Source organism: Calypte anna, chromosome 8 (assembly GCF_003957555.1).
Source record: "Calypte anna isolate BGI_N300 chromosome 8, bCalAnn1_v1.p, whole genome shotgun sequence".
NCBI lineage: Eukaryota > Metazoa > Chordata > Aves > Apodiformes > Trochilidae > Calypte > Calypte anna.
Window position 1 is genome coordinate 22,288,934 of NC_044254.1, and position 281,210 is coordinate 22,570,143.

The window sequence follows — 281,210 nt, forward strand, 5'->3', positions numbered from 1 at the left end:
TTTGCCAAGAGGGTAAAAAACACATCTCACAGACTCCCTGCCCCTCAGACCTGATTTTTTTTCACCATCCTCCCTCTCTTTTTTGCTTGGTTTTGTTTAAGAAAGAAACTGTAATGAAGATGAGATTTTTTTTTTTTTGTTCTACCAAGAGATGCTGGCAGCAGCTCTGAAGCTCTTACAAATTAAAAAAGTCAAAGAGGATGAGCCTGCTGAGTGGAAACAGGGAAGTATCACTTGGTGTCATCAGAGGACCTCCTGGGAAGAGCTGAACCCTGAGTGTCCCAAAAATTAAGAGTGTAAATTGATATGTGTGCCTTTGCTTTGCAGAATCTGTGCGTCATATGAGGCAGGGGTAACTGTTCCCTCGGCAACTAATCTGATCTTTATTTTAATTTTTGCTCTAGTGGGATCACAACAGATAGGAAATAGCCATGCTCAGAATTAGAGCAATTGTATGTGTGAACACATGCATAGAAAACATAGATAATTGCATATGTGGCTGTACCTAAATGTAAAAATAATGGTTTTCAATGAGGAATACACTTTTTAAGAAAACAGAACCAAATTGGACTTGATCTCAGGGACACCCAGCACAGAGCTAACTCTCTGCAAAGCCATCGTGTTGGGTGTGACTGAGTCTGTCACTGCCCTAGAGGAAAGCACAGTGGACAACTCCTATATCTTGAATTTGGAGAAGGATCTTATCCTATCTCAAACTGCCTATCAGCAGTTCTCTCCCATGAAGAAGGAGAAGAAACAGAGGAACCTACAGGCCATGTGCTAGTAAGTCCTGATATCATTCCCCAAAACATAGTCCAGGCAATGAAATGCCCTCAACACAATAACATCACCATCCCAGAGTCATCTCTCTCAAGAAGGGAAATTCTGGAGGTCTTCCTTTCTTGACCAACCACATGGTTGGCAACCACTGCTGCCCATCCTCAGGGCAGGGAGCCAAAAAGAAAGTGCAAATGGGCCAAAATCAAGACCCCCAAATTGGAAAACCCTCAAATCCCTGTTGTCAAAATGCTCAAAGCTCAGAGAAGTGCCTGAGGCACAAAATCCTCCACAGACAGTGCTGGTGGTGCCAGGCATGGGCCTGATGGGAGACACAGACAGAAGAAAAACATGAAGGACATTCCAAAGGATTAAGGTACCTGGGTGGTCACTAGGCATCAGGACAGTCTTCCAAATATGACAAGTCAAATCTTCCACTGCTCTGAACTGGGATAGTTCTCATGACATCAACAAAAATTAAAATAGTAAATAAGTAAAAAACCCCCCACAAATAACCAACTGGAAAACAAACAAACAAACAAACAAACTGGTTCAACCTGGTTTCTTCGAAGAGACCAAGGTGTCTTTTCAAGTTGGGGTTTTTCTAGTGTTCTTTTACCTGGAGAGCAGAATTTTCTGCAGAGGCAGAACACTGAACTGACATGGCTGCTATCACTGCAAACTCAAAAGAAAGCTTGCAAATCTGCAGCTTAAGGGGACAGCACACAGTGAAACCCATCACCTACAGGACCCACTCTGAAACATCCTAAGAACAACTTCAGCTGTAATTCAGCCCCTCTTCTAAGCCATGAGGCTGTAGGAGTGCTGTGCCATGGCATCAGAGAATCAGACAGGAAAGAAACATGGAATATCAATTCTTCTTTCAGCTGTGTAAAGACCACAAACTTCTTTCTGCTGGCTACACAGCATGGCTCCAGTTCATGAAGTCCTTAAGTTGCTGATTGCCAAAGTCTGCAGGTTATGGGCCAGGGAAGCATTCTCATTATGTGTCTTCCTCCAGCATCTCCTCCTGGCCTCTGACAGAAACAGGATGCAGAGTTAGACAAGATTTAGCTTGACCCAAAATAGCATTTCTGACTCTCAGCAAGAAGCCAAGATGTTTCAACCTCCAATTTAGAGGATGATGGGATTATCAAACCTTCCCTTCAGGTATTACCAAGCTAGACCCCTACCTTGTGTGCCAGATCTCTCATTAGCACAGGATGAGACAAATCAGCATTAGAGAATAGCAGGATCCCAAAAGATGAATTTCTGCTGTGAAGTAGTGACTTAATTTGGGCCTAGGAGACTGCTGTTTAGAGAGAGATGGATGCTTGTGCCTGGAACAAGAACAAGCAGAGGAAGCAACTCAGTAAATGCAATGTTTTTAGGTATTTTTAGTAATGCAATACAGCAGTAAACAAAGAAGGAAAAGCAAGCAATAATGAAAACCAGTTCAGCTTCAAGAAATACAATGGGATCACACTGGTGCATCCAAGGGGGCTTCTGGCCATCACCTTTACAGGGAGGCAAGAATGAATCCATTCCTCTGGTCCTGCTTGTCCCACAAAAGGCTGAAGCCCAGAGTGGGGCTGAGCCCACTCCATCCCAGTGGATTTTAATCAGACATCACCAAGCCAGATTTCTCTTTGTCCATCTGCTGGTGGCTGCTGATGGGAACCCCCCTGTCACCTCTGACAGCAGAACCAGCAGTCCCAGTGACTGATGTGCAGACCCTCTCACTTCCTCATCTTGGCAGCCATCTGCCTTCATATCCCTTATATCCCTGCTGAGCAAAACAAAAGAGCATTTCATCTCCTGCCACCAGCAGCTGAAGGATGGACTAAGAAACAAGCCAGACTGATATGAAACAGCAGATTACAAACAAGCAACAGGCTGAGAGGAGGGTGCTCAGCCAAACCCTCGTGCAAACCAAAGCAGAGCTGCCTCTCAGAAGCAGCAATTTTAAGTTTGCATTCCCTGGGGATCCAGTTTGAGCAGTGCTCCATGAAATCTCAGCTATTTATTTTCTCTGTTTTCCTCTGTTTTTCTACCCTCATCATTTTTGTTCATCTCAGTTTCCCTCCCTTCTCCAGGCGTTGAGTGCAAACAAACAGAACAAGTCAGCTCTTTAACCACTCTAATTTGGGGCTGTACCCTGTATGTCCATGTAGCCAGGTTGATTTAATTCAGCTTTGTGTCTTCAAAGGATCCTTTAATAGGAATTACAGGCCAGATAAGTGGGATTTTTATTTGCAAGTATACCAGTTCAGCTCAATTCAGAACTGCCAAATTTTGCCCAGCTCTGCCATTCAGCTCAGTGTTCTGCATTTTGTGTAAATGCTGGCAACACAACGGGAGAGAAATTGGAAAACACACTTCCTGGGATCAGGACAATCTCTGGGAGCCATGTTTGTACCTAGAATAACTGGGACCATTGCCATATGTGAGGGTTTTAGTTGCACATTTTTTTAATCAATATTTGAGATGAGTCTCTTGCAGTGGATCCTATATCCACTCCTGAGAAACTGGCCCCAAGACCTACTATAAGCATCTTCCCTGCATTGCAGAAAACACCACACAGTTCAGCTAATAACTTTTAAACTCAGATGCAGCCCTTGGTGTCATTTTTGTTCAGCTGCAGAATTTAACTAGACAGAGATTCAAGATGAGAGTTGCAGTCTCAGGCAAGCTAGAGGCTTGCAGGAGGACTTGTCTGAGCCACATCAGCTTCTCAGGTCTCTGTTTCCTTATCCTTGAAATGTGAATATTGGTATTTGTAGACCAAAAGCTCGATTTATGACATTTTCTCATTTCTTTGCTGCTCCCTTCATGAACACAATGTTTTGCTTCAAAAATTAAAATGTTGACATTGTTTGTCTTTTCCCTGCCACTAAACTGCTGCTGAACAAGAAGACAGCTGGTCCTTCAGCATTATGTTACAAACTAGAACCTTATAAAAACCCAGCCAGTCCTCAAAGGGATTCACTGCCAGTTCCTTAAAGGACAGAAGCATGTTGGACATCCTGACCAGCATCTTGGCAGGTATGGAAGGTCTTTGGTGGAAGATAATGGTCTGTTCCCAAGCTTTTTTTTCTATTTGTGCTTTGTCAGATCCCATGTTCTATTGCAAGAGGACACAAGGCTAACACTTCCACTTCTGCCTTTTGTGTTTTTCAACACAAAACCAGGGAACATTTGTTACTGACATGCTGGCCAGGCTCTATTCTTTGGCAGTCTTTCACCTACCACCAAAATGAGAGTCATCCCAAATTCAGGGACTTGCTCCCACAGCATAATTTAGGCTAATATGAAGCAGGCCCAAGACATCATCTGCCCATCCTTAGCACCTGGGACACACTGCTTTACCTAGGTCCTTGCTTCTCATCCAGCTTACCTGATTCCCAAGTTATGGAAGTTACTGTCCTTGAAAGGGGATGAGAGACCCTTCAAATGTCCTCACTTGCTTGTAGGCCAAGTGGGACCCTTCAGAGATCAGAGCTGCTGATCAAGGAAAGAGCAAATGCAGGGAGTAGCAAGGACCAAACCTTCATCTGAAAGATGTCAGTGTGCATCTTGAACTGAACCACCACAAGCCAATCTGATCATAATGCTATTTAAAAGGGGATTAAGCAGTGCACAAAAAGGCATCACATATGTATATATATTTAAATCCCATCTGTGTCACATGGACCTTAAAATATTAATATATAAAAAAAAAAAAAAAAAGACCAAGAAAAAGCCCACTCTCTATACAAACCTTGATTCATGTAAACATGGAAATCAGCAGAGCTGCCAACAGATACACCTACACCCATCCTCTGCATTAGTGCAACTACATCTCCTTGGTGAGTTAGCATCCTTCCTCCCATTCAGCTTTCCTGCTTGCAGACATTGAGACAAAACAAGGTTTCCAAGAGATTTCTGTTATCATCCTTTCCTTCCACACAGACTTCAGTCTCACGCTTTTCTTTCCCACGCAGGGCTTGTGCTTCTTTCATTCTGTTTATTTTTGCTTCCTTACCCACTTAACTTAAGACAACAGCATTTTGTTCTGTATTTCCACAGCTATTCCATGGTGATTTGCTAAGGACATTGGGTTTGCAGTCAAACAACTGGAAAGATAAAAAGTTGGCAAGCTGCTTCCCTCATTAGGGAACACAGCTCTCAAGTGCCAGCCTATTAGCTGAATTATTCACCAGAAGGAAAAAGAAGTCTGACAAATAAATTAAAAAAAAAAAAAAATCTGCAACAAGAGTAGAGAGAGGAGAGGGAAGGTTATTTACTTTGGTGCTGTTGGAAAAGTGTGGTAGGATCCTCACAAGTCAGTTTGGAATTAAAGCCACCTCAGGAACTCAGGCAAGGCTGAATGGCTTCACAGAGGCATCCAGGAGCTGTGCTTCATCATTCAGATACTGGGCTGTATTGTTGCTGTCTTAAACTGATAATGAAGAAGCCCAAGGGGGGGGAAATATTTCCAAAACCATAACATAAGGGATCTCTGTTTATGTGCAGTTTGGGAGAAACTGGTGATGCTGGAAACCTTCCATATCCAGCCTCAGGCTTTATGCACTTAAAACAGTTCATCATGAGGATCCACATTAATACTTTGTGTGTGTGTTCTTATTGTGTAATAAACACCATGGAATTTAAAAGATCTTAACCACCCATGAGAGAACCCATGTGCCCTTAACAAAGCTGTGAACCCTACCAAAAATTGATGGGAAAGGCAGAGTTGTCTGGTGTCTGTTCTCATGTAAGCTGACATGCAGCATGGGCAGAGGAGAAGGGTGTTATTTGAAGGGTTCAGAAACAGCAGCTGTGTGACTTAGATATCAATTAGTACTTAGTACCAATTAGACTTACCAAGGCATTTTTTAATAATTTTTTTTTTTTTTTTTGGCTACAACAAAAATATTCAGAAATGGGGAAGAAAACCAGAAAAGCTGCACATGAGATCTCTACTCCCAGCTTTGTGTTTCCTGTGCTAAAACAAGAGACAGTGAGTTTTATGAAACTTTGTAAGCTATAGTTACTGATTGTTTTAATTACCCTGTGATATTAGGAAGGTAAAAACCTGAATCTGGAGATCTGGGAAGAATGGCCTTTAGCTACTGCAGGGCCTGGAAGAGAATGCTGCTTATGAAGCAAATTACCACCCACTCCTTCCCAGGGAGGTTCTCTCCTTCACCTAGAAACACAGCAACACTGTACAAGCAGATTTTTATATATTTTTGTGAAGAGATCAGTTACACATATATACATCTTGTGTAAAAGTGGCTTCAGTGATGTTAGTGCCCAAGAGGGATCTGCACAGGAGCCAGAATTTTTTTGGCCATGGTTGTGCTGACAGGAAAGGATCTGACAAATGAGGAGAAAGCAGCAACAACAGAATTCACCAAGCAATTAAATGATTTTAGTTGGTGACCCAGAAAGAAAGAGAAGTCAGGCTGTGAGATCTGCTAATGACACGAAGCCATCACTTCAGAGAGGACCAGAATACCCCAAACATGATGCTGAGCACCTCAGTAATGTAAGAGGGCTGAAGGTCACCAGGAGACAGCAACACCATTGGGGAAAAATCAGAATTTTTGCTGTAAGAGCAAAGACTCAACCTCTAGTCTATTATTCCCAGACTGGATATGCAGAAACAAGTAGAAGGCTGCAAATACCAAGACACCAGAGGAATCTTAATGTAACTGGGTAAGAGATTTCTGGGTAGCAGGGCAGCCAGAGTGAGACAGTGAGACCTCAGTGCATGCAGCTGGAGTCAGAATGGGAGCTCTTCCCCAGCCAAAGGGCTCAGTCCATTCACCCAGAGAGGTGAAAGCTGAGAAAGGATGTGGTGAGAAGGTGGTGATTAGAGCAACCCTGTTTAGGAAAGTAGAGATATTTACGTGGAAGATGAGATCCATGTGTAAACTAACAGGTATAGAGTGGCTGCAGATCTGTTCAGATATTCCCTTCAGGCTCTCCTCCAGCATTCCCAGCAGCTCAGACTTCTCACAGCATCTGTACAAGACTCAGAAGATGTGAGAGGCAAGTAACTCTGACTTCCAGCAGGCAAAATGACCCAGAGGGCTTTTGTCTCTTCCAGCCCTGCCAAGAGCTCCAGGGAAGCCACGAGGCACAGGCTCAACAGATGGAACAACTCTTCTTGGAGCAACTCCACTGCCCACTTAGTGTCTTCCCTGGAGACCTTCAAGATGCATCATCCTTTGGGACAATGTGTGTGGAGGGGAAGCCCCCTAACAGGACCATTTTCAGATGACAGTGGCCAGTGCATGTTTGCAGTGCTACACCAAGGACAGCTGATAGATCTGCAGCCAGAGGATGAGTACAAAGGCCCATCAGGTTTCTTTAAAATCCCCCCACAGCTTTAGGTTTTTTTAGCATCAAGTGCAAATTGGCCAAAATGGCTACAAATGCTTGGTTGTGACTTTGGGAAATTTCTCCATGAAATCAAGAAGAAAGTCTTGAGGCACATGGGTTAACACAAAGACCTTGCTGCTCCACAGACCTCAGGCAATGCCCTGGGCACTAGGAAGTGTGCTTACCAAGCAGTAATTAATCAGAAGCCAGTGTAATTCAACACTCCCACTGCTGCTCATTTAATCTGATCACTTCCCATATAAATTCATAATCACAGCCTACGACTGCAGCAGACCTTATTTATATGCTGGAGAGGTTTCCAGTTCTGAAAGACTCACAGGTGTCTGAGATGGAGCAGGACAGAAGCAAAGCTGGTTAAAAACCAAAACACTCTGCAAAGCTGCCTCCTTCCCTCCCCCAAACCCTCAGTTCCACCAGAGAAAAGAGGAAAGTAAAACAGTGCAGGAGAAAAGTGAATTGCTAAGAATTTAAACCTGCCAAAGCAAGAGGAAAATGGCAATGATTAACAGGGGGAGGGAGGAAAGAAAAAGGATTTTCAGCAAGATCTCTGTCTGTTCTGGATTTGGGATGTTTGCCTCCTCTTTTTCCTCACTCTGTAGGGTTTCTTAGTTATGCCATTCATTTCCCCCCAGAGTTGCAGGCTGTTATATTAATGAATAAACGATTTTACAATATCATAAAAATTTCTGGCTCTGAAATTCAGAGACAGACAGGAATCTGCCTGACGGCAAGAGAAAAGTGATGCAGACAGCTATCTCCTGGCAACAGGGGTGAGGAGGGAGAGTTTGGGATCAGACTGCTCTGAGTTTCCATCCCAAGGCCTGGGGCCATGCTCAGGTCACCAGTAAGGTATCCCAGCTGGTTTCCTGCCATGCATCTACAAAGAGAAATCAGCTGCTCGAGTAGCACATTTGACATGGACGAGGGGATGAAGGGCTCTGAGCTGCTCAACTGGCTTAGACCTAAATTGAAAAGAAGCAGAATGGCCAAATCTTGGAGGGCTTTCAGGGTATTTTCCCCACAGGAGATGGAGCCTGTCCCAGTTTCAGGCAAAGCTTGAAGTAAACTGCTCAGAACAGGGGGAAGTTTTACCAATGCCCCTTCCTGCATTGGAATGAAGCTGTGGGCAGGTGTGGAGATAAGAAAGTGTCCTGCTCTGATGGACCACCAGCAACATGGCTTTGCAGGGCATGAGAGCACTGTGAGACAGCTCAGGGCAGGACATGAGGAAAGCTGCACCCAGCTGCTGCCAGGACTGCACATGGAGTAAAGGGGATTTTCCCTAGCCAGGGGTGACACAATCCTTTAAGAAAACATGGCAAAGAGCATGTTCTGGACACACATCCCCCACTTAGCTTGGAGAGCATTGGCAGGCAGGCAGTCTGCTGTAAACACTGCCTCAAGTCCCCAAACTAGGTTCAGATTTCTCTGTAGAGCAGCAAGGATATGACCCAGCTCAGTGTAAATCAGCCAGTGAGGGACCAGCACACCCTGAAGTCAGTGGGAGTAGCTCTGTGCTTCAGGTGAGTACAGAAGGTACTTGGCCCACAAAAGTGTTTCATGGCAGAGATGGACATTTTCCTCTGAAAATGGCATATTCCCAAAGATAATGCCACACAGAAACAAACCACAATACTCACTTGCAATTTACCAAAAGGAACCCACTCCTGGATCATCCCAACAGTGCTGAGTGCAGCTGTTTCTGCCCATCCCTCTCCACCTCCTGTTGTCTCAGCCCGATGCAACTTCTTGCTTTCATTCAACATCCTGCTGCTGGATAAAGTAAAACCAGCCTGCTTCATCTACCATCACCAGAAGCAACTAGATTGCTGTGTCACCCACAAAGCTGAGTGACAAACAGGACCATCTGCACAAATCTCCAGCAAGCAGCTATTTCTGCTCCTAACAAAATGATGTTGCAGTTGTTGCATCCCCAGAGCTGGCAGGTAATACCCCCAAATACAATTTTAGTAGAAAATATTACTACAGAGATATACAGATAATCCTCTTAATTGCCCCCAGTAACTTTTTTTAAAGCTGGAACAGTTTCTACTGGGATTCTTTCTCTAACCCATCTCTCTGACTGAAGAGGTCTTGCCTACCCACATTCCCAGTCCACCAACCTGTGTCACAGTCTGTGTTTGCCCTTCTCCTACACAGAGCTCCTCAAGTTGTTCCTCTGTTTTATTTCACAACAGTCTGTAGAGGCAGCCCACAAGAGCACCCAGTGGCTAAACAAGCAGATCTAAAGCTGCTGCAAAGGAAACACATGGATGAAAAATAGGGTGAAATTGGGGAATACAAAAATGGAACTAGAAATAAATGAGGCAGCTCCACTCCCCCATCAGCAGGCTGGAGCTGGGTGCAGGCATTATGATTCTGCTAAACAGAGCAAGTCTTGGAAGTCCAGAGAGATGAGGAACAGTGGAGGAGACAAGATCCATCACCCCCTCCACACACACAGTGCTGTCTAACAACTGGCCATGGGATGTGGATCTCATGTGGTGCAAGGGTAGGTCATGAACTTTGCTCTGGATCAAACAGAAAGCAGAAACAGAAAGCAGAAACAGAAAGCACTGGACTCCAAGCTCCTCTGTACCCTCTGCCAGGCAGAGTCCTTGCCCATGCCCTGCTCCCCACTTGGCAAAACATTTCAGGAGGCCTTTTTCCCCCTTCCCTCCCATTCCAAAATGAATCAAAGTTGCAGAACTGGGGCTGCCTGTGACCCTGCCAAACTTTGCCAGCCAATCTTGGGGTGACAGCAGCTGTGACAGGCAGTGACAGAAAACCTAGTGTCAAATGAACCAGCTGGCTGGGGCCCAGCAGAACACTGGTGCTCTGTCTCATAACCACTGGACAGCCAATTCTCACCATCCTCTATATTACAGATGCTGGACAGAGTGCAGGGTCTGATTCTCTGACCCAGCCCCTGCCAGCCACTGCCCACAGAATAATCTAAGGATGAAGCATCACTTTTTGGGTCCTTTTCCCACTGGAAGGGCTTTTGTGGCTCAGTGACACCTCCCTCCAGACCTGGAACAGATTTTTTACAAACAATGCCAGTGAAATGCCACCATCACTTTTGCAGCTTGTTTTCTGTTTCCTTCTCAGAGAGGTGCAGTTGTGTGCTCAGAGCCTTTGGGATTGACTGATCAAACCTGGCAGGGGCAACCTAACACACACACATTGCATGGAAAACAGAACCAAAGGAGGGAAGGATGGGTACAAGCAAATATTTCTTCAGGACTGTCAGGTCTTTGGTTGCCATGGCAGTAGGTTTCCATGGAACCCAAATTTGAAGCCTGTTGCTGCCACTGGAGTGGCCTAAAGAAAATTATTAGTTTTGAAAATTAATGCAGCTGCTCTCTACCTTGAAAGCCAGCCCACCCACAGCCCTCACAAAAATAATGGCATCTCTCCATCCCTGACAAAGGATTCAATAAGCACATGGGGAAGGAAAAGAGAGCAGAAGAAAATGCCACACAATGGAAAACAGGAGCTTCCTTTTATGCAACAAACAATGCAGAAACCCTACTTGTAAGCAGAAAGCTGAAAGTGCTTTATGAAATATTGCACATACAGGTCAGCAAAATCCTCCAGAGCAGTCTGTGCCACCAGCTCCCAAGAGGACAGAAGGGGGTACTGTGAGATGAGAGCTATGTGGTTACTGCTCATTTGAAATTACCTCCCTTTAATCACCCTGATGCCTCTCCCTTTGTTTGCTTGCCCACCTCCCAGGAAAAGCTTGGGTAAGGGAAGGAGAATTTTCCTGGGGCCACCTTAGTCAAGATTAAAGATCAATTTAGCAGTTTGCTGCTCTTCTTGCTGGTCAGAATAGATTTCCTGTTTATTAAAAGTTACTTTTTTTCCTTACCCAGCACAACTCCCACCAAAAAAAGATGACGTTTTCTGCAGACCCTTACCTTTTTTAGAAGCCATGGTGCCTGCATAAGCTGCATGCTCTATATTATCACAAGTTAAAAAAAACAATAAAAAATTAATACAACAAACAGAAAAAAACAAATACAAACATACAAAACCCAGACATGAACAAACCAAACACATGCACAGAGATTCAGTCCTTTCCAAAGGGGCTGCAGTGGGATTCAGCAATTAATTCAGCCTCCAGGCTGCCCAAACAGGAGACATTCTGACAGCAAGAGCAAACCCAACTCTGCTTCAAAAGGAGAGATCACTGAGGCTCTGGATTTTTGACTTCCACCTAGAAACAAGTACAACAAACTCTTCCCCACTAACATGAAAAAAGCACCATGAAGGCCTACTAGATGATCTTCTGGGGATAAAACACACAAAGATAGCTGAACTCTCACTGAAAGATAAAAACCAGGCACTCTGTGATGGCTGTTGGATAATCAGCTGAATCTGACTTCTTGTTTTGGGGCCAAGAACTAAGAGATTGTTCTGGTTCTGCTGCTACAAGATCTCCTGTGCTCTCTTGTCCAGGAAGAAGAGGGAAGGAGAATTGTACAGTCTTGAAGCAAACTTCAAACAAAACCATTTGCTGTGAAAATGGCAGGAAATTTCCTTTGAAAGAAAGGGAGGTACAAATAAAGGCTCTGCCACCTGGTTTGGGATCCCTGTAGTGTTCAGACTTCATTGGAAAAGGAACTAAACCCCACTGTGCTTGTTACATATGGACTGATCTGATAACACCAGGCACAAGCCTGGCAGGGCACTGGGGAGGCTGCATCCCACCTCCCCAGGGAAACAACCAACCTTCCTCACCCTAACTCAGAGCCACAGATCTCTGAAAAAAACTTTAAAAACTACTCTGCAAGAGGCAGACAAAATGAGCCTCCACCTGAAAGCAGAACAATTAGTTTAAATCAACAACTCTTCCCTGGCTGGGGAAGGTTTCATCAGTTCTTAAAATCACACAGCTCTGGTATCTACTACTGCTCTGATGGCTTTCTCTTCACCACTGGTTGCTGCCTTGAAGGAAAAGAAATGTTGAGGTTTTAGCTCTTCAGTGAAAAGCCCAACATCATAGCTTCAAGTTGTGAACAGATGAGTTTGTGAGTATCTTCTGGTGGGGAGAAAGGATGCTCTAACACAGGTCACATGTGGAGGCGGCTGCTGGCAGCATCCACAAGGCAGCTGAGAGCATCAGATGGGCCCTGAGCCATCAGCTGAAGGGCTTGGCAGAACCATCAGGCAAATTTAACCATTCAGTGCAAGTCCTGCTGGGCACTTTCATTCTTTCATACCCCAGTGCTTAAAATCCTTTGCACTGCACAAAATCCCCTCCTGCATAAAGAGAATGCCTCAAGCCTAGAGGAGATCTTGCTCACCTAGAGGGCAATTCCAATAGCCAAAGGCTACAGTGTGAATATCCCTGGACTGAGGTTTTCTGTGAACATTTCACTCTCTCTTCCCAAGCTCTTTAATAAAGGGAAAGCAAATCTGGCTGGCAGGTCGGATTCTTCCTCTGTATCTGCAGAAGATACAGACTGTATTCACCTTCCTTACTGGCTTGGAGGCGGGGGAGGCAGAAGGGGGGTGGTGGTGTTAGAAAGAGGGGAAGGGAAAGAGGAAAGGATGAACTGTTGAGATCAATAATTCACCCAAGAACACAGGAATAGCAACAGGTGCAGAGCAAAGTCTGCTAAGGGGCACTCACCAATGTTTGTACCCCAGTCCCTGGGCAAGCAGCACAGTTATCACCCCCCCCCACCTTTTACACTTTCATGCTAATGCTGCTGCTCAGACTTCTGGAGTCTGAAAGGCTTCAGGGCTCCTCCATCCACGAGGAGTATTTTGCATTGTACTTCCCACCACCCCTGGCCAAGCTTCAAGGTTTTTGCTTCACCCACAAATCAAGGGGAAGAACATGAAATGTGACAGTGCAGATAAGCTCCTGAAGAAAATGGCCCTCGATCTGATCTCTTACGAAGGTCAAAAGGATCACAGGATGCCTTTCAGCACTCTCCATGCAGCTGTATCTTCATTTCAGCATAAAAACTGAGATTACAGGATACTGCACAGATTGACAAAGCAATACAGCCATAGAAGAGAGAGGTATGCTCAGCCCTCAAACACCCAAATTGTCTTAAATCCAATGTCACACAGAGAAGGAAGAAATTAATTCTCTATTTTTCCAGGTCACCAAAAATCAAGATGAAAAATCCACACAACCACCAAATGTGTTAAATCCATAGCTTTAAGCACTTTAATAAAAACAAAGCAAAATACATTTCATAACCCATCCACTGGCACGATGTATAAAAACTTTTAAATAACACTTTTAATATTAGTCACAAAATACAGCATGTTGTATAAAAATAGCTATATGCACACTGGTAAAAGGTAATGTAAAACTGCTCTGAATAGACCATGCAAAGACATTCAGCTTTGACCTTTGAAATTCTGAGTGCTACTTGGATTCTGTTATTTTATTCCTTCTCATTCTGCTTGGGAGGGTTTTGTGGTGGCACTTGGGGGCCTCCTCCTCCACCCTGCACACAATGCCCTGGGCAAAGGTTTTCAGAAATGGCTAGCAAGTTTAAGGTGCATCTGGGCATCTTGGTGGCCCAATTTTCACAGCTTACATTTCAAAAAGTGCTCAATGTCTGTGTCCCTCTTCATGGACACCTCACCTTGGTCACACAAAATTGTCACCTTTTCAGCTAGCACCATTCCAGATTACTCCTGACACTTGTTGTACTACTGAAAACTGGAAGCAAAAATCTAGACATGTAGCCTGAGATCACTGCAGGAGGCAGAATGCAACAGCTGCAGCACCATTGTTTGCACAACTGTACCTCTGCATTTGATAACCCTAAATTATTCATGTACCAAACTTTACTGACTTTACCAAACTTTACAAACTTTACTCCCTTCATATTGAGTACTCCAGGTAACACTCACAAAAGGACTTGGAAAAATGTGACCTTACAGAAAAGAAGGTATAACTGAAGATAGCATTAATATAGAATAAAAACCAGATAATAATATAAGCTGTTGTCTAAGCAGTTTGTTATATTGCAGTTATCAGACTTAAGAATGGAACTCTTAGAGAAGGGAGCACACTGGGCACAAAAAAAGCCCCAACAAACACACAAAAAGATGAGATGGAGCACACTTTAGTTAAGAACAAAAATATAGAGTAAGGAAGTAACACACTCCCAGCTTTCATCCCACATGCTGACACATGAACTACCAACAGGATTAAAAAAAAACCCCATCACTATTCTCTTCACCTCTACAAGCCAGAATGATCTTTGCACCTCCACAGTACAATCCTTACACAATTTAAGCCCCAAGAAGGTAATGGAGACAGAGATCCACCCAGCCATTATCTTTGTTTCCTGAGTCTACAGAAAGAGAAGGGCACTGTTGGCTGAAAACAGTCCCTGCTGCTGACACCAGCAGCAACACCTTGCAAGATGTGCCATTAAGGAGAGCAGCCATAGGCAGGGAGAGACAGGATGCTCTCCTGGGCAAAGCTGGAAAATATTTTTTTTCTGATGTTTTCAAGTTTGCAATTTAAAACCTGCTCTTTTAAGACAAAAGTAAGGAAAGCTTAGTGATTTATCACCTCAGATAATACAGCAGCAAACCCACCTTCTCCAGTTTAAAAAGATTGGCTAAATTATCTTAATGCACCAAACCTGACAGGCAAAAAACATTCCCATAAAAAGCTGTCCCCTTAAAGTTACAAGTCACATCACAAGAGCAAGCTTCTAATCAAAGTGTCAGAAGCAGAGAAGCTTTTATCCGTGCTGAAAATCGAAATAAGAACAACAGGCTGATCTCGCCAATCCGTAGCAGGGAAGAACTTTAAAAAGCTTTATGGGGAACTGGCTGAAAGTCACTGGTTTTGGTGGCATGTGTCATTGCTCTGCGCTTGGCCAGGCGGGACTTGGACGGAGGAGAAAGTTTCATGGAGCACACAGCATGGGCAACGCTCTCCTGCTCGGCGCTGAGCTCGTTCTCGTGCTGGGACAGCTGGCGGTTGAGGGCGATGGCCTCAGCAGCAAAAAGTGTCAGGTCTTTTGTGCTGCTGTTCCTTTCAAGGGAAATAAGAGAGCAATTACAACACACCCAGGACTCACTTCACCTGGCTACCCTCAGAGTATTTATTTCCAGGCAGTTTTGTTTCCCCTATCAAAACACTGACATACCAGACTGAATGACCGGTTCATCCACGCCCCTCTCCCTAATGCAAGGCCCAACAACACACAACAAAACCACTCTGGGATCTTTTTCAGACACAGTTGTACTTCTCATTCTGTCAAGGAGTCCCCACGTAAGCCCAGGAAGCCACCTGAAATGCCATGCTTAAACTTCTACATGTTAAGAAAGGGTGGGCATATGGGGTGATACTGTCATCAAAGAAAACTGGAATCCCACTGTCACTGCACAACATAAATGCATTTCTGATGGAAAGAACCACCAGGAATTGGCAGCAGCAAACACGGAAATAGCAACAGACGTGTGACTCAGGCTCTCTGGCATATAGAGCCTGCTATCAAATCACTTAGATGAAGCTTGCCCTGCTCACACTTAAATTGATAATGTGATCAAAACCAATAACAGTGGAGGTCAGATCTGAATCTCTGCATATGGTGATTATTCACCCATCAGAATGCAGCCTCTTTGGGTAACACAAATTTATGCCTTTTTTCCCTTCCTAGGCAACAAACTGCCAAAACCTTCATTATTTCCTGTCTAAGTTTAGCACTGCACTGCAGGAATCCTCTCCAGTGCCTTTTCCACAAACAAGCAAGACTATATCACAAAGAAAAATCAGAGCTTTATTATTTTTTATGTTCTTAGCGAAACCAGCACTTCACATTTATTAAGTTCCACTCTCAATCCTGTGATTTGTCACCTCTTACTCTCCCCATTGTTTCCGTAATGATTCCTGGCCAAGTTTACAGGCATCTCAAAAAAAACCCCAAAAAATTACCTTTGAAGAACTTGAGGGGTAGGTAATGCCCTTTCAGGAGCCTGCTTGAAGAAGTAATTAAGAAAAGTTAGTTACATATTTGCAGCTGAGCAAAGCTTTCCTAAGAGAGTGATAAACAGGAGACTCTCCCAAATCTTTAGAACCAATGGATATTGTGTATAAGCTGACTCACTACAAGCTTATAAAATCATTGTTGGTTTACAAATCATGTTTCATGATCTGTCTCCCCTCACAAGAAGACACCCCAGTCTGCAGGTATAAGACTAAAGCTTTGGAAGCTCTCCAGAGGGCCTTTCTCTTCTCTCCTGAACAGGGAACTAAAGCAATAGAGGACATTGCTGCTCTTTTAAAACCAGATCTACTCTACCTACTCGGCAGTAATCTGCTTGAGAATAGGAAGGCTCTAGAGAGGGACCTGGACAGGATGGATTGATGGGCCAAGGCCATCTCAATGAGGTTCAACAAAACTCAGTGCCAGCTCCAGCACTTGGGCCACAAGAACCCCAGGCAATGCTAAAGGCTTGGGGAAAAGTGGCTGGAAAGCTGCCCAGAGGAAAAGGACTGGAGGGTGTTGATCCACAGCAGCTGAACATGAGCCAGTGTGTGCCCAGGTGGCCAAAGAGGTCAACAGCATCCTGGTTTGTATCAGAAACTGTGACCAGCAGGATCAGGGGTGTGATTGCCCCCCTGTACTCAGCACTGCTGAGGTTGCACCTCAAGTACTGGGTCCCTCTCTAGAAGAATGACACTGGAGTTCTGGAGCATGTCCAGAGAAGGGCAATGAAGTTGGTGAGGAGTCTAGAGCACAAGTTTTATGAGGATCAGCTAAGGAATAGGGGTTGCTTAGTCTGGAGAAAAGAAGGACAAGGGGAGACATCATCACCCTACCCAGAGGCAGGTTGTAGACAGGTCGGGGTTGGTCTCAAGTAACAAGTGACAGAACAAGAGCAAATGGCCTCAAGTTGTGTCAGAGGAGGTTTAGGTTTGGTATTAGGAAAAATTTCTTCACTGAAAGGGTTGTCAGGCACTGAAATAGGCAACCCAGGGAAGTGGCTGAGTCACCATCCCTAGAGGTATCTTAAAGAAATGCAAATGTGGTGCTTTGGGACACAGTTTAGTAGTGGACTTGGCAGTGTTAGGGTAATGGTTGGACTCAGTCTTTTCCAACCTAAAGAATTCCATGGTTTTACCAGCATTCTACATTAACGTATTAAAGAATAACAAAATAATTAGTGTATTGTAGTGGTTGGTGGTCACAAGAAAGCCATTTAAAATGCATAAAGCAATAATTAAAAAAACCCCAAACACTTAAAGCTTGACAGATTTATTTCAACAGTCACCATACACAGCTCCAGAAGGAATTAAGCCACTGTGCATCATTTAATTAATTGAGATAAAAGCACTACAACACACAGTTACTCTATTAAAACTTCAGAAAACAGCTTGTCACTTTGGAAGAATAAAAATATATATAAAGGGGTATACATACTCCTTGAACCCAAGAATGTTGCAACACTTGAGCAGCACTAAGTCGTTCTTTGGCATCACGAACCAGCAACTTTGAGATGAGATCTTTGGCCTCCGAGGATATATGTGACCAATCCTTGTCAGGAAACTCATACTTGCCTTCCTGGATGCTCTCAAAAAGCTTGTTCTAGTAAAGAAAAATGTCTTTAATTTAAATAACAACTACAATGCCACCAGAAGACTTCTCAGATGGGATCCTTCTCACTCAATTTTACTCCCCTAATGTGGTGGGTGACAGCTGAAACCAAAACCATGCAGTGTCCTTATGGAGTTAAAGAGTGACAGGCAGTTCCACAGAGTGATTCAGCACATCAGATACCTTGCTGAAAACACCTTCTCCCTGCCCCCTTGTAATAGTGTAGTCAAAGCACTCAGTTTTTAGAAAGACTAAATCCAGGCCTTGCATGGAGACTCTTCTGAGGCTCAACTTTTATCTAAGGAATTGTGGTGACTACCATAAACCACAAAGAATTACAGAATGCAGAAGGACTGTGGGGTCTATGACAAGGCAAAGAGAAGCTCTGAGATCTCATATCAGGAGAAGAAAGATGCAGTTGCCAAACCTTACTTTAGAGACAGGTATCATGACACAACTTTTATATTACCACCCCCACTTCTCAGTGACAACTTATCCTCCTAGATTACTGGTTGGGTTACAGACCCACCCCTTCACTGCTGGCACCATGGGAAGTCTTACACCCCAAGTTCACAAAGAAAACAACACTCTCCCACATACACCCAGGACATGTGAAGTCACCTGGCAAATTCTGCAGACTTCTCCTCTGTCCCAGCCACAGTCAGTGCCACAGTTGCCCACAAAAGGGGGGTAACCACTGAGCATGATGTACAGAATCACTCCCAGACTCCAGAGATCACACCGCTTATCATAGAACGTGGCCTCCTCCGTGAAGACTTCGACCACTTCGGGTGCCATGTATTCTGCAGAGCCACACTAGGAAATAAATTCAAGCAAGTTTTCAATTGAAGGATCAAATCAAAACAACACTCAAGATTATTATTCTCTTCTCTTTTTATAGTAGGTGGCTTGGTCTAAAAGCAGGATGAGGCATCAGGGAGTATTGAAGTATACTGTTGGCTTTCACTGCAGGACTCATTTTGTTAAGGTTAAATGAAATTGCCAAGAGCTATGGAACACTTTGTGAGCTAACTACACAGTAAAAATTAACATGCTGCAGGTATACAGACTACAAAGACCTAATAGAAGGCAAAAGAGTTCCTATGGTTCCTTAGCAGAATCATATGCAGTTCCATATGAAATTATGATGCTTTATACAGAGTCAAAATATTAATGCACATATTTCAGATTGTTAAATCTTACCTTCATTGGTTATTAGGCTTTTCAAAAAGGAAATATCATGAAGGTGATTCCTATAAAATACTCCTGCAAAGCTGTCAGATTCTTCTTTCAGAGTTATGCCAGAAGCATGGCACTGTAGTTTTTCAAACTAATGTGTGCTGTAAAGTCACACACTGATTACATAACTTGCATTTCCCTTACCTCAAAGGTCTTGGCTACAGAACTCAAATATGGGGAAAACGAACACAAAACTTAAGGTTCCAACTCAGCCACAAAAAGCCTCCACAAAACATGTCCTCACTTGATGGGGTAAGAGACAAACAGGATCAGTGTGTTACTTCCTGCCCAACAGGAGAATTAACATGATGAGCTCCTGTCCTTTTGCACATGTGCTCTATGACTGGGAAACCAACCCAGCACTTACCACACATACACCCACTTGAAATGAACTACCCACCAGTGGGTGTAGTTGCAGTAAGCCCTTTGGAAGTTCTTCTCTGGGGATAATTTCATGGTAGAAGAGCAAAAGCCTGAAGCCACAGGAGTCTCTTACCGGCGTTGTTAATTCCGGAGTAGTTATTGGAGTACAAGCACTGTTCAGCTTCACTCCACTCCCAAGGTCAAAGTCACATATTTTTACTGGTGATACCTAAAAACAAGGACAGAACAGTCAGAAGAGTGGGACCTAATATGTATCAATACAGCAGCACATGGAAAAACCCAGGACAAAAAGCAAGATGCCCTAGCAGGAGGACCAGTGAGACACAGTCTCCTACAGGTACATTGCACCCCTTGCATTTGCCTCCTCTGCCCCAGTTGCTCCCACATCCCCAGCATCTGAACTGAAATCCCCAGAATCTGAAATTACATTCATTTTTTGTTTAGCTAGGCAAGTGCCAGTACATACTGGGGCAGTTTGGGAACTACAGGCAACATGACCAGCTGGCCTGCAAATGCTGCTGGTCCATCTGGGGACTGCCTCAGAACAGATGAGGTGCTAAGTTTTAATTGCCATGCCCTCTATGAGAACAGTTGGTTTCTTATCTCCTAGCCAGATTCTCACATTTTTACAGCTCACACAAGAATTTAATCTCTTTTGCAATTCTGTTGTATCTGTTCTATTAAAATTTAGTTGAAGATCACTAAGAGGCTCAAAAGTCTTCAAGAAGAGAAAGACAGAAAGTGAGGGCTGTCTGTGGAAAGCAAGTTTAAAAAAAATACACTTCAGAAGGTTAAGGGACCAGAGTAGCACCTTTTCTGGAGATTCACACAGGATGTTTTCAGGCTTCAGGTCCCTGTGAGCAATACCTAAACAAGAGTACAAACACCCATTAAAGAAGATACTCTCCTGTTTTCTTTCTCAATACCTCCATTAGAAGGTGTCTTGGGAAATATTCTTGGCCTGAGTTTGCTCCATAACCTCCCCTTAATGATACAGCATTTAACTAAATTTCAGTGTGTTTGTTACAAGTTACTGTTGCATCTTGCTATGCCTTTATCATCCTTACTTGTACCCCAGAGTCAGTCAAGAAAATAACCTGCTAACACTGGAACTTTTTGGCTTAGCCCAAGTTAAGTATGTTAATTAAGACCACCTTATTAAGGGGATTAACCTGGAGCAAAGTTTACTTGTGCACACAGTTGAGTCAAAAGATTTCTATGCCTCTACAGTAAGGTCCTTCCTTTCAGAGGGATCAAGCAGTGGTTTGCTCCACCAGCACAGGCTATACCTGAGAAAATCTCTCAAAAAAAGACCCCAAATTCTGAGTTCCCAGGCAAAAACATTTCTTTGATGGAAAGGTAGGTACTCATTCCTGAAGTAAAACAAACCTTGAAGGGTTTGGTTGGAGATGCAGTAGAAAAGGATAGAGGAAAGCAACCAAAGAACTTCTGCATACATTCAACTTCAGAATAGGCAAACCCAACAAGGAAACACGAAGTTACCTACCTGTTGAATTCACATGCAAAGCTGGTTCTATGTAGTCAAAGCAATTTTTCAAATGCCTAAACCCAATTGCTGGCATTTCTCTGTTTAATATGATGCAACTTAATGGGAAAGCAGAACACAAAATAAACCAAACAAAAAAAAACCCAAACACAACCCAACCCCCCCAAAAAAAAAAACCCAAACAAAACCACACACAAAAAATCCAACCAAACAAACAAAAACAAACAAAAAAACTAAATTAGCAGCTTGGCTGTAATTTAACTGCACTTCAGCTTTGCTTAAAAAAATTACACTTCAAGCATACTTGATACTACTTCAGAGTATGAGAAAAAATATCCCACCAAATTCTATGGCAAGGGAGTTTCTAATGTCTTTTCTTCAGCACCCTCCAGAAGACAGGACTTAAAATAGCATTAATAGCATAGCACTCTAAAGGAATCAGAGCTTTCATAATGATTCAGTCCAAATTGCTTATGCATGGAAGATGGAAAACATGACAAATGAAGATGGCCCATGCTGATATTTACCAGAAGGCTGACAGAATTCACAACATATGCTTGGCTTGCAATGTGAAGCCCAACAGCTCTTTTTTGCATTATAGTTTGAATTTAAAATGTTATATAATAAGACATTTGTTTTGCAGTTGCACACAGCCCTGAGAAAAGAAAACAACTGCCTTTAAACACTCCTCCAGTGGATTACTAGCAATAAAGCACACGATTCTCAAGTGGGTGTAAGGCAATACTTTCATCCAACTGAGTTTTAAACTACTCCTGGCAAAAGAATTAGTTGTCCTCATACAAATTTATTTCAAAGCATCTAGCTTATGCACCCCACCATTAAGCTATGCAATCAAACTGCTTTAATTTCCTGTTTATTTTAGTGTTCTGTATGCTACTTACTAATTATTTTAATGTCACACAGAAGAACCATAAAGAGAACAATAAAATGGTGTTGCAGCTGATTCTGCAAGCCACATCCCCACTCCACCAATTCACAGCAAGCAACAAGAAAGAAAGTGAGTTGCTGCTCTGAAGCCATTTTAATGAATCACAGCCCCCTTGTTTGGGGAAAGGGGAATTAAAACCAAAAGCTAAGAGAGACCTACAGAAAGATATTAACCAAGTCAATGTTAAACTTCCTTGAACAGTGTTCCTAGACTGTGTCGTTCAGCTGTTAAGCAACTCTGTAGCTCTAACACATCAAAAAGTATTTTTCCACATTTTCATTTCAAGTTTCCTGTTCCTTTTTTGCCCCGTAACCCAAAAGCATTTCAACACAGCTATTCAAAGAGTACATTCTCTCCAGATTTAAAGTTGATACAGACAGGATATGAATATCACCAGAAATCTTAATCCAAAGATGAATATGTTTCCATATTCAAATTAACTGTTCATAACAGTCACAACATGCAACAAGATCCATGTTCCTCAGGTTTACCACTTTATTCCCTCTGCACTTTTTAATGGGCACAACTTGCCAAGGTACTAACACTGTAATTCCAGCTCAAGCATATAAGCATTCCTGTGACTTACAAGTAAAGCCTGCAATTAAACATCCATTCAACTGGAGCAAGTCCTAACCAACATAGACAACAAATGTGTATCTGCTGAGATCTACCTTCCAATCAGCCTGGCACAAGAGATTCAGAGAAAAACTTATCAAAATAAACAATCAATAAACACAGACCACAATTACATGCCATTCTATTCAGTAGTAGCCACTGTAACATTAACTGAAGCTGCTTAATCTATGCAAGATCAGATACTCATGACAGAGCAAATATCTTAAAGATATCCATCACATTCAAGGCCAACACATACTCTGGCTTGACTATAATGCACACAGATATTTTTAAAATGAAATCAAAGTACTTCCAAGAAGAAAAAGCAGCAGGAAAGCATTTTAAATTTAAAAAAAAACTCTACAAACAAATGCTTTTAAATCTGAGCAAATCCCTAATGAGGATACCTTCCAAACAAGGATGATGGTTCACCTGTAAGTCTCTCAACCTTCTCAGAGGGGGGATCTAAGTGTGAAGACCAAAAGCTACTGCTAAAAAAGAGGCCTTGCAACCAGCAGAAATTCTGAGTAAATACAGAAAAGCACCTCTCTAGAACTGAAAGATGAGGAAATTAAAAAGAATATTGGCTCCCTTTGAGGTGACCCTTACATGGTCTCTTAGGTGACAAGAACAAGCAAACAGATCCACACAATGTTAACTGTCCCTGGATGCTGATTTAAGTTTTGTTCTTTAAAAGGCAGTATCAACACACTTGATTACTTAAGCTACCACTTTATGAAAATAATACTATAGAGGCAAACAGCATAAGTCATCTGGCGTTGCTGTAAATAGAAATGCTAGCAAGGGCTGACTATGTACAGATAAAATGTGCTCCATGATCTAAGAGTATAATATTAACTAGTAAAGATGGAGACAGCCTTCTCCTACCTTTTGTATGAAGAAAATCCAGAGCAGAAGCAATATCTCTCACCACTTTGCTGGCTTCTCGTTCATTGAAGTGCTTTCGTTCTTGTATGTGGGCCAGGATGGAACCTGAAACAGTAACAAGTGAAGGGGAAAACCTGGGCCTGCTGCCTGGGCCAAGAGAAAGCTTTGACAAGACCAGAACAACCCTGCAATACCAGTCTGCCACAAAAAGAGAACTCATCTCAGTGTGAATAGGGCCACAAGTAATTTTGCTAAGTTACTTGTAGCTACCATTCTGTCCCACAACGTTTACATGGCAGAAACTGAACTGTCACAATCCCAGGGTTTTCTAACAAATAGCCTCAGAAAATAATCATGACCTACTACCAAGTGTCATGAATCTATAACCTCATTTATCTTGTTTTAGACCAGCCTTTCATAGCTGCCAACTTCGCGGGCAGAACAATGGAATGACCAAGAAGAAAAAGGTACAACTTTTTCAATACTTAAGCATGCTAGAACATCATTTTCAAATGCTGCAGCCCTCGAGCTTAGGCACAGCATGAGAGGCAATCACTTTTTACTGCCTCAGCATGAGCAGTCTGTTTTCCACACCCTGTGAGCAGTAGAGACTTGTCTGTAGTACCAGCAAAACATCAGCTAAGGATGGACAGACCACTGCAGCAAAACCCTGCCCAACCAGGCACAGGTGGCCATGCCTGAACTCACCTCATCTTGTGTGATGTGCAACTGAAACCCTACATGGAAAGTCAAGTATACATGGGTTTTGTCTCAATACCATCAAAATAAAAAGACATTCTACCTCTAAATACAAGTTAAGATTCCCATTGACATGAAAGCAAGGCTCATAGCCTGTTAGGGCAAACTTTGCACAGGGATACAAAATCTGACAAAAGACTTCCCAAATATGAACATATTGAAAGATTGGTAGCTTGCAGGCAGAACCCCACTGGTATCCCTTCAACAAAGGATAAAGGCAGGTTTGATGCTTTATCTTCTTTAGATGAATTTCATCAATCTTCTCAAAAGATTTTAAATGTCTTAAAAAACCCAATTAAATGCAGTCAAGAGATGTCCAAGTCCACTAAACAGCCCCTACTACTGTCTTGTATTTTCTTACTCAGAGAGGTACACTTATAAAAGCAATCAGAGAAATTCAAGAGGTAACTGCAATTTGTTATTAGTCCTCAGCACAGTAAACAATTCATTTCATTTTTATTCTTCAGTTCTAGAAGCAAGCAAACCTCCCATTCTCTACTGGGGCAGTTCCTATTCTTACACATTAATGTCATTGCCAGGATATTTGCAGAGATACGCTGTGTCAGATGAGTGGAGAGATGGCCCCTTTGGACCAGGTTATCTGCTTTCAAATACAGACATTACTTCCTAGCTTGCTACAAATTTCTTAAGGGCACAGACTTTAAAGGTTCTTTCAGGTATAGTTATTTTTCATAGCTTTAGGAGGTGAAACAGCTCCTGAATGTTTCCATCGCTGTGAAAAAAGACTCCAGACTTTGCAGGAAGCAACATTAAGCCACCTGAAGTGCTCATTTTACTCAGCAGGTTTATTTCAGACTACCCTTCTGAATAAAGCTGATGTTCCAAACTCTCTGAGATAAGAATTATATCAGTATCAATGAAAACATAATCTGTAGACTTTATGTTAAGCCCACGTAAAGGAATCCCACAAGCAGGAAGAATAGCAGGGCACTCCTGCCACAGTTACCACCTCTTCAGTATCAAGAGAGAAGGCACAATACAGCACCTCCTAATATGCATTTCAGAGGAAAAAAAAAAACAAAACCCTGAAGAAAGGACTCTTAAATCATACAAGCCCAGTATAATAAGCTTTCAGTTACAGAATGCTGTCAGGCAAGGATCTCAAACAGCTTCTGCATACGGTGATGAACTGAACACAGGTAAATTGGGAGCAGAGCTCCTGCAGTTACCATAGCTACAGGAAGGCAAAGCTGCAAACAGAAAGCCCAAGTGATACCCCAACATCATAGGTAACATCCTTCTCTGAGACTGGAGTTACTAACATAAAGCTTGCATTGAAGAATAATGTTTTCATTCTTGTTTTTGCTGCTTTTAGCAGAATCTGTAGTGCATCAGAAGCTCACCTCTTACCCATTATCTCTTTCTTCAAACCCACACAGTTAACACTTCAAATGTTGATTTTTTTCAAAAAGAAAACTAGCCTTAGCCCTTAGCTGACCACTGTAAAAACAGCAGCTAAGAGAGGGAAAAAGGTGCAACATTATTATCCTCTCAGCAGGTAAAGAATGTGGAGATGGGAAAACAGACAAATGGAGGTTCATCCCAACCAGGCCCTATTATAGCTAATTTGTCAGAGAAGTCTGTGCATTAAAAGGAAGAGTGTTAAAGGAGTTAACAATGAAATGATGAAGTAATTTTAAGGGAAGACACAAAAGCTTTTACTTAAGGAAAAGTTACTGCATGGTACCTCCTCGCAGCTTCTCAAAGACAAGGTAGTATCTTGTGTCATCTTCAAAAAATTCTATTAGCTCCAAAATGTTCCTTAAAAAAAAAAAAAAACAAACAAAAAAAAGAGTGGTAAAAGAAGAAACAAGCACAAAGTATTAAAAGACAACAACAATGGAGTTTCAGCAAGGAAAATGAGAAAGTGCCAGAAGTAACCAAAAATAAAAGTGCTAATTAAACAAGCTGGTTTGGTTGCCTGTGGCATTAAAACCACAATAATTCCAACTCACACTGTAATTTAAGCAGGGGAAGGAAGCCAAACACCAAAATCAGACAGGCTTGTAAAAGCGTTTTTCTACTGCTCAATTGACAGGAAGATAACTGGTAATATATTGTATTTAATAATTTAGGACATTGCATTTATGCTTAAGGCAAGAAGACAAACAATTAAATTGGCATTCTTTCTCTTGAAAGCACAAAGCAGAACACACAGGCCTCAGAGGAGACAGGCATCTGCCAGCAAATTACATCCAGTGCATTGGTACCATTTTTAGACTAACTTCTCCTTAGCTAGTGTACAGTTTTTGTAGTGCAACACAAAGACACCATCAAACCTTCAGAATGTCAAATTCCTAAGTCAGTTTTTTCTATATAGTACACACAAAATCCATATTCTGTGCATATACTCATGAGTTTCTCAGCAGTTATGTACTGGGTGACCACATGCTCATAACCACACAAAGAACAAAGGTGCAATCTCTTTCTCTGTAACACAACTTAAGCCCATGAGTTTGGTAAACAACTTTGGGTTTAAATTAAGTGTTGTACTAAAAATTTGAAACAAAGGGCTTGATATGAGCTGTACAGCAGGCACAGCTGTTGCATACATTCTAGATTAACAAATAAATCTAAAGGAGCAGGTTCAGAAATGGCTTAGACTTCTCATCAAGCATGCTGCCACTGGCTGGGAGGTTTCTACTCCTTTTCAGACAGGAGTATCAGCTTCCAAGTAACTTCATTCTGTGGCCAGATGAAGTCAGCACACATCCAAATGAAAACTAAATTAGCTTCTGGATGTTAAAAGTTCCAGTGCAAAAGCAGAAAGGCTGTCACAAAGGGGATGACAAACCACACATTAAGGAAAGGAGTGGCAAGGCTGCTCCATTCAGTAACAGCTGGTAGGTATCAGGTCAGCTTTTCCTGATGGTGAAAATCATGTCAAAATGTGAGTTCCTCAAGCTGAACAAAAGCCTTCATTGTGTAAGCACATTCAAGTGACATGGCTGCTAACTGAGTCAAGTGACTATTAATTTGTAAATAATTCCCTAAATTTCACAAGTATGAGAAGGGGAAAGTCTTATGTTGAATAAGTTAAGTCTAAAATTCAACTGGCTTTAAGGAAACTACTACAAATCTATTCTAGTCACACAGAAAAGGCTTATAATTTTTTAAAAATTATTCAAGTACTTTAAAAAAAATAAATAAACACAAGACATTATACTTACTTGTTACCTTGACACTGGTACAGTGTTTCTATTTCACGAAAAACCCGACTCCTACTATGCCCAGCATTTTTTTCAATGATCTGTGGAAAGAGTTAGAGATCAGATTTGAAAAATTACTACAGGACCTTCGCATGTGGCTCTGGAATAAGATAACATCTAAAGCTTGAATCTCAGGCACACCCAGCAGAGAAAACCACTCCATCTTTCTTCATTTGGTTTCTTGTCTGTCATTTATTTACAGTGTCAGCAGAGCTCTGAAAGGCATTCAGAAGAGAAGTGAGGACAGGAAGAGAAGGAGGGAACTAAATCCAGATACCACAAGCTGCTTCTTGCATCATTTTAACCCTGCAATGTGCAGAAAAGGATGAATGTCCTTTTCAGATCTAATGAAAACAGATTTGAGTGACACCAGACACTGAAGAAGTCAAAAAGAAGAGATTTGTCATTATAGGCATTTTAGTTAAAAAAAAAAATAATCCTAAATTCACCACAAACTGAGTTTGGTGCATAGCACATACTTCATGTAGACCCAATAACAGGACTTAACATATTAAAGAAAATATACATTCAATCTCAGAGCCCTTCTGTACTGCCATCAGAAGTCACCTCCCTTTATATATTCCTCAGGCAGAAAGAGTACAAGGGCTGAGAGTGAGCAATTGCCACATGAAGTGAAAGCTCATGCTATTACTGCAAATATGACCACAATCTGTGTCTAGCATTGGTCTCTCATTTTTACAGCCAGAGTCCTCTGGTACAGAACATGCAACCAGTCCCCAGAACTACATGGGGCTTGGTATCTGACTGTGTCCAGTTCTTCATTTATCTGGTTGTTTATTCCAGATTTTCAGCTTCAACAATTCAACAAAGCACACACAAAATAACAGCATCTATTGGACTAGATTTGTAATGGGGCTTAAAATTTCTGGTCTGGTTTTCACAAAAGAATCAAGAATAAAGCTTTCCTAATACTACTATTTGTGTTTGTAAATAAATGGGGAACTCAGGGTAACCACAAGTCTGTAAGTGGGCCTTAACACTTCCTAAAATGGCATGACAGAAGATTCACCTCTATCAAAGAAAATAAGAGGCAGCTCTACATGAACTAATGGCAGTAACTGATGCTCACTGAACTCTGAGCAGCATTCTCAAAAGCCTGAATTATTCTGTAGGCCATGCTAGATAATGACTTGGTCTCTTCTTCCATAAGAGATAAAAAGCAATAGGACTACAACCAATCAGGACATGAGGGCAAAGCCTGCCCTGAGACCCAGCCATCACTTTCATTTACTGCCTGTGAATTCTACCTGCAGCTGAAATACCAGTCCACTCCAGAAGCACAATCCTGATAGATAGCTCAATGGTTATCAAGCATTTCAAGCACCAAAAAAATATCTTTTGCTACTACCCACTCTATTGCAAGTCTTCACCGAGACACCAGGAGAGAGAAGAGATATGTTACAGAGAGCAGTGATGCTGCTATTTTCCTACACTTACTTTTACTGCATACTCTTTCCCAGTTTGGAGGCTGACAGCACCCTGAACTTTGGCGTAGGCTCCCTCACCAAGAAGCTCAGCAGTCAGCTTGTACAAGTCTGCCAGAGAAATCCATCAGAAAGTTCAGATTAGCCAAAGCATTTCAGTGAATACCATCAAGACAAGCTATTTATCTGATGAGCATCCCTCATATGACAGCAACTGAAAACAATTCCCTTGGTAATGAAGCCAGAAAATAGATTTATGCAGTATTATAGATGTGCCAGCCTTAATTATACCTCATTTTTCACTTCTCTCCCTTCAAGTTCCAGGAAAAATTAAAGTAGACTTCATTCCAGCAACAAAATTACAAGTTTGTTCAAATAAGAGACCTTTTCTATCTCAGCAATTGCGAGGACTTCATCCACCTTCCCTATCTTCATGTAAAACTCAGAATCAACTTTTTCAGGTTGAAAACATTTCACTCCTTGATTAGAAAATGCTTGTCATACAAACTCTCTCTCTGCAAGTAGCTTTTTTAAGTATAATTGAAATGTGAATGCTTAAACCTAGAAGACTTAAGGTTTCAACCCAGCAGACTGCTATTATCTTGATTTGCAATGTACCTTAAAATGCTACTTGCCCACTAAGAAGTTTTATACTGGTCAGCTTTGTCACACTGAACTGTAATTTACACCTCAGTGATTCAGAGTATTTGTGTTCACATCTATTCAAAGAAAACATTTTGGCATCAGTAAGTTCCTACAAAAAAAAAAAAAATACAAACCCCAGAACAACAAAACAAAAAAAGACTATGAACAGGACTCATTCTCTTTCACCACTAAGAGAAGAAAAAGAGACCTGAAGGGTAAAGAAAAACAGAAATGTGAACTTACAATGTTTACCATAAAGCAAAGTTTAGCTAACAAAACTCAGAGGGAAAACAGACCACAAGAATTAAAAGCTTAGAAGTTGCCACCAACCTTCAAACTTCCCAGGGACATGGTCTGTGGCTCTGGTTCTCTTTTTCTTTTTCCTTTTCCCACTGTCTGCTATGGGGAGAGGCTGACTGCTGACCATCTCTGTGTGGCAGAACATAGAGGTGCCTTTAACACACAATCAATTAGTTCAGGAGAAAATTAACATCCTCTTGAGCATCTACATTCTTAAGCTATCCAAAAGCTTCTTCGCTTGTCTTCATCACATCTCTCCTCCAAGAGCAAACCTAAAATGACAGTTTGGGTGCTAATTAACAGCTCTGGGGAGGTTTGATAAACAGGCATAAAATCAGAAGAAAATAACTATCTAAAATAACTCTACTGAAGCCTCCTCTCACAACACAGTAAAGCAAAGCATGGGAATAGCCTTGCCAACAATAATAACCTTGCCAATAACCCCAACCTCAGGCATGCCCTCATCCAACACAGAATTCAGTCCTCACAAGGCAATTTTACTGTTTTCAAGATGTTTTCAAATCAGCTTAAGACAAGAAGGTTCCCAAAGAGAATGAAGGTGTGGGGAAGTTTCAACTAACGAGTGAAATGAAACAACCACAGAAGTTACCAGGCCAAAAGAACAATCTAGGACAGTTTATGCTTCCAAAAGGTCAGAAAAAAAATATTTCTCACAGAACCATGATATGCCTTTCTAAACTACAGATCAGTGGATATCATATGCTCCAAAACAAGCAGTGTTTATGGCATTTAGGTTGTTTTTTTCCCTGCATCACTAGCTGTAGATAATACAAGAGCTTAGTCAGAGATAATGATTTACTGATGCAAGATAATATGGCAGCAAAAGAAATAACACCTGCAGATTCTTCTGCAAGGCCTAAATGAAAACACTGTCATACACCTAACCCAGCTCCAACCAGGGGAAATGATTCCACACTGCATTCATCTGAACATCTCTCTTAACACCAGTCTGAAGTTGGTCCTACCAGTTAAAAATCACCACTCACAGTCTTTAAGGCAGTTCCAAAGCAATACAAAAACATTTTACAGTAGGAGGATTTGTAAGTAAATTCACAACTAAAGATTTTGTTCTACAGGTTAAAAAAACACTAATTCCTAGAAATAGTGTAATTATGAGAACACTGGAAATGAAAGAAGAAGCAGCCCTAAGAACAACAGCAACAAGATGATTTCTGGCAATTCTCCTTTAACAGAGCCTTTGTAAATAGATTTTTTCTGCCTTTCACTGTTTCTAAATTTTTCTTAAAACACAGCAGAAGCTCAAAGGCTGCAAACATTACCCAGTCTGCCAATACATGAACCACTTTTTCTTTGCTGTGCTGTATTTTTCTTGTCAATATCTCTCAGTTATAACTATTATGAGTGTCACTTAGGACTCGCTTATTGCTTGATAATTTCAGTGCTATTTTGAAAGCTCTAACAATTATTCAAGCACTTAAAAGTGCATCACTCTAAGCCTCAAGACAATATTAAGTCCTCATTTTCAAGTCTTAAGCAGACTATGTTAAGAAATCATCGTGATGGATCACACATTCAAGTTCCTAAATATAATAAGAAATATAAAAACCATAACACTTTACCAACTTCCAAAGGAACAGCTTCTTTTTATCTCAAACTGGCATCCATGCAGTTTTGAATTTTAACCTAACGAGCAGGCTCAGCCTTTGACAGCAAGTTTCATCTCTCCCTGATTTCAGCTCAGCCTGCATTAGAAGTTATTGAGGGATCAGAGGAGGGATCAAAATGACCCATACAAAGCTGCTCAGAGATAGAACTGGTCTGCTTGAAGGAGGTATCTCAGTTCCTGGAGGTGTCAAACAACTCACTTTAATGACCTGACCTGCAAGTCATCAAGTTCACATCTAGACAGGTTCTATTCCATTTCAGACACCACAGGGTTTCAAAGCTTGTAACAGAGACTAAAAAGTACACAGAAAGACAGCAGATGCCTCTTAGCACAACTGACACATTTCTTCACAACCTTCTCCTGCACTCAACCAGTTGGCTGTATTTGCAGCCTGGTGTTTAATAACTCACTACATTTTTTCAATTCCTTTGAGTCTGACTCAATTCCTAAATTACAAAGAATTCCTTGAAACCAGGAAGGTCACTAGTCATGTACACAAAAATCAAATTACTGAAAAGCTGATGTTTTTAACCTCCAGTTTTCAACCACATTTGCAATCAGATAGGCATGAAATGTTTGCCATATTTGATTCTTACCCTTCTGGTCTGTTGTTTCAAATCCTTGTGCTGTTCACTTCTGTCAATACAGTTTTTCCTTTAAAGGCATCACAGCTTCATTCTCATCATTTACTTAGTTACAATGAACTTAATTAACAGCTGATATGACAAGAAAATGCCTTCAGCACAGCCAAATGCTCTAGAGGTTTTTCAAGCTTTTAGAGAAATTACTGTGTTTCTGTTACCATGTACCAAGGATCTTCTGATGACCCTGACAGACAGTGTGCCTCAACCATCCAAGCAACACTGAGCTGTTCTGCACACTGCAGAGCTACTGCTGGGGAAAAGGACTCTGTGGACTCTGATGAAGCTTTTCTTGGCAGGCAGAAAGCTGTCACTGGATGACTTTAGAGGGAAATGGCCCATGGACACGTCAGGTCCAAGATAAATGTTTAACTGTTGTCATTCTAAGGTCAGTGTGGCCTGAAGTGCTGAACCCCTGCTTCCCACTGAACCAACCTGTCCACCACTTTGTGATCTATCCTGGTGGAGTGCAGGGAGGTAGGTGTAGAACACCAGCTGCTGGTGTGCAGAGCCAAACCTTTGATAAAGAGTTCTTCTTACATCCCTCACAACCATAAGAGTCACACTGTTCTGAGAGACTACTGTCTGACAAAAGCTGAAGAAATAAGAATTAATTCAAATTCTGAACTGCCCTTCTCTTCCAGTCAGGTTAGGGTTATTGCTCACAGATAATATAATCCAGCAAAATGCAAACCACAAGCAAAAAGAGAGCAAGTTTCTGTCTTGGTTGCAGTCTTGTTAAAGTCCTGTATTTCATTATCATCATTCAGTGCTGGGGCAACAATTAACACAGTCATTTACCCTGGGCCTGTGTGGGAAGGTCTGGTCACAGCCTCTCCCTTTTGCTACTGTAGCCACTACAGCCATCTTCTAAAGGATGAACAGAAGCACATATTGTAGAACCCACTTGCAAACAATTCCCAGTGATGAAGAAAAAGAACAATTATCACAAATTTCACTTCATCCAGATTTTAAATCACCTTTTATCTTGCTTTCTAATCCTTCATATACAAACATGCCAAAATCCACTATTCAGACAGAACTCCCCTCTCATTTTAATCTGCTCCCCAAAGGAAGGAAGGGTTTATTTAGAAAACAAGCACACACATGTACAGGAAACACTTGGAGAACACAGTGCAGATGCCTTTTTCTATTAAGAAGATACCTTCTTTGTTCGTTTGAATTCAGTGGAAGAAAGCAGTTTAAGCAGAGAGTCCAGAACCAGCTGCTTCAAAACTGGATCTTGCTTGAGCCAGGGTGTTCTGCAGCTGAAAAGGAACAGAACCACATTTACACTCAGAAGTATTGTTACTTACATTAAGGTAGACTGCAAGAACCTGTTGTGCTGGGCTTCATGCAAGCACACAGCAAGAGCACAGGGCTGCATTCAAGACTTTATAGCCCTTAAGTACAGAATGCAAAACACAGCATTATTTCCAGGGCTCCCATCACCAACTGGAGACCTCGTTACAGTCTTGCTAAAACAATGGGGGGCTTTATGGTGTTCATTAGTTCTTCTTGTCACACGACTGGAGAACCCTAACAAGCTTAGATATAAAATACAGAATTACTCTTAAGGGTCAAGAAATTATCATACCCCTAACCCAGATCAACAATCTTCCAAGACAGATAGCCATTAGACCACCAAATTAAAGCCTATCTTGAAGGCATCCCAACAGGCTCCAACAGACCAGGAGCATGAAAAAGCATTTTCCACAGCTGAAAAATCTCCTCCTGAGAACAGGTAATACCAACTGAAGAAAGAAGAATCAGGGGCCTCAAAAAAAGCCTTCTGTGGAATCACAAGATAGCCACAACCCAGAACTCAATAGAGGAAACAAACTCAAAGCTGAGATGCTGGCACAGGATGTTTACAGATCCCAGAGGTGCTACCTAAGCAGCTGCAGTTACAAAAATATTACTGTCCCACAGATACTGCAAAAACAAAGGCTTTTTGTTCTGACTAAATAAAAGCTCACTGGGATCTCTGATGAGGCTTCTCTCCTTGAGATTTAAAAATATTTTGACAGACTGAGCAACAAGAGGTGGACCACTCTGCACCTTCTGAACAGTATCCAAATTCTCTGTTGACTTAAACTTATTTTCAAAGCTCCTGTTTACTTGCTTAAACAGCTACTGACAGATTCAATAGTGAGGCATGAGTTAAGTCCTTTGATTCCACAATTTCACAAGCATGACATAACTGTGACTTTGCAGACTTCAAGAGTAAGACTGTGTGCTCAAAACAAAACAGGAAGTTAAACCACTTTAAAGTTCTGGACATCCAGAGTTTTCCACAAAGTGATAAAACAGAAGAGGCTTCAGTCTCATATTGTCCCCAACTCAGCTGCTCACATCATTCTTGGACCCTTCCTTCTCCAGCAACACTTCAGATTTCCTGAGGGACTCCTCTGGATGTGGCTCATAATGAAAAAGGACTCACTCAGGAGGTGCTGATTCTGCCAAAATCTGCTATTTCCAGGAAGCTCAGAATAATCAAAGCTATATTTATAAAGGGACTACATAGTGATTAATTGTTCTTGTAATATTACAGACTAAGAGAAACAAAATCTGAAGATGAGAGGTGTCCAATTCTATGTCAAACCTAGAGGCAGATTATTTTAATACTCCTTCTGTGTTGTATATAGATATTAATTTCCAATTGTAAGAAGTCATTCATCTTTAGTAGTTTACCATAACTCACTCTTAGCTGTCATAATTACCTTCTCATTCCACCTACAAGAAAACTTTTACTATTGTTTAATTCAGCAATCTGAATTATCCAGGAAGAAAGAGGAACTTAAAAACATTCCATCTTCCCAGGAAGATACAGAAGCATTAATATTTTAAAATGAACACCCAAAAACTCCACAGCAAGCCCAAGCAATCTGACTTCATGAAATAGCAAGTCTGAGAAAAATTCTTAATTTTGCCTTATCACAGGCATTGCTGCAACACCTACACAGTGTAACAGCTGACAACATCCTTCCAAAATCCTTCACTCTGCAGAAGAAGTTACAACAGAAGTTATCTTTACCTCTATCCTTCTCTCCAGTTTCCTTCTACCACACTTTTAGATGACCAGAGTCACCTCATCTCCTGTGTACACAAGTTTTAGTCTAAACTTTTCATTCTCTCAGGAGCCACTTCCCTTGCACAGTAAGCCCAGGGTTTCTGAGATTCTGAGTCCAACCCTGCAGCAATGGGTAGATCTCACTTTGCAGGGTAGCACATAAAGTTATTTCAAATAGATTCCTTTCACCACAATTCATCACTTCACTGGGATTACTACTGGGAAAGCTGGGAAAAACTCAATGGAGAGGAGAGCACAGAGCACTCCTTCCTCTCGTGTTGAGAGAAAATCGCATATTTTAGTACACGTGATGTTGGCAGGAGACCTGCTGCTGAGGTCTGCCCATGTTTACAACAAGCACAGAGGCATTTCTTTAAAAGCATAAGTTATCACTCAGAGTAACAGCAAAACTGTTATCATCTTCACTGGATGTTATCATCTTCACTGGAAAGGCACAAAGGCAAACAAGGCAAGAGTGCTGACCCTCCTACAAGTTAACAAGTAAGGATAACAAATAAGACTTGCAGGTGGCTTAAAAATGCCCAGTAATCTTTTTAATTTTTTTGTTCTAGGACAACATGCCCCTAAGGCAGTCACAAGGATGAGAGAACATAACAGACTATAATATTTCACAGGGCTAACAAATAAATGTGAATTGTAAGCCTTGTCAGGAACAACAAGGCATACACACAGGTTACTGCATTTAAGAGCACCTTTCCTCCTTCCACTTAGAACACTGCAGTCAAACTGGATATTTAAAACATTGGCTATAGAAACCACTCCAAACTGGATATTTAATGCTACTGAGTGTTGGCAAACAATTCATATTTAAGAGTTCCCATCACAGTGCAGTAAGAATTTAGTTGCAAAATTATTTTAAACTCCACATCACACATGAGAAAAGTCCTTGCAATAGTATTTTGACTCAACTACTCAAAGCTCCTATAATCCCAAGAGCACTTTAAAACAAGGAGATACACAGGGCCTGGAAGTTCTGAAGGCCCCTTAATAAACTGTATGGTGCTTGCTCTCTTCTACATCTGATTCCATCAACAACTACCAGAAGATTGCCTCTGCACCACCATTTAGCTCCTCTAACCCCACTCAGCTCCACTGCTAGTTTCCAAATCTAAACTGAAAAGGAAAACTTCTTAGATGATAACTCTTAATTTCGTATATTTCATTCAAGGTAAGCATTTCCTGCTTTTACTCCACACACAACAAATGAACAGATAATGACATTTTTCACGGAAAAATGCTACACAGCATATTCCCATATGAGCAGATTTGGTTGGGGAGGTTCATCTAACTAAATGGGTTTTCAAAGTCAGACTGATTTTTCTTCTTTTTCCCCTCTGTACTTTCAGCTCTGAAATTAGTAGTCATTAAACTCCATTATTATATATTTTATGTCAGATAAAATTTGCCAGTGTTTTAACATTTGTTAACAGAAGGGTACTGGAAGGTAAGAGGAAATTCCTCATAGCAGTAAATTCCTTTTTTGAAAGCATTAAGGAGTACTGATACAGCATTCAGACCACAAAATAATGTCATGATGGCCAATACTCAATCACAAGAAACTATCAAGTGTCCAAGGCACCCCCATTCACTTTAACTGGAAGGCTGCCAACATTAAAACCAATTACCTTTAGAACTGAAGTGGAAGGAGTCCAGCTCTGCATTTTGCCTTGTTCTCATCCAGCACCTGGAAAGCATGAAAAGGAGCAATTTAAAAAAAAAAAAAAAAAAAAAAAAAAAAGAGGAGAACTGAGGTTCTTCAAAGTTATCAGAACATATGCCAAGCTAACTGTGGGCCATCAACCTGTATGATATATCAGATTTTAGAACCAGCAAGCTCACAAACTGGGGAAAAAACCCAAACAAAAAAAAAAACCCCAAACTAAAACTTAAGAGTGGTTCATTTCTAAGCAAACCGGAGGCTTCACAAACAAGTGCCAGTGGTAGCAGGGGAATGGGCTCGGTTTGGGCTGCCGCAGGTACTGCCGAAGCCAACAGCCGAGGTGCCGGCAGGGGCTGTACCGCTGCTTTCCCTCCGAACCGGCCCAGAAGGTCACCCCGGCCGGGCTATCAGACACAGGTGAAACCTTGACAGATTTTCAGTGTTCCCGGAGGGTTCTCGGGTCTCACTGTTTTATGACAGAGGAAAAAACACAAGAGCAACTACAAGGCTAAGATAAGGACCGGGTCCGTCCACCTTTGCCCGCACTCCTGTCCAGCACTACTCCTCGCAGGGAGCTGCCGCCGTACTTTATGGACTCACCGCTCATGATTTAAAAACCCATTATATATAAAAGTCAGCATCCCAGGCCTTCGGAGAATAACCCCCCCAAGCACCAGGAAACTCCCACATCCCCCCCAAGACCCGGAGCTGCTGGAGGAGACATTTTACTGCCTTCCAGCTGTCCCTCCGCCACCACCCCAGACACCCGAGCTCCAACCCAGGTTTCCAGCGTTTATTCCTCCACAAACCCCGGAGGAGCCCGGACAAACCCCGCACGGGAAACCCGCCCCCGGGGGAGCGTAGCGGCTCTGGCACTCGCACACCGCTCCCCCCGGGGCGGACCGAGGTGGGAAGGACGGTGAGATGCGTCCCGCTCCCCTCAGGCAGCCCCACAGCCCCCTCCCCGCCGCCCTCACCTCCATGGCGGCCGCCGGCGTCCCTGGGCGGGGCCGCGCCTCGGGGCCGCGCCTCCCGCTCCTGCCTGTGGGAAGGCGGGCGGGGAGCGCGCGTAAGGCGCGGCACCGCCCCGCGGGTACGCGCCCGGCGTCCGAGCGCACCCTGTGTGCGCAGGCGCGGTGTGGATGAGGGGGTGTTACGCGTCCCCGCGGAGTCGGCGGGGAAGAGGGTGGTGTAGGGGGTGTTACGGCCGGGGGGTTGGCAGCTTGCGGGGAGGGGGGGGTGCGCACCCGGCAGTGTCCGGATCGTGGCTGCGGGGCGCCCCAGGGATGATAGGGACACAGCGGATGTCGGTGTGGGTCTGGTGGGTATCAAAGCGCAAGCCCGCGCAAATGTTTCTCTACAGCGAAGCCGCTCCCGGCAGCGCTTCCCAACGCGAATCCCTGGAAGCACATCCAGGCTGTGGATGCTCCTGTTGCCTCTCCCCCCAGGGAGGGCAGTAGCAGACTCTGCTCTCCATTTGCTACCCACTTGCTCCCAGGACAATTCGAAACCTTTTACCCTTGCAAGGCTCAGGACTTAGGTCTGAATATCCTCCCGTTCGTACTTTAACAGAATAAAAGTCTTGGAGATGCACAGAAGCACTTTCTGACTCTCAGCATCCAGGGTTGTACCAATTCAGAGCAGATCATCTCCTTCTTCTGTAGCCTATTTTCAAATTAAATTGATCACAGTTCTTAATTCTCACCCACTGCTTCTTGTTACACCTTTCTCCGGGGGTTAAAGGGCTCTTGTACAACAGCATCTTCTACCTGTCCAGGCATCTGCTCTCAAAGCAAGGTGCATACACCTGAACCCTTCTTTTTTTTGTTTTTAATAGCACAGGAATGGCATTTCTAGGAAATGGTTATGCTAATATTTCAGGTCTAAATCCCATTTTAAAAAGGAAGAAAAAACTCACCTCCTCAAATGGTATAATTGGTTTATTAACCACAGTATAATAAAAGTTGTTCTTCTACATAGCTTTTCCTTTTTAATAGCTTTTAAAGTATATATCTGCTTTTTACCCATACAGCACACAGCAGAGAAGATTAGAAGCTATCTGTGCTGGCTATTAGGCAAATAAGAACTAATTACTAAAGCTAGTTTTGATTTAGCAGTGTTACAACTGGATCACAGTACTTTGGCCTATGTTTTACTACTAAAATTATTTCAAGCCTTGACTAGAATTACTGCTCTCTTATCTGCCCACAGCCACGCACCTGAATCTGAATTTAAGCACCTGCAATTTAGTCTAGTCTGATTTTCAGGACACAGAGCATGTACTGTTCCCTCTGCTGTTCAAGGAGTTTGTACAGGCTCAGTTTTTCTAAAAATTACACTTCTCACTTAGGGGCTTATGCAATCACATTTGCCAGGATCAAGTTTCTGAGTCATTCTTTTGTTGTGAATGTCCCTTCTTCATAAAATAAAATAAATAAATACATAATTTAAAAATAAAATAATTTTTTTAAAGTGCCATTTCTGGGGCAGAGATCCTGAACTGTTGCTATTTAATGGGCTGTGTCCAAGTAATCTATCTTGAGTTTCACAGCTTGGTATTGATTATTTAGATGGTGTCTACACCATCATTGTCAACACAACAAAGATGAGAAGGGTGAGAGATGGTGATGTTACACATCATGTTTTAATGGCATATTCTCATTAAAATGAAGAGGGCTAAGCTGCCTCATGCCCTTGGGTTCCTTGAGGTATTACCCAGATGAGTAGCATCCTCTTTGGCCAAAGTTTGGGACGTTGCACTATCACCCTGTGTCTGTGTGTGCTACATCTGTCTGCTCTGTCTAGGGGTTTCAACAAAGATACATCAACACAGATATAACTGAAGTATTGGATCCAGGGATGAGCAAAACTCTCAGAGGGTCCATTTGATGTGTGAAGGTTGATATCCTCATCCTTCCTAACTGGGTTCCTCAGGCATGAGAGCTGCTGCTGTAGGAGTGATTTGTATCAAAGAGGAAGGTTCTGAGAGTATTCTGTAATGTGCTTGGGCAGGGGAATGTTTTTTTTCAATCTTATTGTTGCTGTGAGCTGGTTACAAGATAGTATAATATAAGAATGTCTGTGAATTTTAGTGAATTTGGAAGTCATAGCACAAAAAAGGTCTCCTGGAGAGGAAATTCTTGTAACTGCTAGGAACAAAAGTGGTGACATTTTCAAATGCAGTATCCCAGTTTAATTTCATTATATTCTTATTCTACTTAGGTTTTTATTTTCCCATCAGAGAGAAGTAATATCGAGCAGATTCCAAAGCCAAGCAAGAAGGACTGAGACAAGATACTGAGGCTGCTGCACAGAGCAGATGTCAGCTGGGATTTGTGGGTTACAGAAGGAACCCAATGGCTGAAAGAAAAGGAGTCCTTAGAAATAAGCACAATCACCAAAACAGCAAAACTTTTTGCCACAGCTTTCGAAACCAAGGGCTTCCATTACATTCTCTCCACCTATGTGGAGCTACCAAACCCACCACATCCACCCTGCTAGTTCTGGCTGGGACTGAGACCTCGTGTACATCTCAGCTCTTATTATTCCCAGCACATGTGAGCACAGAGAATCCTGGCATGATTGGAAAACTGCAAAATGAGTAAGAACCAAGGGAGGTAAAGCATGAGTGCAGTGCTGTCCTGGCCTCCAGCCCAGGATGCCTGCAGCAAATTGCCCTGAGAGTGCCAGCTCATCCATATGCTCACCTGACAGCCACATGAAGGGATGGTAAAATGCTTACCTCACTCCATCATTTGGGCATAGCCCAAAGCAATTGGTTGCTAGCTCAGAGGATATAAAATACTAAATGACAACAGAGAGGTCTGTTCCAGTGTGGCAGCTCCCAGGTGGCACAGCTTCAGTAATAAAAAAGCTGCTGGAGGATTACCCAAATGGTTGTGAAGCTTCTTCCAACAGAGGCTGAGGAGTCATCCAAGCTGAAGAATACAAAAAATACAGACCCTTATCCTCCTCTTCATGACTATTATTCCTGGAAGGAGGATGTTAAATAGATAACACCACCAGCTGGGTATGGAGCAACCCTTGTACCTCAGCTTTAGCACCTGGACCCAACCATTCTGCAAGAGAAGCCCTACAATCCAGAGTTCCTGCAAAGTAACAATCTTTCTTCAAGTTTCCAAAAAAAGAACCAAAACCAAAACCAACCAACCAACCAAAAACCAAAAAACAACAAAAAAAATTTAGAAGAACAAGCATCAGATACTTTTAAGAAGCAGCAGTCATGGAGCTGCTGGGCTCATGTAGGATTAAAATGGATATCATTTGATCTATCCCAGTTATCCTTTTTGGAGCCTGTGGCTGGCCCCAGAGGTGAGCCAGCTTGGATGGGGGAAAGAGAGCTCAGGCACTGGAAGAGACCCTGGGGCTAGCACTGGATGACCACACAGGTAATGAGTCCTGTCCTCTGGGTATCAGTAGCAGGTGCCACAAGAAGCCTCACTGGAGCTGAGTTGTTTGTGTTCCACTCCAGGAATTTGCAGGCAGCCCATGTTTTTGTTTCCCTCACAGCCACCTCTGCAGAAAGAGACCCTTTCATGTAAAAGGCCTCCTTTGCTGTTGCTGTGATCTGTGTCAGTGCAGCCAAGCAGTAGTTCCCCACACACCACTGGCATTTCAGCTCTGACTCAGGGTCTCTTTTCAGGAGGTAGCTGAATACCATCCTCTTGCGTTGAGATGTTTATTGACACTTATGAGTCATTTGTCCTTCCCTGACCTGCCTGAGGGAATCTGGCTGACCGGGCTGTGCTAGCAAAATCATCAGCCTGCAGAAAGTAAAAGCTGCACACGTTCAAGAGAAACACTCCTGCCTCCAGTTGTGAAACACTGCTGGAATCACCACCTTCCTCCACTTCCAAGCAAATGATCAAGGAATGGATCTTGTGTTATCAAACCCATCTCACCCCTTTTAAGTCCCGCATGGATTCATGGTCATGTCCCAGCATGGACAGATTTTTAGCCCTTAGAAACAACATCATCACTTTGGCTCTTTTTTCTCTTTTCCCAAGCCTTCTCTTATATTTTACTAGCTTGTAGCACAAGAGGAATATCTCAGACCAGATCATGTCATGGTTATTGTAACCATTCACCCAGGACTGTCCAGCCTTAGTATGGGCAAAAACCCAGAAGCCTTCACTGGGCTGCCAAAGGAGCAGTTTGCTTCACAGGGCCAGCACAAGCCCTCTCCATGTCCCATCCCTGTGGCATTGGGACAGGAGCCATTAAACATGCTCCACAAAGCCCATTTTTCCCCCATCCAGGGCTATTCATAAATGCTCCAATGTCTGCAGACATTGCATAGCAGTGTCCCTCCTCTACCAGTCTCTATGTGATCTGGTGACTGACAGCCTTTCATTTGGTCCTAAAGGACATGGTGGCTGCAGAGAAGGAAAAATAAAATCCTGGCAGTAGCACATCTCCCCTTCATCAGGAGAATCCAGGGATTTTGCAAGAGACAAATGAGTCCCAGGCACCTGGCTGCCAGCTGAGCAGATGTGTCATCTGGGGACCTGGGGCTTACAAGATCTACTTGAAAATTTAGTGCATTGGTGCCCCTGCCAGCTTTCAAATTGCCCAGGGATGTTCATTGAATGCTGGAGCCTCACAGACACAATTCAGCCTCAGTAAGAAGTTTGACTTACATACTTCTTTCAGTGCTTCTGCTTCATAACCATCTCTGCTGTGCTCAGGTATGAAACACTCCAGCCTGGAAGGCACTTGGGTCCAGTGCCTTGGAGAGAGACAGAAAGACCCTTCTGGCATTGGATGATCCTACAAAGCTCCACTGCTTCTTCCTTACTGGCCCAATAAATGTGATAGAAATTCAGCCAAGAGGCTCCGGGTGCCCTGGTAAGGGGAATAGTTCCCTCTGCCCACCACCCACAAGGCTGGGACCCTCAGTGGGGTTGAGGCCCTCAAGCAAGTGGCTGAATGTGAGGAATAACCCTGAGAGAGACAACCCCGTGGCCAGAGCATCTGATGCTGGGACAAAAGGGGAACATGGCTATGGGCCTGGTCTGGGATTTTATCTTCTCCATTGCAGAAGCATTGCAGTGTCAGAATTTGGAGCTGAAGGGGCAGAACACCCAGCTTGAACGTGCTGCTGCTTCCTGCTGGGTTTGAGTGCTTGCAAACAGGATTTTACTTTTATTTGAGCACAAACCCTGAGCAATATGGGTGACTTCCATGCTGTAAGATAAGGCGTGCACTAATTTAACAGGAAGAATTGGACACAGCATTTAACAGCTAACAAGGAATCCAGCCATCTGGGATCTTGGGATCCTGCTTGGCTGTGAAAATCTGCCATGTGGACTCTCTGGTGTGTAGTAAGCTGGCTGAGCTCATACAGCATAAGAAAATCCAGACCTTCACTGAGGTCTTTCTGTCTCCCCTTCCCATACTGCTTCCACAGGTACTGAAGATGCACCTGACACAGCACAATCATGAGTTGTGTTTCCTTGGGTAAACTAGGCTGGAAAGTAAAAGAAATAAAAGAAAAAAAGAAAAGGGAAAAGGAGAAGAGAAGAGAAGAGAAGAGAAGAGAAGAGAAGAGAAGAGAAGAGAAGAGAAGAGAAGAGAAGAGAAGAGAAGAGAAGAGAAGAGAAGAGAAGAGAAGAGAAGAGAAGAGAAGAGAAGAGAGAGAAGAGAAGAGAAGAGAAGAGAAGAGAAGAGAAGAGAAGAGAAGAGAAGAGAAGAGAAGAGAAGAAGAGAAGAGAAAAGAAGAGAAGAGAAGAGAAGAGAAGAGAAGAGAAGAGAAGAGAAGAGAAGAGAAGAGAAGAAGGAAGAGAAGAGAAGAAGGAAGAGAGAAGAGAGAAAATTCCTGTTCTGCAGGAATCTGTGGGAGCTCCATGGTACAAAGGAGGTAAAACTAAAAGATCCCAAAGCAGAAGGGCTAAAATCCTCAGGCATGTGTTTAAAATGAACAATTCAAACTCCTCTTTTGTAATGCAGAGCACATAGTTATCTGGTGGAACTCATTTCTGCAAGGCAGTGAGGAGGAGAAGAATACAAGGCCTCTGAGCAGGGACATTATTTACACCAAGTCTTGTTGAACTGAGGATGGGTAACACTTCCCCTCTATGTATCTGTACACTGGCCTCAACACCCTCTTGCATTTTTTTTTCTGTTGTATAATCAACCTCCCAAGCCACAAACTGTGGTTGTTGGTCACTGTCTCAGTGTCTCCCACTGCTGAAAAGAGTTTGACTCTGTCATCTTTGTACCTCACCTTGAAGTAGCTGTAGTGTACTACCAGTTCATCCCTTAGACTCACCTGTGGACACAGCATTAAGTCCCAGCTCTACCACCTTCCAGAGGTTCCTCTGCACTGAGTCCAACCAGACCTGACTCCTCAAGAAGCCAGAAGTTTCCAGCCAGAGCTGTTGTCATCTTCATTCTCTGCACCACGCAGTGATTTGTCCCTGTGGCTCCTGACTCCAAGAAGAGGCTGCAAGACTGATTCCGGACACCTTTGGAAAAAGTACTAAAAATCATCCCCATGTATCACCTTCAGGTGGGATGCTGCTGAAAAGTCTGCCAGGGGAGGATGCAGTCCAGCAACACCAGCCTGGATCTGAGATGCAAGCTGAGGTCTCAGCGTGCCATTGAGATCCATCAGTGCTGCAGCTCTCAAGGGAATTTCCTTCTCTAAGTTATCCTGCTTTTCCATGATGCCTGTCTTACAACAGGTGAACCAGGGAAGAATCAAATATATCAGGCTTATTCAACATTTCTTTTAATGAGTAACAGAACAAAAATGTTTGGACTTTTACTGATTATTTTACGCAGAAAATATTGGAATGACATCTCAGGTGTTTTTCTGTTCATTTTGTTCTGTTTTATTTCCATGTAAAAATATACATCTGGTACACAAGATTAAAAAAAATAGATTTTTGCAACAAAATAAGTGCTTTGAGCACTAAAAATTCACTTGTGCACTTTCACGTGGGCCTAAATATTTATATTTTTTAGCCCCCACCCCATCCCAAGTAGGGGCAAACCCCAGATTATAAATATCAGCTGTGTCTGGTATAGAAAACTTTCACAGAAGAAAGGAAGGAAACACAAATGTAACAATGCTGTGGCTCAGACAATTTGATTTTAACTTCCACAAAACAGAGAAAAAAAAATAAAACAACAAAAACCTAAAACTTGAACTCTTGTCAAAAGAAAAATGGCCCAGGGAACACAACACTAGTCAAAGGGGAAAACATTTTGAGATATGATACCTTTCAGGGGAATAATGGCTCAGAATAGCTAGCAACAGTGTGCTTTCAAAAGGTCAGAAAGGTCTAAGAAGGACTGATCTTCTCTTTTTGGAAGAACAAGACAGATTAGAGGTCTTTTAAAGTCCTTCTCCACCTGATATATTAAGCTGTAGGATTGGATAATGGAAAAAGAACAGTTTCTCCAGCCAGCATCTGCTGATCTTGAGCCAAGACAGAGTGTCAGGAAATGCTGGCGTGCTGAAAATGTTTAATGGGAACAGGATTTTTTTCCCCCACTTTCTGAGTTTTTCTTGGGCAGATTGTGCTGATCACACTGAAATTGGCCTGGTTCACTGCTTCTTATGGGGCCACTTTGCCATTAGTCCAATCAGTGTTGAATGCATCTTAGAACATCACAAAGTCCCCTCTGCCAAGCCTGAAAAATCCTTCGGGGGGAACAAAGGGTCCCTTTGGTGTGGCATGAATTAGGATAGAAGGGGAGACATCCAGAGCTGATGGTTAAAGGCAGTACCTCAGCACCTAACCACAGGAAGGCATCAAGTTGGGATCAAACACCACCAACTCTGCAGAGCTGATCCCCACTGTGTGTGGGAAAGGTAAGAGGCAGAGCTCAGCAGCCAAGGTCACACCTGCTCACAGGGCAGGATGCACTTATATAAGATCTGGAGATCAGGATAACTGAGAATAAAACAAGAGGAAACTGAAGGGATGTTATCAGCCATGGGATTGAGTCTGAGAAACCAGATTGTGCAAAAGTCAAACAAACTTGCCTCATGTTCCAGTAAATCAGTGGCTTTTTAAGGCAGGAACCATACAACAGAATCTGGATCTATTAAAAAAAAACAAAAACAAAACCAAAAAACACCAAACCAAAATCCAGGGATGTTTGGCAAGCTTAGGATACAGCCCTGGCCTGAAGAGGCTCTTCTGCAGTGTTCATAGTTTGTGGAGTTGAAATGCCCAGAGCAAGTCCTTGGGAAGAGGTCTCCCACCACAGGGTGTCTTGTGCCAATGGACTCTAATCAGTTCTCCTGTCAAAATGCTTCAGTGGCAAATTCGTTCTGTCATTTCTTTCTGCATTGAAGGGGAAGAGGAAAGAAAGAAACAGTCAGTGCAAAAGACAGGTTTGAGTAGAGTGACACATCAGGTGCTTTGGTAGGTGTCCAAAAACACTCCAAGGAACCAACCATGGGAATCTCAGGCAGCGTTTCTCTATTTCTTTCCCATGCCAGCCCTCCTGGGAAATGCTCTGCCTCAAAAGCTCCTTCCTGGCATCCTCCTTGGTCTCTGGGACACAGGGGTATTTTGGCCCTGCCCCAGCTTTGTGAGCAGTCCAAGGAAAGAGCTTTGGCTGAGATGCTGACAGATGCAGGTCCTGCTCCTGACTCAGCCATGGAACAGCCAGACAAGGCAGTGCTGCTCTTACAGCCTTGGCTGGCAGCTTCCTAGGACATGGAGCTGCTTCTAGGAGCCACCAGTGCTCGCTCCAGGAGGTGACAGCATCTCAGTCAAAGGACCTGTGGTTTTAGCAAAGCAATGAGGGAATGCAAATGAGTGCTAATAACAGAGGGCCACAGGAAACCTGCAAGAATGAGCTCTGTTTAGGATAACAGACTCTTTTCCTGAGCCAGGATGGAGTCAGCGTTTGGCTGGTGAAAGATGGCACTTGTCCTTGCCTTAAGGAGCTCAACTAATAGCTTGAAAAACATAGGAAGTCTGTGATTCTCTCTGGCTCATCAGGTTGATGGCTTCTGAACCAGCGTGTGCACCAGACCCCCTCACACACCCCAGGAAAAGTTTGCACGTTAAAATGTGCTCCCAAAATAGATCTGAAGTAGAACTGGTCCACGAAGCAGGAAGGATGCAACTCTGATAAAAGGAGAACTAAAAAAGTAGGATGACCCTTGAGTAACTCTATAAAAGGCCTTTTATGATATAACCAAGAGGTACAAAGGCTGCAGTCTGAGCTCTTTGATGCCAAGAGCTGTTTTTAAAATACATGATGGGAGAGTGGCAAAGAGAGTCCTTCTCTGTAGAAGCAGCAGGCAAAATCACTTGAGCACACAACTCTGCCATCAAATGAAAAGCCAATGCCATGCCACAAAATCACGTTGCAAATGGGAAGTGCCTGCAAACATCTTGAAAGGAGAAGGAAGCAGGGGGTGAGAAGTTGGTGAACAACTTCTTGCAACATCCAGCATTCAGCACACCCCACTAGCACAGCACCAGAAGTGGAAGCAGCCTTCAAGGCGATTTGCTGGGGTGGCCAGTGGCCTGCCTGGCTGCCTGTGAGCTCCTCAGACTGGCTCCAGATGTCCAAGGCATTCATCACTCTCTGCCTTGGTATGTACAACTGGATCCATCCTAACCCATGCAGGCTTTGGGACTGATGGCAGTGCCAAGCTGTGGCCTCCCTGGGGTCACAGCATGGCCAGAAGGACCAGTCCCAGTTTTTGAACGTTGTCCTTCCCTTCTCAGGTCAGCATTGCATCCTGGATACAACCTTTCTCTGCTTGCAGGACACTCCTACACACCTACAGCAAATGATTGCCTGGGGGAAGGGGTCTCCCGTGGGGATGGGTCTGCTTTAGGGCTCAGATGCCAGGCAATCAGTACTCCAAAAAATGAGACACAGGTAGACCAGAGATAAATGTGACTTATTTCCTTGTAGTTTAAACCTGGTTGCATCACACAGGAAAATCTGTTAATCTTAGATTTATCCAGACCCATATATCATCTCATGCTGCATATGAGTCACTGGCATTGAAAGCCTATTTATCAATGTAAGCCTCTACTTTGGCTATTAAGTGCTGATTATTTACACTTGCAAGTATCATTCAAAGGTGCTGACACCATTATGGGCTGTATATTAATGCTAAAGAAGTTTATCATGGGGAGCAGTGGTGGGGAAGACTGACAGAGGACACTGTGGCTGAGCTTTCTGGAGCTGAGGGTTGTTGTGATAATACAGGTCACAAGCAAAATATCTAAAATAAATAAGGTAGGATGCTGTTTTCATTCAATACTGTCCTGATTCACTGTCCCTTCATTTTTCTCCCCATTACAACATGGGGCCATTCCACACTCAACCTTGCCTGTGGCACACTCACTCCTCTTACAAAATCAACAAAGTGCATTTTCTGGTTTATGTGTCTGGGCTGCCTGGCCCCTGCTTCCCACCAGTCCTGCTGTTTTCAAGGACTCTCCCTCTCTGCCTGGCTAATTGCTTCCCAAGAGAAGCTGCAGAGAGACCTGGAGCTCCAGCAAGGCCCCTCCAACTTGGCCTCTCTAGCTGCTGCCTAGAGCTGGGTGTCCCATTTGGGTTTGTCCTCCTGCAGCCTCATTGTCATTCACATGAAGACCTCAAGCAGGGACTGGAGGTCTCAAGACTCTGGAGGGGAGATGTGGGCTCAAATCTGACCCCTGAAGACCACCTGGACAGAACTGGCTGGTGACACTTCGATGTGGAAGTTGCATCAGGAGCAGTGGGACATTGTGTTACCATGATTCTGAGAACACTGAAGAGCAATTCGGAGACAAAGCAGCAGCAGAAAAAATTAAGGAGGAGTTTCACAAAGGGTAAAGGGTTTCCTCAGTGTTTCTGGGAAGTTCTTGCTTAGAGCAGTAAGGATGATTGGTACAGGGAAAAAAATCTGTCTGTGCTTCTGAGTGCAATGATAAAAGACTCCAGAGAAGGTTACTGCACTGCTCAGAGTCTGGAATCTACCAGTGCTGTGTTCAGCCCATGCCACTCACACCCCTTTCACCTGCCCATCCCTGGGGCATCCTTACCAAAGGCTCCAGCTCCCGATGGTCAATGAGGCTGAACTCCCTGATGAAGTAGTAAAAGTGCTTGTAGCAGGTGTTGACGTGAGCCTCAGCACCCATGTTGATGATGCTGTCAAAGTGGTGGATGTAGACGTGGACAAAGACACGGAAGAGGCGGGTGAGGATCTTTGTGCAAACTTGCTGGAACTGCTTGGGGAAGGGAACACCTGAAAAGCAGAAGCAAGTTGGAAGCCGTTTGCCCATTTCCACAAAAATACAGCTACAGTGTAAATGTCCCTGCCATGTTTAACAGGCAACCACGGGTGATGAGGAAGGACTCCCTTGTTAATGTCAAGAGTGACAGCAACACCGGGGCAAGGTGCCATCCAGCTCTCCCCATATAATTCCTCATTGCCCAAAGACAAATTTCATGCAGAGATGGTCTGAAGATCTGAAGACTTTCGAGAGAAAATTTCTCGTCCAGTGCAGGAGGCCACATCTCTCCACATCTGGGTCTATCCAGAGCAACTTGCCCAGTCTCCCTGCCTTTCCCCAGCAAGGCTCTGCAGGCACAGCATAAATCAATTTGTATTTACCCAGGTCCATGAACAAAACTCCTCCCAGCATAAAGAAACCTTTCCTGGGCCTCTGAATCAAACCCATGGTTCATACTGGTTTCCTTCCTCCACACACCCTCAAACATCACTTCTGATACATCAACAGAAACTGGTGGAGTTTCTGCCTTTTTTCCTGATCCTTGTTTCAAACAAGCCTCATTAAAACTGCTCATCTTAACCATGCTTATGTTGTAACTGCATTGCACCTGTATGATGCTCCCTCCTGAGATATCCTCCCTGGTTGACATTGCTTTATACTTTTAGCCTTGTCCTGCACAAGGACACAACTCTGTAATCTACATTTCCATCCTTGTCTAAATACACTGCTATGGCAGTGGAAACCTCAGAGGTGTGATACAGTCAGTGTAAGCAAGCCTGAGGTAAATCTCTAAAGGAAACATGGATTTGAAACACTGAAAGTATTTTTGGGGAGGCCAAAAAAGAAACAACAGGAATTTGGTTTCCTGAAGCTTCTTCCTTTCCCCTGAGCAATTCAATGCAAATTTGCAAAGAACAAAATAAAAACCTCCCTTCCCATAGTGGCACCAGCTTCCTCCCTTAGGTTCTTACTAATGCTGCACATAACCTCTTAAAAATCCTTCAAAATTATCTCCACTCAACTGGGACGAGCTCACACACAGAAAGCATCAGCAAATCTCTTGGCTAAAAATCAAAAACTGTCATTTTATCTTTGAATCTTCTAAGCAATTAAACTTTTTTCCAAAGGCTGTTTTTTAGACTGTTTTTCCCTTGTTTCCCAGCAGCAGTGCCATACTACTTTCCTCCAGGGGTGGCAAACACAAAGAATCTGTCCTGCAGCATCACACCTGGAGCTTGTCTTTTGGCCAGGACTTAGTGAGTGTGGGGTTCAGAATCTCAGCACTAAGAACAGAATCTTTGGTCAAACCCAGCATCACCCTCAGCCCAGCCTCATGTTGCTTCAGGCTCAGTGTGGGTGCAGGGGACAAGGCAGAAACATGGGTGCTTGTGCCATGGGTGGATGCCCCAGCCACCTCTTGGAGGAGGACACCTATCCTGGCTCTCACAAGAACACAGGGCGGGGGGGTTGAGACCAATTTGGGGCTCCTGCTCTGCATAACCACCAGCACTGCTTCTGCAGCAGGGATTTCAGCATTCTCCATTTCACTGCCAGCTCTTACAGACCCCATTAGGACTTTCTGGGACAGATGTTTGCATCTGGCAGAGTACAGCCAGGCTCTTCCCATGCCAGCCGCTCAGAGATAGAACTGGAGATCTGTTTCTGCTCTGCATCCTTGGCTGCAGAGCTCTCCTTGCCTGCTAGTTGGATAAAGGCAGGGATGAGAGAGACAGATCTCCAGGTTTCTCTGCAGTCAGGAAGGGCACAGTGCTTTATCAGCACCTTCATTTGAGCATCTTGCACTGAGTGAGAACTTGCTGAGCAAGTAAATGCCAGAATCACTGACCTGAAGACTCAGGCATGCTGTTAGGGTGGCCCCTGCAGACCAGCTTTGAAGAACTCTTTCAAGAAACATTTATTATTTTTTTTAATAAAGAAAAAATTCATCACGGTCAGTAATTTCTGATGAGCACACACTGCCAGGCCCCAGCTGGGGAACACACACTGTACTGAAGAGCCTGGCTCCCTGGGACCAGAGTTGAGCAGTCACTGCCAGGAACTCAGCAAAGTGCCAGCAGGCAGACAACACCACATTTGTTGCCTCCAGGTTGCCACTCATCCCACTGGCCCTGGGCTTCCTCCAGTCAAAGCAGGCAGCAAACCTGAGCAGCCACTGGGAGTTTATTGTGAAACTGCAACAAGTGGTAGTGAAGAAAAAGCAGCAAATCTCAGCAGAGTCCTGAGCTGGGAGAGAAATAAGATCAGGAAACAGCAGATCAGAAAGACTCCCAAGGCTGACAGCACCTATGGGACAGACAGATGTGGCACCTCCAGAGCTGGCAGATGATAACAAGTGGCTTTCCACTGCTTATGTCCTTAGGTTAGCCAGGAATTGTCTTGTCCTATAAATCAATTCCCTGCATGTCTTTATGGACATGTTGGCAGCTGGGAGACTTGAAGGGAAGACACCTTCAGCTACATCTTGGGCTCTCCAGAAGCAGTTCTTGTATCAGGGAACAGAGATTTAGCATAAATCATAGAATTATTTGGATTGGAAGGGACCTTTAAGGGTCATCTAGTCCAAATCTCTTGGCTGTCAGCAACTATGGGAGCTCCTGAGCTATCTTGTATCTAATGACACTTGGAAAGGCATCACCAACCTGCTGGGACCTACATGTACATCCTTCTGGGATTTCCCTTTCCTGTGTTTTCACATGAGCCCCAGAGCAGCAGCAGCTCCTGAGGGGTGAAGCTGAGCTGCTATTCCTTGTGTCCATCACAAGGTGTCAGCGTGCAGCCCTCCCTCCAGACACAGCCACGATGTGGCAGCCACCAATGCACTTCTCCACAGGTCACCCCTCACCCTAAAATGTCATGGCATCACCATCTGTGGTTCTTTGGGTCCAGGGATCACTGGGGTCCGGATCTGACACATTGTTCCTGCATCACAGGCTGCAGCCCCAGCAGGACAGGGCACAACCCTGGGCCATCAGCTCCTGTATCCCCTCCCCATGCTGCAGCCTCCTGTGCCAGGACCCTCAATACAGTTTGTGGATGCTCAACTGGACCCTGCACTTGGCACAGGGCCTGAACCACTTGATCCAAGCTCTTCCCCCTGGGAAGGAAGTAGGGTGGGTATCTGATAAGGAGGTCACCTCTGCCAGCAGCAGTTGTGTCTCACTGCTGACTTGGAAAGAAACCCATGGCAGCCCCAGCTGGCCCTGGCCACACCAGGGAGGAACTGGAGAGATCCCCCATCCCTTCACCCTGAAAGAGCTGAAAGGAAAGGGCTCTGCAGGAATGGCTGCCTCTGACCAGCCTGGGGGAGAGCAGCAGAAAGATCTGGCACAAATACAGCTTGCCCAGGGTCACTGCTGCTGGTGCAGCGGATGTCACGCAGACAATGCATGTGACATCCTCCCCAGCACAGGAGGGGACACAGCGAGGGCAGGCTGTGCCTCCTCCCTGCAGCCAGCACATCCCAGCAAGGGGAAAGCCCTGGGACAGGGATCTCCGGACTGGCCATGCACCTATCCTGCCCTGGCAGATGTTTAAGCTTTACACTGAGTAGCTAGGCCCCTGGATGTTGATGCCAGAGCCATCCTGGTCACCATGACAGCAAGTGGGGGGATGCTGCTGCTCCCACCATGGCTCCCACCTCCCTGCCAGGCTGGGTCAGGCAGATCAGTGTTACAGGTGGCAGCAGGGAGACTCCACTAGTGACCAACACACTGCTAACAACACTTGGGAGTGGGGCAGGGGTGGCTCTTGCTTGGGTGGCTTCCTCTGCGAGGTGGTGCATGGTGGCAAGAGCAAGCAGTAGTGGCTTGGTGAGATGAAGGGATGAGGCTGCTGGGACTGGGTCCACATGGCTGAGAGGGACAATTAGCAGAAGCATGGATGGCTAAAGGAAAGTCAGGATTGAGGCCCAAGTTTTGACAAATCATCCTGTCAGCAGCATGTTTCTTTGGTTTGTTTCACCTTCCCCAGCCATACGCACCATGGCAACACAGCAACACCATCCCAGTCTGTCCCACTAATGCTAGTTCCACTTGCCACAAGGGACAGCAGAACATCTCAAAACCCCACCTGAGCTGATTTTAAAGCAATGAAATTACCTATACATTTAATTCACTGGTGCTCACCATTCAGCAACTATGAAGGAAGCAGCTGCAGAGCTACAATCTAGCCCCAGTCTAACTCTTCTTGTGTGAGGAGGAGAACACAGGACATGATGCAAGTGAGCTCAGATGCTGAGAAAAAACTTTATACACAAGGCCAACTACTTTTCTCCACCCATGATCACAACTATGTGCTACCCAGACACTCCACACAGACCAGACAGAAGCATCATCAGTCCCAATGTGGAAATGAGCCCAATCCCAGGAGAAGCAGAGCAGAACATCCATCATGGTGATAGAAGAAGGAGAACCTTACCCATGCCTCAAGCCAGGGCAAAAGCTTTAAGTACAACAGATACAATTTCACTCACTGCAATGCAGCCAGGGTGCTGGTGGGCAGCAGGACTCCCAGTCCTGAAATGAATTAGCACCTTCAGTTTCTCTTGGAGGTTTTGCTTGAAAACTCCAAGATTTGATTTAATGCTCCAAGAAATCTGTTTTCTCCACTCTGTGCCCATTGCTACAAAGCATAAGGAAACCATGTGAGCCCACATGCAAAAGGAAATGAAAATGAGAGGTAACAAAGTGCCTACACTTATGGTAAGGGACTGTGAATGGCTTTTGGATCTTTCCTGCCATCTCCCATTCCTGACCCTTGTGCTCCAGCCAGCTTGATTTTTTCATGATGAATCAGTACTGGGAAGCTGTTTTGCTTCTTGGCAATTGTATTTTTTTCCTCTGCAAAAGCAGTTCAATGAACTACGTGATGCATTATTGTTGTTGTTACTATTTCTCAATTCCATCTTGGCCACCGTGTTCTTCAGTGATTCATTTTTTCCCCAAAATAAGTCTGTAAAGCCCCATTTAAAACTTACGGCATGATGGCAGCTGCAAGCTGGTGTGGTGTTAATTTTGGAAGAAAATGAGCAGAAAAAAAAAAAAAAAAGGACAAATCTTGTAAAAAACAGCCAGCTGAGAGAATGGCAATAATTAGCAGAACTCTGAACATTTTTGTCCTGTTGTTATGCAGAGAAAGTATCAGATCATTTCACACCAAGTTTTCTCTGGTTTTTATAATTGTTTTGGGACCACGCTCAAAGAGCCAAACTTAAGTTTTCAAAAGCTTTCCAAGAACTGTTCCAAAAATCTCCTGTGACTGATGCTTTTTAGAGGCCCATTTGGCAGGGTGTGCTGGGTGTTTCCGGCGCTGGGTCTGGTCCAAACTTTGCATCCGCACGGGTTGAGTCGTGGGGAGGTTTCAGCAGCAGCCACGGTGCTGATGTTGGACACCTGGACTTGTGCAACCCCTGGTGCTGGGCTGACTGGGTCAGATGCAGCTGACTGCCATGGATCCTGCAAACCCCATCTATCCAAGCCTGCTACCCCCCAGCAGCAGCTCCCTAAAACCAGACCCCACTGGGTGGAATAATTATAGTGAGGACCTGATTTTTTTCCAGGTGGTCATTTGTTCACGTGGCCATTCACTGAAGGAATCTACTGATATAGTTTTACCAGCTGGTAAAAATACACCTGTAGAATCATTTATTCTCCTCCCTGCATGGGAAAATTGCTTACTCTCTATTTAAATGCATTTTTCAGGGCAGCTGCTTTAGCTGGAAGAGTGGAAACAGAGCACTAGCACATGCAAACTGATACAGGTCATCTGGGAAAGCTGCTGCTGCTTCTGTAGATTTATAGCAACCAGGCTGGCATAGCTCAGCCTGTGCAGGAATTTGTCTCATCTTGACTGGCAGACAAACAGGTTTCTGCTCCAGAGAAAGGATGATACAGCAAAGCCTTTAACTGAAACTGAGCTCTGCAGATGGATTTCCCCAAGGATGGGGAAGACTCAGAATCTCCCCCTGACCCTCACTGTGTTACACAGAGGGCTTGGCATCTCTTCCTTCCCCCCAGTCCAATTACCACAGGGGTTTTCTACAAGTGCAAGCATGCTATCCAAGTGCTATGGTCCTGCTGGATAACTCTTCCAGGTCACCAGCTGACTGTAGGCATCTGGTTCCCTTGCTGTGGATGTCAGCTGCCTCCCACCACAAGCTCTGCATCATGCAGTCTGGCTAAACCAAAGGGGTTTGTCACCTGGGTCACTCTACTCCCCTCCCACCCCTTACAGCTAAGGGTCCAGAGGGTTTAGTGGTGCAAATCAGCGCAGCTCTGATCTGCTCTCTGGATTTGTGCCCATTTACCCCAGCCAAGGTCTCCCCCGTGATGCCAAGGGACCCTATGAGCCCACAAGCCATCCATCCATCTCTGCTGCTTTCAAGCTGAGCCTCTTACCCCAGGGTAAGGGATTTCCCTCCTCTGCCCCATGAAATTCCTCCTCTCTAATGTCAGGACAGCCATGGGTGAGTGAGCTCCACTGAACAGTGTGCTGCCTCAGGCTGGGTAGCTTTGGGATAGAGAGGGAAGCTGAGGTTAGCCTCAGGCAATGTTAGCAAGTTTGGGTGGGACATGCTGTTTCTAAAAAAATTGTTAAAAAGAAGACTGCTTTGTCTGCACCCAGGCAGCCTCAGCCAGGGAAATCTTTGTGTTGGGACAGTTTCATTGCAAAGAAGAGCCAGGAGGGAAAGCTGAGATGCATGCAGCTCATGAAATGCCCACTGAGATGGTGGCCAGCCAAGCCAGGAGAACTCCCTGGGTGGAGCAGGGAAAGGAACAAACCCTCATGCTGGATCCCATCTGTAGAGATACTACCTTCGGAAGAGCCTCACCTCAGCTCTAAAGGATGAAATTTATTTTTCCCTCAGTGCCTTATTCCCCTTGTCCTGGGTCTTTTCCCAAGGCCTGGCTCTTTAGAGGAGATGCTGAGCATCTCTGTTTGCTCATCCTGGCCCCAGGTCCCATGTCCCTCCTCGCTGCATGTCCCCCACCTTCCCCTCACATCATCCAGTGTGGTGGTGACAAGGAGCAGCCCATCAGGAAGGGGTGGGTGTGACATTTCCCTTAGCTAAACACCTCCATCTTCTGAAATGCCAAAGCTTCAGAGCAATTACCCAGCACACAAGGCAGGCCACTGAAAGGCAGTTAATTGGGGACACAGTGATGACAAAGTGCCACTGGTTCCCTCCTCTCCTTGCAGGCAACAACAGCCTCTCATGCGTTTTAAAGTTCAACCTCAGGCAAAGTTCCCTTTTACATTTGGGGAGCCAGAATCACTGAGACACATCAGGAAGGGGACTCAAGTCACTCAGGGATATGAGGGTCCCTCTCCTAGAAAAGGGATTGGAAGAGAAACCCTGGGAATGGCTTTGGAAGAGATAGAAGTGGGTTTGTAACATGACTGCCTGCAGACAGCCCAGACGTCACCCATAACTACCCCTGCACCAAAACAAAAGGAGAAGTGGAAACCAGAGGCATCAGCTGTCCCCCCTCTTGTCAGGATGTGTTACACCTCAGAGGGAGGAATGCCAGAGACAGGGTGAGAACCAGCAAGTCCATGACTGTACTTGGCTTTTGCACCTCTGAGGGAGATGTGGGCAAGCAGAGGCTTCTGCAATGCCACCATCCTTCAGTGGGCACCTGCTTTCTGCAGCATTCACACTCCCTGTAGCCCTGACTGCCCAGAGCAGCTTTCAAGCAGTGTCACATCCCAAATCCACCCTGAAAGGCATGAAATGGGACAAGGACACTCTTTTTTCCAGAGAAAAAATGGAGTAAACTTTAATCTGTGCCCTACTTTTAACAGCACGCAGAGCTTCTTGTTGGGAACGAGCCACCTGGGAAAAGGGAAGATCCATCCTGTATTCTGTGGCTCCTGTTTCTCCCCTTGGCAGCAGGGAGCCTGTGCCCAGCTGCAGTCAGAATCAACAGGGACTTTGCTGTCCTCAGCACTGCTGAAGCTGCCAGCATGGAGCATCCTGTACCCATGCTGCTGGGCAGCCACACTTCCAGCCTCCTCTGTCCTCTGGGATATGTGGAGCCCACAAGGGAAGGATGCCTCCATGGCAAAGCAAATGCCCCAGGTTGTACCACCCTAAACCCAGCACAGCCAGGGCAGCCAGGCTGGACAAGGGCTCTGGGAGGTCACCCCATCCCAGAAGGCTGAAATTAAGAGTTTGGCACAACCATCCCCCAGGCACTGCCTCCCTCTGGCATGCAGGGAGCTGTGACCCCTCTGAGGGCTGAAGGCTTTCCAAAAAAAGACATGCAACTGGATGCTATACCACAGCCAGACAGCACTATAGCACTTAGTGGCAGCCAGCAATCCCACACAGACCATTTTCTCCAATGTTTCCCAGGGTATTCATGAAAATCCTGAGCCTAAACTGCACTTATTTCACACAGCTCTGTCACCTGTGCTGCCTGGGAAAACAATAAAGGTCAGGCTTGCAAACCCAGGTGTTTCCACCCAAAAGCTCCTTAAATCTTCTTTTACATTCAAGTAGGTTTGTATTTTGTCTGAAAAGAAACTTCTTCAAGGTGTGACCTGAGGCTCTGGCAGCCCCACCACCCAACACATCAGCTCCAGCCCTTGGACTCACCTCTCTTGAACCTCTCTTAAAAGCACATAAGTAGCAGGGCTCATATCAGCCTCAGCAGCTGCCAAGCACTGCAGGTCAGCAGCAGAGGGGTTCATCTGCAAGCTGAGGTGCCCTTGGCAGCCACTGCAAGCTCTTGAGGCCAAACCTTTCAAAGGAATGCATTGCACACCCTGGGGTCTGGCAGCTGAAAGGGTCAAATCCTGGGGCAGGCACCTCTGCTTGGGCCAAGCCTCAGGTAAATTGCAAGATGATATAAAATCAGGACTGAGATAAGTGAGCAGAGGTGAAAGGGAGCTGAGAAGTGGAGCAGCAAGGTGGGATGAGATTAGATCTTAAGACCATGAGCTTTCCTGGAAAACCAGAAAGAAACAGAGTTGGTTAATCAAGAGAAGAGTGGGTTACAGGTATGTGGTGACCACGTTTAACCAGCCCTGTGGCTCAGCTTCTTGAGGAAGGGCAAGGAAGACGATGACCCAGCAGGCCTCATTTCTCAGTCTCAGAAGACATGGAAGAAGTTCAAGCATAGAAAAGAACAAGATTGATTTCAGTATCCCCTAGGAGCCTGGCGAGGAATCCCAAGTTTGATTTGCAGCACGAGAGTGTGCAAGAGACACTGAGGAACACCTGTAACAGGAAAGGCTGTGATCCTTGGGATCACAAAGTTCAGCAAAACAAACCCTGAAGTGCCCCAGCAGCTTGGGAACCTGGGCCAGCTACAACCCCAAGCCTTCCTGTGAAGAACCAGAGCGCACTCACCTATCCTGGTGGGGAAGATGTCCTCGTTGTTGATGAGCATCTCGATCCAGTCCATCAGCATGCACATGTACTGGGGGGCCGACAGCTTGGTGGGCTTCTTGTATTTGCTGTCATCCTGCCACCTGTACTCATACTTGAGCCCCCCTGACATGATGGGGCAGCTCCTCTCCGTGCAGTACTCCGACATGGTGCCATAGATGAGGTTGATGCGGTTGAAGAAATCCACCACGTGCACGGCGATCCAGTCGTTGATGCTCTCACCAGGAGGCAGCTGCACCACTGTTTTCAGGTCCAGACCAGACTTGAGGGAGGCCTGGGCTTTCTTGTACAGCTCAAAACGCTGGGTGCCTGGCTCAAACTTCTTTCGGGGACGAAATGTTTTGTCTTTGTTGAAGACTTGCTTGAGACACAAAGCCATTGCGGGCAGGGCTGGCCAGGGTGAGGGCAGAGGCTTCAGTGCAACATGAAATCCAAGGCTGGGGGCTTCAGAGCTGGAGGTTTCTGGGAGAAGAAGAAGAAATTTTGTTCAGCTCTGAAGGCAGCTGCATGTGTGGGTACGCTTGCAGGGAGCAATTCACACTAGGCTGGCCCCACTGCTGTGGGAGCACATGAGGACAGAGATTTGGGGTGAGCTCCTTCCTGGCCCTTCTGCACTCGTTGAGGTGACCTGGAGCCACTGATCATAGAATCATAGAATTGGCTGGGTTGGAAGGGACCTCTGCGATCATCAAGTCCAGCCCTTGATCCACTACCACTGTGGTTACCAGACCATGGCACTGAGTGCCACATCCAGTCTCTTTTTAAATATCTCCAGGGATGGAGAATCCACTACTTCCCTGGGCAGCCCATTCCAATGCCTGATCACCCTCTCCGTAAAGAAATTCTTTCTAATATCCAACCTAAACCTCCCCTGGCACAACTTGAGACCATGCCCTCTTGTCTTGATGCTGCCTCACACACCAGTTCCTAGCACTGAAGAGGGCAATTCCCCACCACTTTGCCTCATGCAAAGTCCAATGGCAGACAGAGCCTTTCCACCCTTCAGAGCACACTGAGAACTCCTGGGGCTCCAGCCAGGAGCCCTCAGGGTTTTATCAGTAACTGCAGCAACAAAGCGAAAGCCACGGTATCAATGGAGCTCACCAGCCCAATACGAGTCCCAACCTGGTCACCCTTTCCTCTTCCAGCAGAAGGGGAAGTGTCTCTTCCCCAGGGATTTCTCAGCACAAATAACCCCTGTCCTTGGGATGCCCCAGGGACTTTGCTGTGACCGCCGCTGGCTGCTGGTTCACACAGCCCCAGTGCCGAGATCAATGGGAAAAGGGGAGGATCATTTTTCTGTTGTTCTGCCCCGTGTGTTTGTTCTAAAGAATAAAACCCACATCCCAGGAAGGGAAACAGCAGCCCAGCATTGCAATGTGACAGGCCAGGATGCAGCCAGCCTGCCAGGCTCCCCCACACAAAAGCAGGCAGGAGCAGTTGGGGTGTCCAGCTGATGCTCTGGGGTGACTCGGTCTGGAAATCACAGCTTGACAAAGTGCTGAGCTCATCTCTTCTTCCCCAAAGAGAGTAGCACAGACTAGAGCTGCAGTATTTCCCTTTTTTTTTCTTTTTCTCCCTGAGATTCCAGTAGAAATCCCACCTGCTGCAGAGTGTCACGGACAGACTGAAATATACTGGTGCCTTTAGTCACCTCTACTCATCACACGTGGTGTTAATATGAGGTCAAGGCCTCCATGTGCTCCATGTTTTGCTGAGGTTTAGGGAAGATAAAGTCCTCCAACTGCCTCCCCAGGACTGGAGGAGGTGGAAAATAGATTAAAAAAAAAAAAAAAAAGGAACAAAAAATTCACAGAAGGGGGAATTCACTGGTCAAAGTCGCTACCAGAACGGAATGCTTCCCAAGTTCCAAACCTGGATGCAGGTTCATCTTTAAAAAGACATCTTTCTACCAAAAGCTTTCTGTGTAAACTCTGTTTTCTAAACTTAGTCTTCAGCCACAGACACATCCTCTTTTGCCCAGCAGAGACCAGCTAAACATCTTGCCATGAAATACCCATGCACCCCTCCAAGCCCACCCACAGGGACATTACCGGGAGGCAGCAGGACCTAGTGGTGACCCCAGACCAAGCAGGGACCTGCAGGGATTTCTACACCACACCCAGAACGTGGCTGCAAGGGGAAAACCCTGGTGTGGGTGCAAGTGCAGATCCTGGTGTGGGTGTGCACCAGCCACAGCCTTTCCAGCAAGCTAAAGTGATGCTTTGGCACCCTTACCCAGCTCACAGCACAGTGGTGCCAAATCCTGCCATGCTCTGCTCTACCCAGGTATAACCAGACCTGAACATTGATGTTTTCAGATGCATTTTGCCACGCAGAGGAGGTCACAGCCATCACAAAACGTTATGCAGAATGACTGTAACATTGGGATACCTGCAAACCTTCCCCAGATCATGTGGTTAGATGGGATTTTAACCTCTCCAGCCCTGTTACCCTCATTTATTGCCAAAGGGTGATGACTGGGAGATGCTGTGGGAGATTTCTTGGGTGCTCTTTCCTCTCCTGCCCCAAACAGCTGGCTCTGACCATGTCAAAGAGTTCGTTTCCCATTTCAAAAAAAGAGCACTGGCTTTCCAAAATGCCAGTTGATGGAGTAAGCTGGCATCATGCCATAACTCCTGCCTGTCCTGAAGGCAAAGGTCTGGTACTGCAGCCCTCAGGGAGGCCAAAATAGGCGAGGGGACTGCGGGTGCAATAAGGCTGGAAAGAAAAGCCCTTATCTGCTGCTTCCCACCCAGCTGTCACATATGCAAGGCACATCCTGTTGATAACACCTCTGAAAAAGGCTTCTAGGGAGTTTGCTCATGAGTAACAGTTTCTACAATATGTACATATACATACATATATATTTTTATAGAGCTACAGCAATGGGGATCCTAATCCAGTGCCACAGGAGGTGCCAGGGATCCCTCTGGGGATCCTGCCCATCTGAAGATGGGCATGATGGGGCTGGGCCCTGCAGCCAGTGTGGAAGGGAGGGGGACAGCAGCACTTCTGGTGCTTTCACACCCGTCCCCTCAAAGCTCTTGTCACTAAGTGGCTCTGCCACCACAGGACCAGGACACGGGGCTGTCCCTGCCCTCATACGTGGATTGTTTTTTTCTCTCTCTCACTCTCCTGTCACAAGTCAGCAGCAGAGAGCTCTAGCTGGAACACAAAGGCCATTCCAATGAGCAAATATAAACAGTTGTGCACATAATGAGAAATCAGGATTTCCCCATCGGACACTTGGCAGCTTCCCAAGACAGGGCTGATGCAGCACCCACTAATCCTCCCTGCACTTCCTCAATCCCTGTCCCCAGCCAGCCCACAACCCTCAACAAAGCTGAGCAGCTCCCTTGCCCACCACCCAACTAAAGGCCAGGGACAGCCACCCTGCAGGGCTGGGCAGGCATCCCATGGCACCATGACAAGCCTGTGTCCTCATGCTCCTCGCTGGGTACACAGAAGATGAACAATTCTGTTATCCCTGTGTGAGACCAGACAGACCCCAGCAGGCCCCACAGTCCCTCTGGGGTAGCATTCATAAAGCTGGGGATTGAAATCTAACCCAGGAGGTTCCTCTGCTCCCCAGGCAGCAGTGCACACCAGAGTAAAACCAGTGGGTTTGCTTTCTGGATCCTCGCCAGCATCACTACCAAATTACCAAACCATTAAAAGGCTTTGTGAATCTTTGCTGGAGAAAAACATTTTTCAGAAATTACATTTAACACCAAGCCAAAAACACATCCTGGGATTTATGATGTGAAGAAGCAGAGTGAGGCGCTGGGCCAAAGAACAGATCTGTTCTTTACCTCACTCCAAAGCTTTTACTGCCCAGACAGACCAATGTGAGCAGTGCAGGGAGAGAGGGAGCTGCACAGAGACCAGGAATGGGGCTTGGAATACCAGCCATAGGCCTTGCAGCTGGGACACCAAGATGGGATGTTCCAGTTCAGAGCAAACTGGCTCTGCAGTCACCAATGTGCCAGTTTCCCCTTGGGCAGGGACCCAGCACACAGCTTCACCTGCAGAGAAGAAAAGCAGAGTCCTTTGGAAATGGACCCACTGACATCCCCAGTCTAACTGCTGGAAAAAAGCATCAGTAACAAATGCAAGACCAGATTTTTCCCAGTGTGCACCCTCATGCATCCAGCTTGGCTGCTGCTGTTCCATCACTTGGGGAGTATTTGGGACAAGTCCACGTAGAGAGATGTAAAATGGGAGAACCTCCAAGGTTCAGCTGTGGTGCAGAGTTCAGCTGAGCCTGACATTCAGGGCTCTTTCATTCCTGGAAATCAGCCTGTGGTCTGCTGGGGCTCGGGGTGGGAGGAGAGTCCTGTCCCAGTGCAAATCACTGCTCTCACTGCCCATTTTGGGAAATCCGAAGGGCAAGCTGCCATTCAACAAGCTTAGACAGCAGCTTCCTACAACATGACTGTGCACATCCCACTGCTGGCCCGTGCCTGAGGGTCTCTGCCTTCAGTTCCCACATGCAGAATCAAAGCTTTCCTGAGAAGAGCCTTGGCAGAAGCTGCAGCCCCACTGCATCGTGCCACAGCTCCCATCCTGGGCTGGTGCTGGCAGCCCCGGGGCTCCCACGTCCCTCCCTGGAGCATCTGCAAGTCCCCAAATCAAAACTCATCCTGTCCCCAGGAGTGGCTGGGGAGCAAAGCAGGTGGCTGTGGAGCAGGTGGCTTTCCCTGCTGTCACCCCATGTCCTCACTAAGGATGGGAGGAGGAGGATGAGCAAAGCTGGGTGGAAAGAAGCCATCACTTCCCACGGGATGCTTGTGCCATGGTGTGCTCAGTGCTTGCCCTCATCTGTGTGCCCAAAATAGCTCCAGCTTTGCAGAAGACTGGCTCAAACCCCATCCATGGCTCCCAAGGCTTCAGTCCTGCTCTTGTTTTTGCTGGGGGCAGCAGAAGCAAAACTCAGTTGGATTCAGCAAGAAGCAAACAAGCAGAGGGTTAAGCTCTGCAACGGCAAGGCAGGGCTGCTGCTGGGATGTAGCAGGCAGAGACACATGAAAAACTGATTTCCTAGATTGCTGAAAGGACCAGAGACAAAAGGAAATGAACTGGATGGGAGGGATGTAAGTTCAGGGTCAAACTAAGCCACTAATTTCAGATTGGAGGGTTGTTTTGGTTTTTTACTTAAGCCTTTTCTCTTGTCTCTTTTCTTTTCCTTTTTCCTTTTTCTCTTTTCTTTTTTTATAATTCGAAAACCCTAGAGGAAGATGGAGAGGTGAAGGCTTTGTTGTAAATTAAAAACAACTCTGAAGGGTCTGTTTAGAAACTGGCAAAACAAAAGGGGAAAGCAGGCAGAGCAGTGGGAGGGGGGCTTCCTCCCCACCCAGTCCTGCAGGCATGAGGCAAGGTCACCAAGAAAAACCTCCAGTTCTGACCCCACATAAACTTCAGCCAGAAACCCAGCTGGAAGGATCAGTCAGACACCACTGGGTTGATGGGCACGGGGCACAGTCTCACACTCCCTGCCTCAGTTTCCCCAGCTTCATAACTCTTCTCCCTCCCTGGGTTGCCCTTACATTAGGGGCTGCAAAAGCAAAGGCTTCATGACGAAAATGCTTTGCATTTCCTTTGCCCCTGGGAAGCATTAATGATCAGGAGGGTAAGGAGAGGGGAACGGTCCAATACCAGCAGCTCCCATGGCTCAGGTGCCAAGTGCATCCTCTCTGGATCCAGCCTGAGAGAGTTACACACTCATACAAGCATCTGACTGCAAACCACAGGCAGCCACTTCAGCAGCAGCTTCTCCCCTGGGAGCACAACAAAAGATCCAACACCATGGGCAACCTGCAGGGAGACTCTGGCTCCCACTGCTTTGGGAAGAGGTTATGGAGGGAGAGCACAGACCCATGCAGCTCCAGGCACCACAGAGCAAAGTGTAGGTTAAGTACTGCCAGCTCTGCCCATCCTCCTCAGGCTTCCCCAGGGCTTCTTGCCTTTGTCAGCCCAGATATCTACTTCTGGTTCCCTGCTTTAGGGGATTCCTTTCTCACCACTACAGGCAGTGTAAAATTCCTGTCCTACCCCATCCCTGGAGGAGGAGCAGGACAGGGAGCAGCTCAGCCACCCTCTGCCAGAGCCTCAATACAGCCAGCCAGCCTCCAGCTGGACAGTCTGACCAGAAACCAGCTGGCCCCAGGGCTGGGCTGGCTTTTTGCTGCTCTAGGAAGCTTTACTGTCTGGCTGCTGACTCAGCAGCCCTGTCTCTGAGCTTCCCTTCATGCCCTAGAGAAGTCCTGCTGCAAAGTTTTTATCTTCAACCTGTCCTAGAGCACCTTTGCAACTGTGGATTCTTCTTCTTGGTGGATTTGAAAGTAAATGATAAGTGCTTTAAAGGTCATGGCTGCCTCGCCCGAGCATCCCTTGCACTGCAGCCACCTCAGCCCCAAGCTAGCCGGGGGCTGTGGGCATACAGGGCTCTCAGAGAGGGAAACCTATCCCCTCTTTTCCAGCCTTTGCCATAGCTACTGCAGCTATGAAAGGGGGGCTGCAGAAGGATGATGTTTGGGAGTACACCCTCAGGGTGCTGGCCCCACTCCCTCTGTGATTCCTGCTGGAGCCAAGCCTCAGCTGGGATGTCCGTGAGAAACAAGGCTATTGGCTGCTGATCCCAAATATAACCCAAATGATGGAAAATTCCAGGAAACGAGCCAGGACAAAATGCCGGGAGGGGGATCAAGGCCATGCACGCAAGCTGGGGAAGTTGCAGAGAAGCCCTGAGCTCTCAGCAGCACCTCCCTGCTGCCAAACCCTCCTTGTGCAGCTCCCTCAGTGCCACAGAGACTCATGAGAGGTGTGAGCATCCTCTGAGGATGCAGCCCCAGAGCACCCATCTCTAGAGCAGCAACAGGACTCAGCCCCTTCCAACCCAGCTGGGGACAGCTGCCAGTGGGGAGCCATGCAGGGGTTTCCCCCAGCTTGCCTGGTGCTTGGAAATCCCCAGCTTCTGCAAAATGGACACAGCGTGGCTTCCAGGAATGTATTTTGGCTTGCCCCTCAGCTGGCTCTGCTGTCCCCTAGCTCTGTCCCTCTCCTTGCCCTGTCTCCCTGTCATACTACCAGCAAAGCTCCTTGCAAACCACAGCCTGAGCCAAAGGCGCCAGAAAAAGTTTTTCCTGAGTCACCTGAGATCCCTTCAAGCAGAAAAGCAAAGCCCCATGCCTCTCCAGGATAGAGGTAGCACAACCAGTTCATTATGGGGGTAATACCCAGTGGGCCTGGGAGGTTTGGGGGGGTACCTTATTCCTGGGGGCTGGGATCTTGCTGCTGCCACCAGTGACTTGCTGGGAGCTCTCCGAAGAGGTGTCCAACCACCCCCACAACAAGCGACTGCTCCAGTTCAGCCCACAGGGTGTTTATTCCACTGTCACAGCTGTAAACCCAAACACCAGGAGCTCCAGGCCTGCAAGCTCGGGGAAGAAGACAGAGGAGGTAAGGCGGCTGCTGAAAACCCATCTCCACCCCTCACTCTCACCCAATTCCCCCCCCCACCAACAACTTTCCACCTCCCTCCAACCCCAGCAAAGCAGCTGCTGGGACTGTCCCACCCTGCGTGTCTGCCCACGCTGCCTTCTCCTGCCTGTCCCCCTTCCCCTGACAATTCCCCACTTCCACACCGCTGGTCCCTGCCCCACGGGCGGTCGCTCACCGACCCTCTCGCATCCCCAAAACAGCCTCCCTGGGGATTCACACCCTGGCAGCCGAGCTGAGACGCAACAGAGGAAGGGGCAGAGCCGCCTGCACGCATCCGTGCCCCGGCTAGCGGAAGGATCGCTCTCTCCCAAGCTCACCCCGACCAGGTCTTGCCCAAACCAGGCTTAAAACCACCCTAGGAACATTCCTGGGGATGCAGCCCTGAGTTTTTCCACCCCCAGCACTCACCTCATTCCCAGCACTCCCAGCTTCCAGCCCTAAGTCCCTCCGCTGCACTTTCCGTCTCCTTACTGGAGAAAAATAAAATAAAAAGAAACAACGACGAAACACACACACAAAAAAAAGAATTAAGACCAATAGAAGTCCAAGTCAGGCTCCCCGTCGGGAGTGGCAGCAGTTCGGGGATAGCAGAACCGCCACGCTCGGCCACCCGCCGGGGTTTCCTTGTTACAGAATCCCGGAGCCGAGGGTTTTTCTCGGGCGGGTGATGTCACATCCTGACCCCGCCGGCAGCTCCAGCTGTTCCTGGGAAACCCACCGGGAAGCCACCACGGCGGACACAGGGACTGAAAAGCAAGCACACCCACCCGCTCCACTGCACCCTTCCCGGGTGCTGAAATCCTTGTTGGGCCCACGGTCCCACCCCGCTGGCTGCCTCCCACGAAGCTTTCAGGGGACAGCACGACGCCGGGGGAAAAAAAAAAAGATGTATTTCCCAACAGCCCCCCCACCCCCTCCACTCTCTTTTTCACAGCCCCTCTTCTCCTGTCTTCCTCCCTCCCTCTCCTGATCTACACGCACACAAGAATCAGGCGGAGGTTTCTTTGCTGGGTCAAGCTGGACGCCATCCAACACAGAAAAGCCAAAGAGAGGGGAAAACAATAAACCCAGAAAAAAATTGAGCAGAGCAGAGCAGAGCAGAGCAGACTTACTGTCTGTCTGTCCGTCCTGGAGGTAGGGTGAGTTCTGAAGAGCTCTATGGTGTTTAAATACCGCTCAGCAAAAGCAAGCCTGAGCCAGCACGCTCGGCGCCGAGGGGAGCAGCCAGACAGCCAGCGTGGGATGGTCGGGACTCAGCTCCGGGGTGGGGATGTGAAAGTGGGGGTGCACCCCACGTGCGATGCTTAGGGGTGTTGTGGTGAGGTGGGAAGCAGCAGCACGGCCCCGGTGCTCTCCATCTTTCCCAGGGGAGCAGGAGCGGTGAGATGAGATGCAAACGTTGCTGGAGACGCCTGCGAATTGTTTGGCAGGGCTCTAATGAGGGAAACGTTCCTAGGTTTTGCTTTAATGTGTGTTAAGGCTCAGGTGCAGCCAAGCATTTGTAGGTGATAGGGCAAGGTAGGAGTAAAGAGCAGCAGAAGTGTGAGAAAGGAAACCACAAACCCAGCAGCCTGAGACGAGAGGAGGATCTGCCCGCTGGGCTGGGTCTGCTGGAAGCAGGAGGGTTTAGGATGAGGGTTTGCCCCCCTGGACCCCCCCCCGGCTTCTCCTCCTACTGCAGCCATAGATTTACCTTCCAGTTTCATGCAGCCTGTACCCTCAGGACACATCTCTGCAGGTCCCAACTCCTTCCCCTGTAACGGGGTTCTCAGCTCCAGGCAATGCCAGGATTTGCCCTTGAGGCACAATGTGTAGAGACAGTCTTGAAAAATGAAGTTTCCAGCGAAGCAGTGGCAAATGTCCTCGGTTATCCAGAAGCCTCCTGGAGCAGACAGCTGTGAGGGAGCTCAGTATGAGCCCTGCAGGGCATTTGCTCTCCCTTCCTTGCTCTCCCTATGCTGGTTTTGTGCAGGTGCAACAAAAAACATTTGTCCCCTGCAGCAGCACCTTATCAGGAGCAAAGGAGACATCAGGGGGCCTGCAGCATCTGACAACAGCCACTCGCAGATTGCTTTTGGACAGAGCCAGAGAAAACCAGGGCTCTAGCAGGGCTGAACGTCTGCTGGTGGTGTCTAGCACACCCTAGCAGCCCCTTGCTTTCCTACCTGTCCCCATCTGGGATATGGCTGAAGGGTCACCCATGATTCACCCATCCATGGCACTCATCACAACGTGAGGTGGCTGAGATGCCCCCCACCTACAGCACCTTTCTGCAGAGAAGGTAAAACCTGGAGGTGGAGTTCCCTGGATGCTCGGTTCCTGGGACAGGAGGGAAGCACACACTGATGAATTTCTGTCAGGCTGCTTCCCACCACGATCATCAGCTGATTCAATCCAACAGCCATAACCCTGAAAACTCAGGGGTGTACGTCCTCCTCCCCAGGACCTGCAGGCATTGCAGATGGTCTCAGACCAAAGTAACACCCCTAAAACCAGGATCCAACCCAAAGAGAACAGCAGGGTCCTCCTGGCCACCAGCAAAGTGAACAATTAAATAAATTTGATATACAAGTCTCCTTGGACCTGATGCATGGAGAACCATCAAGGTTTATGCACAATTATTGAAGGAGTTTCATTTTATCACTGCAGGGGTTCAGGTAGCTTTACAAAGCCATTTTTTGCTACCTGGGGGAGAATCCCTGATGCTGGGTGCTCCCTGCTTGCACATGGCAGCCAGCCAGAGTCCCAGCAAGGGCTGAGCAATACTTCTGTCCTCCACCCCAGGGACCCAGCAAGCACCAGTGTCCAAGGTCCTCCACAAGGGATGGAGGAGACCACAAAACGTCCGTGGACCTCGTGAGCTGGAGGCAGAGGGCTGCAGAACTGATGAAACAGCTAGTGCCAAGCCAGGAGGAAACTTTCAACTGAAATCCCAGCAAAAAAAGCAGCACAAATCCAAAACTGAGGGGGCCTTGGCTATATAGCAAAGGTCCCAGGGGGAATTCACAGCCAGGATTTACATCCAGACGAGATGGAGCCAACATACTTGGAGGCAAAATGGGGTCCTCCCACCCTCAATGTTCTGGAGCCAGAGGGGCCCAGAAAACAGCAAAAGGGTTGGAGTTGCATCAGCTGCAGCCCTGCAAGTCCAGCATGGTCAGCAGCATCTCCTGGCCAGGCAGCTGCCCCCTCATCTGAAGCTTTGAAAAGTTTGCAGAGCTGAGAGCCCAAGGGCCCCAAACCACCCTGGGTCCCAGCTGTGGGAAAGGATGGCAGGAATCACTTGGGAAAGAGGAAAAGGTCCAAGGGACAGGTTTGGGGCAGGAGGGACAAGTTATTGTGCAAAGGGCATTTGTCTGCCCCGGAGGAAGGAAGAAGGGGGTTGGCCTTTTTCCTGCAGGCAGGTGCATGGCTGAATTTATCTGAGGGGAAGGAAGCAGGGAAGGAAGGAAGCAAGCCCAGAGTGCTGGGTGGCTCCATCAGACCTCACGGGCAGTCAGGCATGGAAAGAGGCCCAACAGCCATGTGGCTTTGCACAGTTGGGCAGGACACAGCTGCACCAACAGGGTGGGAGTGCAGTGAGCCCCCCAACAGCTGCCATGCCATGCTGGGCTTTCCCCATGCACAGCATGCACCCCACTGGCACTGCACCCCTGTGGATAGGGAGATGCTTGTTCCAGGGCAGGGTTTGAAGGCTCCACGAGCCTGTGCAGACCACAGGACAGAGCAAAAGGGAGCACTGGGTTTGCTCCAGTTATTCCCAAAGAGGTGAAGAACATGCCCAGAAAAGTCTGCCTGGGATATGTAGCATCAGGAATAGCTCCCCCTCCTTGCTCCACCAAGCCCTGTACAAGCTCAGAGATGAGGAACGGGAACTTCCTCAGCCACAGATCATAGGGGACTGGGGTCCTGCAGACTCTGAAGTGCAGAGAAAAAAACAGGGACAGATGAAAAAGGCCTAGAGTCAGCTTTTTAAATGAGGGAAGGAACATAATCCTTCAGTCTGAACTTCTGTGACTGCTCTGACAACCACCTTTCACAAACCTGGGTGTCTCCCTGTGGAGCAGGATGGGCTCTGGGCTTCCTGCTGCTGTGGAGGTTGCTAACAACAGCCTTTGGCTGCAAAGCTTGCTCCACTGCTCCTAGCAGGAGCTGCTGCCACATCCCAGGCTCCAGGCTCCCCTCCAACTGCAGGCAGACCACAGGCAGCCCAGAAGGAAGGAGGTGCCTCCTTCAGTACCTGGTTCAACTGAGAAGACCCTGGTCCACATATGGCTGGAAACCACAGCAAAGCAACCTGGAAAACTATTGTGGGATGTTTGTCCTCCCTAAGGCAGCTCATCTAGGATCTAGAACAACCAGGCTGGGGAACTGTTGTCTGAGTGCAGCCCACCACAGTAATAACCCTATAGGAGCAGCATGGACATCCATCCAGGGAGATGTCTTCTAGCACAAATCTCACCCCCAGCTCACAAAGCTGAGCTGACAGGCTCATGCAAAGTGTGTGCTGGTAGCTCAGAATAAGGAGACAAACCTTCCCTCTAGTGGCCACAGAGCCTCCAAGTCTCCCAGCTGCCTTCCCTCCCCACACCAAGACCAACAGTGCTGTTGTCACCAGCTCCGTGGCCCAACAGAGCATCAGATGTACACACACTGCAGCTACAGTGTGCTACAAGTGCATCCCAGGCACTGGTGAAGCCACAGCCACCAGAGACTGCTGGCAAGGACAGTTTTTGGGGCCAGCTCTTGAGCTGAGTTTCTCCCCCTTGCAGCAAGTGTTGAGTGGGACCAACAATCAGGCCTCAAGTTTCCCTTGGGCCTCGTTATTTTTGGCTTTTTGTCCCAGTTTCAGCCTCATCCCCACCTCAGCAGCAGCCAGCACAGATGTGACTGCACTACTCAAGCCCTCACTGCAGTGTGAGCACACACCTTGACACAGGCAATCCCAAAAGGACCAAGAGTTTCCACTTCCCAGGAGGAGGTGCGACCTCCAGCTTTGCAAGCTCTCCTCTGTCTCCCTGCCATGGCACACATGCACCTACAAGCCCAACCATTCCTTTGCTCCTGGGGGAGATCCAATCAGCACCAGATCACTGACACCAAGTCAGCCATTTTTGGGTCTGATCCATCTGAGTGGTCTCATCCTGTCACAAGGGTTAGCGTGTCACAGCGTGTCACAGCGTGCACTTCAAGGCACATAAATTAAAAACCATTCCAATACATGCAACACAAGGTATTTTTCCTTGCCCTCATTTGGCCATTTCTGTTTTTCTTTAAGCCTTGGAGAAGTTCTTAGCTTGTGATTAATCACATGATGGGCTGAAAAAAACAAACAACACTGAAAATTACAGGTAGTGACTGCTACAGCCTTTACCAAGGGCTTCAGCCTTTTTAGCTCAGGAAGAGGCTCAGATGTAAATTTGAAGAGCCTTGAATTTCACTCTTTTTGCCCATTACTCTTTGAGATGTTGTATTATAGCTGAATAGAGCAACTCTGACTTCTTCAAAGCAAGAAGTGAATAATGAATCAAAACTGCCCTTTTTTCAGCTGAAGGAAAAATGGAGCATGAATGCCATAAAATAGAAAGGCTGTTTAATAAAGGTGATGTGCTGTTCAGATTACAACAGCCCTATCCACGTGTCCTCTGATTACTTCCCTGCTCTGCATGTACTCACAGACCCAACACAACCAGCAATAAAAAGACATTACCAGGGAGCAAGACCATCTCTTTGCAGCAGAGCTCCAGATGTGGTTGTTCTAGAAACATCTTTATAATGCCCTGAACGGACAGGAGCTGACACCCAATGTATACAAGTTGCTGCTTGTGTAGTCCCCAGCTATAAACCTTTTTTTCTCTCTGTGGTGCTCAGCTGAGCAGCATTCATGTCCAAAGAATGGGCTGAGAAAGTGTGGAGTGACAGCAAGTAGTACAACATCAGGCTCCTCCTACAAGTGCACAAGCAAACAGCCCGTGAGAGCCCTCCACAATTAACTGAACTTCTCCATCAGGTCATGATGGCTAAGGGTAGCACAGAATATCTGCTTCCAGCTTTGCCCCCCCAAAAAAAGGATTTCCTCAGAAAGGCAAGCTGCCTGTCCTTCTCACTCCCATTGCTTTGGCAAAGCAGGTAATGCTTTCCAGCTTCAGCAGGCTGATGGGAAGATGCAATGTGGTCTGCAGAAAACAGGTGAGTGCTAAGGGCAGGTGAGTGCCAGGGATTTGACTGGGATATGGGAAATACTTCAGTATTGCCCCAGAGAACGTCCTGCTGTCCTCTGCTCACTGGTCTGTGTAGCAGTGGTGTGCTGGTAATCCACACACAGGTTGCACATCACTGAGCACTGCTGCAGCATGCCCTGGGCCACAGACACACTGGCTGCCTCTGCAGGGAATGAAAATGAGAAGCTTAAAGCACAAATGTTTTGGGATTCTTTTGTTGAAGGCAGGTTTCAGAAAAACCCACAACAAAACAGAACAAAAAAACTCACCCAAACCAAAACTCACAAATAAAAAAACAAAACTAAAACCAAGCAAAAAAAACCCCAAAACCAAAAAACCTGATCTGTAGCCCTTAAGAGCCAGATTCATGCCATGGCAGCTGTGTTAAAGCTGCTGTGCATAGTCACACTAATTCATTTCTTCATGACTTGTCACTTAGCACGTGAGAAACCAGTTGGTGGCTCTAGCTTTGTTACTGTGCAATTCCATCTTCCTTTTACTGGATAGCAGCTTTCCCAAAATGAGAACACGAGCTACTTTCTGTCCCTCCAAATACCCAAAGCAGAGCTACCTGGCTAGGTGCCACTCTGAGAAAAACTGATTCTGTAAAGCATGCAGTAATTTCTCTACACTATTAAAAATATACAATAACAAAACCATATTTATAATATCCTACTCCTCAAGAAAAACATATCTTAAGACAGAAACGTAGCAATGGGATAAAATTAATGTATCAATTAAGAAGCACAGAATTTCCAGATCAAACGTAGTCACTCTGTTTTTTAATCCTGAGAAAAACAGAGGCCACAGAGGCCATCTGTGTAAGGAACCTCACACAGAAAATAACAAAGAGGACTCTGTACTAAAGCATCATCCCTATTCTCTTTTCCTGATGGACTAGCTTGTAAAAATTCCACACAGATTAAAAAGCATTGGACCATGCAATTATAATGGTGGAGGGCATTTAAAATGCATTTACTGAGGAGAAACAATGATTGTTATCTCTCTCCTGATGTCAATACAGGCCATTACATAGCTCCCTTCTGTCACTTTATTTCAGATTTCAAAAACAGAGCATGCAGCAATAAGTTACAGGGTGGGAAAATGGCTCATTCTGATGAAGTTACACTGAAGTACAGGGCCCCACTTTGGCAATTTGTTGTCATTCAAATGGCCGGAGTCCTCATCTTGCATCAGTGCCAGACAGGCTTGATTATCACTCTCCCAGGATCCTCCCTGTAGCCAAACCAAATTCCTAAAACAGAAGAGACAGAACCACTCCATCTAGGAACTCCTTGCCTGCCGCTGGCTGACTCTGGCTGCCAGTCAGACTCTATGGCTTCTCAGAAACCTGACCAGGTTTTAGTTCTCTTCCAAGTCCACTCTGCTCAAGCTCAGCTACAACTGACATATACTTAAATTCATTGGATCTGTGGTTGAAGGTCTCCACCAGTTCATAGGTCTCAGAACGATCAGTTGCATAGAAAAGCTGCACCTGATTGGCCAGGCACTGAGCTTCATGGACCACCTGCCAGGGAAAACAAAGAAGGTGTCACCAGGGGGGGTTTGTTGTGTTTAAGCACACCTGTGATTTTAAAAGAGGCTTCAGGCTGCAGGGCTGCAGTGCTACTTATCAAATGACTTCATTCCAAGTCACCCTCCTTTAGCAAATCTCTTAACAAACCACCTCTTGTTCCTGACCTACTTACACACTGGAGCACCCTGCTTTTAAACTACTCTCCTGCTGAGCATACACCTCAGAAGTCAAAGAGGTCTCTCATGATCCCTGACACCTCCAAAGCACCAAAGTCTCATCCTTCCCTCCTTACAGTTGACCCATTTGCAAAAATTGTTTACTCTGAGACAGAGCAGGGCAAATGCATCACCAGTGCCTCCTCTGCACATTGTTACAGAACTGGATTCAGCAGGACAATTAGCAGAGGAATGCCTTAGTTACCTTGTTCCACCTGCATAATCCCCAGTGCTATCAGTCCTACCACTGTTCTGCTACAGGCATGCAAATAACACACCCACACGGAGGGGAAAGAGCACAGGCACACAGAAACCTAACACAAAGCTCTGCAGATCTCCTAATCTGACAAGTGGCATTAAGCCTCAGAACACTGTTACAACTTGTTGGCAAGTAGAAACAGGTTTCATTTAAATTTGCTTCCATTAATAAGAAAAACCCAGAAGAATTTATTTTTTTCTTTTTCCCAACAATAAACTGTAATACCCGAAGTAACAAAGGGGGAAAAAAAATAATGCATGAGCTGCAATCACCAGACCAGAACAGACAAAAGACTGATTATTTCCTTCTAGCTTACCCTAGTATTAAGTACACTAGGTTAAAGAAACCTAGTAAAATGGTTATTTGGGAAAGGGATTTTTAAAGACTTCAGTTTGCTTTTAGTTCAAAACAGTAGGAAGAGCTGCAGCATAAAATGAAAGAAGCTAATAAGCAAATTTCTCTTACCAAGAACTTGGAGTCCATTTCTGCTGTCATTAGTACTATCCCTTTCTCCTTCTGTAGCTCAGGATAATGGTACAAGACCAACTGGCTGGGAGCAGTTTCACCTTGGGTCTGAAGGAGATAAAGAAACTCAGCCAATTAAAGAACTTCAGCTCTTTGGCACATTTGGAAGCTTAACTACAAAACTTTTGAGTGTTAACTGCTAAGGAGGCAATCATTTTTGGGGCTTAAAGGGTCAGTTCTACTTAAAAATTCTTTTTTTCCAGGTATTTACAGAAAAGAAGGGATTTGTAGAATTAGGTTGGGCTTTTTCTTGTCTAAAGACCATTTTGTATATAAAAGAACACAGCTTCAAGAAAGACATTTCATTTCACAGCATCTACTGGCACTTCAAGTACCTTGCACAAACTGCTCTAAGGAGTTTGGTTCTTGCTTCAATTTTGAGACTGACTTCTACCTAATTCTTCTTTAGATGAGTGAGACACTTAATACCTGTGAATTTACTGATTTACCCATAATTAATTTTCAGATTTACTCATAATTACTGGCAGTTTTCCCCCGATTGTTCAAGTTAAGACAATCTGACATATTACATACTGTAATATGCTCACATATTTCTGGATCCTAAGCCATTTTATGACTTTGTTTCAGCCACTCACCTGAATGTTTATTAATGAAGTGAAGTGCAGTTCTGCTCCTGACCACTGCCCCACAAAGAACTCATAGCCTTCTTTTCTTGGCAAAGCATAGAGAAACTGCAGAGAAATGAAAAGTAATTCTCCCTTTCATAAAACAAAATGGTGCCTGTGTCATCCTGGCCTCCAGGATGAACTCTTCAGCAAAAGTATTGCAACAGAAAAACATGTTTCTTTGCCCCCCCCCCCAAGAGTGATGGGACAGCAGGAACCAGGTTTCAAAACCAAGAATAGGACGGCAATAACCTCATCAGTATCATTTTGTTGGCACATGTTTGTATCATTATTATGAGAGACAAAGGAAAGGACAGGATGGTGGAAAGCATTCAGACTCTGATGTTTTCATTCACTTTTAAAAAACACTGAATAGTGAATAGCAGAAATAGTCAAATATTATATAAGAATCATTCAGAGTTTGTAATCCCCTGATTTCACAACTGTTCCAAACAGGCAGCAAGAATTTTCTCTCTAGAGACTTCAGATCTATTTGGATTCACAGGCCAGGTATGTGCTAATCTTCCAACACCAAGGGAATGACTGCATGGGAGCAGAAAGGAAGCAGGATACCTGACTAAATGCCAACACATGGTACAGAAATGCATTTAAAGCTATAAAATTTTTTCCAAGCTCCAAGTAGCTGGGGAAGCCATTAATACCTGACCTCACTGTTGGCAACAGGATCAATCCATCAGCTCAGTAGTTTCCAGTTCTGATCTACAAAAGCACTCCTGGCTAAGTCTAGCTACTTGGTTTTCATAAAGCAGAGAAGCATTTCTGTTCTGTCTCAGGACCCTGAAATTTGCACAAAATCCATGCTTCAGAGCACAGATTATTGTAAAAACATTAATTTCAAAAGAAAGCAATACTAATCCAGCAGCATGTGGTACAAAACTGCAGAAAGATACCCTTTATCTTTTTATCTGTTCTGCTCTTTTATAGTTTACCTTCTTCCAAGCAACAACCTGCTCATTCACATAGGATTAATTAAAGCTTACAAGATATCCACCAACACGTCAGAAGCAGTGAACCCAAATCTTGGGAATCCACTCATCTCTCAAGTAACCATGTTACACATTCTCAGTCTTTTATACTCTGGCAGGCTGACTTATACCCAAGACACAACCCACAGGGTTATTTATTCTGTATCTCTAATAAAGGGTTTGACAACACTCAATTCCCCCCTTCCTTCCCACCACAGCACTAAATTACAACGTTCTGCAGCAGAACAGACACTACTCAGCTTTGCAGCACATGCCAGACAGTCTTTTTTGACAACTCACACTCCCCTAGAGACAGAGATGCATTATTTGTGCAACACACTGCCCACTGTGGCTTCCACACAAACAGCTCATGCCAGCTGCTACCTCTGACACATCACCAGTGTGGTGGAGCACACGTCTGCTCAGGAGAAGCAGGCTAATAAATGAGAAGGTTCCTGTCATTCTGTGAACAGAATCATAGACTCATAGAATTGGCTGGGTTGGAAGGGACCTCAGAGATCATCAAGTCCAACCCTTGATCCACTACTGCTGCAGTTACCAGACCATGGCACTGAGTGCCACATCCAGTCTCTGGATAACATCTGGAAAACTCTGGATGTCATCCTAACATACTGACTTCTTGCCTCTTCCCCTTTCAGATACCCCTGCATATCTTAACTGCCAGTGAATGAACATAAAGAGAAGCAGCTCACACCAACCACAAGACAGAGAATTCACTTTCTCCACATACATGCAACACCTCATCATGGTGACACGGAGCTACAGCTAAAACCAGCTTTTCCCAGCCAAAGCAAGGATGCTTTATGCAATGAGGAAAGGTATGAGGGACCATCATATTGAGGTCCTGGAGCAGGTCCAAAGGAGGGCAACTGGGCTGGTGAAGGGACTCGAGCACAGATCCTATGAGGAGAGGCTGAGGGACCTGGGGGTGTTCAGCCTGGAGGAGGCTCAGGGGAGACCTCATCACTCTCTACAACTCCCTGAAAGGAGGTTGGAGCCAGGGGGGGGGTTGGGCTCTTTTCCCAGGCAACTCTCAGCAAGACAAGAGGGCAGGGTCTCAAGTTGTGCCAGGGGAGGTTTAGGTTGGACATTAGAAAGAATTTCTTTACCAAGCGGGTGATCAGACATTGGAAAGGGCTACCTGGGAAGTAGTGGATTCTCCATCCCTCAAGATATTTAAAAAGAGACTGGATGTGGCACTCAGTGCCATGGTCTGGTAACCACAGCAGTAGTGGATCAAGGGTTGGACTTGATGATCTCTGAGGTCCCTTCCAACCCAGCCAATTCTATGATTCTATGATTTAGGAATAGGTTTAACCACAAGACATCAATTAATGGAAACCAGAGGCATGGAGCTGAATCTGTTCCCTGGGACAATCTGGGCTCTTCTTTCTGAACACCACATCACTTGTATCTAGATACCTGATACAAAGATCTAACTGTGTAATACATACAAAGAGCCAATGCTTTTTTACCTGAACACAGAGCAATATTTGAACACCTGAAAATCAAGCTGATGCAATGAGTCTGAATACAGGAAGGTCAAAAGTTTGTATTCTGGGCTTTACAGGGGAGAAATGCATTCCAGCTCTGCATCCACACACTGAAGTCTCTGCCATACGTACCGATGGACACTTCTGGGCTCTCTTCCACATTAAATCAAATTTCTCTGCCTTTGGGAAGAAGAAAGAAGAATTCAATTTTCACAACACAAATTAGGTTGCAGAGTTATTCAGAATCATAACCCTTAACCTTCACAAGGCACAGCTTCCATCTACAGAAGGTCTCACACTGTGGAAAAGGTTCACATTGAGAGTGCAGGAAGTTGAACTTAGTTCTGAGATGCCCAAATGTCACTGGTACCTCATTTTAGCAGTGCTGCCTCTGAGATGCAGCAGTGCACTCCTTTGATCCAAAGCTTTATTTCTTGGAGGTGGGGGACTCATACTTTAGTTATGACCTTTTAACAGTTCCAGGGCATCATGTGGTGCCAACAGTTGAGCAAGATGCCATACCCCAGCCCCAGCCTAGATTTTACATCCTATTCATCTGCTCTTCAGTATTAAAAAACAGCCCTGATAGTTACTCAAATAACATATTTACTTCTTAGCTTTTTATTAACACCACAGATACTTTTGGTCATCCCTGATGAAACCTGGCAGCCTCATTCATGTGTCCTTTGTGTTCCCTCAAATCTTTTGCCTGCTCTTCTTCTCTTGCCAGCACCTATATTAATACCTACTCTAAGCTCTCCATGAAAGAAAACACACACCATTTATCAACACAGAATTCCTACGTGTGTGTTTTTGAGCAATGGAGAATTATGCAAGGCCTTTCTTCCAGCCAACAAAAAGCTTCTGGCAAAAGGAGCTTCCCTCCCACTCTCCCCTGATGACACCATGAACTGCTTCAATGTGCCCAGGATCTGGTTTGCATTAAAAGCTTTCAAAGCTCCCCTAAAACAATCCACCAAAGAACAGTGCCAGGCCCACTAATGAAAGATCTACAGTCTTAACTGGAGTCCCTGGCTTTGGCCCTCTGCTACACTAAATGTCCAATTTCAACTATTTTCACAACATCCACATATTGGGAAAACTGAAACATGAAGCTGCTGACTTCAAATCCCATGTCACCATCCAGCACTTCATACATGTCAGATAGAGCCTCCCACTGACCCCAGCTGCAGCTCAAAGAGTCAAGTACAATTGCAAATCAGACCCCAGATCTAAATGAGGTTTCAAGAACTCAAAGAAAAAAACCACAGCTCATGCCCAGCTGTGAAAAGGCAGATTTAAGAGATCTTGATCACATAGAGACTCTGAGGCAAAGAATAAAAAGAAATCCCCCAAGCAAAAAAAATGCCTTCAGCCTAACACAGATTAACCACAATTAACATCTGCTGAAGTTATCAGGAATAAGAGGTATGATCTTATCACAGGAAGCACCCTGCAGTCTCAATGAAAGACAGTGCTGCCAATAATTTTAACTGTATGAAAGTAATTCCTAAGTGATTGGCCATGTGCAAGTTATTAGCCAAGTGCTCTAATACTGCCACATTAACCTGGAGTTAGTTGTCCCTGCTGCAGAGAAGAGAGGAAAGAAATGAGCAAGTCTGAGAAAAAATGATGTGAAAATTCAAATGCTTCCTTAATGCTGGGGCCCTGCAAAGAATATTGGGTATTCATAATAAAACATGCCTGGAAATTCAAGCCAGGCATGCAGAGAAAGTTACTGGTTTTACTGAGACTGATGTAAGTGGAAAAAAAAAAAAAAAGATACACATTTTTGGAAACAAAACCCTTTATTTGGGGCAATAAAATCACTCAATCTGGAAAGAAAGGGTGTTCTTGAAACCTCATTTTCCTTCAATGATTGCTTTTAAAAGCAACAGAATTGAAGCTGGAAAAGAAGGCTTTGCACAACTGGCCTTTCAAGTGCATAACTACAGGGGAATAACTTACAGGAATAACAGCATAAACAGTGTCTTTTGCAGCAAAATACTGATTCCAAATCTGTAGGAAACAAAAGATACAGTTAAATCATTTAGCAGTCATATTAAATGCTTTAAAAATAATTCCATTTGTCAACTAACACTTTTAAGTACATTGGGAAGTCATTTTTCAATCAAGCCTGGCTGACTTTCCTGCTAATGCAATCCACTTCTAAGGTTCCAGAGGACTTGTCCCAAGAGATTCCAACAGGGTAGCAGAATAAAGCAGTGGCAGAGGCAACTCAGCATCTACTGCCCATCTGAAGAGCTGGTTACATTTTTCCCCAACAATCACAATAATGTTTTCTAGAGGGTTTCAGTTGTTTTTTTGTGTTGAGTGTGTTGTGGTTTTTTTACTCAAGACCATACAAAATATTTTCAAGAGAAGACAAGATTTGCATAGTGTTCCTCTGTGTTCTTAATCCTTTTCTTCACCACAGAAGGATGGCAATACCTGTATAAAATATTACATAAAAGCTCAAAGTCTTAAGAAATTGACAAATACAGGTAAAAGGCCAGAGTTCAGGACTTTTCCAGTTGCTCTTCTCCAGTCCTACATAACTAATGAGGATTGTCAGGAAAATGTTTAAACAATGAAATGGAAGCACTTGAACAAAACTCGTGAGCTATCAGCCCCTCTCCCTGCTGTAGCTGGTTGCACACCCATCCCCACAGAGCACACAGCTCAGGAAAGCAGTTGGGTTTCTGCTCTCCAAGTTGTTCCAGAAAGCTCCTTCTTGTGTTCTGCTCCCCATAAATGAGCATGCCAACACAGTTTCTTGGCATAGAGTATGATCAGGATAAAAAAAAATAAAACTCAGATTCAACAAAGCTGCATCAGTAAATGTGCAATAGCTGTGATGGCTTGTAACTAGATAAAAAGGGAACACAGTGCAAAACCAAGCAGACACTGGGGAGAATAACCTGATTCACACTGCTCTTCAAACAGACCCAACCACCTCCTTCTTCCCCTAACCCACCTCAGTGTGAGGACAGATGCTCCTGAATGAGATGCAAATAAAGCAAACAAAGGTATGAGGTGGCAAAAGCTTTGTTTTCATTCCTGCAGAACAGATGTAGCACAATCTCTAGAAGCTACTGCTAGGATTTCCCTTTAGCTACCTTCAAACCTGACAGGAGCTTGCTAATGCCACTTCAACTGCTGCACATTAAGTGGCAACAGTAAGAATTATACTTAGTAGAGACAATTCCTGAGCAACAAAATCCAGATGTATTCTTAATCAAGTGGGTACATCCTGGGGGGACTTACCCATGCAGTGAGAGCTTTAGCTTCTACTTCTGATATGCTTTTTATAAACAGACATCTGTAGCCATGTTTTATTTTTTCAGTTTAAAGTTTCCATCCTCACATGTAGGATACCACTGAGCACTGAAGCAAACTTTAATCCATTTAAATCCATCACCTGTTTTATCTCTTCTGCTGATTTTCCTTTCACCATCTCAACATTAAGAATTGAATCAAGTGTCTGAAAGAGAAAGGATAAGGAATTTGGCATGGTGACAGTCCCCTAATTCAAGTGAGAATCCACAACAAATGGGTGCAATTACAGACAACAAAATCAAGCTAGACCAACTTAATTCAATTTACAGCATAATTGACTCCTCTTAATTGCCAAAGAAACTGGTAAATCATAAGCAGTAACACACTGAGAAGTGAATTCACACCCTGAGGCAGAATAGAAGAGATTCTGTCAGGATACAAAATGCACTTTGCTCCAGCCACATAGATCTCAAGTGAAGCTGGAAGAGCAGCTACAGCGTTCTGCCTTCAGCCACCTCAGACAGCTGCTCTGTTGGCAGATTTACACTGAGAGTTTAGCAAAATACAAGAATGTGTAAGGGAATAAAACCCTTCCTCTGTCCCTCTGCTGGCTGTTCTCTGGAAATATATTTCCATGCTGCAAAAGCAGCTTAACTCTTTCCATTTCTCTTCAGAACAGATTCCCTGACTAGTGGGAACTTCCAGGGTGTCAGAGAAAGGTAATAAACCCCCACAGTGCCAGGAGTATTAAGACTGAACATGATCTCAGTAGTAAATTAAGATCTTTTACTCAAGTGCAAAATACTGAACATTAATTTTATGTCCAGAAGGTCTTGGCTGAAGCACTGACAGCAGCAATAAAAAGTTAATTTACATCCTTGCAAAAAAATGTCCTCTCCTAACACTTAGGTTTGTTTCCCTTACCTTATGCTTTGTGAATCCTCCCTTTGATGTCCTTGTGCCCAAGCCTTCTGCCTAGAAGAAAAAAGTCTTTAGTTTTTATAGTTTAATACCATTTATTTGCCTTCCCTGTACAACATGCCTGCTGGCAAAATCTCCTACACAGGAGCTCATGTTTAAGATAACTTGAAGATCACTGCAGTCACTTTTTAACAAAATAAATGACTGACCAGCAGTAAATAAAAAGATAAGTAACTTTATGTGAATCTCAATTAATTCATTTCATTTCATTCATTAATGTAAATTTCAAGGCCAGGAAGTATTAGATAAAAAGCAAACTATTTTGCATTTTTTGATCCAATACTACTGAAGTTTTCTTGCATTCAGTAAAAAATATTATAAATACAAGACCAGGTTGTTCCAGCTGACCAAACTAACCTGGAGCTAATTAGCACCTAAGGCCTCAAACACAGAATTAACAGTCTTAAAACAAAGCAAAATAATACCCTGGGACAATAAAACATAGGACAATACTTTTAGTCACCAGAAAGTGAAACTCTTGGGCTCCTCACTAACAAGATCACAGTATGACTGCAGCATTATGCTGATCCTATCTAAATGTCATTACAACAGCAATACTAATTACAAAGGAAATTGGCCTTGCCTTTTCCTCCATGCACCTGACAAATTCTCCTTGTTTGGAATATCCCAGAGGCTGTTTTTTCACTTCGTTTCTTTTTTCCATGCGGGATTCAAACACGTCTGGGCTGGATCTGAATGGGAAAAGGAATTGTTAACAGCTCTGGCTGATTAACATCATTTGGCCTCTTAAAATGTTTATTGAGGTACTGATTCATGTTCTAACTTAAAATTTTCAATTCTTATTAGTAAAACTACTTCTTAGCAAACTGACCACGTTGGGAGACAACTCTGCCATTGACTTCATGCAAGCTACCTGTGAATTTCAGGGCGGCACTTGGCCTAAACTAATTAATTTTTAATTAATAGCCAGAAAAATTGAGGTTTCCCCATCCCTGGAATTTCAAGACGAAGTTGGATGGGGCTTGGAGCAACCTGGTCTAGCGGGAGGTGTCCCATGCCCATGGGGTTGGAACTGGATGATTTTCAAGGTCCCTTCCAAACCAAACGCTTCTGTGATGCTACACAGAATCATAGAATTGGCTGGGTTGGAAGGGGCCTCAGAGATCATCAAGTCCAACCCCTGAACCACCATTGCGGTTGCTAGACCATGGCACTGTGATGGGATGTGAGTGCCACATCCAGTCTCTTTTTAAATATCTCCAGGGATGGAGAATCCACTACTTCCCTGGGCAGCCCATTCCAATGTCTGATCACCCTCTCCATAAAGAAATTCTTTCTAATATCCAACGTAAACCTTCCCTGGCACAACTTGAGACCCTGCCCTCTTGTCTTGCTGAGAGTTGCCTGGGAAAAGAGACCAACCCCCCCCTGGCTCCAACCTCCTTTCAGGGAGTTGTAGAGAGTGATGAGGTCTCCTCTGAGCCTCCTCTTCTCCAGCTTGAACACCCCCAGCTCCCTCAGCCTCTCCTCATAGGGTCTGTGCTCGAGTCCCTTCACCAGCCTGGTTGCCCTCCTTTGGACCTGCAAATTTCCTACATATTTTCTTATAACGGCGCAAAGCAAAAACACGGCCTCCCTCTTCCCAAAATAACGCGGTAGGCCCCCCAAAACTCCTTCCTTGCCCTCAGGACCCAGCTTTACCCCCCCCTCCCCCAACCCCCGGCTTCCCGCACCTCCTTAGCTCCTGGATCTTGTGTCGGTACTTCCTGTAGAACGGGTTCTCCTCCAGCGCCGCCTCTCCGGATCCGGACGCCGCCAGTTCCCGGCACGGCGGTGCCAGGAGCCCGAGGGGTCTGAGCGCTGCGCGGCTCCTCAGGGCCGTCCCCAGGCCCCAGGCCTGCACCAGCGGCCCCGCCATGACACAAACACCCCCCCCAGCTCGGTCCGTCCGCTACAGCACTCCGCCCGCCCCGCAGCCCCGCCCAACCGTTCCGCCCCCCCCCCCCCCCCGCAAAGAAAGGGTGGGAAGCGCACAGGCTGGGAAGTTTTTATTCAGATGAATCAAAAGCTTCGGTACACGGTAAAAAGAGTGCGGGGAGTGCGGAAAGGCACGAAGCCCGCCCAGCGCTTTGCGGCTTCGCTCCTTTGAAAGGGCGGGGACTGAACGGGGTCACCCCAAACCCCCAGGAATCCAACCCCAGAATGGCGGCCGCACGGCGCATCGCTTCGTTCCTGCGACAGCCCCGACTTGTCACTCGCACCCTCCCCTTTCTTCTGATGGCTGACATCACTTCTTTTCGCTAGGACTTGGCCCCCCGAAGAACCTCATGAACTCCTGCGGGAGAGTTTCCAGCCTCAGCTTCCGTCCCTGGGAGCCCGCGGGATGCAGGCGGGAGCTGCAGCAGGGAGAGATCGGGACAAGGGTGTTCAACACAGCCCTGGCTCTTGGGTCCTCTGCAGCCTGAACACAAGAGAGGGGAGAAAACCTTCTGCCAGCCAGCACGGGGACTCTGGAAAGTACAGAGGATGGAGCAGAAATCCTGCTCAGTTTAGGAAGGATATCGAGGTCCTGGAGCAGGTCCAAAGGAGGCAACTGGGCTGGTGAAGGGACTCGAGCACAGACCCTGTGAGGAGAGGCTGAGAGAGCTGGGGCTGTTCAAGCTGGAGAAGAGGAGGCTCAGAGGAGACCTCATCACTCTCTACAACTCCCTGAAAGGAGGTTGGAGCCGGGGGGGGGGGTTGGGCTCTTTTCCCAGGCAACTCTCAGCAAGACAAGAGGGCAGGGTCTCAAGTTGTGCCAGGGGAAATTTAGGTTGGATATTAGAAAGAATTTCTTTACGGAGAGAGTGATCAAGCATTGGAATGGGCTGCCCAGGGAAGTAGTGGATTCTCCATCCCTGGAGCTATTTAAAAAGAGACTGGATGTGGCACTCAGTGCCATGGGCTGGCAACTGCAGCAGTAGTGGATCAAGGGTTGGACTTGATGATCTCTGAGGTCCCTTCCAACCCAGCCAATTCTATGATTCTATGATGCTGGCTGGGGACCAGAGCTCCCCGGCTATCCCGAGCCAAACAAAAGTGACCACAGCAGTCAGGGACATCCCCTGATTTTGTTGGCAGCACAAGATCTGTCCCATCCCGGCAGTGACTGCAGTAATTAGCGACCCACGATGCTCTTGCCGTGCTAATGAAGCAACACCCCTGAGCAGCTCAGCTCTTAAGGCTGTCTCTGGGTGACAGCTTCACTCCTGCTGCTGAGGAGCCTTCCAGAAGTTCAAGCAGACTGCAAGAACACAAAACACTGACAGGTTCAAGGTGGTGAGACAATCTCTTAGATTTTAAGTTAAACTCCATACAAATCAAACTTCCAAAAATATTTTGCAAACTCTGGCATAGGGCTATGATACAGTATGTACAAACAGAATATCAGGATGGTTACATTTTTATTGCTTTTTTTTATTATTATTATTATTATTTGGTTAAGGAATTGTACAGTAGTGTATAAAAGGGTTGTGTGGGAAGTAACAAGAAGCAAGTGTTGGCTTCTTGTCCTCCCAAAAGCCAAGGTTGGTTGGTTGGTTGGTTTTGTTTTGTTTTTAAATACTGTGTTTTCAAACATCACACCAAAAGCATTTCTGTATTGGGTCATGTCTGCATTACCCAAACAGGACAGGAGAGCAACAGCATAAGAAGCTTAGGCAATGGGTCACAGGGTTCCATTTTGTACATTCCTTCACCGAGTCATACTTCCAGAGTACAATTGTTCATAAAACATCCACTCTAAAGTTATATTAAAAAAGTCAACAATTACGAACTAATTTCCACAGTAACTGATGATTTAGTGAGGTGGGCAACTTCAATTCACTACTCACACAAAAAACTCCCAATGAGATCAGTGATATTTGTGAGAAGTATCATCTGACTTGGTCCTGACCTAGTCTGCAAGAGAATCCCCTGTGAAAAAGTCAGTTTTGTGTTTCAGGTTATAAACACATTCTGTGTTTAGAGCCACCAGTATAAAACAAGCCCTCTGTAAGTTCCTCTGGAGTAAGGAAACCTCACTTTAAAAAGATGTATCAGCAGAGAACACACAGGCACATTCCTATCCTGCTTGTTACATCCTTCTGCTGGCAAGAACACAAAAGGTACAGGTACCAAGATCACATTCACATTAGTCAGGAAGCAGCTCTCAGGCCTGTTCTGGGATGATCTCCCCACCTACTCACACTCCTCGTGACCAGAAACTTGGTACCTCAACAACAGTGGACAAAAGAAACCTGCAGCATCAGCAACCCTGTTGAAAAGATCTCTGGTGACCAGGCAGCAAGACCATCAGCACACCACTGATCATACTCAAGGCATGAATTACTCAGGTGCTACTCAGCAGGCTGCATTGTAGACTTTTTACATCTTAAGCATTTGTTGAAATTATTAAATACTTTTAAAAAAATGACCAAAAAAAAACCCCCACAAAAAAACCCAAACAAAAAACCAAACCAACAGGTAGGCTCTCACAAAATGTAATCTGGAAGCCATATAGCAAAGCTAAAAGAATGCTGAAGTGAAAACCCAAGCATTTGATAGGTAATTGCTCCTGTAGGCTCATGATATGAAAACATTTTCAACTCTTCCCTTTAGAAATAAATCCTGCTATAGATGGGCATGATTTACCACTCCTACTTTCCACTGACTGAATCCAAACTCATTCATGGATATACTTAGTCAAAATTGGAAATCTAGGTGAAGCTCTTAACCATTCCTTTTAGGCTCAGTCTCATTATCAACAGCTTACTACCAACACAGCCCCTGACACAAACTTCCCCTTAAATATGCATAATTTACTGTCTCAAATATTTACAAGCAGAAGAAGCCAATCTTTACAAGACAGATTTCCTCTGCTCTACATAAAGTGCAGCTCTCTAATTTAAGGCAAATTTCAGTGAAATACAAAACCATAGTTTTATTTTAGTATGTACACATTTTAAATTAAAAACAAGAACTCCTTTGGAAAGGAAAGAATGAGAGGAAAAATGTCTCCAAGTTTGGGAATTTTCTGGATTTTAATACAATCCCAGTATTATGTCCTATTGACATATAAATTTGAAAGTTTCTTTTCAATAAATGCAAATGAGAAAAGAGGTGGTAATGTGTGGAGTAATTTAGCTCCAAAGATCAGTAAAACACTGGGAAAGTGCAGATGTAGTTTCTCATGTCCCGTAATTTCCTTTAGCTACACTAGCATCCATCAATATCACATTTCTAAATATATATCCTATACACCTAAAGCTAACCTCAGTTCTTGTAATGAGTATTTCTCATCACCATCTGTGTCAAATTTCCTAAAGCTCTGTGACTCCTGGGCTGCAGAGCCAAGCAGCCTTTGAAGATCTTCATGTGAGAGTTTTCCATCAGCATCTTCAGCTGCTTTTTCAAACAAATTCTGAAGGTCTGCAAAGAGAACAACGATTGAAAGGAAGCTCCTTTAAGTATGCAAGAATATTCCATAAGCTGGTCTCCTAGTTTTCCTGCCCTGTGTGTTACTGCCAAGTAATCAAATAAACCATCCCAAGTATGTAGGCTGCCTCCTGCATTGTCACAAGCTGTCAGTAACAGTCTGGGAGCAGGGATAAAAAAAACAAAGCATGAATATTTCTGGATTAAATTACATTAGTTCTGAAAAAATAATCCCTGTTTCTGGTGACAACTAATAGCCCATTCCACAACCACTAACTGCATTCAGATGCAGTTATCCTCCACAAAAGGAAGCTCTGAATGACTGTTGCTGTACTGACAGCACAGATGATATAAAGGAAAAAGTGTCCATTCATTCCCTGATGCAAAGCATTGCCCTTTCAGGAGCTGAGGAGACTGAGCAGCAAGATCCAGAAACCACTCACTTGAACAGGAAGTGTTCTCTTAAAAAAAAAAAAAACAAACCCAAAACATCCACACTCAAACCTACTTCCTTTTTTTTTTTGTACACCCTAATTCTGCCTTTGACTTTTCTCCCCATCTCTGGGGCAATTTGTGTAATAATTTGGCACCCAAAACAATCATTCACTGATAATGCACACTCCTGTTTAAAGCCCAGTTTCTTTTCTCTTGAATGCTGGCCTCTTCTTGTAATTTTTTTGTTTGGTTTGGCTTTGGGGTTGTTTTGTTTTGCTGTTGGTTGGGGGTTTTTTTGGATGTTTTTTAAAGTCCATAGTTCTCAAGCTTTGAAAATTCACCTCACTTTTCCCACAGTGCCCAAACTATAATTCCAGTTATACTTATTGTCTCCTAAACTTCTAGGCAAATTATTCAGGAAAAGAAAAGGTCAGCCTGGAAAGGACTTACCCTCGATGCTGGAAATTCCTGGTAAGGACAGATGTCTCAGCTGTCCACTGCTCTCTGTGTTGTCATCAGCTGACCTTGAAGCCAGCCTTGAAAGGTCTGTGGGCTTTGCTGTAGAACTCTGACTGCTTTCATCTGTCATAAAGAACAACTTTTATTAGTTTTATTAATTCCACAGAATTACTATTAGAATAACAAAATCAAAATTTTTAGGCTTTTTGGCATCACAGATGCTGTATGGGACAAGACTGCTGCAAAATCATTTCAGAATAAAGCAGTATTGTCCCTTTTTACCAATAACTGGAATAATAGAAGGAAACTTTCTTTTTTTGTATTATTATACAACTTTAACCTTTCATGCAGTAGTAGGAAATGGGCATTTGTATGAGAATGGCTTGGAAGTGCTTTTTACTTCCAGCCTAAAAGTGCTGCACAAGCTTTATTAAGCAAATTACATCTGCATACCTGGGCTGTTCTCACCTTGTCAGTGCAGGTATCTATCATACCCAACAGCAAGGTCTAAACTTCCAAGTTGTTGCTTAGCAAATTAACAGCCAGTTCTACTGTAATGAAGTATTTTACACCTTATCTTCAGCACTACCTGAACATATACAGCACAAATGCAAACCTGAGACAAGCCAGCAGACACCCAGACCTTTCCTCTATGTTACACTCAGATTTTGAAAAAGCAAAACCAGATGTTACTGGGTATAAATTTCTACAGGTTTTTCTTGTTTGTCTTCAAATGCAAGATGCTGAGGTGTGAGAATCCTGATGTACACATAGGAAGTCACCATCACACATTTATAGTCATATATAGTTCCCTGGTTTAGAGCTGGCAGTTTCCTGGTGCCTTAACTGAAATAATCTTCACCAAAAATCTTAAGGAACAATCTAAATTATTCTGCTTCATCAGTTGTTCTTTGAATTACACAGGGAACCTTCAGGTTTATGGACTATTTATATGAAATTCTTACCATTCTTTGATGTCTCAACGACTCTGTCATTTTCTGGCTTGCTTGAGAGAGCACTCATCAGCTGAAGCTTCTCTCTTAGTTTTGATACCTGAGAATCTCTGGTTCCTGTTTCTTCCTGCATATGTAGAAAAAAGAATTCTTAAAAACCACCCCTTCAGCTGGAGATCTGGATAAGAAGTAATTTAAAATATGTAAGTACTTTTGAGTGACTTGGGAATTCCCCAGGCTATTCAAGTTTAAAACAACAAACAAGAGTTTAAAAAAAAAACAAAAAGCAAAAAAATACTTGAAAAATATTCTGCAAGAAAACAATAGAAACAGTACCTCACCCCAAAGTACTTTGCAGACAACAAAAGAATCTGACATTTAATTTCTGTATTTTTTTATATAAATGAGAAAGACTCTGAAAGACTGTAGTATAAAACAGACAAACATACTTGGAGAAAACATTTATACATCAACTGAATCATATATTATTTCAAATGTGTGTCTGCAGTACTGACTAGCTCAGTGCAGGTGTCACTATATCCCCCTTCTTTTAATCTGGAGCTCCTTTGCTCTTTTTATGAGTAAGTTCCAGATGACAGGAAGGTTGAGTTCATGTCAGCCCAAGCCTAGAACTGACAGTGCAAACACCTCCCTCCCCTGCCTTCTCTCCAGAAGATGGGAACCAACCTCAGCAGCATCACCTCTTCTCCCCAGTTCTTCTCCCATTCAGCTGAGCTGTGAAACTGCCCCCAGGCAATCATCAGAACATACTCAGAGGTTGCATTCTAAATATTCCTAGACCCCAGTGGTGCAAAGTTTCTCTCAGCCAAACCAATCAAGTTTTCAAACCTGGATAAATGCTGTAAAAGCCCCTTTGTGGTTTGATCCCACAACAACAGGACTGTGTTGACAGCATGGCCACAGCCACTCCAACCATCAGCTGGCTGCCAGAGTCTCCTGCTCCACTCAAACATGAGCTGAGCCTCCCAAAACTGTTTCAGCTGAATGGAAGGGTATTACAGCAGTTCTGCTACATTATCTCAGGTGTAGTCAGAATGGCTAAACTTTAAAATTTTACAATTTTTCTCTCACCCTAACTGGAAGAACTGTCCTACTCTGGAGTTTATTTTAAACCTGGATGAGATTAGCCTGCTTGCAGATCTTTCCACAGTTAAGCCTCATTGAAAATATGATTTTAAAGAACATACACTAATCCAGTGTAAATTTTGTGTCCTTACTTTACCTTCAGTTCTTTTTTTGAATGACTTTCATTATCTAGTTCCTTTTCCACTTTTAGAGAGGTAGTTGCATCATTCCCCTACAGGAAAAATTGAGGAGAGCCAAGAGTATTCATGTGCTTATTATTTTTTTCTACAAAAGATCTTCTTCCCTTCAAATTTAGCAGGCATGAAGCAGGAAAAAAAAATAGCCAGGACAAATACATGCTGGAGTAAACACAAAGACAGTGGGCTACAGCAACATCAGCATGTTCCTTATTGTTAAACATACAGAACATGCTGGTATGTGGAAAGCACTGGCAGGGTTTATAGACATATGCACTGTTTTGGGGGGGGTTGTTGGTGGTTTTGTTGGTGGTGGTTTGGTTTTTTAGCATTTGAGCATGACTAACAATCCAGAGGTCCACCTGGATCTTCAGTGGTCTTAACAGACACAAGCCTTCCCAAAACATAGTTAAAGAGGTTCATGAATCCTGCCCCATTTAGCAGTCACTCAAGTCCTAAATGTCACAGTGTTTTGGACATTGTGCTGTAGATTCTGCAGGGAAGAAGTGACTCCCTCAGAGATACTCCTAATGTTGGTTATCTGTTCAGAAATACAGAACAAATTCCAGCTTTATAAATGTAAACTCAAGTGTCTCATATTTCACTCTGAAATTCTGTTTTGTTAAGTTTGTAAAGCTGCATTTGCAGTGTTTGGAAGGTATTGAAACCACTACCCCGAGTTAACATCCTCAGTCATCAAACACTTACCACACTGGTAGACCAGTTTTCTCTTTTGTCCAGGTTATTCACAGCATGGGGAGAGTTTTCTAACAGCACAACCCTCCGGCTAAGGTTACCAATGGCTGAATCCACATTTAGAAGATTGATGTCATTCAACTTCTGGTACAACACCACAGTATTATTTAGCTTTTCCAAAGCTGCACGCAGGGCCTGGCTTTCCTGAAATATAAAACCAGCACATGGCAGTTTACTTAAGCTCTGCAGTTCCCTTGCTATTAACAACATAGTGAGGGACCCAGTTAAACCAGGCAGACTTCAGACAGGTTCTCTGCTGACACCACTGAGAACATCCAGCTGCAAGCTTCCAGAAAGTTATTCCAGCTTTCAAACTTGTAAACTGAAATTTTCCTCAGGGCTAACCCCTTTGTGGCTAATGTAATTACTTCAGCTGTGCCAGCAAACACACAAAGCCTATTCATCTAATTTTCCAGGGCAAGCTTAGCAGCCACACTGGCTATTTTACCCAAGAAAGTTTGTACTAGGCATATTTATAAACAAAATTTATTTCTAAGAAATTAACTGTATTAAATGTAAATAAATGCAGTCATTCCATTACAAGCCATTCAGCTTATACCTTTTCTTTTTTTTTTTGGTTACTGAATCCCTGCTCTCCACACCTCACTACATTGTGGGTGACTCAATACATGCCACTCCCAAATTTGCTTAGATTGGAAAGTACCTGCCATAAAATCCACTCAATAAAAAGCCATTGGCTCATTTACATGAGCAAAGTATACCTGTAATTTGTTTGATGATCATTTCAGTCTCTTTACTCCTCACCCAGTTAAAACACAAAAAAATCCACTCTCCAACTAGTGTACTTTTCCTGCTTGTACATACACAGGAGTGAACTACAGTAAAAGAAACCAACAACTAACTGTAGTCTCAATAAAAACATACCTTTTTTGTACACTACAGGTGCTGCCAAACACACTAAAAAGGCAAATATCACTGATACTCTTTATGCAAGGGAGAAAAATACCTGTTTGCAATTAGCTGTCTGATTTCTCTCAGTCTTTGGCACAACAGTGGAGGGAAGTGAAGGTATCTCTTTTAATTCTTTCTAAAAAAAATAAATTGAAAATGATGTTACCAAATGCCTGTTAAAAACTCTAAGCTTTTAATAACGTGTTGGTATGGATGTTTTGCTACAGTTACAGACACTGATGTCTGTAAGTCTAGTATTTTAACTAGGCTGATAGAGAGTTCTCTTTCAGACACACAAGGTCCAAATTTATTTAACTAAACTCTAATGAGCTCTTTTCCCTTTAATGAAGTATTACCATATACCTTTCACTGCTATCATACACAGTGGTATTTGCAACATTTTTGTAGCACCCACTGACTGAATCAAGGTCTGTGTCTCTAGTTTAGATTTTATCTGCCAGTACTCCTCTTAAAATTATGCTTTATTGCAGTTGAGCTGAAAAACTGTAATTATCAGCTCAGTCTGTTAACCCTAAGTGAGAGGACAATATGAATACAGCAAATAGTTTCTAGTAAAGCTGGTCAGTAATTTCATCCTTATATGCCTCCTTAATTCACCAAACAAACCCTATCTCAATGTTTTCCCCATTCCCAACTCCCCAGTTACCATAAGTGTTAAATCATTATGTTTTCTTACCACATCATTCTGAAGTATTTCTATAGACTTCTTGTACTCTTCAATAGCTGTCTGTATGTTTTCCACATCATGAGAAACACTTGTAAGAGTGCTACCTATGTTTGCTACTGTCTGGAAGAAAGAAGACAACAAAATCTCAGACTCCCTGAAGTGCACTCTTTCAAAGTTTCCATCTGCTAAAAACAATGTTTTGGTAGTGATACTGCAGGCAGGCTGCTGTAAAATTATGCACATGGGTTTGAAGTATTCTGAACTTCTTTTGCTACCAACCCAGCCACTGGAGTGGGTGACAGGAGGCAGTGAGTACAGCATGCACACAGGTGTCAAACAGAAGTCCAGCTCTTGAAACCTATCACTTTTCATTAACAAACTATTTGAGCTATTGTACTTAAACCTCCAAAGAGTTTTTCTACATTCAGCATCTTGCACTATAGCTCCTGGAAGGGTTCCAGCTCTGTTTTTATTATATTAACCTTCCCTAATGTAAATGCAAGCAAGATGGTTCCAGAGAGATGTGGAAAGAGATATCATATCTAACACCTCGCTTAGACTCAGCAGCAGAAATTGGAAAGAATTCAGAAGTTTAATATCTTTGATTTTTGCAAATTGTGAACAAAGATAGGCTCACTTCAACATGAAAAAGACTTTCTGTTCAGCAGATTGCTGCCAGCTGATGTCCTTAACACTTTGTCCTGACAGTACTGAAGGCAGCAAGATGACAAAAATGTTTTTCTGTATTATATAAAGTAGGTGTAGGTTCCAGACTCTAAGTAAGACTTGCCTCTGATATGACACAGTGGAAACCCAGCATGCTCATAACAGCAAATCAGAAGCTTAAGAAATTGCTTTGTACCTCTTCCAGCAAAACAAACAAACAAACAAACAAACAAAAAACCAAACCAAATTCTAGCAGCCTGATCTGCCAAACCACAGATTGCTTTGCATTAATTTTGTAAGGATAGGGAATGACAAGTGGAAATCCATAAAAGCCACAAAGATGACTGGAATGACCTTAGGTGTTAGCCCAATTTAAATGTTTATTGCTAAATAAACAGAACTGCCATGGAAGAGACAAGGAATTTTCAATCAGCCCTTCTTTTTACCATAATAAACAGGACAAGATCTTTGGTCAAGAATGCTCAGCTAAGGCAGAGGGTAAGACACTGTATTAACAGAAGCTTTAGAATTAAGTTTGTGTCACCCAGTAGGGCCCCTCTCTTACAGGACTGTTAGAAAACCATCCCAGTAAAACTCATGTGCTGCTGTACACATACTGAGCACCAAGAAAGCTCCCACAGGAATGTTCCAGGCCCACCATTCCCATCCTAGAACCCTTAGGACTGTAAATGCAGAGCCAGCTGTGGAACTAAATACTGCTCAAGATGGGGAAGTTTTCCAGAAAGCTAAAAAGTCACCTGTTTCAAGCAGAGTTGTAAAACTGCAGACAGACTTTTTCCAAGTGTCTTAAAAAAATTAAGCTTAGCAACTAAAAGAAAGCATCCAAAGAGATCAGCTCCAAGGTAAAGAAATGATAACATAATGCAACCAGAAACAAAAGGATCTCCAGAAAGAGACAACCAAAGCCTTAACATTTTTTATCTGCCATACATTATCATAGGACTATACAATGTGAAGTATTATGGAGACCAATTTAAAAATAAGATGGAAAAGCAAATACTCCTCACATGCAATTCAGGTAACTCCTGTTGTCACTGCTGTCTCCAAGAGCCCAGCTGCAGCTTAGCAGCACAGAACACATTTAGCAATAGCCACATCTACAGTACTTGCCTTCTGAAGTTTCTCTACTGTGACAGGAAGACCAATCAGATCAGCAGAAGTCTTTATGTTGGTTTTGAGATGATTTACTGTTGAGGTCAACTGTGATATCTAAAACCAAAGAGGAGTATTGAGAATTAAGTCAACATAATCCTGATTCTGACCTTCACCAATATTAATGACTTAATTAAGGCATGACATAAATACACACATACACAACCCACCCCTGACTCGAGGTTGTAAGTCTTGCCTAGGCTACATTAAAAGTGCTCTGCCTCTTTCAAACTGAAGCAATATTTAAGAAAAAAAAATTAATAAAAGCCATAAAGCCATGAAAGTTCTTTTCAATAATGTAGCCTCTGCCAACTTTACATTAATCCTCTGAGAGAGGCTGTTACCCAATAAAGATTTTAAGCAATGTACAAAAAGCCTTTATGTGGAGGAAAGAGTCATCTACTTCTGCATTTGGCAATCAAACCTGGCTGGTAAAACCCAGTGAAGCCAGGCAGCTTCTCTACCTGCCTGATCTGCAAAGAAGTTGCACCTATCACCCACACCTGCTACAGAAGCACAACAGTGACAGTGGGTTGGCTCAATTTCTGTCAGCTCTTTGACTCAGAAGGAAAGTTGTTCACTGGGTCTTCAGGATTCATCCCAATTGAGAGGCTTTCAAATAAATTAAAAGCAACCACAGGCTGATCATTAACTTCTAACACTTATCACTGCAAGATCAACTGGTAGCCATCAGTAGTCAAAACAAAATAAAAATAATTTCTTCTCACATCTGACAACAGAGAAGTAGGGGTCATAAAACCCACTTTTCATTGGTTAAAATAAAATAAACTGTTTCCTAAGATGAGGAAATGGGAACCTAACTTTCCATTAGGCCAAGGTCAACCAGCTAATGGGCAGTCTGTGGTTTCACAGCTGTAGATACTGGCTGAAATAATTCCCAACAGAGTATCACAACAATTCATGGCAAAAAAATTGTAACTAAACTCTGATCCCTGGAAGAGCTGGCTTAGGCTGTAACCATACCCAGAAGTAAATTGAGAGCCTGCAAGAACCACGTGCGAAGATCTTTAAGCTCCAGGTGCAGATGATAGCATTTTAAATGTCCAACTAAGAATCTAAATGTCTGTGGATATGCATACTGTCAGATGCCAAAGTAGTCAACTTTTCAAATAATTTTACATGCCCCATTAAGCACTTAGCCACTGCATAGGACTAAAGAAAAAAAGAAACTGAGCAGACACCTCAATACCCTAAAAAATGAAACCCAAAGAACCAGTGTCAGGGAGGGTTTCCCACACACACCTCTTGAAAGCACTGTGAGCAGCTCTGAACTTTCACCCCCCAAGGCAAGAATTTTAGTAAGAGCCTTGCTGGAGCCTTTGTCTGAAGCACAAGCTAATACATCAGCTGAGGAAACAGCTTCCTGTTAAGTGGCTTAGTTCTAGCCATGTAAAAAGAGCTAAGATTTACACTGGCTCAGATTCCAAGTGTGTATTAGCAGTTTTATATTCATGAGACACCAGTAATTCATCTGTAGCAACATGAACCTGCACAGATGCAGGTAACTTCTTTCCATGCTCACAAAGTGATTGCAAACTCTCTCAGAATCTGGAAATACCATGTCTCATCATAAACATCACAATTAACTCAGCAGGAAAGTTAAGAACTTCACAGTTCTCAGGTTCTTTTTATGACTTCTGCCTGAAGCCTTTCTGCCAGTTGCATAATTTCTCTTCTGCTATCAGCCTGCAGTCCAACCAGACGCTCAACCTTTTTTGTGCTTGTTTAATACTGGTTTATATGGAGTATAATGGCCTAAACTCCATTTGAACTTTGAAAATAAATATTGCAAGCATACAGTCACAGAAGTCCTTAAAGGAAGGTCAGCACTGGACTTGAAATTAATTTCTGAAAAATAATTTTGAATTTAATATTTTACTTTTTTTCCAAACCAAGCACTGATTGATTCCTCTCACCTGTTTATTAATCTCTGTGATATTTATCCAAACTTTATTTAGCCCCAGGTCTCCAGTTTCGATTTGTTCTAGTTGCTTTTGCTTCTGCACCAACTCTTCATTCAGTTTAGGAATTTCTTGGAATGATGTCTTTTGATTAGATTCCACTAAAAAAAATGGTAGAAAAAAAAAATCATTTTAGAAAACCCACAGAGGTCCAGGTAAGCAGCTCTGAAAGGCAAAAACCTAATTACAAGCAGCAACATCTATAGCAGTGAAAGAAGGCAGTACACAGAAGTTTCTACACATGGATTTATTACCAGTTCAGAATTAAGCATTTGTTCAAAATGAACAACTCTGTGACAGCTCTTTTTTGTTTTCAGAGTATCAAATGTCTGCAGAGAGAACCCAGAGAGAGACTGTGCTAAATTTAACACTTTGCTATAGTGCTGTCATTCTGGCAAGCCTCAGCAGGTCTTTATTTAGTGCAGTTATTTTGCCTTACTTTCACAGAAGAACATAAAATAGTAATGAGACTCTGAGTAAGAACTGTCAACAACACCAAGAGGCACACAAAATGAACCCCAGTGCCCTTTTCAAGCCTGCAAAGGGGCTGCTGACGACGAAGTGAAATCCCAAGAGATTAGCCTGATTATAGTTGTTCCATGTGTCAGAAAAACAACTGAGGGGAAAAGAAAGTATAAGCTTACACACCAACATCTGTTGGTAAACAAATCAGTAAACAAGGTCCTTGGAAATATTGTCAGTTATTGCTGCAATTAGTCCTACAGGAAGCTGGAACCATGCAACTCAGATCAATTGAAGCCAGCCTCAGAAATGCAGCTCTCCTAGGTCTGCAGTGACTAAGCTGTTTAGCTGCAAGAGCTGTTGGGCAACTCTAAATCCCCAGGCTTGGGAAACAACTAAGTGAAGGTTTAGAGATGACAGTTCTCCAAAACCTGCCCCCTCCACCCTGTAACTCAGCACTGGAATGCTCCCCAACAAACTGCCACTGCTCAGCCCAGCCTGTCAAGAGCAGTGGGACCCATGTGCTGAAGCTGGCACCTCCCAGAACAGATCTCCATGTGGGATTCATCTGGAAAAAGGGGCAGCCTTTAGGAGTGCCTCATGCCTGTGGAGCAGGAGCCCAAGTACACACACCTGGAAAGGCAGGAATCTTCAAAAACACATCTGGAAAGCCAGCCACTCCTCTTGAAGGAAGCCTTAAAAGGAATTTCTGGGCAGAGAGTAATCCACACTGATCACTCAGGATCCAAATAACACTTCCAGTTAAGTAAGACCTTGAGAGGTGTACTTTATCCAAAACAGACTGAGAGTTAATTGTGTATTTGACACAAGGAGTTCACACTGAATCTGGTGTTTCAGAGGCTTGCTCTTGTAGACAAATAGTTTTCTGCTTTGCCACTCTCACTATGTACAGAGAGACTCAAATTTCCTTGCACTGCAAAAAACCTGTAAGTGCTATGGACACCATTCCTAGCATCAGTACCAACAACCAAAGGAAAAACAACAGAGTAATCTTCCTCTACTTCAAACACACTGGATGCAAAGCTGTCTTACTTCTGAAAAGCACTCACACCATACTCAGTTTGTTCAAAATGTGGCAGAGCAGTAACAAGCACCGCAGAAATCTGGTCTTAAGAAGGAAAAAAACATGGATGAAAATTCAGGGGATGAAGATGATTCTTTTCCCAAACCTGCTGTAGGACAGACAGATCCCATGCCTTTGCTTATCCATCCACCTACCTGTCCCACCAAAGCAAAATAGAACCTTTTGGATCTAAGTTGTTCTTGCCTGCTTTTTTTTTTGTTGTTTTTAATGCTGTGCCTCATTAGGAGACTTCCATCCAGCTTCTAGGCATGACATTACACTGGCAAGCAAACCTGAGACTAATTTATCATTAGACCAACTACTAAATATTGCAGAATTTCTATCAGACCTGTTAAGGAGAAAATAAGCACATCTGCACTTGCCAGAGAGTGAGCTCAGGGAGAACTGATTGAACAAAGAGGTCTCTATAGAACAGGAATGCTAAAACTTAACTACACCAAAGCCAACAAATGCAGTCCTTGTGCCAAGTACATCCTTAATATTACATCAGTTAATATGAAAGCACACCTATGAGCAATGCAGGCTCTCACTCCCAGCCAGCAGGTTCCACCTGGGCAGGCAACATAATTATATTGAAATTTTACCTGGGACCTACAAGGAAAATGCTTCAAATGAACTTCACACTTCAAAGTATTGTATATGATCCAAACTCCACACCATATGCAACCCAGCACAGAAGTTTGACTGGGACAGGTCAATGCAAGTAAGAGCAACATTCAGAAGATATGAAGAAAAAAAACCATAATACCAAAGCAATGTTCATATTGCAGTGATACCACAGCAATAACTAGAGATTTTTAAAGGAGCTCAAGACAAGAACTGTGTTTTCCATTAAATTCTTTTTAAGCAAGGTTTTAAACCCCCCTGCACAGTTTTTATGGGGCTGATCAGAACCTTTCCTTTTTAAGTAAGGGCTTCCTTTGGAAGACAGCATTCCCAAGATCAAAGTCAGGAATTTTAGCAATCTATTTGCAAGCTACAGGCCCACCTAGTCCAGCTTGTCTGCTCCTCAGAAGATGCAGAACAGGTAAAACTTACAACATTTGCCTTAGATTTGCCCAGCCTCCAAGTGTTTTTTGCTCAACAGCCTCCTCAATTCAGGGCCAGTTTGTCTACTCAGTACTTTCAGATTCTGCATAAGCAGTTAGGCATCTAAAGCTCTTCATACTGCCCAAAGCAAATGTGAAACAGTTTAGTTACATTTATACTTACTAGTTCGAAACTTCTCCTTTATTGCATCAAGATCTTCCTTGAGAGCCACCTGCATCCAGACTAAGCCAACACAGGCTACCACACAAGCAGCCAGAATGACAAACGCACATAATGGGTAACAAAATTTGCAGCATCGCAGGTAATCTCCCCTGGGAGAAACAAAATAACAGATTATGAACATTCAGCAGTCCCTAGAAAAGTTTCGTTTAACTGCTGATCTCTCAAAGGCAGCGCTGAAAGAGCCCGCGTTTCCAAAGCTAGTGAAGAGTTTTCCCAAGAATAAATAAGGCTGTACAGGGAGATCAGGACTGTTACTCTGTTGGGTGCATCCTCAGGAGGCACATCTGGTGTATTTAAGAGCAGATGTCAGGTTTCCCTAACTAAAATTTCCTGCTCTGCTCGCATAAAATTATGTCAGGAACATCTGCTTGATAAACTGGAAAGCAGGCTTGGAGACAGGGTCTTGCCATAACGTTCTGACAGGCACTTCCAGATTATCCTAAACTGCAGAAACCATAGTTTCTCTGCAACGTGCCTGCTTTTAGTTATTCTTAGAGTCCCACTGATAACGCTGTTATTTGATTGAAAAGTTTTATCTATTGGCAAACCCACGTCCATGATAAATAAAACCAGCACTGCGTCAGCCCGGGATAACTGCGCTCAGCATCCCAGCTGCTCACCCCGAGCTCCTCTGAGGAATTCAGCCACAGCGAGCACGGAACAGAAGAACCAAAAAGTAAAGAGCCTGGGGATGGTTCAGCTCTACTCCCACCCCCACACAGGTGACCTGTTGGGCCAGAACACACCCGCTGGAGCTCCGGGTCTCTCCCGTCCGTCCCCAGCGCCCCACAACCCCGAAGCGAACCCGCTGAAGGCAACGCAGCCGCTCCAGCACCGCGGGGGGACGGTGTCCGGAACCGGCTACTGAGCCCCAGTTGGGCCGGGCCGGGCCGGACCCGGGGCTGAGCGGGACTCACTTGCCGCAGCGGCCTCGAGTCCCCGCCGCCGCGAACTCGTCCTCCTCGGAGCTGGACTCGGAGTCGGAGGCGGGCGGTTCGGTTCGCAGCAGCCGGTGGCCCGAGCCCTTCTTGGCGGGCTTCTTCCTGCGGCCGTCGGCGGCCAGGCCGATGAGGGCGTTCAGCTCCTTGCGCTTCTTCATCTTCTTGTGAGGGGTCGGCGGCGGCGCGGCCGGCGGCTGACTCCCGTCTCCTTCCCCCGCCGCCACCGCCGCGGCGGCCGCCGCCAGCGCGGCCCGGCTCGCCAGCCTGCGGCCCGGCCGCGGCTACAGGAGCTCCGCGGGGCCGCGGCCGCTGCTCCCCGGACGGCCCCGCGGCGGCAATCCCGGACCCGCTGCCGCCCGCCCCGCCCGCGCCATGGCAGCTGCCGGCAGCACCGCCGCCCGCCCCCTCCACCTGCCAGCAAGACGCCTTCCCATTGGGCGGCGCCGCACGGACCCGCTCGGGGCTTAAAGGCCCCGGAGAGCCCTCCGCGGGGGCTGGGATACGCGCGTACAGACCGCAGGTTCGATTCCCATCCCCGGCAGGTGGGATGAGCCGGGAGGGAGGCGGTCAGAAGGGGATCCGCCACGGGTGGATCCGCCCGGCCCGGCTGATGCTTCCTCTCTCAGTGTTCGCTCTCAGTCCCCTCGACCTGCAGGCCCGACGGGGGCCTCTTGTTCCCAGAGATGATGGCGGTGGCAGGGAACAGGGGTTGCCTGGCAGGCGCCTTGCAGAAAGCCGCCAGGTTACCCAACCCCTCGGCTCACACAGCGCTCCAAAAACATCCCGAGGCAGGACTGACCGCGCTCCCTGTAAAGGAGATGTCATCCCGGCCCTTTTTAAGATGCGGTTCAATATGATAACTCCCTCGGCAGAGCCGCAGGGATGCCGAGATGGATGGAGATAAGGGTGACACGGGAGGCAGGAATAGGTGATGAAGATGTCAGGGGGAGGAACCGGGCTATGCCTGGTGTCTCATTCAGACCCGACACATCAAGGAGCGGAGATGCTCGGCGTGCCGCCCTCCCCCGCAGGGTTTAGCCCCTCTTCCCAGCTCTCATCCCCGCCGGCCAAGGTGCAAGCGGGGCGGGACGGCAGGCAGCAGGTCCCAGCCCACCTTACAGGGAAGCGCTGCCTGTCCCCGGGCTCCGCACGATGCTGCCCTCCCAACAAGCGCTGCCGTGATTTGGCAGCCGCCCGGACTCTGAACCTGCCCCTCCGCCCTGCATTGGCTGGAGGAGGCCGGTGCCGGCCGGGGAGCGGTGATACCGGCCCCGCCTGAGCCACCGGCAGCATCGGGAGCTGCTTTGGCCGCGGAGATGAAGCTCCTCTGGCTGGGCGTGGATGTCTCCCGGGTGCTGCACTTAGCTGCTGTCTTCTGCCTGACCTGCGTGCTGCTGAAAGCCATCCAGCTCTACCACCGGCGACGGGAGCTGCTCCGAGCTCTGGCCGACTTCCCCGGCCACCCCACGCACTGGCTCTTCGGACACGTCCACGAGGTAGGGCGAGAGCCGGGGCTGTGGTGCTGGAATGGGGGGGAGCGGGGAGTAGGGGAAGGAGGGGCTGTGGAGAGGCTTCTTCCCAGGCAGCGGGGCGGGGAAGGGAATGATGCTGCTGGGATTCGTCCTTATGGTCCAGGAGAATGGCTTCTTCTGGTCCTCAGGGTACGGGGAAAAAGCATCCTTTTCTCAGCCATACGAACTCTGGCTGTGATGTCCAGAGAACAGTACAGAGGGTCTGCTGCAAAATGCACGGTGGAAAGAGGTGGTAGCTGGCTCGCAACTTAAAAAAGAGATTAATAGAACATGGCGTGGGCGAGGTCCTCCCCAGCTGTAGCGCTGCATTGGTGGCTGGAGGCAGAGTCTCCCTGCTCTGCCCCAGGGCAGGCTTTGCTGTCACCTCTCTGCTCCTGTGGAAGTCAGGTCATGGCCCTGTCCCCTCAAGGCTGTGCCGTACATTCTGCTCCAGAGGCACCTTGTCTCCCTTGCCAGCTTGTGTCGTCTTCACTGCCAGAGGAGCCAGAGGTAACATGGGTTATTTTGAGTCAGGGATAAACCACAAAACACATCCCAGGTATAGCAGCCAGCAGAGGGGGAACGGATCTTTGCAGATGCCTTAGAGTCATGGCTAACTAAGCCTGCAAGCATAAGCAAGCCCTGGGCTGGGCACTCATGGTGTGGATGACTATTCCTTGACTATTCCTCTTGCCCACAAAGGTCAGTATGGTTTCCACAACTCATCGGCAGCTTTGCCAAAAGTAACTGTGCAGCCTGATGTGAAAGGCTTTTCCGTGCATGCTAAAGTTTGCTTCAGATCTGCCTGTCCTCTCCTGGGCACTGCTGATGTCCTGCTCTGGCCAAATCTGTGGCACGTTAAATAACTAGAACCCTGAAAAGTAGCTGGGAAGTCTGGAGGAGACCTCCTAGGGCTCATCTCTGCTGTGGCAGCCCCAGTTTTTCTGTGCTGGACAGGACAGTCAGTCTTTTGGCACGGTAAGCACGAAGTGAGCCAGTTCAGAGATTTGTTAGGCTGCCAGTTAGACTTTAAAACTGCAGTTAAATAAAGTCTGTTTACCTGTTTGTCAGTAGTGACTCTTTATCCCATACTGAGACTTAACCATTTGTGCCATCACTCTTTCCCATCACGGGTAAGTTTTTCACAGCTTGACTTTTACCTCGGAGAGTATTTTTTTAAGAATTCCCATTTTGCAAATTTAATCATTTGCAGATTGAATGTTGCTGAATTCCTTGCAGCCCCACAGTTCATTGAGCCAGTGAGGAAACAGCCAATTCTCTGGGCACATGCGGAATACAAAGTCCTTAGGAGGACATCAGAGCTGTAGTCAGGGAGAGCACTGATTATTCTGTTGATTTAAAGTTATTGATTGCCTGTTTTGATTCAGGTCAGTTTAATATCTCAAATATATTTGTCATGCTTTGGGTCTTCTGGGAATACATCACTTTGTTTTAAAGCATTCTTAGGTATTAGTATCTGCTTATCCAAATCATTCCCTAGAAATTTTATTAGAATATCAAGAGGTTGTGTAGAGCTGTTCAGTCTTACTGCAGCAGCATGAATTAGTTCAAATCCAGAGTCCTTGCCCCAGAGGGACCTCCCAAGGCCAGCTGGTGGCTGATGGAGGGGAGCTGGGCAGACTCTGACCAAGCAGAGCACAACTTCCTCGGATTTCAGCTCCTGTTTCATTTGCTGCTGGTGTGTAGTCATTAAAAGTGCTTCTAAGCACCACTTCCCCGATGCTTTCAGTGCTGGATCCATTTCAAAACTTGCATTTCAGAGTGAGAGCAGTATATTGCCTTTCTTCCTTAGACCCCAGCAGGATTATACTTTCCAAGCCACCTCATTAGGAAGGAATAGAAACGATGGTCTTTCATGCAGAGCCTGGTAGCTGGAGCCCTGGTTAAGAAGCAGCAGCTTTCCATTCCTTTTCCTCCACAGTTAGCAGGACTTTACACCCTCTTCCTCAGGAGTTCTTGGCACAGCAGGTAGAGGTTACTCATCTTGGGGGTTACCTCGCCTCTCAAGTAAACCCATCCCACCCACTGGCAGTGCAGGGATGGTTCTTGATAGCACAAGTTGAGGGTAGCAGTCAAAAAAACCCAGGCTGGTTACAAAGGCTTTAGCACTTCTGCCAACAAGGCTTTCTCAGCACCTCCCAGTTACTTCTCTTTATGCTTTCTGTGATTTCCTGACAGGAGGAAGCAGAAGCATCAAAGGGAGTTTCACATGTTTGAGTATCACTCAGCTAAAGGCCCTGTGCCAAGCCCTGTCTCTGCTGGCATTGCCAAAGGGCTGTGTACTGGGGAGGGCTGCCTCCTTTTACCCCCCAAAATTGATCCCTGCAACCAGAGAAATTGATTTAAGTCTCTTTAAGTCCAGACAGCCTGTGCAGGCCCCTTGGCAGCTGCCCCATGGCTCCTAAGCATCCTTTCTGAGAGAAGCCTGACAGGATGGATTATTTGAATACGAGCCATCTCCTGGGTTGAGAAGCAGCAGCCAATCCCAAATCACAGCTGAGCTTGCTCAACACCAAAGCAACTGAGCAAATATTCACTTGACTCAGGATGACTCTGTGGCTGCTTTCTGCATCAGTATGCAGATATAATTAAACTTCAAGCTTCAAGTCAAGGCAGCAGCTATGTCAGCTCACCAGGTTCCTTCCATTTGAAATCCTTGCATAGTGTGTCAGAGTAGTTTCTCTTAAAAGAAATGAGAATTCTTACAGTTTTGTCTGTGTGATCTTTTTTTTTTTTCCTCTGCCTGTGACTTTGGATCTTTCCATTGATCTTTCCATTTGTTCTTTGGCTATTGCCTGTTTAATACACAACAACACCAGCTGTAACAGCAACAAAACAGTGATCCCTCTGAAAATTGAACCTGCCAGTGCTGCAGAAACCAACGTGGTGCTCATGTCACTGCTCAGTGTGCAGCTTCCAAGCACCTTTCTAAGAGCACCAGCCCTTCATTGCCTATTCAGTTCAGTTCTTGGAAATCAATGAAATCTTAAGGTTATTAACCACTCTCCTCTCCTCTGGACACTCCATTGGTAAATTTGGACTAATTCTGTTGAATTTTACCAGGACACCAGCCTTCCTTCCCCAAGTTTCCTGGTCAGGAGGCATTGTTGCACCAGGATAGACTCAGCAATGATGCTGTTGGCTGCCATAAAAGTACTGCTGTATTTTCTTGTGACTGCAGGCTGACTTTTCAGCCATGTACAAATGAGAATGTATTTGCATGCCACAAAATGCTGATGCTGCCTGGCTCAAATCTGAGTCATCATTGGGGTGACCATGGGAAAAGAGCAGATAATGTGTGTGCACTGATAGGCACCACCACTGTCCCTAAGGATATTCTCCACGGTTTCAGTCCATTGATAAGGAATAATTATTTTATATGAGGTTAAAAATAGCAAGCATTTCTACTTCTCATGCTCTGCAAACCCAGAGGGACAGCACCTTAAGTTTGTGATTACCTGAACTGGTGATTCAGAAGGATCTTGAGCTTTTCAAGAAAGCAGTGTGAGATATTATTGTTTTTCTCTGAATCTAAGTATTCTTTCTCTTCTTTATTTCCCACAACTACAGTTTCTCAAAGAGGAAGAGGTACTGGACAAGGTGGAGATCTGGGCTCAGAAGTACCAAATTGCTCACCCTCTCTGGTTTGGGAGTTTCTCAGCATTCCTGGTTATCACTGATCCTGACTATGCCAAGACTGTGCTGACCAGAGGAGGTGAGGAGATGCTGCCTTCAGCTGGGGAAGAACAACCACAGTACAGATTTCTCATGACAGCTCAAAAATTCTCAGCAAGACAAGGTTTCACAGAGAGGTAGTCTTGCAGAAATAACCTGAAGACATGGAGAGATATCCCTCCTTCATGCCATGGCCTTGGTGCTTCAGGTGCAGGGCTGCAGGGGTGACCAAGGGCCCTCTAAATCTGGCAAATTAAACTTCTTCAAGTGCTCCTTGAGAAGTTATCCTCTTAGTGCTGGACCCCACCAAGGAGAAGGCAGCTGCAAGCTTTTTTCTCAGCTGAGACCCCTGGCTCCTCCTATGGAGCTTTAGTGCATCCAGAAAGATGCTAAACAGTGGTATCTGGGAGGGTTAATAATTTATCACACAGCACAGACTTTGGACTACAAATATTCTTGTTTATTACAGTCTAGGCGTCTGCTTTTGAATGTGTTTCTTCCATCTGGGGCAAACAATGTTGTTTTGTTGTGAAATACTGATGAATTCTGCAGGGATGCTACTGATTCTGCCTCCTACCTAACCAAAAGTGAGAGCCCAGAGGGATCTTTCATGTGAAAACCAGTGGGCTGATTATACTGAAACATTTATCATTTTATTTTCTCAATGATTTTTTTACAGATCCTAAGGATAATATCAGCTATAAACACCTTGTCCCATGGATTGGTATGTATTCCCAGGCTTTGATTCCCAGGAATAATTCTGAAGTTAGTCAATAACTATGATATATGACTTAAGAACAAGCATTGTGCTGGCTCCTCAATGGGGTTACAGCTGAGAGCTTCCTGAAATTGTTACATTTTTTGAAAAAGGTACTAAATAATGCTATTTTTTGTGATTCAAGGAAAGAAAGTTCAGATGCATATGTACAAATGAGAACCAATTACATGGCCATAGGTAGCAAAGGGTGGTGGTGATGGGAGAAGCTCAGATTCAGTGGGGGACAGGTGACAAATGCATCTGCTGATGTAAACTTCTCCACCAGCTTTGGTGTTTCTTTTTGGAGGCAGCACTTTGTCACTTCAGTGAGCAGGGCTCTGTTCATCCTTGGGAATCCTTGATCTGAGGGCAAGGTTTGCAAATAGTCCCCTATAGCAGCTCAGACAGCAGATTAACTCATGCTCCTTGCAGGCAGAGACTGTGTCCACAGGTGACCCTGCTTGTGCCCAGCAAACAGTGCCTTGCCTTGTTTCCCCAGGGAGAGGATTGCTGATCTTACATGGGCCAAAATGGCACCAACATCGAAAACTCCTGACTCCAGGGTTTCATTATGATGTCTTGAAACCATACGTGGCCCTGATGGCAGAGTCCATCAACGTGATGCTGGTAAGACTCATGTCTCATGCTCCTCTTTCTGCCCTGTTTTCTCTCGTCTCTCGTCTCTCGTCTCTCGTCTCCTCTCCTCTCCTCTCCTCCCCTCCTGACTGGTTAGTAGGTAAATGCTGAATCAGAGTTTTCCCTGGTAGTTGTAAGGACAAGCTGTGACCTGGTGGCTTTCTGAGTCACCACAAATCCATGCCCATGAGCTGGAGGGAGTGAGCAGGTTGAGCCTTCCTGCAGTGACTGTGTCTCTGGTACTGCTATGGGCTCTGTGGCTAAGGTTTGAGGACTGGTGTTACTGCCATTCCCAAACTAAACTGCTCATAATCTCAATCCCAAATGCAACTTCTTACAAGATCCTTTTCTTTTTTTTTTTTTTTCTTTTAACAAATAACTGAGGCAAATGAAAGTTCATGATAAATCCCAAAAGTATAAAGGTCGGAGCAAGATCTATACTATGACCTGAGGTTAAAGTGTATCAATTGCTGTCAATATACCCACGTCTGGATTGCAATCCCTGTTTTACCTAATACACAGTGAAACTGCACTGTTCTTCCATCCATTGGTGTTGGGCATGATGGAAACCAAAGTGAGTGACACCAGGCTTTGTGCACGGGGACCATCAGGAGTCTGGGTGCTGGTTCTATTCCTTCTTTGCTTCCCTCCATCCAACCTCTCCAGCAATTTCACATGGATCCTGGGCGTCCTCCCTCCCACTGGCCCAGGGAGCAGCCAGGATCTGGGGGCTAGACAGCCAGAAGAGCCTTTGTGATGCACACAACTGTCTGGCAGTTCATAATTCCTTGCAGACAATGCAATGTGCCTATTATGGTAGCCCATGCCACCAGGTGGCAATCATTGCATGTGCTAAGGACATAAGCTTCTCTTTATAAGCCATGTTCCATGTTGTGGGAGCTCAGATGTGACAGTGTTCCTCCCTCTCTTCCCTTTCTCAGCTTTTGAGTCCACTGATTCCTTATGGCCATGAAGGGACAGAGGATTCAATATCATTTCATGTCTGCCAGGCAAGAGAGACCCTGTGTATAGTTTCTCAGGGATCCTCTATGTGAAGAGTTGAGCAAGAGCTCCTGTATCACATGCTGGAAAAACACAGTGGCAGAGAAATAATGTGGGATGGAAGAGAAATCTTGGTCAGATGTTTGCATCTTAGGCACCAAAGTTGTATATACTTCAGAACAGACTTGTTGAAGCCCAGTTCTGAATTACACTCCTCTTGTGTAGGAAACACACTGCACCCTAAGGAAGACTTGGGTGATACAGCCATCACCCAGCAATGTGCTTCATGGGCTTCTCCAGGATGCCCTTGCCCCAGGGTAGGGTGTACCATGGCTCACCACCACCACAATTTGAGAGCAGCAGCTGCCTGAGACAAATCTTGTAATAACCATCCTGCTCTTGGCTTCCCATCTCAAGGATTTTATGGCAGCTAAGAGATCCTCTTCTTTTTTCCATTTCTCTGGCTTGTGAGCTGAGCACTCATTTAACCAGAGGGTGACTGCAGATCGTGCAGAACTGTTCCTTGCGTCCTCATTTCTGTCTCCTTTGCACCCTAGGATAAATGGGAAGAGCTGACCAAAGATGGGAAACCAGTGGAGCTCTTTGAGCATGTCAGCTTGATGACTCTTGATAACATCATGAAATGTGCCTTCAGTTGTCACAGCAACTGCCAGACCGACAGGTCAGTGCTGGCTTCCCAAAACCCTGGCAGAAAGTTTGCAGCTCAGAAGGGAAACAGCCAAATTGCTTTTTATGATGCTCCCAAATTTACAAACTTCCATTGTTTTCCCTCTTCCAGGAACAACACCTACATCCAGGCTGTCTATGAGCTATGCCACATGGTGCACCAGCGACTCCGCATCTTCCCCTACCATAATGACATCATTTACTGGCTCAGCCCCCATGGATATCGGTTCAGGAAGGTCTGCCAGCTTGCTCATGACCACACAGGTATTCCCAGCCTTCATTCTCTTCCATAGTTTTCAAACAGGATGAGTGATGGCTGACCAGAGGCAGCTGAATTACCTCCTTGCCCATGCAGTGATTCTGTTGCGACCTGGAGCTGGGATCCAAGCAGAGCATGGGGCATGGGTTGGAGCAGCGGTTTGATCTAGGCATAAAGTGAGGGGGTCTGACAGCTCCTGGGTTATTAAACTGAGCTAATGGAGGAATTCCCCTCTGGGAACGCTCTGTTAAATGACCACAGACTGCTGTGACAAGGGGTGGATGCTGCAGGCAACACCCATGCAAGGAATGATTTTTTCTTTCCTGGCCAGGCATGATTTTGATGCAGGAGGAAGTTGGTAAAGCAAGCTGGAGAGTCTGTGGTGGGCAAAGAAGTGTGCAGGAAAGTGTGGCAGTGTGCACAATGTTTGTTGCTGTGCTGCTGGAAAAGTCAAACTACCTGGGATGCAGGAGCCACATGTAAAATGCATCTTGGACTGAGCTGTGCTCATCACCCTGGTTGAGCTTTGTATTTTAAGGGCGATTTTTCAGCTCAGCTTCTCCTTTCCCTGTTGAACCTTTAACTCTTTCTTTCCCAAGACAAGGTGATCCGTGAGCGAAAGGAATCCCTTAAAGATGAACGAGAATTTGAAAAGATCCAGAAGAAAAGACATTTGGACTTCCTGGACATTCTGCTGTGTGCCAAAGTGAGTGATGAGGAGTGGGTGTGTAGCAGGACAGCAGCGTACAAATGCCAGTCAGTCTTTGCAGGGCTGCCACAAACCACCAGAGACCCTCAGGAATTCACATAAAATAGATTCACTCAGTCCTGCCCAGCTGAGGAGCACCAAGGTGATCCAGTTTTCCATCAATTAAACATTGGTAGCATCTTCTGGGGAGTACAATACACAGAGGGACTTCATAGACCTGTTGGTTTAGTGGGGTGGGTACGTAAAGGAAAAGGGGCCCTGAATTCAGTCTAAGCAGAGATATTTATCCATGGGGCATCACCACCTCCTTTGCAATAGCTGAAAAAATATAATGGAATATTATATTATATATAGATATATATATGCACCACTATAGTATACATAATCAATAGTATATCTATTATCTGTATATATTATTTTTATACACATGGGCCACTGACAGTGTCTCTGGACTGTTAGGATGAGAATGGAGCTGGACTGTCTGATGAGGACCTGCGTGCTGAGGTGGACACATTCATGTTTGAGGGCCATGATACAACAGCCAGTGGGATCTCCTGGCTCTTCTACTGCCTGGCCTCACACCCTGAGCACCAGGCACGGTGCCGGGAGGAGATCCAGGGGATCCTGGGGAACCGGGAGACAATTCAGTGGTAAGGTTGCATGGTTGCTCAGCTGGTAACTTTTTTCCCATTGGTGCCATTTCTAAGTGAGCAAAGTCTTCCAGGTTTGGAAGTTGGGGTGCTAAAGGTTGCTGTGTGCACAGGGACTTCCTAGGATGGAGCACATACTGCATCTTTCAGCTAAATTTGCCTCTCTACCGTTCAGGGCTTGTATTACCAGGACAAACCCAAGAAAAACCACCCCAGATCAGGACAGACATCCTGGATGCCATGCCAAGAGCTCTTGCTCTTTGCTCTCTCCTGTTTTCTCACCACAGGACATTGTAGTCACAGCTTTTTACCTTTCTCTGTCACTTGCCACCAGAGCTTGTTCAGAGTTTGTTAAGGTTGTTCAGAGGTTGTTAAGGTTGTTCAGAGGTTGTTCAGAGGTGTCCTGGGGTCCTCAGCTTGCAGCAGCCCGTGCTTGGATGTCGCAGGTCCCTTCATGTGCCTCATCTGTTGTGAGGGGGTCTGCCGAGGGGGCTAATGGCCGTGGGGCAAGAGGTCTCCTGGCGAAGGGTAAGGGGGGGAGCAGGAGCTCAGCCTGTCTCTGTCCTGGCAGGGAGGACCTGGGCAAGATGTCATACAGCACCATGTGCATCAGGGAGAGCCTTCGCCTTTACCCACCCGTGCCTGGTGTGTCCCGGCAGCTCAGCAAAGCCATCACCTTCCCTGATGGACGCACGTTGCCAGAAGGTCTGTAAATCCCATTCCTGCTTCCACAGATTGTGTTCTTGGATGTAACCAGCATCTGAGTTGCCTGCTGCAGAGCCAAGGTGACAGCCCTGCCTCTGTCAGCTGCTCCTTGCCAGCACAGACCATCAGGTGGGACTGTGCAGATGTTGGCATCCCAGTGATAGGCTGGGGCTGTGGGCTTGAACAGCCACATCCCTGTGACATCCTTCCTGCCACCATCACTGCAGGACAGCTGTGCCTGTGCCAGAAGCCTCTTCTCTTCCTGGCCAAGTGCAAGCTCATGGTTCACCCAAAGCTGCAGATCCAGGGGGAGAGGGACTGGCTCCATTCCAAGTTCCATCATGGGAATTGCCCTGTGCTTCTCCTATCCTTCTCTGATTTGACACACAAGTGGGCGGTGTTGGTGGAGGGACAATGTGCCACAGGTGCTGATGCCTTCCTCATTTCCACTGTTTGTCTGCTTGCAACTAAACAAATGGAAAATGTTCAGTTTTCTCTGAAGCCTCAGGTTCCCAGGTGACAAACAAGACCATGATAATTTAGACATTTTCTTTAGTTTCTTTGTCACTGAGCCCTTTTCTTCTCAATTACTTGACAGGCAGCGTCGCTGCAGTAAGCATTTATCTCATTCACAGAAACCCTGCAGTATGGAAAGACCCTTTGGTGAGTTTTCTTTTGTCCTTCTAATTATTTCTCCCATTTATTCTGCACCTTCAATGTCCCCTTCATCTGTTGGCAGTAGAGCAGAGACCCCCCCATGCCTCTGATCATCTTTTCCCATTGGAATCACACTGAGTGACCTCCTCATGTTAGTCTCAGCTAGCTGGGGTGAAGGGGGGTCAGACAGCAGTGTTAGGGCTGGGTGATGCCCAAATAGTAAAGCAAAGTGCTCTGAAGAGATTGTTGTATTAACAGGATAAAAAAAGATTTTTTGTCTAAGCCTAAAGGAAGAGAATTGAATCCAGGCTCTCTGGTTTTTGTCAAATCTCTGCCTGGTTTATCTTGGCAACACCATTGCCAGGCTCAGTGGAAAAGAAGAGAGTCTAGTGCTTGAGTTTGAGTCTATCTCAGAATGAATTTCTCTCCAATGGGGTTATTCAGAAATGATGGGATGTCACATTTCTGAAGATGCCTGTCAGCATTGTATTCCTTAAATAATCTGCTCCTTTTTGCTGTGTATTATTCATATCCAGGTGTTTGACCCTTTGCGGTTTTCCCCAGAGAACGTGTCTGGCAGACATTCTCATGCCTTTCTGCCTTTTTCTGCTGGAACAAGGTAGTGTATAGAATGCTGAAGTAGTAGTGGGGAGACAAAACTTGTCCCTGTAAACTGCACAACCCCCACAGCGTGTGCTGCTGTTGCAGTTGCTACCAGAGAAGCACTCACAGAGCCCTTTCAGAGACTGAAGTCTGCGGCGTTAAACAGTTCACAAGCATGTAAAGAGTGCTCTGCAGAGTGGTTCTGACACCAGCAGGCAAAATGGGAAGGAAACATAGCCAGGCCTCTCCTAGGGACAGGGAATTGTGTCCCAAAGCTGTGGAGCATCCTGCTGGCATTGTGCAGGGAGCCTGCAAGCATCCTGGGCTCATCTCCTTGATGCAGAGACCCCATCCCACCCACCTGCCCTTGGATTCCCCCTTCTCTCCTTCTCCAAATCCTTCCCTTTTGCCCTGTGCCCACCCTGCCAAGGCAAACACATTGTAGACCCTCCTACTTGGAGACCCACAGCCTTGGCTTCTCCATCTTCCCTCCCTCTCTGTTCCCAGTGAATAACACATCCAGGAGCTCCCGATGCTTCCACAGCTTCCCTCAACCCATGCCCCTGCTTTTGCTGCCCAGAACACTGCCTAGGGCCTGCAGAGCTGCAGAGGGAAAGGGTTGTGTGAGGCTATGAGAGGGCTGGGATCCAGCCACTGGGGTTTTCTGTGCCCAGCACTGAGATGGGGTGACTGAGCTGCTCTGTCTTCCCCCAGGAACTGCATCGGGCAGCAGTTTGCCATGAACGAGATGAAGGTGGCACTGGCCTTGACCCTGCTCCGCTTCGAGCTCTCTCCTGACCCTGCCAAACCTCCCTCCAAAATACCTCGGATCATCCTTCGCTCCAAAAATGGGATTCACCTGTACCTAAAGAAAATCCACTGATGCTGGAAAGTGTTTTGCCTTAGCTGGAGGTAGCAACCCAGCTGATAACAGGACAGCGTTTCTCTGGGACAGAAGGTGCAGGTCAGAATTTGGAGATGAGGATTCCTGGTTTCTGTGCTTCTTCCACAGGCTGAAAGCACTGTTCAGCCTAGGTAGATTTGTCACCATCTGCTCGTGGAGTCTTGATCTTGGAGCACCCAGGCATGACCATGCCCCTTTGCTGGCTGTCCCCTTGCCCTGCCCTAAAGGCTGGCCTGGCTTGGGAAGGTCTGCAGGTCCCAGTAACCAAATCCTTACCTCCTTACCAAATCCTGCCTTGACACTCACATTCTGGCCAAATCTGTGACCATTTTCAGCCCTGCTCCACTATCAGCACCTTCCTCAGTGCCTAGAGGTCTGCCCTCTCTCCTGCAGTGGTCACAGCCCAGGGCAGACCTCTGTCTCACACTCAGTGTGTCTCTGTCTTGTTAAAGCACTGATTTCAGTTTGGACTCTGAAGTTTTGCCTAAACTGAAAGATAATTCTGTAACTTTTGTGTTAATAAATAAAAAATTATTCCTGTAACAGGAAGTTTTATTTTTTTCCTAAGCTGATAAAGCTCTGAGAGTCGTATGCTTGAGGTATGCTGGAGAACAGTAGCCAGGTGTCCTCTGCCTCTGTGGAAATCATTATGGGGAGAGAAAGTGTCAAATTGGGAAATATCAAATACTGCTGTTGCAATTAGCATTGCAGCCAGGTCAGCTGGGATTCTGGCATTGTGAGCAGGCTGCTGTGTGGTAAGAAAGCAGCTGACTTCACACAGCTCTCACCTGCAGAGATAAGGCAGGCAGAAAGCAGCAGGGGTAAAGCAAGAGGACCTTTTTGTGGGGTACACTGTGCCATGCTATCAACATCAGTGAGCCCCATTGATGGAAGGTTGTATCACCTAGAAGGTTTTGTCCAATTTTTAGTTTTAAATACAGAAAGGGGGCCTGCAGTAAATAACACTGATGACACAAACAGCTCGTGTCACCCCCCACTCTGTGTGTTACCAGCCAAATATCTCACCAGAGGTCTCAGAACAGCTGTAATTGAGAAGCTGCAAAAAATGGGCAAGTGTATCGTGCAAAGAGGGCTGTTATGCACCTCCTCAGTCACATCACCTGTATGTCCTCTACGCACAGCTGCCACCAAGCCCCTCCTGTGTCCTCTCCACATCCCTCTGTACCAGCATATCCATCTACTGCCACTAGAACCTTTCTTCTGTAGGGTGTTTGCTTAGCTGAGTGGCCTCAAGGAGGCACATACATCTTCCCCTCTTACCTCCCTACCTCATGGTACTCCAGGCACCCAAGCCCCAGATCAGTTTCTTCTCTGAGCAAAACCTCCAGGCTGTCATGAAGCAACTGCTGTGATTTAGTAATATCCCACTTCAGAAGAAATGGTGAAAGAAATCACTTGGGTGCCTGGGTAACACAAAAGACACGACTGCATCATCCAGCTTCACCCTGAACTCAGTTACAACTTCGTTAAGTCCTGGTACCCCCAAAATACCACAAGATCATCAGCCTGCCATGAATTTGCATCCATGTCTTGTGAGAAGAAAATCTTGGGTCATCCCATGTGCTGGAGGTAAGGGAAAGCAGTGATTTATCTCCTGATGAGGCTCTGGTCCAGGAGGAGAGCAGTAAATAGACCTGGCTCAAAGTTGCTCAGTCACAGCCTCTGGTGATATGGCAAGTAGTAAACTGATAAGAGAATCTCTTCAGTTATACTCAGCCATATTTCAAGGTCACTGGGCAAAAGCTCACTGGGTAAAAGCTGCAAACTCACATTACCTCAGATACAAACCCAGGGGTGTTCCAGCTGCAGCAGCTGAGCAGCTACATGGCAGGGGTGATGCCAGACTCACAGTGGTGCTTGTCCACTGAACAGACCCAGTGTGGAGGAGCTCAGCCCAGCAGAACCATGCAGAGATGTCACAGTGACAGCAGGGGAGCTGGGCATGAAGCACTGATGGAAATGGCTCTGTTTGAAAGCACTAGAAGGAACAACAGAAAGCAAAGATTGCACAAATGGCCAGTGTCAATGACCAAGGACACAAGTGACAGCAGTAAAACTGGTCAGTGTTGGAGGAAACATTTTTTACATGAAGGGAGGTGGCCAGGACACTGTGCCCAGGACACAGTGCAGGTGTCTCAGCAGCCTCAGACCTGTGCTGTGATGGGAGGAGGACGGAGCAAGGTTTCATTGTCACTCCTCTCCCTGCCTTTCATGAACAGTAACCCCTTAATTTATCATTTCAAGTGAGATCTGAGATAGATTTCCACCATGTAAAGTAAACCAGTACAGAATCTCCAGAAAAGACAAGGTGCCAATCAAGCCCCTTCCCTCTCTGCTCCTGTGCTGAGACCTGAAGCATTTTGTGATCAGAGCCAGAGGCTGAATGAACAAATCTGGCTGCAAATGAAGCCACCCTTGGGCTGTGGCTCACCAGAAACTCCTTTTGCTCCTTATGCCCGTGGAGAATGTACCCACAGGAACTATTTTGCAGGGCTATGGAAATGCACAACACATCCCACCAGAAGGAAAAGGAGCCAATGAAAAGTGCATTTTAAAATTCACATTTGAAGTTTGCAGAGGGCAGAGGACTTGAAGCTAAAGAAAGGCTTATTGGCACAAGATGTCTGGGTTCAGTGCCTAAGTTGGATGTGCAGAGCACAAGACAACGAGGTGAGAGGACAACGTGTCACTATTATCATCACCTTGTGAAAGCAGGTAGGAGAACATCTGCATCCTCAGCACTGGGACCTGTTGGCAGTGCTGGAAGCATCCTCCAGCCTCATCCCTCCTGCACTCACCTTCCTGAGTCCACCCTGCTTATTGGGAGCACTGCCTCTGCCTGGCAAGGAGATGCAGGAAGATAAGAGTATTTTTTAGGGTGAAGGACTTGTAAGTATGTGGTATATAGTTGATAATTTTAAAAATCAATAATTTAAAAATAGCTAATAGCAATAAATAAATAATAATTTTAAAATAAAGCTTACTGCAACTTGTCATGAAGGACCATGAGTGGAACTTGGAAGGGTGGGGAGCTCAGGGCCAGCCCCCATTCCTTTTCTGGTCTGGGTGGATAATCAGGGATTTCAGAATATGGCATATTAATTTATACACTATACTTTCATGCCAAAAAAAGCATATGAAAAAACAAACATCAGATCAGATATTTGTTCAGTCTAACCCAATTTTTATTTTCTGGACTCAAAATCAGAAGATATTCAAAATACCATTTCTGTTTCAGACTTCTCCTTCATTTACAAACCAGCACTTTTCAGAGGTAAAGTCTCCATGGAAAAAAAAAGTATTTACTGGAGAAAAAAATCAGAAACTTGTTGAACCCAATATTATAATCTGAACGATGATGCTACACCCTTACTTTGTAATGCATTCTATTAAAAAAAAAAAAAACCAAACCTGAACTTGTGATGAGAAATACATATATCTGCAAAATACTTTTAAACTTTTTCACAAAGGCAGCCCTTGTGTAATGGAAACTCAGCCTACAATCTTAGTAATAGCTCTCATTCATATAAAAAAGGAGCAGGACTCTAGAATGAAAATTAAGATTTCTTAGTAAATGTGCTTTTCCATCCTTACTTCCAACCCATCAGCAATGTTAATTTTCCACCTATCCTAGGAAATCTGAATCCCAGTTTAACTCATTTTTGCTTCTGAGTTAATCCGATTTTTTTTGGTTTAAAGCAGCTGGTCTCAGAGAAGCAGGAGCATGGGCAGAGCAGCAGAGCAAGGGCTTTGCAGGGGATGCTGCAGCCCAGGCAAACACCCCCAGGCTCCAGCTGCCTCTCCCCTCTTCGGACACAAGGTGCAGCTCTCGAGTTGAAATTGGTTGAAATCCTTTCAATGGAAACAATTGAAAAAATCCTTGCAATGGAGAGAGACAAGAGTATGCTTATTAAACAGCAAAATCTTATAAAACTACGAGAAGCTGCAAGTGCTTTGGAGGGCAGTATTTGGATTCAAAATTATCTTGATAAATTGAAAAACTCCTGAAGTGAATAGGATGGGAGTCCATAAACATGGGCACAAAGCACAAGAGCAGGCACAGATGCTCCACAAAACCAAGAGGGAAAGTGCTTGACAGACAGCAATCTCTCTGAAAGGTATTTTGTAGATATAGAGGCTCACAAAGATAATGAGAAGCAGTAATACCCTGCTGTTGTAGTTAAAGAACATGGACACACATGGAAAGAACCACACATGGATACACAGATAAATATATTTCTCAAAAATTTTTCATTTGCATCTCCTTTCAATAGATGAAATGAGACAGTGTCCTTCAACCCTTTTTGGAGATTTAAGTATAAAAGCAACTGCATTTACTCTAAAAGGTACCTTGCCTACCTATACTAAAGTTTAAAATGAGAAAATTTTTAATCAAAATAGCTGAGATCACTAGGAGCAGATGACATGCAACTCTATATTAGATTCAATTTTCTTTTAAAATAAGATTTGAAAAAAAATTCCGTCTAAGAAAAGACTGGATGAACCTTGGCATGCAGATGTGAAAGATTAAAGCAAGAACATCTGATGAGCAAGAGCATAATGCTGAAATCATGGTGTGCCCACTGAAAGGGATTGGGTGAAAGGGGATGAAAATAGGAGACCTTGGCAAAAAAAGTCTTCATATAAGTAAATGGCAGCTGCTAAATGGCATTTAGGAAGATGCAAATCACACAAAGTGCTTCCTAAGGTATCTTAAACCTTGGTATAGGTTTCCTTGTGTATCTGCATTTTCAGAGATCATAGAATCATAGAATTGGCTGGGTTGGAAGGGACCTCAGAGATCATTGAGTCCAACCCTTGAACCACCGTTGCGGTTGCTAGACCATGGCACTGAGTGCCACATCCAGTCTCTTTTTAAATATCTCCAGGGACAGAGAATCCACTACTTCCCTGGGCAGCCCATTCCAATGTCTGATCACCCTCTCCATAAAGAAATTCTTTCTAATATCTAACCTAAACTTCCCCTGGCACAACTTAAGACCATGCCCTCTTGTCTTGTTGAAAGTCGTCTGGGAAAAGAGACCAACGCCCACCTGGCTCCAACCTCCTTTCAGGGAGTTGTAGAGAGTAATGAGGTCTCCTCTGAGCCTCCTCTTCTCCAGACTGAACACCCCCAGCTCCCTCAGCCTCTCCTCATAGGGTCTGTGCTCGAGTCCCTTCACCAGCCTGGTTGCCCTCCTTTGGACCCGCTCCAGGACCTCAATCTCCTTCCTAAACTGAGGGGCCCAGAACTGGACACAGTACTCGAGGTGTGGCCTCACCAGCGCTGAGTACAGGGGCAGAATCACTTCCTTGGACCTGCTGGCCACGCTGTTCCTGATACAGGCCAGGATGCCATTGGCCTTCTTGGCCACCTGGGCACACTGCTGGCTCATGTTCAGCTTTCTGGCAATCCAGACTCCCAGGTCCCTTTCTGCCCGGCTGCTCTCAGCCACTCTGTCCCCAGCCTGAAGCGCTGCATGGGGTTGTTGTGGCCAAAGTGCAGGACCAGGCACTCATCCAGTTGGAATCAGCCCAACTCTCCAGTCTGTCCAGGTCCCTCTGCAGAGCCCTCCTGCCTTCCAGCTGATCCACACTCCCCCCCAGCTTAGTGTCGACTGCAAATTTGCTGATGATGGACTCAATCCCCTCATCTAAATCATCAATAAAGATATTAAACAGAACTGGGCCCAACACTGATCCCTGGGGGACACCACTAGTGACCGGTTGCCAACTGGATGCAGCCCCGTTCAGCACCACTCTCTGGGCCCGGCCCTCCAGCCAGTTCCTATCCCAGCACAGGGTGCTCCTGTCCAAGCTGTGGGCTGACAGCTTTTTCAGGAGGATGCTGCGGGAGACGGTGTCAAAGGCTTTGCTGAAGTCCAGGTAGACCACATCCACAGCCCTCCCCTCATCCACCAGTCGGGTCACCAGGTCACCATTTTTGCTGCATAATCCAAAAGCCTAAAGAAGGCAATGAATGTGGTCTAAGGCTACAGCAGGGTACCTCCTGTCTGGGTTTTGGGAGCAGACTGAATCAGGAGGATCCCAGTTGGATCATCTGATATGTGAATGGTCCTGGCACAGGGACTGAACAGCCAGGCTGCTCCTGCCTTCCCCCTGCTCAGCCACTGTCCCTCTCTTGACTTTTAGGATTCACTAAAAATCTCCCTCTCCGTATCTGATGAGGAAAAGGAAATGTGTTCTGCAGCATTCCCAGCCTCCTCTCTGCATTGTGCCAGAGGCTTCTTGGCACAGGAAGGGGGCAGGTTCTGCTTTCCCCTGCTGTTGTATTCCCAAACCAAACATCAGACATCCACATAAAGCTCTCCCTGGTGCTAACACCCTCTGAGGCCAGGAGCCAAAGTCATAGCCTTCTAAATAATGCCATGCATGGCAGCCCAGCTCCCAGGTGGGGCAGCCCTGCACTGCAAGCCAGCCCGTGTCCTACATCCTACATCTTGCATCATCCCACATCCTGCATCACCCCACATCTTCCATGCCTGCTCTGCTTTTGAACTGAAGAGCTGGGCTGAGGCTGCAACAGGGCTTCTGGAGCAGCTGTGTTCCAGTGCCAGAAGGAGCTACATCTTTGTGGAATTTAATTTCAGAGAGCACCTTTCCCCCAAATTACCTTTCCCCTTCTAGATATTAGAGACATGGTAGTAATGAAAAGATAATCCAGTCACATGGGATGTGTAATGCAGGGCAATAAAGGCAATCAAGGACTAGGCACAGAAATGTTGCCTCATTCTTTAATTCTTTCCCTACTTTCTGCCGACAGGGTAATTGCAAAAATTATGAGCTGGCCTTGGTCTACCTGATTCAGACCTTCAGATAACTAATGTACCAAGAGTTCGTGAGAATGAGGATGCAACAGGATAAGCCTTTGTTTAGATTTGAACAGTCCTAGATTTTTCTCATTGCTACATCTTGGTCTTTCAATAACAACAAAACAAAGACACCATCTACTCACACAGTTATTCATTTCCCCACAGAGATTGTCATAAGAGCAGCATCTTCATACTGCCAGGGGATGTGGTCCCCACACAGGACTCATGCTGCCCTCTGAGCAAACCCATCATCAGATGGCACCAGCAATTTCCATTTAAACTGCACCAGGACTTTACACTGGAAACAGCCCGTAAATTAATTAAAGAAGTATTGCAACATATTTGTTAGCCAGATGCCAGAAGCCAGATGCTTCCAGATAGGAATTCATCCTTAAGACATGTGTGGTCAGATGGGATCCAGGCAGCTCACACACCCTGCAGCACTTGCTGAGTTCTAGTTGGGATTTCCTTGTACAGACTGTGTGTGGAAGCTTGAAATACTGGTTGGGTTTTTTTGTTTGGTTTGTTTTGGTTTTCTTTTGGCATTCCAGCTACATTTCATCTGTCAGCACCAAGCGCTGCAGGAACACACAGGGACAGATGGACCAGGACTCTCCTTCCTATCTGAACAAACAGAGGCTCATTCAGGAAAGCAGCTGCTGCAAGGTCACACTCCAGGGCAAAGTACCAATTTGCTTCCAAAATTTCACCTGCCCAGCAAACCAGTTCTTCTGCAATGAATGCCAACAGTATGAGTTAAATCAATGAGGAAAATCCTCTCCTTCTTCTGTTTAGGTGTCTAAATTCAGTGGAGAGACACCCGAGACCCTGAAAGCACCTTCCACAGCCTGATGTGTCCCTGGCAGTGGTACAGGATGGGGATTCTTCAGGGCAACATTTTTTTTGGTAATATTTATGTCCTGACCTGTGGTGGCATACACTGCCATCATGTGGACATCCACAGCATGGAGCCAACTGTGCAGGGACACTTAGCAAATACTCGATGACCTTCTAAGTGGCCTTTACAACCCCTCTGTAGTTTTGCCAGCCTCAGATATCCCGGAGGTCAAGCCAAGGCTCTGTTCACCCTGTCAAACTCCCCAGACATCTCTGGCTCACAGGAGAATCCTGTAGCTGCTTTTTGATGCTGAGATATTCTTCCCCAGGCTCTGTACTTCATTCAGTATGTCTGGGAGTAGCAGAGCTGTAGCATCTCCTGGTGCTCAGACTGTTTCTGACCCTGTCCCAGTCCCTTACAATGATCAGACCAGAGCTGTCTCCATTCACTTGTCACCACTTGTGTCCCTGTGGCCACTTCAATTTCCCTTTTGAACTTCCACAGTTTCTTTTTTTCCTTGCAAAAAAACCTCTCAGTTATCTTCCCCAGGCTGTGCAAAACCAGATGTGTCAGACCAGATGTTCCTGGCCACTCTTACCACGAAACCTCTGAAATACATGGGAAAGGCATTTGTCTCCCCTCCATCAGTGAAACAGAAAATGCAGAGGTTGGGGGCTGGATTAAGCCCCCAGTTTTGCTGTAACCAAAGCTCAGATTCTTGTTCCAAATCCCCATAAATGTGTGTGTAGCCACCCTGTCCCCTATGTCCCCTCCCTGTCAGTTTAACACTTGACCTTCAATACTCCCCATACCCCCTTGGCTCCATGCTCAGGAGTTATTACTGGTTATTAAATAACTCTGAGGGAGACAGATGGGTAAAAATCCACCCTGCTCAGTAACCCGCGGTCAAACCCATTGTCCAGGGACTTTGTCACCAGTGAGAATTACAGCATTATTGTAAAACTTTTCACCTAATAACCTGCCAGCAACTCCACCAGCCTAACTCCTCCACCTGTGGGGTCTTGGGGGATTTCTGGGTTATTTTTTAAGCGACTGATGAAAGGTGCTGGCTGGGTCCAGATGGTCTGGTATCAGATAGATGCCTCAGGACACCCCAAATCAGCTGACCAAAGGATCAGCCTCAGCCCTCCTGGGTTCCTTATGTGGATCTTGGAAGGCACTCAACTACAGGACATGGCTGGATTTATGAGCATGCTGAAGTGAGGACCCCACTAAAGCAAATCAATCTGCCAGTGTCCCCAGCTCCATGGAGCTTCTCCTCTCATGGGGAAGAGCTCATCTGTAGCAGATTGTGTTTTCAGTTTTGAAGACTTTGGCCTTGTATACTGATCTGATTATCTCTGTTCTCTTGATTCTAGTCCAGCAGTGGTGTGACGTTCAACTCAAAGCATGGCTTTTACAGATGAAGATGTCTGGATCCATCCAGTCCAGGTGTTGGGCAGAGGTGGCTCAGTTGTTCCTCATTACCTGTAGTCACATCAACAACTTCCAGACCTGAACTGGCTGAGGACAGCAGGGAGCTCAGCTGAAGCCCAAGCCTGGCTACCTCTCACCTCCTGGGCATGGATGACTGTGAGTGCTTTCACTCACTGCTGGCTTGTATGGGGCTTCAAAAAAAGTAGGAAATGTGCACAGGTTGTTTGTTCACAAGACATCCACAGGCTGCTGGCAGAAGGTCAAAGGGTGAGGGGGAGCAACAGGCAAAGGGCTGCCAGCCAAGCTGACACGTTGCTTTCTGCAATCATTCTCCTGCTATAAATTCCTGCCAGCAGCCCTTCACCAGGCTCAGCTCCAGCACAGAAGGAGGGAGAGACTTTCTACCTGCTCACAGCTCCTCACCAGGTGCAGATGCAAGAGGAGTAGAAGAGGAGCAGGCAGGAGAAAGCAACGTCAGGGGTCCCAGACACAGGGTCAGCATGGGGGCTCTGCTGGATGACCTAGCCAGACCTTCTGCTCTGCTTCTGCAGCTGTCTCTGGTGCTTGGTGTAATCTTCGTGCTGCTGAAGGTTGCCTGGTTCTACTGGGAGAGGAAGAAAATCATCAAAGCTCTGGAGGCATTCCCTGGCCCTCCAAAACACTGGCTCTATGGCCACAATCACCTGGTAAGGAGAAAGCTGGGCTCAGTCTGAGTGGGTTTGTCCCAAAAACTGTATGAGATATCAGCCAGGATGAGAGGAAGTACTGGGTAGAGGCTGGATGGCCTCTGCTCCTGTCCCTTCTTACAGAAGAGGACCCCTGCACAGGGACTTCTGCAGAGCAGGCAGAAAGAGTGCCTGGATAGATGAGCATCACTTGGTAAAAAACAGAGACAACACTTTGTTTTCAATCCTGTGCTTAAACGAGGAGTTAGCTGCTTTCTGGGGCTTCTTTGAAGTTATTTAAATATGAGCAACCATAAAATGTCTGCATTAAACCTTCTACCAATAAGAATCTCCCCCCCTTCAGACACATCCACCAACACAGAGCATTTCATTGCAACCATTTTCATCCTTCTGTTGTGAAGGTATTTTTGCTTTCACATTGCATGTCCACCTTGCACTGCTGAATTTAGAGAACAGGGGTGTAAATAAACAGCCTTGGTCTCCATGTCCTGTTCACCCATTGCCCACACCAGCTGAGCTCCTGACTGTGACCCCAAGCCCCTCTGAGCCCAGCCCATCCTCATGTAGCTCAACTGCAGCTGGACCCCAGATATGGACTCTCCATGGAGCTACCTTGTGCTGCAAGGACATGGCAGCTTGGGCAGCTTTGACACCAGTGCTATGCCCAGCATCTCCCCTACCTGCAGCATGGAAAAACCCTCTGTGGGATCTCTCCCCATTTTCCAAGAGAGGACCTTTTGCATGTGAGGGCAAGTTTAGCCTCTGCTCTCCCTGGCATGTCCCCTTTTTTTCTGCCTGAATTCAGTCCCTGTTTAACTGTCGTTGCAGATAACTTCTGATAACGTATTATATCAGGTGGTGTCGTGGGGAGAAGAATACCCCTATGCCTTCCCCAGGTGGTTTGGACCAATCCTGCCTGCTCTAATAATCCACCATCCTGAGTTTGCCAAGTGTGCACTTAGCCAAACGGGTAAGGCTCTCCATCTGTTCTTGGGAAGTCATGTCCTTGTCACTTCCCTACTGAGAAAATAATGGAAAACTTGCCTGGAGTCATTCCCTCTGCAGATTCCTTCACAGCTGTTGCAATTCTTCCTGTGTTCCCCTTCACAAATTCCCAGCTTGCCCATTTTCACAGAAGGGTTTGTGTTCTCCCACTCCTCTGTCTCCATTATCATTCATCTTACTGTCTTCTAGGGCATCTACCCACCACAATATCTGTGTTTCCCACTAAACCCAGTAAAGTGGGTAAACTGGCATGGCAATGGCTCTCAGAAGACATTTCAGGTCCTCTCTGATCCTTTCTGTGGAGCATGATGCCTGTGAGTGGTACAAACACACATGGGCACCTCCAGAAACTCCCATCTGTGTTTTCAACTTTGGTATTTGCCCTGGACGTTTTCTCTTCACACACACTGGTTGTTACACCTTCCTCTGGTCTTCCTAAGTCCCCTACAGTCATATTGCTAGAAGATGACTTTTAAACTCTAACTCTATTGTTAGAGTACTTCACATATTGAAATGAGACTAATTCAGTTCTGGTCCCAATTTGTTTTGCAGATTGCAAGCCCAACGTACCCTACCAGTTCACAGTTCCCTGGATTGGTAAGTTCTTACTTTCCATTATCCCTTCCAGCCATATTGCACATTTCAGTAGCTTCTCCCTTCTCTTCCTTTGTTTTAGTTCCATCTATCTAAAGCCAGAGCTTGCAAATGAGAGGGTTTGTTTGAGTTTAGCAATGTTATTTCCCTGGATTAGTAAGTTGTTAACCTTCCATTATCCCTTTCAGACATATTGCACATTTCAGCAGCTTCTCTCATCTTTTCCTTTATTTTAGTTTCATCTATTCTAAAACCATGCAAATGAGAGGGTTTGTTTGAGCATGTGTACTGGTGGTGCCCATCTAGTCATGGATCATATACTTTGGCCTTCATAAAGCAACCTTCAGTTTGCTGCTGGGGATAACTGGGGTGAGATGCACCAAGGACAGGGAGACTGATGGCTTACACACAGCTCTGAGTTAGTCCTCACAACTCCCAAAAAGGACATCCAGGTATTTCGTTTAAGGCAGAAAAAATCCAACAGAGAGAGCAAGCCCTGTGCCTCCTTTCCATCAGGGCTTTGGTGTGCACAGTAGCTTGCAGTGAAGGACACACGGGCATCCTTCTCCTCCATCCAGACTGCTGCTGGGAACAGCCTCACAGCAACTGGAGAAAAGGCTCCAGCACCAACCCTTCCTCCCTCCCTTCCTTTATAAAAAGCACATCAGTCTATGCTTGGCAAAAAAACAGTATCAAGGCTGTCAAGAGCCCAGATCAGAGTCTGAAGGAGCTGATTACACCTTAGTTTGTGTCTCCAGGGAAGGGGCTGTTGGTCTTGGATGGAGAGAAATGGTTCCAACATCGGAAGCTGCTCACCCCTGCCTTTCATTACGATGTGCTGAAACCTTACATGGCCCTGATGTCAGACTCAGTCAAAGTGATGCTGGTAAAAATCACCACTCCTTCTTACTTTACCTTTCAGCCATGCATCAGCAAAAATAATCAGATCTGGGAGTAACTGAGGAAAAGAGACTGGGCTCAGATGGTTCCTAGAGTTGCCTTCAAACTTTGGGGTAGTTTTGGAGTTCTAGAATTGCTTCCTTCACCTTCCTCTCTTTTTCATTTGCTTTCCAATAAAATCAACCACTGTTAGAATGTCCTTTCCAGTAGTGGTAAACCTGGAAAAAGAAACACACAGAAGAGACTGAGTATATTCACAGGACATATAGACAATAATTAGCAGTGTGGACCTGAGAGGAGGACAGGAAAACAGGACCTGCTCATGGAGAGCAGTTTGTCCCTCCTGACACCTGTCTGCAGCGGGAAGAGCCTTTCTTGCTCCTGAGGCTCGATGAGCTGCTGACCTCTCCATTGCCTCACAACAGAGTGAGCTTCTCTCTGTGAGTGTGTGTCCCACCTTTATTGGCCCCCTGGTAATAGGGGGCCTGCCCTAACCAGGCACAGGTGGACTCACACCCACTCTTTGGCAACTCGAGGCACCTGGTTTATCTTGTTTCTCTACACCTGTCTCCAACACTAGGATAAATGGGAAAAGAAGATCCCACAGAGGAAGTCAGTGGAGATCTTTCAGGATGTCAGCTTGATGGCACTGGACAGCATCATGAAATGTGCCTTCAGTTACAATTCCAACTGTCAGACCGAGAGGTCAGTGCCTGAATTTTCTGACAGATCTCCAAATTCTGAGCAAGCAAGTTATGCCTGCTTTCCCCAGTCATGTTGCTGACCTCAGCTGTCCCCTTGGTCTCCTTGCAGCAACTCAGACTATTATATCAGAGCTGTTTATGACCTGAGCTACCTGGTGAGCAACAGAATCCAGACTTTTTCTTACAAGGATGTCTTCTATGACTGGACTCCCAAAGGCCGTGAGTTTCACCGAACCTGCAAGCTGGCCCAAACCCACACAGGTATTTCTGCCCCTTTCTCCCCAGCCCTCTCTCCCAGCTGAGCCTCTCCCCTACTTGCATCTGGAGCAGCTCAGAGGGGGTTGCAACACACTCTGGTCAGGGGGTTACACATTAAACAGGGTCCAAGCTGCTGACCAAAAGGACAAGTACATATGGAGGAACAAAATGCATCTAGCTGATCATTCTTCTGTGCAGAAAAGGTAATAAAAGAAAGAAAGATGCTGCTCTCCAGTAAGAAGGAACTTGATAAGATCCAGAAGAAGAAACACTTGGATTTTCTGGACATTCTTCTTTGTACCAAGGTGAATGTTTGAAATAATGGTATCGAATGCCAAAAATCATCCCAACAATGTACCAGCAGGGAGCTCATCACCCCTGGCTGGAGTTGCTGACCCCAGCTCCCTCACTCCAGATTTCCTAGCTCAGGGAAAGGTGGATTGAAAGGGAGGGAAATACAAATGTGTGGGATGCAATGACTGAACACATGGATTGAGCAATGATTGTTTGGACAGACTTTCATCTTTCTTGTTCATATTCATTGGGCACATTCATATTTTAAAATAAGTCAGCTGTTAAAAACCAGAGAAGAATGAGCTCTTTGGAAAGGTTACAAAGAGGCCACGCTTGAGAGATTTTGTTTCTTACCTTGTGTAGTTCTACTTTCACAAGCATCTTCAGATACAAGGGACAGAAGCTGCCATTTGGTGTTCAGGAAGAAGATACCATCTGTGTTCACTCTGCCCTTCTGGAGCTTTCTTTTGTGTCTCAATCTGAAATTAAAGCTTCCCAAACCAAACTAGTGAAAAGTACAACAAGGACCCCTGATAGGAGATCAGATAGGGTGTCCTTCTACAGGCCTGGGATCTGGTATCCCACCAAAGCCCAACTCTGGAACACTGTGGACTGCAGAGTTGGCAGTCAGCAAGTCTGACTCCTCTAACACATCTTGGATATTGTTCTCTACTGGTTTACTTCCTAATGCACAGGGAGATACAAGTGACACCAAATTGTGTCCTTCTTCAGCACCATACAGGGTTACTTTTATAACCAAAGGAGCAGGTCCCATTTATGTGCACTTAAGAATTATATACTCTCCTCTTTGTTAGGATGCAAATGGAGTTGGGCTGTCTGATGAGGACCTGCGTGCTGAGGTGGACACCTTCATGTTTGAGGGTCATGATACCACAGCCAGTGGGATCTCCTGGCTTTTCTACAGCCTGGCATTGCATCCAGAGCACCAGCAAAGGTGCAGGGAGGAGATCCAGGGGATCTTGGGAGACCGAGATACCATTGAGTGGTGAGCTAGGACTTTTTATTCTGTACTTTGAACTCTTTTCACTCATCCTGAGGAGGAAACTTCATCCATTTTCCACTGCATCTGCACTGGGGCATTCCGCTTTTTGTGTAGCAATGTTGGGCAGCAAAAGGATCACCAGAAGGAGAAAGCCCAGCAGGATATGGTAGACACTGGGCTTCAGTCTACCCAGTCCCTATTGCTGATGTCTTTATTGCTGCTTCTCAAACAGCCTGACTCCCAGGTTTCCCTTTTCAGGGAGGACCTTGGAAAGATGACTTACACCACAATGTGTATCAAGGAGAGCTTGCGCCTCTTCCCACCCGTTCCCAGTGTGTCCCGACACCTCTCCAAACCTGTCACATTCCCTGATGGACGCAGCTTGCCAGCAGGTCTGTTGAGTTAGTTCATCCTTCATGCTGTTGTCTTTGCCAAGTGGGGCACCCTTTCTGGAGCTGCTGTGCAGAGGGGCTCTCTTTTCACTCCCTGGGGCTGTACAGGGCCACTCTTCAGGAAGGGTGGCTGGAGAGCATCTAAGGACATTCCCCAGGGCACTGGGTATTCACAGAGCTCAAAGGAGACTTACAGATTGTTGATCCTGGTCAAGAGTAAAAATTCATCCACTGATACCAAAATGGGTCCTAGATTTGAGGCCTTTGTTTCTTCCATGTGAGGGCTTCAGAATCCCAGCCAGATTCCCTGCAACAGACTCTGCAGGGCACAGGAAGGGAGGCCACCCCACAAACACCTCTCTTGGGTCTTCACTCTGAGGTGTCATAAGTTTCTTCTCACTTTTCTTTTACAGGCTGCCAGGTTGGAGTGAACATATTTGCTCTCCACAGGAATCGGGATGTGTGGGAGGACCCTGAGGTATTTCACATTTATAACAAGAAGGGGTAGATGTTCTCTGAGCCCAGACATCCACTCCCCTTTAACAAGGCAACTTGTGCCTCCTTGCCATATGTATTTTCCCCCTTCTATTCCAACAGCCCCATATCTAAATGCAAAGTTCAATGAAGTTACCAAACAACCCAAAGGCTCTGAAGATGACAAGGTGCTGGGAAAGGGTGTGGAACAGTTCCCATGCATGATGACACAGAGAGACTCAGACTCCTTTCATCTGCCCTGGGTAGACTTAGGTCCCAGAGTGATAGGAGAAGTCCCAAACATTCCAGGCAGTGCATGACTTGAAGATGATATTTTCAGCTTCAAGGAAAGAAATAGTGGGAAACTTGAGGGCGAGTGTGCATCTGCCTCTCTCCAGAGCCTGTCAGGCCAGGATGAGGCACCCTGTGCAGGCACTATAGATATTTCCAAGGGGAAGATCCCCACAGGCACCAGATCCCTCTTCTCATCCACCCAGTGGCTCTGTAAAGAGATGACTGTCATCATCTGCAGCATTTCCAGAAAAGCAGAGGCCACAACCAGCCATATCTTGGGAACTGGGGAAGAACCTGGTACTGCCTGTATCAGACCAAATGGGCTTTGTTTCTCCCACAGATATATGATCCCCTGAGGTTTTCTCCACAGAACTCAACACAAAGGCATTCTCATGCTTTCCTGCCTTTCTCTGCTGGATCCAGGTGGGAGGATATTTCATCCCTCTCCCATCCCATAGACTGGTTTGCATGGAAAACCTGAAACTAATCCTCCCTCACTTCCCTTGAGCAAAGTTGGTTTGGCCAACTCAAGCAGGCTTTCCATTACCAGATCTCCACCATGCTCCATCAGCTTCAGAGCATTTCCCACAACCCAAGTACTATGGTCACTGTAGGGTTTCACAGAGTTCTCTTGTGGATTTGTGGAGATGTTTACATTTTATGTTGCCTGCATTTGGAACATGGGCTCCCTTGCTTAGGTGTGCACCTCAAAGCCAAGCTGAGCCCTGGTCTCTGGTTCCCCTGCTGTGTCAATAGACAGATGCAGGATACTAAGGTGTCAAATATATTCAAAAGGAGATACCCCACACAGAGACAGAGTCTTCTGAGGTGTCTGGATTTTTAGCTGAACCCATGCAACACTTTCTAGGCAAGTAAGCCCCAGTTGTCTCCAATTTCTATCTTTTTCAACGCTTATTAACAAAAAACAGTAATAACCCACCAGAGAGCTGGGTGCATTTCAGTGTGGCATCCAGGCATTTCTAGATGAGCTGTGGCATCATCCTAACAGAAGCTGGAGGTCCCCCAGCTTGTGCATGGACTGAGCCCATCTTGGGGGTGGTCAAGGATGAAGACAGCAATTGGAACATTTGTTATCTTCTTTCCAGGAACTGCATCGGGCAGCAGTTTGCCATGAATGAGATGAAGGTGGCTCTGGCCTTGACCCTGCTCCGCTTTGAGCTCTGCCCTGATCCATCCAGGCCTCCCATTATGATATCCCAGATTATCCTCAAGTCCAGAAATGGGATCTACCTGCATTTGAAGAAGATCCACTGAGCCCATGGGGCACTATGGTGGGGGGCAAGAGCTTTCCCAAGGACCACCCTCTCCCTAAAAGGTTTAAGAGAGGGCCACCAAATAGACCCAGCCCAGCCCACTTGGACCTCTCCCACCTGAACTTCCCCTGCTGCCATACAGTGGGACACACTGAGCCCCCTCACACACACACAGAACCCAGTAGGTCCAGGTGCCATCTTTGCATGGGTGTTTCACAGCCCATCTGTGGCTCAGCCTTCCTTTCTGTGGGCATCCTCCATGTCCTGCTCCTCTCCTGACCTCTACCCTTCCCACAGGCAGGACTCCTGTCACCTCCCTGAATATTTGCATCACTGCCAGTTCCCTGCTCAGACCCGAAAGTGAGCAATGGTTTAGACACAAAGAGGTTTCTAAAGCCTGGAAACTACCCAAGTGTGCTGTCCCTCCCAAGCCTCCAGCCTAGGTGTGCTGGGGCAGGAAGGTTCCTCTCTTCAGACGTGCTGCATCCCCAGGCACCACCCTCCAAATTGTTCCTCCTAATCCTTCCTGGGGCTGGCATTGTGCCTTTCACTACAGAGACAAAAGCCAGTGGGTTTTTCTGCCCCAGATTTGAACTTCCTTAAGCTGAGGGTGCTTAGGAGCCAGCGCAGAGACACGACACCTAGAGAAAGCCCTCACTGCCCTTAGTATGACCTGTGATCAACCTTGTCCTCCTCTCTGAAATGGGAATAAAACTTCACAGAGATGCTCTTTGAGTATGAATTCAGCTTCTTTTGCATTTGGAGGAGCGGGGGGCACAGGACAATGGCTGGCAGGCCGCAGGCAAGGCTGTGCCCAAGGGTGCAGCCCTCGGAGTGTTTCCTCAAGTCTTCAGAGCTGTTCCAGCAGGTTTGTCCTCCCCTGAGGAACCTGCTGCCACCCCTGCCATGCCATGGGTCACCAAGCCCTCACCTCTGCCTCCGGGAGCTGCTGTAAGGAAACAACTGAAGCACCTCAGGGTCAGAAATCACACGCACACACACACCCCTAATGCAAATGGTGGTGGCAAGAACAAAATCAGCCTGTAAAGGCACAAGAGAGAACACAAGTCTGCCTCAAGCCCTTTCCTGTGGCTGAGAACTGATGGCGCAGTACAGGAGTGAGCTGCCCAAGGGCTGAACCCATGGACAGGGTTCATTTTGTCCCTGTGGGTCCCTGACCCAGCACCTGCCACAGGTGGGCTTCAGGCCAAGGGAGACCTGCAGGGTGACCTGCAGGTCCAGGGTTGGAAAAAGATCACTAGGTGGCAGTGAAAAACCCAAAATGCTCCCTGGTTCCTGGCAAAAGCCTTGAGCTTGGCAAGGAGCGTGACCAAACCCAAAAAGGCCCCTTCCCTGGGCACATCCATCCCCAGCCCCACTCTCAGCTGCCTGGGACAGCAGAACAGGCACTGCCCCACCTCGGTCCCCAGCACAGCACTGGCATTACCCAGGACACAGGGAAAGGTTGTCACTGCAAGAGGCACTCAGCAAGCACTAGGGGAAACTGAGGCATGGAGGAGTGCACATGTGCCATGACACAGTGAAAGACAAGGCTGTTTGTCCAGCAATATGGTGATAGCATCGCTGCAGGCACTAACTTATTCAGCATCTGTCTGAGCAGCTCAGCTCTGCTTGTGACCAGACCAGGAGAGACAAATCTGAGCATCTCCTTATCTGAATTAACCCCTGCTGCCCCCCTGCTCCTCATCTCTGCTGCTTGCTGCATCCTCAGTTTCAGAAACTGAACTCTAGGGCTGGATCCTGGTTTTCACTCTCTCAGCACCTAATGGGACAGGGATGCTGTGAATAACCAGCAAGGTGCAGCTTGTATTTATTTTGCAAGTTCCTCTTCTCTGAACCCTCCCCTTCTTACTCCAGGAAGAGACTGGGTGTAGGCTGTATAGGTGCTGATGCCACCAGGCTGGTCTCAAGGATCAGACTACAGCTCCCATCTTCCTCCAGCACAGTGAGGCCATTGGAGGGCAGCAGTTTGATGCAGCTTTTTTTTTTTTTTTTTTTTTTTAATGCAACTTTTCATTACTGGCCTTATTTGTCAGACATTTCAGCCACCCACCTGGGAGCAAGAAAATCACTCTGCAGCACTGCTTATCCACTCTCTGGCTTGTAGTGGGTTGCAAAGGAAACTAGGTAGCACTTGGAGATGTCCCTATGGTATCTTATGGCTTGGGCATGGAGGGAGAAGGCCAGCCCAGGAAAAAAATCAGGACCCTTGTCTGCTGCCCATCACTGTCTCCATAGGATGCCCTTCTTGGCCTGTGTTTTGAGTCCATCATCCTGCCATGACCAAGGCTGCTTGTTTGGTTTCCAAGAGTCTTCCTGACTCTTACCAACAGCCAAAACCCAACTGCTTCTAGCAGAGACCTTCCTCACAGAAGCTGCTTTGGGAAATATGCTGGGGAAAGCAAGCAGAAACTACTGCCATCTTTTATGCAAATAATAATAATAAAAAATCATTATTCCAGGCATTTCTGACAGTAATTGAGGTAACCTGAGCCAAATACTTTAAAATCTCTCCCTGTTAAGAATCATGCAGTTTGAAGGGCCAAAGCATTTGGAGAAAGATCCCACAGTACTGATGCATTGCAGAGATACATTGCAGCAGCAGGCTCCAGGAGAAAATTCTTCCACTTTTCAGTTTACCCAGGTCAAGCCGTGCAAAATAATCATCCCCTCCACACCTTCAAATACTGGCAGTTTCTGGACAGCAGCGTGTTCAAGATAACCTCCTCTGCCAAACCACCACTAAACAGCTTTGAGAGCAGCAAAAAGCAGTTTGAGGAGCTGGGCAGCACCCGGTGACACAGATCTAATCACCAGAGCATTTGCCCCAAACGTCTCCCTGCCAGGCAGTGACATTTCTGTGCTGTCTCAGCTCTCTCCCTCCATCACCATGGCTACAGAAGCCACCAATCCACAGGCGAGTCCTTCCAGGGTACCACCAAACCCTCTGGGAGATGCTAGGAGATCCAGCCCCTTTGGCAGGGAGACACTTCGGGGACCTCGGGATAGCCCACAGCACCAAAAATTTCCCTTTTTCTTCTTTCCCTCCTCCTTTTTTTTTTTTTTTTTTCTCCTTTTTTTTTTTTTCTGAAGCATAAACAATGGAGCTAAAAGGTTGGGTATCAGGCTGATAATCATGAATGACGTGTGGGTATTACACACCACACATTCATTATCTCCCACTCCAGCCATGTCACAGGCTGCTGGAGGAGGGCAGATAACGGGGTGCCTTCATGCAGATGGCTTATTATCAGGATGTTCCAGGAGGGGCTTTAAGACAGTTAGTGATGCTGTTTGCCAGTTAAAGATTAGAGACCCCAGAGAATAATTAACAATCCCAAAACCCAGTTTTTCTGCTGGATTCTTCTGCTTTCTCCCCCCCTCCCCCATCCTCTTTAATCTATTCACTCTAGCAGGTGTAATAAAGTGATAAGGACAGGCTCCGGGGATGTTTGTTTGGCTACTACGGGTGTATAAACCAACAATGGATGGTATTTTACTCCTGGCTTTCAGTGGCTTGAATCGACACCAACAACTTTGCAGCCCCCTCACCCACATGCAGCCACCCAGACACATGTCCCCAGCTTCCACCCAGGCCTCTTTCCCTGATCCAAAGGACCATGACAGTGGGATGGGCTCCCTTTTGGCTTCCAGAGGTCCAAATCATGTCACTTGGGTGTCAAGGTGCCCAACGCCGGGACATAAACCCCAGGCCGTATTTCTTGGGGTCAGGGCTGGAGCTGGTGGTCCTCCCAGCAGTGTTTTACCTGCATACAGCAAGACTTTAATGAAACCACCTTGGAATAATCCATATATCCACAGGGTCAGGCAGTGCCAACCTGCCTTCCCCTGGGGTTCAGTGCAGCTACACCCCTCAGGTTGTGCACAGACATCCAAGGAATGAGGTAGGTGTCCAACCTGCTCTGGGGTTGTGGCCACAGCTGGAGCAGAAATAGTTTAAACCTCCATTGATAAAGAGCCTCACTGATGCCAGGGAAATCAGGAAAGCCTCAGGGTAAAGGTGGTTTTCAACAAGAGGTTGAATACCCCATTATCTGGGGGTCCAGGAGATGAATTGCACCCTCCTAGGCCACAAAATGAAACTGTGATACATCTTGTAACACAAAAAGACTGCCCTGAATAACTTCTATCCTAAAAGGAAACTATCCTTTTTACAGCAGGTCCCTACCCTGAACATCTTCCTGAATCCCAAGCTTCAGAGATAGTGGCATTATGGAGTGAGAGGTAGGATAGGGAACCCACAGGTGTCCTAACCCATCATCAATGGGGCTTGTGGAGAAAAGCCATCTCCCATGCTGCACAGGAAAGAGGTGTTGGGAAGGATTTGGTCCCCAGGCAAGTTGGTTCAGGGGCTGTTGGAGGTCCCCATCATCACGGGGGTTTCAGGTAGAGCCCTGGCTCTGGAGGGCATCCCCCAGCTCACTGGGTCAATGCAGCAGGCACAAGCACTGGGACAGCAGAACTTGCCTTCTCAGCCATGCTCATCCTGCTGGGGAGGGATGAGACAGCATTGTGCTTTAAAGAGCATCCCCGACTCTATCAGCAAGAGATGAGATATCCTAATTACAGCAGTACAGGCGAGGATCCGGGCCATATCAGCCAGCACAGAAAGGTAAACAAGAAATATAACAATGGACCCTTAACACTCATTAGCTGTGTCAGATAATACCTCACTTTTCTCCCTTTGGGACTTAAAATCTAATTAAGATTTTCCAACAATGAATTTCATTTATGCTCGCTCCCTTTTGTTCTTTTTAGGATCACACCAAGAAGCATCCACGAGCTGGCTGCACTGCTTGTGGGAAGGCAGTCTGCTTTGCCACAGACAGCCTCCAGTTGTACTTGATGGATGAGGGAAACTGAGGCAGGACAGCATCATGGACTGCATAGAGGCAAGATCCCACTAGGTTGGTAACAGTGGTTCTTGCAAAAGTTTTTCCCAGGAAAGCAAACTCTGAAAGGACACTGGCTGGGTTATGACCGAGCACTGGGGTTCCTGGACCAGCCCAAAGCATGCAGCAGTAAAGCTCCACCCTTCTCACTTGGATCTACATCCATGGGAAGCATGCACAGGGAAAGGGACACCGAGACCCATCAAGCCCCAGGCAAACTTCCCCTCCAAACCAACACCCAGGCACTGCCAGGGGCATTTGCCAAACACTGAGGGCAGGGACTGAAGTCCCACTGTTCCCCTTTATAAAGATGCCATCTCTAACTCCTTTTGCAACCAAGAGGTAAAAATTAATGGGTTCCCCTCCTCTTGCCACACCTCCAGCCCCGGTGCTGACGCTGCAGGAGCACACAATGACTAATCCTCCTTAAACCCTGCTGAGCAAAGCATTACTGCCTAAATCCAGGAGCTTGTTTTTTTCCAGACTCAGATGACATTTGGCACCTGCAAGAGAGAAGTCACGAGAGTAGCATCCATTGAGGACAGGAGCAGGGAGGTCCAGGAGCTGGCCCAGCCTCCAGCTGCTCAATGGAAGGTGGTAGAAGGGAACAGTTCTGACGTGATGCTGGGGACAGCAGCTGTCACCCTTCCACTCACAAGGTGTTGACTTCTCCTACCCTTCTGCCTGTTGTCTTCTACCCCCAAGCAATTTCTCAACTGAAGCTCTGATTTCTCAATCTTGAGTGTTGCCTACGTGAGGCTCTTCAGGGAGATGCCTCTCAGGGTGGGCCTCTTACTGGAATCCTCCTGTTTTACTCCCGTGCCCTATATTTTTGTCACCACTCACTAGGGACATCAGCAGCTTCATATGCAGGAAGTGAGACACTGGATCGTGGTGGGTGGTGGCACCAGGGTCCATCTCCAGCCCCCAGCTCTGCCTCAGAGGGCTCCCAGCAGTGCCAAGTGGCCCATTTGGGGCTGAATGCTCCATCAGGACTGGCACAGCTTTCCTTCAGGGAATACCCAGCAGGATTTGGTGGTTTTAGGAAAACTGAGCATTTTGCAAGCCCACTGCCTGCAACATGCTAGGCAGCACCTCCTCCAGGCTCAGGGCTTTTCAGGTCACCAACAAGCCCAGAGGGGCAGGGAACAGCCCTTGCAGCAGGGAAGCCTATTCAGGGTTAAAACACATGGAGCAGGAGCTCTGCTAGCAAGAGGCAGAGCAGTGACTCCAGCCCCAGCTGCCCATTTCTGGTGTCACTGCCTACAAATGGACCTCCAAAGAACCTCCTGAGCAGGGACCAGGGCTCCCCCCAGATCTAAACCTAACACAGCTGCTGCCTCACTGCAGGGCCAACATTTTCCCTTCTCTCAACTCTCAGCAGAAAACAAGGGAAAAAGCTGGTTCAGGGATCAGATGTCCTCTTGCCACCTCCTTCCTCTTGTATTTGCACACACCCCAGAGAAACAAAGCCCACAAATCTTCCTGCTCCCCTCAAACCCAGGGGCTACTACAAATGCCCCTCTTACAACTTCCCATCCCTCCCACTCCTGCTCCACCAGCATCCCCAAGATGGTTTGCAGAGCCCCATAATCTTTTCCTTTCTGGTTAAGGAGAGGACCCTGCACTCTGCTTGGGCAACTTATGTCCCAGGGAAGGCCAAGGCATGAAAGGTCTCTCCTTTCAATTTGCCAAAGCCATGGCATGGGAGCTCTCATTGCTCCCACCACAGCAAAAGAAGGACCTTGGTTAATGAACAGCCCAGCCGGAGCAGGTTGCACCATGGCAGCTGCCCTGGGGACAACCAGTACTGCCCAGAGCTGCCCCAGCTACACCAGTAAGTGACTGCCATTCCCAGCCTCCAGCCCTGGGAATGGTTCCCAGCTAGGTGTTGATCTAAGTTCTGTGGCTGGTGGGCTTTTAGCAAGTGCTGCCTTCATCTGTCAAGGAAGTGCTGTGTTGATGCCGTGCCTCAGTTTCCCCATGTGGTAAATGGAGGGGAATGATGCTCATCTCCCTATAAGGCCCTTCATGGCTCTGGGATGGTCCAAGAACTGAGAAGGAAAAAAAAAAAATTCCTCCTTTTTCTCTCCCCTGTTGACACACAGACACACGTAAAAGCATTTTGGACTTCCAGTATCTGAAGGGGGGTCTCCAGAAAAGCTGGGGAGGGACTTTTTACAAGGGCATGTAGTGGTAGGACAAGATGGAATGATTTCAAGCTGAAAGAGTGAAGATTTAGATTAGACTTTAGGAAGAAATTATTTAGTGTGAGGGCCATGAGAAGAGGAACAGGTTGCCCAGAGGACTTGTGACTGTCCCCTTCTTGGAAGTGTTCAAGGTCAGGTTGGATGGGGCTTTGAGCAACTAGTGGGAGGTGTCCCTGCCCATGTCAGGGGGATTGGAACTGAATGATCTCTTCCAACCCAAACCATTCTATGACTCTATCACTCTTAGATTCATCTGAGTGAGGAAATAAGAGATGGACCCTACCCAGAAGAGATCACAGGGGAAATGGAGACTGGTGCTGACTTCTAAGCACCCTTCCCAGCCTCACACTGCCTTCTCTGGTGTCCTTCCCCTCCCAGCCCAGAGGCTGGGAGCTCTTTGAGATGCCAAAAAGTCCTTTGGGTCATTAACAAATGACCCTCTTTGCTGTCCTAGGGGCAACAATTTTCTTTATTGCTCACAGGGAAGTTATGTACAGGGGAGAAGATTTGTCCTGACATTAAAATGCATGGTGTAGGTCAAAAAAAAGGGTGACAAAACAAGAAGAGAGCATGTTTTCTATCAGCAGCTCCCTGGGAGGGCAGCTGGGGGTGCAGGGAGGTCCCTGGCACCCAGTGGGGACGCTTGTATCTGGAGCAGGTCAGCATCCCCCTGGGACCAGGGAGCTCAGCCTCACCAACCAGGTGGGGGACCACCAGACAGGAGAAGTGCTACTTCCAGACCACTCCTGGGAACAGAGACCCATAGGGACATCAGCCCCAAAGGCAGAAAAAAGCCACAAAGGCAGAAAAACCATTTTCCTCAGGTAGGAAAGGAAAAGATCAGGAGATGGTGGTGTCATGAAGAGGTCAGAGCTGCTGTGCAGGGGGATGCCAGTGCAGAGGGTCCCTGTGAAAATGCCCATCAGGACAGAGGGAAGCAAAGTGAAAGGAGGAAGGAGGGTGGCCAGCCAGGGGGCTTGCTACATGGCAGTGGTGATCACCCTGTCCTCGGGCTCCAGAGTGTTCTCGTAGGCATGCTGGTTCTCTTTGGACCTGTGTAGGGAGGGAGAAACACAGCAGTGAGCTCAACCCTAGCAAGATTAGCATCCCCAAAGCTACCACTGGGGCCATGACCTTGCTGGTGCTGGCCAAGCACTGAGCAGGGGGCAGGGTGGAGGAGGCAGGAGGGTTCCCCATGCCAAGAGGAAAGCCAAGTGTGGGATGGGAACTGTGAGGTTATTGAGGACAGTCAACATCTGCGTGATGACTTATGGCCAGTTTTGGTGGGTTCCTCTGTTTGAAAGGTGTGGTGTAGTATAAGAAAAATGTGGTGCAGCAGGTTGCAAGGTTGTGGGCAGAGCATGGGGCTCAGCTGCAAGGATGAAGAGAGACAAGGGAGGAGGGGACACCCCCTCAATGCCTTGTCCTTAACCTCTGGAGAGGATAAAAACCCCAAACCCAAGCGCATGGAACATGTGAGACCCCATGGGGGGGACACTGCATCTCTGCATGTCGAGTTGTCCCCAGGGGAATGGAGCAGAGCCTGGGAACCACGGGTAGAAGCAAGTCCTTCACCTGAAGCTGGCTGCAGCCGTTACATATCTCCCTTCATGGCCATTGGGTGTGACAGTGTCCTGCTTGTCCTCGAAGCTCACCACTGTCTCAACATTTTCCCTAGAGGGGGAGAAGAGAGGAGCTGAGAGAGAGTAATGGAGGGGCCGTGCCAGGGAGCAGCTGGTGATGGTGTCAGAGCAGAGGAAGGAACAGCTCCGACACCCTGAAGATAAGGGACCTGGACATGTGTGATCCTGGTCTCAGACACCCAGCTCAGCCCCCTTTCCAGCAGGATATGGGTGAGGACAAACACCCTCACATCACCTTTGTATTTGTGCCTGGATGCCAAGTGCCAGCCCCTGGAGCTGGTACAGCCAGTGCTGCTGGCAGACAGCAGGACTCATTTGTCAATACTTGGGATTGCTTTCTCCTCCTAACTGGTTTTTCCAGTCTTCTATACAACCTGTTGCAAAATACCCCTCTGAGGTCCCAACTGACACGGAGAGAGAGGCCACAGCCCTGTCCAGCCCTGGCATAGGGAGGATGCCAGTGGGCACATCTCTGTGAACAAACCCAGGGGCTCTCTCTTGGGTGGAAAGGAACTGTGGGGCAGGGACTGGGTGTTTGACCTCAAGCAGAGCCTAAAAGCTCAACCCTGGGGCAAGCCCAGGGACTGAACAGTCCTGGGAGGGTTTGGCCACGGTGGGTGGGTGCAGGTCCACCCTGCCTGCACATCCCTGTCTCTGGCTGGGAGGCTTTTCCAAGGAATGGGCTGGCATAACCAGGCAGTGGCTTGAGCTGTGACAAGGTGAAGCTAACAGCCAGCAGGCTGCTGGGCCTCGCTGATGGCTCTCCTGAAGAGAGGACAGAGTAATTAAAAGAAGCACCCAGCCCCTCTCAGCCCCTCCTCAGCATCCTATGCCTCCTGGCTGGAAAGAGGCAGCCAGGCATGGGCAGAGGTGTGAAACACTGTCCCTGCCTCCTGCTCCATGGGCTGGGGGCTCCTCCAGTGTGAGAAAGATTTCTCTTTGGGAAACAAAGGCTGCAGTTGCAAATCAGACCATGTAAATACAAATTGCATTACACCTTGGCCCCAAATGTATCACAAAGAGCCCCTTTTAAATGCAGCTGGGGCTAGAGCTGAGCTGCTGATCATTGGGGTGTACCCCAAATCCTCATGTCCTCAGCCTGGAGAGGCTGCAGGGGTGCACAGGTACAAGCAGGCTCTGGCACCTTTGGGTGTAAAGCCCAAAGTGCCCATGCTGGTGCAGAGGAACAAAGAACAAGGCTACAGAGCACTCTGAATTTTCACCAAGAAACTGCAACTCAGGCAGTGAGCCCAGGTCAGCTGAGCAGGGCAGCAGCACGGGGCTTTGCTTGGCTGGCAGTGGGAAAGAAGTGACAGGTTCAGCACAGCTTTTCCCTGATGCATGAGGGCACCACATTTGTCTGAGGTGTGGACTCTGGGTTGAGAACATTGCCATGGCTCAGCTACCTCTCTCTGCTCCAGGCTCCTCTCAGTGTATTCTGCCAGATTCACCCTGTCTGCTGTTCAAATGAAGGTGTCCCAGGATGGTTTTCTCATTGACACTGGGAACTGCACCCTCAAATCCATAGGACCCCAGGGTCAGGCCAGCTCCCGAGATGCCTGCCTGTGTAAATCAGCCCAAATTTTGCAGCTCTCTTGAATTTCTGGCAGTAGCAACTGAGTGCTCTGTTTGGGGGTGACCCTGTGCAGGGAGCAGTGGGTGTTAAGCTCACACCTGGCAATAAGTAACAGGGAGCAGAGAGCAGAACAGTGAGAAGAGGACAGACAGACCAGGACAGGGAGCCTTTGCTCTCCTGCCTGGCAGCAATCATGATGTTCCCAGCTCTGGCATGGGGACAGAGGCAGCTGGAAGTGACCCGTGCAGAAGTAGCAAAGTGCAACCTCAAACAACCCCCAGGGTTCCCAAACTTACACTTTCTCCGTACACCAGAACCTGTTGACCACAAAAGCAATGGCCACCAGGACTAGAAACACAACCACTGCGATGACACCCTGTGACCATGGCTGGAGGCTGCCCCGGGCTACAGAGAAAGAGAGGACACATTAGAAATACATCTTCAGGCTTTGTCCACTTGGTTGAGCTTCTCCCGTCCAGCTTCAGCAATGTCCAGCCAAGAACCTGGTCCTGCAAAGCTGAGCAGAACATATTGCTATTAACCCAGGAAGGCTGATGTGGGTGATTGCACTGAAATAAAGTACAAATAATTGCAGTTTTGCTGGCATTTGAATGTTGAGTGCAGTGCCTCTCAGCTTTGGGGACCCATATGTACATACATAGAGGGATGCAGTGGGCCACAGATGACTCTGGGATAGAGGATGAAGGACTGAGGGACATGGCACAAGCAGGGAGGGAGGGAGGATATTTACCCAAAGTGGCAAGGGAAAGAAGGCAGAGGGGTTTCAGCAAACTGTTCCTTCTCCTTCCTCAGATCCCACAGATGTCATTCCTGGCTTATTTTCCAAACACTGCCCAGTGAAATAAGGGCCCCACCACAGTGACAGTGTAAAATTTGTTTGTTGTTCTCTGTGCTGTCCCTGTCACTGCAAGTGCTTGCAGGTGTGGATTTCAGTAAAATCTACCATCCAACCATTCATGTTTCCAGAGCAGCAAACTGATTTATGACGGGAAATTGAAGGCAGAAGCATTCAGAGCAACAGCCTGCAGCACAAAGGCCAAGCAGGGCTGGCTGGGGGCCAGACAGGGAAGGGGGGTGGCAGTGGAGGGCTTGAAGCTGACCATGGCATTCCCAGATCTCCCAGGGTGGGATGGCTTCATCAATTCTTTTTTCTCTTGCTGGACCCAAGTAGTGACTCGGCCATGGGTGGGAAGGCTGCGAGACATATTCCTGGATGTGGGAGGAACTCAAGGGCAGGGCAATGAGAAGAGGAAACCTTGTCCCAGTCACTGCTGGGAAGGCTGCTCCTCAGCTCCCACCAGCTTTTGGGCAACAGAGAACTTGGATATATTCACACCCATCCTTAAGTGTTTCCTGAATATCAGTATTTGCATCAGCACTGCAGGAGAACTTGTGCGTGCAGACACACCCCTTTGGGATTTAATTACTGCTTTATCCAAGCACAGCTTTTTCTCTTTCTGTTGGTCAAAACACCAACCTCTGTGCACAGATGAGATTCCTCTGCATGGGTAGGCGGGGCAGGTCTTGGGTGCTCCCTGCCAGCCCCACCATCAGCCTTGGATCATTTGGATCCAGCCCCTGCCATGGTACCCACAAATGGTGCTGTCCTGGGATGGGAAAAGTGGTACTTCAACCCAATGCTGGAGCTTTACACTACTTGAACGTTTCATCTGTCTCATTGGAGACAAATCTCTGCTATAAAGAGTAAATAAACTTTGCCAGAAGCAATAAAGGTGGGCTGTGCACTGTGCAAACTCCTCCACCACAGCCAGCTCCACACTGTCTGCACTGCCAACAGCCCTCATCTCCTTCCTCTGGTTTTGGGGAGGGGGACTGTCCTTTGATAAACTCTGGTTTTGGGGAGGGGGACTGTCCTTTGATAAGCCCCCCTCTCCTTGAATACTTACTGCAAGAGGGTTTTATTAAAAAAAAAAACACAACAAAACAAAGCTCTTTTGCCACTTGGAAGTGGAATCAGCCCAGCTGGGTGACTCACTGCCTGTGCCAGTCCTGAAAGTGGTGGCAGCCCCAGGCAGAGGCTGGGAGAGCAGCCCCAGACAGCAGCTTCAGACCCCCACGCCCTCACTTCCCCACTGAGACAGTTTCCATGTTTACTGCAAGGTTGAGGGGCCAAAACTCAAGTGGGAAGAATTTGGGCAGAAATTCCCTCTTGGATCAGCATGTTTCATCTGACATCCCATCTTGTTGGCAGGCTGCTGGTGAAGGTACCAGGGGTGGGGACAGGACTTGGTCCCGTCCTGCCCCAGGTGATGGGCAGGGATGCTCCTGCTCCTGAAGTCCTGAACACACCTCTTGCCTCCAGGCTGAGCTTTGTCCCACTCTGCTTCCTCTGTTCCTCTGGCCTTGGCAGCTCTCTTGGCCACATTTATTTATTAGTTGAGGTTTATTTTTCCTGCTGGGGTCAGGGTTTCCAGCCTACGCTTAGGAGGGGATGGTCCAGCCCCTGCTGAGGTTAAAGGAGTTCAAGGTCAACCGGGAAATTTGCATCTTGTGATCTTGAAACAAAAGAGGTGAGAAGATAAGTGGTAGGAAACCTCCTCTGGACAGCTGTGCTCAGGAGGTCCTGTATGTTTTTGCAAGCAAAACCTCACTCACATGGTGAATTCCACCAGATTTCGGAGCATCCAAAGCCAAAAGGAAAAATGCCAAACCAAAATAAAGTGGTTCTGGCTTTGGGAGACCACATAAAGCCTGGCTGCAAGGGGGAGCAAGTGGCTCTGCATGAGGATGAAGCACTCCCCTCGGTGCAGGGAACTTGTGTGGGCATAAGGAAGGAGGAATGGGAACCAGGAGGAGGCAAGAGCTGGATAGAATCTTCTTGGGGAGCACATATGAGGGTGGCAGCCCTGGGGGGAACCACCTGGCTGGAGCATCCCCGGAGCACACCTTGCTGCCCTGCCAGGAGGGATGGCCAAAAAGGAGGAGTCTTGCCTGTGAAAATGGAGTGTGTTCCTTTAGCAGGGATGTCCCTGTCAGAGCAGTCGGTGTCACAGGCTCTGCCACCTCCTCTCTGATTTGCAGTACAGCAATAGTGGGTTTTCCCCTCTGGAGCAAGATGTTCCAAGCTAAACTCAGCAGTGTGAGGTCTGCACCCAGGGCAGACATTTGTCTGTGTGTCTGCAGCTACAAATGTGACCCAGGGAGCTGCCAATGCCAATACAGCACAGCCTTGCATGTGCTGTAACTCCATTTCCATATGCAAGAGCTAAAGACACAGATCTGCTTCTAGATTCATCCTCCCCAAGTGCTTGGAAAGCACCGGCTGGCCCCTCTCTTTTCTCCTCTCTGAGGAAGCTGTACCAGGCTCTGACTCCTCATGAAACGGTTGTGGATTTTGTTTTTTTTTTCCTCTTTCCAGGCAACAGGAAAACTTTCAGTCGTGATGACAGTGGAGACCCCAGGCTGTGAAATCCTCATCGAGTTGGTAAACAAATACAGGAAGAGCGGTCAGGGATGGGGCACCAGGAGAAAGAGGGAGGGAATTTTCCAGGACCTTGGCAGGATCAGATGAGTTTTAATTACGCATCATTATTTCTAGTATTAGGCAAATCCTTCCATGAATTTTCTAAAAATAATACCCCAGCCACTGGAAGTTTCTCTAAGTCTTCAGGAAAGGAACGAGTGGGCAATTTGCAGAGGAAAAATGTTTGCTCACTCACCTCAGCAATGATCAGAATTACAGATTAACAGGAACACTTGCCATGGGATGAGAGCGAAACGAAAGAGAGAAAGAAAAAAAAGACAAAACCCTAAGAAAACAGATAACTCATCTCTGTGCACAGTCCTGCCGGAGGTAAATCAGAGCTGCTTTATCTCTGCGTAAAAAAAGGGAGAAACAAACCGCGGATGGCAGCTTCAGCCTTCGGCAAAACAGGTTGGGAGACTCCGTGTCTGGGCTCCAGCAGGACCACCCAAACCTCCCACCCTCAGCGCCTGCTGATGTGAAGCCACAGCTGAAGCTCGGGCAGGGGCTGGAATGGTTTTTTCCTTCCCCAAAAGCTCTCTCGCAACTGTCCCTTGAGCCACCCCCCCTCCCACGAAGCTCCCTCCTTCCCGGGACCGCGCACACTCTCCTGCCTTTCCCTTGCCTCAGTTTCCCTGGGAGGTCAGGCAGCTGCCCGCACTTACCTTGCTGGCAGCAGGCAGGCTCCAGCGCCAGGAGCAACCCGAGGAGGAGGAGGAGGAGGAAGCAGCGGGGAGCCATGGCGGCGGGCAGGGCTGCGGGATCTCGGGATTGCTGAGGAGCAATCGGGAGCTGGGCTTGGGCACACCGCCCTCCCGCAGGAATGAGCTCCTGGTCAATTATCAAACGCATTAACGAGGGAGGCCGATGCTCACACCTGGTTATTCAAATCCTGCTACGGGAAGGGGTGGAAGGAGGTGCCTCGGTCCCTCTCCCACGGAGGTTGGTGCGGAATTTGGGGCAATGTGACTCGGACCTGACGGTCCCCTTAGGGCATCAGCCACAAAGCGTTTGCATCAGCCCAGGAGGAAGAAAGGATGCCCAGGTGGGTGCATCTCCCCCTGGGTGCCCCCGAAGTCCCCCTCCCCACAGTGGGAGAGCTGGGGGGTCCAGCAATGCCTCAGCTCAGCCTTCCCTACCCACCCCATGGGTCTTAAGGGTGAGGGGAGTTTCCCCAGCACAGCTCCCACCTGCTTCCCTGTTCTTTCCTTTTCAGTATCATTAACAACCAAACAAAACACATTTTCAGCTTAAAAACATCCATTTAATAAAGCAGACTCCATGCCAAGTACTGCCTCCCGCCTCCCACTCCTTGGTTAATAGAGATTGTTAAACTGAGCTAACACAGTGTTCTTTTTATTGAGCCTTCAAAGGGGTTTCCAAAATTTCTTTGACACCAGAGGAGGTACAATTACATGAGGAGCCATGGCAGGCCCTTCACATCAGCTGGGTGGATGCTGAGGGATGGGGAAAGCACATGGCAGGTTCACAGATCCCAAATGAAGGAGCTTCCCAGACCATGCCGGGTCTGGAATGCTGACAAACCCACTCCAGGGGAAGAATGAAGCTCTGTGGTTTCAGGGCTGTGCAACTTCAGTCATTCCTGAAGGAAATGTTAGAGCCAGCTGATTTCATCATCACCCTTCTGGTACGTCACAGCATCTTGGTGAGCCCAGCTCCAAGGCTGAGCTTCCAGGGTCCCTTCTGTACCGAGTCCCCATGCAGGCACCCAGAAGGCACCCATTCTCAGGGATGTGCAGCACCCTCAGGAATACACAGCCACCAGAGAAGGATTGCCCACCTCAATCCCTCCTCTTTCCCCTGGGTTTAAATTAATGCCGTTTATCCTGAAAAAAAAACAGACCTGGCTTGAGCTGTATAAGATTGAAGCCCCACTCCTGGCTCCCAAATTCCTTTCCATGGCCAAATCCTCACCTGCAAATACCATTTCCAACCCTGCTAATTTTTGCTTACACATTCCATGGGGCAGGAACAGTCCTGCTGCACCCAGAGGAGGCATGACAGAGACCTGTCCATGATGAGACCCTGTATCAGCAACCTGATCCTGCTGCAAAGAAAAAGGAACAGCTTGTGAAGAAATAAAAATGAGAGTGAACTTTGGGCTCCCCAGGACTTGCTTCTACATTATCTATCCAGAAAAGCACACAGAGCTTGCAATCTTTGCTGCCTGCTTGCTGCTTGTCTCTTACAAAGCTTCTCAGCTCTTTAGAGCAGAAGGCTTTATCAGCAGATCAGAAGTCCTAAAGAAGCCCTTCCTGCTGCTGCCTTTGGAAAATTCCAGGTCTGAGGCATCTCTCTGGTATTGATATCTCACCCCTCCAGTCATGCCTGAGGCTGTGGCAAATTATTTATGGGGTTCCTCTTGGTCCTCCTCCATGTGTCTTCTCACCCCAGGGCTCTGCCCAGCCCAGCCTCAGGGATCCTGGGCTGATTTTCCAAGGGTAGGGATTTCTCAAGGATTCACCTGTGTCCCAGGGTATGTTGTAGGAACGTGACAGAGCAGCTCCTGAAATGGAAGCAGGGCTACTGTGCCGTCCAGATGGGGCTTTTGCTGTTGGCTCCCTCCTGAAGACCAAATAACACTTTCCCATTGCACATTCACACATTTATGCAAAATTTCAGGAAATTTAATTGTTTTATTGCTTTGAGTTTGCTGATGAGGCCAGAGAATCACTCGTTTGCTTATCTCAAAGCTCCCCTGTATTCCAAAGCATCTTCTCTAGCCCAGGGCAGCTATTAGGAAGGAATGTGCTGCCATGGCCAAAAGCTCCTGTGGCACCTGCTTGGATGCATGTCCCTGGGTTCAGCCTGGGGGGGATGAGAAACATAAAGTCCCTGTAGCAGCAGCAGCCCTTTTGTAGGAGAAATATCCAGAATTTCAGGAAATAATTTGCCATCACATTTCTTCTTCTGTCATTCTGGCCACAGCTTGGGACTTGCAGAGATGAGCAGGGATGTGTTTATACTGCAGCAGCCTGGAAATCTTGCTCTCTCTCTCATTTAAACCTTCATCCTCACCCACACCTGGTGGGGCAAAACCCTATGGATCTATTTTACAGGAAAATGAGGTAGAGAAGGGAAAATCACATTGGCAGCATTGAATCAAACCCAAGTGAAGACAGAGCCATCTCACTTCTCTCCCAGGGAGCAGTTGCCTGTACCACAGGTCTTGCACAAAGGAAGTATTGGAATTTCAGGATTTATGCTGATATCCTCTCAGATTTGGCAGGTTTTACCCCTAAGAAATACGTTGGTTTTAGCCAAAATTAACATTTGCTCAAAGCAACATTCCTGAGCCTGAAATGTGTTCCTGGGTGATATGGCTTGGAATACAGATGCCAGTTCCTCTTCAAAAAACGTTGTGGGGCTCTGTGTTTTAATGGAGGTTATTTTTCTTTCTCCCTCACTTCCTTCCTTCCTTCCTCCCTCCTTCCTTCCCTACTTCAACCTCTCCACCTCCTCCACCCCCTCTCTCAGAAAGATCAATAAATAAAGAGAATATATGAAAGCAAGCCTGAACGTCCCCTAAAGAGGAGACTGTATTTTTCTTAGAAAAAAACCAATAATGATTAATTTGTTATATTTCAATATCTTCTCCAAAAACAAAAGGGAAAAGAAAAAACGAAGAATAAAAAAAAAATTTTGAATTCCTTGATTCAAAACTAAATATTCCTTGCTTGCTCCAGAAATCTTTCATTTTCCATCCTCATGGGCTTTCAAATGCTGCCCAGGATGGCTACAACCACTATGCAAAAAAGGGCATTTTCTTGGCTCAGTGTGCCAGTGTGGATAAGCAGCACCAGAAGAAAAAGGCAGCCCCTGCTCGGGCTTTTTGTTCATCACACCACTGTACCCTGCTCCCCATCTTTAAAAATGCCTTCAAACAGGAATTATTTTCTTATTTATGAGCTGATGAAAACCCCGGTGACAACGGGGTGGCAATGGGGCCCTACTCCACACCAGCCCTGTTCTCCCCATCAGCCTGGGGTTCAGCTGAGCCATTTGCTCCCCTCCTACACACACACACACACACACACACACACAGGGCTAAGAGAAAAAATAGAAGGAAAAAAATAAAACCCACCTTATCTTTTTATGAGACCACTCATGGATCCTCCAGGATTGCTAATCACAAGCCTTGAATGAACAGCAGAAAGAGAGGAGGGTGGCATGGTGGTAGCTGTGATCCATCTGGGACCCTTATTTGGGGAGGATGTGGATTTTCCCCTCTCCCAGGCAGCCTGGATGCTCCGAGAGGATGAATCAGGACAGTTTCCAACAGAACACTCTCTGGGAGCTGACACCCTCCAGCTGTCTGAAATGAAACTCAGACTTAGCACCAAGTATTGCCCTTCTTTTTCTCTTAAGATCTGCTCAGTAGCATCACTGTCACCCCTGAATATTCCACAGGACCCTTTGGAGGATGTTTTTTTGCACCAGTGGAATTTTGGCCCAGGTCTCTGGGCAGCATTCATGGCCCCCATGGGTGCTGTGGCCTGATGCTGCTGCTCCAAACATCTGAGGGCAGCAGTCTAAATTCATCCAAATGTCTAAGGGCTCTCTCCTCTATCCAGCTACCCCCTGGCACACAGCTGCCAGGATTTGTCCTCTCTGAGCTCCCTGCTCCTCTGCCCTTGGAGTCAATGGCTGCCAGGGGTCTGACAGCAGGTTCACATCACCAGCCTCAGGCCACACAACCTTGGAAAATTAGGCTGAGAAAACCTCATCTGTCCCACCTTGCCCTGGGCTGGGTGTAATCAAAGTAAAAGTCCCTGAAACAAGAAGAAAATCCACCTGGTCTGCCTCATTTTTAGGGGCTGAACCTGCATCCTTGAGTCCCCCCTCAGTTTCCTGACTGTTCAAGGAGGAACATTGCACCCCAGATTGTCTCCCAGCAGAGGGGAAAGTGTTCCTGTACTGCTGGAGGGACAAATAGCCAGGATCCTGGTACATGGTGCTCAGAAAGGCAGAAGGGAGCTGAGTTCACTCTGATATTCCCTCCTGCCCAGCAATATCGAATGGAATGAATAATTTACTATCCGATCATCTCTAATCTTCATCCCATAAAATCAGCAGCAAGCTGGGAGGGTTTTTGAAGCCTCCAGCTGCATTTGCTGATAAGACATGAGGCAGGAAAGATTGGAAGCCCATAAAAATGATAATCTCAGGCTTCAGTGTAACTTGGTGGAAGGATTTTCTCCTGTCCTTTCATTTAGGAAGGATTTCATGATCGTCCTTAAATAACAACAAGCCTTCTCACACGGGGAATCTCCCACCCCAAACCTGATTGCATCATCATTAGGAAATAGGAGGCCAAGAAACCAGAAAGAAAATAGCTGGAGCACAGTCTAAAGCAAGGGCCATAGCTCTGCAGAGCTAATGGCATCTGTCTTTATGGGATGGGAGGAAAAAGAGGGAGATTGGAAGCAATTTCTGAAGAGAGAAGCTCAAGGCATCGGGGCTCTGCTTGAGAGGGTCAGGCACCAACAGTGTGGGAAGCTGCTGGCCCCAAGCCTGATCATGAGGCTGTCTGTGGAGCAGAGCCCCATCCTCCTCATCCTGCACATCCTCAGTGTGAAGAGAAACATCACACCTCGTTTCAGTCTGGCTTGGCACAGCCTCCTCCTCTCTGGCCCCAAACACAGTGAGTCTGGCTATTGCCTGGGAGGAGAAAGGAAAAAAAATAACAAAAAACAACTCGTCGACCATTTCCATGTGAATCCCAACCAAGATGGCCAAGAGGAGAAGCAAAGGGTTGGCTGGCTTGGTGGGGTTTGATAGTTTCAGGAAATAATTATTGGAGATGCCAGAATAGGAGAAAATTGAAAGTGTAAACTATAATCAGATGTTAAGTTGCTTTTCTTCTGCTAATTGAAATAATGTTTTCTCTGCTACCCACCACTCTACCCCTTTCAGATGCTAATCCCTATCAAACATGGACTTACAATTACAAATTCATAGGCATCTTTCCCAGGAGCAGAAATTGCTTTGCCCTGTAACCTCTAAGATGAGGTCTTAATAGGAATTCACCAGCAGTTGCTGGTAAAGCTTCATTAGCTGGAGAGAATAGACAAGGGCAAGTTGCAGTGCTCCCTAAACACTCCAGGGAAAAATTAATTTAAATTACTTTGTAAAGTAACAAGGCCAGATAATGTGTTTCCTCCTTGGATTATTGTTTTCTGACACCCCAATGTGCTCATAGATTAGGTTGCTTTGACTCTCTTGATGGGGGTCCATACTAAGTTGTGGTTTCTGGAGGGCAACAGCCTTTGAAAGGAGGGACACTGAACCCTCAGGCCAGAGGTGGATAGAAAGAAGGTGAGGATCTGGCTGCTGCTCCCCAGGTTGGGTTGCTCAGGAGCTGTTTGGGACACTGAGGAAGGTAGTAGCCACCTCCAGATCTACTTCAACACAGCCTAGAAGAGCAATGTGGCTATTGAAGGTGACACTTCAGCATTTCCCGAGTTGAAAACTGGTCCAAGCCAGTGGGAGTACTCCTGGTGATTTGGAGAGCTCTGGATTTGTTGCCTGGAAGATGGATCCTAAGCAATGCTGAGCTCCCTGCTCCCAAGAGCTGGATCAGCATGGGAAACCTCTTCCAGAAGCCACCACCTATCAGTAGGGATGCTGGTGTGGAGCTGGTTCTCAATGTGCTTAAACCCAGAGTGCACTAAAACATGCTGAAAGCCAAGCCTGCATCCCCAGGGTGATGCAGGCCCCCTCCAGCCCTTGCCAAGCCTCCTCAAAAAGGAGCTATAATTCTCTTCCCCTGGCACCAGGCTGAATGCTCTTCATGCTGGGTTTGCAATTTGGTTTATGGAGCTTTGGAGTGAGCCAGGCGAGGGGTCTTGGGGAGATGCAGCGATAAGGGCTTGGCAGAGGAGCTGTGACTCTTCCCAGTGCCCTGGGCTCGCAGCTGGACTTTGGTGGGTGCTGCCAGCACCCAGAGTTATGAACCTGGGAGCTGTCATGCAGAACAAGCCTGTCTGGCTAATTCTCAGGGGACTCCAGCATCATTCAGCACAGAGACAAAGAGTTCAAAGGGCCTTTCGGCAGCAGACAGCGCTGATCATCTCAGCTGATTAAATAGGTTCCCGACAAATCCAGGAGTCCTAGGAGACCAAACTGAAGCTGGTAAGATTTATGGGGAGCTACCTGAATTGGAGAGAGAATATATTGATTTTATTCCTGGCTTCTGAAGGGAACTGGTGGGTTTTTTCAAAGCAAAGATAGGGCTGGAGAGAGATGAATCAAGACAGAGTGGTAGATGGGTGGGTAGGGATGGATGGACAGGCTCCTGACCCATCTAATAATTTTCTTGTCTCCACTTAATATGGGGAAAATAAAAGCCTCATGGCACCCAGACCTACCTTCTTTCATCCTTCCATCCAAAACTGCGAGGCTTCAAAATGGGATTATAAACCCCAAGGAAGAAGTCTCATGTCTGATACTACAGTCACTTGAATTTCTTTCCTCCTCATCAACAAACTGTTGCTCTTCAAGCCCTGACAAATCCTGGATCACCTTTGTTGGTGACAAGCCCTGGTTTTTGACAGTTCCTGTGCAATTAAGTGCACCCTTGAGTCCTGCTTGGCTTTATTGTCTCACAACAGGCAGGATCCCATCTCCTGGAAAGCAGAGGAGCACAGGGAAGGCCAGATTCTTTGAGCAGAACACCACTGCATGACCCTCTGGGTTTCAGTAGGAGCCCTTGCTTGGTGTCATCTGAGGAAGATGCTTTCCTTCCTCATGCCCTCATGGCAAAGTGAGTGTCCCAGGCAGAGTGAGGAGCTTCCTCAGTTCAGCCTGAGCATCCTTGAGCTGTGGGGTTCAACCTGCCAGAGCCCTGCCATCAGGCACCAACCCTCTTTATTTCCATGCTCATCAACAAAAGCATCACATTTTCAGGTAGCATCTCTCTCCTCTGCCTTCTCAGCACCAGAATTTTTGCCTGGCATTAAAAAAAAAAAAAAAAAAAAAACAATGGGGCCATCAGCAGCAAGCGAAATGCATCTGATAATCTCCACTTCTTTTCAACAAGCTCCAGTTGTTGCTGTACAAGTGTACTCCAGCCCTGGCAAGTGCCAAACAAAAGCTTCCCTCTCCTCCTCCATGCCTGTTAAACAGCCTCATTATTTCACTGAGCTGCATCTGCTGGGTGGCAGCCACGATTTCCATAACACAGGGGCAGGATTTGGCCTGGATGCTTCACCCTCGGTTTTGCAACAGGCAAGAGCGTGTGGCAGGTTGAAAAAATAAATTGAAAAATAAAAAGGAGGGAGGAAAAAAAAATTTTGAATGTATGAAGTCACTTTTCTGGCTGCCACCCAAGCAAACAGATGCAGGTAGTGGAGGAGATGGGAAAAATTGCGTCATCTTCTGCCATTCAGTGGCTTCTGTTGCTAAGGAAGGAGGCAGGAGGGGCATGGAAAGGCCAGAGGGTTTCATGTGAGTCCCGAGGGGTGAAAAGGGCATTTCTCAGGATACATTGAAACTGGGTTTTTTTCTGAAGCCTTAACCTGTTCATGAGGCCTTGGAGGCTGTGAGCCCCAGTGAGATGCTGCCACAGGTGAGCTGAGTGCTGTGAGGTGGGGACAGGGAGGCAGAGTTCCCGCAGGAGGGATGGGATGATGGGATGAGGTGAGGTATGTAGGAGAGGGCTAAACAGTGCTGAGCTGTCCCATTGAGCCACTGTGGCTGAGAACAGACTGCCCGTGAATCCCGTCCTGAATAGGCTTTGATGACAAAAGGTGAAGACCCCTGAGAGATGCCTGTGCCTGGGATTGATGAGGAGAGGCTGTTTCCAGGAGTGGGTGGGGTATTAATTTGAACTCATCAAATAGCAGGGCACAGGCACAGCCACCAGTGCTCCCACTGGGAAACATGAGCCTTTACAGGGTTGCCTTGCCCCTGCCAAAATCCCAGGGAACTTGGCAGCCTGTGCACCCCTGACAGAGCCAATGGGGACCCAGTGACCACAGCCACAGGTCCCATTGTCCCCATGTCCTCTCTGAGGGCCAGCAGTGAGACCTCCAAGGCCTGGCTGAACAGGGGGAACATCAGCAGTACTAAACTATCTCTACGCCTTCTGACCCCAAAATACCAAATACTGCTGGGAAACAGGTGGCAGTGTTCAGATAACTGTGGTGGGTTTAATGTAATGGTTGTCAGTCTGAGGTGTGCTCATGAGGACCTGGAGAGCTGATCAGTGTGGGTGGAAGAGAAGGGGAAAGAAAAGGAGGGGAGAAGAGGGAAAGAGTGGAAGGGATGGAAGGGGTGGATGGAGGTTGGGAGGGAAGGGAAAAAGGGAAAGAGAAGAAAAGGGAGGGAAGGGAAGGGAAGGGAAGGGAAGGGAAGGGAAGGGAAGGGAAGGGAAGGGAAGGGAAGGGAAGGGAAGGGAAAGGAAAGAGGAAAGGAAAGGAAAGGAAAGGAAAGGAAAGGAAAGGAAAGGAAAGGAAAGGAAAGGAAAGGAAAGGAAAGGAAAGGAAAGGAAAGGAAAGGAAAGGAAAGGAAAGGAAAGGAAAGATTGAAGGGAATGGGAAAGGGAAAATTAAAGGGAATGGGAAAGGGAAAAGAAAAGGGGAATGAAGAGGAGAGAGGGAAAAGGCCCAGGCAGAGGGGAAGGCTCAGCTTTCCCACTCCAGCACTGAACACCCCAAGAGATGCTCACCCCCTCCCCATCCCCCCGTTCCCGCCGCTCCCCCCGCACCCCCGGGCTCTCCGCTCGCGCCGCTGCGGTCTCGGGGCGGTGCCGCGGCACAGCGCCCCCTGGCGGCCGCGTGCGGGAGCGGCGGTTCCGGCGGCGGGGGCGGGAAGGGGGGAGGAGGTGGGGAAATGGAGGGGGGGGTCGGGGTCGTCCCTGCGGCTCCATCTGCGGCTGCTCCGCGGTCTCAGGAAGCGCCGGTGCTGCGGTCGGCTTTGATCTGCCGGTTATCTGCGAGAAGGGGTTCCCCCAGACCTGTTCGCAGCGGGCGCTGGCCCCGAGGCGGCTGCCTGGGAGCTCCGCCTGGGCTGGGTGACAGAGCGAGGGCACCGTCACCCAGCGGTGTGGGTCGTACCCTTCCCTCCCCCCCCCCCCCCCCGGTGTCACCCCTGCGGGACTGTCGTCTGGTGACAGCACGGCGAGGACATCAGCTGTGAGCTCCTGCTGAAGAGTAGACCCAAGCGGGCAGGGTGGCAGTGATGGGTGTCACTGTCTTTAGGGCGATGCCACCATCCTTGGCACCCGTGTCCCTGTGGCAGGGGACAACAGACGCTCTTGCTCTTACCGCCCTTCACCCGGCTCGCCCGGAGGGCTGCGGGGTGTGTGCGGCTGCGGGGCTTGATCCCCAGCCCCTGGCGCCTGCAGGCAGCAAGATAGGAAAGGGGTGGCTCAGAGAGGTGACAGAGCCAGCTGGAGTGTGGCCCCGGGGACCGGGCAGACAGCCCTCCCGCCAGCGCCTGCGGAGATATGAGCAACAGCCCTTTCCTCTGGCTCAGCCCGTTCCTGCCACCCTAGAAAACACCCTGGGAAAAGCATCTGGCACCTTCTTGAGCTGGTTTGGTGCTGCCTGACCTGCAAAATGGGAAAAAAAGCAGCTTAGAGTTTGCCGGGACGAGGCAGCTCGTAGCTGGCAAATTATTTCTGCAACTGAAAGTAAAACCACCCAGGTGTTTTATAAGGTGGGGACAACCAGTGGGACAGTGTGAAAGGGACCACGTCTGGGCATGTCATGGGCCTGGGTGTCTTCAGCACACATGCAGGACTCTGCCTGTTCACATGTTTCAGACGTGTATTTAGGACTGGCTCCTCAGAGGTGGTACCCACAACTGTGGGATGTGCAAAAATGAGTGCTGCTACTTGCTAAGGTGTTTGTTCATCATCAGTGGTGTAGGAGCACATGGGCTGTGCATTTGTGAGCAAGTCAGCACGTGTGCTCACCTCCTGTGTGCCCGAGCTCATGAACAGAGAGGTATTTGTGAGGTGCAAGCACATTTGTGACTCTTTGTGCACACTCGTGTCTGTGCCCATGCGTGACTGCTAACACACCTCCCACACTGTTCCTCACCATTCCCAGCATCCGTGGGGCACCAGTTCACCAGCTCCACAATCACCAAGCCCAAACAGAGCCCTCCTGATCCAGAGTGGCAGCTTCTGACCCACAGCAACACACTGCTGACCAGCTCCTCTTGCCCCCCAGTACACCCCCTCCAGCCTCCAGCCCCCATCTCTACACCAGTCCCTGGGACAAGGCAGACCAGAATGATGCTGTGGTGCTGGATGGGTTCAAGACACATAGCTGGGAGGGTGTTGCTGTGTTTTATTTTGCCTGCAGCAGTGTGTGAAAGGTTGTGTCACCAGTAAGGTGATAGTGAAGTGCTCTGGAGATGGGACAGCTGCTGTGAAGCATCCCATCGCTCATGTGTCCTCCCAGGCAGCCTCGTAATGGTGGTGGGTGGGACTGTGGCTGGACCCTTTGGACATGCAGGAGGACCTTGCCTCTGGTTCTGGTGGGCTCTGGGCAAGCTTCAGGGCAACAGGGTGTTACCTCTACCCCCAAGACTGTAATGCCAGTGATGACAGTGGTGACAGCAGGACAGCCACGGAGAAGAGTTGGCCCAACTCTCTCAGGGCTCAGTCATCTCTCCAGCTAAATCTCCAGGGACAGACAGTCTGGCATTCCCTGCCTTGGCTGCAGTGTGAACAGGATCCTAGGGAAGCCGTGCTCCCACAACCACTTTCCAGGCTGTGATGCTTGGCAGCCCAGAGCATTTTGGAGCCACTCACTCAGTTCAAAGTCCCACACCAGGCAGGACCACAGATTCAAGGCATCTTGGATCTCCAACCCCCACCTCTTCTGCTGTCAACCTCCTTGTTTCACATGATGCAAGCTGGGATGCTTCGCCACGGCTTTCCTGGACACCCGTGGGCAAGTCCCAGAGCCTCTCCCACCCCAGTCAGTAAGTCATCTTCTCCCCTTGTCTCCAGCATCCCTTAAGCATCAGGATGCCAGCAGAAAGCTGCCTTTCATTTTGCACCATGCAAGCACCAAGGAGCACAGCACGACCCCAGCTTTGCTGGGCTCTCTACCAAAAGCTGCAGCACCCATTCGCACCCTAGCACCCTAGATGGATCAAGGTGATGCTGTGTGGGATTACTGCAGGGATGGGCAGGCAATGAAGCCCCTGGCCCCCACCGTGTGCTTGCTGCTGGCCAGTCTTGGCCCCAGCAGATCAAAGTGCCGGGGGAGTTTTAACCGCGCTCCAGACGCTCCCTCCCATTTCCTGCTGGATTCCCGTCTCGCTCCCTGCTCCAGCATCAGCAAAACAGAGTGTAAAAATAGAGGCCGGGCTTCACCAAAACACAATAGTAAATTGTTCCCCGGAAAGGTCACTGGGGCGGCTGAGAATAGTTCCGAGAGCAGGGGAAAAGGAATGTCTGCTAGAGGGGACAGGTTTGAAAGTGCCTGCAGGACTCCCCCGCCCCAGGGGAGGTTTCCTGCATCTCCATCAGTTGTGCAGGTTCCCCTTCCTGAGCCCCTGGGGTCTCGGAGCATCATCATCTCCTCCCATCCGCCCCCAGCCCCACTGAGCCACGGAGGTCCCCCAGCAGTAATTTCCAAATGGGGATTGAAAAACAAAATAAAACGGGGGAAAAATAACAACAACCAAACCAAAACCCGAAAAAACAAAACAAAAACAAAACAAAACAAAACAAAAAAACAAAAACCAAAACCAAAACGGGGGGGAGTAAGAAATAAGGTGAAAGGAGAGGCAGAAGGACCGGAGACGAAGAAAAGGGCTGGGAGGGGAAAGCAGAGCCCGCTCCCGACTCATCTCTGCCCCGAGTGACAGCGCGGTGTCCCCTGGGCAGCGCTGCCGGCTGCAGCCTTTGTGCTGCGCTGGGAACGCCGGGGACAATCCCTGGGATGAGGAGCATATCGAGCAGTCCCAGAGAGCCATAAATTACACCCTCCTGTTGTCACTGCCCTGTAATGGCGAAGAGGTGAAGCTTTCTCATCGTCTGCCCGGGTGGGAATGTTTGAATCCTGTTGTTTCTCTCAGCATATTTAATTCAATAATGTGGGAATGGCCTTAATGAAGCAGATCCTTGCTCTTGGCTTCAGTGGTGTTCCCAAGCAGGAGTGCCAGTGCAGGCTGCCCTCAACATGGCTTGGCCAGAAAGGCAGTAATTAAAACCAGATAATGTGGCTTGAAAATAAATTTTGGTTGACTTTGGGTTGGGTTTTTTTGTGTGTGTTTCTTGTTTCATTGCCTTGGCTATACACATCCCTCCCACTCTCTCCTTTTTTTAAATTAAATTTTATCTCAATGCCACTGCCACTCCATTCCTGCTCCCCAGTGTCACCCATGCAATATTAAGAGGGATTGTCTGCCACCAGGAGCCTGAATGTCATCAGGTTCCTGTGACACATTAGAAACCTGTACAAACAACCCCTCTAAATGCACCTGCTTTGAGTTTGTAAGGAAACCTTATTTGCCAGGAAGTTTCCTGAAGATGCCTGCTGCTTTCTGTGACATTTGCATCCTGCTGTCAGAGCAGCAGCAAGGCTTGGAGGTGCTGGAAGGAGGATATTCCTTACAGCATGACCAACATTGGGTCTCCAGCCACCCAGCTCAGGCCATATCCCCAGAGCCTGTCCCAATACAGCAGCTCCTGGGTCTGTCAGGAGTGACCCCCATTGGCCATCCCACCAGGGACTGAGTGGCATTAGGACCCTTTGAGATATTTCTATGGATTCTAGAGCTATATATTATATATATACATGTAAGGAGTGGTCTGAAACCTTCATGTTGAGGATGTTCTTCCCTTTGTTGGTGGCAAAGACCACATGCCCATGAAGGACATTTTGGTTGAAGGAAGGAAAAAAGAAGGGGGAGGTAGAAGGAGAATTGTCCTGGAGATGGAAGAAGGAGCTGGCCAGAAGGTGGGAGGCAGAGATAAGCTGTGGGTGAGCTATCAGCTCTCTCTGAGCTGGCAGCAGGACGGGGGTTAAACCAGCTGTGCAGCTGTGATCCACTGGCCCCAGATAAACACCCAGTAGCCACAGGATGCCCCACACCTTGTCCCAGCATCCTGGATGGAAAGTAGCCCAGCCCCAGTGGCAGGGGCTTTGCTCAGCCTGGCTTTGGGGACCCTCACGTCCCTGGTGTGGGGCTGTGCCTGGGCAGGGCTCCATGCACCCCTGGGTTGGAGCCTGAGAAGGGTCCCCCTTTTTCACCCAGGGGGAAATTTCACCCAGAAACTTTAAAAAGCAAGCACTGGCTGCAAGGTTGGGGGATCAGGGGTTTTGAACAGCTAAGTTCTAGGGGGCATGCTTTAAAAAAACAATGGGTTCTCTAAAAGACCCTATTTGAGTAGGTAATGACTCTGAAAATCATAGAAATTAAAGACAAAAAAATACCTGCAGTACCATTCCTGCTCACCTGCTCTGTGCTATGGGTATGGTGTTGGCCACTGTCAGCAATATAGTTCTGTAGTTATATAAAAAAATATATTAAAAATTATATATATATATATATATATACACACACACACGTTCAGTGGACCACTTAGTGTGTAAACACTCCCTAACTCATATTACCAGCTCAAGCATTATTTAAAATATTTGTGCACGTTCCTTTGGTAACAGCTTTTTCTTGGTTTGGTTTTGTTTAAAAAACAGGAATTACTGCCATTGCCTATTAAAGTGTGGCTGAACTCTTGCCAGAGTGCAAAGGGAAGTAACGTTGCCCCCAGCAGCCATCTCCCCACACCATCCCCCTCACTGACAGAGGGGAAAATGCCACCAGAGCTTTTGGGGGAACCTGCAAATAATGTGCTGGAGGCAGCACGGTGGCAGCTGGCAACGCTCGGCTCTGGCAGGGGGATTGCTTCACCCCCATCTTCCTTCCTGCCAGCCCCGCGTGCTCTTCCTCACGCTTGCTCAGTCTGCAAAAGCCCAGCCCAGGCTGGTCAGTGTGAGTCAAACCAGAAAAAAAAGAAAAAAAAAAAAAAATTAGCAGATCCTTTTGTGAGGTTTTTCTGCTTGTTCGTGACTTTTGGTGGCTGAGGATGGGCCCTCCTGGCACCCTCGTCCCAAAATGTCCAGAAATGAAATGGTGGAGTGGCAATGGATCTGAGTGATGAGGTAGGAGAGAGGCAGACAGCAAGGGGAGGCTGCTTTGTAAAACTTTATTTAGAAATATTCTTGATATATTCATTATATATATATATTTATATATACACACACATTACAACAAATGTGTTTTCTAAATATCACATCCACAGTGGGTTGAGACTCAGGGTACCAGGTCTGGTTACTTTGTTTCTGCAGAAAAAATGCAGAAATCCAAGGGGAGTGTAGCAGAGAAAGGGATGGGGCTGAAAAACCCAAAAACTGGTAGGTTGGGAACTCACTCACACAGCACAACATTGCCCCAGAGCTCTGTTTCCAACAGAAATGGGGAGGGGGATGTGATGACCCACACAGTGTGAGATGAAGCAGGCAGGAGGAGAGGTGGGCAGAGGAAATGTACCATTCAAATCACAATTAAAGTACAACTGTACATACCCCAGGAGACCAGGGGTGCCCTCTGCCATGGGCTATGAGCAGGTGTGAATGTGCATGGGGGTGTTGGGGGGGGGCTGCTGCCACGGTTGTACCATGTTCCCAACTGTTCAGCTACCAAAAAAATTTAAAAAAAGAACAAACTTGTGAGGAATGAAGAATTTCTGAGTGTTGGTGGGGTTTTTTTCTTGCAATAGTTTAATAAAAAGGGTGCAAGACCCCCACTCCCCCACCTCAAGGTTAATTGCAATGCTCAAAACCAAGAATGACTTTCCCTGTGTGACAGCATCCCCCTCCCATCCCAGAAGACCCCCCCACCTGCCTCTCCTACCCCTGGCACCAGAAGCAGCACAAACCTCTTCCTCAGCATCACTCTATCACCTGCTGACACCTCTCCCCTGGCCCAGCCCTGCAAGAAACCCCATTTAATACCCCCCCCCCCCCATGCACAGAGGATCCAGACCTGGGAAGGAGTTTTCCTCTTTTTCCCTAATTTAAGATGAGGGAGGTTGGTGGGTTCAGAGGATTTGGGATCAATGCTGGAAACCCTTCCTTGAGCCAGGTCCCCTTCCCAGACAACAAATTCCACCTAACATGCCAACCCACACACCAGCCTCCCACCTATTTTTTTTCCAAGGAGGCATTAAAAAAAACAAGTGGGGATGGAAAAGAGGGGACTCTGCATTAAGCCTGGAGGGGCTTGAAGACACCTGCCCAAATCCTCTGTGTTTCCTTGTACCTCAGGACCCTTGAAAAGGGATGAGTGCAGTAGAAGGTGTCCCTGCTTTAAGGACTTTTTCCCTTCCAAAAGATGTATGTGGGTGGGTGGTTTATTGTGGTGTTTTGTTTTTTTTTTTAATGTAGCATTGTGGAGTTTTCTGTGCCTTGACATCTCTGCAGAGAGGGAGGATGGGCTTGGGGCAATCACTTCATCAGGCAGCAGGTGAGAGATGGGCCTGATGATGGTGTTGGCATGATGTGGTCCTCAGCTCCCAGCCACTCCTTCTCCTTTCCAAACACCCTCTTGGGGAGCCACAGGGATGGGAAGATCAGCTCAAGTTGTGGCCATAAATTTTGCAGCAATGTGAACACTTGGGAGTGGGGGATAAGCCCACAGCTGCTTTTAGCACTTCCCCCAAGATGCAGAGTGGCTGTGGGCTCCCACCAGCCTTGAGCAGGTGAGGACCCTCCTAACATGGGATTAAATCCAGCACTGGAGTCCAGCCCATGGGCATTGGCACAGTTGAATCACCACCATTTTCACACAATAAAACCAAAAGATTCAAAGCATACCATTAAAACCCTTTTATAACCCTATGTACACACACACTGTTGATGCATCATTGATTCTTTTTTGCCTTTTTCGTTGCTTTTTGAATTTAAAAATCCCCCAGTCCAAGGGGATCACTGGGTTTCACTAGAAAATTCAAGCCCCACCCTGCCTTACAAATTCTGAATTTCATCTTCCTTGAGAGAACTTCTGGCCCTACAAACACCACTGGGAAAACTCCAGGAGAATGCAGCAGGGTCGCAGCTCACCAGATGAGCATTCCCAGCAGAAAAATCAAGGACTGGGAGGGTGGCAGAAAACACCTATGTACCTTTTTTGTTCAGTGGATACTGCATGACAGCCTGAAACAGAAGTAATCCCACGTCATAAATACAACAACCCCAAACAATCCAAAGTTAAGTATAAGGAAAAGGAAGGAGGAGGAAGACCAAAAAAAAAAAAAAAAAAAAAAAAGCAGTAGAAAAGGAAAAAAAAACCCAAAACTTAATCCTTTTAATAGTTCTTTTGCTGAGGGTATTTTTCACCTCTTTTAAAGATACAGTCAAAAACTCTCAAACACCAGGAGCACGTGGCCCCAGCTCCTGCTCAGACCAGCTGTACATGCCACAGGCTGGACAAATGTCACAGCACTGTCAGGTTTCAGCAGTTTTCCAGCATCACGTGGAGCTGGAAAGCATCGACGGCCTCCAGCAGCACTGAAAGAGAAGTTTTGTGTCTCAAGCAGGCAAGGTGACAGTCGTCACGGACGGTCTGAAAACCCTCTAAATGGCAGAGAGGCTCTGGCTGCATCTCCTGCCCCTCCACAGAGTCACATCACGAGCAGTATGTACAACGAAGATGACTTCAATGCTTTTCTTCTTCGTCCCATCACGTACCTAAATACCGAACGTCCGCCTGGATTGGGCTCATCCTCGGCCAAGGCGCCGGCCGCTCCGTCCCAGGCTGGGGAGAGTGGGGACTCCAAGCTCCAGGGGAAAGGCAGAGTCACAAATCCCACGGGCACAAGTCCAAGCACTTTTGGGTCCTCTTCTCCCCCCTCGGTGCTTCGGGAGCCGGGCAGGAGGTCATCACCGCTGCGCGTTGCCTTCTACAGGGAGCATGGCGTGGTGCAGGCCCCGCGTGTGCTTGGAATCCAAGGTTTCGTGTTCCTCTGTGAAGCTGTCCGGGCTGGCAGCTCCGTCTAAAGAACTTCCACAGCTAGAGTTAGGAGACAACATGTCCTGCAGGAGGTCTTCCTGGACTATCCCAGAGTCTTTGTTCACTTTGCCCCTTTGGTTTCCTTCTTCCTCCTGGTCGTTGAGCAGCTTGGCCAGGAAGTTGATGTATTTCATAGCCAGGCGCAAAATCTCGTTCTTGCTGAGTTTTTTGTCGGGTGGGTGGGTGGGGATGAGCTTGCGAAGCTCTGCGAAGGCTCCGTTGACGTTCTGCTGCCTCCACCTTTCCCGGCTGTTGGTAAAAATGCGACGAACCACTTTTGTGTGAGGACCTGCAAGTGCAAGCATGCAGGGTTAGGATCAGGGAGTAACAGGTTATCTATTATTTTCCTGCAACTTGGCACTGTTTGCCATATGAAAAGACTTCATTTAGTGACATCAGCAAGGCAGTGGAGTTTCCAGCTAACTGGAAGCTAACCTGGTGAGCTGAAGTAGCCACAACTCCTGTTCAATCCAGTTGAAGGGAAAAGTGGAGCTGAATGTTTTCAAATGTCTATATTTATGTCTCCAAGGAGGAAGGCTTAGCCCATGACACATGTGCAGAAAGCTGCTACATTTTTAAGATATCTTGGCTTATCAGCAAGTGTATCTCAGCAAGTAAGATCCTATCAAAAGGTTAGATTGCAAGACAGCTTTATTTTCTATCCCAAAAGTGTCTTACGGGTATGCCAATGGAGCAGAAGAAAATAAACATCAGCAGAGGCTTTGACAACTCTATGGTTCCAAGATCTTTCCTGATGTAAGCAGCATCCAGAGCTGATAATGACTGTAGGACTGCCACCAGCCCTCTGGATGATTTGTATGTCTCTAAATTGCCAGAGGTGTTTGTTTGGCTTAGTTGCTTCAGCCCTATTCCTGACAGGGCATGTTACACAGGATGGACTCACAAAATGTCAATTTTCCTTTCAGATCATCAGGATAACTACCAGTGGCATGAGTAAGACATATCTTGGCACTAGGAGGGATCCAAAAGCATGTCTGCTAAAAAGTCCTGAGCTACAAGAGTAGCAACACTATAGATCAGGACTGCAGGTCCTTGGGTCCATAGAACACTGTTCATGTTAGGGGGCACTGCCATAGGATGCTTTTATTACTACTCCCTTTTCACTCTCATAGCCAGGAGGCACCAACAGTGTAAGGACACAGAAACCTCATAAAACTGCAGGAACATTACTATGACAGTAACCCCGTGGGATGGGTAACATCACATACAGTGAAAACCACCACAAAGTATAAAGATTTGCAGATAACACATCAGTGAGTCCATAGTCTAAAGAAGAGGCTGGGAGTATTGCCAGCTTTACCATCCCTCCCCTGTAGCACCCCCCTCCTCAGAGACACTTTCCTACCTGTTCCCTCCCAGTGGGAGCAAATCCCTGGCTGTGCCAAGCAGTTTAAGCCATAGCTCTGCCACCACCCACTGAAACCAGTATGCTGAGGGGACATTTAAACATAATTATTCTTACACAGCAAAAACCTTGCCTGCTTTGACTGTGGCAGAGCAGCTGAACAGATGGGAATTCTGAGGCATTCCAGTCAGGCTGCACCTTGACAGATCACACAGGGCACAAGGTGAGAGGAGAAATCCCATGTTCCAGGTGATTAAACACCATCATGCCTTCTCTACAAGGCAAACCTTTGGTCCAGTACATCCCAGATAATTCCCCCCACCACAGGGTCTGCATGGGGACGTGCTCCCAAGCAGCCAGATGAAAGCTCCCACCTTCCCCAGGGTATGAGCAGCCACACAATTCACTTATCCTGACAGAACACTCAGGACAAGCAAGGAGTCCCCCCAAAATGCAAAGACCTCCCTGAGATAAGCCAAGGGAATGTCAGCATAAGAAACTCTTCTCCAGCCTCTAAGATCCGGGTCTGATGCTTTAGTGATTAAGACAACTTTCCTTTCCCAAACAGCACTTAAGTGCCCTTTATATGAATTAATGTGCAAGAGCTCATGGAAAGGGAAAGTTGCTCATCCCTGATGTGCACAGCCTGTTGTGCCAAGGGGTCATGGAGAAAGTGGGAGGAACTAAGGGGACTTCAACCCCCCTGGGCTGCCCAGCACTGTTCATAAAGCAGCACAAAATGTGCTGCAAACTGCAACAATAATGCAACGTTTCAATGCTTAAATGCTCTTTCCAGACAAGACAAAGCAAAAGCCTTGGAAATGCACCTTAAAGCCCCCTTTTTTTTTCTTGTACCCTTATGGGAGAAAAAAATATTTTGGGTACTGTTTATTTTAAAAACAAAATCTCAAGAGTCTTCCAGTCTTCACAGGCTCCAAATATGGATCTCAGCTCACTGAGAGGTGCCGACTAAACAACATCTATTCACTAAACAACATCTATTCACAAAATTTTTAAATTAGAAAAAAAAAAAAAAGACTATTTAGTCTTCATCTGGGAGCACTCAGACCAAGCTCCATTATATGAAACAAATTCTGATGCCACTCAGATTCTTGGTTACTCCATCAACTGAATCAAACATATCTTTTAGAAAGAGACCAGATTTTGGTCAAAACATGTCAGGCAGTGGAGAAATATAAATTACTCTGTAGCTGTGTTATAATAGAAGAGATTTATGTCCCATAAAGAAATTTGCCTCATAGTTAATTCATGAAGCAGGCTGAGAATTTTTGCCAGGATTTTATTCCAACTGATTGACTGATGGTTTTTTAATTGCAATTAGATATCTGAGGAAAAGTAGTAAAAAGATCAGATTCCAAAGTTACAGAATACCCTTGCAGATACTTTTGTTTTGGTTTTTGTTTGCTTGGTTTGTTTTGTTTTGCATTATATCCATTTCTATCTATTTTGTAAGAAGATAGATGCACCAAACTTTCCCCAAATTGGATAAATAAATAGTTGGGAAAAAAAAAACGATCACTCATTTCCTTGTAGATGAAATCGAACACTAAGTGCCCGACAAGACCCTCTTGACGTTCTGCACCTCCTGAGGGCTGAGGATGAGCAAAGCCCAGCAGACAGCACAGATGCCTCAGCATGGGATGCATGTTCCTGCAAATTGCTCTGGTTTAAATGCATCATCTGGTAACTATTTTTCCCGAAAAAGATCTGAACTCAGTCTTGGAAATTCACATGAGCAGAAATTCACCTTCAGGATTTAGCCCAATTTATACACCTGTGTTAAAGCACATATCCAAAAAACTCGGTAACTGCCAAACATGTCTGTAATCCTGAATGTCTAATTTAATAGCAAGTCGAAAGCTTTAGTCAGACACCATGATTTGATGGACTTTCTCTGTAACCGCTAAGCCTCTGAATCGAAATCCAGACAAAAAGACCTTCTGGGGAGGGGAGGGTGGTGAGACAGCCCCTGCCCCACGGGGCTGCAGTCTGGGCTGACCGGCAGATGGAGAAGGCAGAGAGTGGTGAGAGGGGGGGTGATGAATGCAGATAATGCCCTGAGCCCATCACTTCGGGCCTTATTATTATAGAGTGATGCGGATTATGATTTGATTTGATTATAGCAGAAGAGGGTGGAAGGAAAAGGGACAGCCGGCTAGAACGAAGGAAGACTAATTGTCGGGTGATTGAAACACGGCGTACACGATTGCTAAAGACAAAACATATTTCAATTGATCTTGTTTGCACAGGCTGTTAAGTCTGCAGATAAAGGTGTCAGCCTTCCACGTGCGAATTTTCCTCAAAAATAGATCCCCTTGGCGTGGGCAGCGCTGCCTCCTGCGCAGCCTCCCGCAGCCCCCGCCCGCAGGCAGCGGATTCCTGCCCTGCCTTCTCCCTGCCTGCGATACTGTCTTATCCCTATACCTGGGATCTCTGCTCGGGCACCTAACTATCACCCTGCTCCCAGGCGCTGCTCCAACGCCGGGCATAGGATGTTTCTCCAGGCAGACTGCAGCGCGGAGTGGATATATGCTGAATCCAATTGCCACGCTGGCAAAATGACCAGCAAAGGCCCTGCAGACCTCAGCACGGGCTTAATCCTTTGCTTGTAGGCTAAGTTTAAAGGCAGGTGGGATCTATCTGCTCCAAGATGTGGTCTGCATTAGGAATGTCTCCTTGGTTTTCTAAACACTTCGTGTCACTGCAGTGGCTCTGATCCACACTCTACACTTCAACGAAGAGTTAAATTTAGCGGCTTCCCTCGGATTTAATCTCTAAGCAATTTGCAGAACAGGGATGTAATTAACCGTACGCTGAACTGCTGTGAACACCAATCCACCGAGCAGGCTGCTAGTCAGCAGCCGGGACACAGTTGGGCTCTGCTGTCAGAGCTCCCGGGCCACCACAGGCATCCTATATATTCGCCTTTTACAATTTGGGGGTTCAATCCCAGCACTTGGCATGGTGAAGTAACTCTCCCCCTTCAACAGATGGGGAACATCCCCCCCTCCCTCCCCAAAGAACCAGTGCAGGGGCGAAACGCTCTCACCGTCGGTGATCTCCATCTCATAGGGAGAGGGTCTCCTCTTCACCCGGTTGCTGCCGTACATGGAGAAGGAGTCCGGTTCGCCGAAAAACCCGCTGCAAACGAGAGGCAGAGAGGCCGTGAGGACACACCAGCACCCCCCCTGGCACGGCACGGCCCCCACGGCGAGGGGCGGAGGGAGAGCCCGGGGGCGGTGGGAAGTTGAGCGGCTCCGTGACCTAGGAGGGAGCTCAGGGCTCACGAAGCCCGAGGGTCGTGAGGCGACAGTACACGCGGCCGCCTGGGGACACGAACGGAGGAAGCCAGCCCTGCCCGGGCAGGGGGATGAGGGGAGAAACCCACCTCCCTCCCGCACCCTTCTCCCCCGCAGCTTTCTGCCCCACGGCCGGCGGACCCTGGCGCCCACACAGGGTGGGCAAAGGGGGAATGGCAGCAGGGCTGAGGGGCTCGGTTCCTGCACGGTCAGGCTGCGCTCTGCCCCTGCGACTGAATTTTCAGTCCTTTGAGCCTATTTGCGGGACTAAGGGGAGGACAGAGAGAGCCCGCGGAGAGCCGCGGATCTCAACCAGTTCTCGACCAGCATCATATTTGCTGGCGGAGCCCTTTGATGCGCTTCAGCACCAGGATCACCTCCGAAACGCTTCGTAGCTGCTCTGCTCCGGGCATTTATATCCTTAATTATTTTTCTTTTTCTAGGAACGGCATTTTTTCGTTTCGGGTTATTTTTTTCCACCCCTTTCTTCCTTTGCAAAGTTGCATGCAAACCCGCAATGAGTAAGCCCCAAGCCCCTCGAGGAAAAGATGATTTTGCCGCCCTCCTTCCTCCTTCCTCCTTCCCCCCACCCCCAGCACCGAGCCCCGCACCCTTCGGGGAGCCTCTCGGAAGGATCCCCCCGCCCCCGGTGGGGTTGGGGGAGACACGGACCTGTTGATGGTGGCCAGCGGCTGACCCAAGTTGTAGAGCATGGCCCTGCCGGGGGGCTGCAGCGGGAGGGCGGGGGGGCTCAGCTGCACCATGCGAGCCTCACAGGCGGCTTCCGCGGCGCGGCACGGATCGGAACCCGGAGCTCTCTGCATCGCCTCCCCCGCCACCTCCCGGCTTTTTATGTCCAAGGAGCCCCCCCGGCGCACCAGCTCGATGACGGGGACGGGGGCGGCGGGGGGCCCGGGGGAGGGTCCACCCGCCTCCTTGGACGCCCCGTTGAGCAGCAGCTGGGGGTCAGCCGGCGCCTCCATGCCCCCGCGGTTGCTCTCCGGCTCGCTCGTGGTCTCCGCTTCCGAGTCGTGCCGCCGGGGGGGGCGGGCATCGCGGGGGTCACTGGGGGGCGGCGGGGCGGGCGTCCTGTCCATCGTCCTGTGGAGAGAGGCAGCAGTGAGGGGTGGCTCGTGTGGAGAAGGGGTGAAGTGAGGGGGGACTCCGATCCGGCAGCGCCCCGACGGCACGGGGGGTACACGCATCAGCACTCAGGCTTCGAAGTGAGGGTGAAGGAGTGAATGGGGAGGTGGCATGGAAGGCACTAATCACCGTACATCAGTTGGAGTTTGCCGGCGGGACGGACCCCGGGCACCAGTACGTGAGGGGCCGGGGGTTTGCGGGGTCACGACGCTGAGCCATGCGGCGCCGTGACGTCACGGAGAGCCCTGGGCCTTCCATGACGTCACAGAGCTCCGTGAAAAGGTACGGAGCTGTGACGTCGTGCAGCGCCCCAATTCTACATCATGTAGAGGGTGGCCGGGACAGAACCCCTCACCCACACCCTACCGACACACCGTGCGGCGCACCCCGCGGTGGTTTACGCGGCTATAGGCGGAGGGCGGACACAGGCAGAGGCGTCGGCCAGCTCCCGGCGCCCCGCGGTGTTAAATTCCACTTAATTAAAAACCACTACTCCAGTTTGGGAGATTTCTTCCTGGTTTGGGGGTCCCGGAGGTGTTTGCCCCACCGCGGCCTGACCTGCCGGCAGTGGCTTCAGCCTCAAGGGCCACTGCGTCTCCTCCCACTTTTTAATTTTTTTTTTAATTCTTATTTTTAAGGCAGCGAAATATACCCCGAACTACCTTTTTTTTTTTTCTTTTTTTTTTTTTTTTTTTTTTTTTCTTTTTTTTTTTTTTTTTTCTGGATAAAGGGGATTAAAGCACCCCGTATGGAAGACATTCGCTGCCGCAGGAAGGAGGAAGGGGCCTGGTGCGGAGCAGCCCTCCCTCCATCCGTGGCCGCACGTTGTCCCCTTTCTCATGTATAACGAATATTGTCGCGAAAAAAAGCACCTCACACCCAGGGCAGGGAGCGATGTCGCGATTATTGCCTTACTGTTCTCCCACCACCCTCCTCGTTAGGCTTTTTTCCTACAAATAAGGGGGTTTAGCGGAGCGCAGAGATGACACACTCCGGGTCTACTCCCCATCATTCTCACTCTGTTGCCTTGGGTAATTTTCTATATATTTTATTTCTTTCTGCTAGGCTTAATTGCGAGAAAAAACACATAACACCTTTATACATATATATTTATCTCACAATCTCTCTCTCTAAAAAAAAAAAAAAAAAAAACGCAAAACAAAACACCAAAAACCCAAACAAATCCAAACCACCACCACCAAAAAACTAACAAAAATACCACCCAACCCAAAGCACAAGCTCTGCCTTCCCTCCACGCCAGCCCTCTAGAAAGAAAAATCTAATTGCCTATTCCGATATTGTATTGGAAGAGATTACTCACATGTGTCATATTTAAGTAGGGACACCGCAAGTCTCTCCTGTTTCAACAAAAGCGCTCTCAGTGTCAGGCTGAATTTACTCCTCCCACCTCAAGGTACTTACGACTTTACAGAGAGGAAGGACACCCGCATCGGGATAAAACTGCTAAATCCTGGGAGGAAGAGAAGGGGGGGAGGGAAAAAAATAAAAGGAGAAGGTGGATCTCGGAGGCTCGGGTTGCCAAAGATCGGTGGAGAGAAGGGTTCAGGCGAGAGGGAAGGAGGGGACGGCATCCCGGGGCGGCCCCCTGTTATAGGGGACAGCCGGTCACCCCCGCGTCGTGTCCCCCCCCGCCCTTCCCTCCGCGCAGCCGCCGCCTCGCACACGGGGCCACAACGCGCGGTGGCCACGGCCCAGAATGAAAAAAAAAAACAACCAAAACCCAAAAAACCAAGAGCCCCCAGATACAGTAAAGAAGGAGTGGAGAAAAAAATATATAGCCCTATATTTGAGGCAAATTGGGCGGGTTTTTTTCGGACACATTGTAGGCCCAATCTCCTCGGGAGGAAATCCCAGACGGGGCCGGACACGGAGTTGTTTTTCTCCCAACTGGCTCGCAAAGAGCGGCGGCCTCTCTGCCTCGCCCGGCTGGAAAATTTAATTCCTAAAGGGGCAAATCTCATTCCTAACGGGGCCGGTTACCGGCAGCGCTCCCGTCCGAGGTTCCGCGACGGCCGGGGCCGGGACGCTGGAGGGGTGAGCCCGCTCCCCGCCGCGGATCAACAGGAAGGCGAGGACGGTTCTCCCCCCCCCCCCCCTCCCCCGCCAACGAAATCACGAAAAATAAGTTTTTCCCTTTCGTAGAAAAATTAGTAATCCCGGTGCCGTCGCCTCCCGCTTTCGTTAAAAACGAAATACACAAACCGCAAAAAAACTCGTAGTTGTTTGCCTCCATCTGGGGGGATAATTTCGATTAGAAAAAAAAAGGGGGGGGGGGACATTAATTCCCTCACCCGCTGGTTTCTGCTCCGCAAAATCCTTTTGTTTCCCAAAAGCAACGGATCGGCAGGAAATTTCCAGCCCAGAAACGCACTTCTGCCGCTGGCTTTTTGTAGGGAAATCGCCCCAAAGCGGGAGGGAGCAGTATATGAGGGGAAGCCCCCCCCGGGAACAAACGAACAGGCCCTGGACGTCTGCTGGGCCGGGTCCTGGTTTCATCCCCCCCCGGGAGAGGTTTGAGACACCCGGGCACGGTGGGCGTTTCGCCCCGGGTCCCCATTGCCGCAATCCGGGGGTCCCGGGGAGGAGAAGGCAGCGCACCCCACATTTTCAAAGGGGAAAACGTTTTATCCTCCTAACCCACACCGCATAAATGAAGGGAAAAAAGATTAAAACCCGTCCGCGGAAAACACTTGTGTGGGGTTTTTTTCCCTGCTCGCCTGTCTCCTCGATGGGGCAGAAGCCCCCCAAGCACCCCTCGTTGCCCCCCGAAAAGCCCAGCCCGCCACACCCAGCGCCCCGACCCGCTGCAGGGCCGGATTCCTCTCTACTCACCATTTGCTTTTCATTGGGAAAAGTGAGTGGAGCCATTTTGTGGCCTACGCATCGCGGCTATATTTGTAGTAAGTGTTGGGTGGCTTCAGCTGGGTAGGCTCTAATTCCACATCACGTCCAGTTTCCTATTTAGTATGGAGAGCGGAACACTACTGCAATGTGGCCGAGAGAGATAAAACCCCAGCAGTGGCCCGCCTGCCCTGATAAGCTTCTAAACCCATTATTTATGAAATGATTCATTATTATTTGGCAATTTTATCGAAGGAAAGCGGAAAATTATTGCAGGGATATGCATAGGAATAACTCCGGAATGCATGCCTTCTAGCTTTTTATGTGTGTGTGCTTAGATGCTCTTAAAAAGACACTGGAAAAAAAAAAAAAAAAAAAAAAAAAAAAAAAAGCGTAATAAAAATTGCACTGTGGCTGCCCGCATCTGAATAGCGATTCTTTATTTTATTCCTCTTGGAGGTTATTATGCCTCTGCTTTTTTTTTTTTTTAATTTTTATTTTTGTTCTCTTTTTTTTTTTTTTTTTCCTTTTTTTTTTCTTTATTAAATCTGGAACACCTACTCCGTTCTTAATTAAATTTAATGAGCCAAAATAAATTGTTGGAGATGTTGAGAGAGAGGGAAGAGGTGTAGGCTGCTTTGGGACAAGAGGAGATAAATAAAGCACATCGAGAGGAGATTCTTTGGAGACAAGTGGCCCCAGCCCTGACCTTCGTCCCCTCACTGTGTGTTTTCGCTGAAGGGCTGAGCTGGGACGATCTCCCTGTCTTATCTCCCCGTACTGGGGTGGGGGGTGGCTGAGCATCCCTGGCGGGCCGGGGTGTGCTTGGGAACGGAGAGCAGAGCGGGTACGCCTCACGATTGGGAAAATTTGGGAGAGCTCGGAGACTTAGGTAGGACCATGCCTGGAGTAGTGGGGCCTGGGGAAGGGGAGAAAGGTTTTGGACACCCCGTAGCAGCGTGGGGCAGCCAGCGGGGCCTGGGAGCCGGGACCCGCTGCTCGCCCCGTCGGGATTGGGCTCCGGTAGGCCACGGTGGGCTCCGGTCCCGGGGAGACGGGGACATCCCTGGCTTTCCCCGAAGCCACCGCGCAAGCGGAGCGGCTGCTGAGGGACAGGTGGGTGCGGAGCTCGGGGTGCCCTATGAGGTGCTCGCAAAGCAACGGGGCGACTCTGAAACCCTCCCCAAATTACCAGAGGGTCCCTGCAGTGGAGGGAGGAGGAGAGGTGGGCTACCCCGGTTTCCTACAGGTAAAGCGGCCCTAAAAATTGAGCGGTTTTCGATACCGCAGGGGATCCACCTGCCCGGCCATCAGAAATTAACGAAATCGCTTCTGGAGGGGGGCGGGGAGGAGAGGGTGGGTCCTGAGCCCCTCCCGGGATGCCCTACGGTCTTTGCTGCGGGGCTGGGGCGAGGCTGCAGCCCCCCAGCCGTGCGTGGAGCCCAGGCCAAGGTGGAGCAGCCGCGGTCTCGTTTCTCCCTTCTCCGGGGCGATGTGGACCGGCCCGACCTGCCGGTCGGGGGGCGCAGGGGTCCCTATTGTCTCCCCACCACCTGCAGCCCCCCCCGTGGGGGGAAATGCCGGAGCTGTTATTCTTCCTTTCACTCCTTCCCTCTCAACCTCCTGCTCTGGATGCGGCCGCGGGAGTGGTTTTCACACACCTCCCCCCTACACACACCACCCCCCTACCCCCCCCTCCCCCCGTCTCCGGGTGCGGCTGGGGTCGGGTCTCGGCCGTCAGGATCCCGCACGAAGCCGGCAGCGTGCGTGAGGCGGTGGGGCAGGGAGGGTCACGCCGCGGTGGAGAGCCCGCGGTGCCTCCCGCCAGGAAACACGACCATGTTCAAGCCGGCTCCTCTTTAACCAACAGGAAGCGTTAAAGATAGAACAGCCGGGGCTGGGCGGAGGAGATTAGGAAGCTTGAGCATCTTCTGCTCACCGAGAGCTGCTGCGGGGCCATTCCCCGCATCAGGCCTCGGTGGGGTGGGAGTTGTGGTCAACCCATCCCCGCTGGCACGGTCATTCCTCACCCGGCAAGCCCACCTCCAGCCTAAAGGACCCCCAGGTGTGGCAGGTAAGGGGTCTCCTTCCCCGCCACCCCCCAGCCACGGGGGCACAGGGAGGGGGGGGCTGCCCGGTGACACGGAGCAACCCGGGGCTCGGTCCGGCTCCAGTCTTTCACGGGGTGAAACCCTGCAGTAAGGAGAGGGAGCACCAAAACTGTACAGACTAAAGGGATCAGGGATGCTCTGAGCAGGCCCAAGACCTTTAGGGCAGATATTTATAAATATATTCCTTAATTATAATAAAAAGTATCTAGAAAAAAAAAAGGAAAAAATATATAAAATGGGCAGAAAACAACATTAAAGCCTTTTACTGTTCTGCCTACCCCTCCACACCACTCCCCAAACAAGGACTTGAGATGGGTCCCCATGGCTCAGAGTTAACAAAGCCAGACGTGGCTTTCCAGGCATTTTTGACTCCAAGCTGCAGTAGGTGCTTCAGAAAAAAAAAACCAAAAAACTGGCATCTTGAAATTATGCAGCACTACACCACGAAAGGAAAAGCTGCTCTAGGGAAGGGTGGGTTTTTTGTTGCTTTGGTCAAGTAAATTAATGCTTCACTTGCTCAAAGGTTGCTGTCCAGGCTTATATGATTTGTGTGGCTTAATGTAACACCACACCCTTGTCCTGAGCTGTGTAGAAGTAGTTTGGCTTTTGTTTTCAAATTGTTTCTAGTCCTCCAGCATTTGAGGAAAGCCTTTAAAATATTAACCAATACAACTGTCATCTTCCTGTGTTTCCAGACACTTTACAATAGGAAACAAAGAACAAACCCCTACAACAATAGCTCAGAGGTATGAATTGCCTCATTCATCTCACCGGAATGTTCAAAAACATTAACTGTTTTTTGACTGATTCAGCAGAAAATGTGCTGCCAGATAATAAGCTTGTGCCTGATCCAGGGACTGGGAAAGGTTTTATTTTTCAGCATAGAAAAGTAGCACCTTTCCTGAAAGGAAGCAAATATTCTCGTTGATGGAAGAGACTCTGTGATCCTGACATGGCTTGATGGGAGCAGCTGCCTTCCTCTCAGTACTGGCTCTGAAACAGCAAATGGCTTTTTTCATCCCAAATCTCAACCCCACAAGGGTGGTAGGTGATAGAAAAGATTCTCATGTCGTAATAAATGAATTAGAAATTAGTGCCCACTCACACATCCCATGAGCTAACAGTATGGTCCTTTGGAATTGAAAGGAAAAGGCTGGGGACTCCAGTGTGGAATATTTCAGCTCAAGTTTAACACTCTCGGAGCAGGAAAGACAAGGTCAACATCACAGGGTGAACTTCTGTGGAGACAATGCCATCATTAAAACAAAGCTTGCTCAAAATTCCATTAAAGAATGTTGGTGTGCTACAGCCACTGAGAAAACAGATGGTTCGACCATCATTCTGCACTGTCCTCCCATCAGGAATGGTGGGAATGGGAATGAATTGCTGCTTCCAGCACGGCTGCCTCATTTCCAAGACCAAGAGGTCAGGACAGAGGTGTGTTACACCACAGCTGTCATTGCAGAGCCCTACCCTTGGGTGTTCTTGCCCCAGGGGGACAGAGCTGTCACAGCCCCACTGGGGCTTCCAGCATAACAGAGAGCACTGGTAACCACACAGACACCTGCTGCACCTCAAAAGGGACTTCTGTTCAAAGTCTTTTAAAAAAAATAAATCACTAAACAATGAATAACCTATCCCAGGGTGATGGAGAAGGGCTGTTTCATTAGTAGTCTATCATGCCTGATGACAAAATATTTTTATGTTAATCCAGAACAAAGTAAAATCAATATTTTTGCTTACCTCGCCACCCCCACTACTGGAATTCTTGAAGGAGAGTTGAGTAGCAAGTGACATTGTCACACTTCCAGTGAGCCATTGTAAACACTGACTGGGAAGTGACAGATGTCTTAAATAAAAGATGCATCAGACAACTGAAGCCTTTTTTTTTTTTTTTTAATGGAACGTTTGACCTTTATGAGCAATATGTACTCAAAATAAATATAAAAATCCATTCATTACTTCAGAAAAAACAAAAAACAAACAAATCACAAAAGTTTTAAAAGTGCTAGTTTTTCCAATTTCCTTCCAAGATTCCATGATGGAGAGTAACACGTGCCATCTTAGCTGAATTCACAACAACTTATGCAAACTTATGCAGTTACATTTCCCCTCCAACCAGACACACATCCCCACACAGTAACTTAACCATTTCAGCAAATTTCTAGGAATTAGTACTTCAGCTCTGTTACCCTTGCTCTGCCACACACAGTATCAATGGCTCACAGCTGGCACCAACAGGTAAAACTCAGGGTTTTAAAAAAGTCAACAGAACATTTAAATAAGCATCATTGATAAAAGTGTATCATCAGTCCATCTTGGGCTCAAGCTGATTCACTCTTTATATACTTTAAAATCATGCCTAAAAAAAAAAGTGCACATGTACTTCAGTGCTGCTCAGCACTGACTCAACCAGGCATTTAGAGGTGGCTGTCCCTGGGCTGAAAACTCAGCTCTGCATGTTTTAGTTGTACAAGAGTGACCTCTCCAAAGATAGCTTAATCCTTGGTTTCCTGTAGTCTTACACAGAGAGGTCCCTCTCAGATTTGAAGGAGTGGCTGCCAGCCATCTCAGGGGATGTTCAGAACAACTTTGGCAACTGCCTGAGTTGTTTCACATCAAGAATGGTGCCAACAGAATTTATGCTGTTTGACTGGTTTAATGTTTCAAGGGTTGGGGTTTGCAGATTTCCAGGGAAGACCTGAGTATCTCCTTCATCTTTCCTGCCAGGCTGTTCAGTGAATTCAATCCTCCCAGGTAACAATTTGGGTTTTGATTTTAAACCCTTTAAAATCTGAACTGAGTTTTCAACTGCTTCATCTGGCCTAGGAGGAAAAATTTCATTTGTAATATTTCTTAATACGGGGATGTTTAGTTCTGGTGGAGAAGCATTAGCAGTCAGCTCTCTGCTGTGACTTTGTAGATGAATGGGAAGTCTGCCATCAATTCTTTTGGCTAACTGAGTCCAGTGGTCAAAGCCATCCAACACAGGGGCAGAGTTTTTGTCCAGCATAATTTTACTTTTGACAGTGCCAGAACTGCCACCTTGAGCCTGCAGTTCCTCTTCATCTTCACTACTCTCATCGTCCTGGATCAGCCCATATCGCTTCATGTACTTCTTGGTTGCAAAAGACATATTGCTGGGTGAAATTAAGCTCAGACCCACCATGCTCTTGTCCATATTTGTATTCAAGAGGTCTTGAAAAGAAAAATCTGCAGGAGGATTTTGGCCTGAGTGACTGAGAGAAAGTCGAGATAGCTGATTTTCACTGAGGTACTTGAGTGCTATGGCGTTTGCTTCCATGCTCAGATCAGCAACATTAGGAGTTAAGCCACACATGCTGACATTAGCAAAGGACACGTAATTTAGCCCAGGAACCACTGCTTCAGGATTTATGCACGCCAAGATGCTGGAATAAAGCACCCAAAAGTTAGTTTAGCACTACATGAAAAATACACAGTTTCTGGTGTCATCTGATAATGTAATTTTTCTCACTGTACCTATTTTCTCCTTCCTTCTGATCACCACAGCTCCACCAGGCTGCTCAGTGCAGAGATCTTATGTTCTGTGCATACTAAGAGGAAGCTCTTTTGAGCTACTCTCAGCAACAGTAATCCAAACACTAGGTTAGAGAATTGATGATATTCCCTTCTGACTCAATCCTAATCACAACTCCCATATGAAAAAGAAACCACTTTGAGTAAGTTTCAGAGCTGGTTTTGCTTTTAACAGGTTTATTGGTCTGTTCTCACTGGGGGATGACACATCTCTCATCCTGAGATTCTAGATGCTGCCACCCAACCCAAAATTTACATCTAGATAGAAGACACAAGCCCAGTGACAGAGACTAAGAACATCTCCTCTTTCTCAGTGAATGCCAATTCCATGATTTTTACAAGAACTCTGAGATACTATTTGTTTTCAGAAGCCTGCAAGATTCTAGTTTTTTAAGGCATTCTTCAGTAAGGGAAAGTTAAGCTATTCTGTTGCTTGGTAAACCAATTCTCATATTCATTAGGAGTTCAGATTAAAGGCTGAAAGCTCTGGTGCACTTATGTGAAATACCCACAGCACAAACCAGTGTTTTGTCTTTGCAGGAAATGTGGATCAAGCTGCCAAACAAATCCCCAGTGACAGTGAACACAGCCCCTTCCCTTTGGAAGCCAATCCTCATTTTTGGTTGGATCTCCAGAACTCAACACAACCAGTATTTTACCTGGCATTCTCCACTTTGTGTGTATTTCTCTTCATTTTGCTGGGAGAGTCAATTGTCACCCCGAGGCTCCTCAGCTGTTTGAGTGTAGCACTGATCACACTCTCTTTATCCACCACTCCAGTGTCAGTCTCTGAAGCAATTCCTGTTGTGTCATCAATATCTTGATACTTAGGACCATCATCATCATCATCAACAAAACCTACTTTAACAGGCAAGTGATCTTGCTCTTCTGAGGACTTCAAGAGATGGTTTACTTGGCCCTACAGAAAGAGGGAACAGGAAAGAGACCACATGGACAAAACATCATGATATGCAGGAGTTCTCAAAAACCAAAACCCTGGGTTTTTTTGCAACTTTAAATTCAACCAGATGGGTTAACAGCTTATTCTGACTAACATCAAATTCAGGTTCAGCTCAGATACAAATACACAAACTAACAGCAGTCAAACACTGCAATATTTTTCATTTCAAGCTTTCTGTAAAAGCCTGTTCTGAATTTAAACACATCACATACTGATATTCTTCAAGAGTAAAGTATCTGCCCTTTAAAGGACTTGAAGGTAAAATGCTGTGTTATTATAAAGGGCACTAATTTGGGAAGTTATCAACTGACATTATCTTTGAACCAAAGAATTATTATTTGTTAGGCAGCAGACAGTACTCCACATATGCATGGAAGTACAGAATAGCCACTTAAACCTTAAAAAGAGTCACAAACCTGGAACTTTTCTGTAGAGCCTAACACATGAACTTGGCAACTACACACATTTTTCATTCATGCCAGTTCCACACCATAACTTCGGCAGTCTGCTGGTTTTACTGTTACATTCAGTGCAGAATGTAAAATTTTAATGAATTACCAGTAAGTCCTGGTAAAGCTTCTGATCCTCCGAGGGATGGCAAGGCAGCAATGAGGCAGGTGGCTCCGAGTTTTGCTCGCTTGTTACCACCACATGGTTGCTGGCTCCCTCTGTTGGTTCTTTCTGTAAAGACACGCTCACACTTTCCTCCAAGGATGAACTGCGAGCAAGTGCTTGGGAAACGTTTCCATTTCTGAAAGGGAACAGCAAGATAGCAGTTAGATATTTTCTTGAAGGAGGAGGAGCACAAGTGTCACTATTACCTTGTTTTCATGAACACCAAAAGAGGAGAAAAATTTGGAACTGGAAACAGAACTTGGTTTATCTGCTGCTTTGTTCCTTTCTGTAGTCATTTTCTTTCAAAACTCATTTGAGGACTAAGGAAATACCCCCCACAGCATCAAGCTGGAACAGCATGACTGGTTTTATAGAAGATAACTTGAAAATATCACTGGTTTCTCTGGACTAGTCAAAACTCAGTGACATTCTGTGGCATAATCTTAAAGCTGATGATACTGAAGTTATAAAGAATTTGGTGTTTGTCTTACATCTCAGCATTCTATGGATGCTTAATAGCCCTTAGGAGTGATGTGTTTTCCATATGTTCTGAAACATGACTTATTCACAGAGCTGTTTTTCCCAAGGTGAGCAACTGATAACAGGATTCCTGTGGTAGCTTAAAAACACTTTAAAAACTTGTCAAAGACATTGTGGCAAGCACACACATGGTACCATGAGCAAACACCTCGCTGAAATATTTCTAAACAGCAGATTTGAATGAGGAACCTGAAGTTTCCAGATAACAAGGATAACTGTTCTAGAATGAGTTACAAGGCACTGCTCCACACCCCCTTCAGCTAAGCTGGTGTGTGTACTGCATAAACCTTTTGAGAGCAGACATATCAACAGTGCTATCATCCTGAGGAGATCCTCAAGCGACCCTCCTCCCCCTTCCTCTTCCTCCTCAGGAGACAAGTGTGAGATAAGAGAATTTCAGAACTCAACTGATCAATTGCCTGCGTTGAAAGTGATAAGATGGGGATCACGTGACATAGGAGATAGCCAATGTAGGTTATCACTTACTGCTACCCCAGCAATTACTCATCATTCCCCAAAACATTCCCCTCCTTCCCAAAGAAATCTGGGTGGTGCTCTACATTTTTACTCTAAGATACTTAGACAGCTATTTCACAGGTGGATGAATCTAAGCTGAAGAGAACCTTAAGAGAGCATCTCTGAAATACAATGTACAAAGGAGTGATTTGAATCAGTAACATTTATGGCAGCAGTATGTGTTTGCAGATAATACTTTAATCAAGGACTACAAATATTTAAGTTATAGCTTAATTATCATAATCTGTTCCATTACAATTAGTTTAGAAACCTAACTCAACTGGAAGGGTATTCCCACTTTTTTTTTTATACTTAGAAAATATTAGATCATTAAAAGCACTAAGTTGATCTATTCTCTGTAAAAATAACATCCATGTAGATAATTACAAATATTTTTTAAATTGCTTCCCAAATTAGACTGAGATTACTCATTGCACTAAAAAGAAGCTGAGCTTAAAAACAATGAAATGAAATAGCAGTGAAGTTGGTACCTGCATTTACTACACACAAAGTAATCAGGTGTGAAACATACAGAAATTCAGGGAACAGGCACATAATAATAAACCCTTTGTCCTAAGGCCCTCAGAATTGAAAGGGTTCTGTATGCTGACAAGGAAAATACACTGTAGGAAACCTGGCTACAGCAGCATCCCCTTTTCCCTTCAAGATTTAAGGTAAGAAAAAGAATGCTGCCAGCCCCACACAGGCTTTTCCAAGTGAAAGGCTTTTGCCACCAGCTGCTGCTGATAGGCAGTCTAGCTAAATGTGCCTGACTGATAAATGCAGGCTCTGAAGACAGCTGTGTTTTGGTGAGCTGTACAATTTGAAACATAATTAAAGAACAAAGAAGGAAAAGAGTGCAACAACTCAAGTCAGGTGAGGATCATTCCTGAAAAAAAAAATCATTACCAAGTAGTAACTTACAAATGACAAACTCAGCTTGTTATGCAAGCACAAGATGTTTCTGGTTACTTACTGGAGAGTGTTCTGATTAGTTCCTTCTTCCACAAGATGAACACTGTCTACAAAACTGGGCATGTCAACCACCTTTAAGGAAGAAGCAATACTTGTATTACTTGCATCTTGTTCAGCATTAATTGAGATGCTTATGTCTTCCTTAGAAATATCTTCATCCTCTTTTTTGCCTTGTGGTAAGAAATCTCCTTGTTTTTCTGGGGATGTGTTCCAAAATAAGCTAGCACCTAAAAGACAAATTGAGATTTACACATTTAAGGAAAGTCATTACTGTCTTCAGCCCCTTTGCCTTTGTGAAGCTAGAGGAATAATTTCCTCACAATCAGTCTTTTTTCCCCCCCTTTTAAAAGTGATTTAGGATTTAGAACAGCTAAAAGTTGCCAAAACATCATTCCAGTTCTAGCTTCCTCCAAAGCACACTTATTGAAAAGGTACTAAAGGGACCTTGGACCAATTTTAAAATTTTTTTCAAATTACCAACCACAACATTTCCATCAATTTAACAGGAACCAATATTTTAATATGTAACTTTACAGACACAGCTGCTTAACTTGCTAGAATTAAAGTTGTCTCCCCTCTATGCATGTAAATACATGACTTACAAAACCATCAATAACACAGTTAACAGAACACCAGAGGGGACAGAAGATATTTTTCAAAACAGTGTATAAATTTAAAATAACATTTGGGTTTCTTCTTTCAATAAGGCACTACTCAAAATATAAGACTTTGCTAAAGCTATTGGAAAAATAATTCTTCCAATGTTGTCAACAACTGTGATTGCATCCCAAAGACAAAAGTAGCTCCAGCCTAAACCTGCAAATAAGACCTGGAGAACTTTGCTGTTTTCTGTACCTAGGTGGGTGTTTTCTTGTGTTCAGCACTTCCACAAAACACTCCCTCCAAAACATTCCCAAACAAATCACAGAAACATCCAGAAAAAAAGTGATCCCAGTCTATTTTTAAAGAGTAAATGAGTAAATGGTTACCTGTGCTCACAGCAATGCTCACACTCGTCCTCACGGGGGGAGATGCTGAGGGCTGCGTTTCCATAGAAACAAGGTCCCCTGGCTTCTCAGGCTGCAGAGCAGGGCAAGCTCCAGCTGGTTCAGGGGAACGAGCCTGAGCAGCCTGTGCTTCCAATAAGCGTTGGATCTGTAATTATCATCAGGAAGTTATGATTTGTACAATAAAATATAGCAGACAAAAGCGAATTGCTAAATTAGGCTCCTCTAAGAGCTGGATTCAAATCCAGGCTGTGTTGTCACAGGAGGCTGACAACCTTCTAGCTCTCAGCAGTGCATGCAGCATAAATCAAAAACATCACTTTTGATGTTGGCAGAGGCAGCAAAGAGGTTTTAAAGCACACTGCCAGGGCTACACCAAGAGAACTCAAGTAAATCCTATTTTCACTACACTTGCTGGAAGTATTCTTTCTCCCTTCAGCCACATACAAAGCTTATTACTGACTTAGCAGCCAAGCACTTACATGCCCACTGCCCCAACACCCTGCCAAATCAACTTTGTACTTATTACAAAACTAAGCACTTAAATGATAAAATTAAGGTTGCCCACACAATCTTTGCTCCAGTATTTGTATCCACCTTGTCCATGTATTGGTTCACAGCTCCATGGAGAGATGCTGTAACAGTGGAGGTTGAATTATTGCAATAAGGAAAGGTTTCCCTCCCTTGTGTGCAGCTCACACGTTGAGAGCTCGATTTTACATACAATAACTACATCTAAAGCACATTTCAGCTGTAATTTTCTAGCTTAAGCAGGAAAAATAGGCAAGTATGTAACCATCCCAGCTTTCCTATTCCTGGCATTCATCACCAGCTGCAAAATGGCCCTTCAGCCCCAAATCATACCCTGCAAAGTACAGGGCCAGCAGTATAACTTAGAAGGTTTGTAGTTTGAAGAAATGTGATCCAATATCAAAACACAATTTGGGGAGACCAGCAAAGCTCAATCTTTCAGCCCTGTAACAAACACCTGATGAATTCTGCCAGTTTCTTGCAAACAGAGAACTCAAGTTTTCTAAGCAAGACTCTACACCCCAGGAAGTTGCAGGCTTGAATGTAGGTAAAGCAACACAGTAGAACGTTCTGAGCTTTATCTGTATGTTTGCAAACATTCTAAAGTCTACAGCCCATGCAATAATATTTTTTTATTTAGACAAGTATATGTAGGGAAATATTTACATAAAAGGCATATCTGTTTGCATTGCAAAACAGCCTGCCAAAAGGGAAACTTTCATGTTAAGGAAACATTCTAAAAATAAATACAAAATATAATCAGGAGTGAAATAGTCTTCATGTAAGGGACACCAAATAGCAGAGCTGATCAGGACATCCTTCCATCCCCAAACTGGACCCGGTGTGACAGGCTCTGATTGTAACAAGGGCAGAATTTAATTCCTTTAGTAGGGGAAATATCAAAGCATAATCCCTAAGAGGGCAGAGGAGAAAGCTGCCATTTCCACAAACCTGTGCTTGAAGTAATTTGAGTTGTCTGTCCTGCTCTGTCAGCACCCGGAATGCATCTGGAGATAATCCCATCATTCCATTATCTGATCCTGGGTTAGGAGCAGCCCTGTGCCAGCACGGTGAGTGGGCTGCACAGAACTGGGGACTAGAGGAGTTTGCACTTGAAGGCTGTCTTACTGCAGGTGATAAGCTATTGTCAAGGGAACAGTTCCCCATTTTCCCATGATATCTCACATTTATAGGGCTGCTTGTGGTGTATCCAGGATTGCAGCAAACATTTGGGCAAATGATATTTTGATGGAGCACTGCACAGGGACTCTGGTGAGCCAGCTCTGATTGGGTTTCTGCTTCGTGTTTGTGGCTCGTTTTACCCATTCCTTGCCATGAGTTTATGGGATTATACTGGGTGGAAGCAGGAAACTGACAGCTGCAGGCACTGGCTGGACAGCAAGGAGGGACTTGAACTGGCACCTGGAGTTCTGGGGGTCTTCTGCAGATCTGTGGTGAAAAAGCAGAGGTGCAGAGGACTGGCTGTGTAACAGCAGGGACCTGGTTGGAACTGGATATTGATGTTCTTCTAATTGGAGGCTCTCCCTGCTGTGCAGATCCATTGGGATTTAACACAGGTCTTTCTGATGGCTGCCTGGGGTGATGCACAGAGGTATCTGGGGAAATCCCACCACAAGGGGTTGAAGGAGAAGACGATCCAGAACTTTTTCTTGACTGAGGACAAGGTTTCTTAGAGTGCAACTGTTGCTGTAGCAGAGGTTGTTTTCCTCTGGAAGGCCTTGAAGTTGGAATTTTCTGGTTTAAATGGTTTGGTATTTGCCTCAAAGAGGGATCTGCCATATTACCAGAAAAGTTTTGCTTGTCTTCAGAATGCTGGGTGGGATAATATGAAGATCCCAAACATGATTTCTTTTTAATAGGCTGATGTATTGCTGAGGGTAGACTTTTAGCATCTGAGGTCCCCACAGGCTTAGATGGTTGTCCTGATTCTATGAAGCTCCCATCCAAAACAAGTGACAGCTCAGGAACTGAAGGAAAGATCCTAGAAACCTGAAGGGACAATTACACAAGCAAATTTAAGATTATTTTAAAGTATTATCTTTCAGCTCTTCACATGCAGAATTTCACCACAGAAAATATGTTCACTTAAAATCAATATATGACCATTACCAGCTCCAAACCAACTACACATTGAATGCTTTTCTAAAGCTTGGAGATTACAGATACAAAAAAATCCAGCCAGATTTCTAGGATTATTCTTAGAAGACAAAATTGCTTTCATATGATATAATAGCCACATCTACCAAATGAATGCTTCATGCCATCCTGGAAAGCATTTCTGAGTATGGATCTTTCCCTTTCAAGAAGTGGACAACATGTTCCCTCTTGCTGATCTTAGATCCAGCAGATAGATGCAACAGAATATATTTTACAATCTGCAACTGTCACATCCTTATAGACATTTGCTGTACAAGTGCTGCTGCTGTTTCATTTAATCTGTATATTTTTCTGTAAAAAAAGGACAGAGTAGCAGATCTTCATCTTGTTTACCCAGGAATACACAAGGAACAGTTTGCTGGCTCTGTCTTTATCTCAGACACCGGAGCTATTCCTTGTAATGGCAGCAAGACTCCCAAAGTAGAACCTACAATCTCTGCTCCCAAACCTTAGCATGCACAAGAATTAAACTGTCAATAATCCTAGAAAAAAGGCATCTAAACTACAGCAGGAGTTTGGACACTTGGTGCATATCTTCAGTTGTTTTCCTGTGCTAGCACTTTGAGACAGAAACTTTATACTCTCCAGTTCCTTACAATGAGTTTTACTTCCCTACCTGCCATGTCTGGGATGCCTAGAACAATTATTTACTTACTTACCTGTTGACTCACTGGGTGAGGACTTGGAATTGGTCTGGGGGATAAATCCTCATCTTCTACCCCAGAGTCGTGATCACTTGCTGACAATTTGCTGGGTGAGCCTTGGGAAGGACTAAAAGGAACATAAATCAAAGGAAAATGTTTGCCTGTCAGGCAACAGCAACATCAGACTTCACATTTTTCACTGTGCCAGCTACAGTGTGATGTCAGCATCATTATTTCCAAGAAGCAGTTGTTGTACCTCTTCTCCCTGGCTAGCCAGAGAGTTCACCCAGCAAACAGCAAAACTACAAATGCACCTTTTGGGCAAAAAATCTCCCCCCATGACCTCAACACACACAGCTTTTAAATGACATTCTAACAGCCAAGCAGTGGTTTATATTAGAAAGATAGGGAGTGCTACAGTAAAGACTGTAACATTGTTTAAAGGGAAATAAAGGCTATCTTACAGATAAAACTATGATGGATAAAATAAGCTCTTAAATATCTTTAAGTCTCAACCTATCCAGGTCTCATAGGTTTGAAGTTGGAAGGAAAAAAAATGTTTACCAACACAAATATATTTCAATCAGCAATTTGCTTTGAAGGAGGGATCTCACAGCTCAGAGCAGTGAGCTTAAGCTTCATCAGTAAGGAAGGTTTTATAGAAGACTCCACTGTATAAATTACAACCACCAGTATCAAGAGTAAGACTAAGAGTAGTTTCCCTTGGAATATGGTCAGTTTGATTGTCTTATTTGAAGGATATTAACTCTAGGAATAAATAAAAGCACCTACAGTTTTAAATGCAAGAAGATCACTGTATGTACAATTGAACTGGCATCTGGCATAGCACAGGTCAAAAAAAACCTCAGCCAATAAATATTTGCCTTTAGTGTATAAATGACATGAAAGATTTACCTTCTGATAGGAAGTTTCTTACAAACTCTGCTGAAAAACTCTGTTTCTGCATTTTGGTTTTCTGCACTCAGCTCAAAATGGATGGGACTCTTGTCTGAAGGCTCCACATTCTGTAATGAAATTTCCTGTATTTGTGACACATCAAACTTTCACATTTTAATAACCAAGGTCATTAATTTTACTACTCCCAGAGAATTAATTTTAAGGACATTTATATCTGCTTGTTTGCTGCTTGCCCTCTACTTTCAATTCTCAATTCCTTCACCACTACAAGGAGGCAGGCTACTTCCCTTCCTGTTTAACACTGCTCCCTCTGCTACTCTGTGAAGTAATTGGCCTAATTATAGCCCTGAGCATATGCTTCCCTGCTGTAGCTGCTTAGATAATCCTCCACAAGCCTTCACCACTAGAGGAAACAAGAACTGTTCCTGTACTGTTTCACACACCACAGCTGGACAAGTCCTGGATACAAAAGAAGTGAGCCTCTGTGAAGTGGCTTGTCATGCTCAGAAACCTAAGCTGCATCTAGGATGGATGGCAGCCCTGAAATGGGGAATTAGAATTGGAAGTGAAGAGCACAGGACATAAATTACACCAGCTGCTTTTCTACCTGAGCACAGGAGCATGCAACAAACATTAACAACTCAACTTCAGGTTCTTCAAAAGCCTAGGAAAACATAAAAGGAACTGAGACTTGTTAGAATTTCCTCAGAGCTTTTTAGTTATCTCCCAGACACTGCATCATCAAATTCTTTCAAAAAGTTATTTTGCACAAAGATAAAATTGTTCCTGGTTTGTTACTGTGGCAAAGCAAGAGCTCTGAGGATTAGTAACCACTGAATTCCCTTTTGCTTTCAACCTCAAGCAAAGCACAAGCACCCAGCTTTGCTCTCCAGAAAGCACTGATGTGCATCACCCACAGCAGCTGTGAGATGTGTCCAGCATGCACACAGCACACCAGATTAACAAATGCTGTAGAAAACCAGAATCTCTGCTCATAAAGCCAAGAAGGTCACCAGTAAGAAGGAGCACTAACCAAGTCTGACACAGCACACTGCGTTTTAAAAAAGATTCTTAATGCAATTAGAAAAGTGAGCAGTTGCTGACTTTGGAGGTCAGATCTCAATTTGAGAGCCAAATTCTAGACTTACAGTAATCCCTGGGAAGAGGCAGCTTTACAGAGCCACAGAATTTTCATACACTGCAGTGACCATGGGAGCCACATTATAGTGACACTAAGAGTCAAAGTTTAAAGTACTATGATGCAGTAAGAAACCAAGCTACTTACTTTGAAGAGGTGCACTCTTTCATTACAAGTTAAGATCTGAAACCCTAGTTCAGTCTGTCCACTTGATGGAACACACTCATAAAACTCTGGTTCCTTGTGTGTCAATGAATAAAGCACAATAAGAAAACTCCCAGATTCTGAAAAAACCCTAAAATAGAGAAAAAAACAAACAAACAAACAACAAATCACATCTAAAAAAACTTTAGGAAACAGGAGAAAGGCCCTTAGTTTCTCAATATAGCAAGCAAACTATCACACTGTTAGCAAGCTGGTGAATCACCAGCAAATAGACTTATGACTGGTGGCACATGCAAGAATCAAACCAAAGTAGAGAAATGGGAATAATTAATTTACTTTCTAGTTAAAAACCTTTAGGATCACCAAGTACATAAAGGGAATTCCAGGAAGACTTCAATCATACCATAGAAGAAAATGTGTAAAACTGATAATGTGATTTTTTTAATATAACTTAAATCAAAGACTTATAAAGTAACTTACTGTTTCAGTTATCCCTAAAGATTCCAGAAAAGCTCATTATATTTTTTTGAGGAAAAATTATATTGAAGGGTTTTTCTTCAGGTTAAGAACAGTGAGTAATAACTCACATTTAATACAAATTATCAAGGAGAATGAAAAGAACCATCACTTCCAGGAAAAGTTAGCACTACTTTTAGAACAACTGTTCTTTTTGTAGCACTTGTAATGCACTTGTTTGGGGGTGGGGATGTTTGGGGTTTTGTTTGGGTTTTTTAAGTAATATATGTGACAAAGAAAGCAGTAGGAACAAGGTGCTTGAAAAAAACATTCATGCACAATTTTAAACTCCTACTTAAGAGTTAAAAATATAAAATGCACAGATTAGGCAGTTAGCCTGCAGAGGTTAATTCTGTTTGCACGGTTCATCAAATCTGCCTAATCCACTTCCAAGATGGAATCAGTGAAAGTTAATGAGAGTCAAGTATCTTACTTGCTTATCTAATAATCTAATTGGCTTCTTATCTGTATTTGGGAATATTTAAACTGGTAAGGGAAAGAAGTATTTTCTGTAATTACAGACACATCTGTTCACCAAATGTGGTTTTATTTCATAATTTAAAAACAAGTGTGGCAGAGCAGAAGAAATTCTTATGCACATCCCACATTTTAAAGTTTTATTTACCCAAAGAGCAGTTTTAAACTACAAACACCTGGACTCTCCCTCAGCTCCCATATAAAGAGAACTTAGCAAATGTCACATGTGAAAATATGTGGAGAATGAGGAAATATCATCTACTAACATCACAATGAAAAAAAAATCAGAATGCAAAACCATAACACCAGTAAATTTAGCAGGAAGTCCTAAGACAGGACTGGCTGCAAACCAATATGCTTCAATATGTTGGTCAGATACAACCAGGGAGAAAGGCTTTGTCAAAGAGGATACTCATATGAAGAGTTTAAAACATCACTGTTTATACCATTTCCTGCTTACTGGTCCTTATTTGAACTAAAACATGGTGACTTTAATGACAGCAATGTTTATCCTCTTCATCAGTCTAGCATTCTAACACTTCTGTTATAAAAAAAATTGTGAAGTCAAAACCACAGCAGATAGCCCCACCTCCTATAGAACACAAATAGAATAACTTCCAATGTCTTTGAACAGAACCCATGTTGCCATGTATTTCTGTGGAATACATTTTTAGGCCGCCAGTAGCTTCTATGTTTTAGAGATAAAAGTGACTTGCCTTTCTTGAATTGAGGAACTGAATAAATATCTCAGGCAACAAGCCCAGATTTGAGGACTATAGATGTGAGTAATTCCACTCAGCCAACTAGAAAGAAAGAAAAAAATATCCATTTAGAGACACTTCCATTACCAAGTTTCCACTATGTAACTCCTCAAAAATCATCTCAAATCAATGTGCATTAATCTGTACTAATAAAGAATAACCTGTACTAATAATAAATAATAAAAGACAAATCTGTACTAATAAAGAATAAAACACTTACACTCCAACTAATGGCAGAGCATAAGCCTTGGGATCAGACTCGAGCAGCAAAAGCAGTTTCCGTGTCTGGTCCATAGTAAGGTAGCTGGAAGAAAGCAGAAGATGGGCTGTCTGGTTGGTTGGTTTTTGTTTGGTTGGGTTTTTTTAGTATTTTGGAAGGCAGTCTCTCAGAAAAAGAGAGAAAATGCAAATAAACATTTAGATAATTCTAAAAGAAAAAAGTTGGGAGGGGAAAACAAAACCATTCTTCCTCCATACTTATGGCAATTCCTCATCTTTTCATCCACTCTCTGTGTATCAAAGAATTATCAGGACCATATTTGTTTAATTTAAGTGATTTACAGTAAATCCAGAAGCCCAAGTCATGTTAAATTTGAAGAGTAATTTTCAGAGATGCATTCAGAAGCTCCAAGTAAGGTGACATTTAGGTGCTTCAAGTTATTTCTGATATGCCCCTAGCTCATCCTAAGATAGCCATATCTGAATGATGGTTCCACACTATCATCTGACAAGCATGATTAACAGAAAAAAATCTGATTCAAATTCAACCAGTTTTCATTCCAGAGCCAGAAATGATCCTGGTTTAAAAGCTGGATGCTATTTACCTTCATGACATTAACCAGAAATGTGTCCTCCTGCCCCAGTAGGAAGATCCTTCCACTGAAGCCAGAAGCAAGAATTCCTACTGAACCAATTAAGATTTTTGTCTCACCTCATTTCCTGCTTCTTGTTTATAAGATTTTGAATTTTTCCAAGTCCAAGAAGTTACATTAATTTTTTGCCAGTTCTTTTACTAAAAAACAAAGCACTAGTTGAGATCTTGCCTACCAACCTGCTGTAGCAAATGCAACAAACTGCCAGGCAACTTTGATAGTTTAAGCATCATCCCTTACTTACCCACATTTATAAGTTCCTTGAACTTGTGCAATATTCATAGTACTGCTCAAATTTCTTGCTAGGGCTGTAGGAATAATTGGGACAGACTTCACTGGGGTGTATTCCAAGATGTTTGCTGCAGTAATAGAAGCCCAGTGAAAATTAAATTGTAGATTATCCAGGTTTTCTGTGAAAACAATGTGAGCTCTGACAGTGAGCAGTTTAGAAAGCTCCAGTGATTCTTTGCTGCAGAGACTGTGCTGCAGGTTCTAGAAGGAGTGAAAAGAGAAAACAGTTAAAATACAAAACATTTTCTTCACATGGCTACCATGATTCAAGCTGTATTCCACTAGGAACTCAAATTATTCATCACAGCTGCTATTGCAGTAAGCACTGTATAGAAAGCCATTAACCCAGGTGTGCAAAACTCACAGCTATACTGAATATAATGAATGTAAAATACACTTGAAAGTAAGTGATGCATATCTTAGCATTGCTTTATATTAAAAAGCCCAAGGCCACTTAAATTGTATAAAATTAATATAATAACATAACTAAAGGGCTTGAGGTGAACTGTCACATTCTTGTGTTCAAGAAATGTGTATTTTAACTTGTGGATGCATCACCATGAGAAAGCAGTATTTGTATTATAAAATGCACACACAGGCAAACATTTCAAGGTGCATTTACAAGGTTCTATGTCTATTGCAGAACACAGGAGTAACAGACACGTTTCAGCTCTAACTATTAACCTACAGAGACTTTACATGCAAATCACTTTCCTAGCAATACTTCTATAATCAACAACTGCACACATATTGCAACTCATTCCTGACAGATATGAAAAAACAGTATTTTTTTTCTTGTTTAAGTAAGTTTGCTATAATCACCCTTGTGTTGCTGGTTATGGTGGTGAGACCAGCTGAAAAATATTGGTCAGATAGTAAGATTTTAATCTGAGAGTAAAGCCATTGATCCTTAAACACATGTAAAGGCTGCTTCAAGTTTCAAACATATTTTTCAATGACACTTGAGCAGCTCACTTCATATAACCAAGCAAATAAGTCTTGCTTCAGCCACAACTTTGCTGTTTGAAACTGATGTTTGAAACTGTTCTGCCCAGAAGACAGTTTACTGTTTAAGAGACTTGAAAGTTTTGAAGACATGGTGACTTTAATGACAGCAATGTTTATCCTCTTCATCAGTCTAGCATTCTAACACTTCTGTTATAAAAAAAATTGTGAAGTCAAAACCAAAAAGAATAATCACAGCAGATAGCCCCACCTCCTATAGAACACAAATAACAGAATTCCCTCCAGTATCTTTGAACAGAACCCATGTTGCCATGTATTTCTGTGGAATACATTTTTAGGCAGCCAGTAGCTTCTAAGCCTACCTTGAAAGCCAAGCCAATATCTTCAGCACTGTGCACTATGATATTATCTGCAGAAGGTCCCCAGGCATTAATTACACAGGGAATCAAGAAGTCTCCAGGAAGAGGTGCAGATGGAATTTTGCCTGAACCACCAGGAACTTCTCGGCCAGGATCAAAGCGGTCAATTGTTAGTGTGATGCCTTCCCCATCTTCAAGATAAATAAATAAAGTTAGAGAGCAAGAGCAACATCTTGGGCTCCTTGAAAACAGCTTGCTCAGCCCATCAGTGCTGTTGGTCCACCTGATGTTTGTAGTTACCTTCATCTGCTCCAAGAGTTCCAAGCAAAAAACAAGAAAATAATTTCTTGTCATTCTGCTTTGCGTGGCGATAGGCGAGTCGCAAGGTTTTCTCCATCAGAGATAACTTTGGGTTTCTAAAGAGAGGCAATAAACAACTTTAAGACCTATTTTGCTTTGTTTAAAGTATTTTTTATGTTGCAACAGCTTCCATTTTTCTATCTTTTAGTAATACACAGGATCAGCCCAAAGCCCTAAACAACAAAAAGGTAGGAATTAACATTCTGTATAAAAAACTAAATTAATTTTAGCTCATGTTCTGAGCCAAACCCCCATTATTCACATGCAGAAAAGCCATGTTTTAACCAGAGCAGCTCTACAGAATGCTCTGTATGACCTACTCATTAGCACACTCTCTGTATCCGTTTTGTAAAAAAATTTTTTTATGAAAATATTTACACAAGGAAGAATACATTAAAGAAAATTACAAGCACACAGTTACTTTTACACCTTTCCAGAAAGAAATGTTAAGAAGAATGTTAAGAACGTTTCTGCCCCTATACTCAGCGCTGGTGAGGCCACACCTCGAGTCCTGTGTCCAGTTCTGGGCCCCCCAGTTCAGGAAGGATATCGAGGTCCTGGAGCAGGTCCAAAGGAGGGCAACCAGGCTGGTGAAGGGACTCGAGCACAGGCCCTATGAGGAGAGGCTGAGAGAGCTGGGGGTGTTCAGCTTGGAGAAGAGGAGGCTCAGAGGAGACCTCATCACTCTCTACAACTCCCTGAAAGGAGGTTGTAACCGGGTGGACGTTGGTCTCTTTTGCCAGACAACTTTCAACAAGACAAGAGGGCAGGGTCTCAAGTTTTGCCAGGGGAGGTTTAGGTTGGATATTAGAAAGAATTTCTTTACGGAGAGAGTGATCAGCCATTGGCATGGGCTGCCCAGGGAAGTAGTGGATTCTCCATCCCTGGAGATATTTAAAAAGAGACTGGATGTGGCACTCAGTGCCATGGCCTAGCAACAGCAATGGTGGTTCAAGGGTTGGACTCGATGATCTCTGAGATCCCTTCCAACCCAACCAATTCTATGATTCTATGAAGCTGTAAGTTACTTTAGACTGAGTAACTGCAACCCACCTGATAGTAAGATACTACAGAAACTCTCAACTATTTCCAATTAAAATCCCTATATACTTATAACAACCACAACACTTGTTTCTTTTTAGTTTGTGCCTTGTCATGTGGTAGACTCAAAAGATCTAATAAGGCACTGAACCATTTAAATGTTAATTAACAACATTTATCAGCTTAAAAGAGGTTATTCCTACCTATAATAGGTGATATGTGAGCCAATGACATCGCCCCTAGGGACTGGGTCCCAGAGTGCACACTTGGACAGAGGGAAACTGAAAGGGACCATCCTTTCAGGAATAAATCTGGGAAAAATGAGAGAGATAAGAAAGGAAAAGGGATTAGAGCTCAGTACTTTCAAACTGCATTAATAAGAAGGAAAAAAAGGAGTAACACTAAGAAAAACAACAAATGCAATACACAAACTGTTGGCATTATCTTGTTTCAAGACCAGACCAAAGCAACAGAAATTTTGTTTTATGAAGTTGTCAAGGATATGATCAAAGCCAACCCAAAACTTTAATTTTCCACCTGACAGTTCCTTCATGTCACCTTGGACCATGAGTAGACTACAAATAAGGTCAGAATGCAAATTTGCAGATTAAGCTCAAGGAAAACTGTTCTAGATACATTGTAGGGAAGGAAGAGGTTGTCAGTCATAAGAAACTCCCATGACACACAGAAAATCTTGATTTAGCAAAGGTAACATTAGACCAGCTTCCAAAACCCCCATTTTAACACTTTTTAAAGTCATCATTTAGTCCACTTCAGCTGTGAGAACCCCTGAAATAAAGCCTTGGCTTAGCTCAAATAACAGTGCAAAATCTGCAATCAGACTTCAGAGGTCTGAAAAACTAGAGTTAAAAAAAAAAAAAAATAAAAACCACAGACTTACTTACAGAAGCAGGATTTAATTTTTAAGAGCTTTACATTTTTAAGAGTTGCCCGAACCAATTATATTAAGTAAAACACAAAACGGGAGACTGCACCATTTGGCAAATACCTCAACAGTTTTCAACAAATAAACATGAACTTCCTCTGTAGGTATTTGAAGCGTCAAGCTTTGCCAAGGTGCTTCCTTTCCATTTCCTTAAGTTACCAGGAAAGCGCTCTCTCTGTTTTTAAGGCAGCTCTCCAAGCAACCAACCTCCCTCTCATGTTTTAAGTTAATTTATCCCCTTTAAAAGCACAACAAAATTAAATCCTCATTCAGGCTTGCAAAAGGAAAAACTTTTTTAAACACTTTTCACTAGTTTTTAGCAAGCACAGATCACAAGCACAGATCCCCTCAGACCTCTTCACTACCAGACCCGAGCTGGCAGTCGCCCCACAGGCCAGGGACAAGGCACCCCCTCCCCTCCACGCCCCTCGCCGAGGAAAGGGAGAGCAGAGCCTCCCGGAATGGGTACCTCAGATCCTGGCCGGGCAGAGGCAGATCCATTCGAGGCGGCCGCAGCTCTGCTCTCACCTATGGTCCCTGCCCTGGGGCAGCTCCCAGGGCCTGCCCGCCACAGCCCCTCCCTCAGCCGCCTGCCAGATGGGCCCTACCAGCGTCCTCCAAAGGAGAAAGGGAGCGCCCAAAGACAGTCCCTCCCGAAGGCCTGCGTGCGGCTGCAGAAGGGCACAAGGAGACACCGGACCGGACCGAACCTTCCCGGTCCGTTCCGCCCGGTCCCGCCCGGCTCCGGCGCCTTCCCTCAGCCTCACCGCCGGCCCTTCGTCCCCTGCCGCCAAAGGCCGCGGGCCAATCAGAAGGCGCAAACCGCCCCTGTCCCCGCCCCCTCCGCCCGCTCCTAGCCAATCAGCACACGGCAAGGGGAAGCGGTTGGCTCGACCAATCGAAGCGCCCCCTCCGGGGGAAACCAACCGCCAGCGCGCGCGCCGGGGGTTTAAAAACGCCAGCGGGCTGGGAAACGGACAGTGAGGGTTGCGCAAGCGCAGTGCGGCGCGGAGGGGGGTTGCTATGGCAACGGGCGTGCCGCCACCGCCGGGCAGGGCCGCGGAGGGAAGGACGGTGGCGGCAGAAATGGGTTCCGAAATAAACCCACGCAATCATCCTGCCTGCCCCGGTCCTGCCCGGCCTTCGTGGGGCGTGAGCCACCTACAGAGCTCACCGCTCCCTTATGACTCGTGACAAAAGTCTATTGTCCGGGGTGCGCCTATCCCTCACGGGGGCGCAGCGGAACGGCCCGGCCGCTTCATCCCCGCCATATGCTGCGCGGGGCGAGCGTTCAACGGAGGGCGGTGCGCTGCGTCCTGGGCTGGAAGAAGAGCGCACAGCAGCCCTGGGATGGCGGGGCCGGGCAGTGCCGCCCTGTGCCGGGTACACCGGATGGGAGAGCGTCCGCCGCCGGCTCCCTACGCGCTTGTCCGCCCCGCCCCTCGCCGCCGAGGACCCGGAAGCACTTTCCCTCGGCGGGGACAGCTCAGCAGCGAGTGTCGCGGTGGCAGCTCTGCTTCAGCCCTGGTCTCGGTGCCCGCCGTTCCCCGCCCGCTCTACGGCCGCCTCCAGGCCGCCGCCTCGCCGCCGCTGTCCTGCTGCTCCTTCGCCGCCGCTTCCTTCTCCTCATGAAGCCCGTCGTCGTCTTCGTCCTCGGCGGGCCCGGTGCGGGCAAGGGGACGCAGTGCGCTCGTATCGTGGAGGTGAGGGGCAGTGGACCCGGTGGGGCAGGGAGAGGGAGGGGGCGGTATGGGACTACATGTCCCGGCGTGCCGCGGGGCTCCGGCTGAGGGAGGCTCTGCTGGAGGGGCCGCGGTGCACGCTGGGAGTTGTAGGCCCCCCCCGGTGGGATCTGCGGCTCTCCTTGGGGTCATCGCTTGGGGGAGCGTGTCCCCTTCGCCCCCCACGTCCTGTGGGTTTGGGCTCTTTTCTAGCCCCGATCCACCTTCTTGCTTCTCTCAGGCGATAAAATAAAGATAACTGACCCAACATCTCCCCGTTAGTCGGTGAGGGAGCCCCAACTCCAGCTTTTCCTTCTCCCGCCCTTTTTTCCCCCACTCCCCCCCGACATCCTATTCTATCGGTGGGTCCTCCTGCGCCGGCGCCCACCCTGGGCTGTGGGACACCCCCGTGGGTTCTGGGGGTCTCCGTGGCGCGGTGGTAACAGCAGGGGTTTGGCCAGGGGCAGCGACCGCCCTGCTTTGGGGGGAAGGACAGGAACATGGCCCTGGAGAAGGTCCGGGCTTCCTGGTGGTGGTGCCTTGTCGGGCAGGTCCTGCAGCCTGGCTGGGATGGGTGGCCCTGTACACATCCTGCCCGGCCACGTAGGTAACTGTGGGGCTGCCACCCACACCCCGTGGGCTGAGGGTTTCACAGGCTGGGAGTGGAGGTGAGATGGTTTCCAGAGGCAGGGGATACGTTGCCTTCAAGTGAGTAGGGTCCGTGTCTTTTGAAGCCTGTCTCATCAGCTTAAGAGGTGGTACCACAGGTGTTATAGGGTGTTGGTTTGTTGACTCGGTGCCAGCTCTAAGTTGTGAAAGTAAAATGTTAAAAACAGAAGGGGAATTTTATTAATTTTATTCTATGACAGAATATGATAGAGGTCAAAGGATGTCCTGACCCTGTAGGTGGTTAATTTTGTTCTCTCGAGTCAGAGCCTAAAACTAAAGGCTGAGAAGATTTTGCTGTATTTTTCATCTTTTCGTTTTTTCAAATAAATTTTTTCAGCCCTGTGATACAGAAGAAGTAGCTGAGAAAGAATGGTGAATGCTACATGGTGTAGTGCTGTCCTCTGAAAAAACAAAAGGAAAAATCCCAGGGATAATTACATTGTATTTAAGTGGATAATTACGGAAGTAGTTAAGGCTGAATGCTTCCAAACATGTGCACGTTTAATTTGAAACAGGTTTTTTTACTTTTTTTTTTTTTTTTTTTTTTTTTTTTTAAATGAGGAATTGTGTGTAATTTTCATATTGAAAACCATGTCGGATTGAAGTTTACCCATATCTGCACTGAAAGATATGAATAAAAACTGTACCAATGCCTATGTTTCTGTAATTATTGGTGGAAAAAAACCCAACCAACCAACAAAAAAAGCCCAACCAAAACTTCAAATCCTGCCCCAGGCATATTTTGTGTTGTCTATTCTGGTGATGCTGCCATTCTACTCCAGTTGCCAGAGTGTATAAGTTATGTGAATTTGTTCCAGACTGAAAAATGCCGTTGTGACTTTAGTTCTGAAGGATTTTAACCTCAAATTATAGACTCTCATTCAAGCTGACTCATTCATGAAATTATATTGTGGAATGAAAGGTTCATACTGCTTTATGGTAAGGTCAAATTCTGCCCCTGGCACGTAGTAAACAAATGAGCTTAAACTGCAGGGGAATCTTCTAGGCTGTCGTTAATGGCTTTCACCAAGCCATTACTGTAGCCTCGGGGCTGAAGTACCTTGTGTGGCTGCTGGCCTGTGTTCAGAAGCACAAATGCTTTTGGCTTGATAGGCTAATATAATTGGATAAAGACCACTTTGCTAGGAGGAATTCAAACCAGTCATTGCTACTCAAGTTGTATTTGCAGCTAAAAATGAAAGAGGAAAGTTAACTTTGCTTGGGCTGTACTTATTTTCTTGTCTAAGGCTGGAAAGGGAAGTCCTAATAATAATAAATGTGAATTTGCTTTAATTCTGCCAGTGTTGGTGAGAAGTTATTTGGAGTCAGTGAGCTGGCAGTAGCAAGCAGATGGGTCTGCTGCCTGCCCCCCGTGGCTTTCCTACTCATTTGGACACAGCTACAGGAGCCCTTGGGTGATCATTGAGGGAGAGGGGGGCTGAGTTAGTTGGTGGGAGAGTTGGACTGATGGGAGCATGCTGGAAAACTTCAGAAAAAGGGGGACCTGAAGAGGGAAGTGTGGGTGAAATGCAGGTACTGAAGAGCAACACCTTTTTATAAGCAAATATCCTTGGCCTGACCCCTCAGAGAGTCCTGGTGCAGGCAGTTGAATATCCTGTATGCAGTCAATGCTGTCTTGAGGTTGAAAATCTATATTTTTGTTTGTATTTTAAACCCTGTTGGCAGCTTGCCAGAGAGAAAAGGGGCTGTAGCTGAGTGAAAAATAAACCCCCATTCATCCTTGTAAATGAACTGAATAATATTAGTTCACAGTTGGAATGAACCTGACCCAGTATCTTGCAGTAGATCTGAAATCTGTGCCCAACAAGAAGTCAGTATGAACTATAAATACTTCTTGGTTACTGCTCACGTGAGGGATTTGGGACAGCATAGCAGGTGGAGGAGGTCTCCTTTTGCTGAGATGAGGTCTTGTGTGATTGTAGCATTACATGGTTTTACTTTTAAAAATGCTGTTTTTTAGAACAAAGTGGGTACTCTGTGCTACCTTAGAATGATTTTTTAAAGAAGGGATGTAACTTTTGCTGACTGTGCTTTACAGTCCTAGAAAAGGGAGATGGCTATCACATTTTGTGGCAGAAATATGTATTTTTTCAAGTACTAGCTTAAATCCTAACTGCTCAATATGTATGTGCTGGAGTCCCTTGTTCTGGAGGAGACGTATTCATGGCAAATTTGGACCAGATAGAGAAATGATTTTAGGGAAAAAGATGCATTAACAAGCGGAAATGGGTATTGACACAGTGTAGGGAAGGGAACAGCAGGTAAGTGATTAGGTTTCTTTATCTTTGCAGATAAGGTTGAAGGAGACAGCTGAAGCAGGCTGGTTTCCTCAGATATGGAGGGAAGACTCCTGTGCACGTTCCACAAACTCACAGAATTGTCACTGAAATGCAAATGCAGTGGAACTGCTGCTCTGGACCAGTTCCCTCTACTTAGGAAGGGATGAAGCAGTATTCCCTCTTAAGTTCTTATCCTCTCCCTTCCAGCTCTGCAGATTAACTCCTGAAACCTCTCACAACTGTGTGAGGTGGAGTTTGCTGTCACCTGGGACTGCTGGGTAGCTTGTCATGTGAGACAGAATATCTGAGCAGGTGGTTGAATCGTGGCTTTTCAATGCAGGCTCTTGTAGGACAAAATTAATGTGGCCTATTTTAGGCTTCTGAACTTTTCTTTAAAAATGGTGGTGGTAAAGTACAGGAAAAAAAAATACGTTCTTCAAACGTGCACAAACTGTGCTTTCATGTACTTAAGTTTTAAATCCTTGTAAGTTTTGCTTGAAATACAAAACTGTTTGGTTGGAGGAAAGAATAATAACTAAGTCATTTGTCTTTATTTCAAGTAAGATCTGAGATGTATTTTTGTTTATTTGTTTTGGCAAGGTAGTCTTTAGGGATTTGGGGTATGCAAGACAAGTACCCAAAATATAATTCACCTTCACTACAGCCTTGTCATGGATGTTTGTGGTTAAATCTGAACTAATCCCTCAAGGTGAGATGCTGAGTTTTCTCCTTTTATAAAAGCACAACTTAATATCCAAATGGAAAGAGCTCTTAAGTTGCTCTGGGATGTGTGATAAGGACATTTCCTAGGGTGAAGAAAACAATGCAAAGATGAACTCATTGTATCAGAAACATTCTTCTGAAAGTTGCAGTGCATTTAGGTTTTGCTGTCACGTGTAAATTGTCTTCTCACTGAGGGACAGCATTAACTTGAAATAAAAAAAACATTTTTAAAATTGTTTACTCTCAACTCAATTTCTGAAATGTCTTTCAAGAGGGCCAAGTGTTAGCAGTCCACTCAGCCTTGAGTTTTCATATTGTTTTTTGGAATATAAATTTATATTCTGAACTTTGGAGCTTTTTAAAAACATGGTGTGTATATACAAATCAATCCCCCAAGGTTTTATTGCTCTCTGCTTCCATTTTGCAGAACACAGACTTACTGGGTATTGAATTTTGGACTTGCCCAAACACCCTGGGTGCCTTTTATTGCACTGAGTGTTCCTGAAGTGCTGCAGTGCTGTTTCTGCTCCCCTCTTCCCTGGGAGTACTGTCAGTGGGATCTGCTTTGTGTGTTTTGTTTTGTTAATGTGGTTTTTTGTTTGTTTTTCCTCCCCCAGAGGCAAGAACATATTTCAAACTAAGAAAATGTCATTTTTTTATTGGAATAAGCAGACAGAGGATATATTACTGTATTATAGTTTATACTCCAAAGTTATAATTCCGTGTGCTCATTGCTAATAGGACAGACAAAAACTTTTTAGGTTAAAAAAAGAAGACTGGTGGCTTTGTGATTCTATTATTATTTGAACTAATTCTCAAGTGATAAGTCTGTAGTAAATTTTGATTGTTTACTAAGGTTGCCCAAGATATGACAGGCTAGAAATAGGGCAATAAATATTTGTATTTTATGTGTTCAGATCTTAAGCCCTGTGACTTTCCTTTTCAGAGTCGCAATGATAAGCTGAGATAGGAGTCAAGGTCAAAGGAGTAATTTGTGTTTCTCTTGGTTTTTTTTCTTGGCTTCTGCTCGTTTAAGGAAGTCTCAAGCTGTGTGTTTAGTGGAGAGATGTGTTGCTGGACCACCCAGGGCTGAATCAGAAGTAAACCTTGTCCCCCCTCAAATCTTGGCTGTGTCAGGAGTCCAGCAGCAGCTGCTGCACACTGCTGGGCCTCTTACTGCCTGGAGAACATTGCTCACCCAGGATCCCCCTTATTCAAGTCTGGCACAGATATGACTCATGGATTCTCAGTTGCATTTATCCATTTATTGTATTTACTGAAAACAAAGCATGTTCTGTCTCCTAGGCAGAGTGGAAACTGCAAATCCCAACTGACAGAAGAAAGCTGGAAGTGGAAGGAATGAGAAGGGCATCCCAGGGTGGCTGTGATTTGGAGATGTGGAGCACACAGTGTGCATGTCCTGGTTTGTTCTGCTGAAGCAGGACTGGTTTACCAGGCTACTGCATGACAAACAGGAGAGTTTGCTCTGCTCTGCACAGTCCTGTTCAGTGCTGTACTGAGTAATGCTTCTGGGCTGAGATTGAAGGAAACCTAAGCTTTTTGTGTTCTTTTTGAAAGCAAAGGAAGATGTCTACAATGCTGTGAAGTCAACTGATTTTTATCTTTTTTTATTCTCAGTCAGTTTTTTTAAGATACTTGGTTTATGATTCTCCAAATATTAAACCAGCTTTAAAATAATGAGAATTTGTGTAATAGGAACTTAATATTTTTTTTCTTATAGCACAGCATGCCAGTCCACTAGCATAGCAGAAAACATTGTCTGAAATAAGTTTCAGAATAGTTACTTCTACATTTTCTGGTTTTTCCTGTGATCTAAATATCTATCCAGATTTTAGGTGCTTGGCATATTTGGATTTTTTTTTTTTAACCTGGCTTCTATTTCAAGTCCTCCTTTCATTTGGATATTACGGATGAAAGATGTGCACGCCCTTCAAGAACTGGAGAAACTGCATTTTCACTGCTGGGCAGCTACAGTCCTGCTCCCTTCCTGATTCTGGAGGAGAAGAATTGGGCAGTAGCTGCAAGAAGTGGCATTCTGGAGATTGCATCAGGAGGTATTTGGCACTGCTGGGAAGTCTGCTGGCACAGTGCAAACCTTGGCAAGACACAGGAGCCTTTTGCCCCGTTTTTTTCCTGCAGTTACATCACGACCTCTTTTGCAAGCTCCTGGGAATGTGACTATTTTCTCTGATTCAGGACATTTAGGGTTTATCTGATTCAGGGTTTATCTCACTTGAGATGAAAGTAGACTGTGTGCCCTATACACATTGATTAAAACTGGCAAGAGTAGCGTGAGCACCACATCTCTGAAACCTTCTGTGCAGGGAGCAGCAGCCAAGCCTTTCTCCCTGCTTGTTTGTATTGTTTAAACCAACTTGTTTTCTTTGGCTCTTGGCTGGGTACAGTTAACAAACAGATGTTTTGCCCCTGAAGGAGAGATTTGTTTTTCTTATTGCCTGGTAAATCCACTCTGAAGGTTACTCTAGAATATGATTTACTATTACCTAAAGCAAGTTATTTACACAACAAGACTTTAAAACACTTGCATCTTTTGCCTCTCTGTTCAGCTGTTAAAAAACTATTTGAGTTTGCTGTTCCAAAAGACAGAATTCCAGAAATTATCTTGACTTAATTTCATTTTTGTGCATGAAAAGGGAAATGCCAGGGAAAATTAAATGGTTTGGTAATCCTCTAAAGCTGAAGGGATTATATTTTCCTCATGTTTTCTCCTGTGTAGAAACTTGATGTTAAAAATATCATTAGTCTTTAACTTTAGCAAGAAGAGCTACATGTTAATTTAGAGTTCAGCAGAGTAGGATTTCTTGCTTATACAGTAAGATTTATTCTGGTTTATGGCTTCTGTAGTTCATAGTTAATATTTAGATTTGCAATTAAATAGGCATATCCAAATGCAATGCACATTAAAGCAGTACAGTGACTTTATAGAGGAGCTTTTTCTTCACAGTTATTTAGAGCAAAATCTCGCTTCCTTTTTTTTTTTTTTTTTTTTTCTGCCAGCTGTGTAAAGTTGGAGATTTAGGTAATTATATCCCTTTTTAAATTATGACTATGGCAGAACTGACTTTCCATGCTTTTTTGGGTGAAATTGGAAAGCAACGGAAATGTTTTTCAAGTCACTTAGTGGGTTGTGTAATATTTCTGTTGTACTTAGTCCGGTTGCCAAGTTTTTAAATCCCAGTTCACAGCCTTAAAAAAAATGTGTAGTCACATTATTATGCTGCTCAGACACCTTATTTGAAATTTGCTTTGGATGTTGCTGCAGCCAAGATGATAACCCTGAAGTTTTGTTGGTTTTGGTTTTTTGCTGCTGCTTTTGTTTTATGTAAAAGTTTCAGGAGGAATATGTATGGGTGTACTGCTAGCTTGGGTAGTCACCCAGGAGAAGTCTTTACTGCATGTTTTTATGGACTGTTTGGTTCAGGAACATTGTATACTCAGTTATTTTTCTTGTGGTGTTAAATGAGCTGAGAAAATGATAATTTTGTGCTCTGAAATTTCCTTTATATTAATGCATTTCTCTTTGTTAAGACTATTTGTATGTTTGCACGAGGTGTCTTTGTATGATGGTAAATAGCTGAGATTTTCAAGTATAATAATTACTTTATTTTACATTTGCAACTTTTGAGGTGAAAAGGTAGGTAGTTTGAGGTGAAAGAAAAGAATAATGTTATGTTTTCCTACAAACTGGTATCACATTTACACATTTGAACCTGATCTCTCTGCTCCCTTTCTCTTTACTGTATGTGGGGTCACACCAGGGGACACCAGTGTAACTTTCATCTGCTCCATCACCATCAGGGGACACTGATGTTCCCCCTTAGCTTGTTGTGTTCATCCCAGGGAAGGAGGAAACAGGGGCAGGTTTTGGGGGGCCCAGGTTAGGACTGTTTGTGTAGCTGCCATGCTAGAGCCAGAGTTAGAAGTGGTTTGGCCAAAGCAAAGGAGGAAATTGGTGCCAAAAGCATCAATGGGAATGTAAGGATTTCTGGCTGGTGCAGTGCTGTAAACATTCCTTCAGCTCCCCAGGACCTGGAAACACCTCCTATGTTTTTCTTTAAGTAGGTAATTAGGTAGAATTACAAACCTTTTGCCTAAAGATACCAAGCAAAGGCATTATCTCAGCTTTTTCACTTTGTAAATCAAGAATTGACTCAGTGTCTGATAACCACTGAGGGTTTTTTAGTGGAACTGTAGCGTGGGGTTACAGCTTGTATCTAAGCTGGTGATTGTTAAACTTCTCATTGCACAGGGTAACATTTCAGGAAACACCACGGGGGCTTTGAAACAGTCTCCTTTCCAAACATAACAAAATTACCTTTCAAAACAGGACGTGGATGCCTGACCAAATCCTGTTGAGCATTTTACCCAAGGATCTCTTTGCTGCTGTGCTTTCTGTGTTTATGGAATATTCTGTGTTGTCACATTGCACACTGAAGATGGAATAGATCTGTCAGTAGCAAGGTTCACTGTGTCCCTGTTGGAATACACAGATAAATGGGGTTTACACTGCTGACTGATGTTGACTTTGCAGGTGTACCAATTCAAGGGAGTGTTTCCCTCTTTGTTTTGCACGTTTCAGAAGTATGGCTACACACACCTGTCTGCTGGGGACCTCCTCCGAGATGAGAGAAAAAGGCCAGGCTCCCAGTATGGAGAACTCATTGAGAACTACATTAAGGAGGGAGAAATTGTACCAGTTGAAATAACAATCAGCTTGCTGAAGAGGGTAAGGAAAGAGCTGTTTCCTTGCTGGTTCACTAGGAAACAGGGCAGAGCCTGTATGCTGAAAGAACTATGAAATGCAAACACAGGTGTGTGCTTTTCTTAGCAATTACTCCTTTTCCTTTCTGGCAGGTTGGAGGAGGGTAGGTGATGGCCTCTGCTACCTGTACAACTGTGAGAATGGATTCTTTTTTAATTTTTAAATTTTTTTTTTTTTTTTAGTCACTCTAGGGAAACGAGTGACACTCTATTTCTTATTTCCCTTAACTGTTTTTTGGACCTCTTGATCAACTCAGTCATGTTTGACTGGAAGGCAGGAGCCCTGAAGGTACTGAGCTGCACTAAATTTTAGGCTTTATTTTAGTCAGGTGAAGGAGAAGAGCACCTACTGATGGTCCCATGGAATGAAGAGCTCTGGCCTTTATCCTTAGATGTCCAGCAAGACAACCAGAGTATCTCCTTCAAGACAGAAAAGGCTTCTGTTTCTCATGGCACTGAATTTACCTGGCACTGTTTCCAGTAGAATTAACTGCAGCTCAGGGTTGTTTTGATATCTTAGTGTGTAACAGCACCTTCCAGTACCTTGTATTATATCAACTTTTAAAGTTGGGATTGTGTGTTGTGAAATTTTGAGCTTTATGAAGCAGTGAGTTCAGTGTGAATGAAGGTTGTATGGGTGTATCACTGAATTAATCATAGAATCATAGAATTGGCTGGGTTGGAGGGGACCTCAGAGATCATCAAGTCCACCGTTGCGGTTCCCAGCCCATGGCACTGAGTGCCACATCCAGTCTCTTTTTAAATATCTCCAGGGATGGAGAATCCACTACTTCCCTGGGCAGCCCATTCCAATGCCTGATCACTTCAATGAGCATGCATTAAAGTCAAAACAAAAATACATTTTGTAAATCTGCAGTAATGTTAAGATAAATGCACCTTAACTCACCGTGCCAACATTTTGAGGGTAATTTAATAAGTAGATAAATGGTTGTATGTGCAGGAGAGCATGAATTGAATTATCTTTTATCAGGCTATGGATCAAACAATGGCTGACAATTCCCAGAAGAACAAGTTCTTGATTGATGGGTTTCCCAGGAATGAAGATAATCTTCAAGGCTGGAATAAGACTATGGATGGAAAGGCAGATGTTTCTTTTGTTCTCTTTTTTGATTGTGACAATGAGGTAATGAAGAGTCCTATTCTGCAACTTCCTTCTTGCTCTCTTATGAGAACCATTCAAGAGAAGCAATAAAACTCTTATCAGGTAGTGAATGGAGTAGTGTAAAAGCAGGAAGAAAATTTGCTCTGTGAGATTCTGGGATATTTTGGGAAGTTTTTTTGAAGATAAAATGCTGCAACATCAGGCAGTTGCATTCTTAAGGAAAATTTATGAAAACTTTAAATATGTTATATAAAATTGTTTGGTTAATTTTCAGAAAACATGACTTTACTCTTAGTAACTGTTGTTTAGTCCAAAATGAATTTGATATCCCTATTTGCTTTAGTTTTAAAGTGTTGGCAGCAGCAGCAGCCTTTTTTTTTTCTGTAGTTTTGAGCTGTGCTATAGGATAGCCAGTAATCAACATTCTATTCAGCAAGTCATTAGATTACAAGGGCATTTTGACAGTGATACATTATATTAATTTAACAAGTGCCATTATATGCTGTCTTTTTCAATATATCAGTGCCCTTGAGACGTAAAAACTGATAGGAGAATCCCAGCACCTTAAGCTGACTTTCTTCCTTTTAACCTTTTCCTTAATTTCCTGAGAAACTGCATAACTTTTTTAACTTAGTGTTGTGTGTATTTGTTTGGTTTTAATCTCAAAGAACAACTGAAGGATTGTTCTTTTCTATTTACAAACACAAATAAGACTAAATGAATTTTTTCCCTTGGTGAGGTGTTGATTTATTTAAATCTAAAAGTAGACAACAATCCCTACATGACACTTTGGGGTTTTTTATGATGAGAGTACTGTGTAGGAAAAAGTAGTTTTTAACCATTGTCCTCTTGCATGATGAGGATAAATCACAGAATTGTCACAGTTGGTTAAGGCCTCTAAGATCAGTGAGTCCAATGATCAAATGTATTCATGAGCTATACATGTGTCAGAACTTAACTGTATGTTTCAAAGCATCCCAAGTTGATTGGGAAGTTTTTAAATATAAAACTTCTTCAGTTTCTACTTAATTTTTGATTTTTAAGGCTTCATTGTAGAGTAAAAACATTGGAACACCTTAGTGTGTTGCCTTAACAAAATTTTTTGTTCCAAGTTGGAGACCCAGGCTAACCATAGAGCCTGAAGCTGCTTTTCCTTCCCCTGACCCCAATCTCATTTTAAGATCCCCCATTCTCACAAACTGCTGAAGTGGAAAGCTACCATCCTTTTTGCCTGGAAATACCTCATTTGCCATCTGAATTCTGGGTGCCTCCTCCAGATCCGTATTTTGTATATCAGGTCTATGTAGATATTAAGTATATTTGTTATTGTTGTTGCTGATTTCAAGATAACACCTTGTTTTCTTGGTTGTCATCATCCTTTTGATGTTTTTTGTAGATATGTATTGACCGTTGTCTTGAAAGAGGCAAGAGCAGTGGTAGGAGTGATGATAATCGGGAGAGTCTGCAAAAGAGGTACCATATCCAAAACTTCTCTGTTCCCTTCTCTGTAGATTTTACCATGTGATGGTTTTTTTCTTCCCCCTCCTCTGCTTTCTCCTAGAATTCACACATATCTGCAGTCTACCAGGCCTATAATAGATTTGTATGAGAGAATGGGAAAAGTGAGAAAAGTGGATGCCTCTAAATCTGTGGATGAAGTAAGTGTATAAGCCAAAAAATCCTGGGGGTTGCTGTGGCAGGGTACATGTTTTTGGTGTTCTTTTGAGATGTGTGTTGTGTGGTTAGTGTGCTAATTAAGCACTTATGTGTATATTAGTGAGGGAGGTTGTGGAACTCTCATTGTGACTCTTGAAGAACAGATTAAGATGTGAATAAGTTTGAGAAATCAATTAGTTCTGCTAGAAGATGAGGTGGACTAACCACATATTCAGTGTTGCTTTGTTTAACAGTGTCTTGTCTTTTTCACTTTGAGCTTTAACTTTCCTGAAATAGTTGCTTTTCTGTCAGTTTCCCAGATCTGATGCCAATTTCACTATTAAAGAATTATTTTGAATGTTCTAAGAAAAAAGCTTTATTTTTTCAGATACTGTCAATTATTGTGTATTCTGGTTTAAGTGGGAGTAACTGTTTGACTAACACTTCAAAAAATTAATATTCTTCTCTTTCTTTGCAGGTTTTTGAAAAAGTTGTACAAATTTTTGACAAAGAAGGCTAATCCCCAGCTTGAACATTGATTTAAACATATGCTTGAATCTTGCTTGAATAGCTGCTACTGCAGTCCACTCTTTGTAATTGTTTTAAGAAAATTTTATTGGTTTTTTTTTCATATATCTAATGATGATTCAAAAAGCAGTTAACTACAAATGGATCTGTTTTTTAAATAGGAAATAATTTCTTGTGGATATAGTGTACAAATTTCAGGGTTCCCCATAGTACAAATTCAATTACTTGCATGGCAAAACCACAGTTAATACATCTTTCTGATGAGATTTATTTATTCTATCACAGTTCTGTGCCTCTCATGAGCAGCCCTTCTTATTCCTTATAGCTATACACTTTTTTTTTTTAGATTTTTTTTTTTTTTAAGGATCAATTAAACAGGAGCATTAAGCAATGAGGGACTTGTGTGCCCTTATGTGGTTTTTGGATGCTTGGACCAAATTTAGCAGATTTTTTTCAGCTTACAATTTTGTCAGGAAGTTCCCTGCTCTCCCCAAACTTGAATTCTGTAAGTCAGGCTACAGTTAGTATGAGAATGTATCTTAGCAATTCTAACAAAACTATTTAAGATGCTGTTCAGCAATAGACATACAAAGTAATTTATGGAAAGTGGTGCTTTCTTGTGGCTCTGGATGTAAACTGTCTTTTAAGTTCTCAAGTACTTGGATGACATGGCCCTGGGCTTTACTGTGTCTTCATTTGCAAATGCTTAAGAACAGCAATTGAAGGTCAGGTCCATATTTCCATACTCATTTATTTTCAATGGTAGTTATGTATCTTAATTACAGAACTCCTAAGTAGTGTACAATAAGCAAAATCTTCTAACAGTTATGTCTTTTCTAACAAGTGGAAGGGATTTTCTGTGTTATTATTATTATTATTATTACTGAAGTACTGTGTTTACTTGATGCTTTAAGGTTTGTTATCTGGGGAAATATTTTTATGGTTAAACTAGTGAATTAATTTCCCTAAAAGTGTATGATTTTAATAGCTGTTTGTTTTGAAAGGACTGTAAATTATTGCACTTTTGTTACAAAGTGGTCAGCTGAGAGGAAGATACCTGCAGAAAGAAGTTCCATTCCCTTGAACAGTTTGGGTTCTGCTTCATCACGTTCTCTTGAATGAGCCAAGTGCAATCAGCAGCAATAGTTGGAATAAGCAGATAACTGTTAGCTGAATGATAACATTAGCTGAAACAAACTGGCTTAAATGTTTGCACAGATGTGGTGTAATTCTGCCTTTTGTTTAAAGTAACCTTTTCTCTCCCCTATATAGCGTGCATAGGTCTGTGGGGCCCCAGCCATGCATTCCTTGCATGCCCTCAGCTTTCACTGAAGAAGGCTCCAGAAGGCTTGAAGGATGAGTGTTTTAACTCATTTTAGTGATAGAGGGGTTCTTCCTCCATCAACTGATACTGTAATTGGTTTGTGGTGTGCTAATAGGTGTTGCAAATTACAGGGAATTGCAATGTGGAAATCTTGGGATTCAGCCTTTCTTTATTTGGTTACTTTATTTAGGAAAAGCTTGAAATTAAGCCTGGCTTCTAATTAGAATCAGACTTATGGGTCCTCATCCTGCAATCTGATCTGTGCAGGCAAATTTGGATTTGCATGAATTCTCATCTCCCTGAGCTTCCTGAGACTGTTGGACTGGGAAGAGATGAGTGCAGAAAGAAAGGATAAACTCCAGTATCTTTTCCAGTATGGTCAGAGTTCACACAATGAACTGAGCACCAAAATATCTGTTTAGTACTGCAGAATGTGTGGACCATGACTACTCCTGTGAGTGTGGGAAGCTAATGCTTTTGCTTTGTGAATTTCCCCTTTAAAAAAAAAATAACAAACCATGGTATTTAATTCTTATTGTGTAAGTATGCTGACATAGGATAGGATCCAGCAAAACTGCATGTTTTGATATGAAGGTTAGAATCAAGGTTTTTCCAAGAAGACTTCAAACAGGATTCTTTAATTAGAGAGATCTAATTATATTTTGTTTCTAAGTTACTGGTTTTTACAAGATCTGTTCAGAAGAGAGTATCTGCTTTCTCTCATAATAGACTTTTTTGTGTATTTAAGTGCTGAAACAAAGAGAGAACCCCTTTGGAGCAAGTTTTTAGCAAAAACCCCAATGTTTTGACAATATTGAATTTGGAGTGGATTGTAATGTGTCTGTGCAAAGACTAGATTTTTTTTGCTCATTTTATTTATTGAAGATGCCATTAAATGTGTTACCTATTCTTTCAAGTTAGACTTATGATTGAAATAAAGACTAAAGGCAATACACCACTGTCTTGTGTCTGTTTAGCAGCAAAACTGTGCAAAGCATTAGAGGAGATCAAATAAACTTTCTCCTGTGGCTTAAGATGTCAGATAACTATATTTTTCATATATATCTCTCTATATGGTGTGTTTATTAATGTTAGATACCTTTGAGTGGCTGCATACACAGAAGTATATGTATAAAAATTCAGTTTTCACCAAGACAAGTTCTGGGGGCTCTATTTGGCACAGGATAAAATGAGGCACTTACCTGTGGAATTGGTACCTGCATGCTGTACTGGGGCTTGTGTTCTGTGTTCTTAAAGGAGATTGGCACAGCATAACCTGCTTGATAAAAGGAATGAAGAAGTTGCCAGGCTTATTTTAGGCAAAAGGTGAAGACTTATTGTAAATATTAGTCTCAAAATGGGTTGTTTATTCACATGTAAGTTTCTAGTAAACAAGATGTTGAACTTGAAACCTTACTCTGGAAATATTTGGCCTGAAAGGGGTGGAAAAATAGGATTTTCCAGTAGTGGCAGGTAGCTTTCTGCTGGTAAAACTCCATAGACCAAGCTGTTTTGCTGAAACCTCACCCTGAGGTTGCAACATCTGCTTGGGGACTCGGTGACAGAGGCAAAGCTCTGGTGGCTTGCCCTAAAGCAAGCTTCCCACTCCCCCAAGTGGGAAACTTGAACAGAAAATCTCTGCCCAAAAAGTGCCAGTTTGATGTCTTGGGGACAGACAGAGGCCATAATCCTGCAGCTGAGGATTGCCTCAGTGTAAGAAACTCCCCACTAGCAACATTTGTCCTTAATAAGCTCGTTCAGGAGGGAGTTCCAAGGTCTTGTGCAAAACTGTTTTACAAAAGTGGGGACATCTGTGTGCCACTGCCCGGGCTGAAATGGGGAGAGTGGGAGAGTTAAATGGAAAAAAGTCTCAGTTCAGACTGGAGCTGCCAACTCCTGTTACTGAGTAGCAGTTTCTAGCTGCCAGCATTTGGGGAAGTTGCAGCTTAGGCGATTACTTTTTTTGCTCAGTTTGAAGTTCAACACCAGTTGGGTCCCTATTGTGCCCCAGATGTCTCTGAAAACCATGATCTGGGACTGCTCAGCTGCCCTCCTGCTCTGGCAGACCAAGGCCTGGCCCCTTGGCATGACCAGGGGATTTCTTCAAGATCTGGAGCAGCAAAAGTGAAGAGACCAAACACCTGGAGCTCTGCACTTCCCCAGCCCAAAGATCCTGGGGTTAACAGCTCGTAACAAGGACTGCGAGAGGCTGCAAAGAGGATTCTGCTAATCAGGTAACAAAAGAGACAGCAACAGAAATATTAAGACTTTTGGTTTCATGTAGCAGCAGTTCTCACACTCTTTTGATCTGCAGACTTTTATAAATCTCCCAGCAGAGATATGGGGGCACAGATGAATTTAATCTGGTGCTCTCGCTCTTTTTCATGGATTGCTCAGTTTAAGATGGTGGTTTTTCAGCCTGCGGTCTGTAGAGTATTTCTGCTGGTAACAATAGGCATCTTTATTGAGTCTTCTAATCTGCTCAGCTGATGTGTTCTCTATCCTCTTTGCTTTCTGCCTTTTAGCATCTTTTCCTTCACTTGCTGAATTGTGGATCCTCTGTGGGATGGGAAAGGGGATGCTCTTACCAATCTCTATGTGCCTTGCAGAAGAAACAAAATCTTTAAATGCCTTTTGCTAGAGCAACCAGAATCTTTTTCTTCCAAAGAGCTTGGTAGACAATCTGTTACAAAACTGACATAAAGCACATTGTGCTACTGCTTTTTTCTTTTTTTTCCTCTGTCACAGAAAATCTTGGTGTAGTACCTCTGCTCTTTTCTCCTCTATGGATGAGATCAGATATGTCTGTCTTGCTTCACAGTGCTAAGCAGCAGTTGCATAAAAAAATTTTTAAAATCTCTTCAATCACTCTATGTTAAACTAGCAATGAGCTGTTACACTTTGATGGGAGCAGTGAGATGGTTGAGGGGAGGAGGGAAAATGCTTGGGCTCAGTCAGTTCTGCTTCACTAGCCAGACTTCAGCTTTAGATACACATCCCTTCCACACAGAAGTGATGCTTGTATTTACTCTGGCTATTTCATGATCAGGCTGGATAGAAATCCATAGTACAGCACTCCCTGCCTAGAAGTTGCTTGTGTCTCCTCATCATTTTTGCCACCTTGAATTACAGGGGTTATGGGGACAGGAATTTGTTGGGGAAACAGTTCAGAAATATCCAGGTTGTGAGCAATCCTGACTTACTTCAATTTAGGCCACATTGGGTTAATGGTTATTGAGGCCTAGTTAGAGGCTTTCTAAGAATGAGCTACTGGGAAAGAGATAACTTAATTGGCAACAGAAGAGGAAAATAATTATGTGAGAAGAATCTTTCCGTGAGAATGGTATGTGTAATTGGAATACAAAGCCACCTGCATGATATGATGGTGTAAACAAGGCTTCTCTATATAAAGTGAGTGCAAGTTGCTAATAAACGATTTCATACAATCATATTGATGTGCACATGGAATCCTTAAGCCTCCGCAGACTGTTTTCCCACAGGAATTTGTCTTTAGGGTAAAGCTGTAGAAACTGAAAACGGCAGGATGAAGACAAACTGAGCTGTGTTTATGAAGAACAAGATGCACAGTTTGTTTCACTCTGGGCAGCAATGCCAGGCTATTTTGTCATCTTGGTTTATAAGTGCATTCAGACAGCAAAGCAGAAATTTTCTTTCCCCCCTCAGACGTTTGGCAGCAAGATTGCTTTTGTCTAAAATGCTTCTTAAGCACTGCATGAACCATTCAGTCCTAAACCAAATACCAGTTTGAGTTGTGCTTTTTCTTTCTAATTTACAAATAAGAGGGTTTGGTTTAGCTTCATGGAGCAGCTGTGAGACAACCCTTGGAAAATGCAAGGCACCATCCCAAGAGATATTATCTGCTTTACTCTGGAGGGCTTTTTTAGCACAATGCTGTTTCTTCATTGTAAGAAATGACAGAGGTTGCTGGATTGCTGTAAGTGTGATGATGTGTGGATGGTACATGGCAATGGTGTCTTGTACAGCAGCTCTGCTTGCATGAAGATAAACTTATCCAGTGCCATGAGATAAGAAGAGGGTTTGGACAGCTTTTCAAGTGGATCAAGTTTGGAGTGGAGCTTTATTTATTATGGAGAACTTCAAGAACACCCAGGTTCTATCAAGACACTGGGAGGATATGATACAAAGGGTCCTCTTTCCTCACACTACCTTCTCCTTCTGCTCTGATTTAATCCTGCAAGTCCCCAATACTGAGTTTACACAGGGGACTGCTGCTGGTCCTGCTCATGCCCCACACTCAGGGTTACTGGCCCTGCCCACGTAACCCTGGCAGGGCCAGTGTTGCACTGTCTCTGTTACTTCTGTTGTCTTCTAAACTAGAACCAGTTGAAGTTCTCAGATGTGGTCTCCAAGTATCCTCAGGTCCATGTTATGTACTTACCCAAGTACCTTGGTCCTTCTCTGAATACCAGCTCTGCTTTCATTTGGATATGATGGAGATCATCAATGCCTTTATTTCCTGAGGAGGACTGGCACAGCCCAAAGTTAAGCTGCTGCCCCAACTCATCCTCTGCCCACCCCTTCTGTGGAGGGAGAAGTGGTCTGGCAGCTGTAGGGGCTTTTACTTCCATTTTCCTTTCCAGGCATCCTGAATGGACAAGATTTTCCGAGTGTTTCCCTACCTGAGAGGGGAGACAGTAGCTGGACCACGGGAGAATCCCTTGGGCACAGAATGCAACAAGGACACGAAACATCCTGAATGCATTTCTCAAATCAAAGTATAATCAGCAGCCACGTTTTTGCTGGGTAATCAGAATGCCAATGGAAAATAGAAATGGGGATAATTTTACCACGTTTTTCCTTAATTTAAAATTTTCTGTGGAAAGAAACTGCATTAGACCGCTTCTGTGTGACAGAGCTGGAGGTTTTTAAGTGCTATCCCTGGAGCAAGCTTTGTGTTTGGCTTTACCATGTGTGACAACTTGTGAAGCTTCCCTGGGCTCTTGGAGGCTGTTCTTGCCAGCAAGAGCAGATTGCTTCCAGCAATAAACATCCCACAAAATTATGTATGTTCTTTAAGAAAAGTACCGAGATTTTCTGCTAATTGCAAAAATACATAATGGATGCCTTCAGCATCTGTTATTTATTCTCCAGCCAGCTTTCATCCAAAAGTAACCTTTAAACAAACATTAAGATTGGGTAGTTTAACTGTTCCAATGTGTCACACACATCGACACCCTCCAGTTTAATTATGTTTGAAACACATGCTTGTAGTTGACTTCTTGGGAGAGGGAGAAGTTGTTTATATCTCTAGCTCGGAGATGTTTGCAACCTGGAGAAGAGGATGCTTGCTTGGTGCCAGAGCTGGAAGCGGGTTTCGGGCATTTAACTGAGCTCTTTTTTTGGAAGCTTAAAGCCCAGCAGAGCTGACACAGTTGCTTCCATCTACCACAAGGAGGGGTGCAAGGCTCGCAGCTGGAAAGTGCTGTACAGTATTTCTCGTATATAGAAAGACCTCTTTTATTTTGGTTTGGTTTTTTTTTTTTAAGAGGCTTTGTGGTTTTTTGTTGTTTTATTATTATTTATTTATCTGTTTTGTTTTTTCATGGTGTAACTAAAGAAAAATCCCCATATAGAACTAAATTTCTGGGTAGATTTTTTTTTTTTGTTGCAGTGAGATCTTCTGTATTGGTAACTTGGCAACAGTGAGCATCGTGCTTTTTTTGTTGCTTTGTTTAATTGCGTCTAATGAGAACAACTAGATGGGGCCAACTTAATTACTGTGGCTGTTGTGTGCCACTACATTCATGATGAGTTTGCCATTCCCATCCTGAGCCAATGAGACAACTTTCTGAGCTTTGTGTGCATAAGAGCTTGCCATTAGCAAGGGAGCCACACACCTGGTACCAGGGCAAAGGAGTATTCCTGGTATTCAGTCCATCCCAGGGTGCCTCAGCAGTGACATCTCTCCTGGGCTGGCAGAAAGATCTCTGAAAGGGAAGCTGCTGGGGCAATCTGAGTGGTAAGCACCCAATTCCCTTTCCCATGGGATTTTTCAAGTGAAATGGCTGTAGCTAAAATGTCTAAACCTAGAATTGTTTTATGTTTTATGATGTTTTATGGTGAAATATCCTGGTTATCCTTCCATCCCATTATCCCTTCCGAAGGACTCTGGTTGAAAACCACGGACTGGTTTACTCCTTTAGCCACAACTCCCTGGGTATCTTACAGCAATAACTGCCCCATGCTTCCCAACCAGCCTTCAGGGTAGGGGAATGGAAAGAGATGGGGTGGACGACATCTTGATGGGTGGAGGGCAGAGAAGAAGAGCTTGAAGATGCTGACAGCTCTACATGGGCAGGGCCAGTAACCCTGAGTGTGGGGCATGGGCAGGACCAGCAGCAGTCCCCTGTGTAAGCTCAATATTGGGAACTTGCAGGACTAAATCAGAGCAGAAGAAGAAGGTAGTGTCTTGCAGGTAGTGCAGATGTTGGACAAAGGACCAAGAGTTGACTTGGTTTGTGGTTTAAGAGCTTGTTTGGCTTCCTTTAAAGCCTCAGTGCTAGACAGTGTGAGGAGGAGCAGCAGATGAATTAGAGTCCTTATGAAGAACAACTGGCTTGGGAGAACTTCATCAATTAAATGAATCAAGAATAATTTAACCCTCAAATTATTCCTGGTCTTTGGGTCAGGTGTTAAGCATGTTCTGCTGTTTATGTTGAGAGGAGGTAGGATTTTTCAGGGCAATTCCTCAGTGCAATCTTTTTAGGGCACCTGCTCCTGCTGCAAATAAAGTACCTTAAGAACAAGTTAACACAGCTGTGGGCAGTCTTAGAACAAAGAGGAGTTCTGAGCCCTGTCCCCTTTGAGGGATACAACATTTCTCAGACATGTTCAATCTGCTTATGTTCATCTCTGCTGCAGAATAAAAGACTAGATGATTATGCTTCAGGTTACATGGAGTTTTAAGAAAAGCACCAATAAACTAAAATGATAAGGCATGAGTGACCTTAATAATAATAATAAAAGGTGATAACCTTAATTTTGAAAATTAGTGAAAAAATGAGTTATTCATTAACTGATGGAATATACTCTGAAGGGAGATTTTGAGTCCCTTTGGGAGAGCAGGGAGGTTTCTGCTGGCTGAGTAGGCACAGGTTCATGGTAGCACCTAATGGCAGTAGACAGGAGGCATAAGAGGAGCCTTAATTAGCTTGGTGATTATTCTTCCTTCATGAGAGTTCATTAATTCCTGCCTTATCTGCCCTGCTCTCTCCTCGCTGAACTTCACAGTCCCATCAAAATATGAGTTCTTGGGGAGGGGAAGATAAAAGTGGGGAAATAAGAGGCCCCACAAACACCCAAGGAGAAGCTGAAAAGCACAGAAATAGGTAAGGTCATAGGCAAAACCCCACATGTGATGCAGGTTAACACTGATGAGCTACTAATTGATCTAATTAGTCCCAGTAGGGAACCCATCCCAGGTGGGTGAGGACAAGTACTTGCTACCGAGCTCCTGCTGATCCCCAGAAGTTAGTGCAGAGTTGCCACTTAGAGCTCAGGATCTTACACCCGAGGAGGGAAGCCCTGGTTCTGCAACCTCTGGTTTGGGATCCAGAGACGGAGAAGAGGTGAGAGCTCTGGGTTTTGTTATTACCGTGTTGCTTTGCTTGGAGACGAAGTTGCTGGCTCCTCTGGACTGTTAGAGCAGGGCTGTGTGAGGGGATGGTGCTGGGGGTGGTTTTGAGTGGTTCCAAGGCCATGTGGCTGAGCAGCTTCCTTGTATTTCATCAGGTGTTGCAGGAGACAGAGCAGGGACTGGAACACAAAACCTTGGGAACCTTGGGCAGAGGTCTCCATCAGCCTCTGGGTTTCTTTCCCCACCAGTAAATGCTCCAAAGCTGCTGAGGAGCTTGATGTTACTCAAGGGAGCTTTGGGGCCCCAAAGCCTGCATGACTGCAAAGCCTGCCAGGCACTTGGAGAGCATGAAATTGGCTTAGAAACAAGCTGAAACTTGTGGTTTTTTGTTTGTTTGTTTATTTTTGCCCCATAACCACAAGGAACAGAAAAGTTTTCCCTTTTGAGAGTAGATTCAGATTTCTGTGTCATCCCTTGGAGCTTCATTTCAAAGATGAAAAAAATCCTGCCCAAGTCCCTCTAATTCCAGCACTGCAAGACCTCAAGAAGCATTGCTGACCTAACTTTAACTGGGAAAATGAGCAGAGGGTGAGAGATGGAAGAGAAAAGCTGCAAGTTTAATGAGTTGCCAGACACCTGTAGAGAACCTCTCCTGCTGGAGGAGCTGCCCTGGTGCCTCAGGCTGGTGGCAAGCTCAGCACATGTTCTGCTGACACACTGGGACACTTGGTCTTTTTTTGCTTCAGTTTGAAGTCTGAGCTCTAAGGAACAGGCAGGTGAGGTGCAGGAATAAATGCTCTTTTGCAGAACTGTGGCACAGGAGATGGAGGTGAGTCAGGAAAATCATGACCCTATTTTGTCCCCTGCCCATAGCAGCACCAGCCCTACTCCCTGTCTCATGTGCAGGTGATACCCTTACGACCCTTACGGGTTTTGTCCCTCAAAATAGTGTTTTTAACACCTGGGAGGGGGGACACAAGTGAGCACTGTTTGGCTGCTGCTGTTGACCTGCTGGTTCCCTGCTCTGATGCTGCTGTGTCCAGTTCTGGGGACAAAACCCTCTGTTCCCCAACAAACTCCAATCCAGGCTTGATCCTTGGTGCTTTTAAACCTGTGGTGGGATGAGCAGAGGAAAAGAGCTGTTTGTGTACTTAAAATTGGTTGTCTACAGATACATGGGGGTGGGAAGGAGTGCTTGGGCAGCTACAGGAGGAGAGCATCTGTTTGATCCCCTTTTGGACATGTACACAGCATGACAAGACACCAAGAGGGTGGCAGCACTGGGCTGTGTGTTATAGGGGTGAGAGAACCTTTCTGGGGAATGCATTCACCCAGTAGGCATCTGTGGGGATGTGGGATCCCTGTCTGGGCTCTGCACACCTGGATTTTCCACCTTCTTGCACATAGACGCTGGTGGTCCTCGAACTCTGCTCCTTTAGGGGTGACATTACTGGCATCCCATAAGGTGTCTGTGGGTGAAACCACCACTAGCAGAGTGCAAAAAAAAGCCTTTTTGAAGGTAAATAAAGCCCAAGCTGTCGTTTTATTTCAAAAGGAGCTGCCATGTGTGACCTTGGGGTGTGTGTTGATGGGTACCTGCCGCGAGGGTTTAGTCTGAATCCAAATCCCTTCTCCCTCTGCCTTTTTCCCCTGAAATGGGAGCTGTCATCATACTGCTCAATCTTTTAAGTCAGCCTGAATGCCAGTTGTCTCACTTCTTTAGTAAAGAGAAAAAAACTCTCTGGGACGCAGCATGAAGCTGTTGCTCTGATTTAAGGTGTGAGCTCTGGCTCACTCTTTAGTGTTTGCCTGATCTCTTCTGCCTTGTGACTTGGGTGAAGGCACGTTCCCCATGAAAGGTTTGTTTTAGAGAAAGTGGGGGAAATGACAGGGCCTGCAGGTCTGTGTATGGACCTGTTGCTGAGGCCACTGTGGTCTCTTTTATTGGGTGTAGAGAGGGGAGGAATGATGGGCACCCAGGATGGCTGCAGGTTCTCCTTGCTCCATAGCTAAGGGGAGCCCCTGGTGTCAGCCCTTGCCTTCTGGGTGGGAGCACGGCTGTGAGCTGGCTGGATGAGGGGGAAGCAGGCAGAAATCGGGCTCTTACTACTCTATAATAGAAAACACAACCGTGAAACTGCTTGAAATACCCATCATGAGTAACACAAACCCACCAGCAGCTGCCAGGAAGCTGTGGGGGAGGGAGATTCAGTGGGATGTTTGCTACTGAGCCCTGGCTGGAGAGTACTGGGCTGATCTGATGGTGAAACAAATATCTCAAGTAAGACATAAGCACTCTGCCAAGCATGAAATAAGCCCACACAGCAGGTACCTTTCTGTTCTCCCCTGTGGTCTTTTCCCTTTTTGGCCCCAGACCACAGACTACTTGATGGGGACATCTTTAAGCAAGTCAATCAAAAGGCAGTGGTGGAGGAAAGAAGGCAAACAGGAAAGGCACAGTGGAAGGGCAAGTTTCAGAGTGATTCGATGCTGGTGTGGGGAAACAAATCACTGGAGCATATGCAAAATGAATGGCTCCAGCAATGACACAGCCTTTTGGTGACCGCAAGGCGGGGGGGGAACCGTCCGGCTCCAGGACAATACCTGGCGACTTGGTCAGAGGAAGAGCCCAGGCACCAACCTGCTTGTGAGGCTGATGAGAGGTGATCCAGGCAGGTCATTTAGAAAATCTGGTTTGCTGGCCCTGGGGGGACATAAGTGCCTAGGCCTGATGTTATCTGGGAGGCTGTGTGTCAAGGTAGCAAAATAGGCATGCAAGGAGGAGGCTCTGGCTGGGACTCCAGCCCTGGGGTCCCCAGGGAGGGGATGTTCCTGGTGGGTGAGGGTATCTGCTTCTTTGGTGCCAAGAGGGATGAGAGGGGTCAGAGCTGGTGTGAGGTTGTGTGCTGGCTTGGATGAGTCTGGTTTAAGTTAAATCAACTTTATTTATGTCCTCTCTGATGCTGGGTGCAATCGTTTTCAGACCTGCTTCTAAGCGTATAGTTTGAATGGGGTTGGTACTGTCAAGTCCCTTCCCCAGGAATGAAATTTCAGCAAAATCTGAAGGTTTTTTTTAAGAAAAGTTCCAGTTTTATCTGTATGTACACCTCTGAAACTAGATCTTGATGCAAAACAGATCCTGGCGGGGGGAGGATGGGGATTCAGATTTTGCTGCACGTTGAGCTGGTCCCAAATCCCACAAGATCCAAAAATCTCTGAGTTGATCTAAAGTAACTCCCAAGGGCACCCAGATCTCCTGAGGCCTGAAAGAGAGAGGACCCCAAATCTCCCAGCCAACCTTAGACTACCAAAGCATCTCGTCTCTTCTTTGGTCTATACTAACAGCCAATAAACTCAAGCTACCGCTTAACACAAAACCTTGTTCATGATGGTTGGTTTAACAATTAAATTGGTGTATTTCTAGGGTAATTGCAAAAACGCATTGGTTTATTATTATTTCCAATTACATAGTTATTTTCAGATGGCAATGTCATGAGTAGAAAGGACCTGCTGAATAAACAGCCATTGCCTTTCTTTGTGTAGAGATTAGGTTTTGTTGTGCTTGAAGCAATAACTTCTGCCACCGTGCATTGCCCTTTAAAAGCATGAGAATAAGAAATAAGCAACAATAGCATCTCATTTAGATTCTGTGCCTATTTGGAAAGAAAGCTCAGGTTTGGTATTGTGTGCGTCGTTCAATTTATTTTATATTACATTTGATTTTTTTATTTTTTTTTATTTTTTTTTTTTAGTGCAGCCTGATTAATTCCACATGTTTTCCCCCAAGATTTGGGCAGTAAAACTGCTTGTCTGAGTCATCAACTAGATAAATAATTGGCAACTTCAAGGGCCCATCTCCTAAATCATTCCACGGTTTCTTGTGGCCCTCAGAGCACTTGGTTGCTTGGGCATTCGAGTCAGCTGTAAAGTCTAATCTGGGCTTTCACTGGCCCCAGGAGACCAACAAACTGCAGATTACAGAGCCTCACAGAGGCTTGTCTTGGCACATCTGCTGGAAGAACACAGCGAGTTGCTGGGGAACATGTGGTCAGGGCTGGTATTTATAGCCAAGGAAGAGGAGCCTTCCCAAAAACAGGCACTCTGGAGTACACACCTGGCATCCATGCCACCCCTCCTGCAAGGATCTGGTGCCACTCTCTGTGTGGAAGTGGTGGGGTTTGTTCTTCTTGATGGGTCTGACCCGGACACAGGGATGTCTGGGGGTGTCACGTAGGCTCTGTGGCTCAACAGATCCTGAAATGGGCCATACCAGAGTCTTCATCTTCTCCAAATGTAGAGATCTGTCTGGAGTTCAGCTAGCCTGAATATATCCCCTACTTGTGGGTCCTGCAGAGTAGTCCATGGGGTGGGAAAAAAGAAGCAGAGCCACATGGGTTGCAGGGACACAGCCACCTCCTTGCTACCACGTGTGAGTATTGGGAGATTTAAGATGGAGATGTACTTGCTTCTTCATACGTGGTGGTTGTGTGCTTCTGAATCCCTCTGCTAGAGTAAGATAGATGTCTGGGATGGATGACAGGGATCATCTCTCCTGTCCTGGTGGTTTATTTCTGGCTTGACTTATTTTTTTAGGGGTGACACTTGGGGTTTGTGGAAATCAAATCTGAAGTATAACCCCACTGTGGCTGGAGAAGTCCTACTGCTGTCCTGGGAATGTAGCAAGAGCTGAACTGGATGCTCCCTTGCCTGGATATGTTTTTTTGGGGGGGGATATGATTGTAGTTTAAAATGCAAGAAAGTGCCAAAAGCAGGATGAGAGACAGATCAGCGGCGATCTCTGAGCTTGAGGAAAAACAGTGTAAATCTGGAACAGCCCCGTTGTCTTCAGAGCAGGCTCCACGCTTCTCAGCAGGAGAGGCACAGCTTCTGCTGGATTGGAAAAATAAAGCAGCTCAAATGCATCTCATGAGAGGTCCTGGCCTCTTGGCTTCTATCAGGCGTGTTTGGAGGAAGCCTGGTGCCTTGGGGGGGACACTGAGCCCCAAGGAGGTCACTGGGATTGATGGGCATCAAGGAGTTAAAGGTAAATGGAGTTGAAGGAAAATGGATGGATTGTGTTTTGTTAGGGAAAAATGTCATGTTAAGACACTGCAACGTGTGACACTTGTGAGCGTCAGATCAGCTCATTGAGGTAAATCTGAGCAGATCAGTGTGCTTTTGGATACATGTCCTCATCGTGTTTTGACCCATCTTGGCTTTTGCAGGGGCAGTTTTGGACAAAGGCATCTGAAGCCCACCCAAATCTTGGCTTTGCTGATTCCTGATGTGGATGTTGGGTGCAGACACTTCCAGCAGGATGGATACCAGCTTGGCTGAGATCTTGTGGTGATGCTAAGCAGGGACAATATTGTCATCCTTTTATTAGTGCCTACATCATCCCAATTGATCCACTGATGAGAAACTTCATGGACACCTTCCTGTAGGGGCTAACCCCTGGTCTGTGATGATCTGCCTTTGGTCTGTGCTTTGTTTTCCCAGGGAGAGGGTTATTTGTGCAGTTTTATTTTGGTAGACTTTGCCTTCATTTTTCAAGATTTTGTTGAATGAGAAATGGTTCCCAAAGAGATGAGCCCACTCTATGCACTCTGTGCACCATGAGGTGTCAGCACTGTGGACTGCCTGGTTGCTCCCAAGAGCCCATCAGGTGTCCTGTGCAAGGGTAAAGGAGCTGAGCCAACCCTTTTGCTGGTGGCTATTTCCCATATAAGTGGTTATCTCCCCTGCCCAGCCAACTCAGAGGCAGCCACCACATCTCATTCTCTTCTGTAACCTTTCTCTTGCACATAAAAGATGCTTACTTCACTCTCCCTGCCCTTTTAAAATTTGAATTTGGGTCTAAGTCTAGGTTTTGGAGGGAATGCTGCTCTCCTCTATGGCTGCCCAGCTCTATCTCCTCCTCCTTTTCCAGACCAGGAAGGGATGCTTGTTCCTGACCTCCTTGACAAGGATGGTTATGAGGATCTCTTCATGTACAGTAAAAATTTGGTGGCAGAGAAGTGTAAAAAGAAGCAGAGGACTAGAAGAACCATTTTGGTGACAAATGCAACTGATTGAGTTGTACTATGTCTTAAAGTTTGCCATTTGTGTGTGCTGAGTATTTTACATCATTATAAGATTTTGGGGGGTCACTATTCACTATTTCATTAATTTGTTGATATTTGTGTATTTTTTTTTCTTGTAGAAAGAAAACTCGCCCTGCAGTTTGCTGAATGCATTTGTGCCTTTTTTAAGTGTAAAGTGGAAACAAACATCTGAAATAATTCTTCTCCTTCTGACAGCAACATCTGTAAAACCTTAACGCTGGAAGGAGGCAGGAACCAAGAGATTTATAGCCCCCTGCTGAAATATTGGAACGACCTTATTTCCCGGCAATTAGCTTTGCTCAAAACATTTTTGTTTCCTATTAGAATCAATCTACTAACATTTACGTTGATGTGTTTAATGGTTGTTGGCCATCTCTGAATTCAAGCAGGCAAGGCAGGAGGAGAGGGAAGGAAGATGCTTTGTAAGAGCTGTGAGAGAAGTTGCGTGGCGTCTTGGGTCGTGTTTGTTGATAGTGGTGAAAACATCCATCATATCATGCTCCAGGATGGGGAATGACATCTTTTGGGAAAGAGAACTGGTCTTTGGCCAGAGCTTCTCTCCCACTGCAATCTATTGGGGCCAGCTCTGGTGCTTTTGCTGGAGAGGTGGCTGAAAGTCATGGAGAGAAGAAGGAGAGGAACCTAAATGTAAGCTGCTTTAGGGATCAGTAAGGGCTCTGATGGTCAAGTGGTGATGAGTTAGGCTTAGAACTGGGTGGCTGAGTGGGTCATTTCCCTTCAGGGGATGCAGAAATCTCCAGCAGAGTAAGGAGCTGGTGGCAGCGCAGCTTCTAAGGCTTCTCTGGGGCAGTCTGGGAGGGAGTATTTCTTGCAGCCCTCAGCAAGAAGTGGATTTTTGGTTAGGTTGGTTCTTTTATTTATTTATTGGATTTCTTGTTTCTTTCCAGGTTTTTTTGGTTTGGTGTTTGTTTGGTTTCTGGTTTTTTGTTTGTTTGTTTGTTTTCTTCTGTGTGTTGAGAGCATGATGTCATGGGATGAAACTAGGAATCAGATATTATAAGCTGAGATACAATATGAAGAAAGCCTAATGCCTGAATGCATTCTGTCCATTTGTCCCTTGGCTTTGAAAGCAGGAAGATAAATGTTGTATCTAGATAAGGCCCTGAGTGAATCTGAAAAAGATAAATGGTTTGATTGTTGAAGAAACACAGTTCTAGGGATGTGGAAACAAAGCTGTGTTTGAAATATTGGGGATGTTTAAGGACAGCGTCTTGTTTCTTTGTTTTGAAGTGATTAATGTGCCTTGAAAATTGAAAGAACAAAAAAATTATGATTTTGACCATTGTTAAAAGGCTGTGGGATGTCCCTTTGTTGGACAGAATGGAGGAGAAGCTTTTTGGAGCCATGCTGTAGCCCTGTAGGTGATAGATGGTCACCCTTGGCATTCCACAAGGTTTTGTTGTCTATTTACTTTCTGGAGGTTTCACCATGAGACATCACTTGGAAAGTTTGCTTCTGGATGGACAGCAGATGGTGTCAGCTCAGTTTCATTCACGTCATGGATGATTTGCTTACTTTGGCTGAAAATAAACCACTCCTGGCCCAACTGCTCTTCCAGCTATGCCACAGTTCCCCGTCTTCTTTGCTATGTAGTTGTAACTCTTTTGTGGAGCTAAGCATCTAGCTGGATAATCAAATGATTTGAGCTAAAAATTAAACCCTGTAGGAGGTGTGGCAGTGAGAATGGAGCTGCAGGCATCAAAGATGGCAATTTCTTAATCTGGTTTTGCCTTGGGAACCAAGGCTTCAGAGAGCTCCGTGTTAATACTCAGTCCTTCAGGTGTTCTCTCCCCACAAATCATCCCAGTGGCTCAGATGGTTTTTTCCTCAGTCAGGTACATGCTGCTATAGCTGCTGACCAGCAGAACCCAGGGATGCACTGCAGGTGGGGAGGCTCTTTTGATAACCTTTGGGAGCAAAAATGTGCACTCCAAAGAAGTAATAGTTACCCACTACCTCTACTGACCTGGGGATGTTACCTCTGTGGGGTGTGAGACACTTCTGCTGAATTTGCTTAATGGTTGGGTAAGGTCAAGATACCCCTTTGAGGTATCACAGCAAAGTCCACCTTGTCCATTTAATCCCCATAGATGGCTGGGGAATGACCACAGAGGCTGAGAACTGGAATGCCAACGCTCTCCCAGTGTGTGGAGGCACCAGGGGCTGAGGTGAACATTTCTCTCCTGGAACATTTTTCTCCACAAGCTCACCCCAACACCTGCCACAGAGCAGTTGTCAACCTGTTTGTCCCTTCAGCTTTGCCACTTTTTGCCCAGCCTGACAATTCCTCCTCTGAGGAGGTTATTTGGTTTTTTGTTTGTTTTTTTTTCTCTTTCCTAGGGGCAGCTCCCTGCTCCCCATCCTGCTCTCCTCAGTCACAGGCTGAAAAATTCCTCTCCTCTTCAGCTGTGGCAGAGGTTCTGGCACATGCTTTGAGCTGCCCTGGAGGGTCCCTGCCCAGCCAGCCCTGTGTCAACAAAAAAAACACGTCCAGGCACTGGCAGGAGCAATGCTGTGGCTGAACACCAAGGGAGAGGAGGAGGACGAGAGGGAATGTTTAGGATTGATGATTTTTTCCACCCAAAATTGGTCCCTTTTCTTAAATACCAATGGGATGTTGGGAAGACTGAGATTCATTTCACACATGGCACCAAGGATTCATCCCATGTAAAGCTCTCTTGGTCATAGCTGGCCTAGGACAGCTTCCACACATCCACCTGGAGGTGGAAGCTGACCTGCCTCATTCCTCATCTACTGGACAAAGGCTTTTCAGCAGTGGATTATTCTGGTGGCCACATCACAATTCAAGAGCGTATTTTAACTGAAGGATGTCACTTTGTGCTTTTGGAGGCCCCTTTGTGCCAGCAACTGCCACACAGTGAGTGGGAATGTCCCTTTTTTCTTTTCCTGAAGGTCAGGTTTCTTTGCGGGTCCCAGCTGCAGGCAGGCTCAGCACACAGATTTATTTGGGGCTGGGGATGTGTGCATGCACACGGGTGCTTTTTGTTTGTTTGGGGTTTTTTTCTAATAAGAACAACGTTGTGGTGGTCACCAGCTAATCCTAAATTTGGGATACCTGACATAGTAATGAGAAAACAAACCTCCCTGCACTTAAAATGAGTGATAGGGCCAGGTTTGGCCCCAGCAACCTTCAGAACAGGTTTGACCTTGCAACCAGACCTCCTGGGCTGACTGACAGCTTTTTACAGTTGCATTAGAGCTGAGCTGACCTTGCTTATCTCGGGATTCACCTGGGAGACAGCAGACATGTCCAGGGATATTAAGTCTCAAGCTGAAAATGTTTGCACAGGTATTAGGGGAGAGTTAATTTAGACTTGAATACCTCCTATGTGGCACCAGCCCCTGCTCTGAGGGACAATGCAGCCCTCAGATGATGACAGTCAGTTTAGATTTGCTTTAGAAACTGGAGCCTCCTTTGAGTGGAGCCACACAGTGTCCTTCAGCTGGCTCTGCATTTACCTTCACATTTTGTATTTTTGGTCTCCCTGCAGAGGGTTTTTGCTGCTAGAAGTGTCTTGAATGGGGTGGATTCGCTTTATAAAATTAAAGTGTGAGGCATGATCTGACACCTGTCCCAGGCAGCAGCATGGCTGCTGTCCCCTTTCCCTGATACCCACTGACCCCTTCCTGCCATGTAGGGTGACCTGCTGGCCCTGCTGCCATAACTTCGGACAGGGCTGGGGACCAGCAGTTCTTCCCTGTCCTTTGTGTACACCCAGAAGGAGAGGACCAAGCCCCAGAGCTCCCTCCCTCCACACCAAAAAAAGGACACCAAAAAGGGGTCCTCAACAGCAAGTGCTCCCTCTGTCTGCCCCTATCTACACAGCCAGGAGCATCCAAGGGATGCTGCCTGAAGCCTGATTCCCTTGGATGTCACCTGGGAAACTAAGTCATCTCAACAGAATAACTTCATCTACTGTGCTGGTGGTTGTAAACTCTAATTTACACCAGCACCAACATGCTCTGGGCAGGGGGTACAGCCTTTCTGCAGCAACTCCAGGCTCTGGGGTGGGATTAATTCTGGATGCAGGGAGATCTTGGGATGTTATTTTTATAGTTTTTTGGGGCTTGCAGGTAAATAGCAGCCATCAATGTGCTTATGGCTGTGTGGGTGGTCCTGGCTGCATCCCCTCCCTGGAGAGCACCAAGTTCTGTTGTTTCTTGGGTCTAAGAAGGCACCTTTGGTGCTGGTCTTTCCCAGGGTTCCCTCAGCTGCTTTTTTGAATTGCTACCAATTTTACAGATTCCTCTGAAAAGTTTTTTTCCCCTCCACTGAGACCCTTGTCACTTTTCAGGAGGGAGGGTTTCATTTGCTGAGGTCCCACATGTGTCTGGTCTCTGCAGGATGGGGCTGGGCTCAAGGAAGAGAGGCAGAGGGTGGCCTGGGGGAAATCTGGAGCTGATTCCAGGTGACAACACGGATGTCTGTGGCGTGATATCCCTCACAGATGGGAACCCATCCCTGATGTCGAAGGAAAGATTTTATTGAGTTAATTCCCCCCATATTCCCTGCTGTCACCCCCTTCATCTCTTTTTCTGCTCAGGTTTTGCTGCTACTCTCTGTGTCTCCTCACACGTGCCTGTTTGGAAGTGTTGGGTAACTGTTTGTTCTCTGTAAGCCTCTCTTTCACCTTTGTGATTGAATTTTGGGTCTTGGCCAAGGTGAGAAGTTAAAATATCTGACTGGTATGGGAGAGACAACTTTGCCAGGATCCTCACAGAAGCTGAATTCTCCAGGGAGGGAGGCTGAAAGCTGCTTCTCTGCTGTTCATGGAGACATGGCAAGGGATGCCTCTCTTTGAGTGTTTCATACTTCACACACATTTTGAGACCAGATGGGGAGCTTGAAATCTCATTTATAGGCTTGGCTTCATTCAAACATCCCATGTTGCGCTTCAGGCTGGAGTTAGCTGCTGCTCTGCAGAGGGACAACCAGCAGCAAAGCCACCAAGAGACTTGCCTGGGGCACAGCTGTGTCTCTTTTCCCCTGTATCATTTCTGTCTAGCTCGGGGTCTCAGGGCCCTGACAAGCTGCCCCTGGGATACCCAAATAGGTCCCGAAACTCCCAGTGGTCACAGACACTGCCCAGATCAGGGAGGAAGGAAGGTACAAATGAAAAGCTCTCAGGAAAGAGGAGGAAGATGAGGAGGTGATGGTGGTGCACCCCATAACTGAACAAGCAAGAGACCCATTGGGCTGTGCAAATGCCCCAAATCCTGTATATCTGCTTCTTCTTCTGACCCAGCTGCTTTGCTTTCCTCTGTGTTGAGATCTGCCAGGTCTCTGAAGGCAGGAAGTCCCCCAAAGTCAGGAAAAGCCCTTTGTACCAACCTGGGAAGGATGCCCGTGCTAACTGATGTTCTTACATCTCCCTCCTGGGAGATGGTGGGAAACAGAAGCTACAAGTGTGGATGTGTGGGTCCTCAGCACAGCATGGGCACAGCTCTCAGTCCCTCTAGGGCTGGTCCACCCTCGGTAATGAGCCCAGCAAAGAGGGGAAGCACTGGAATAGTTTGGCCTGGAGGGCTGGAAGTGCGATTGCTGCAGCACGAAGCCTCCCTGTGCCGGGGGAGGTTGGAATCCTGCTGCTGAGCTATTTATTTAAGAAAAAAAATATTATCATTTCAGGCGTTGGCAGCGTGGGGTGTATCGGCCATTGTATCAAAGATGTGGTTTTAATGCACTTTCCTCCGCTTAAATGCTATTTGCCTTCTCCTTCAGGCAATTGAATTTAAGAAAACTCTGGTTGCCCAGGTTTTGTTGGACAAATTGGCCCCCTCTGCAAGCAGTTCCCAGGAGGAGCCAGCTCTGCAGAAACTCTGGGAGCTGTCACTTCAGTGTATGGCTGGGACGGGCTGACCGGATTACCCAGCTCTGCATCGTCTGCTCTTTTATCTGTCTCAAAGCAATGGGAAGCCAGGAATAACCCCCCGGGGTTCCTCTGAGCCCGGCTGCTGCTGGAGCCCCGGGTCAGATGACTGTTATTGTAGCTAAAGGTGTTTAACCCCAATTGATTTTGACAAGCCCTATTAGCAGATCCCCCAATTACTTATCAGGTTTTCAGAGGAACGTGGTCGATTTAAGGCTGGATGCTCTAACCCGAGAGCTGCCGTCAGGGCGCAACAGGTACCATGGCAGCTTCTGCGGGAGTTGATGGAAAAAAACTCCCCATGGAGCTTCAGGGACAAATTCTGACCCTTCCCCAGGGTGCTGCAGCTCTCAAGGGTGTCATTTAGCTGCAGTGGGCTGGTATGAGACTTGTGAAGCCAACCCCCTCAGAGCCTTGGGTTGGTCTTAGAGCACAGGTGACTTCTTTGCAAGGCAGCTGCCTGTGTTCCAACAGGGAAGGAGGGAATGGTGCTGGAGCCATGAGATCTGCTCCAAAGCATAAGGGAGTCCCTGGAAAACTACTCAGAACAGGCTGAAGGTTGTTCCTGATCCCCTTCAAAACTGATCTGTATCCCCAGCTGGGTCTCAGCTGGTGGAGGAAGCCAAGGGCATGTAGTATCAGTAGCTACTGCTGTGACTGTATGAGAGAAAGGACATTGCTCTGCATCTTTGCATGCTCAAAATCAGTGTTTATCCCATGGGGCTGGATTCAGAAACCCAGCGTCCTCCAGGGTGGAACTGCTGCTGAGCAGGCAGAGAAACTGCAAAGAGCCTTGTGTCTGCAGCAAATGAGCTCTGAGCTCTCCCAAGCTCCTATCCCAAAGACATCTGAAATCCTTGGGATGTGAATGGGACTTTCATGCCTTAAGTATTCTCAGGGGATTTGGGCTTAATATCACTGCTGATTTTTAATTTATTTTTTTTTAATAATGCAGCAACTGGGAAATCATCACCTAAGCAAGGAACTCACTGCATTAATCTAATAATTCAATGTAAGGAAGTGCTGTGCCACACTGCTGTGCAGGATGGATGTGTTTGTAGGTGGCAGGCAGCAGCCTGCTTGTCACCCACCCTGGGGACATCACACTTGCAAATACAGTTTAGTGCCTTGTTTGCAAATACAGCAACACAAAGAGCCTCTCGAAAGCCTCGTGGATTTCACACTTTCCTTTCAGTCTTGGTTGCTCAGGGAGAGGAGTCCCCTGTTTGGGGAGCACAAACCCCCAGCAGGAGTTTTTCTCCAAACCCAGAGCGATCCACTGGAGCTACTGGGAGACTGCACAGTGTCCCTCTGGGATGCTTTGTAAAAAAACACTTTGTAAAATGCAAATATTTGAGCAGCAACTTACACAAGTAAAGTGCCAGGCCCAGAAACAACTGCTGATGGTTTTTGCTGTTTGTTTGAAACCTAAGGATGAACTGAAAGATCTTCCAGAGACAAAAGCATTTACAACCAATACACTCATCCCTCAGTTAGTGGACAGGTTTATGAGCCATTTGTTTAAAAGAGAAACGACACTAATTAATCAGCAGTCTATTTATTGTTTCTTAATCATTTGACAACAATTCATAGCCATGTGTTGTTTTCTATTATGGGCACAATTGTGTTAAGTGTGCTCGTTCCCCATGTACTATCTCTGAAATTAATTTTCACTTTGAAAACTGCTCATGTTCTTCCAAATAAAGGATCATATTTAAATGGAAAATATTTCTTTCAGATTATTGTATTCAAAAGAAGAAGTTAAGTTCCATGCCCTGTTTTGGATTATTACTTTTTTTTTTTTTTTTTCCCTTGAAGACATTTTTAACTCAGCCCAGAAAGCTGGGCAACAGAGGAGGCTGCTGTAGATGCTGGAAAGTTCTTGGAGGTGACTTTGGTGATCTGTGTAACCTTGGTTAAGTCACAGGCACCTAATGGTAAGGAGACCCTTTATGCTGATTTTTTGGGGTTATTAGTTATTTGACAATGTTGTTCTGGTCCCTCTGCCTCCCTGCAGAGTGAAAATAAAGGCTGAAGGAGCTGTGTTACCCCCAGCCCCACAACTCTTCTCTGTGCTCTGGTGAGCTCTAAGCTTGAATGAAGGGTCTGGACAATTTCATCTCCATACTGGAGCAAAGGAAATCTTATGACCCAACCTGCTCATCTCATGCTGTAGTTTTCCATACAGAGATCCCAAACCACAGAGGTTCATCAATCCCTCCGTGGCTGCAAAATTTGTTCCTCCTTCTCTGGGCACTTGGTTGACCCCAAGGTTCTTGGGCAAATGTGGGGAGGATGGGATTTTTCCTACAGTCACTGCCAAGCAGTCAACAGAGAACTGAGGTCGTGTTGTGGCCAGGGAGCTCTTTATGGGGTGCTCCCTAATATCACATCCACTCCAATAAGGCCATTAAAGTGACCTGCAAAACTTTGTCTTTAAGTGTTATCCTTTCTCCCATCAACTGCAATATTCAGGGGAATGCTGATATCAATGAGAAAACTCCCGGTGATGGCTGGGACAGAAAAAATTACTTTCCCACTAGGGAAAGGTCATCTGTGAAATTTCATGGACAGTCCCCCCCGTTGACTAAACACTCCCTTCCCCTGCCTTTTTTTTTTTTTTAACTTTTATTATTATTTTTTTCTGGTGTGTGTAATTGCATGTCAGACCAAGTGCACTCAGAATGTGAGCGGGGTCTGATACAAGGAGGGTGAAATGAGATAATCCATGTTTTCATCATCCATAGGCCTCTCTTTTCACGGGCCGTGGGCCGTACTTTATTAGGCTGAGCAGCTCTGGGCCTGCAAGAAAGAGGAGCCCTTTCTCATCCTGATGAGAATAGTGCAGTGAATGGATTCCAAGTGTTTACTCAGCATTTGTCTCGTGGTTTATCAAAGGAATGAGGAGGAGGTGCCGACAGACCTTTTGTCCCACTGATGTGTTATGACAATGTTCCATGAATATGCAGAATGGCAGAAGGGATTAGAGCCAGTACAATTCCCCTCCGGCGCTTTTTTTTTTTTTTTTTAACTTTTTTATTTTTTCTTTTTCTTTTTTTTCTTTTTTTTTTTTTTTTTTTTTTGCCTGGGATGTTCAGGGGTTTAAGAGTGACCTGTTCACAGCCAGGGCACTAAACATCAGATTTTCCTGCAGATAGGGGTGTAAAAATCCCACACTTGTCCAAAGCTGTTAGCATCTGACTTGAAGGTCGGGCTGTCTTAGTCACTCGCTGTTCTTTATGAAATTTCGGCTGGCAGGAACTGCCTGGCTGAAAGCTTTGTGTTTTTGGAGACGTGGAGATACTGAGGCATAATTAAAACTTGAGTCAATCAGTGACACGTGAAGCCCAGGCCAGTGGGGATGTGACTGCTGCTCTCTGCTCTGCTGCTGTGGCACCTCGAGGTGGTTTTTTTTCTCTTGTTTCTCAGAATCCTAGTCTAGGAGTTTGGGTGGGATTCAGTAAACGGTGCTGGCATCAGGCATGGATCCTCTTCATGCCACTTTACATGGATGAGTTCATGAGGTCACCCTTGCAACACAACTCTGGGGCAGCTGATGGATGGACATCATCTCTGTTTTCAGGATGGGGAGGGTGCAGTAGCCTGGTGAGAGCTGCCACAGGGCTGCAGAGTGCTGGCTGTAAATTCAGCATTTCCTCTTGTGTTGCTGACCCTCTGTCTCCAAGTAACTCTGCTGGGCAATGGTGAGAAGCTGTCAAGCTATTATCAAGGCTGGTAATAGGTTTCTTTTATTTCATTGAGTGAAGATATCCCAGCTGAGAAATTACTTTCAGTTGGAAACCAAGAATTTTTTCTGTCCTGCTCCCCAACTGGTCTGTAGGGAAGCTCCCCAAATACATACAGGGAATGGTGACAGTGTCCTGGTTGCATCTCACCCTGGGTAAAAAGGGGGTTGGAGGTGCTCAGCACTGGTTTGACTCTGCTCCTGTCCAAGTCAACAGATCAAAACTATTCTGAGAGCTACTTAAATCCACCCAAAAAGAAATCTCCCCTTCCCCAATCAGAAAGATGAAACTTCTCCTCTCCACTCTCACAGCACGTGGGCAAACTCTTTCCCTAGGGCATTTGCAGTATGTCCTGACGTGCTGTTTGGGATTTTGGTTGCTCTGAGAAGGATCTGGAGGACATTTGGTCTAGGTCAGATGAGCAGTGGGACATAGTCTGCTCTCATCAAGCTCACCACCCTGGTTGTGGTGACCAAAGAACTGTTGTGGGGACATCCACTGAAGGCAACCATAAGATGGGGAAACCATTGTCAGCTCTTCCAGGGACATTTATGTAGTGATGACCTGAAGGTGGCCAAGGACACCAGGTTGCATGAGGCTGATCTGCTGCTGTTCCCATGGAATACCTGGTGTTCATGGCTCCAATCTGGATCCTGTGTAGTGCATCCCATGGCAGGCTTAGCCTGGGGCCATGGATGCCACTATTTTGGTTTGATTTGGTTTTTTTCCCCTGAGTGGTGGGAATGAGGGGGTTTCTTCTCCCTTCAGGCATGCCTGAAGACAGCCTGACAGGCCCTCTGGGTCACCAGGTCTCTGTAGAATGAGTGTGGAGCTGGGTGTGGAGCTGCCAAATTTGTAATTTAAATGTAAGCAGGGGAAATAGTGAAGAAAGAGGCAGAGCTGCCTTCCAAGTCCTGGCACTGGTTTTGAGGAAGTACCACCAGCTTCAGCTTGCTGAAGTCCCTTCACACCCAGCAGGGAACACCAGCAGAAATTAGGTTAATTTTGATACACTTCTCCCAAGCCCAGCTCTTGGCTGGTGGCCCCAGGAGAGCAGCTGGCCATGGCTCCTGCTCACTAGGAACTTTCTTAGTCTTGGCTTTGGTAGAGAAGCAACTACTTATCTCCAGGGCCCAGTGCCTAGCTGGTGCTGACATCCTCTCCATGGTGTAAAGAACAAAACATTCATGCAAATAAATCCTTCCTGGTGTGATAAAATCTGTGATGAAAACACAAGGGTTGGCAGCCCTGGGAAGGAAGCCAACCTCAATCCCATGGGGGACCTGAGCTTCTAGCAGATAGCTGCCCTTTGGAAAGTTCTCCCATCCTTCTTTGCTCATCTTTCACCTACTGGGATTTTTTTGGCTGCTGGGAACTGTTGCTCCCCTTTTTCCTTAGGGGGAGACTCAGCTCTGGAAGAACAAGCCCATGGCAGCTGCCAGCCTCTGGGTTTTGTGTCTCTCCAAGGCAATGCCACTAGGACCTCTTTGCTAATTCTGTGGTGGAAGCTGCTGGACTCTGGTGGGTGCTGGCTGCTCCAGGGGCTCCTCTTAACCCCTTCAGCCCTGGGGTTAAGTGCTAATTTCTAATATCTCTGTGCTGATGAACTGTTCATCTGGGGCTTGAGACAGCTCATCTGACTTCTACTCCATCTGAGGATGTTTGTGCTTCTGAGGACTGCTTTTTATTGCTGTTGATGTGTTTTCTTTAAAAACTTCATGGCAGAATGCAAGTGCCCATTACACATGGGTTTGGATGGACGTTGGGTTCCTAAATTACTCTTACAAACCTCTCTCAATCTTTTTATGATGGAAGAATTATGGCCAGATCCTGATATTTTTTCTTTTTCTTTTTTTTCTTTGACCCACTCCCAGACTTGCTTCAGGTTTCCAGTGTGTCTCCCCACGCCTCAGTTTCCTTCCCTGTGTGCTCTGGGACCAGCTGCCCACTTTTGATCTTTTAGGTTTCTGAAGATATGCCATGCCTATGGAAGAGATTCAAGGCAAAAAAATTTTTGCAAAGTTTGTGCACTCCAAGTTTTGTGGAAAGCAAATGGATAATACTCAGTCACCTGAGGGTCCCCCACAGAAGAGAACATAGTGCAGGAACTGACTGAGAAAGGGGAAGGGAGCAGCTGATGCTCAATTTTGTCTCCTGGCTTCTGTACTTGCAGAAATCTTCATCAATTCTGATTCTGTTACCTCCTGGAGACCTTTAGCTTCTCTTGTTGATGATTTTATGCTATGTTGAAGGGGATTTCCTCTCATAACACTAAAGAATCCTACCACCTTCCCAGCCTGGCTCCCATTGGGAAGCTCTGCTGAAGTATTTCATTCAGCATTTCTTCTGTGAGAACAAAACACATTCTTGGTCATCCAAGAGAGAAATCCCTCCTTTCCCCTGGCAGCTCAGCATCTTAGGTCTCAGCTGGCCTGCCATGTTTCACTGACAGTCCTTTTGCTGTCTCCTTTCAAGGCCATCAAATGGAGCAGGCAGATGAGAAGATGATGAGAAAACACTGAAACTCCAGCAGGAGTGGAAAAAAGAAGGATCTTGTGCAGTTTTACTGTGGTTTTAACTCAGGAAGCTCCACCACAGAGTCCATTTCTATTCAAAAACTAATTTATGAATGTTCAGATGAAGCTTAACCTGTAGGGCTCCATCCTACAGGGTGGTGGTAAAAATGTGTTCCATGCAAACAGATACTCAGTGCATGAAATACATGGAGTGTACCTCAAACATTACAATGTATGTGGGAAAAGCTTCCAGAGACACTAATGTGTCTGCAAAGTCAACAGGAGAATGTTTCTTTGTTCCATCAGAGAGTGTTTGGACTCTGGTCCTGTTCATGCCAGTGGCTTGCTGCTTTACTCCAGATAAGTCAGCACTTGATGCTTCACTTGCTATCCCCACTTAGAAGTGGGCAAAATAATTTCTGACTTTTTCCCCAAGGGTAGACTGTATTGTATGTTTTTAAATAAGGGTTTTTGAGGTTGACAACATGAACCGAGAAGAGGGTGGACCAGGAGGAGGGGAGCTTTGGACCTCTCTTAATTCCATTCCTCTATGGACCAGCAGGGTTTCATGCCACAAGATGGGCAAATCTGTGACCTGTGTTATAAAGCCTGGGCTGAGGACTGAGCAAGAAAAATTAAGTTGCAGGACAACCCTGGGAGATAAGGGCATGAAGATAAAAAGCCATCAGAAAGAGGTATGAGAGGAACTTGGAACCCCAGCAGAGGAGCCAGAGTCCCCATAGCTCACACAGCCTGGGGAGGTCCAAGTGCTCCCTAAGTCCTGGAGCTGACCCAAATGGATTGCTGAGTGGCATCAGTGGCTTCTCATCTCAACAGAGGTAATTCAGCAAAGCCCATGTCCTGGTTAGCCAGGATGCAGGTGGGGTACCATTGTAGAAACAGAAATTATGTGGTCCTCCAAAACAGCTACTCCAGAGCAAGCGGTGATGGATTAACCCCAAATGCTCTACCCAGGCACTCAGCTCTGATAGAAACCACTCAGGACCTGGAAGCTGCAACAAAACTGCTGTGATATGGAGCTTCTCCTTTCAGCATAAGGACCTCAGTGTCCCCAGCACTTCAGAAGTGGCAGGTGGAAATTAATTAACTGAAGCTCTGTGGAACCTTAAACTAAAGAAATGTCTGGGTTGATTCTCCCAGCCCTGAGCAGCACCAGGCAGGGATGGTTTTGGCTAGGAGGAATGTGTGACAAACACTGATTCATACTTGTCCAGTCTGATTTGAGTCTGAATCATCTCTCTTGCCTTCTCATGAGGAAATGATGTGATGAATGCTGGCCTGTCATGGCTGGAGACCCTTTCCCTGGTGCTCTGAAGTCATGGCAGAAAATTCTAGTTTCTGGTCAGTTGTGGAGTGGTCCAAAGGCTTATGAGGTCTTCAGAGCCTCAGCCAAGTTGTCTCCCCTCCAGACAACCAGCTTCTCCACCAACAAGGGTGTGGAAGATGTCCCTGTTTTGGGTAGAAGGGCTGGACAGTGGCCAGGTCACCCCCTCCATGCCTGGGAAACATGAAGGTAAGTGCCTTGCTCCTGGACTTGGCTCTTCTCTTGCTTGGCTTTAGGATGCCTGGCAGAGGTGGGGGATTTGGCTGCAGGCTCCTGGCTCCCTACCAGTGCTGTGGGCCTTGAAGATCCCTCTCCAGTCTAGTAAGCAAATACTGGGCTGGGTGGGAGGATCTCTGCTCTTCTGTCCAGATCATCATCTACTGGCTTCACCTTTATGCCCTGGCTGGGACATTTTCCCCAGTCTCAGTTCTGCTCAGTCCCCACCACCTCAGTAGACCCAGTGTCCTACCCAGCCTCCATCCACCCAGTCCCACCAGCTTGTGGGGTGCCCTGTGCTGCCTGCTGAGGTTCCTGCTCCCCCTGCACTACCAGGAGGGCATTGCCAGAGGTGCCTTGCTGGGCTGGGGAGGGGATTAAAGAGCCTTTGTTTCAGAAGCATTTTAAGCGGTGAGGGAAAAAAAAACAACCTGCCAGCCCGGCTGCAGGCAGATGGGGCTGAAGGTACAAGACAGAGGGAAATTTTCCATGACAGAGGTGTGCTCCTGGCCTTAGGGGAGGGAAAAGGGCTATTATGGTTGGAGTGAATGGAATCACTGCTGGCAGGAGCTTTAAACAGAGGGAAAAGAGTAGGGAGTTAGCAAGGCAGCATTCGGATTGTCTGCCTGGGCTTGCAGATAATTGGTCTGGTAGTTGTAAGAGGGCAGCAAACGGAGAAGGAAAATGGAAAATTTTGTAGAGAGGTCCTTGCCTGGAAGCCCTGGTGTGCAGCATCTGGGACACTGGGACATGGGGTCTGTAATTTTATGGGAAAACACAAGTCTCAGCAGGTTTTGAGGGGTAGATGGAGCTGCGGTGAGGGCAGGGTCCATGCAGCAGAGATGCCTCTGTCGGGGCCCCCAGCTGGGCAGAGGAAGGGATTCCTGCTGTGGGGAAGGCTCGGGCTCAATGGGATGGGGGTGGGATGTAGGGTGGGAATGCGCTAAAATCTCCTCCTGCAGTGCCTGTGTCCAGGCTAAGTTTTCTTGCCTGGTCCTGTTCCATTCTTCTGATTATCAGATGGATTTGCAGACCCAGTGGGCCAGGTTCTGCTGTGCACCTGGCTGCCTGTTTATACAACTGAAGCATCACAATTTCTGCAAAGGGGCCAAGAATGAGCCTTGTAGAACAATTCTACAGGGCAATGAGTTTTAACAACCTACCTTGCACCCTTAAAAAAACCTGGTAAACCTGGTCAGTGTTCATTGGTGTTTCATTGGGACAGGGCAATTTTTAAGGAGAGTTGGAGGTAGCAGGAAAGCAGGAGACTGAGGTCTCTTGTGATGGTTTACTCTTGCAGAGGTTGTCCTCAATAATGTTGTGTGATGTTCTGGTTGTTGTGTAGTCTGAATCATTCCAGGGAAGAAAGATGGTCAGAGAACACTCAAGGCTTGGAGCATCTTGTTGTTTGGGCATTTTCACCAAGAGATGGTGTTTGGACTTGTGCCATCATTGCATTACAATGATCATAACAATTTCTCTGGGTTTCTAGACTATTTAATATTGCTTTATAAAAACAAATATTCAAATACTGTTCACTAACTCTGTGCATGACCCATACTTTTTCTTCTTGATATACTGAAGCCACTAGGGAGAGGGACCATCTCAGCATGGCCCTTGTGCCCTTGGCTGGGGTTTTGGCCATGAGGTATGATCTTGGGGCATTAATTTTTTTTAATCTTTTTTTTTTTTCCTTAGGAAAAGGAAAAATTAAGTATTTAGTCACCCCAAATACTGAGGATTGTCTTAAACAAAAAAAAAACCCAAAAGACACTGCAGTTTATAGAAGTCAAATCTCCAAACCAAATTTTGTCCTGGATCATGGTTTCAATAGTTAAGCCCCTTAGAATCTTTTTGCTTTCTTACAAGTTTGAAGAAATAAATGCTTCTGTTAAGAAAATTGTTTTTGGTAAACTGACACCAAAAAGAAAGTACTTTACCTCCCATCACCTGTGTTTCCATAGGAATAAAAGAAAAGTTCTTACAATTCTTACATTAAAATTAATTTCAGGGCAAAAATATGGATGGGTTGTAGTAGGAAAAAACCCTCATCCCACAGAAGTGAAGAACAGTTTACAAATTTCTTTCTTTGGGAATTTTTCACTGATGTTCCCTAGTTTGATGTGAATGCTTTACTTATACTTCTCATGAGCGAGTTATTTTTCGTGGACCTTGCTGCATGGTTACCTATAACTATATTAGTGACTCAAAGAGTTAGTTCTCAGAATTTATTTCCTTTGCTTACTTGCTTCATGAGTCTTGAAGAAATGGAATAGCTTGGGAAGGGCTCCTTGGACCTCAGGCTGCCATTTCTGGGTGTCTGGGGATGGTTTTTGCTGACCTTGTAGCTGTGCAGCATGGTGCCTTGACTCCTGCCCATGTGCCAGTTATGGCTACGTAAGAGCTGACCCTCTGGGTCTCCTGTTTTGTTTTCATTGCTCTTTTCTGTCAAACATTCCTCCTCTGAGAGTGAGGGAAATCTCACAGTAGGAAAGGATTCCCCCTTCCTCCCCCACCTGTAGTCACCTCAGCCTGTTCTACTGATGTGAATGATGTGATTTCACCTTCTGGTAGCAAAGCCTTCCCACCACACAGAGTACCTGTGCTGTGAGGGTCTCTTAAGCTTCTTCTGAGGGTCTCCATCTGGGATTTAGGAGCACGGATAGATTCAGAGTTGGATGCATGGAAGGTGGGAATGGGCCTGACCCCATGGGCAAGACAAGAGGGCACGGTCTCAAGTTGTGCCAGGGGAGGTTTAGGTTGGACATTAGAAAGAATTTCTTAACCGAGAGGGTGATCAGGCATTGGAATGGGCTGCCCAGGGAAGTAGTGGATTCTCCATCCCTGGAGATATTTAAAAAGAGACTGGATGTGGCACTCAGTGCCATGGGCTGGTAACTGCAGCAGTAGTGGATCAAGGGTTGGACTTGATGATCTCTGAGGTCTCTTCCAACCCAGCCAATTCTATGAGTCTATGATTCCTGTTCTTTCAAAGCAGTCATACTCAGCTTTCAGACAAGGAAGTCTCCAAATGTTTAGTTGTTAGTAAGTGACAGGGCATTTCAGGGCCATGTTAAGAGCATCAGCAGCAGGTTAGGTAGCATTGAAGCATCCCCCAGAGGCCATTGCTGGCTCTGAGGCTGAAGGACCCTTGGGGCTGCTCACTACAGCAGTCCCTGGTAGAGGAACCAGAGAGGTCCTTGCTCCCAAGGGTCTCAACCCCCTCTTCTTTCTTGCAAATCCCAGGGGTGGCTGGGATACAGATGCCTTTGTGCCATTACTAAAGGGTGGGGTCTGCAAACAGGGATGCTCCAAACACAGCTCCTCCTAGTGCAGATATCCAAGATGTTGTTTCACTAAAGATAGGACAAAAATACCCTGGTCTCATTATGGCCCTATTAAAGAATGTGAACATCCCACCAGTTGCCCCCATACTGCATGCATTTTAGCAGAAGACTTTTGTTTTGTTTAGGGGCAAGTAAATGCACGTTTTTCTAACCCATGTGGTTGCAAAGAGCAGCTTGGAAATGTGGCCTGGGTAACACTGCTATTAACACCCATTTGGGCACATGGGGTGCTTGAACCAGCATCTTTCTGAGGTGTTCAGCTCTCTTCCTCTGCAGCCAAGCAAGTCCACTCATTCTGTAAACTGCTTTGTCCTGGTGATGTTTCTAAAGCAGGCTGCAGCTCTAGTTCAAAATGTTTTGAGGGCTGGAGGTAAAAGAGCAGTTAAAATCTCTCTTTGTACTCAATTATGATGAACTGATGCAGAAGGCAGCAGATGATGACAAAACTTATGCATACTTAGTAGATGTAATTTATTCCCTCCTCATCGCCTCATTTTAAAGAGAGACCCAGATCACATTTGTTTGATAGTCATCTTTATTACCATCTCCCACCTTTTTATAAAAGATCTGGGCCAGGAATAGCAGCCTGAGTGATAAAGCATATGTGGGATTTGGAGTCTGTCTATTTTGGCTCTCCTTATCCGATGGTAAAACACAGTTTGTTTCCTGCCTCTGTGCTGCTGTCAGCCTCCATCCCGCTGTTTTAACTGTCTGTCAAAACTAGTTTTATGTCTAGGTCCTAACCCAGTGATGCTGAGAGCAATTTCAATGGTCCCATCAGCTTTGAAGTAACTACTCACCAGCTGGGGTCTCAGCCAGCCCACAGCCTGAGACGAGGCCAGGGCTTCTTCCACCGCATGTAAAATGATGTCAGATCGGGGCCTTGGACTATAAACACTTCACACAGTTGGGTCTTCCAGATGAGGTTTCTCTTCCTTTGCTAGATGTGATCTCAGGTGCAGGCAGCTCCAGCCCCAGTCCTGCTGGTGGGTTCTTGTTTCCAACTCCTTTTCTGATGTTGAGATCAATAAAAAAAGGGAAAGCGAGTGGTAAGCGAAGGCTGTTTGGTGGGATGGACAAAAAAAAACAAAAACAAAAAACAACCAATGTTTGATATGATTGATGTCACTCCTTTGCATCCCATAACCCTTTTCCCTGCCAAACCCATTCTTGTAAGATCAGAATATATTAAAATCCTTGCATCAACAAGGAGATCTCACCAGCTGAAGTTTTCCGTCTTCCCCAGCAGGGTAATTTTCTTTGTGCATCCTGGAGTGATCTTTAGTGACTCCCTTCTTGGGTATCTCTCCTGCTTCCCTCTCCAGCTACTGAAAAAGTCAGATCCTCTGACTGAAATTAACTGGCTGTGTTCAGACAGTTGCTCAGTTTAAATGCACACTCCAGGAGAAATATGAAGCTTTCATCCTTTTTCTCTCAGCTCTTTCAAGATGTCTTTGATTTTCTTTCCTCCCTGAAGATCTGTGTCTTACGTGGAGAAACACATCTTTCTCTCAGGCTGTGTTTCAACCTTTCTTACCTGCTCTCTGTCCTCCCGCCACCAGCTACACTCCTGTCATTATTCCCATTTAGTGGAAGGGAAACTGAGGCAGTTCACTCCAACAGCAGCTTTTCTGTGGCAGATCAGGACTGGACTCGATACGGTTCTGTTAGACCCATGATTCCCCTGCTGAGTCTTGGACAGCAGAAGAGTGAAAAATACCTGCAGAAAAAATAAACCAAGAACAAATCCACATGCAGACATAAGCAGGGGAATAAGCAATGGTGTAAATAACCTTGGCAGTGAATTTAAAACCATTAGGAAATGCTTAAAGGAAAGGGCTGAAGAATCTTTTCCAAAAGGCTGAGTGGCATTTTGGTTTTAAAAGGAAGGGAAAAGGATATGACCTGGTCAAGATCGCCTACTTGCCACTGTGGAAGGAGACTTTTGTCCCATTTTGCTACTGGAAATATTTCCAATCAAGTTACAGATTTGAAGGCTGTGATTTTTTTACTCTGCTGCAGGTTATGTGAAGGGACCTGCCACTGTGATATCAGTGTAGACATTTCCACCTGTCTTCTCAGGACATGGACATCTAACTGCATGTATTGTACATATTGCAGCCTGGCTATGAAAGTCCTCCCAGCTTGTCCAGTGCCCCCTGATGTAGCAGGTCCCTTACCTGCTTTGAGCTGTCCTTGGGCAGGCATCTGGCTTTAAAGTGATGCTCAGCGGCAGTGGATGAGGACGATGTGAAAGCCCAAGACTTATTTGATGCTGTTAAAGCAGCCAGCAGCCCCCAGCCCTGGGATGGGCACACTCCAGGGATGAGGCAGGGGGAGGTTGCATTTCAGCCCAACTGGCTCTGGAGTGCAGGATGAGATGTTAAGAGGTTTTCCCTGGAACTCAGCAGGGCTGAGTCTGGTGTGTTCCTTCAGCTGCAGTGACAGAAAGACATCTGCTTCCCCTGCCTGCCCCCAAAATGCCATCCCCATCCCTTGCCCCTTCCCCATCCTGCGGGATGCACCTGCGGGCAGCCCTGAGCTCTGAGGATCACTTTTCGCTTCCCAGGGAAAAAGATAAAAAAACCCAACCTTTTCCCAGGATTTCCTTACCAGGGAAGTTTCACCAGGCTGCAAAGTAACTAAACCGAGAGGGCTTGGGTCCGGGGAGAAGCCCCCGGCTGCTGCCGCCGCTGTGTCCCGGGTCCGCCTCCGAGTTCTTTTCCCACGGAAAAAGAAAAACAAAACAAAACAACGAAATCCAAGCAGAGCAGGGGGCCGGCCGGAGGTTACCTGCTCTGCTGCTGAGGACTGGCTGCGGCATCAGACTCACCCTAATCTGGCCGTCGGGACTCATTTTGTCTAGTTTTTCGCCTTGGAGGAGGCACAAGTTAAAAAGAAAGCCAAGCGCCAGGGAGAACGGCCTGGGAGCGGGGCCGGCAGCCGCGCTGGCACCCGGGACCCCCCGGGGGAGGAACCCCTCGGGGGCATGACTGAGAGATAAAACCCCGGGGACAGGTTGGGGGATTTAGCTGTGGGAGCCAGGACCCCTTACCAGGGCCCTCCTCCTCCTCCCGCCGGGGACGAGGGGCCGGGCCTGGCCCCGCACTCCCCTCCGGGGGGGCAGCCACCCTATATATTGCAAGGCGGCTCGGGACCGACCTCCCCATAGCCGGGAGCTGCCGAGGCGCCTGCCCCCCTTCCCCTCCCTGTCCCTCCTTCCCCTCCCCTCGGGGAGTTTCTTTCTCCCGTCGCTTCCACCCCCACCCCTCCCATCCTCCGAAGAGGAGGAGGAGGAGGAGGAAGGCGAGGGCCGTATATGAACACGGCCGGCTTCTCTTACCTGCGAGGCATGTGCACGCTGCCGGTACCCAGCCCCGCAGCCACGGCCAGCCCCGGGTCCCCCGGGCCGCCCCGGGGGTCTCCTCCCACTGGTTCGGCACCGCCGGTGAAGCCAGAGCCGCGGGGTACTGGGGGCAGCCCCCCGCCACCGCCGCCCCCCGAGGAGCCGCCACCCCCGGCTGGAGGTCGCCGGAGGAAGCGGCCGGTGCAGCGAGGCAAACCCCCCTACTCCTACATCGCCCTCATCGCCATGGCCATCGCCAACGCCGCCGAGAGGAAACTCACCTTGGGGGGCATCTACAAGTTCATCACCGAGCGCTTCCCCTTCTACAGGGAGAACCCCAAGAAGTGGCAGAACAGCATCCGCCACAACCTCACCCTCAACGACTGCTTCGTGAAGATCCCCCGGGAACCGGGCCACCCTGGCAAGGGCAACTACTGGACACTGGACCCAGCTGCCGAGGACATGTTTGACAACGGGAGTTTCCTGCGCCGGAGGAAGCGCTTCAAGCGCACCGACATCACCACCTATCCCGGCTACATGCAAAACTCCAGCGCCTTCACACCCCCGCCCGCCGGCCGCCCCACGGCACCCACAGCACCCTACCCCAACACCCTCTGCTCACCCGGCTATGGCCCACAGATCTCCAGCACCGTTTTCCACCCCTACACTTCTGGGGCGGCACCACCGGCGCAGCATCCCAGGATGTTCAGCATCGACAGCCTCATCAGTGGCCAGCAGGCCCTGCAGCCCTCACCACCCGCTGAGCTGGGCCACCCGTCTCTGGGCTTACCCGGGGCCGAGCTGGCTCCCACCTGCTCGTCCGGTAGCTCTGAGCCTCCCTGCTTCCAAGCACAGCCCGTCAGCCCTGGCTTGTTGGGCCGAACCGGCCCCAACACCTTGGCTTACCCCTATGCTGCCTCACCCCCGCACCTCCCCGTGGCACAGGGCAGCTACTCGCCCAGTAGCCCGCAGCTCTACGGCGCTCCCAACAGACTGGCCCTGCCGGCCATGCGGCCTCCAGCCTGTGCTGAGCACAGCGAGCAGCTCCTGGGGCTCTCTGCCTCGCCCCTCGGCCAGTTCAGCTCCAGCAATGCCTACATGAGGCAGACCAATTTCCCTGCCGGCCTGGAGCGATACATGTGATGAGGAGGCTTTGCTGGATACTTCCAGGCTGCCATGAGCATCTCTGGAAGTGTGGACTTCTCCCTGCCACGGGGACCAGCTGGAGTGGGGCTGAGAATCCCCAGCCTCGGTCCGTGTGAGGACACGCATCCATGTGCACAGCGTGATGGGACCCACTCCTCAGTTTATTTCTAACTGGAGGCAAAGTGATCTCATTTTCCTGCCCCATCCCCTCCTGGAAATGGTGCTTCCTGGCTGCATCTGCCAGGCAGGGCTCCCACCGCCTTGGGGGGTGTCCCTTCTGCACTCCCGGGATGGGGCAGCAGGACACCCTGGTGCACCCCTGAGGTGAGGAGGAGCATGGCCAGGGAGTGGATGTGTGGTGTAACCTGCAGGAAATCAAGAGAGCAGGAACTGTCCTGTGAATGAGCTTTTCCCTCTCGTCCTTGGGTGCCTCCTCTGTAAATGGAATTAGAGTTACCCCCCCAAAAAAACCCAACCCACTAAACCAATTCACTGCATTTTCTATGAATGAATATTTAAGATGTTTATCATTTCCTTCCCCTGTAGGAAAAAAACCCAAAAAACCCCGACTACTTCTTTTTACTATTTTAAAAAATAACTTTTATTGTTAGACAGGACTTTTTTAAAATAAAGCTTTTCCTTCCAACATGTCCAGTGCTGCTGTTCCTCTTGCTCTGGATGGAGAGGAAATTATCAGTCTTGCAACTTGTGGGAGACAGACTTGTGCTGCTGTTGTGACACTGCCACATCTGACATTTTTAGTGACACTTTCTAAAGCTGTCTATTTTATTAGGAATTTATTTTAAGTGAATGCTAACTAACCAATGTGGAGCCATGTGAAGTCTGTCCTAAGCTCTCTGTCACCTAGAAGCTGCAAGGTTTGCAAGGTTTGGATGAGGTGGTTTCCACTGGTGTAGCAAGAAGCTTGTCTTCCTTCTGAGAAGTCCCTTGCAGGTGAAATGCTGATTTAGCACATCAAATTAGGAGATCACAACTTTCCCTCCTAGCAACAAAATCAATTAAAATTCCAAATCATTCACTGGCGGGGCTGGTGCTTTTTATTTACAAGATGGTCAGCCAGGCTGTCTAGCCCAGTTTGGTGGCAGAATTCCCCATCCCTGGATTTAGCCTCTTAAATTTAAACATCCTCCAGGTACAAGTGGCAAGCTACAGTTTCTCTCTCAGTTTTTCAAGGGTGACCTCTGAAGCAGAGCAGATTCTTGTAGTCCCTATTGCACCTTCCTCCTGCTTAAAGGAGAGCTGGATGACAGCTGAGCTTTGGTGGAAACCTGAGCATCTCATTCCTTGTCTGCTGCTCATGAATAAAAGCTGGGTGTGTATTGGGGTACCCAAGGAGCCAGTTTGTGTAGACAGCTTGGGAACATGTGGCTTTTCACTCTTTTATCCCCTGTGCTCTGTAGAAACTGAGTGGGGATAGTATGAACGGGAAGAAAATGCTTTTTTCTTTTTCATTTCTTTAAACTTGGGGCTTCATCTGTCTCTAAAAGCTGTCCTATCTCTGGTCTGCTGCCTTACTCCTAGCCACTGGGCTCTGGGTCTCCTCCCCAATCCCTCCAGCTTCACCTTTTCATCTCTCACACTACTCCCAACAGCAGCTTCTGTGCTTGTCTCTTAGTGACAGCCCTGTTTACAAAGGATGATGTGAAAAAAAAATCCTTTTAAATACTTTGGCTTTATGGGAGATATCTATAGCCAGAGATCTTCTATCTAAAGAAAGGTTGCAAAGTGCCATTCCTGTAGGTAATGCTCTGTCTGTATGCATGTGCCAGGGGATGCTGAAATCATTGCTTGCAAGGATAGTCAGTAGAAAAGACACTTGTCATAGCTCACATTCATTCCCAGGACCTGATCCTGCAATGATTTTCAAACAAAAGCACTTTTGAAGTCTTGCCTAAGTATCTAGGGGGTCAGAGCCAGACACTCCAAGTGCTGGGTTTGTTGGCTTCCCTGCAGCATCACCAGGTTGAGACTCTGATGGGTTTGTACCATGAGCAGCAGAGTGTCTGAAATGGGGGGAAACTGAGTATTGGTGTAAAAGAAAATCTGCTGGGTGGAGGGGTTGAGCAGGAGGTGCTGTGGGATGCACTGGCAAGAGGTGGCCCCTTAGAAGCCCCTGCAGGAGGAAAGAGCTGGTGTCAGAAAGGGCTGGGTGGGTGTTAACTCCAGTGATGGTGGAGCCTGGGGTCTCGGGGTGCCTGAAGGGCTGTGCTGTACCAGTTGCCTGCTCCCTTCTACCACAGGGGCTTTCTGGGCAGCAGAACCCAGCTCCAGTCTCAGGAGGAGTCTGCATTAGAGTCATCCTATGCAAGAGGGCTCCTTTCAGTCAAGGGGGCTCCAGCATGAAGCAAGAGTCAAGAGTAGGCTGGATCCTAAAAAAATTAACTTGGAGAGATGAGTGATCCCATTCTGATGACTAGGGACAAACCCTGGTGTGCAAGCATTGGGTTGTACATATTCCCAGGACCCCATATCTGCCTGTGTGCCACACAGCCCCAGCTCAAAGCCCCCTGCAACCAACAGTAAGCCAGCCTCACACTGCCAAAGGAGCTGAAACACATGGGGAACAACCCCCTTTTCTTCTACAGTCAGAAGAAACCTCTTCTATACATATTAATCCTCACATGCACAAACCTCTGGCACTTGCACCATGAGTGTCATTAAACTAATGCCTTAAGAGTGTCTTCTTGGTTAACTTAATGTATCCCAGCTAGGCTTTTAAGCTTTCATTTCAAAGCTTTGTTTACAGTTAGGATGAATCTAGCAAATGAGTAGGATTTAAGTGTCGTGTAAGGCATGAGTCTTGCTGGGACAGAGTAGTTTTAAGCTTTGCAAAGTTTATAGCTGTGCCCTTCATCTGTCTTTTCAATGTCCCTGTTTGATGAATAAGAGGGATTTGAATGAAACAGGAGTAATTATCACCCAGATCTCAATAGTGAAACCAAGTCTCCTTTGAAAGCCTCCCCTCTTTATTTAAGGAGTTTAGAGAGTATTAAGTCATGACATTCATAACTATCTTGATCTTGCTCACACAAAAGCCAGAGGCAAAACTTTCTTTGCTCTCTGTGATTGTGGAATGAATGTCATCCTTTCGGTCCTCTGGACATCTTGCAGTGGGAAGAGCCCCATCTTGAATCCACCAGATGCTGAGGGTGTTTTGGAGTTGATCCTGAGCAACAAAGAGACTGGGTAGAAATCTGGGATATTTTCTTGCAGACTCCTTGGAGAATCACCCTTTGCAGATCAGGCTGACTTCACATCCCCCATGCTGCACTTTTAAAAACAATTCACCCAAATCAGCTGCCACTTTGAAAAAGGTGCTTGTTTTCCCCTGGTTTATACTCACTGCCCGGGAAGGACAGACTGAGCTCCCACAACTATCTGTGCACAGCAGCATCCTGTGTGCTTCATGTTTGTACTGCCTTCCTAAATCTTCCTCACAGATTAAAACAAGGAATAAAAATTGCTCTTTCCAGCTGATATTCCCGAGTTATAAATATTGTTTTCCATCCAATTGCAAACAAACACAGCAATAGCTGAAATTTTAGCAAAGCACATTTCCTGGTGAGCTTGTTGGTCCCTCTGGTAGTGTTAGATTTTGGGTGGATGTTGCCAGCTGCCCACTGGCAGTCCCAGTGTTGGAAATTTTATACCATAGCTAGCTTTTATTTTACAATATACATGGCTTGAGAACAGTCAGCAATGTCTCTGAGGTCCAGGTTGAGTGGGTAAAGTCAGCTGGTGATGGGGAAATAGGCAATGGATACGGTGGGGCCGTCTGAGATCGGCTTTGCCAGCTCATAATGAGTTTTTAACTAATTAGTGTCTAGAAAACAGCGCTGCCTGACCACAGAGCTACATCTGGGGGTACCTGGGGGTCTGTCACTGTCCCTGCTACCTCATATTTGGGCTTTTCATGTTGGAGCAGGAGAGGGTGATGCCGCCGCTGTCTTTGAGTCGAGGCAGAGCAGCACTGTCCTGTCCTCCGCCGCTTTACCCCGCGGGTGTAGGGATCCGGAGAGGGGGACGGGAGGGGGGAGGTGGCCGGGGGTGCCAGCTGCCGTGCTCAGGCCAACACTGACCTCCAGTGGAAAGCCCTGGGAAGCCGCTCCCGGCCTCCGCCACAGGTCCAAGGACCCGGCGTGGGGGGGTGCTGGGGGTGTGCTCAGCCCGAACCGGCAGCATCTCGGCCTTTGAGGTCCGCCCTTTTCCCGACTCCGTGGGCAAGGGCAGGACATCTTAAAGGTTTGTGGTACGGACGGGATGAGAAGGGTCTGAGGTTTTTTTTCAGGAAGGGTTTTTATCAATCTGAGTGGGCTGGATGCCATCTTCAGGTTGTGAATCCCTGAAACAGCCTGGAAAGATTTCAGAGAGGCAGGATTCCTCTGGCTGTATCCTCTTCCACCCATTTCCAAAGCACCCACTGCAGGCCATCGCTGGGGACAGGACATGGAGCTGGATGGTGCTGGCTGCCCCCCTGCAGCTCCTCTCCCTAGAGTGAAAACAGGGAAATGAGGGGAAGCATGGTGAGAATCTGGGCTCTTGATGGAAGGTGAGGGGAGCAGTGATGTACAAGCATTTGTCTCCACCAGCCAGCCCAGAGGGTAGCCTGACTTTGTGTATGTGAATGGCAAAGTGTGCATGAGTGGCAGATCTGGGGCCTGACTCTTAAAGCACCAGTTATGCAGCAAAGCATCAGAGCCCCGGCATCAGCAGTGAAGCACCTACAAACCCTTGGGGTAGGATCCAAAGTCCAATCATTTCATAGTCTTTGTACAGCAACTGCTGAAGTGGTTACACTGCAACAGTTGGTTTTATGAATGGATTGAATCAACCCTGCCAGTCCTAGCATCAATAAGCAGCCCTGGTTTGTGGCACCTCCAGGTGCTGCATGAAGGAAGGATGCAGATGAGCCAGTTACCCACCTGAGAAAAATTAATTTTCCACTTCTCAACATTGCTGAGTCAAAGGAAGCAGCGTATGATGTGTGCAGGGAATGGACCCAACTGTCTCAGACATTCTGAGTGCTTTCCATCCATACCACAGACATCCCTACTTGGTTTTAAAACTCATTCATCTAGCTGGGTGTTGGAAACCAAACTGAGACAGCCTGTAGATCCATTTTTAGGAGGCTTCAAGCAGCTCAGTCTGGCTGCTAAGAGGACTCTGCTACACCACCTTGGGTTTGTTTTAGAAATATGCTTCTTGTAGAGCTGCAGCTTCTCTGAGCATACTATTGGCATTTGTCCACCGTGGAGATGCTTTTGCTGGTGGGAAAAAAAGGAGGCTGCTGATCCAGTCTCATAACCTAGGGTCTTTGCCCTCAGGAAATGACAAGTTTCACCATCTCAAACACAAAAGTAGGGAACATTTTGCTTCCAGACCCCCAACACATTCCAGCACAGTTATATGTATACATATGTATATGTATCTCCACATTGTATGGATATGGCAAAGCTGGCCAGGTGTCTAAGGTGCTCTCTCCGAGTCACCATGGAAGTGATGGAAGCAGGGTATGGTTTCACCTCCTGCACCATAACCACCACCCACGAGGTGGCAGCCAGGTGACACCCTGGCCCAGACCATGCAGCCCACCCTCCCTCAGCTCTCCTGGCCAGATCCCCCCAGCCTCAGCCCCTCTGCAAGCAACATTTATTCCTTGCTGATTTGTTATGCTTAGTTTTCCCCAGTGTTAGTTTCAGCACGTATCCATCTTCCCCTGGCTAGGAACTCTTTCTTTCCAGGCTGTCTACTGCTTGGATTCTTCCTGAGCTGATGCTCACCCTCTAAGTATAATTGCAATACAAAGTAGTTTCAGAATAGCGTGCAATAGTGGCTAATTATTTGGAACAATTATACATAACAAAGACAGAGCCAAGCAGCAAGAGGGCTTAATTGTCTGGCCAAGCATGAAATAGCACAGGATTATCGCTAACAGGGGGAGGGGAGGCAACAGAGGAGAATTGCCCCATAGAATAGGCAAGAATCCAGGCTGCTGGGGAAGGCAGAGTTTATTGAAGAACTTGAAAATTCCTCTTTGAAGCATCTTCTGAGATGCCAGAGAAGACATGAAAAGGATAATGACCCAGAATATGGGCTTAAGGCACAAATCCCCGTACTGACAGACACCAGGTCTACAAACGCTTAAGCACATGCTTAAATTTTAAGCACATGAATAGTCCCCTTTGACGGCTCATGTGCTTAGAGTTAAGCTCAAGCATAAGTGTTTGTAGGATCGGAGCCCAGATTTTTATTACAACTGGGCTCTTCTCAACAATGACAGGAAATAAGAGACCTAGAAAGCACACAAACTCCTAGGGTGATGCCGTAAAACCCTTGGCTCCACATGAGCAGCAGAAGCCTGTGACAAGCCATGGGGACATCTGTGCCTTCCCTGCCTGCCCTGGAGCTGTGTGGGTGCCAAGGACAGGATGGGTGATCTCAAATACTTGGTTAATCAGCAAGTCATGGGTTAGGAGTCAGACCTGAGAACCTGTCGGTGCAGGGGAGGAGGTGAGAAGGATGTAAAACAGAAACAGGATCACCAGTAAAAGCAAAAAGGTGCTGTATATGTTGCAGCATTGCTCAGGAGCACAAGAGAGCAGCATCTAGGGGAACTTCTGAAATGGGGGGGAAAAGCGGGAATAATCTTCATTTAAAAAAAGAAAAAAGTGAAGAAAATATTTAAAATGTAATAGCAGCTCCTACCCACGTATTCTCTAATGAACCTGCCCATGCAGAAGCATGCACCTGCTTCTTCTGCAGGTTTCTCTCATGTAAGATCTTCCCTGCTCTTTCCCCAATTCTGAAGGGATTTTCTTTGGCAAGGCTTCCTGTTTTTACAAGACAGCTTCCTGCTGGGCAGTAGCACATGGCCCTCTGCTTGGACCTAGATCACTGTTTTTCAATTATCTTTAGGGCTTGAAGGATCTTGTTTTTATGAGTGGGACAAGAGCCCTGTGCTGTTGACTACAGATGTCCTACTTGCTGTTGGAGGGGTAGAAAGAGGAAAAGTGGAAGCTGTGGGATATGGATGCTGTGGGCTTTGGTGGGCTGACTCCACAGGCAGTCCCGTGTGTTCCCACATTGCATGTCCCAGACCTGCAGATGCCTGAAGGTTCAGGTGAGGATGGTGTTGACTTCAGATGTGTAGGAGAGCAGTTCAGCCTGCAAGTGAGACAGGAAGCAGATCTTTCCTTAGGAAAAATGGATGGACATATGGATCTGCCCTGTGGGAGACCAGAGCCTCATCCCCACTGTGGGACTGTGCCCAGCACATAGAGATCAGCTCTGCAGGGCCATGCTCCATGGGGTGGGAGATGCTGGTGGAGGATTAGGGTGATGCTGCCACCACCTCCATTAGGCTCTCAGCCTTGATTCAGGCACTGGCCCCCATAGGTCTGGGTCTAGAAGCCACTGGAGGTCATTTTATGATATATTCAGACTTTTCCACCACCATGTGCAGCTTTTTTACATTTCTTGGAGCCAGATGTGGTGAAGAGCATGTGCTATGAAAAGACCCACATTGCCTTCTCCTCCTTTACATCCTAACGTTCATACCAGCAGGACTGCCCAGGTGACATAATCTAAGGGGATGGGACCGGCCAATTCATGCACATGTGGGCTGGTGTGGCCTTCCAGTGCTCAGGATCTTCCCAACCTACCCCTGATGCCTCAGTGCATCATCAGCCAGCCACAAGCCTGTGCAGCAGCCCGGAGGAGCAAGGCACAGATGGAGGATTTTCTTGGAAGCCAGAGGTTAATTATGTTTTATTGGATAATTTCCAGCTGCCAGTCCTGGCAATAAAGGGGATTTCCTCTAGATGGCACGCTTATCTCTGTGCTGGGAGGGAAGCCCCACCAACCTGCTGCTCCTGCAGGACCCTGGCAATATGTTTTTGGGGAGCAGATAACATCCCAACACCTTATGCTCTCTTACAATGCAGTTTTAATGCTGGGGGCCTAAAAAAACTGCAAAGTGGTGATTATAAAAGAAAGGCATTTAAAAATTAAGATTGGTGAGATTCCGTTTAAATACAAGATAAATTTTTTTTCACTATGAGGACAGTCAGACATTGGAATGGTCTCCCAGGGGAAGTGGTGGATTCTTCCACTTTGGAAAGTTGTCAAGACTTTGTCAAGTCTCAGCTTGACAGGGTGCTGAGACATCTTATCTAAACAATAATATAAGAAGATGATGATCTTTGAAGTCCCTTCCAACTTGACATTCTATGAGATGCTGTTATCTGGGCAATGCTGAGTACCCATCCTGCAGAAACCAGGTCTTTGCAAGTAACATGAAGCCAGATGTGAAACATCAGCCCTTGGCATAATTTCTTCTTAGCTGAGCAGGGCAGCTTCCCCTTCCCAGCAAGAATGAGCAGAGGCTCACTTGCAGTAAGTGAAAGTGGATGGGGGAGGGAGAGGAATGTTTGTATGTGAAGCTTCAACACCCCCAGAGTGGGTGGATTAATTTAAATCTGTGTGTTGACAGGCTTTGCCTCTCTTGCCTCCATGCAGCTTGGAACAGTGATTTGTTCTGGTCTTTTAAAGAAAGAGGCAGGAGAAGTTCACATTGGTCTGGAGATGCTGGGGATGGGTGTCTTGTGTTTCTCTGTCACTTCGAGTGCACTGCAGAGCACCTGCTTTATAGAGATGGAGATAGAGATGGAGAACTGTCCCTTGCATCCACACCGACACTTCCAAAAAGTCACCCTGGGATGCACCAGGGCTGCATCCCAGTACACAAAGCAGGAATTAGCTTTGGATCCTGGACCCCGAACAAGGAGCTGCCAGGGTGTGGAGGTGCCTGAAGTGGGTTGTGTGGTGAAACTACGAGCTGGTAGAGATGCAGTGGAGGAACTGGCATCTGCAGCCACATGCTGAGGGTTCAGTGTGGCTGAGATTCACCCTTCTGTGCAAGCTTATCCCAGAACTATAACAGTGATGCCTGGATTGATATTTCTGCTCGTTGTTGGAGACCCAAATGAAATATCCACTGCCTAACTCCTAACCCTTTTCTATTGGCTCCCCTTTAGTAGATCAGGTGGTGGAGTTTGGCTCTGCCTCTGCTTCTCTGCATGCATGAGATACTTCATAGCTCCCCACATACTTTAGGCTGCTAAGTTTTTCCCTCTGTTTATTCAGCTCCTTCCCAAGATGGGAATAGAGGAAAGGAGCCCTGCACTCTGCTCCTCTGCATCATGGGTTTCTACTTTTGTAATAACGGGGTTCTACATCCTTTTGAATATGGCCATTGATTTAGGTTCTTGCACTGGTGCAACCACTTCTGGAAAATCTGATTCACTGCCACATATATTCCCCTTACCCCCGACACAAAAAAAAAAAAATAATCTTTTATTTTCTCGAGATTTGGGGAAGAATGATGTTATTTACCAGGCTTGTTTTCACAGGGATATTTTACTTATGTGGTAGGCACAGTTACACAGTTACCAGGCTCTTCTATGCACGTTGCCATGTGCCAGAACATAATTGCCTTCCACATGCATCAGCTTTTGGCTAATGTGTTTTTTATGGCAACCAGGAGAGCTGGATTTGGTGAGTCTCAAAAGTGCACCTGGTGGTTTATGGCTTGAAATCACTGCGTTACTCTGAGCCATGTAAGTGTGTGTATGTATCCATTGCTTTTCATGTCAGATTGCTGAAGAACAGTATAAAAAACAGCTTACACCAAGCCAGAGTTATTCACTTGAGTGCTGAGCTGCATATGAGCTTGGCTGGTGGGCTTCAAGTCCATGTGGGATGGGGTCAGTTATGAGAAGAGATCAGCAGACAAGGTTTTTAAATTACAAGTCCAAAACTAAGGTCCTAAGGTCAGATCACAGCACTTAAATAAATGTGTGTATGGGAGAACAGAAAGAAGTTCCAGCTCTCTGGAGAGCAGGAAAGACAGGGAGAGTTGTCCTTCAGAGAAGAATGTGGTGTCTGGGAAAAGACTCCCTTGAAATCCAGGCCTTTTTAGTGTGGGGTTTTGGGACACCTGCATTTGAAAATGCATCTCAACAAAACTGAGATGTCCAGCAGCTGAGCACTGGGGGGATGGACGTAGGCACTTGGCTTCAGTGGTTTCCAAAGTGGGAATTTCACACATCTTGCACTATCTGGCACCACCATTCCCACTTACCACCCTGCACCGGGACCTCTTGGTGTGCAGGCTGCAAACTGCTTTGCAAGCTGGGAGATGGCAGTTCAGGGCTGGAAAAAAGGTTGAACTGCAGGGAGCACTGAAGGTCTGAGCCTTGGATATGGAAAGAAGAGAAATAATATCAAAGGAAATCACATAAGTGGAAAAAGAGCCCCCTGGGGCAGCCCAGGCAGCAGCAGGTCTGTCTTGTTCATGTTTTCAAAGAAGTTAGAGGTCAGCCAAGCCTGATAACGAGGTAATACAGAAAAATCCATCGCTGAGCCTTGGGGGACTTGTAGATGCGGCTCTCATCAGAATAAACGAATGAAGATTCTGCTCGGCAGTGGAAACAAGAACGATTTTGTGATGCAAAACTGACAGATCGTCTGTAATCATGAGACAGTAACATTGGCCGGACTGGAGATAAACTCCCCGAACTGCCCAAGACAGGGGCCGATGCTGCCCTTCCCCGGGGTGCAGGACCAGGGCTTTGCCCCTCTATAAACCTCAGTGCCGAGAGATGCTCCGGCCGGAACCTGCTCCCTTAGGCAGGGCATGGCCAGGTCCAGGGCAGGAGCAGCGATCACTCCACTCCGGAATTCTCGGGTTGGCCTCCTTGCCCTCCCCTGCAACCACCTCCCCATGTCCCCCCGGCAAATAACGGTGCCGGAAAGAGAAAGAGGTTTTCCCTGCGGAAAAAAATTTAAAATGTGCCTGGTCGTTGTCGGCGTTTTTCAGCTCGCAGGGGCTCCAATCCTCTCCCACGGAGCTTCGCGGGAGGGGACACCGGGGGACCCTGGAGGAGACTTTGGCCGGGGGTATCGACCTGCTAAAGAGGTCTGCAAAGCATCCAAACGCCGACCGAACGCGGCTTGTCCAAACGCCTCATTAAGACACGCAGGACAAAGAGTGAAAACCAATTTAAAGGAAAAAAAAAACCCCAAAACCAGCAACCCTGAGTGATCGTGACTTACTCCCCTACTTTTAGACTTTTTGGAGACTTTCCTGCCCCTACATCTCTCACCCCCGGGCAAATTTGGCAGAGCAACTTCACGTGAAATGTAAAGCAGAACAGGGTTTTAATAGGAGATGAGAAGGGAGGCTGTCTGTAATGAAGTACCTCAGTGAGGAGAGCAGAAAAAATCAGAAATTGTCCAAGAAAAAAAAAAATAAGAAAGAAAAGGAAAAAAAAAAAAAAAAGAAAAAAAAATAAAAAGAAGAATAAAAAGCTTCCGTCCCAACCCTGCACGCCTGGGAACAGTGGGGCAATGACAAGGCAATTTTTTCGGACAGATCGATAGAGTTTGTATCCCGTGAGACCGCATAATTTCTTACCCCGCAAATAAAACTCACCCCTTGCTCTGCGTGTGGATGCACGGCCGGGAGCGTGTGCGTGTGCGTGTGTGCGTGTGCATGCGTGTGTCTGTGTGTGTCTGTGTGTGTGTGCGTGTGTGTGTGTATATGTATACGTGCCTGGGGTCCCACCATCTGGTTTACTTCAGTCCCGGGTTTCCCTTCTCTAAATCGTTTCGGGACGGGTGTAGTTTAGGTACTTTTTCTCGTTTTGATATTTTTTCTGCAGCCCATCTCGCCTGGCAAAGCCGGAGCTAACGCTGGCTCGGCGACTGGGAGCCGCTGGCTGAAGGGACCGGGACTCCTTCACTCTCGTTTCGTTTCGGGTCGTTCCCGACTGTAACGGGGAGGATATTTTGCCTTGAAACAGGCAGGAATCGTGGCGATGGTGGCTGATCGGGACATGTTATTTCTCGAGCTGTGGCAGCTCTGGATGCGCGATGTTGGAGGGGTGGCAGGGGTTCTGGCGGGAGCTGGACAAGGCATCAACCCCATCACAGCAACAGCCGCCTGCGACTGACCCTTCACGGCCCAACATCCCCTCCCCGCTCCCCCAAATATTCGGGCTCATGGGGGTCCATGAGCCTAGAGGCAAAGGGTTCCTCTCAAGCTCCTCGTTGCCGGGGACTCCCCCCACCGCTGCCCTCCCTTCTGGGCAGGGGGAGATCCGGCAGCCCGAGCGGGGGGGTCCTGTTAGCAGGCACCCACATCTGTTTCACTTCGAGCCGTGCGGGGCCAACCTCCAGGCAGGGCAATTGGGGGCACGGAGGGGTACGGGGGGCGGCAGGGCATCCCCCGGGCAGTGCCCATTGCCTTGGGCTGCTGGCAGAGTGTCATTGCATTTTGCTGCCCCCCTCCCTCTCCCCCCTTTTCGCTCCCCTTCGCTGCCGTGCTGAGGCACAAGGCGCAGCTCCCGGCAGTTCCTCGTTGCCATGAAATGCACCAAGTGGAAATTCAATCGCCCCGTTGTGTGTGTGGTCGAAATCTCTGGCAGCTGCTTTGGAATTTTTTATGACACTTTCGTTTATGTAGGGGAGGCATAACTATTATTTTACTTAATAAAAATGGAAAGCGGCTCGGGTCTTTTCCCTCCCCGCTCTCTTTCATTTGTTCTTCCCATCGCCTTTCCGCGGGGCTGGTGGACGGAGAGTTTAAAGAAAGTCGGTAGGAAAGATGCGGCGTCTCCAAAGTATTTCTCTTGTAGTTAGCTAATTATATAGATTAAAAAACATATATATATATGAAAAAAATATTTAAAAATACAAGGAATATATATAGAAGAAAAATAATATAACTCTATCTAGCTGAACAAATATACACACATGTGAGAGGGAGATGTATGCGAACGTGTTGCAAAGGCAGGTTATCAGCATCGGAGTACGAAAATTAAAGAGCCCAGGAAAGCACCCCTAGCCCTGACACACGCCCGCTGGACAGACTTCCCATACTCCTGAGAAACTCTCAGCACAGTTGATCCTATATTTTCGAGAAATCCTCCCCGGTCGCAGCGTTGGCGGAGAAGGAGGAGAATCCGACCGAGAGCAGAGGCTCCGGCTCTGTAATAGCTGCTTCTACCAGAGATGTGAGGGCGAAACATCGTCCCTCCTGCCTTCTAATGCCCGCTCCTCGGGGTCCCCCCCGAGCTCGGCGAGCCGATGCACCGAGTCGTTAGGGCCTGAGTAATTGTGACCGGCATTTGGAAGCGGGGCCGCGCAGCTGTTTGGCCAGGCTCCCCGGTATTAGTGCTGGAGATTTTATCACCAAATGCTCGCACCTGTTAACGGCAGCGACTGGCAATTCATCACCGCGGATTCTCACACTGCTGAATGCGGTCCTGAGGCGGGGCGGGGGGGGGGGGGGGCGGAGATCTGCCCCCTGGCACCCCCTTGGAGGAAATCATCCCTTTCGTCCTTCCCCAGGCATCCCCTCCCCCGGAGAAGCGGATGAGTGCTTGCAGATCCTCTAAGGGGAAAAAAAAAACAAATAAACAAACAAAAACCCACAAAAACCCAAACCAAACCAAAAAACCAACCAATCAACCAACCAAAAGAAAAAAACAAACAAACAAAAAAAAACCAACCAAACCCACACCACCAGAAAACGGGCAAGCGTGGCCCGTGATGTGTCCGCGGAAGAGATAGGGACACCGGCTGACAGTCACCCACGAGGAGTGAGTGTATTGGGTGGCTGGAGCCGCGGCCGTGTCCCCCGCCATACGTCAGGGTGGCCACCCTGGACTTGCCTTGGGAAGAGGTAGCGGCAGGCTGGGCAATGGGGCTCTGCCACTCGCGGGGACACGGCTGTGACTCCAGGGGGACCTGGGGTGTCTCTGGTTACAGGAAAATCCTCTCAATTCAGCTGCAGCCGCAGCAAGGTGGGTGTTCGCTGCCCATCGCCTCCTCTCTGACAGCCGTCGGGGGTTGCTGCCTCTCGGGGGAGGGATGGCAAAAGAGGGGCGGGCAGGGGATCCTGAGGCCGAAGGAGATTCTTCGTCCCGGAGCACGCCTGGGGCCTGGCTGGGAGGTGGGTGGGCCACCTCAGAAAGCGGTACCAGGCCGGGTCAGCCTCATCTGTCAGGGATGCGGGACTTCGGTGCCGTCCCAGCACCCCGTGGACATACACAGCCTTCGCTTTGGTTCGTTCTTGCTTTCTTTCAAGCTTTCTTGGAGGTCTGACGGAGTTTTCCTCCTTGCCTTCTGCCCCGCACCTGCCGGGTGGCAGCATCCCTTCCGCGGCTGCGAGCCCATGGGAGCCCTCGGGAGAGGCGATTTTTCAGTCAGGTTGTTCCGAGATCGGTACTGTGTCGGTGACATTAGGGCGTGAAGAAGGGGAGCGGAGATCCCCAAATTCACAAGATCCCTCAAGGGGGTCGAGGGCTCGGCCCTAGCCGAGAGAGGGTTTCCTCCGGCGAGGCAGCTGGAAGGAGGAAGCTCATCCCCTGCCCTGTGGGTGGGCGGCTCTCGGGGGGCGAAGGGACCCCCAGACGTCGCATCTCAGAGGAATAGGCTCTGCGAGCCTCCAGCATCGAGGGGTGTCTGAGACGAGGGGGTGTTATCCAGCACTGACCTCCTCCCTCTCCCACACCAGCCGGCTCCTAGCGTAGCCGGTGGCATTCGTGCGCATAGGGAGAGAGTAGCTCTTTTCCTCGAAAGCATCCCCTCGGGAGCGGGGGTGGGTGGGTGTGGTAGGGAGTGGGGCGCGTTCCCCGGGGACCCGGCCAAACCGGGCAGCCCCACTCTGTGCCCCGGGGGGGCTGCGGCGGGCGGCACGTGATGCCGAGGCGGCCGTATAAAGGCCTGGGGAGCGCTGGCAGAAGACGCAGAGTGAGAGCGTTTCCACCGGGTCCCAGCTCGGGGAGGGGTGGGGAGGGGGGAGCCGCCTTCCCAACTTCTGCCCTCCCCCCTCCCTTTTCCCCCGCCCCTCCCTCCCCCCAGCCCAGCCAAGGAACGGCCGCCGCACTCTCCACTTTTTTTTCCCGCCCCCCACCACTTTTTCTTCTCTCTCCCCCCCCTTTTTATTATCATTATTACTATTATTTATTATCGCTGCTTTCAAGCTCCCTGCCCAGCCTCCGGGCGTCTCGTCCCTCCGCCCCCGTCCCGCACCCCCTCCGCCGCCCCTCCCTCCGCAGCCACCACCCCGCAGCCCTGCCGCGGCCCCGCCAGCAGCGGCGCGGCGAGCGGGGCGCGGAGCGGCGGCGCCGGGGCGCGGAGTCCCATCGGCGGCCGCAGCCCTCCGGCACGGCCCCGGGCCCATCCCGGGAGCCGCCACTAGGTGGGGGGGGGAGCCCGGCCCCGGCCGCTCCGGCCGCACAACAATGACTTTGGGCAGCAGCAGCGGCGGCGGCGGCTGCGGGATCATGTCCGAGCGCTCCCCGGAGGAAGAGCCGCTCTCCGAGGTGGAGGACGCGGATATCGACGTGGTGGGCCCGCCCCAGGATGGGGGCAAGTACAGCGAGGACGAGGAGGACGACGACGAGGAGGACGAGGAGGACGGAGGCGATCCGCTGGGGCTGGCCCTGCCGCGGAGCGGGACCGCCAAGGCGCGCATGGGGGGGTCCCCGGAGCGGCTTTCCCCCGCCGGCGGCTCGGAGCCGGCCTGTGCCCGCGGCGCCGCGCCTGGGGAGAAGGGGCCGGCGGGTGGCGGTGGCGGCGGCGGCGCGGGGGGGAAGAACCCGCTGGTGAAACCGCCCTACTCCTACATCGCCCTCATCACCATGGCCATCCTGCAGAGCCCCAAGAAGCGACTGACGCTGAGCGAGATCTGCGAGTTCATAAGCGGACGCTTTCCCTACTACCGGGAGAAGTTCCCCGCCTGGCAGAACAGCATCCGCCACAACCTCTCACTCAACGACTGCTTCGTCAAGATCCCCCGGGAACCCGGCAACCCGGGCAAGGGCAACTACTGGACGCTGGACCCCGAGTCCGCCGACATGTTCGACAACGGGAGCTTCCTGCGTCGGAGGAAGCGCTTCAAGCGGCAACAGCAGCTGCACCCGCCGCACCCCGAGCTGCTGCTGCGGGCCGGGGCCGCTGACCCCGCCGCCTTCCTGCCTGGCTTCGCCTACGGACCTTACGGCTACAACTACGGCCTGCAGCTCCAGGGCTATCCCCACCACCACCATCCCGGCGGAGGCGGCGGCGGCGCGGCGGGAGCCTTCCCTTTCCCGGCGCCGCACTGCCCGTTACCGGCTCCGCCGCCTCCCGCCGCCGCCTCCGTTTTCTCAGCCGCCTCGGGGCTGCCCTCCTTCCTGGGCGGCGAGCTGAACTGCAGGAAGTCCTTCTACCATCCCCAGCTGAGCCCCACCGCCCTGCCCGCCGCCCTCCTCCAGACCCTGAAGCCGGACCCGACGCCCGCCGGCGGCGGCGGCGGCAGCGGCGGCGGCAGCACCAACCACCCCTCCCGGCCTTCTTTTTCCATAGACAACATCATCGGGGGGGCCGTGCCCCCGCCGCCCAGCACCAACCCCAGCGCCGCGCCCGCCGCGCCCTACCCCGCCGGCCAGGCGGGCCCCCCGGCACAGGTCCTGGCCGTGCTCAGCCCCGCCTTGGCCCCGGCACAGCCCCAGGTCAGCCTGGCACACGAGCCGCTCCTGCAGCCGACCCAGAACTTTTCCAGTAAAATCACAACTCTGAGCAGCTGTCATTTTTAAAGTGTGCTGGGGAGGAGGGGGATGGGGATGGGAGGAAAGGGGGGGGGGGAGAGTCGCGAAGCAAACGGCCCCTTCCCAGCTCTCCCCCTCTCCTCCGAAACTGCTCCCCTTCCCTCTCCCCGTCCCCCCCATCTTCTCCTGTTGTGTTTTAAGGTAGGAAAAATTTCCTCTCTTTTTTCTTTTTCCTTTTTTTTTTTTTTTTTTTAATTTTTACTTTATTTCCAGGCTCTGTGGCATCCAGATCTGTTTGTGTCTCTTTGCTCGGAAAAAAAATAGAAAAAAAAAAAAAAGAAAGAAAAAAAGAAGGAAAAAAGATTAAAAAAAACCAACCAAAAATAAATCGGGAGGGTGGGAGGGGAGAAAGAGTAACACGATTTCGTCCCACCAGCGCCAAAGCATATTTATAAAGTGGCCGTAACAGAAGCTGGGACCTGGGCTGGTTGAACACGCAACGTCTTGCGGGGCTGAGGAGGGGGATGTTAAGAAAGAAGCTGTCTTAGTGTCAGAAATGTTTCCTTTGAGAGGTGCGGGTTTTCCGCGGGGATCCCCCAAATCGCCTGGGAAAGCGGTCAGGGGAATTGCAGCCACCCCGGGTCGCAGCGATCCCGGTTTCTTTCCTGCAAATCTCTCTCCCGGGCGGTTTTACCATGTGTGTCCGTCTCTCCCCTCTTCTCAAAGAAAATGTTTTAATGGCTCGATCTTGGTTTTAGTTTCTTTGAAGCTTCGGATTTGGTTTTAAGAGGCACTGTTTAGGGTTTCTTTATTTTTAAGAAGAAGATAAGTCAGTGGAACTCAGGACTGCAGTGTGTTTTTTGTTGCTTTTTTTTTTTTTTTTTTTTTTTTTTTTTTCCCAAGGAGACATTCAAATGCACGTTTAAAAGAAAACCCCCGTCAGGAAGTTTGGACAATTTCCATACCTTTTTTTTTTTTTTTTTTTTTTTTTTTTAATCCCTGTTTTCCCACCCCCTCCGTGCGTGGGTTTTTTGGTGTCTTGGTAATTATTTGTATATAGATCATTCGGGAGCTAATGAGCGGAGTCCAGTTAACTCTTCACTGGTTGTGCATCCGTCATATCTATTTTATTGAGAGAATCTGTGAATAATTTGATGTGGAAAAGGCAACAGAATTTTGTCCACCGTTGGTGTAAATTAATAAATGTTTGTGACCTGGTTAAAAAAAAAAAATTAATAATCATCCCACTCGTTCTTTGCGATGTCCTTTGTCACCCTGAGAGCCAAGAGTCCCGCTCGGGCCTTGGGGAAGCGAGTGACTCCTACCCCCGGGATGGTGGCACTCGGCCGGTTGCGGAGTTTTCGCTGCCTGAAGCCCTCCCCTCCGCGGCTGGGAGCGCAGCCTGCGCGGGGCTACTCCGCGTGGCCTCCCTTCCCACCGCCGCGGGCAGTGACTCCCCCGTCCCCTTCCATGGCCGGAGGGGTGGTCCCTGCTTAGGGTGCACGGGCCGTCAATGGAATGGGCGCTTTGAATTTTTTTTTTTTTTTGTTAGTTTTGTATTTTTCATTTAATTGCTTGCTTTTTGGTGTGTGTTTGTTGTCATGTTCTCCCCCCTCCCCAAAAAAACCTAACCAGAATACCAACAAAAAAATCCTCTGCCTGTTTCCAGGGGGACGGAGAGGAAGGAGGGGGGGGGGCAGGAGAAAGGTTATCCCTTCTCTTCCCCCCTCCGCTTTCCTTTATTTTGTTTGGAAAAGTTGACACATGAGAAAATAAGTTGGAGGGTTTCCCCCCCACACACACGTTCCCCTTGGGCCTGAAGGATTTGAATGACCGATTGAAACTTGATCTCTGCCTAAATTTTGCAACAACTTACAAAGTAAATAAACATCTTCAAGAGCTCCCTTCTCCAAACCACCCCTCCACCTCTCGCCCCCCCATTTATTTATTTCAGGGACCAAACGTGGCTCTTTGGTTTATTTATTGGCAGGGACCCTGATCTAAAGAATCGAGGCCTTTCTGCCCGTGCAGCCAGCTGAAGGAGAAGGAGAAAAAGAAAAAAGCTGAGACGTACGAGGCAGGGAGCGGGGAACGGAGCCGGTCCCCGGGCGAGCGGGCTTTGTGAGGGGCCCGCCGGGGCCGGGCGGTGTGCGCCGGGGGAGGGGGGACTGGTTCGGCCTTTCTTTTCTCCTCCTCATCCCCCCCCCTACCTTTTTTTGTTCTTCCCTCTCTTCTGCCCCTGTCTGTGCCACCTCGAACCTCCGCGCAGTTTGTTGATGTTGTTCCTGAACGTGCCGCCTCCCCGCAGCGAGCGGTCTCACATCTCGCCTTCACACACATTTGCTTTTGAAAAGCGATCTTCGTGTCCGGCACTTGGTTGTCTCCCTTTCATGTCCAGCTCCTACAAAAGGGGCTACAAGACTCGACATGGGAGAAAAGAGGAGGCCAATGAATCTATTTTCCAGATTGCCAAGCACATGGTTGGAAATTGAAGGGGCTTTTGTAGCATTTCCCCTTCCTCCCTCCCTCCCCGCTCCTTTTCTTTTGCTTGTGTGCAAATTGTTCAATTGCTCTGGCAGGGGTGTTCCTGACAAGCTCATTACTAGAAGGTGCCAGACCCCTCCTCTCCCTCTCTCCCGAAGTCTTTGATGAAGTTAAAATGCGCTGATAGTTGCTCTCGGGGCTATCTTTGTTCAGCCTCCTTTAATAACCGAGCCTTCTTTGAGGAGAAGGGATCCGAAAGGAAGAAAGCGATGTGCAGCAAGGCTGGGTGGTGGCTGGGCGAGATATTTTAATATAAAGTAGCTTTTTTATTTTAATTTTTTTTTTTGGGGGGTGGAATGGGTAGGCTTGTCTGTTTGCGAAGTGCGGAAGGAATATGAGCTAAGGGTGCCAGGAGCGGATAAGAAATAGCGGTGCCCGTGGGGATGAACGAGAGCGTCTCTCCCCTGCAGCCCCCGCTGTGTGCATGCGGTTCTCCAAGTTGGTGGTCTCAGAGTTTGGAGGAACGGAGGGGGGTCCTCTCTGCAGGGAAGCGGTGTTTTCCCGGAGAGACCCTCTCCCCCCCACGCTCACGGGAGGGGGCCCAGGGGGTTCTGAGGCTGGGATACTGTTCCCCGTCTCCGTTCCCCTTATTTCGCCTTGCGGAGTCATTGCAGGTTTTAAAGCCGCTGTCGCCGGCCGGGATTTAAGCTGAACTGATTTACGAGAAGGGGGAATTTCCCCCCTTTGCCGGCAGCCGCCGTATGCCTCCAAGGAAAACCCGAGCTGCGTTCGGTCCTTTCGTGCCTGCGAGCGCCGGTACCATTGAGTTTATTTTGGGGAGAAGGTTCCCAAGCGGTTCTAACTTTGGATTTTTTTTCCATCTCCTAAATTTCCTTCAAGCACCCGAGCTCTTCCCGTGCCCCGGTCAAACTCACGCCGCCTGTAAATATATGCTTTTTCTTAAAAAAAAAAAAAAAAGTCTGAAAACTATTTTTAAAAATATGCTCCCCTTCTCAGGGATCTACAGAGAACCACCGGGAGCCGGCTCCCTCCCTGACGCCGGGGCGGGGGATGTAGGAGAAGGGTCTCGGGAGGCTCCTCTGGGGTCGGGAACCCCCGGCTGGGCTCGGCTTGTGGGGGTTTACGTGAAATCTTGCCTCGGAGAGGCCGGGCGGGTAATGGCTCCTAATTACGGGGCTGGCTGGCTCCGCAGCCCCGATCTTCACGGGACATTATTTTTAAGCGTTCAGCAAGGATCATTTTTCACGCTTCGCTGCCTAAAGGAGGGTTTTATTTATTTATTGGGGAGGGGGGGGGGGGAAAGAAGGGGGGGAAGGAAGGCGGAGAGGACACCAGAAATAACCGAGCACTGAAAGGAAAATAATTAGCTGTTATAGTTGCTGCTTGTGAGTCCCTGGCCAAACAGGCGACCCGGCATTTCCCTTCCCTCTCGTACTTTGGAGAATCCCTCAGGTTCTCGGTGTTGATTTCCGTCGGGTTTTTTTTGCCAATGTTAAGCACCCTGGCAAAGCCGGGCTGACGGCGACTGTGCTCCCGCCGCGGGGCCCGATCCTTTCCCGTAGGTTTGGAGTTTTTTCCCTTCTCTCTTTCGCGCCGTCGGCTGTTTCCGAGGGGGGTGGAGGGATGCGGGTCTTACCGCCTGGCTTTGGTCAGTTATATGTGGAACTGATCTTTTATTATTATTATTTTAATGTGCCCCCGCTCGTCTTCTTTCCGTATGTCATAAGAAGAGTTTTTAACAAAAACGCGGTGGTCTCTGAGTATTTACTGCGCGACACTTCTGTATCTGCGTATCCCGGGCGAAGAGGAAAACAGGGATTTCTCTTCGGGTTTCTGGAAGCGAGATAAAACGATCTCGTCCTGGAATATCCCCGTCGGGAACGCAGCGGGAGGGGATAATTTCTTTCTCTGTTTTCGCTTAACTAAGCCCGTGTTAAACAACGCGGGTCCTGAGGAAGGAAGCCAGTGGCTCTTCCCTCGCCGGCTGCGGGACCCCGGTCCAGCCGACTCTTCACCACCCGCTCGGCCCTCACCTCCTTTCTGCTCCTCTGGCACCTTCTGCTTTCCATTACTGCCGATTTGGAAAATTAGGAAAGGTCAAGATCTTATTCCTTTCCCCGGTAGCTTTTTGGTTTTCTCTTTCTAGTTCCTCGCAGCCCCGAACAAAAATAAATCAACCTGGATTATAGAAACCACCTTTAGGCATCAAGAGCATCTTTTCCAATAGCTCGACCCTTTCTCTGGGGCTGCCTTGGTCCTTCTCTGTGACTGCACAGAAACTCCCTTTTTCATGAGCGATTTCGGATTTAATAATAACGCCCAGCCCCCCTGTGCCCCACTGCCCGACTTGAAAACATTTTCCTGCTTCGTAACTTCGGAAAATAGCTGCCCTCTAGCATCTTATTTCCCTCCCCGTATCGCTTTCGTTTCTTTCCTTTTCTGGCGTAGAAATCAGAGAAACTATGTTTAAAAAAATTATATCCCATTTTCCAAACTGGAGAGGGCTGTAGAGACAGTTGCAGCAGGCTCAGCCGCAGGAAAATTGCCTTGGCAGTTAAGTTGGTGCTTTTTAAATTCTCATCGAGATGTTCGCAGTAGGTCAGGGCCCTGCACGGTGTCTCTCGGGCGAGGAAAGGGACGGGCTGGTCCTTCCCTAGACCACTGCTCGTCCTGTCTTCCTCGTTTCCCCCGACTTTCCTTTCTCGTTCTCTCTTTTCAATTTTTTTTTTGTTTATATTTTCCCACTCTTTCCCTTTTCTTTCTTGATTTCTCTCTCTCTCGTTTCCTCTTGCTCTCTTTGTTTTTTCTCTTTCACTCTTCCATTAACCTTTCTTTTTCCCCTTGCCCATCCTTCCTCTCCCTTTTTGTCTTTTTCTCTTTCCCTTCTCCTCTTTCCATCTCCTCTGATTTAGTTTTCCTTTCTCACTCCTTCCTCTGTCCTTTTCTCCCCCCCCCTTTTTTTTTTTTTTGTGTGTGTGTGTGTTTTGGGTTTTATTTGTTTTCTCTTTCTTTTTTCCTCCTTCTCTTTTCCTTTTTCTCTTTTACTTTTCCTCTCTCTTTTGCTTTTTCTCTCTTTTATTTTTTATCTCTTTCCCTCTTTTCTCTCTCTTGCTCTTCTAATCCTTCTCCCTCTTCTCCTCTTTCTTTTTTTCCTCCCTCTTTTTCTCCTTGTCTGTCTCTCCAGTCTCACCCGCTTCGCCCAGGGTTCATCGAGGGACGCTTTCCCTCTCTCTCCAAGAAATTTCCAGTTCTGTCCACCCCCGGGAATCTCTCGGTGGGTGGGGGTCTTCCCTCTTTTGAACCAGAGGAGACACCGGCGGGACCCCTTGGGCTCAGGGGTTCCCCTGGTGGGCTGCAGGGCAGCTCGGGGGGCATTTCCCGCTGCCCGGCACCCCGACGGGGAGACCATTCCCTGCACCCCCACTTGTCACTTGCCCAGCGGTGGCCTTACCGGCGGGTTCCCTTCAGGAGGCTGCTACCCCGACCTGGGGGCGACCCTGTGCCAGTACCCGCTCTCATCGGGCTCGGAGACCAGTTTGCATTTTATTATTTTATTAAATAAGATGAAATTTGGCGCCTCAAGCCCGTGGCAGCAACAGGTGACGTTGCCTTCCGGACAGGGAGAAAAAACCACCGGCGGCACGATTCGATGGCGCGTTTCCGACCCTTTCTCATCACTGAAATGCTAATCATCCCCTCAGGTGGACGGTAATGGGATGCTCCTCCCCGCCCGCAGCCTGGGAAGGAGCTCACCACGCCGGTCCGGTCCCTCTGGGGAGCCGGTACCGAGAGGCCCGTTCACAGACCACGGGAAGGGGAGATGCCAGGCTTCCTGAACGCCCTGGCTGCCCTCATCCGTGCCCCTGGGATCCGGATAAATTAGATCTATGGACAGTATGGATATAGAGTGAATTGCAGTCGTGCAGCACCCCATGTGCCAAAGTAGGTCCGGTAAACCCGAACGGAAAACTGCAAGGGAGAGAGATCTCCCCGTTTAGAGTCTGGGTGGGAGCCCCGATGGGTGTAATGAGTTTGCGTGCCGGTTCCGACTGGGAAGGCTTCATGTCGGTGCCTCTGGGTCTTTCTAATTGCGTGTTTGGTGTTTTTTCTTCCACTCCTCGATCTTTTCTGTGTATGCAGGGTCGCGCTCCATGTCTCGGGGTGGCAGGGAAGCGTTTTTCAAGTCAGTCCCTGTCCGTTTCGACCAGATTTCGATTTCCCTGCTTTAACTCGCCTCTTAAGTGAAATTACATTCGTCTTTCGTTTAGTACCGGAGTTTTGAAACTGGTTAAACCAACACCGGCGATTCCTTTCACTCTCATAAAAATTCCCAGATATTCCACTTTGGCGAGTTGGTGGAGGCGTCAGTAGAGTCCTCGGAAAGTCCGTGTAACCTGAATGAGTCCCTGCTCCCCCTCTTCCCCTCCCCCAAGTCAGGACAGCCATCTGCGGGGCATGCGATAGGCTTTAATTACAGCCCAACTTCCTGTAAAATCCGTGGGAATTTTGCCCCCCACCCAGACTAGATTACCTGGGGTGCCCCCTATGGTGTCCCCTTCCATCAGCATTGGGCAGAGGGAAACACGGGGCACAGTCTTGAAGACAAGGACAGGGACACAGGAGTGGAGCCGTGTTGGGGACACTGCCGGCCGCAGCTCGCTGAGGCGGACCGAACCCCAAGGGGCTGGGGACGGTGGAGCCGCCGCTGTCTCTTTACATTAAAACAAAGTTAGTGGAGAAGGAAAAACTTCCCCCGTCTGGGGATGGGGCCATAAAATGTCAGGGTCCAGACAGACGGCCCACCCTTGGCTCGGACCTCAGCTCCCCCCTTCTGTGGCAGGTCCTGTCAAGGTGTAAGGGGAGGGAGATGTGAAGCGGCTGGAGGGGAAGTTCTGTGTCTCCCCCCACAAACCCCCCCGCTCCTCTAGCCTACAGAACTCCAGGGATCTCCTCTTCCCAGGACAGTCGTGGCCGCAAAATAGGGCAACAAAAGGAGCGGGCAGAGCGGGCTGGGAGCCGGGGCGGACCGGAGGGCACCCTGCGAGGCGGGGTGCAGCGTCGAGCACACCTCGACAACCTGGGAGGGATGTGAAGGGCTAACCCCCTAACCTAGACGAACATGAGGCACTCTCCTGGAGATGTGCCCCCCAAACGCTCCTTCCCACCCCTCAGTCCCCGAGATTCTCCCGGAGTTATTTCTGAAATGCCCTTTCCTTTTTTTTTTTTTTTTTTTTTTTTTTTTTCAGTTTATTTTTTCCTTTAAGTTTTTTATTTTTCCTATTAATTTACTTCTTTTGCAAAACCGAGGCCGCTGCCACCTAACGCTGATCACGGCGCTTGAAACCCATGTCTCTTCTGTGACTTACAACCCAAATCCCAGTCCCATGACCTTTCTTCCCTCTCCCCCACCCCCTCCCTTCTTCCCGAGTCCCCCACCCTCGGTCATGTGGGACACGAGTAAATTTATCCACCCTGGTGGAAAGGCCTCCCTTCTGCAGTTGCTCCGGAGATGCCCGACACATTTCACAAGGAGGATAATTTCGTTTTCCCACCTTTCGCTGTCATTCTCTTCTCTTTAATTCGGTTTTAATTTCATTTTCTCCCCTGCCCCACAAGGCTCCCATCTCCTCCCGGGCGTGCTCTTGTTCTGTCTATCTCTTTCAATAAGCCCCTGCCAAGAGGATCACTTCAGAGGGACGTTTCTGTCGGCTCTTGAGCTCAAAAAGGGCATTTCTGGTCTCCCGGGAGCTGCGGCGGGCTGAGCCCTGGCCACATCCCCACAGACTGCCCTCTCCGCGGGGCTTACCTCCCACCGCACAGCGGAGGGTCCCACACTCCCCCGCCCTTCGCTCTGCCCTAGGGATCTGGAGTTACGGCTGAGGACTGGGACCCCTCCTCAGCCCTGCGGGAGGGGACACCCACCCGTGGCCGCCTCTCCGTTCTCACTTGCCTCTCCAGCCCGTCCTTCTTCACATCCCGGCCGCTCTTCCCCGCCTCAGTTCCTGAGGGGGCACCGCACCCTTGGGTCTCCTCGGGGAACAGCCCACCCCGGGTGTCCCCCCAGCAGCCCAAGTGCATTCTGCAGCTGCAACCAGAGGTGAAGAGCCCGTGTCCAGGCTGCGGGGGGATCCTCCCCTCCCTATCTTTGCTGAGAGGTGGGTGGGATTAGGAATGGGGTGCTCCCCCTTTGCCGGGGGCAGCACCTCTGTTGCAGCTGCGGAGGGTCGTGTAGCCCCTCAGGGAGACCCGGAGCCAAGCGGTGCTCCCCAGACCTTGCACCCCCCGGTCTGGCAGCCCGTCGCAGCCCCTTCCCCACCCGTAGACCCCCCGAATAACTCGGCGTGGTGCGGGTATCGGATTCGGTGCTGCCAGCTCCGCCGTCGGGGCCGGCTGGAGGAAGCGCCTTAGCTGCCGCAAACCGAGTGTGAACTGGCTGCAGGCGGCTCCGGTTCGAATTGCTCCGAACCTCAACTCCCCCTTCCCATTTCTTTTTTTTCTTTTTTTCCCCTGGAGCTGCCAGCCGCGGGCACGCTCCGGGGTCTGCCCCGGAGGGGGATTTACGACAACCGTAGGCAGGTGTCGGGCAGATTCTGGTGCAGGAAGTTAAACCACAGCTTTGAAGTGTTTCGTCTTTCCTCTCCATCCTTGCCTGGTAAACTCTTGCTCAAAGACTCCCGTGGGATAAAAAAAAAAAAAAAAAAAAAAAAAAAAAATTAATTGATAGAAAGTACTCGTTTCACGGCCCCTCTCAGGGATCGGGAAAAATACTCGGGAAAGGGTGTCTGAAATCCGGGAGAGCCCGATTTCAGGCGTTGCTGTCGGCTGCCGGCCGCGAAGCACGGGCAATAGTTTCTCCCATATGGAAAATACACATACGGGAATATTCCCAGATATTCCCAGATTTTGCCTCACAGTATATCTTGATCGCGCGTTTTTGTTTTTTTTTTTTTTTTTTTTTTTTTTTTTTTTTTTTTTCTTTTTTATGTGCCCGGGACGGAACAGATGTGAAATACCCATTGAGAAGCAAGAGTGTCTTGTAATAATAAGAAACACGAGTCCTTTTAAAAATATCTTTTCTCGCCTCAAAATTTGAGGGGAAAAATAAAAATGAAGGAAAGCCGCGTAGCAGCGTCGATGTGAAAAAACAAACAAACAAAAAAACCAAACCAAACAAATAAAATCGATCGGAAACGAACGTTTCCCCCAAAACCAAATGGCGAAAAGTGGATTTCCAGAGCGGGGCCGGGCCGAGGCAGAGGGTCTCACCTCCTGACCCGCACCCGCAGGTGCTTCTGTGGGGGCTTTATAATCCCCAGGTTTGTACCATTTTCCCTTCTCCCATTGAGCACTGGAGGCAGGGATCGACTCTTGCTCTTTCCCCCTTCCAGCCCAAGGCCTCCTCCACCTCTTCCCCGAGGGAGGGTGAGCGCTGCCCTCCGCTCCTCGAAACTGACCAGATTTGGTCAATTTCATCTTCCGCGGGAGCGGAGGGTGGCCCCGCGCTGCTCCCGCTGCCCTGCGGTTGTTTTCCCTCCGCCGCTTTCCCAGAGAAGGTTTAAATAAACCACCACCACCACCACCCCCCCTTCGAGCACACACTTTGTTTCTATCTGGGTACTGGTGTTATTTTCCGGGCTGTCCCGACGGGAAAAGTGTGGGGTTTGGCCGGGCTGCTGCCGGTTTTTAAGGAGGTAAAGGTAGGGAGGGAGGACTGCGTCTAGGAGTAAGGGGGCGAGGGGTGGGGGTAGAGGATCGGTGGTGGTGGGGGGTGTGGGTGGGTGGCTGCCGCAGCCTCTATTTTAATGTCATTATAGTTGCCGTGGCAACCCATTGGATCACTCCTCCTGGAGTGAACCTTGTGACAATGGTTGGTTTGAGAGAAATCGGTAAATGTGCAACCGAGGGACACAGCTACATTACCGCGAACAACAGCGAGGGTTTAACATGTGACCCTTCCAATTATACTGATGATATCTCGGTGCAGCTGCCTCCGCGGCGCGGCGGTGATGTAGCTCTTTGGGGGTGGGGGTTGGAGAAAGGGTCCCAGGGCTCTTTGAGGACACAGCTTGGTGGGGATGGGGCCGCAGCCCTCACACTTCTGCCCTGCCGGGAAGCCCGAAGAAGGAAACAGCATCTTTGCAGCGGGATGGAGAATGCAGTTCCAGCTCCAGAAAAAAAATACCAACAAAAAACCCAAACCAAAACCAAAAACCAAAACCAAAAAACAAAAACAGAAGAAAGGAAGAAAAAGCTTCTCCAGAGTACCGTGGAGGCAGATCAACATGTAGAAGAGCTGTGGCCTCGGGGCTGGGGAATAAAGACCTGTCTGGGGGCTGGGAAAGGAGCCTCCACTGGGGTCCGCCTCTCCCGAAGGTCACAGCACCGTGGACACATCTGTGGCACGGCTGCAGGGAGGAACGAACAAAATCCGCACCTTCCCCGCAAGAAAAAAAAAAAAAAGTTGAAGCCTTAAAATATGGTTCAGAGAATTACAAGTAATCAGAGCTGTGTGGGTCAGCAGTGCAAACTTTTTAAGACTAATGTTTATTTAGAAAAGTGAGTGGTGACTGCGTTGCTTTTCTAGTGCCCCAGCACAAAAGTCCTAATGACTTTTGCAGACTTTCCATAACAAACTCCTGCACAGGGTGCAGGGACCACCGCCGACAGCAACCCTGAGCCTCCCCTTTTCAAAAGGGGCCGTTGGAACTTTAAATTCTCCCTCCCCCCCAATCTTTCCATGAATTAGATCCATTCTGCAGTCCCTCCCCAATTTTGCCTCGCTTTGGCGTTTGTTTGCTCCCGTCCGATCCTCGATGATACAGACAAGGAGAAAGAGGGGCATGGGGTCTGAGATTCCCTCTCCCCCTCCTTCCAGCCCTGCTCAGTCTCGGACGGTCCTGAGAGCAACGCGGGGGTTCGGCCGAGCTGGAAACCTCGTTAAGAGGAAGCCGGGGGCAGAGGCAGGAACCAGCGCGCCGTGGGCTGGTCGGGGGTCCATCGGGGAGACACCGCTGGCAAACCCATTCCTCCCATCTCACCCTTTTCCCGTTGTCACCCTCCCGCCCCTCTCCCGGGCACACAGCCATACAGCCAATCCCGGGCAGTTTTGCGGGTCTCTGCTGAACTCAGCCCCAAATTCGGGGGATTTGTCTGCCCTTGCAGAAACTCAAATCTCCATCTCGGGGTGCTCCGTTTTTTTCCCATTGATAGAGGTATTAACCCAGCAACCCCTAAAACCTCGCACAGCTTTTGGGGCAGTCGGCAGTCCTCCCTCGACCTTAAACTGGAGGTCGATCCAGATGAATCCCAGAGCTGGGATCCCAATGGAAACCAGCAACACCAAAGAGAACTCGACTGATTTTATTCTTCCTCACATCATCCCCTGCTCTTCACAGGTGGCAGGAGCTGGGAAGGATGAGAAAGGCTGAGGGCTCAGTTCCCTTTCCCTCGCAGGGCAGCGACTGCAGTCTGGCTATGCACTGCAACCAGGAGCAAACAAACCCACCTCCTTCCAGGGGCTCCAATGGGACATCAGGGGCATTGGGACTGCTCAGAAAAACGCCTGTGCTCATCCTCTCTTCCCAATCTGTGAGACAAACAGCCCTAGGAGCTTCTATTTAGTCTTCTTCTGAACACAGACCTTTCTAGCTGTGAGCTCAGCAGCAGCAGATAATGTGCTGCTAAAATCCTCTTGTTCCCAGCTAAGGCAAGACGGCTCTAACTCACCCCTCGGTCCCTGGGGATTCACCACCCACCCTGGGAAGCCCCAGCCCCCTTCCCACAGGTTTGAGTGTGTCACAGCAGAGCTGGTTAGTCTGACTGTGCTGGGGGAACAGGTCTGTGAGGGCTGCATCCATCTGTGTGTCCCCGAGGACCCCACTCAGCAGAGCAAGGGTGGGTGATGAAGCCATGGGCAGTGGGCACCTAAAGAGAGGACCCACTGAGGGGTGTGAGGCTACTGATCCCCTCTCTGCTTGTTGGGTCCTCAGCATGGATGCACTGGGGAGCCCCTGGAATGGCTGACACCACTGACCCTTTTCCTGCCATTAGGGTTCACAGCTCAGCTTATCCCCGGGGTGCCTGAGGGTCTCTGAAGCAGGACAGTGGTCTCAGCAGGCAGGGTGTGCAGGAGAGAAAAAGGGTAGGGGAGAGGAAGAGGCTGGATCTTGCTCCCTTTCTAGCCTTCTGCTCCCTGAAAGGTGAGACTGGTTTAACCCCTTGTTGGTTTGGCTAAGGGAAAAAAAGTAGCTCAAACCTGAGAGGGCTGAACCAAGCAATGGCAGCTGAAGTTGCCTCCAAAAATACACCCATACCTGAGGTAGATCCTGCCTTCCCCTGGCCAAGGCAGGCTCTGTTGCTCAGCTCCATCAGCTCCAGGTCCAGGGCTGTGGATAGAGCTGCTGCTGTGTGACTGAGTGTGGCGGAAGGAGGACATCAGTGTTTATAAACTGCTTAAAGTGCCTGACACTTGAAGGAAGATCCTCTCCTCTCCTTCAAGAGCTTTCATTTGAAGGGCTTGACTCTGCCTTCCAAGAAGTTGATAAGACCTTTTGGCTTTCATTATCTTCCCAAGGGCCCTGCATATCCCTCCAGCACCCAGATCACTTCGCTGTAATTCCCTGGGAAATGGACGTCCCCCAGGCAGGACCTGACTCCACTATTCAGGATTTGGTCTTCTGGTACAAAGCCAAAAGGAAGGGGCTGGGTGGCACCAGTCCTTTGCTATTCTGCATCCCTCCAGCCCTTTTACAAAGCACACACGCTGGGGACACTGCTCAGCCCCAAACTAGGAATCTTTGGGATGAAATCTTTTGAACGTATTTGAAAAAGGGAGGCAGGGAGGAACAGTGGGGAAAGGGATTTGGAAAGTGGAAAGAGCTACAGCCGTGCTGGCATAAAGTTAGCTCGTCTGGATCCTGCCCCTTTGTGGCTATCCTCTGTCACTGTACCCGGGAGGTGCTGCAAACCATGTGGAGATGTGGCTCAGCACCAGGAGAGAAGCAGGTACCAGAGCCATGTACCATGACACTGCACTCACCTTGTCTCACTTCCAATTCAAAACAAAACTATTTCTTCATAGCAGGAAAGGGGTAGGAATTTCAACCAGCCCTTCCTGCACCTGTGTCAGGCTCCCCAGAACCTTGCTGTGGCAGAGAGAGGTGCTGGTGGGTCCTGGTGTAGGTGCCAAGGGGTGGTCCAAGGTGGCGAGGGAGCAAAGCCCCTCCTTCCCCTGGGGGCTGGGGCCAGCCTGATGCTCCAATGAGGTTTTTCATCTGTCTCTGCAATGTCAGCAGAGCAATAATGCAGGGGAGAGGTGAGCCCCTCTGTTAATACAGGTGTTTTAAATAACTGATATTTTTATTCCTTCCCTTCAGTTTGGTGGGCTTGGCACACATCTTTGTTTGCAGTATTGTCCTGCCTACACGTTCTGTTGCCCAAGTAAGGAGAAAAAGATCCCGTGCATGATCTGGAGGTGTGCTAACTGGTTCTGATATGTAAATATTAATCAAGGAACAACACTGAAGAGACAAAAACTCTCTCCCACACTTGAACCCCATCAGATCTCTTTTATTGTACTGGCAGTTGTTGCACTTGGACTGGCTTTTCTCCTTCTCCTCTCAGTTGGCTGGCTCCAGCCACGGTCCCCAGATTCCTCAGTTACATCCTACTGAGGGAAAACATTTATTGAAGTTTTCAGATTATTGGGGAAATACATATTTCTGCTTCTCTTCCAAACTCCACTGACATATTTTCTAAGCCAGCCCCACGTGTCAATGTGGGGTCAGGAGAGGCATCCTCTCTCTCTCCTCTCCTCTTGCAGCTCATGCCTCCTGCATGAACTTTGAGCACCCATAAACACCACGGAGGAAGATTCCTACCACCACCACGTGCTTCACTAGTGGGCTATAGCAGTGAGTATGTGTGTATTTTATTTTCCTCCACAAAACTGCATTTCAGCTCACTCAGAAACAAAGAGTATGGTCACACACATCCAGCTCCTCAGGTAACCCATTTCAGATGACCTTTGCTGAGGTGGCATCAATGCCCTTGTGCTGCATGGGGGGAAGTAGAAGAGTGGGGGCTATCAAAAGGAAGGAGTCTAGAAAAGGAGAAAAAGAAGGAGGAAAGATCTGGCATAAAGCTGCCCTCACCTTGTCAGAATATGTGCCTGTGAGTACGTAAATGGAGTTGAACCATGTCCTTGACTGGAGCATCCCTTATTGTTCCACCCCTGTGTAAGCTGGAAGAACTCTCTTGCCTGTGAGCACTGTATGTGCCCAGCATTCATGTCCTGCCTCTCAGCACCCAGGGCCAGGGTGCTCAACACCCCCAGGGTAGCATCCTTGAGAGCAAGTGGTGGGGTGGTTTTAAACAGCATCAGATCTCTTGCTCCAGCTCTTCCTGCTGCGGGTTCTGTGCTGTGTGTGCTCTGGTGTGCAGATGTGTGTGTGTGTGCATGTGTGCAGGTGTGTGTGTGCATGTGGGGAGGTCTCCCTTGGCAGCACAACGGGAGAGCAAAGTGTAAACAGCTCCTCTTCTGCCTTGGTGCATAAATTGTCTGCAAAGGGCCCTTCAACCTGAACGCACCCTGCAAAGGCACATGGCACTTCTCTGGGTGAACAATGCCTGGGGCTGAGTCACAGCACTGCTGAGAAGCATCCCAATGTGCTTGTGAAGGGAAAGGGGTTTGTGTTCTACCCCTGAGACAGCTTTGCTGAGATCACTGCAGGATTAAAGGCACAGGAGAAAAAAGGGAGAAGAGGGATGAGACGCTTGAGCTCAGTGCCTGTGGGTGGGATGCAATGCTGGCACCAATTAGCAGATTTACAAGGGATGCTGGTGGGTTCCTTTCCAATTTTCACCTCAAAAGCTGTGCTTGGAACAAGGGGGACACGGCACAGGGATGTGCCCAATGGAAGGACCAGGCAGGCTATTTCACATGAAGAAGAGGAAATACTTTTCCCTGGGGCACCCTGTAAAACTCTCCCTGCTGTGGCTTTCACTCTGCTGGCAGCTTCTCAGACAGTAACTACTGAGGGCTCGAATTTGGATGTGGCCTTTAGCTTCAGATGTCCTTGAAGCTTCAGCTGCCAGTGGTTGGCAGGGTGCAACAGGGAGAGGATCATTCTGTGCTTACTCTTTCTGGTATTTTCTTTCTAAGATGAAATCTTCTCCCCAGCCACTGCTGGAGGGGAGACACTGGAGCTCTGGATGAAATCCCACAAAATTTTCATGGAAGCAGAATGACAGGAAGGCAAACAGGAAAGAAGAGGAGTAATATACTATTCTTGGGGGCTTTGGTTGCATTTCTCTGTTTGCTTTGCTGTATTGTTTTCTTTTCCTCCAGCCACATACTACAGGATTATGGCAAATGAATTAAGGGATTAAATCATAAGGGAAAATTAGGATCCTGCTGATCTAGAAGCAGAAGCCCAGATAGGCTTATTGGCCTTTAGAGGATGCATCTTGGGTAGTGCTGTGGATGTATCACAGGATCATTTAGTTTGGAAGGAATATCTGAGGGTCTCTGGCCCAAGAGCCCTTAAAGCAGAGCCAACTTAGATCAGGTTGTACAGAGCTTTGTTCAGCCCAATTTTCTATGTTTTTGGAGGTTCCTCCACCTCTACGGTCCCCAGATGAATTTTCCCCCTAATAGCTAATCAAAGCTTTCCCATCTGCAAATTCCATTCATTGCCTCTCCTTCTGCCACTGTGAACTTTGGGTGAATGTCCAGGTACATCAGGGATATTTTCAGGCTCTGTTCTACCTGCCTTGTAAGACAGACTGGTGGGCACAAGTTTCAGAAATGGTCCCATCTTAGACAGCATGTTCTGGATCTCTGAAGCCCCTTGGACTGACCCTCTGTGAGCAGATCTGGATAGGAGGTTTTACTTCCCCATGGTGCATCAGTACTGCTGAATTAACCTCATTTGTATAAGGACAGGGTGAGGATTTGATATTGATGTGGTTGCAGACACCCAAAGAACATCCAAAAGTGGCTCCCACAACCCATTTTCAGGGGCATCCAGGAGATGGTGGATCTGGGAGAAAAGAGAATACAGTGGCCTTTGGTCTGCTGCAACAGCTTGGGAAAAAAAAAGGTCATGGATAAAAAAAATCCCTTTCATTGCTGGCCACTGAGCGAAGCAAGTCCTTCTCCCCAGTGCCCTGAGCACTCCTCAGCACTGTCTGGGGTCACACAGCATGAGGCCACACTCAGCCGTGGCTTTTGGTGACAGACTCACACCTGGCAGCTGGGATGCATCTCTGTGAAAGACAGAACTGTGACATGTTTGACTGTGCCTTGGAGAGTCAAGGAGAAGAGAGAAAAGAGAAAGAAGAGAAGAGAAGAAGAGGAGAAGAGAAGAAGAGGAGAAGAGGAGGAGAAGAGGAGAAGAAAAGGAAGAGAAGAGAAGAGAAGAGAAGAGAAGAGAAGAGAAGAGAAGAGAAGAGAAGAGAGAAGATAAGAGAAGATAGAAAAGAAGGAAAATGAAAAGGAAAAAGAAGGAAAATAAGTTGTCTGCAACATCCCAGACTGTCTCTGCCATTGAGAATATATGTGAGGACTTGTTCAGTCAGGAGGTAGCCTGGTCCCGTAGAAGCAAAGAAGGGATAGGCAGAACTCATGAAATAGGGCTCTGTTTGGACTCAAATTTGATTTGCATGGTTAAAACGTGTTGATCCCATATAAGGCTTTCCTGGCTGGGAGCTGAACTTGATTCCACAGCCAAGGTTTTTTCTTTTCCAGAGTGTTCAGTATAAATCAGACTTTCACAGCTGCCTTTGAGTGGAAGGAGCAAGAAATCACATTTTGTCTCCTGTCCAGGAGCTCTGGGAGAAAGGAGCTGTCAGGAACCAGCCCAGACCCTCTGACACGTGCTCTGTGCATCCTTGCTGCCTGGCTCTGCTTTCCTCTGCCTGGTGTCAGGGCTCCACCAGCTCCTGTGTGCTGCCTTTCCCAGCTGAGCTCCCAGCCAGGCTGCTGACATCCCAGTGGAGCTGTGTCCTAGGCAAGGGACACACTTTGGGCTGGTTTGTGCTCTCCCCTACCTCTCCCCCAAGCCATTAAGTGGGTTTTAACACAGATCCAGATCTTGAGTGGTTCCCTGCTGAGACAGCTTATACCCTTCTGATGTCATATTTGTAGGCTCATTTGGTTTTTTTTTTTTTTTCTCTAGAGGATCAGCCCAGGGAAGTCACCCTTCCATGTGTCTGTCCCTTGTCACTAGTCTCACTAGGAATCAGTTTCCTAATATCTAAGTAGAATTTCCCTACCTGTGCCTTCTGTCACTTGCCTCCCACACAGCTCCAGGAAGACTCCAACTCTGTGTTCTCCATAACCCCCCTGTAGCCTTCTCTGGCAGAACAAGCCCAGTTCTCTCCACATCTTCCAATGTAGTGGTGCTACTGATTTTCTTTCTGCTCCTTTATAAGCACTGGAGGAAGAGGGATGAGTTCCCATCAACACTACACAGGACACCTGAGCCCCTGAGCCCAAGCTCCTCCTGGTGCAGGGAAGGCTTTGGTGGAGGTGGCTGCAGAAACCCTACCAGCACCTGCACTGAAACCAAGCAAGACTCCAAAAGCTCCATTTCTGATCCTGTTGAAACAGAGGGTTAAAGCTTCTCTGCTGGAGCCATTCCGCTGCTACTGATATCCATACAGTCCATTAAAATTAGTGATCTTATTATGGGCTATATAAAAAAGGTAAAGAGGAAATGAGAACCTTATGAAGGGTTTCTTATGTGTGCAGATGGAAAGGGCATCTGAGGCCAAGGAAGCCTCTCCAACAGCCTTTTTTCCCAAACAGAGCTGCTCACTTTTCCTTCTTTCAAAAGAGATAAATAAATGTATAATCATCTCTTCTGCACAACTCACCCCTTCTGACCAGTCACACTGCCCTTGGGATGGATAAACAGACCCTAACCATGCCTAATGCTCTCTCCAGCATCACATTCAGGCTTCAAATACACTTTTAGGTCGTACTCAGGTCTTTCTGAACCCAATGGCACTGTGTTTGCTGCCTCCCCCAGCCCAGCTGAGGACCAGTGAGGCATCCTCTGTCCATCAACACAGAGGAGGTATTTGAGTATCATCAGAATCAGAAAACCCAGGGATTTCAGCCTTCCAGATGGGCCACTGCTCTGTCTCTCTTTAAACTAATGACCTCAAATAGACTTTGGGTCTGTAGCAGAAACCAAGACCCTTGGAATCTGGGCATCCATTTGCTTACTGTGAGCAGCTGCTGGGGCATTTTTTCTCTTTCTCTTCCTGTTTTCACCTGCTGTGTGTGGTTGTGCCATCCCATTGCAGTGTCAGAGTGGCAGAAGGTCCCAGAGCTGCTCCCTGAGCCTGTGTGATCCTGTGGGACCCCTTGGCCCAAAGGGTCTGCAGAGGCTGGAAATGTCCCTGGACAATGATCCTGAGTTATAAAGCAGAATAATCTCTCTGTAGGGCTGTGGGGAGTGATTTTTGTCCCCCTGTGCAGGCTAAGATCTGAAGCACATTGAGGCTAAGTGACATGACCAAGGCTGTGCAGACAGCCTGTGGCAGAGCAATAAAACCATCCCAACAGTGTAATGAACCCTAATCACTGCTGTTTGTCACCATTGCTTGGTGGCAGAGCTCTGGCCACCTTGCCTCCCTGGCCACCCAGCCAGCCAGCCCCCTCCTTTCTCCTCCAGACTCTTAAAATAAGACTTGCAAAGGCTCAAGTGTGGTTTCGTTTTCACTAATAAATCCCTGCTTGTACTTGGAGCTGCTGTGCCTTTTAAAACATTATCCGTGGCTCTGATTGCACTTGGTGGCTCTGATTACACTCCTGATGAAAGCAGGCATGGCCCTATTAGTTTTCATGGCAAACAGCACTGCCACGTCCTGCTAGCCCTGAAGCACTTGGTGTAACCCATGTTTCACAGAAAAGGGAGAGGGATAAAAAAGGCATCTCATAAAAGCAGTGTCTGTCTCCACCTTCATTTCAGGCTGAGGATGTTGCAGACTTGAAATCCCACCTCCCTGCCCTGTAACAGCTTTGATTTGTCCATGCTTTTTTTTTTTTAATATTTTTTTTTAAATTTTTTAAATTGGTACCAACCATTAACTCCTTAGGCAATGTGCTTTCACATGCCCCTAGGCAATGTGCTCGGAGAGTTTTTTGGAAATAGGTTTTCAGTGAAAGGAGAAAGGCTGAGCTCAAACCTTCAGGTAACAAGCACAGCGATTTGGGACTGTGGCAGTGAGGAAAAGAAAGGAAATAGAAATAGGGAAATGGAGAAGCAGAGGAATGTGGGAAGGGGAAAGGGAAGAAGGGAAAGGGGAAGGAAGAGAGGAGAGGAGAGGAAAGGAAATGGAGAAAGATATAAATAGAACAAATAAGAGAATAAGGAAGAAAAAGGAAAGAAGGTGAGTAAGCCCCTCTACAGCTCCTGGAGCATCTGGTTGTCAGAGGGCCATGCCCACCCCCCTCTTTTCCCCCTCTGGATCCTGCATCACCACCTGTGTGCCAGCACATTTCCTCCCCAGCAGAGGATCTGGCTGCCCTGTCCAGCCCTGCCTACCCCAAAACCAAGCCCTGCAGCTGTCAGAGGGGCTGGATGGCCAAAGTGCTGCTGCAGCTGGGGAAGTGCTGACTTGTCCTGGACACTGCCCATGGAGCAGCCGGGAGAGGGTGGCAGGTGAGAGAGGCAGAGGCATTACTACAACAGATGGGAGAGGCATGACATTACATGGCAAGGCTATTATTTACTGAGTGCTCGTGTTTGTCATGGCTGAAGATGACATCTTATTAAAGAGTCATGACACTGGGGGATTTTTTTAAGCCTGGGGGCCAAGAAGGCTAATGAACAGGGATACCTCTAGGAATAGATGGAGGATAGATAGTGCTGTTTTCAGGTCACAGGCAAAGCTGACTAATGTTTCACCAACCTGATTTCTGGGAAATTTCCAAACCACGGCACATCTCCCTCCTGCTGTTTAGGGTTGGATGCTCCTTTCAGTGGCCTAATTGTGCTGGCTCAGGTGGAAGTGGCTGCTGGAGGGACCCTGCTGCAAGGGAGCAAAACCTGAGCTGTGATACCAGAAAGCTCTCACCTGTACCTAATACCTGTAGTCGGTGCTCCTGCAAACAAAGGCATGTGGCAGGGAATGGCTTTTGGACAGGTTTCCCCAAATCCCAGCTTGCAGCAGCTTTGGGAGGACTCTGAGGCAGCACATGCTGTGGCTGGGGGAGTGTGGGAAGCTGGACCACACTTCCAGCGTGGCACTGTCGCCACTGTGTGATGCTCATCAGGGCAGCTCGCCCTAGAACAGGACTTCGTGGCTCATTTTGCCCCCGCATTCAGCTTACCCCAGCCACCCTCCCTGCAAGCCTTGCCCTCCTTTGCCTGAAACAAGAGCCCTCACCCATGCGCAGCCGGCTCCTTATCGCTGACCCGCTCTGTCAGTGCGGATGCCTGACTAATGTTCCCTTGTAAAATGTTGTGTTAAGCACATTCCAGCCACTGACATTAAATACTTGGGCCGGGGCAGCTCGC

General features: G+C 46.9%; 12 protein-coding genes and 1 long non-coding RNA gene across 24 annotated transcripts; 6 read left to right on the plus strand and 7 right to left on the minus strand.

The window, feature by feature from the left end:
- Nucleotides 1-13,333: 13,333 nt before the first annotated feature.
- Nucleotides 13,334-37,809, minus strand: MKNK1 (MAPK interacting serine/threonine kinase 1). 4 transcript variants are annotated; one of them, XM_030455347.1, is made up of 14 exons: nt 37,747-37,808; nt 36,735-36,793; nt 33,181-33,283; nt 29,757-29,855; nt 28,795-28,892; nt 27,298-27,377; nt 25,815-25,888; nt 23,348-23,452; nt 20,200-20,255; nt 19,501-19,596; nt 18,387-18,581; nt 17,592-17,756; nt 16,103-16,146; nt 13,334-15,199 (listed from the first exon to the last, which is right to left on the minus strand). In XM_030455347.1, exons 4-14 carry the CDS (start codon nt 29,851-29,853, stop codon nt 14,971-14,973), a joined length of 1,239 nt encoding a protein of 412 aa, XP_030311207.1. In that variant the 5' UTR covers nt 29,854-29,855; nt 33,181-33,283; nt 36,735-36,793; nt 37,747-37,808; the 3' UTR covers nt 13,334-14,970. The 4 variants fall into 4 exon arrangements, with proteins under 4 accessions (XP_030311207.1, XP_030311206.1, XP_030311205.1 ...); XM_030455346.1 differs by having other exon boundaries at nt 14,009-15,199; nt 29,757-29,998; nt 37,747-37,776; XM_030455345.1 differs by lacking the exon at nt 33,181-33,283 and having other exon boundaries at nt 14,009-15,199; nt 16,103-16,143; nt 37,747-37,809.
- Nucleotides 37,810-44,563: 6,754 nt separating this feature from the next.
- On the minus strand, nt 44,564-65,826 carry MOB3C (MOB kinase activator 3C). Of its 2 annotated transcripts, XM_008490758.2 has the most exons (4): nt 65,683-65,770; nt 58,376-58,876; nt 48,808-49,010; nt 44,564-46,089 (listed from the first exon to the last, which is right to left on the minus strand). In XM_008490758.2, exons 2-4 carry the CDS (start codon nt 58,791-58,793, stop codon nt 46,060-46,062), a joined length of 651 nt encoding a protein of 216 aa, XP_008488980.1. In that variant the 5' UTR covers nt 58,794-58,876; nt 65,683-65,770; the 3' UTR covers nt 44,564-46,059. The 2 variants fall into 2 exon arrangements, with proteins under 2 accessions (XP_008488980.1, XP_030311044.1); XM_030455184.1 differs by lacking the exon at nt 48,808-49,010 and having other exon boundaries at nt 65,683-65,826.
- LOC115598653 lies at nt 65,308-66,432 on the plus strand. Its single transcript, XR_003987810.1, has 3 exons — nt 65,308-65,620; nt 65,745-65,875; nt 66,118-66,432. It is a non-coding gene; the product is annotated as an uncharacterized LOC115598653 (long non-coding RNA).
- A 6,421-nt stretch (nt 66,433-72,853) lies between these two features.
- ATPAF1 (ATP synthase mitochondrial F1 complex assembly factor 1) lies at nt 72,854-83,982 on the minus strand. Its single transcript, XM_008490757.2, has 9 exons — nt 83,755-83,982; nt 82,644-82,752; nt 82,004-82,054; nt 81,222-81,284; nt 79,769-79,819; nt 77,933-77,980; nt 75,271-75,366; nt 74,615-74,722; nt 72,854-73,666 (listed from the first exon to the last, which is right to left on the minus strand). The coding sequence occupies exons 1-9, from the start codon at nt 83,937-83,939 to the stop codon at nt 73,472-73,474; spliced, it is 906 nt and encodes a 301-aa protein (XP_008488979.2). The 5' UTR covers nt 83,940-83,982; the 3' UTR covers nt 72,854-73,471.
- A 1,348-nt stretch (nt 83,983-85,330) lies between these two features.
- EFCAB14 (EF-hand calcium binding domain 14) lies at nt 85,331-100,810 on the minus strand. 2 transcript variants are annotated; one of them, XM_030455135.1, is made up of 11 exons: nt 100,539-100,810; nt 99,562-99,710; nt 96,738-96,883; nt 94,759-94,857; nt 92,971-93,081; nt 92,329-92,409; nt 91,314-91,505; nt 90,566-90,640; nt 89,335-89,449; nt 88,361-88,492; nt 85,331-87,469 (listed from the first exon to the last, which is right to left on the minus strand). In XM_030455135.1, the coding sequence occupies exons 1-11, from the start codon at nt 100,718-100,720 to the stop codon at nt 87,294-87,296; spliced, it is 1,458 nt and encodes a 485-aa protein (XP_030310995.1). In that variant the 5' UTR covers nt 100,721-100,810; the 3' UTR covers nt 85,331-87,293. The 2 variants fall into 2 exon arrangements, with proteins under 2 accessions (XP_030310995.1, XP_030310996.1); XM_030455136.1 differs by lacking the exon at nt 90,566-90,640 and having other exon boundaries at nt 100,539-100,809.
- An 896-nt stretch (nt 100,811-101,706) lies between these two features.
- LOC103525783 (cytochrome P450 4B1) lies at nt 101,707-113,875 on the plus strand. 2 transcript variants are annotated; one of them, XM_030455479.1, is made up of 12 exons: nt 101,707-102,058; nt 105,665-105,809; nt 106,449-106,493; nt 107,026-107,153; nt 108,722-108,846; nt 108,964-109,115; nt 109,710-109,816; nt 110,279-110,469; nt 111,041-111,174; nt 111,810-111,837; nt 112,368-112,450; nt 113,149-113,276. In XM_030455479.1, the coding sequence occupies exons 1-12, from the start codon at nt 101,879-101,881 to the stop codon at nt 113,175-113,177; spliced, it is 1,347 nt and encodes a 448-aa protein (XP_030311339.1). In that variant the 5' UTR covers nt 101,707-101,878; the 3' UTR covers nt 113,178-113,276. The 2 variants fall into 2 exon arrangements, with proteins under 2 accessions (XP_030311339.1, XP_008488977.1); XM_008490755.2 differs by having other exon boundaries at nt 101,713-102,058; nt 111,773-111,837; nt 113,149-113,875.
- A 9,015-nt stretch (nt 113,876-122,890) lies between these two features.
- On the plus strand, nt 122,891-131,077 carry LOC103525782 (cytochrome P450 4A4). Its single transcript, XM_008490754.2, has 12 exons — nt 122,891-123,153; nt 123,982-124,123; nt 124,711-124,755; nt 125,511-125,638; nt 126,233-126,357; nt 126,466-126,617; nt 126,813-126,919; nt 127,724-127,914; nt 128,170-128,303; nt 128,717-128,781; nt 129,412-129,494; nt 130,178-131,077. The coding sequence occupies exons 1-12, from the start codon at nt 122,968-122,970 to the stop codon at nt 130,344-130,346; spliced, it is 1,527 nt and encodes a 508-aa protein (XP_008488976.2). The 5' UTR covers nt 122,891-122,967; the 3' UTR covers nt 130,347-131,077.
- Nucleotides 131,078-138,352: 7,275 nt separating this feature from the next.
- PDZK1IP1 (PDZK1 interacting protein 1) lies at nt 138,353-145,105 on the minus strand. The gene is made up of 4 exons (XM_008490753.2): nt 144,879-145,105; nt 141,005-141,113; nt 139,065-139,163; nt 138,353-138,542 (listed from the first exon to the last, which is right to left on the minus strand). The coding sequence occupies exons 1-4, from the start codon at nt 145,063-145,065 to the stop codon at nt 138,470-138,472; spliced, it is 468 nt and encodes a 155-aa protein (XP_008488975.2). The 5' UTR covers nt 145,066-145,105; the 3' UTR covers nt 138,353-138,469.
- Nucleotides 145,106-161,075: 15,970 nt separating this feature from the next.
- Nucleotides 161,076-171,080, minus strand: TAL1 (TAL bHLH transcription factor 1, erythroid differentiation factor). Of its 6 annotated transcripts, none has more exons than XM_030455072.1 (5): nt 170,956-171,080; nt 169,525-169,573; nt 167,632-168,060; nt 166,710-166,801; nt 161,076-162,562 (listed from the first exon to the last, which is right to left on the minus strand). In XM_030455072.1, the coding sequence occupies exons 2-5, from the start codon at nt 169,551-169,553 to the stop codon at nt 162,144-162,146; spliced, it is 969 nt and encodes a 322-aa protein (XP_030310932.1). In that variant the 5' UTR covers nt 169,554-169,573; nt 170,956-171,080; the 3' UTR covers nt 161,076-162,143. The 6 variants fall into 6 exon arrangements, with proteins under 6 accessions (XP_030310932.1, XP_030310934.1, XP_030310935.1 ...); XM_030455074.1 differs by having other exon boundaries at nt 169,424-169,573; nt 170,956-171,079; XM_030455075.1 differs by lacking the exon at nt 170,956-171,080 and adding an exon at nt 170,104-170,331 and having other exon boundaries at nt 169,424-169,573.
- A 4,165-nt stretch (nt 171,081-175,245) lies between these two features.
- STIL (STIL centriolar assembly protein) lies at nt 175,246-193,961 on the minus strand. Its single transcript, XM_030455237.1, has 16 exons — nt 193,880-193,961; nt 192,668-192,775; nt 191,364-191,479; nt 191,067-191,254; nt 189,692-189,939; nt 188,796-188,879; nt 188,531-188,617; nt 186,804-186,951; nt 185,516-185,625; nt 184,616-184,727; nt 182,730-183,788; nt 181,230-181,395; nt 180,242-180,467; nt 178,153-178,345; nt 177,293-177,552; nt 175,246-176,485 (listed from the first exon to the last, which is right to left on the minus strand). The coding sequence occupies exons 1-16, from the start codon at nt 193,909-193,911 to the stop codon at nt 175,657-175,659; spliced, it is 3,966 nt and encodes a 1,321-aa protein (XP_030311097.1). The 5' UTR covers nt 193,912-193,961; the 3' UTR covers nt 175,246-175,656.
- Nucleotides 193,962-194,459: 498 nt separating this feature from the next.
- On the plus strand, nt 194,460-209,213 carry CMPK1 (cytidine/uridine monophosphate kinase 1). Its single transcript, XM_030455386.1, has 6 exons — nt 194,460-195,113; nt 203,445-203,591; nt 204,618-204,770; nt 206,146-206,222; nt 206,311-206,407; nt 206,884-209,213. The coding sequence occupies exons 1-6, from the start codon at nt 194,682-194,684 to the stop codon at nt 206,923-206,925; spliced, it is 948 nt and encodes a 315-aa protein (XP_030311246.1). The 5' UTR covers nt 194,460-194,681; the 3' UTR covers nt 206,926-209,213.
- A 33,200-nt stretch (nt 209,214-242,413) lies between these two features.
- On the plus strand, nt 242,414-243,550 carry FOXE3 (forkhead box E3). Its single transcript, XM_030455456.1, has one exon. The coding sequence runs from the start codon at nt 242,414-242,416 to the stop codon at nt 243,548-243,550; it is 1,137 nt and encodes a 378-aa protein (XP_030311316.1).
- Nucleotides 243,551-258,838: 15,288 nt separating this feature from the next.
- On the plus strand, nt 258,839-260,221 carry FOXD2 (forkhead box D2). The gene is given in 3 exon segments (XM_030455675.1): nt 258,839-259,672; nt 259,675-259,712; nt 259,714-260,221. Coding segments are annotated over 3 exon segments (1,332 nt in total). The 5' UTR covers nt 258,839-258,885; the 3' UTR covers nt 260,221.
- Nucleotides 260,222-281,210: the final 20,989 nt, after the last annotated feature.

What these genes read in the sequence shown, in the direction of transcription:
- MKNK1 (XM_030455344.1), bottom strand. Translation starts at nt 36,786, where the DNA reads ATGAGAACAAGGCAAAATGCAGAGCTGGACTCCTTCCACTTCAGTTCT. An exon ending in TGTCCCTGGGAAGTTTGAAG is followed by an intron (nt 28,893 to 29,756) that starts GTTGGTGGCAAC and finishes TTTCTCTGGCAG; the next exon opens with ACTTGTACAAGCTGACTGCT. An exon ending in AACATTCTTGGGTTCAAGGA is followed by an intron (nt 16,147 to 17,591) that starts GTATGTATACCC and finishes TACTTCTTCAAG; the next exon opens with CAGGCTCCTGAAAGGGCATT.
- MOB3C (XM_008490758.2), bottom strand. Translation starts at nt 58,793, where the DNA reads ATGGCTTTGTGTCTCAAGCAAGTCTTCAACAAAGACAAAACATTTCGT. An exon ending in CATCTTCCCCACCAGGATAG is followed by an intron (nt 49,011 to 58,375) that starts GTGAGTGCGCTC and finishes TCTGCTTTTCAG; the next exon opens with GTGTTCCCTTCCCCAAGCAG. An exon ending in ATCGGGAGCTGGAGCCTTTG is followed by an intron (nt 46,090 to 48,807) that starts GTAAGGATGCCC and finishes CCTTCAATGCAG; the next exon opens with AAAGAAATGACAGAACGAAT.
- ATPAF1 (XM_008490757.2), bottom strand. Translation starts at nt 83,939, where the DNA reads ATGGCGGGGCCGCTGGTGCAGGCCTGGGGCCTGGGGACGGCCCTGAGG. An exon ending in GAGGATTCACAAAGCATAAG is followed by an intron (nt 81,285 to 82,003) that starts GTAAGGGAAACA and finishes TTTCTCTTTCAG; the next exon opens with ACACTTGATTCAATTCTTAA. An exon ending in CAGCAGAAGAGATAAAACAG is followed by an intron (nt 79,820 to 81,221) that starts GTGATGGATTTA and finishes TGTTTCCTACAG; the next exon opens with ATTTGGAATCAGTATTTTGC.
- EFCAB14 (XM_030455135.1), bottom strand. Translation starts at nt 100,720, where the DNA reads ATGAAGAAGCGCAAGGAGCTGAACGCCCTCATCGGCCTGGCCGCCGAC. An exon ending in ACTCGAGGCCGCTGCGGCAA is followed by an intron (nt 99,711 to 100,538) that starts GTGAGTCCCGCT and finishes TGTTTCTCCCAG; the next exon opens with GGGAGATTACCTGCGATGCT. An exon ending in ATTCAAAAAAAGAACTGAAG is followed by an intron (nt 89,450 to 90,565) that starts GTAAAGTAAGGA and finishes CTACATATGCAG; the next exon opens with GAAGAAACAGGAACCAGAGA.
- LOC103525783 (XM_008490755.2), top strand. Translation starts at nt 101,879, where the DNA reads ATGAAGCTCCTCTGGCTGGGCGTGGATGTCTCCCGGGTGCTGCACTTA. An exon ending in AGCAACTGCCAGACCGACAG is followed by an intron (nt 108,847 to 108,963) that starts GTCAGTGCTGGC and finishes TCCCTCTTCCAG; the next exon opens with GAACAACACCTACATCCAGG. An exon ending in TGGACGCACGTTGCCAGAAG is followed by an intron (nt 111,175 to 111,772) that starts GTCTGTAAATCC and finishes ATTACTTGACAG; the next exon opens with GCAGCGTCGCTGCAGTAAGC.
- LOC103525782 (XM_008490754.2), top strand. Translation starts at nt 122,968, where the DNA reads ATGGGGGCTCTGCTGGATGACCTAGCCAGACCTTCTGCTCTGCTTCTG. An exon ending in ACTCAGTCAAAGTGATGCTG is followed by an intron (nt 125,639 to 126,232) that starts GTAAAAATCACC and finishes CTCCAACACTAG; the next exon opens with GATAAATGGGAAAAGAAGAT. An exon ending in TCCAACTGTCAGACCGAGAG is followed by an intron (nt 126,358 to 126,465) that starts GTCAGTGCCTGA and finishes GTCTCCTTGCAG; the next exon opens with CAACTCAGACTATTATATCA.
- PDZK1IP1 (XM_008490753.2), bottom strand. Translation starts at nt 145,065, where the DNA reads ATGCGTTTGATAATTGACCAGGAGCTCATTCCTGCGGGAGGGCGGTGT. An exon ending in GCCTGCCTGCTGCCAGCAAG is followed by an intron (nt 141,114 to 144,878) that starts GTAAGTGCGGGC and finishes CTTTCTCTGTAG; the next exon opens with CCCGGGGCAGCCTCCAGCCA. An exon ending in TTCTGGTGTACGGAGAAAGT is followed by an intron (nt 139,164 to 141,004) that starts GTAAGTTTGGGA and finishes CTCCCCCTCTAG; the next exon opens with GGAAAATGTTGAGACAGTGG.
- TAL1 (XM_030455070.1), bottom strand. Translation starts at nt 169,694, where the DNA reads ATGCCGTCCCCTCCTTCCCTCTCGCCTGAACCCTTCTCTCCACCGATC. An exon ending in TCCTTCCTCTCTGTAAAGTC is followed by an intron (nt 168,061 to 169,524) that starts GTAAGTACCTTG and finishes CTCTCTCCACAG; the next exon opens with GACGATGGACAGGACGCCCG. An exon ending in TGAGATGGAGATCACCGACG is followed by an intron (nt 162,563 to 166,709) that starts GTGAGAGCGTTT and finishes TTGCACTTGCAG; the next exon opens with GTCCTCACACAAAAGTGGTT.
- STIL (XM_030455237.1), bottom strand. Translation starts at nt 193,911, where the DNA reads ATGGATCTGCCTCTGCCCGGCCAGGATCTGAG. An exon ending in AAAGAGTGCACCTCTTCAAA is followed by an intron (nt 185,626 to 186,803) that starts GTAAGTAGCTTG and finishes ATTTCATTACAG; the next exon opens with AATGTGGAGCCTTCAGACAA. An exon ending in GAGCATTGCTGTGAGCACAG is followed by an intron (nt 180,468 to 181,229) that starts GTAACCATTTAC and finishes TTTGTCTTTTAG; the next exon opens with GTGCTAGCTTATTTTGGAAC.
- CMPK1 (XM_030455386.1), top strand. Translation starts at nt 194,682, where the DNA reads ATGCTGCGCGGGGCGAGCGTTCAACGGAGGGCGGTGCGCTGCGTCCTG. An exon ending in AGTGCGCTCGTATCGTGGAG is followed by an intron (nt 195,114 to 203,444) that starts GTGAGGGGCAGT and finishes TGCACGTTTCAG; the next exon opens with AAGTATGGCTACACACACCT. An exon ending in CGGGAGAGTCTGCAAAAGAG is followed by an intron (nt 206,223 to 206,310) that starts GTACCATATCCA and finishes GCTTTCTCCTAG; the next exon opens with AATTCACACATATCTGCAGT.
- FOXE3 (XM_030455456.1), top strand. Translation starts at nt 242,414, where the DNA reads ATGTGCACGCTGCCGGTACCCAGCCCCGCAGCCACGGCCAGCCCCGGG.